At 42.6% G+C, this 233,882-nt stretch overlaps 22 protein-coding genes and 1 long non-coding RNA gene across 33 annotated transcripts; 13 read left to right on the top strand and 10 right to left on the bottom strand.

Annotated features, from left to right (window-relative positions):
- The first annotated feature begins 8,213 nt into the window (after positions 1-8,213).
- Positions 8,214-10,017, top strand: LOC107275389 (aspartic proteinase nepenthesin-1). The gene has a single exon (XM_015783121.3). It carries the CDS (start codon positions 8,335-8,337, stop codon positions 9,778-9,780), a length of 1,446 nt encoding a protein of 481 aa, XP_015638607.1. The 5' UTR covers positions 8,214-8,334; the 3' UTR covers positions 9,781-10,017.
- Positions 10,018-15,946: 5,929 nt separating this feature from the next.
- LOC4338612 (peptide chain release factor PrfB3, chloroplastic) lies at positions 15,947-19,160 on the bottom strand. The gene is made up of 6 exons (XM_015782775.3): positions 18,994-19,160; positions 18,371-18,588; positions 17,917-18,117; positions 17,292-17,504; positions 16,464-16,641; positions 15,947-16,393 (listed from the first exon to the last, which is right to left on the bottom strand). The coding sequence occupies exons 1-6, from the start codon at positions 19,151-19,153 to the stop codon at positions 16,116-16,118; spliced, it is 1,248 nt and encodes a 415-aa protein (XP_015638261.1). The 5' UTR covers positions 19,154-19,160; the 3' UTR covers positions 15,947-16,115.
- Positions 19,161-21,886: 2,726 nt separating this feature from the next.
- On the top strand, positions 21,887-39,366 carry LOC4338611 (lichenase-2). Of its 2 annotated transcripts, XM_066310506.1 has the most exons (3): positions 21,887-21,929; positions 34,581-34,819; positions 37,972-39,366. In XM_066310506.1, the coding sequence occupies exons 2-3, from the start codon at positions 34,747-34,749 to the stop codon at positions 38,901-38,903; spliced, it is 1,005 nt and encodes a 334-aa protein (XP_066166603.1). In that variant the 5' UTR covers positions 21,887-21,929; positions 34,581-34,746; the 3' UTR covers positions 38,904-39,366. The 2 variants fall into 2 exon arrangements, with proteins under 2 accessions (XP_066166603.1, XP_015639379.1); XM_015783893.3 differs by lacking the exon at positions 21,887-21,929 and having other exon boundaries at positions 34,357-34,819.
- A 6,988-nt stretch (positions 39,367-46,354) lies between these two features.
- LOC136356666 (uncharacterized) lies at positions 46,355-46,900 on the top strand. The gene has a single exon (XM_066310909.1). The coding sequence runs from the start codon at positions 46,355-46,357 to the stop codon at positions 46,898-46,900; it is 546 nt and encodes a 181-aa protein (XP_066167006.1).
- A 17,423-nt stretch (positions 46,901-64,323) lies between these two features.
- Positions 64,324-70,594, top strand: LOC107275630 (hexokinase-10-like). The gene is made up of 9 exons (NM_001425668.1): positions 64,324-64,711; positions 66,379-66,526; positions 66,602-66,769; positions 67,157-67,231; positions 68,457-68,612; positions 68,730-68,828; positions 68,905-69,032; positions 69,731-69,812; positions 69,916-70,594. Exons 1-9 carry the CDS (start codon positions 64,428-64,430, stop codon positions 70,288-70,290), a joined length of 1,515 nt encoding a protein of 504 aa, NP_001412597.1. The 5' UTR covers positions 64,324-64,427; the 3' UTR covers positions 70,291-70,594.
- Positions 70,595-83,545: 12,951 nt separating this feature from the next.
- LOC136356665 (uncharacterized) lies at positions 83,546-85,825 on the top strand. The gene is made up of 3 exons (XM_066310908.1): positions 83,546-84,554; positions 84,663-84,883; positions 85,103-85,825. The coding sequence occupies exons 1-3, from the start codon at positions 83,546-83,548 to the stop codon at positions 85,823-85,825; spliced, it is 1,953 nt and encodes a 650-aa protein (XP_066167005.1).
- Positions 85,826-89,146: 3,321 nt separating this feature from the next.
- Positions 89,147-101,213, bottom strand: LOC4338607 (uncharacterized). Its single transcript, XM_015783653.3, has 11 exons — positions 98,085-101,213; positions 97,710-97,949; positions 96,944-97,073; positions 92,893-93,045; positions 92,574-92,779; positions 92,406-92,475; positions 91,729-91,935; positions 91,356-91,579; positions 90,761-90,839; positions 90,551-90,688; positions 89,147-90,002 (listed from the first exon to the last, which is right to left on the bottom strand). Exons 1-11 carry the CDS (start codon positions 101,021-101,023, stop codon positions 89,808-89,810), a joined length of 4,581 nt encoding a protein of 1,526 aa, XP_015639139.1. The 5' UTR covers positions 101,024-101,213; the 3' UTR covers positions 89,147-89,807.
- A 5,186-nt stretch (positions 101,214-106,399) lies between these two features.
- On the top strand, positions 106,400-124,940 carry LOC4338604 (uncharacterized). Of its 5 annotated transcripts, XR_001545972.3 has the most exons (7): positions 106,400-106,669; positions 110,901-111,448; positions 111,570-111,656; positions 111,778-113,197; positions 114,274-114,423; positions 114,567-114,631; positions 124,417-124,940. It is a non-coding gene; the product is annotated as an uncharacterized lncRNA (long non-coding RNA). The 5 variants fall into 5 exon arrangements; XR_010741372.1 differs by lacking the exon at positions 110,901-111,448 and having other exon boundaries at positions 106,400-106,543; positions 111,749-113,197; XR_010741370.1 differs by lacking the exon at positions 110,901-111,448 and having other exon boundaries at positions 111,749-113,197.
- Positions 110,234-112,403, bottom strand: LOC4338605 (cytokinin dehydrogenase 9). Its single transcript, NM_001420459.1, has 5 exons — positions 111,762-112,403; positions 111,556-111,683; positions 111,212-111,472; positions 110,848-111,110; positions 110,234-110,763 (listed from the first exon to the last, which is right to left on the bottom strand). The coding sequence occupies exons 1-5, from the start codon at positions 112,351-112,353 to the stop codon at positions 110,442-110,444; spliced, it is 1,566 nt and encodes a 521-aa protein (NP_001407388.1). The 5' UTR covers positions 112,354-112,403; the 3' UTR covers positions 110,234-110,441.
- A 245-nt stretch (positions 124,941-125,185) lies between the features above and the next one.
- LOC4338603 (eukaryotic peptide chain release factor subunit 1-2) lies at positions 125,186-128,987 on the bottom strand. Of its 2 annotated transcripts, none has more exons than XM_066310504.1 (3): positions 128,772-128,987; positions 125,743-127,210; positions 125,186-125,664 (listed from the first exon to the last, which is right to left on the bottom strand). In XM_066310504.1, exon 2 carries the CDS (start codon positions 127,180-127,182, stop codon positions 125,860-125,862), a length of 1,323 nt encoding a protein of 440 aa, XP_066166601.1. In that variant the 5' UTR covers positions 127,183-127,210; positions 128,772-128,987; the 3' UTR covers positions 125,186-125,664; positions 125,743-125,859. The 2 variants fall into 2 exon arrangements, with proteins under 2 accessions (XP_066166601.1, XP_066166602.1); XM_066310505.1 differs by lacking the exon at positions 128,772-128,987 and adding an exon at positions 128,447-128,634.
- A 2,440-nt stretch (positions 128,988-131,427) lies between these two features.
- On the bottom strand, positions 131,428-133,302 carry LOC4338602 (nascent polypeptide-associated complex subunit alpha-like protein 1). Its single transcript, XM_015781836.3, has 4 exons — positions 133,152-133,302; positions 132,673-132,757; positions 132,046-132,170; positions 131,428-131,953 (listed from the first exon to the last, which is right to left on the bottom strand). The coding sequence occupies exons 1-4, from the start codon at positions 133,221-133,223 to the stop codon at positions 131,618-131,620; spliced, it is 618 nt and encodes a 205-aa protein (XP_015637322.1). The 5' UTR covers positions 133,224-133,302; the 3' UTR covers positions 131,428-131,617.
- Positions 133,303-138,210: 4,908 nt separating this feature from the next.
- LOC4338601 (uncharacterized) lies at positions 138,211-143,930 on the top strand. 2 transcript variants are annotated; one of them, XM_015782307.3, is made up of 5 exons: positions 138,211-138,604; positions 140,602-140,711; positions 140,805-141,176; positions 142,085-142,781; positions 143,509-143,930. In XM_015782307.3, exons 1-5 carry the CDS (start codon positions 138,355-138,357, stop codon positions 143,580-143,582), a joined length of 1,503 nt encoding a protein of 500 aa, XP_015637793.1. In that variant the 5' UTR covers positions 138,211-138,354; the 3' UTR covers positions 143,583-143,930. The 2 variants fall into 2 exon arrangements, with proteins under 2 accessions (XP_015637793.1, XP_015637794.1); XM_015782308.3 differs by having other exon boundaries at positions 143,498-143,930.
- A 663-nt stretch (positions 143,931-144,593) lies between these two features.
- LOC4338600 (RNA-binding protein BRN1) lies at positions 144,594-150,399 on the bottom strand. Its single transcript, XM_015781943.3, has 9 exons — positions 150,005-150,399; positions 148,491-148,573; positions 147,409-147,460; positions 147,172-147,297; positions 146,978-147,060; positions 146,042-146,224; positions 145,284-145,620; positions 145,052-145,195; positions 144,594-144,976 (listed from the first exon to the last, which is right to left on the bottom strand). Exons 1-9 carry the CDS (start codon positions 150,264-150,266, stop codon positions 144,846-144,848), a joined length of 1,401 nt encoding a protein of 466 aa, XP_015637429.1. The 5' UTR covers positions 150,267-150,399; the 3' UTR covers positions 144,594-144,845.
- Positions 150,400-155,423: 5,024 nt separating this feature from the next.
- LOC9266651 (protein BONZAI 3) lies at positions 155,424-162,370 on the bottom strand. Of its 2 annotated transcripts, none has more exons than XM_015782184.3 (16): positions 162,048-162,370; positions 160,428-160,475; positions 159,825-159,970; positions 159,687-159,735; positions 159,035-159,091; positions 158,724-158,891; positions 158,502-158,636; positions 158,340-158,401; positions 158,161-158,248; positions 157,963-158,074; positions 157,803-157,879; positions 157,592-157,729; positions 156,763-156,927; positions 156,571-156,684; positions 156,229-156,325; positions 155,424-156,109 (listed from the first exon to the last, which is right to left on the bottom strand). In XM_015782184.3, the coding sequence occupies exons 1-16, from the start codon at positions 162,231-162,233 to the stop codon at positions 155,961-155,963; spliced, it is 1,791 nt and encodes a 596-aa protein (XP_015637670.1). In that variant the 5' UTR covers positions 162,234-162,370; the 3' UTR covers positions 155,424-155,960. The 2 variants fall into 2 exon arrangements, with proteins under 2 accessions (XP_015637670.1, XP_025881649.1); XM_026025864.2 differs by having other exon boundaries at positions 159,825-159,990; positions 162,048-162,134.
- Positions 162,371-174,881: 12,511 nt separating this feature from the next.
- LOC4338598 (vesicle-associated protein 2-2) lies at positions 174,882-180,482 on the top strand. 2 transcript variants are annotated; one of them, XM_015785291.3, is made up of 8 exons: positions 174,882-175,194; positions 177,346-177,416; positions 177,652-177,733; positions 178,114-178,229; positions 178,329-179,183; positions 179,487-179,549; positions 179,662-179,739; positions 180,044-180,482. In XM_015785291.3, exons 1-8 carry the CDS (start codon positions 175,137-175,139, stop codon positions 180,152-180,154), a joined length of 1,434 nt encoding a protein of 477 aa, XP_015640777.1. In that variant the 5' UTR covers positions 174,882-175,136; the 3' UTR covers positions 180,155-180,482. The 2 variants fall into 2 exon arrangements, with proteins under 2 accessions (XP_015640777.1, XP_025881482.1); XM_026025697.2 differs by lacking the exon at positions 174,882-175,194 and adding an exon at positions 175,250-175,425.
- A 741-nt stretch (positions 180,483-181,223) lies between these two features.
- On the top strand, positions 181,224-183,555 carry LOC4338597 (uncharacterized). The gene is made up of 2 exons (XM_015782863.3): positions 181,224-181,990; positions 183,134-183,555. Exons 1-2 carry the CDS (start codon positions 181,465-181,467, stop codon positions 183,424-183,426), a joined length of 819 nt encoding a protein of 272 aa, XP_015638349.1. The 5' UTR covers positions 181,224-181,464; the 3' UTR covers positions 183,427-183,555.
- A 5,968-nt stretch (positions 183,556-189,523) lies between these two features.
- Positions 189,524-190,008, top strand: LOC112939046 (uncharacterized). Its single transcript, XM_026025686.2, has one exon. It carries the CDS (start codon positions 189,643-189,645, stop codon positions 189,790-189,792), a length of 150 nt encoding a protein of 49 aa, XP_025881471.1. The 5' UTR covers positions 189,524-189,642; the 3' UTR covers positions 189,793-190,008.
- A 1,375-nt stretch (positions 190,009-191,383) lies between these two features.
- Positions 191,384-194,332, bottom strand: LOC4338596 (uncharacterized). Its single transcript, XM_015785304.3, has 4 exons — positions 194,167-194,332; positions 193,906-194,064; positions 192,381-192,632; positions 191,384-191,836 (listed from the first exon to the last, which is right to left on the bottom strand). The coding sequence occupies exons 1-4, from the start codon at positions 194,260-194,262 to the stop codon at positions 191,594-191,596; spliced, it is 750 nt and encodes a 249-aa protein (XP_015640790.1). The 5' UTR covers positions 194,263-194,332; the 3' UTR covers positions 191,384-191,593.
- A 5,818-nt stretch (positions 194,333-200,150) lies between these two features.
- Positions 200,151-203,626, top strand: LOC4338595 (lipase). The gene is made up of 10 exons (XM_015781838.2): positions 200,151-200,525; positions 200,862-200,932; positions 201,062-201,127; positions 201,217-201,264; positions 201,354-201,421; positions 201,669-201,741; positions 201,825-201,986; positions 202,638-202,832; positions 202,943-203,031; positions 203,116-203,626. Exons 1-10 carry the CDS (start codon positions 200,459-200,461, stop codon positions 203,303-203,305), a joined length of 1,029 nt encoding a protein of 342 aa, XP_015637324.1. The 5' UTR covers positions 200,151-200,458; the 3' UTR covers positions 203,306-203,626.
- Positions 203,627-203,802: 176 nt separating this feature from the next.
- LOC4338594 (cytochrome P450 CYP72A616) lies at positions 203,803-211,026 on the bottom strand. The gene is made up of 5 exons (XM_015781837.2): positions 210,636-211,026; positions 206,426-206,643; positions 205,938-206,182; positions 204,949-205,318; positions 203,803-204,434 (listed from the first exon to the last, which is right to left on the bottom strand). The coding sequence occupies exons 1-5, from the start codon at positions 210,931-210,933 to the stop codon at positions 204,006-204,008; spliced, it is 1,560 nt and encodes a 519-aa protein (XP_015637323.1). The 5' UTR covers positions 210,934-211,026; the 3' UTR covers positions 203,803-204,005.
- A 1,029-nt stretch (positions 211,027-212,055) lies between these two features.
- LOC4338593 (ribosomal RNA-processing protein 14-C) lies at positions 212,056-213,706 on the top strand. The gene has a single exon (XM_015781840.3). The coding sequence runs from the start codon at positions 212,110-212,112 to the stop codon at positions 213,271-213,273; it is 1,164 nt and encodes a 387-aa protein (XP_015637326.1). The 5' UTR covers positions 212,056-212,109; the 3' UTR covers positions 213,274-213,706.
- A 1,607-nt stretch (positions 213,707-215,313) lies between these two features.
- On the bottom strand, positions 215,314-222,687 carry LOC4338592 (receptor-like cytoplasmic kinase 185). 2 transcript variants are annotated; one of them, XM_015784254.2, is made up of 5 exons: positions 222,341-222,687; positions 219,076-219,272; positions 218,684-218,873; positions 217,656-218,047; positions 215,314-216,534 (listed from the first exon to the last, which is right to left on the bottom strand). In XM_015784254.2, exons 1-5 carry the CDS (start codon positions 222,450-222,452, stop codon positions 215,950-215,952), a joined length of 1,476 nt encoding a protein of 491 aa, XP_015639740.1. In that variant the 5' UTR covers positions 222,453-222,687; the 3' UTR covers positions 215,314-215,949. The 2 variants fall into 2 exon arrangements, with proteins under 2 accessions (XP_015639740.1, XP_025881630.1); XM_026025845.2 differs by lacking the exon at positions 222,341-222,687 and adding an exon at positions 220,037-220,155.
- A 5,094-nt stretch (positions 222,688-227,781) lies between these two features.
- Positions 227,782-229,864, top strand: LOC4338591 (succinate dehydrogenase subunit 4, mitochondrial-like). Its single transcript, XM_015782326.3, has 3 exons — positions 227,782-227,941; positions 228,976-229,077; positions 229,173-229,864. The coding sequence occupies exons 1-3, from the start codon at positions 227,837-227,839 to the stop codon at positions 229,566-229,568; spliced, it is 603 nt and encodes a 200-aa protein (XP_015637812.1). The 5' UTR covers positions 227,782-227,836; the 3' UTR covers positions 229,569-229,864.
- The last annotated feature ends 4,018 nt before the right edge of the window (positions 229,865-233,882 follow it).

The raw sequence follows: 233,882 nt of genomic DNA, 5'->3' as shown, positions 1-233,882 counted from the left end.
AGAGGATGTCCATGTCGAGCGCGACGTTCTTGAAGACCGGGTCGGCGTCGGGGTCGTCCGCGAGCCCGTGCAACTCCCCTCCCCACTCGCGGCGGCGCGGCGGTCTGGCGCCTCTCCGCCCTGGCGCGGCGGCGGCTCCCAGCTAGCTCACGGCGGCGGCCTGACGCGGTCGAGGGAGGCGAAGCGGCGAGGCGGCCGCCCTGTCCCCTCCCCACTCGCGGCGGCGCGGCGGCCTGGCGCCTCTCCGCCCTGGCGCGGCGGCAGCTCCCAGCTAGCTCACGCCGGCGGCCTGACGCGGTCGACGGAGGCAAAGCGGCGAGGCGGCCGCCCGGTCCCAATCCAACGGCGAGGCGCGGCGGCCTGTCGCCTCTCCGGCCTGGCGCGGGAAGGCGGCGATGCGAGCACACGGGAGTGGGGGGAGATTGGGGCGTCGTCTCGCAGGAAGGGTAGACGCACGGGGTGAAAAAGGAGGCTGCAGGTGGGCCAGCACAGCGGACCGTTGGATTCGTTTTCAACGCCCCAGATTGCTCCTATGTCACACCGTGACTTGCCATAGCAATGTCACCGAAGCTAAATCCGCTTACATCGCACCGAAAGAAAAATAAAAATAAAAAAACTTGATGGTATTTCAGTCAAGCAAAAATAAAAAGGTAAAAAAAGGTCAAATTTGACTCCCTTTAATATAAGTTGGATTTAACTCATATCCTCAACTATAAAATTATGTATATCGACCTCCAACTATTAAAATTGTTCAAAATGACCCCTTTACTGCTTTGAAGGTTGTTTTTGCTGATGTAGCCTAGCCATGCGCTAGCTAACCCTAGGGTGGGCCTACCGAAGAGCATGTGAGGAAGAAGTGAGAAGGAATAAGTCTATTTTTCCTCCCTCATGGCTTGCTCTCCGTCGAATCATATCCCTCAACTGCAAATCTACTTCCAAGGCAGTATTGAGCTCGATTTTAGCTTATGTGGCGTCCACGTGGCATATTGACTAAATCTTCATCCCACGTGGCATCTATGTGACACTTGTAGTAAAAAAAGGTGAGACCCACGTGTCAATTACATTACTTTTCTCCTATCCTAAATCCCTCTCTCTCCTCGCAGGCAACCCTAGAGGCAAGATAGGTTTGAGGGCGCGATCGACACCGGTGAAGTGGTGCGAGTCAGGACCACTGTCAGAATTGGCGCGATAGAGGGGACCCGGTGGCCGACAGTGGGATGCAGCCGACAGTGGGATGCAGATGTTGACGATGACGCAGAAGAAGCTGGAGGTTGGGGCAAGGCCGGGAGGCAGATCCGGTCAGTCAACTAGACAAACCCAGGGCAATGGCGGCCTCACATCTAGAAGATGAGTCGAGATAGAAAGGTGGCAGGTCGTTGAGGCGGCATCGAGGGTCGTCGAGACGGTATCGGGGGTCGATGCGGTGGCTGCAACAGCCTAGTGGTCGACGAGCTCGCGTTGGCGCAGACTTGGGATCGCAAGATGGAGGGGGAGGGGATCAAGTAAGAGGACGGGGAGCTGGTGTAGGAGGCCGACCATCGCTAGGCTCGGCCCTCCTCCTTCCACGTTGCCCTCCTAAAACCTCAACAGTGAGCGGCAGGGGAGCTCGTGTTCCTCAACTGAGATGGAGCGGAGCCGAGCCAGCGGCATCACCAAGCTCGACAACACGGCGACAGCTATGGATCTTGAGCTCGAGGTCACCATGATGCAGACGCCGAGCAACCTTGGCGAGCTCACTGGGGAGCAAGGGTAGGAGTGCCCGAGTGTGACTCTAGATCCTTCCACCTCTGTGCAACAAGACGTTGTAGCCCGCATTGCTCGGTAAAGAGGAGCCACCACAACCTTGCTCCTCTCCTGCCGGCCCCTGCCCCTCTCCCTGTTGGTCACTTGCCTGGAGAGCACCTGGCCCCACCTATTTTTTTTTACTATGAGTGCCACGTGGGACAAATACCTAGTCAATATACCACATGGACGTCACATTAGCTAAAATCGGGCTCAATACTGCCATGGGAGTGGATTTGCATTGGTTTTCAAAGTTGGGGGAGGTGTTGTACCCGGTTTTACGGTTGAGGGATATAATTCGACCAAGGGCAAGGGTGAGGGAGGCAACATAGACTTGTTCCAACAGAGAAAGGGTGACTAACATGTGGGCTGCTATTTTTTATTTGGAATAAGTCCACTTTCACTCCCTCAAACATAGGTCCAATTTGATTCATTCCCCTTAATCGCAATACGAGATATCTTGACCCATTAACTATTAAAACCAGTGTGAAATAACTCTTTCAGCGGTTTTTAAGACGATTTTCACTGGCGTGGCTCATTGACATGGTCCAATGGACTGAGTTAGCATGTGGGTCCGAAATGTCAGTGACTCTCCCTCTTCTTTCCTCATCTCCTACTTTTCGTTTATCCTCTCCTATACCCACACAGGTACACGGCGATGCGGAACGACGGCGCGTTGATAGCGCGGCCTCGAGGCACGGCCCAAGGCGAACAACCGCTAGTGCAGTATCTATGCTCTATCGCTGGCTTGTAGATTCGGGACAACAACCGTCGGCACCACGGAAGACAGTCAAGGTGGGGGCAACCGCCGTGCCTCTCTACTCTTGCTTCGGCTTCTAGATCCAAGAGGTCGAGGCGATGGCCGAGGTTAAGCCTCCTCTGTTGTGCCCTCCACATCGCTATCGCGGCCTACCCTGTCGTAGGGTCCTTTTCTAGCACGAGGGCACCACGACACATGTGACGGTGGCCATCGTCGTCGTGGGGCGGTCGCAAACGGTTACGGTGGAGCCTGATCTTGAGCATGCGGATCGATCACGCCGACAATGAGGACGACTCGAGCTCGATGGTGCGGACAAGCTGTGTCCCCTGTGCTGGTGTTCTCGGTGCTGCGGGAAGCAGCCACTGACATGGCCTTCTGCTGCCGCCGCCGTGGCCCCTCGTCGTCTCGCTGTCGTCGCTGCTATGGAGTAGAGAACGAGAGGAGCATATATGGAGTGGTTGGGAAAAGATAGAGAGGGGAGAAGAGGGCCGACAAGTGGGTCCCATAGTTTTTTATTTTTTTTCTCATCACTTACATGTGGTCCCCACTTCTATCTAGTGATTGGGTTGCCACGTCAGCATAGGTGGACTAAGTCAACAGGCCACATCAGCGAAAACTGTTAAGGGAGTCAAATTAGATCGATTTTAATAGTTAAGGGGTCAAGATATCTGGTATTACGGTTGAAAGGTATGAATGAGATTGGACTCATATTTAAGTGAGTCAAGTGGACTTATTCCTAATTTCCAAGTCCAAATTTATCTGGGCTAGATTTGATAGGTACCAATAGTAGCGTGAAATTCCTATCTGGTGTGCATACGCCAGTACACCAAGTCATGCACATTTTTTCAGCCCACTCGTCAATGTGCTATTTTCTCAAATTTTTTTCGGGGAAAATTGCAAAAACCGCCCCATAAGTTTTTGAAGTTTGACATTCCACCCTATAAGTTATTTTGTTGCAAATGTCCACTCACCTACTCAGTTTTATTGCAAAAACCAACCTGATAAACACATGCTTAACTAAATCAATATGTTTTCATAAAGCGTGAGCCGTTAATGTGGTCTTTACCAAAATTAAATACTTCCAGAGTATTCTTGATACTTTTTTTTTTGGTGAGAATCCACAAATAAAATTGCAGACGAGAGCTTAAATGTTGTTTCACTAAGTTTCGCTATATGAAAAAAAAAGTTCAATCAACTATGGATAATAAGTCTAAGGCAAACACTTAGACAATATTGACTTAGCTAGCTTTGCCTGTGATAACCGTACATCATAGATAACAAATTGATTTGATTAAGTACGTGTACGCATTAGGGTGGTTTTTGCAACAAAACTAAGGGTGGGTATCTACAACAAAATGACTTATGGGCTAGAATGTCAAACTTCAAGATTTATGGGGGTGATTTTTGCAATTTTCCCTTTTTTTCCCATGATTTTCAGCCCACCGGCCCAGTTGTTACCTTTTTGGCATGATTTTCGGCCCACAATTCCTTAAAAAAAATCTCGCTGTTAAGTTGAGGGACCTCCAGTGAACTTATTCCTTTCTTTTTTCGCGATTGTCAGCCCTGATCATGTCCACTTGTTTCCTTTCAATCTTTTATTTTTCGAAGCTTTCAACTCAAATTTGAAAACTTTTAACAAAAAATTGAAAACTTTTGACTCAAATTTAAATTTTTTTGAAACTTCCCATTCAAATTTTAGAAACTTTCATATCACAAGTAAAAATTTTCATATAAAAATTTCATATCGAAATTCAAAACTTTCAACTCAAAATTTAAAAATTTCATCTTTAATTGAAAACTTCCATATCAAAATTCAAAAATTTTAATTCTAATTGAAAATTATTTATGTATTTTTTTAAAAAATAACGCTAATTACGATAATTATCGCTAATGACCATAATTAGCGGCGGGGACGTCTGGCGCTAAACGTGCGTGGTTGCGCGAGTTAAACAACCGGCGTGCGCCCGTTAGGTACCCTCGTAGTGGGGACCCATATTTGAAGGGTGTAGATGATGTATGTGGGAGAGCGCCGGCGGAGTCATGTGGATGGCAGTGGGGTCAGCTGACCTCACAGGGTTTTTATAAATACACCTATGAATCTATATTTTACATGTAAATCCATTGAACTTTATAAAAATAACCCCCACTTAAATATAAACCAATGTTATTCGAACCCACTCATAAAATTTCCGGCTCCGCCAGAGCGGCAGACTGAACGACCCCATCCTCCGTTCTCTAGTTTGAATGGGCTTTGGATTGCGAAAATTAAACAGGAACAAACCATGGTTTACATAGCTTGACTTGAATAATTGTGCCCTGCCCTCAACGTGCATGCCAATAGACAAGTTAATTTGGAGAAGACGTCCACGTCAACCAGGACAGTACAGACTACAGACAATACCCAGCACTGCAGATAAACGTTTAGGCTCTAATTAAACAGGCTTACTTTGTAAACCACATTGTACGATTAATCTACGGACAAGGGATCGATCGATTCGACCAATACCTATGGGCGGAGCTTCGTGGAGGGCCAACATTTAGTATAGTTAATCTTCAGCCGCATGTAGTTGTACTTAATATTGCATGTATCGATCGATTTAACCTAAAATTAAGTTTAAAACAATTATAAGTTTAAAACAATTATAAGTTTAACACAAGCACTAAATATTCAGCTGCCTCATGCCTCGTAGCGACAGATCTCGGTCCATATACATGGATGAGACTGCAGCTTAGAAGGTTGCTCGAGCTGCTCCTTTCTTTCTTTTCTACAAATACATGCAGCATATGAATTACTCCACCCGTTCCAAAAACATAGGACACAACTACTTTTTAAAGTGGTTTCATAATATAAGACGTGTATACATGCATGTAATTAATTAGCACATTCTCTCTCTTAAATCGTTATTATTTTAAATCCTATACTCACAAGATTTTCAATTCTATTGGTTGCATGTATTGTATTAATTGGAGTGATTCATGACAACGATAAGATATTAATTATTTCTTGGTCTTTGAGTTAAGGGTGGTTGTGCCTTATATTTTGGAATGGAGGGAGTATTCAAAAAGAAATTTAAGGTTGCTGTGTTGATAACAAATCCACTATGTCTACATCATATTGAGTACACCAGTCATATAAATTCAACACTTCTGATATCATACAACATATGTGCATGTTTACATCTGCACTTTTAATCCAGTTGAAATGGTATAATTAATTTTGAGTTATGATTAATACGTCCACTAGCAATGTCACAATCAAGGTTTGAATACCGATGCGAAAACTGGTAATATAACCGGTTGGTTATATTATTGGTCTTTACCGGATAAATGATTGGTAAAAAAAATTGAATCCAAAAACTGATTAGGGCGCTTACCATGAAATAAATCACGGGAAATAGGTTTTTTAGACCAACCTGAATTTGAGTTAAGATAATATTTATATCCACGACTCCACAGGAGTACGTAGAGATAAAATGTTTACCTCCTCCCAAAACCTAAGACAAAACGATACACTTTATATGCAAAAAGATATAGATTTAATGAAGAGATAGCAGCATCCTATATTGTCTTTTGTTTACTATATCTATGTGTGGTGTGATTGCTACGGTAAGAGATACAGGTTGTTCTACTACTCGTACCTCTATTTTACATGGAAGAAAAAGAAATGAATCTAGTGATTGTTCTACCACCACCACCACTCATGTAGGCTCACCGTGTCCATCAAATACAATATGGATAATAATTCATATCAATTGTTGATCACTACGAGCAACAGTGTATAGCTCGATATATATGTATAGAATTGTAGAGTGCGAATAATTTTATTTTGTTTATTTAAGGCTTTAACATAATCCCGTTACAACATACGGATATTTAGCTAGTATATTATGATAAGAGTAAATTACACTAACGACACACAAGCTTACGAGGTGGGTATACTTGTCAAAATGCAACGATATGTTGGGCCACATGATGCGGCAAAAAGTCAGAGATACCATCTTTTCATTATTTAAATAACAAAATGTAGCAATATGAACATTAAATATTTTGAGGGTTTTTTCTATTTCAAATGAATCAACAAATAATCTTATATTGTATTGATGGTACACAAACTTATTAGGTGGATACAATTTGGCTCTCAAACTTATAAATATTCATTATAGTGCATGAACTTGTCTAGAGTCGAAAATGATATGTTATGACTAATTACTCTGAGTTAGAGTCTAAATAGGATGTCACACGCGCACAATAAGTTCATGAGATATGTTGCACACTTGTATTAAATACCCTTTATCAGGCCCGGCTGAGCAGGGCAAAGAGGGCGACGGCCTAGGGCTCGTCCTAGCTAGGGGCCCATGCTTAAATGAGTAATGTATGAGCCAAAGTGGTATTTAATATTATTAAATAATTCCATGCTATCTACTACTTCTGGTTATCTACATAATTCTGATTAGTGAATTAATAAAGATTCTAGATTCAATAATCAAAATTGTATGTATAGATAGATTCTTGTTCATAATATATATTTCCTTTATAATTTTAGGTGCTGAAAAGCTGTAATTTTACTCAAGATGCATTTTTATGGTGCTAAGTAAATGGGAAAAATAAACAAGATCAGTTTAAGTGTTGATATTTTTCTATTTCTTTGAACATATATATGAAATGTTTTCAATGTTCATTTCTCTCTATGATTAGATTTGAAAACACACTTTAAAATTAAAGGGGTTGTTCAGATTGTAGCCAAAATAAATCTAACCAAATTTTTGTAATGCTAAATTTTGACAATTTAGCAATATTGCCAAGTTTTGGTAGGATTTCTTACGTATTTACTAAAGTTTGGTAAATAACTAAATAAATGCACATCTTTGACAACTTTGATATGGTTTGAAATGACATCAATCTGAACAACAAAAAGCGTGAATATACATATAACACGTCTCTCTGTAGGGGAGAGAGGGTTAAGGGTCATGTTATCAAGTTTTCCCTAGGGCCCTCAAAATTGTAGAGCCGGCCCTGCCCTTTATACAGTATATACTTTATATTTTTATTCCATTATTTTGTATTCATTTCATGCTCCCTCTGCATTTTATACTTTTTTTTGTGTGTATGATAAACACTGCTTGACTGAGTATATGCATATGTACATAATATCATCGTGATAGATATACGAGCTTACATATAACATCCTAGTTCAGCTTAGTAAAATTTGTTATAACGTGTTTCTTTTGTTTTGGTTTGCACAAACCAAATAAGTTTGTGTCATAAAACAAGCAATTTTCAACTTAATATACTCCCTTCGTTTCTAAATATTTGACGCCGTTGACTTTTTAAAATATGTTGACCGTTCGTCTTATTCAAAAAAAATTAAGTAATTATTAATTTTTTTTCTATCATTTGATTAATTGTTAAATATACTTATATGTATACATATAGTTTTACATATTTCACAAAAGTTTTTAAATAAGACAAACAGTTAAACATGTGCTAACAAGTCAACGGTGTTAAATATTTAGAAACGGAGGGAGTACTAAGCTACACCCACCTTACAAAGTTCGTGTACCTGCCATGCAATTTACTCTTATTAAATTATAAGATGGACTTGATCAATTTGCTAAATAAAATTTGAATTTTTAGTAATTTGACTATTTGAGGCGACCACACAATGGTATCCTGTCTCTGCCGCGTGGATTTTGCTTGAACTCTGGTCAGAGAACCCCTGGATTTATTTTTATTTTAAATAGGATCCCTTGCCTCTTTTTCCAATTTCACAAAAAAAACACCAAATTCGAAAAATGGCGACACCTCTGCTCTTGCTCGAGCTCCTGTGCTTCTCCATGGCACTCGCCGGCGGCGCCGCCCTCCGCCTCGAGCTCGCCCACGTCGACGCCAACGAGCACTGCACCATGGAGGAGCGCGTGCGCCGCGCCACCGAGCGCACCCACCACCGGCGCCTCCTGCACGCGTCCACGGCGGCGGCGGCGGGCGGCGTGGCCGCGCCCCTCCGCTGGTCCGGCAAGACGCAGTACATCGCCAGCTACGGCATCGGCGACCCGCCGCAGCCGGCGGAGGCCGTCGTCGACACCGGCAGCGACCTCGTCTGGACGCAGTGCTCCACCTGCCGCCTTCCCGCCGCCGCCGCCGCCGGCGGCGGCGGATGCTTCCCTCAGAACCTCCCCTACTACAACTTCTCCCTGTCGCGCACCGCCCGGGCGGTGCCGTGCGACGACGACGACGGCGCCCTGTGCGGCGTCGCGCCGGAGACGGCGGGGTGCGCGCGCGGAGGCGGCAGCGGCGACGACGCGTGCGTGGTCGCTGCCTCCTACGGCGCCGGCGTAGCGCTCGGCGTTCTGGGCACCGACGCGTTCACGTTCCCGTCGTCGTCGTCGGTGACCCTCGCCTTCGGCTGCGTCAGCCAGACGAGGATCTCGCCGGGGGCGCTCAACGGCGCCTCCGGCATCATCGGGCTCGGCAGGGGCGCGCTCTCGCTCGTCAGCCAGCTCAACGCCACCGAGTTCTCCTACTGCCTGACACCCTACTTCAGGGACACCGTTAGCCCAAGCCACCTGTTCGTCGGCGACGGCGAGCTGGCCGGCCTGAGCGCCGCCGCCGGCGGCGGCGGCGGCGGCGGCGCTCCGGTGACCACCGTGCCGTTCGCCAAGAACCCCAAGGACAGCCCCTTCAGCACATTCTACTACCTCCCCCTCGTCGGGCTGGCGGCCGGGAACGCCACGGTGGCCCTCCCCGCCGGCGCGTTCGACCTCCGGGAGGCGGCGCCCAAGGTGTGGGCCGGCGGCGCGCTGATCGACTCCGGCTCGCCGTTCACCCGCCTCGTCGACCCCGCCCACCGCGCGCTGACGAAGGAGCTGGCGCGTCAACTGCGGGGCAGCGGCAGCCTCGTGCCGCCGCCGGCGAAGCTGGGCGGCGCGCTGGAGCTGTGCGTGGAGGCGGGCGACGACGGGGACTCGCTCGCCGCGGCGGCGGTGCCGCCGCTGGTGCTCCGGTTCGACGATGGCGTCGGCGGCGGAAGGGAGCTGGTGATCCCGGCGGAGAAGTACTGGGCGCGGGTGGAGGCGTCGACGTGGTGCATGGCGGTGGTGAGCTCGGCGAGCGGGAACGCGACGCTGCCGACGAACGAGACGACCATCATCGGCAACTTCATGCAGCAGGACATGCGCGTGCTCTACGACCTCGCCAATGGCCTCCTCTCCTTCCAGCCCGCCAACTGCAGCGCCGTCTGATCGATTCTCTTCTCTTGTTCGCTACTACACAAACGTACCTACTTGAGCTGAGCTAACGGCGTGGCAGTGATTGTGTTCTTTAAGTAGTACTCCGTACAGTACATGGCCTGTTTGTGTATTGTCTATTTTATACTTGTATTATTGTCCTGTTTAGCATAACTCCATATCTCAAATTCACGGTAGATTTCAAGTCTGCACGTTAAATTATAATGGTTTAAAATTTTAAATTTTATGTAAAGTGAGAATAAAATGATTTATCAATTGTTATCAACGTGATTATAGACCCATATATATCCATGGATTTGTGAAGGCTCTAATAAATCAGAGAAATTTGACAATTATGCCATCTAATATGCGCGCCTTTGCTAAAATGCATCTAATCCGCATGACTTCTTTAATACACCATCAGGACTACAATTTTCTTGACATCATATCACTTTCTCCTTTTTTTTCCTTTGTCATTTTCTGTTTTCCCCTCCTTTTTATGGATTGTTTTACCCTTGGACTGTTTTGCCCCTGGCCCTGGTGCAGCCACCAGCCTCCATGGCCAAAGACCTACCGCCGGCCAACCTCCTTGCCTCGCCATCGGCCAACTTCACTGCCTGCCTCCGGCCCCTATGGTTTGGAGAGAGGGGGAAAGGGGCGATGGCTCTGCTATAGAGGAGAGCATGGCGCACACGACATGCTCCTTGATTCCAAGTGAGCTCCCTTCTAGGTAAGGCTAGAACCCTTAATTATCATCTCCATTATTACACTACGGGCTAAGAAGCAGAACCTAGGACAAAAATGGTTAGCGGGTGAACTAATGATATTTTTCTCTCATTTTTCTGGTTTGTATGCAATTGGATTTACAATGATGCGAAGTTTAGTGTGTGTGTTAAGTTCGATCAGTTTACAACTAAATTTCATGATGGTACTTATGTTGAAGTGCCGCGTAAATGTCTGGAATAGGTTGTGGACTATCATCTATACAGATTGGAGAGCTTGGAAAAGGACCTTGTAGCAAGGGCAAAATGAGGAAGCTTCCAACATGTTGTGATCATTAGCTATGACGTGAGCACCAGTGAGAAAACACCGTTTAAAGATGATATGAATGTAGTACATGCACTGTTTGTTAGGACAAGTGATAGATAGTTGATTTTATTTGTTGATGTGGTGGACAAGCCTATCCAGTTGGTGACTAACTTGTTAGTTTCAGAGGTCAATGAGATAGCGATGCATGAGGTTGTGACAACCAGGTAAGGTGATTGTCACGCCCAGAAATTCCCGAATAGAATTCCAAGCAGAATGTGCATTAAAATTCCCGTCCAGGACCGGCCGGGGTACACAAACGACAAAGTTGACATACAGATCCACGTCTTACAAACATTATAAAAGTCTTACATAAATGTAGCGGAAAACTTAAAAGGATAACTGGAGCTAAGCCTTGACTTGGACTGCAGCGGGAACACCACTCCACAGGCATCCTCGACGGCACGGACGAAGCCTACTCCTCGGAGAAACCACCATCTAATGCATACTCAAATTCTGGGGGTTGGGGAAAATAGAGCAAGACTGAGTACTACCCACTGTACTCAGCAAGTCATACCGGAATAGGGGTATGATGCAGGGAATTATCAAGGGGTAGCTATAATGGTTCATTTGCATAAAGCGGACATTTATAAACAGAAGTTGAAAGCAGTAAAACAGTTGTAATAATTAATCAATATTAATCATCCACTGTCCAACGCTATACCACGTTGCAACAGGCCCAACCATCCACCTATACTATTCAATTCCAGTAGACTAGTCTAGGGTGAGTCTAATCACGGTGAATCTGGTTGACCGCCCATAACCGCGGGCACAGCTATTCGAATAGTTTTACTCTGATCAGAGGTGTACAATTGTACCCACAAGACACAGCCCCACGACACGTTTCCGTGTGCCGACATGCCACCACGACATACCGGAAAGAGGCCGTGACAGGACCCTTCGCATAACCCCCTCTAACCAAACACACCACACCTCAGGTTTCACCCCCACTCCTCGCAAGGCAGCGGGCAGTCCCCTCTCGTGCCTTGGTGAATCCGGAAGCCGCATAGGCCGTCGCAGGGCCCATTCAAACTCCATCACGCCCACCCTTGCCTGGATGCGTCGGCTAGAGGAAAGCTACACTACAAGCCCAGCCGTTGCCCACGCTGGCTTGTGGTAAGTACGAGGAATTCTTCCAGGGTTTCCCGCGAACCGGTCCTTAATTGCTCTGGGCGCGACCATCAAAACCATGCACCCACGGCCCACCATTTAATATTAATTAATTAACCAACACCGGAGCAGTGAGCATTAACCGACATCAATCCTAGAATCTGATATCTATGCATTAATGTAGTTCCCCATTGTGTGCTAGTTGAACTAAGCAAAACTAAGCATTCCCTAGTCCAATCTCTAGTCATGTTATATCCCAAGCTAACAAAGGAACATGGTACAAGATAGCATGGCTATGACAGTAGGTAAACATCCCATAGTGATATTATAAAACAATGCAATATTTGAAGGAAAACAATGGAGCATTTGCAATATAGGATCAACATGTTCAAGTGACAAGCATGACTTACCTTGCTCTGCAGCTGGAGGAACTTCGGCGACTATTTCAAGGTACACCGGAGCGTCGGGAGAGCCGGAATCTAAGCGACAAACAAAGCAAACAATACAAACAGGCTATAAGACTACTGAAACAGAGAACAAAACCATTTTTAATGGATTCTACACATTTTTCTTGATTTACTGAGACTTGAATGGGCTTAAACGGAGCTGGGATGAATTAGTTATAAATTTTAGAAGATTCATTGTGTTTTTACTATAAACGGAAAAATCCTTAATTGATTTATTGCGCAATAAATAAATCCCAGGGAGAGAGAGGGGGCAGCGCCAACATGTGGGCCCCACATGGCAGTGACCCGAGGTGGGCGGTCCACGGCGGACCGGGTCCACGGACCGGGGAAACCGGCGCACCATGTGGTGCACACGTGGCGCCGACGTGGCGCACACGCGGCGGCCGAACCGACGGCCCCGATCTACCCTACCCAAGGGTAGATCGGACGGCGGGTGTGGCTCGCGGCCGGCGTGCGCGGGCACGGCTCAAGCCGGCCCGGCGGCCATGGCGCGCGGCGGCTAGCGGCGCGCATGCGGCGGCGGCGCGAGACGGTGACCGGCGGCGACGGAGGGCGACGGCATCGCGGCGACGCGGGCGGCGAAGCGGCGGCCAAGCGGCTAGCGGCGCGGGAGAGAGAGAGAGAGGAAGGGGAGGGGGGAGACCTCACCAACGACGACCGACGACAGCGAGCGATGGAGGGCGGCGGCGACGGCGGGACGATCTCCGGAACCTCCTAGCGAACACGGTGGAAGGGGTTAGAGAGGGAGAGGGAATTGGAAGAGGGCGAGGACGCCGGTCGAAGGCGGCGGCCATGGCGGTGCTCACCGGCGAACGGCGCAGAGTGGGTTCCGGCGGCGGGATCCAACGGAAGAGGGGTGGACAGGGTGGCCCGCACGACGGCGAACGCGACGGCGTCATCGGCGCGGCTCGGCGCGGCGGCTAGCGGCGGCTAGCGACGACCGGAGCGGTGGCGGCGGCGGCGAAGAGGAGGGCGACGGCGCTAGGGCGTTAGAGGGCACGGGTGGGCTCGGCGAGATGGGGAAAAAGAGAGAGGGGGTGGCGGTGGAGCTTAAATAGAGGAGGGGGAGCTCGGACGTGGCCGGTAGAGGCGGGAATCGCCGGCCGACGTGGGGAGTGGGGGAGGAGAGAGAGAGGCGGGATTCGAATTTCGAATCCCGGCCGTCTCGGGCGCGGGCGTGGGCGAGAGGGAGGGGGAGTGGGTGCGGAGGACGCGGCGTATGCGCGGGCGTGGCCGACGTGGCCGGAGGAGGCGGGAACGTGTGCGCGGCGGCGGATACGGGGCGCGGCGGCGCCGGCTGGAGGAAGGGGACGGGCCTGACAGGTGGGCCCCACCTGTCGGCGACCCTGGGAGAGAGGAGGGAGGCGGCCGGCTCGGCTGGGCCTCGGCCTGTCGGCCGGCCCAGCGGAAAGAAGGGGGGGAAAGGAGAGAATGGGCCGGCGGCCCAATTGGAAGAAAAAGAGAAAAGAAAAAGGAAAAAGAAGGAAAATAGATTTTCCTGGGATTAAATATTGCTTGTGCTCAATTTTAATTGGTTAAAATTATTTCTAGAGCTCTGAAAATTCCACTAAAAATCTTGTTAGCGTATTTCGACATGTAGAACTCAAGAAAAATTCCACATGCCAAATCCGATTATTATTTGTATTAATTTATTAGGGTTTTCTCTTGCTTTTACACCGATATTTTCTCTGGTGGATTATAAATTCAATTTAGGCTTGGGAAAGAACTTCAGGGCGTGACAGTGATGCTCAAGAATCTAGCAGTTGTATGTTGATTGGGATAGTCTAGAGATAGCTCCAATTCCACATAACCAAGTTCCTCAGCTTGCTATTGATTGGGATGCATTAGTGATAGAACATTCCACAACAACTTGGTTGATCTATGCCTTTGATGGAGGAAGATGAAATGTATACATTTGTTGGACTTAGGGCTGAGGACAAGAGAGCCAAACAAACTAGGCTTGAAGTTGAGAGGCAAAGGGATTATGTTCCTACACCAGGTCCAGCTCATACCGAAGGGAACTTGAACATTAACAAGGCAGAGATTGTTGTTAATTGATGTAATACTTGGTGAATCTGAAATTTTCTATAACTAGGATGATCCTCCTATGGAAGTTGGAAGCTTATATAGTATGATTGAATTTAGGTCAATTGTGAGGCAACACGCTGTTAAGGGGTAATTTCAGCTTGGGACAAAGAAGATTGATAAAGAAATGTTTAGGGGCTTTTGCACAGCTGAGAGATGCCCATGGGCTATCGTGGCAAGGTTGATGCCTGATGAAAGATCCGTGAGGGTACTAACAACTAACTAAATAAATAGTATCTCATATTTCAAATATTGGTTTGGCTATATGAGTTGTCTCATGGATGTAACCATCTTATGTGTGTGTGTATTGCAGGATACCATAAAAAAATTCGCCCATTCTCGTGCATCAACAGGGAGAGTAAAGATAAAGATGGCAAGTTATAAGTGGGTGGCAAATAACACAATTCCTTTTCTAAAGAAGGATCCAACTATGGGTGCAAAGCAGCTGATGGGGACTTAGAAACCAAGTACAATATCACTTTAAGATACCATACTGTGAATAGAAGTATGGCAAGGCTAAAGATAAGATTTTTGGTACATATTTGTTTAACTTCAAGGCTAAGGTTGAGCTGAAAATGTCTAAAAAGTGTTGTGGAGATAGATTACAAGAGATTGTTGATGGGGTTTATTTTCATATATTCTATTGTGCACTCAAACCTTCGATTGATGGTTTCACGAATGGATGTCGACCATACTTGAGTATACACTCCACAGCCCTTAATGGGAGTTGGAATGGTCAACTAGCTTCTGCTACATCTATAGATGGACATAATTGGATGTTTCTAGTTGCATTTGTATTCTTTCAAAGCGAGACCACTTACAATTGGACTTGGTTTATGCAACAGCTTCATTAGGCAATTAGGGAACAATCACACTTAGCAATCTGCTCAGACACTTGTAAGGGGCTGGATAAAGCTGTGAAAAATGTATTTAGTACAACAGAGTATAGAGAATGCTTTTGGCACTTGATATAGAATTTCACCTAGAAATTTTATGGTCTAGTGTTTGGGAACATATACCCTACAGCTACGTCTTACATAACAGACAAATATGAGCATTACATGAATAATTCACTAGACAAATCCAGATGTGAGGCTATATCTAGAAACTTACCACAACTACTTTGGATGAGGAGTAAGTTCTTAGAAAAGATAAAATGTGACTTTATCACCAACAATCTGGTAGAGTCATGGAACAAATGGATCAAGGATTTGAAGGATCATCCTATTGTAGATCTTGTAGATGGCATCAGAGCAAAAACAATTAACCTATTGGCAAGGCGGAGGAAGATAGGTGAGAAATTGGATGGCGCTAGATTAGCGTCATGCTGAACCTTCAGGGAGAACTGCAGGATAAGCACGGAAACACGCTCGCCGCACACTGGCGCGCCGTGCGTGCCATGGGCCACGGCACACAGGCTTGACAGGTATATATGATGAATCATGAATTGCTCTTTTATATACCAGGATTATTAGCTTTTTTCGCTTGGGGATGTGACCCCATTGTTTGTTTGTTACACAAGTTATCCTTTTGATGTGGTGTGGTATGTACCAGAAAAACAAAAGAAATATTCAGAATTGAAACTGATGTGCTCTTGGTGTGTCATCCAAGTCTTGAAACAATGCGACCTCTGATGAAAGGATCAATATCACCGTCCAGGACAGAGTTCAATTCTGACAGCTGGAGGCCTGTGTTGAGATCATGAACCAATTTCTGAGGCCCAAATTTGTACCTTCTTGTCTCTCGGCTGTACAATTCCTCCACCGTCTGCCTCTTGATCGTCTTCAGGTTCGACGATCTTAACTCTCTGGATATAACAAGTAGCTTTGCTTTCAGCCTGCTTATAGCTTTCATCTTGTTTGCGAAGTAGCTTCGCTCACCTGTGGAGATATAAAGAGTCAGAGCTGCATGAGAGTTCACAGTGCATGAAACATTTGGTTAATTTAGTACCTGAACTTTCAGCAGTAACTCCAGTTCGAATGTGTTGAACCCTAATGGCTGAATTTCTGTGATCCCGCCTCTTATGATCACTAGGGGAAGGAGAAATCTCCAGATCATTCTCGTCCAAGTGAAGATTAACTGGTCTGTCTAAGAAGAGAGGAATTATATCGACCCTAGCTGACGTTGCCTGCAAGCTTTGGTCAACTTTAGGTTAGCCATTTTGATATAAAACAGCATACGGTGAATGCCATGATAAAGTTGTGTGCACAATATGGGCATCCAAAAACTTGTACAGCAGTTTATCCAGGTCTTTTTAAACACAGAAGTCAAATCATGTTGACATTGCCACTATTCTACTCCCTTTGCTTAAAAAATTTGGATGGCCAATATTTCAGCCAGACCGATTAAAGAAAAGGGGTCACAGTAGTTGAAAACCATGTATAAATTCTGAACTATTTTTAGAAATTTGCATATTAAACATGACAAGCTGAAACTTAAACCTAAGTATGTGCTATTACTTTCTCCGTTGTATCCTAATGGAAGGCTACGTAGTTCGACTTTTGTTCAGTATTTTGCTGATGCGGTTCTATATGTTTGCCTTGGTTGGTACATACATATCAGTCAGTTCTAGTGAAGTAACAATTTTAAATATTGGAGTCCAGGTTTTCTTTATTTGATATTACCTGTCTAACCAATTGCTTGAACTACCTTGCAGAACATCTCATGGTTCTCTATGCAAATGTATTAGGGAATTGCAAGGAATTCTAATCTCATCACTAATGGGTAGAACAAAATTATGATAGGAACTAAATATTAACAATAGAAAAATGTAATCACCTCATAAGTGCCAGCATTATCGACAGAAGGATAGATCATTCTGTGAGTTCCTTTTTCTCCAGTAAGGGTGCCAAACATGTACTCTGATTCAATTTCTATGGCTGCAGTCCATACACGACCACTTGTTGATGTGATCTTCTCAACCAGCCCATCCTTACAACCTTGTTTCCGTGCCCAACTTGAATACATGCAAAAGATCCTCTCTGCCCATAGCTGCAATGGTAAAAAAAATCTTGTTTATAAAAAACTCAAAAGGTGGAAATGGTTAATTTTGCTCAAGAAAGAATTCAGGTAAACATCAACTTCTATAAAACTGCACCACAGTGCTGATAAAGTAATAGCTAAGAATTTAGATTTGGAAGGAATATTTATAGTGACCCTCCATGAGCAATTGAGCATTTTATATCTTCATTCACACGATTCTTAGGCATATGTATTCCTTAATTTAATGAGCAGCATTTCAATAATAACACAGATTCATGGAACGAACTGAGCAGTAACATTATGGAAAGTACAAAGGTAGTGTTATTATTACTTTGTTAGTACAATGTTGGCGTTCTTTTATTCTTCTCTCATTAAGATCCAATGAATAATTCCATTAACCAACATTCTATAATCAACTTGCCTCAGAAGCAGCACCATCTGATCCAGCAGTGACGATGATGCAAGCGCCTTCCTTGTCGTACGGACCCTTAAGAAGCTTGTACATCTGATAACGATCTAGAAACTCAGTAGCATCTACGGAGGTCTTGTATGCCTGCTTAAACAACTCAACATTGATGACATCCATCTCTGAGAGTTGACTAATCAGCTTAGCCTCTTCAGCCTGCACCGCATATCTTAAGCATCAAAAGGAGAAAAATGCTAAATTCTAAATCACAATTTCTGTAGTGAAAAAAGAAGGATAAAGGGGTGGAATTTTTGAGGTGGTTAGAGCTGAGTGAAGGGCAGACAATGCACACAGTTCAGTCCTGCTATCAAGCATTGTCCATTCACACAACAGTATAGGAAGCTTTACTTTGTCCAAATGTAGGGAAATTTTCTGAAGCACATCTTGCAACAAGGAATTAAGCAATCACCTTATAGCGAAGGTCTTTGAGATGGTCGACCACTCTGATGGCATCAGCCAGAGCAGAGAGTGTCTCGTGCGATTTAGCTGGATTGTCCCACAAGTTGCGCCCCCTCAACACCTCTTCCTGTCTGATTCTCCGCGCTTCCTCCATCTCCAGTGCACTGGATGCAGTCGTTTCGACCCGGACAACGGCATCTTCGATCCTCTTTTTCAAAGAGTACAAACCTTGGTACAATCAACAAGTAACTGTAATAAGTCTGAAAATTCTGCGGTTTCAATTTTAATGACTTCTGCTCAAGTTATTCTCTAGTGCTGTCACTATGTTTGGCCTGAAAAATTCCCTTCTCTTTTAACACTTTAGCATGATTTCCACAGGATTTATCCGCATGAAGCAACATAATCAAAGTACTAGTAGCTTGTATTTTCGTTGCATTCAGATTTTGCATTTGATTGAACTTGAACTATGAACATTCAGGACAGTTCTTACTCAATACAAGATAACAAGAACAGGTATGTCCACGGCCATATTAGTAACATTGCCACTGAAATAAGCCACGCTCTCAGAAACAATTTCCACAACCTAACACAATAGCAGAGGGCTGACCCAAAGAGGGAGCCGCGGGGACTCACCGAGCTCCTTGTAGGAGGCGGCGGTGGAGGCGCCGTCGCCGCGGCCGTCCGCCGGGAGGGCGGCGACTCGGCCGGCGCTGGACCAGGGGCGGGAGCGGGAGCAGCAGCGGGGCGACGCCGCGGCGCGCACGGACGCCGGAGAGGGCGCCGTGGGCGCCATGGATGGTGAGCGCGAGGGAAGGGGGAGGGGGGGTTTAAAGAGCGGCGGCGAGCGGCGGAGGGAGGCGGCGCGCAGGCTGAGGGGCTGGGTGGCGCGGCGTGGCTCACACGCGCCTCATCCGCCGCCCAATCAGCGCGCGCCAACTATTCTGGGCTTGGGTTGTGTGCCCGTGGCCAGTGGGTGTTGAACTGTTGACAAAGCGAAAATGGCCGAATTTTTGTGAGGGCTCCTTTGGGACAAAGGAGAAACATTGGAAAAAATTAGAATCATTGGAAAAAAATTTCGACCTTTGGAACCAAGGAATGGGACTGGAAGATTTGTAAGGATTGCTTTTCCACACCCCCTATTTTATAGGAATTCTAACATGAGCACAAACCTCTTGTTTTATATGTTTTAGTTAAGCCTAATGCACACTCTCTCTTGCTCGGGTGTGGATCCCCTAGAGTTGGGGATCAACTCCACTGGGTGGATTTAGGATAATCCTAACCGTCCTTTATTTTGTACGGATGTTATTCATTTTCTTCCTCAAATGTTTTTTTATTATCTAGACATCCAAAACCTCCTTGACATGATTATCTAACTCCGAACTGGAGCGTTTCGACTTCTGAGTGGCGGCATGATGAGACTGCTAGAGGCAGACGAGCATGGAGCATACCAAGTGGGAGGTGGCACATGGTGCTGAATCTAAAGCCAAAACATGCCCATAAGGGTTAACAATGCTTCATGTAAATCAGTGATAGATGCACATCAATTGAGGCTTCGGAGAACGAAACAATTCATCATCAGTGCACATCATAGCTCAATTGGCTACTTCTTCTTTGGGCATGGGAAAGGGTGGACCTAGCCCACAGCTAAGGCCCGCGGTGCCCTTTAGTGCTCTCACAGTAAGCTAGCTCATATATGGTGGAAATTTGTTGTGGTCCATGGGGTTTTGACACCAAGCCCTAGCCCATGGCCTAGGGTGCCACGGGCCAGGGTCCGCCCCTAGGCATGAGCGCATAGCTATCGTATGTGTTTTCATATTCTTTGATAGTAGTAGGCTGGCAACATCAACATTAGTTCTCCACTGAGGCCGCAATGGTTGCCGCCGAGAAAGAAGGCAAAGGAAAGATGTTGCTTATTCCAATCTATTCACTAGAAACAATGGCTACGATTAACTGAAATCTATATGGTGGAGTTGAGGCCAGCTGCAGGGGATCTGTACTACCCTGCTTGCCATATCTATACTCTCTCTCTCTCTGTATTTTCAAAATCCTGTGTTCCAAATAAGCACCAAAAGTATCAATACTCTACTATTTTTTTAAGTGAATCATGTTTAGGATCATATTTTCTTACCTGATAGTTCTAGGTATTAGCATATCCTTTTACTTTAGACTAGGTAAGAAATTTTTACCCTAGATTAGTTGTTTCGGATGAGTGGCTCAAAGCGTACCTCTCATCTCCATCTCTCCTTGCATGTTGCTCGTCTGCATATATAACCAACAAACTCGACTACAATATGAATGTGATGAAAGTAAAATTCAGTGGTATAGGCCTGACACTAGCAAAGCACAGTTTATACCATGCAAAGATAGAGCTTGAGTTGCACGAAACTAATATCGATCTGTGAAGGCCTAGAGGAACAATCTCAATGTCCTCAATATCGAGTTGGGGCTAGCACAGGAAAAGGTGGAGGCAGAGTTTGATTGCTTGAGTTGAGCAAGCATGGATCTTTAGCTTTGGATCAATGCCAAATGGTGAAATGGAGGTGGAGCTTAAAAAAACTGAAGCTACTGGTGGAGGGCAATATTGACCTCGAGTGGAAGCCGCCACCAGCAAATCAAAGAACAAGGTTAGTTGCACTAGCCATTGGGCGGAGGCGGAACTCGAGCTACACATGGCTACCTTTGGAGGAGATCATTGTTGACGTGTCGACGTTTGATGTCGCGATTCCGATATTTGCATAGTATGGGGATTGTTGGTACTAGGATATATGCGAGACTTAGGTAAAAAAGATGGGGACGAGGATTTTTATACAGGTTCGGGCCCCTGAATTGTCAGGTAATAACCCTATATCCAGTTGGCCGAAGCCGGTATTGCTCTTATTCACCATAATCACACCAGTACAATATTTGGGGTAGCCTATCTAACTGTTGTCGACATGGCGGTCTGAAGTTCTGACTCGTAGTCGACAACAGGGTAGTCTTCCTCCTCGAGTTCGTGCCCAGCGAGATCAAAGACAGCGCTAGATCCCTACGGCCGGCCTCTGTAGGTACCGGATAGGGTTGATCCAGGCATATCTCTGATGTCGATATCTGGCGGCTTGTCTTAGCGTATGTTGGCTTGTATGTTGATCTTTCTATCTTGATCTATTGTTCCGTCCCCCCTCTCCTCCTAGGGGCCTTGTATTTATACCTATAGGTGCCCCTTTGTCCAAGTAGAACTAGGGAAACCAATATGGATACAATCCGAGTAGTCATTGTCGTTTCCATGTAGAACTCTATTCATCCTTCCTTATGCAGAACTCCTCCTATATCCGAAGATTGTTCCCGTATAAGACATGGTATGTGGTGGGTCCTACCGAGATTAAATCAACTACTATTGGATATGTGGTATCCATAACCCTGACGGTGGACGGAGCTTAAGTGGTGTGGAAGCAAAGTACCTAGACCTAGTGCAGTAGGTGGGGTGGAGCTCGGGTTCACAACTACAACGAGGATTCTACAATCAAGCGTTGTCCTAGTACACCCTGTGCTTGTACTTCGTTCATGTTAATTAACTCATACCTAGACCCAGAGTAGCAGATACGAATAAAGGAGGGTGTAAGAGAAGGAACATGGAGAGTATTCTGTAATGTGCGAAAGGAAAAATGGTCTAAAGTGAACTATGATGATAAAAAGTAATCCAATATGCAATATGCAATCTTCTAGTGAAATTCATAGCATCTTATGCATTTTTTATGCAGGTTTGACAGTATATTTCTCTTAACAATCATTAAAATTTTATATAGTTTATATAGTAAGTCCAACACAATATCACGGAAAGCATTTTCACGTGCAGTCAAAATGGATCTATGGAAAGCATTTTCACGTGCAGTCAAAATGGATCTACGTAAGCGGCTCGGCTCTCCACCTGTCATTAAAGACCTGTGAAAATTAGGTCTTCGTATTCAGACGGCCGACTGTCTGTGTAGATCGAACATGTGGCCATATTAAAATGTCTGCTTTTGAAAATTAGAAATGTTTATGAAGTTGTAATCTTAAAATACATATGATATCTGAAAAATATTCTTCGTATGCATTACTTTTGTTCTAATCCTCAAGAGATTAGCAGCAACTAGAAAATTGTGGGGTGCCTAGTGCGCCGGCGCGCGCCGCTGGCGCTTAATTTGTTGGATAAGATAATTACTAGTAGTATATTAGTGTTAGATAATGATTGTTTAAGATAATTATCATAATATATAAGATTTTCTTTTTTCACGAGATTTTTTTAACTAACAAATTGAAAATAAATATATATTCGAAGTTAAATTTTTAAAATTTTAAATCCAAATTTGAAAAATTTTAACTCAAAATTTGAATTTTTCAAGTCAAATTTTAAAAACGTTCAACTTTTCACCTCAGATTTGAAAACTTTTAACTCAAATTTAAAAACTTTTAACTTATATTTGAAAACTTTCAACTCGAGATTTAAAAATCAGCATGAAGACACGGGGATGACATGGCGCGCGCGCCAGCAAGCGCGAATTAGCCACCGCGAGAAAATTGCCCCAACTGTAAACTTAGACGGGCCCATAGCCCCCAGCCCAAGCGACTGAAGGCCCATTCGGCAGCCTTCCCGGGGCCCAATCAAATCAGTCTGTGAGAGAGCTTGGGCCCTCACTCCCGGTAGGACGGCAGCCTCCATGTAGAAGGCCCACATAATAAATGTAAATTGCTCAGCCCATACACGTCCAGGTTTCCAGAGAGATAAATGTGGCCCATCAATTACCAAACTAACAACCTCAAACAAAATAAATAAATAAATAAAAATGAGTATAATTAAAATGAACCGAGCGCAGGCTGCAGGTGGGGGACCACATGCAGAGTCAGCAGCAACAGCGACCCGCCGTGTCCTCATCGATCATCGGTTAGGCCGGCCCCAGTGGCGGCTGATTACGACCGGTGGCGCCGGCGACCGCCCCATCCACCCACGCCCATACACGCACGCATGCTGTCGTCTCCTCGTCTCTCTTCCAGCTTGTCCTCCTGTCTCATTTTATATATTCTATCTACTGCTTCATATTATAATTTTTTCGAGTCAAACTTAATTTTTTTTAAAATATTAATAATATTTAAAGTATCAAATTAGTTTTATTAAATCTAATATTGAATATTTTTCATAATATATTTGTTTTGTGTGGAAAATACCACTATATCTTTCTATAAACTTTGATCAAGAAATTTGATTAAAAGAAAAGTTAAATGAGTTATAATATAAACCAGAGGGAGTAGTCATCGGCCGGTCAACATCAATTGTTCAATCGTTCCATGTAAAGATAAGATTTATGATAGTATACTACACACATGTAGGTTTAGCTAGCCACGTGTGTTGTTGCTGGTATGTACTCCGGCCAGTCATACGTGGCGGTAGCAGCCGCCGCCGCCGGCGGTGTCCCACCGGGCAGTCATACACAAGGGGCTCGATCTCTGGATAGGCCGCGCGAATTAATGCAAGTTGGCCAAGTTGTGGCCGCTGGATGCATGCATCCTACGAGTTTGTGTGTGTGCATATGCTTTGCCGGCTTGCAATTTGTTTACTGCTTGATCATCAGATCATGACCATAGTTCCGAATTCCGATTAATTAGATCGATCCCAGCTAATCATGATCAGCAGGTGCATGCATATGTCTCGGAGCACCTGATCAATGCTGAGTAAGCTAACAATACCTACTGATCTGTTCGTGCATGCATACGCTGCATGCTTGCTGCTGATTATATCTCGATCCAGGCCAGGCAGGCAGCTTCCCGTGTGGCCTGAATGGATCGATGGTCGCGTGTTGTTTGCGTGCCGATTTTGTGCAGCTAGCCAAATTAAGTCTATAGCTAGCCGAGAAACCTGGACATATGACATGCTCGATCTGCAGCAGCTGTGACGAACGAAGCTAGAGAAAGTCACAGGAAATTAAGGCAGAGCGAGCAGGCAGGAGGCAGCATCCAGGTCGTCTGAGATGTGATGAGCGCACGCACAAAATCACGCCAGGATTGCAGCCGGCCAGCCAGGTGAGCTCCATGCATGACCGCTCAAATTTTAAGCAATCGCGCGCAAAGCGCTTGATTGCCAGACGCAAATGACGATCGACGCACGTACTTTCGCCTAATTTTAGTTGGCTTGCCAAACCTTTAATTTTATTCGTTAGATTTTAAATTAAACGCACTGAAAATTAGCTCTTTCCTTATATGCCATTGATCTAAATTTACGCACCCTCTCATACCACTCTCGTCTGTTGACCGTTAACTTTTAAGTAAAGAAAACGTATTTGCCCTTCTGAGTATTGGACATGGCTAACAACTCAGAAGAGCAAATATGTCTTTTTTACATTAGAGTTAACAGTTAACACACAGTCAACAGACGGAAGTGGTACGAGAGGGTGCGCAAATTTGGATCAATGTATATAGGAGAATAGCCAATTTTTAATGACATACAAAGGATCAGACCAATTTTCAGTAACATATAAGGAATTCTCTCTTTCACGAATAACTTGCTCAGCCCGCCCTCAAGTTGTATAGTAGGTCCATCTTGGAATAAGGTTTTCCCGCCTATCTTTAACTTGATTCCCGCTAATTATAATCGAAACGTTTTTCAAATTGGAATTTTCTAGTTTTCAATATATAATGTACAATTCTATAGTAGTACTTGTTAACGTAGAAATACAATGCAATATTCTGTACGTAGTACTAGTACTTGTCAAAATTAAATTAAACGATACATTTGTCAAAAAGCACAAGCCTACGAAGGCTGGATATATATTTATGGACAATAATCCTTAAATTAACTGGCTGATTTATCCAAAATCTTAATTAAGCCAACGAAAGATCGATCATATCGACGGACACGATTACTTTTTTACTTCACCATTAATTAATTAACTAATGCGTGATTAACAAATCCATGGGCTCCAGACGTCATCGAGGGCCAGATTAACTAACCTCTATACGTACACCTACTCCTCAAATTCATATGCTTTTTATACTTTATTTCTTAATTAATTCCTCTTCGTGTTTTTTGTTAAGTTAAATGACGGAGGCGCATATACATACGCATCGATCGTGTACGTCATTGTTTAATTTAAGCCCTGTCAGCCTATAGCTTTGTCGTCTCTCTCTCTCTCGTGCACTCAACACAAACTTAAACAGTACACATATAGTCTAGTGCAACCGGTACTACCTAATATAACGACCTGCATGTATATACTCCCTCCATCCCAAAATGTTTGACACCGTTGACTTTTTTAAAAATATTTGACCATTCGTCTTATTTAAAAAATTTAAGTAATTATTAATTCTTTTCCTATCATTTGATTTATTGTTAAATATACTTTTATGTATACATATAGTTTTACACATTTCACAAAAATTTTTGAATAAGATAAACGGTCAAACATATTTTAAAAAGTCAACGGCGTCAAACATTTAGAGAAGGAGGGAGTATATGGTATAGTGTGTACTAGCCTTTCTAATCTCAAAATAGTTAGCATATATAAATACAGATATTTAAATTAGTTATCATGCATATATAATAATCATCGATCGATCGCTTGTGCACTGCTACATTTGTAGCTGACCTATATATGTCTAGCTTTTGTGATATATATATGCCGTGTATATAATTAAATAGTGTGTGTTACATGCATATATACATTGCGTGTCATATGATCATATCATCGTCTCTGCTTGATCAATATATCGATATGATCGATGGACAGGCCACGTACGTAAGAGCTAGCAAGTAGATTAGCAAGGATATCAGAGCTAGGATATATATTAAAGCTAACAAGATATGTGTATGCTACAAAAGGGAGAAACTTAATTGTACTCGATCAAGCTACAACTTAATCATTACTAATTAATTAACAATGTGGTGTTGCATCATATCGTTGCAGCTTGACACTTGGAGCTCATATATCCTGACCAATGGCTGCTTAGAGCTAAGCTAATTAAGCACGTATAGTACGATTCACTAAGTAATAGCACATGATACATATATACAAGCTAAGCCGAAAGTAAGGCGGCTAAGACGCCTCTCGTGACAGCAATAATCCATTTAATTTGTCTATACACACGTAATGACTGATTCATGTGTGTGTGTGTATATATATATATATATATATATATATATATAATTCATCTTCTAGAAGATCATCATCATCATCGATCGATCACCTCGTGATTATCGATAGATGCACTATTGCACTTACTGCCTAAATGTATATAATTATTACGTGATAGTGCATCTCTCTGATCAAGATGCAGGCAGAATACAATCGTTAGTGGTGAAATCAATCAAGATCCAACACAATCACTGTACAGGATTAATTAAGTTTTTGCAAAAATGTTGCGCATATATATACAAGTAAGTGGCTAGTTAAGATCAGATTGTTTATAACACTGAATGGTATATGAGATGTGCCACAATATTTGACTTTGTACACGGGTTGAACTCGACGTCAATGGGATCAACAACAATACACGCCTAGCTACTACTCGTACCTACTACTACTACTGCTACTAGTCACTTAATCAATGGAGAGATCAGTGGCCGAGTCTTGTAAGCAATTGAATCATGAGGTAATATTGATGTTTACACGTTTGAAAACTATAAAACCACTCATCCTGCCAGCTATCTATCTAGCTACTCCCAATAACTTGATCTACTCTCTTTTCATCACATCCTATTTTTTAAAATTTTGTGGAGGGAAGAGAGGTCTTTAAGTTTGGCAAGTGTGTGTTATCATTTGTTAGACTGAAATGATTAAAATTAGTCGTCTAGTGTTTAGCTCTACCTGCACCATCTTTTTCATTTACACTTAAATCTTCCCTAAATGATTGAGATTAGTTTACACTTCTACTATTAATAGAAATATTGATATTCTTCATTATATTAGTTGTTTTGTGGAGAGAAAAAAATTAATGTAGTAACAAAGCTAACCTAGCAAGGGGACTGATGTATATCAAGCGGCGTACATACTCTTTTTTTAAGAAAAAAATGTCTCCTACCAGAACACCTATAGACCTAAACAGTGCAACTGATTAATAATTAAGTAAACCTATCTTGAATCTCTCTCCATGAAGGAGAATTTGTACGGCACCAATGCTCACTGAGACTGACTATTTGCTAAGGACCACCGTATAATTGGATATATAAGGGGTTAATATGCTTGTTTATTGATTCTTGAGTATTGATGTCGTGACAATTTGCTAGTAACTTAGGCCAAGTGGATTGTTGTTGTATTAACTAACTACACACACCCTTTGATAATTATTGATATGTGGATTATCTTGTGATTTTTCACCATGTACTCTTATCATACATATGGGTGTGGACAACGACTTAAAAGGTGGCTATTACCGAAGTTTTCTTATTTTTTGAACTTTTTAAAATTTTTACTTTAAAATAAACACTTTCAAAACTTAGTTCTAAAGTCTGAACCTTTTTTATCACGCTAGTTGCGTTATTTGATCATGCCAGTCTAACTGGTGTGGCGAGATAAAACTGTCACGCCCGATATGTGTGGTGTGTCAGTGTTGGTTTGCCAAACCAAACGGGCTGGCGTGATTAAAAGATTCAGATTCTAGAAAAGTTTTAGAATGGTTTATTTTTAAAAATAAAAAAAGTTCAAAAAATAATAAAAAAAGAGATTACCACTACACTAAGACATAGAATTGTTATGGATAGCCATTGGGAAAATTTTGCATTCGTGCACACAAACTGTCTATTGGGAAAAGAAAATTACGCTAGTAGACAAACTAGCTGTTGAAAAAAATGACGCTCTTGGTCATGTACAAACTATTTAATTTCCATAAAAACTATATGTCAACGATTCTGTGTCGTAGGGTGATGTGCCCGTGATACATATAGTAATAAATATGCCTTAAAAAAATAACTGATAAAATTAACTTTGAGTAGTTACTTACTTACACAGTCAAACCTGAGCTATATATACGTAATTAACTACCACATACATATATCTATATCTTAGTTTGAATATTTTTGGTTAATTAATTAAACATAAATAGGAAAGTGACATGTCTGATTCTGAAGCGCTCTCTAGCTAGGGTGTGTGGTCACTACTCCCCAGTCCCAGTCTGTGGCCTGTTTGAAAAGCTGAGATGGGGTTGCGTTTGCGTGCGTGCGCGCGCGTGCGCCGGACGCGTACGTCCTAATCCCTTGTGAGCCCCCAATCGACCATTCCATTCCACTCCCTAGGACGCAAACATGTGGCATCTCCTCCCCACAATAACACAATCTCATTATGAGTTGATGACAAGGCCAAAGCTACAAAACAATATATCCATATCCATCTGATTGTTTTTTTAATTTTTTTTAATATGCCAACATATATTTGAAAGGGAAATTTATATATAAATCGCTTTCGAAGCATGCCCATACACAAACACAAAGTCCTACAAATTAGGCGTCCGTGTCGACCTGTGTGACCGCCCGGCTGCTGCGTGCGTGCGTGCGTGCGTGCTTCTAGCTAGCTCTTGTGTACAACGAGACGCTGCAGCTTTCCGACGTGGCAATTTTGCAGCTTATCCTTTTTTTTTATGATATATACTCTCCCTATCTAATGTGTTCAAATTAAACTCGATCTTTTCCAAATGGACAGGCGCGCTAGCTAGCTTCTCCCAGTTTCTTAATTTGTTTTGTTTCTATTTTAATTTTGTGTGGCTATTCAACCACGTCCACGTCATGCAATGAAACCTCTAGCTAAAATTTCTATGGAAAATACGTACGTGGAATATATAAATGTATGTAATTAATGATATACGTACAAGCATAATCAACTATATACAAAAATGCGTGTACGTGCTATGTACTAGCTCTTATTGCATTAAGCTATATATATATAGTTCTTTATGTATACTGTTGTTAACTATTTGTGTACATATGTACACAGACATATAGAGTACACATATATATACACACATGCGTAAATATACGTACCATTGTACTCTCGATCGTACGTATAGAGATGTATACATGTATGGGCCGGCCGGGGTAAAATAAACGGCGTGGAAATCTTATCTTATCTGGATGGAAACAACGTAATAGGGGCTTCAAGTTGTTCCTGTGGCTGCATGTGCGTACGTGGCTTATCCACTCATGTATCATCTATGATCCTGGCTAGCCTAGATCACAAAGCTCAATCTACTACCTCTGTCTCATATTATAACACTTTCTAGCATTGTTCACATTCATATAGATGTTAATGACATACATATATATTTAGATTCATTAACATATATATAAATATGGATAATGATAAAAAATCTTATAATATGAAACGAAGAAAATACTGTACTACTACTGTATGATCGACCTAGCTATAGCTGCAGCCGCCATCAAAAGCATCGAGATCAACAGGATGAGATCGATCCAAGGAGAAGAAGAAGCTAGAGAAAGGAATCGAAGAAGAAGAAGAGAAGAGAGAAGAATCACTGGAACTCTCTCTCTCATTCATCACCTTGCCCATCACACTGAAGGTGATAGGAAAGGAAAGATTCTGGGCAAAGTAAACCATCCATCCATGTGACCATGACATGGATAAATCAATCCATCCATGAGCTGATGACCGGTCGAGATGTAGCTAGCACACGTTTAATTAATTAATTAAATTCGTTTTTATCCTCATACACATATTTAGTTCTCTCATTTTTATCCATACACATGCAGCATATGAAAGTTAAGATGCAGATAGATGTTAAGTTGCTTGTTGATTTATCTAGCTTTCATATGATATAGTGGAAACAAAATATCCGGTTAATCCGGCAACCGTGGCTGTCGATCGATCTTAGCCATTAACTGCTGCAATTGTCAGGTAACAGTGGTGGGTGGTCTTGGTTAATCGATCATCATGCATGACTCATTCATGCATATTGCAGGCCCCCACATATTCCAAATTATGCTTTATCCTCATAGATCTCCATTAATTACTCCATTGGCCACTACCACCTTTGCCCATGCAACTAGTACTAGTGTACTCTATATATATATGCCATTCGTTTTCCTTCAGAAATACTTGGGCCTCTTATTTTCTGAGGCCAGGAAAATAATCAAAAGGCATAAGCATCTTTAACATACATGTATGTTAATTTCTCTTAGAAAGATAAATGTATATACATGCATGGTTGTGCACAAAGGAATTAATAATGCACTCCCTCCGTACTCGTAAAGGAAGTCGTTTAGGATAATGTTTAAGTTAAACATTGGGAATATAAATCATGAATAACTCTCAAGTTTATTGAGTTTGAAAACGTAAAAAATATATGAATAGATTTGTCTTGAAAAATACTTTCATAAAAGTATACATATATCATTTTTCAATAAATATTTTTATAGAAATAAGAAGTCAAAATTGTGTTTTGGAGACTGTGTCGCTGTCCAAAACAACTTCCTTGACGAGTACGGAGGGAGTACTATATACCCCTCTCTACTTAACCCTGATGTTGGTAGCATTATACAATAAGTTAGCATGTGCACCAACTTGCTGATGTGTCAGCTAGATGAGCTTGGAAGGAACACAAATATTCTTTCTCAGCTACTGTTTGGCTCATGACTTTGGTGACGGATGGCTAATGCTTGTACTCCTATATTCTCTATAAATTAACAAGAGCAAGAAGACATGGAAAAACATCGGACTCATGTAGAATCACAGTCCAAGAAGATAACCACTTCCTAGAGCCGGCCAAGGCAAATTAAAGTACCAAGAGAGAATTCCAGCAGCACAAAAGCTAGAGGTTTATTACTAGCAAAGCCAGTATATATCAACGGCCTGTAGCAATCTGCTGACAGGACAAGGTGTGTTCTTGCAGTCCACATAAGCAGAAACCAAGTAAGGATAAACATAAAACGACGTCATTTCGATCGATTGAGTATATATATACTTCTAGCTAGTGATCTCTCTTCCTTGTCACATATATTTCGTCTATGTTATTTATTTACAGGCCCACTACTACACATCGTCCTTGTATGGGCAAAAAAATATTCTCTCTGTCCTAGCTGGTCTTGAGGAAATATTTCTCGAACTAAAACCAATTATTGAACTCTTTTAAAGTTGACAAACTAGTAGGATGTTAATTAAACAGGTCACATTTTATTTTCAGAGCAAAAGGCTAGCTAGCTATATAGTTGGAGGTTGGAGATAGAAGTCGATCATCCATCAACCAGTTGCTGCCTCCAATTAATTCTCAAAATTTTGAAGTCCGCGTATATATTGTTGAAACAGGAACTCAATTTAATTCATCAGCAATTGACAGGTGACTAGCACCATATAGCATGCAGCTAGCCAATAATCCGGAAAAAGAAATTAAAAGGTAGATCCAAGAATGAATTAGAGCTAGAGAGACTTATATTTATAAAACGTCCTCCACCATGACAGTGACCAGATGATATAAATCCATGCGTAGTACACGGATCGAAGCACCACATAAGCAATCTGATCATCATCATCATCCTCGTCGTCGACCTCGTATAGCTCACGAGCCAGCTTTGCATGGAGGCCATGTGTGCACATAGTGCCTAATAAAATCATCATGAAACATGCAAATCCAATGGAATAGGAGGAGTCGCCACTATGCCACAAATGCTGACATGACATGTTGGCTCTCCTATGTCCACATAAGCAGGAGTATGGATAAAGTGAACTTTCCAGGTGGCCCCTCTGGCCTCCATGTATCCGACTAGGCACCCGGCCTCCCATCCACTCAAAGAGACAGCAGCAACAGGACAAGGGGTGACCTGGTGTCCACGTAGGAGCCAAAAAGCGCAGGGTAACCAACCTGATTGGGACAAGAGAAATTGCTAAGGGGCACAATTAATCAAACTCCGTGTAGCATGCATTATGTTTATTTGTGTGACTCTCTTGTGTTTCGGTGCTTCGAACCAACTGAAGATTTGTACGGAGAATAGTAAAAAAAAAAAATTTCAAAACGATGTAACGAGTAACCAATTCAACCGAGAAGGTGACATGTTCCTGCTACGATGAGAAAAATAGCCAATTAAGATGAAATTCAGTACACTGAAAGGACAAAACTATAGGTTGAATTTTTGGGCTTTGTATGTCACATGTTTTGTACTTTTTAGCCGGCCAGAGGTCAGCTATGATGTTCGGATCAAATGCAAATGCCATCGTCCCTTTCCAAATTGACGGTTTGTGGTTTGCCAAAGGGAGATGCTTTTGACATCTCTGTTCGATATACTGTCAAACACTGCATATATTAATCCATCATTTTCTCCCCTTCATGTCAAAAGCAATGAACCGTTCCTAGTTGTGCTCTCTGATTACCTTTTTTTTTTTAATGTGGCCTTGTAAGTTGCTTAGGCAATGTTTGGGCACATGCTTGAAATAATTTACAGCAAGAACTAACTACCTACCCGCAGCAAAATTTAAAATCATTCATCTTTCATCAACAAGAAAACTGCATACATGTGCTTCTTTTCAATCTTTTCAAAATCTATAAGAATAATGAATTAAAGACCTGTGTTAACACAACAACGACGAATTGTGTCGATCGAGAAACATCGCCTCACCCTAATGTGTGTTGTTTTACCTATATAATTTGATCAATTATATTAAACAGTCCCCAAAAGGCACATGTCAAATTAAACCTTTTTTAGCATATATATACATGTCATAAAGCTAGGAGGCTGCTAATTTAGCAGCCAACAGGAAACTTCTCTCTGTATATCTATGTTATAATCTACCAAATGCCCATAGCAAACAATGAACTTGACCAGTTCATGCACAAGATGTTGATCAAATGATTAATTCATCCATAGAAAGGTCCTAATCGTATTGTATACATATGAAATTGTAATTAATCTATACAAGAGAGTAGACACTGCAGGCTAGTTTTTGTATGAACACATTTGGTGCACCTAATATTATCTCTTCATTAGTAGTTATACTAGAAAGCAGTTGCATAACGGCACTCCACTGATAGCAACACCATGTTCCTCCCTATCCACACATCAGTTTTGCATTATAATAAGATCAACGGCCAGATACATTTGGATGCTCCAAACTGATGATTAATAGAATCAGCTATGACCAGTTATAGCTAAGCTTGCTTATAATTTACTAATTTAGAGAGGTTGCAACGACACACCAAGTGATCATGCTATATGACAAGGATAAAGCTCATGTACCTGGGGTACTTAGAGAAGAAGTTGTATTGTGTCTCTCTGTCACGACTTAGCCTAACAAAGGGTAAGTGGAGCTGGTCTAAAAAAAAGAAGTGCAGGCAAAAATATATATAGGAGACCAATAAATACCTAATATGTAATTAAAGTGGTTCAAGTAATTATTTGGTTCATGTAAGAATTTATTAATTAGGTACACCAAGAACACTTTTTTTCTTTTTATATTTGCCAGGGAAAGCAACAATTTTTACAATTAATTTTGATTATGGTAAGTCAGCTGGTTTTTTAAATTAAATGCTTTAAAAGGAAACTAGAAGAGAAAGTACTAAGTCGGATGACTGATTTCTACGCTTTAGGCAGACTATGACAGTGCGTCAAAATATTTTTCGTTCCGTACATGACTACACGATCCATTAAAAAAGGACCTATAGAAAACAATGATGTCAATTTCTTCTTAGGTAAGTCGTGTCGGCTTCCGTATAGCATAAACCTTGTCATAAAAAGAACCGACACGCGCGACGAATGTTCTTGAGTAAGACGTTTAAATTCCTTCGAAGACCGAATTACGTCGGCACCAAAGCGAGAGAAACTACCGATCACGGCGCGCCGCATCCTTCTCTCGTTGACCTAAAAACTTCTCTTTCACCGAACATCACACGCGTGCGGAGATCATAGTCATCATCATCTAAATTTAAACCCATATTTCTTTTTTCAAAAGTTGTTTGGTGTGGAACTATTATTCCCTAACCCCCATACCCTCCTCTCTCTCTCTCTCTCTCTCTATCCATCTCTTTCTCTCTCTCTTACACAACAACCTGTGTACCGGATAACTTCTGGCCACCAGTCACAAGCCACGAGAGGAGAGGAGACGGGTGACGCATGCAACGGCCGGCCGGCTGCCCTAGCAAGAAAGCTGGTCAATTGGAAGTAGGCTAAATGAATGAATGTTGCTGGGGACGTTGGGCCAGCCGCAAGTGGATTGGACAATTTGGACAAGATAACCCTTCTCTCTCTCTCTCTGCCTTGTCTCCTCTCTACTCCTCAGCATCTATATAAGGGCCTTGCAGGCAGTGGCTCTCACACCAACGAAACAAGGAGAGACTCAGAGAGGAGGCGTGTTGGTTAGCTCATTGGCAGCAGCACACACAAACCACATCTCCTATATATAGCTCATTTTTAGCTTTTGGAATTTGAGAGAGGTTTTGAGAGAAATGGCTAGCCAAGGTGTAGCCTCCATGTTCGCTCTCGCATTGCTCCTCGGTGCCTTTGCCTCCATTCCTCAAAGTGATTACCTTTCCCTCTCTTTCCTTTTCTTTTTCTCTCTCTATCTCTCTTTTGTGTTTTTTTTTTTCGATTTGTTGCATGTTTGGAAAATCATTAGGTATATATAAGTTTTAGTTTAGTTCATGCACTCGCTCACGATGCAGAGTCTGGGGTTTAATTTTATTCTATTACCAAAAAAAGGTTTTGTTTACGCACGTCATGCATGGTGTGTGGATAGATTGCAAAAAGTTAATGATTAATTTCTTGGGAGACAGAGAAAGATGAAGAGATTATAATTGGTAGAAATGGGCTAGCTAAATAGAGATAGCTAGCTAACAAATAATACACACAGTGGTCAAGAGTCACATAGATATACATCAATTTTCATCAACAACGTCATGCGGAAAAGAGAGATAACAACTCTCGTTAGCGAGTCATCTCGTTAAACGCCTCCCCCTGCAGTTTCGGTGCCTGTCGCTCTCACTGCGAGTTTAATTATTCTCTTCTGCTGCTTAATTGCTGCTGCTGCTGCTGCTGCTGAAAGAAGGTTAATTAAGCTCGTCTCGTGCCGTCTCATTCTGCCCATCACTCACACGCATCGTCGTCTTCGTCTATGGGACCAGTAAAAACCTCGCATCAATCACTTTCGTTAAAAGATCAGGAAACCTCAATTTTGACTGATCTTCTCTGATGACTCACCTCTCTGAATTTTTGCTTATCGAGAGTCGTTCTCTCAAAGATATATCTATCCTTTTTGAGTGGTGGCACCTCACCAAAACAAAAGTGCATATATATATATGTCTGAAGAATATAGTATAATTGACTGCAGTTTAATTAACAAGAAAAATTACTGCGAGTAGTAATTAATTTCTGCAAGCAAGCATATATAGTATCTTGGGAGCATGCCGAAAGGGATGTTTCTAGCTAGCTAGCAGCTAGCTTTTAGAGGCACATTTCGTACACAAATTAACTAACAATCTTGCAGATGAAGTCTTTGCATGTTTGGTGCATGCATGCATGTCATCTCACAGTTGCTTGCATCTTTTGGAACTTTAGAATGTTTCAACACATAACCTAGCTTTATATCTTTCTTTCTTTCTATCTCTCATCAGTAGTCATGTTAGGCTAAGAATTCAGCTACTGGAGATAGCCTTTTTGTTTTTGACATTCATGAAAGTTAATTCAATTTATCAAGTGCTATCTCTCTCACAAATATAAGCTTTTCTATCTCTCTCTTGATCCCTACCGCTTCGTTTGTTCCCTTATTGATTCGGTTGCAACAACTGCTTAACCACCCCCTAACCCAACACCACACCATATCTCATTATCTGTCGTCTTTAGTTTTCTCTCTCTAGATATATATATATCTATCGCTTGACATTTTTCAAATGATGCATGATATTGTACCTGCCCAGTCCAATGGTCCTCCAGGTTGACACAAACTCCCATATCTTGTACCAACACTGTTCCATTCTTTAAGTAAGATATATGCATGTTGTACTAGCTAGTAACTAACTCACTCACTCACTAACAATATCTAATGATGGATATATACTACTAAATAGTGTACTACATATTATAGCTATTAGTCTTGTTCTAACACAAATATTGACACATATAGTGCAACTAAACTGTAAAGAGAGTAGTAGTAAACACATGGCACATCCATGATCACCAGTAGTCAGAAATTAATTAGTTAGGACAGGTGTTGCTTATGTTGTCCTAAAGCATGTTATGACCTGACAAATTGGAGCAATTAGTAAGTTGTAGGGGTGTGCTTCATTTAATTGGACATGTACGTTTCTTGAGTAGTTGCATATTACTCCACTGCACTCACTGACTATTAGCACACGGGTGGTCTAAACTAAGCTTCAGCTAAAGCTTATTAGATGCTGCTTTGTTAGTTAGCTAGCTAGCTTCCCCTTTGGCCACATCGACCTTACGTGGACTATCCAACGGTCATGCTGCTGACGTTGGACCAAACCATTACATCTCCATCTCTCTCTCTCTCTCTCTCTCTTTCAATTTCTCTATCTCATTTTTTCTCTCTCAATTTCTCTATGTTTCTTGGGTAGTATATTCCTTGTCCATCTCCGAAATTAGCTGACAAGTGGCGTGCAAGTACATGCTATTTGTTGTAGGATAAACACTTGATAGCTTTCCAAAGTCAAAAAAAAAAATTGCATCAAGAGCTATAGCTAGATGCCGTGATCAGGGGAGAGTTTTCAACTATTAGACCTAATTTTCAGGGTTAGGTAGTAGAGTGAGATTGCTAGCTAGTAAGAGATTAATCCACTTAGGGTCAAAAGCTTATCCCGTTGTTTAAGGTTATCCTTGGTCACGAGCTAGCTTATTAGCATACTTGTTAAAGTTATTACACACTTTAGACACGTCTTTAGTCACGAGTGACAACTAGGTCAAGCTAGAGAAGCAGGAAACCTGCAGCATTCAAGCAACTAAGCAAGAAGCAAATATATATTATTCCTCGTCAGTGTGCGTGCACTTGACACCAACTTAATCAGTATAATATTTTTCAGTAAAACAAAGCTAAAAACATCCCATTTTTGTCTGCCAGTAGTAGAGTCTAGAGAAAGAGAGAGAAGCACAAAAAAAATATGCAAATTAAATCAAGCTAGTCCAAGCGCGCATACAAATTTCAGTTAAATGTCTTTTTCTTGAGATTAAGATTAAAATTTAAATTATTATTCATCGAAAAAATAATAAGTCAAAAAAAGGATGTGTATGTATTTGTACTTCTTCAATAGTAGTACATGCATCGCATTCTGTCACTTTTCTACACTACTCTCCGGCCGCCCTTTCTTGCTATGTGTACCCATTTCCCGATTTAAAACGAGATTAATATTAAACAGTAATACATGTACACCCATGCACTACTGTTCATTAACAGTAACTAAACATAAAAACATAATTATTTACAGCTCTATAAATTAGTTATTTTTTTAATAATAGAATAGAATCCCAGCCTTTACTCAATGAGCTACAACCAATTACGGAGTATTATATAAGTCCGTACTAGACAAACGCACATAAACAAGTCTTAAAATGCACATCGAAAAAAATAAAGCAACCACAAGCTTAGTAATAGTTAATTAATTGCTGTAAATAATTAAAGTAATAAAAAATTTTACTAACGTGATATGATGGTGATGCAGAGGCGGAGGCGATCGGGGTGTGCTACGGCATGAGCGCGAACAACCTGCCGCCGGCGAGCTCGGTGGTGGGGATGTACCGCTCCAACGGCATCACGTCGATGCGGCTGTACGCGCCGGACCAGGCGGCGCTGCAGTCGGTGGGCGGCACGGGGATCAGCGTCGTCGTCGGCGCGCCCAACGACGTGCTCTCCAACCTCGCCGCCAGCCCCGCCGCGGCGGCGTCGTGGGTGCGGAACAACATCCAGGCCTACCCGTCGGTGTCGTTCCGGTACGTCGCCGTCGGGAACGAGGTCGCCGGCGGCGCCACGTCCAGCCTGGTCCCGGCCATGGAGAACGTCCGCGGCGCGCTGGTGTCGGCGGGGCTGGGCCACATCAAGGTGACGACGTCGGTGTCGCAGGCGCTCCTCGCCGTGTACAGCCCGCCGTCCGCCGCGGAGTTCACCGGCGAGTCGCAGGCGTTCATGGCGCCCGTCCTGAGCTTCCTCGCCCGCACCGGCGCGCCGCTGCTCGCCAACATCTACCCCTACTTCTCCTACACCTACAGCCAGGGCAGCGTCGACGTCTCCTACGCGCTCTTCACCGCCGCCGGCACCGTCGTCCAGGACGGCGCCTACGGGTACCAGAACCTGTTCGACACCACCGTCGACGCGTTCTACGCCGCCATGGCCAAGCACGGCGGCTCCGGCGTCTCCCTCGTCGTCTCCGAGACAGGCTGGCCCTCCGCCGGCGGCATGTCCGCCTCGCCGGCCAACGCCCGGATCTACAACCAGAACCTCATCAACCACGTCGGCCGCGGCACGCCGCGCCACCCCGGCGCCATCGAGACCTACGTCTTCTCCATGTTCAACGAGAACCAGAAGGACGCCGGCGTCGAGCAGAATTGGGGCCTCTTCTACCCCAACATGCAGCACGTCTACCCCATCAGCTTCTGATGCATTCCGTACACATATACGCATACGTATGCGTATACGTGACCGCAGGTAGTGTAGTATACACGTACACGTACCTGTACATTACAGTATTGTACAGAGGGCTTGGCTTGCGACCGCTGAGAGGACACGTACACCAAGTGTACGTCTGTCAGATGCGTACGCGATAGTATATATATTGGGTATATTATATATATACCGTATTATTACGGTATGTATAGAAGGGAAGCTACAGGTACAAAATACGGTACGCTGTGGTAGGCGAATTAGCCCCCATTTTCCCTTCCTAGATTACTATTACTATATAGAGAGGGTTGCAATATATATACATGTATATGTACGTACTTAGGAGGTGTATTTTGTACGTACACAGATTGTAATACTGTACATTTGTACGCCGTACGTCGAGGTATTTTGCCTCACGTAGGCGTTTGAGAAAAAAAAAGAAAAAATTTAAAAGATTTTACTGCTGCGTCAACTGTGCCTCGCTAACGTTGCATGCATGGCCCCCATGTGCGTGTGTTTCTCGATGACGTGGACAGATGTGGGCCGTACACGTGTCCCCGCCGGGTGGCCCGGATCGGCTGCGGAGAGGCGCGGCCCCGAGAGTGACGTGCGCTGGAAAGCGCCATTTTCTTGGAGGCCGCAGACGATCCTGTCCACACGTATTTTGCTCGAGATTTTGGGGGGTTATTTTAGATTTTAAAATTTATTTGGCCACTAAATTCGGATGGGGCCTTATCTCTGTACTACGTATTCGGCATCATCCATCCACTTGAGGATATGGTCCATCCAAATCAAAATGCTGGATCTTCTACACCAAGAATTTTTTTTAATTAAAGTTCTCTTATATGATTTACGAAAGCATAGGTGAGAATCTGATGCCCGAAAATTAACCTAAGGTTTTTATTAATTTAATTACCAATTCACGGAGAGTCAGAACGTAATTAATATATCAGGCAGAAAGACAGTATATAGTCGATGGACAAGGCGTGCAAACGAGGGTTCTTTGATTTGCCAATACATTGCTATCATGTTGTTCGATCTTTCTGGATTAGTTTTAATTGAGTGAATTGGTTGCTGGAGCAACTCAATCAGACAAGTTCAATTGATTGGGGATATTATCTTACAGGTAACTACTACTACCTAGCTACTAATTATACCAGCTTTTAATCCGAATGCATGCATTGCATGGGATCGATCCTAATTAATTTTGATGAAACTTTGTATATATGGGGCTGCTCTAACAATACAATTAAGCTAATGATGATTTGATAGACGTATAGTATATGGTTTTAAATGGCTACTGGAACCGGTGGTCTGGTCTCTCCCATGATGTCTTAGGCTTACCTAAAAGTACTAATGTTAGCTGCTCAATAAAGTGGCTTGGATTCTCTCTTGCTTCTGCACATATAGCATGAATGAATCGGTTGTGATGAGAAAATTGGTGCCTGACTGCTATGTTTGTTGCAGATAAACTTTGATCAGATATCTCGATCAGAAACTTTAGCTTTAACACCTTTTTCACCCGGCCAGGTACGTACATCATTGCCCTCTCAACGATAATGAAAGTGACAAATTAATGATATCCTTTACTGAATATATGTGTATGAAATTTAGATATTCAGGCCTAAACATGGGTCGTCAGTAATAATATCTGCAATCTCAGAAGATCTGAAGAAAAATCAATGGCAAAGCTTTAATATAGTTGCACTGAAATTATGATTGTTCAGAGCTTAGCTAACTAGCTTTTGCCCCCCTTTTATCAGCCCCACATCTCAGCTTCAATAATTAATTTTGATAGACTATGTTATTTGCAAAGTAGACTGACCAGTGATTATTAATTTGCAGATGCTAATTGCAATCAGGAGTTATAGTATTGGTGGCTGAAAACTGTTGTTTGCTGAACCCCATATTAAGGTGCTCCTGACTTTCTGCTATGCAGAATGCAGAGCCTATGATTGATGTTGCCATAATTCCATTTGCCAACGGAAATTGGACCAACAATAATGTAGGAATATTAGAAAATATATTACAATCCCGATCAAATTTTAGCAGTTATAAATTAAGTTCAATTTGATCGCCATCTACTCCCAGAGAATTCAAGGATAAGGTGGAAGCTAGGCCACAGTAGGAGGTCAAAGTTGATGAGCACGCCACTAAACATTAATAGTAGCTAGTGTCAACGGTCACTGTTGTGTGGGTCCCACTGATAGATGTGTTTAATTATTATTTTGGGTTCATAATCTTAATTTGCTCGTAGAATTCAAACCCACAATAATAATTGATGGACTCATGCATATATAGTAACACACCAATTCACAAGAAAAATTATACTCCTATATGTAAAAGCAGAGCTAATTGGTTCATAGTTTTTTTTGACAGTTCAGAATTAACCACCAGCCCGAGCTTTCAAACAACCGTCAGTTCCACAAGAAAAGTTTTTTTGTCAGTTCAAAATTAAACTGGTATTTTTGAGATACTCAGAGATGGACATTTCTTTTTTGGGGGAGGGGGGTTGCAATTAATGGAACATCATGTTCTAATAGACCAGATTGAGAAATTAAGGCAAAACATGAGGGAAAATAATATTCTACATTTTTTTAAAAAAATTGTAAAGCTAACCGTACGTTATTAATTAACAACTTACATGCATAAACTTTATCTATTTTTATATTAAGAGGTGCATAATAACGTTGCCATCGTTTGGCTTATTTGTGAAATAATCTAAACAACATAGTTACAAACGGAAACTAATTTGTGAATAAAACTTTTATGTATATGTTCTTATCGATTTAAAAGTAAAGGTTGAAAAATAAACTTCAATGAAAAAATAACCTGAAAATCAGATTCAAATTTAAGGTTAAAAATTTTGCCTGATATGTAGAAGTATAAGCCAAAAGATAATACCATGGGTGCCGGTGACCCTATGTTGCAGTCATACGTTTCTATTGCCTTTTTCTGTCACCGTCTTTGTCACCTTAAATTATGTGTAATGATGTAACTGTATATTACGTCGTCAACAACTTCGGCTTTAAGTTTAGTGCACGCATGACACTGCAAGTTTTGGAGTGGTTAGTAATTAGATGATTCATCTATATGTATTAATTAAGAGATGTCGAAAATGAGTCACCGTACGTTCACTCTATAGGCATATAAAAATTCTCAAAACTGAAAGATTTACACCCTGGATCAATCATCATGGGTATACGCATACAAACATATATCGATTGATATAGTGCCCTCTATTCCCACACATTTAACCAACTCATGTGGTTCATCGGTTTATTGGTGTTATAACTTGTCTAGCGGTGTCATAATATACTAATTATGCTTGGATCATAGTGTTATAATATATGGATAAGCAGTTTTGCTATAGGTTTTGCCGAAAGTCATCGATATCGTCTAACACCGGACCTAATAATGTAGATCCGGCCCTGTTTGTTAAGGCAGAGCATAGTGTAACGCAGAACAAGGCATGCGCAGGATGTGCGATTGTTCAGGACCCCTAAAAATTAGAGGCCCCAAATCTTAATTACATGGATGGCCTGTTTGGTTGGAGGGAGTTTTTAGAAGGGATTAGGATTTTAGAGGGATGAGGCTATTAAGTGTTTTGTTTGGTCGGGAGACATGGGAATTTTGGTGGGATGGAGATGGGGAATTGAGGAAGAAACTCCCTCCTTTTCAATACCTAGGTAGGGGCAGGTAATTAAACAAATCTTAGCCATCCGTTTTTATTAATAACCTAATCTCCAACTAAACTCCCTATCAATTTCCATCACCTCTACCAAACAAGATATTGGAATTAAAAATCAAATTCCCATAATCTCATCATCAATTCCCTCGTGTAAACTCCCAATCCCCTTCCCTCGAGTTACCAAACAAGCTGGGAGCATGCTTAATTAGTGACATAAGTAGAATACAAAAACCCAGAAGGTTAAGACTAAAGGCACGACTAAAAGCCATAACTAATTAAAAGTAGTAGGACACAATATTAAGCCGATCGAATAGGTAAAGCTAAACCGAATAGAGCTAGGTGTGATCATGCTCTATGAGTCATCATGATAGGCCATCACGATAACAAGATTGTAAAAATTTGGCTGTCAAATTTTAGATCCCATTATGTATTTCGCACCAGTTCCTTTAATTCCTAGCTATTGCCTTGGTGTTTATATAAGGAAAATAGTTTAATCAAATATAATTCTAATTTATATCTAGTTTCACGTCAAATAGTGCGGAAAACCTACTAGTTAATTAATTTGCTACGATTGATCAATAAAACTCAAATTGCAGGACCAAAAGTCAATAAAAATTAGGATTACTAGAAAAAAATGCCCATGTGTTGCAACGGGTGAAGTTTATTTTAATCTTATTATTGTTATATGGTTTAGTTAAAATGAAATTGGGAGTTCGCTTGGATATATATATTTTTAGAAAATCATGAGCTGCAATTAGGAGTCCGATCGTCTCAAGTTAGCATGTGAATTTTTTTAAACGGATTTGTCGGAGATATGGACCCGGGGGTATGTGAAGTAGAGGGGAATTACTTTCCCTCCGGCCACGTGACTCTGCAAGTTAGCCCCATTTGCGCGTCACGCGAGTCGTGGAAGCCACCGGGGGGGGGGGGGGGCTCGGGGCATGGCGTCACCCCCTCAGGCTATCCCGCGGCTTCGCCCCGAGGTCCTCACCCGGCTGCCACGTGGCGGAGGGAAAGAGCGAGAGCATAGGCTGAACAGCCATAAATGTGCGACGCCCCAACTGTCCCTCACCGCATTTAATGCGGTAAGGGCAGACGTGCGGCGCGCCTAGCTAACCTCTGTCTAATGGATGTGACCGGTCTGTGACCGGCCTGGCACCGTCACATCCGACGGATAGGGCAACCATGTCCTCACGTCGCCCTTGTACCCGGCGGAGTGGGGGTGGGTATGACTCGTCACGTCCGAGCATCACTCGAGGAAGGGCTATCACAGGTTATCGTTCATTTATGAGGGAATGACAGGGCTGTCCCCCGTGTCAGGCGGGGGGCGGCGCCTGGTTCCACTCGAGAACCGGTTGTTGCTTAGCTTCCGGGAGAAGGCACGGTTTAAAGCCCAGGAAAAGTGGAGTGGGATCCCTCTCCGATAGAGGGTAGGTAGAGGCGGTGCATGTGGTATCCCCTTGAGCTATAAAAGGAGGACCCTGCCCACTGAGAAGGGGGGGTAGAGAAAAAAACCTAAACTCCAGGAGGGAGGAAGCAAGTGCGCTTGCTAGAGTGAAGAAATCTTTTGTAAAACTCATCCATAATCCCAAACACAGGAGTAGGGTGTTACGCTCCATAGCGGCCCGAACCTGTATAATCCGTTTGCGTGCAAGCTCGTCGGTGATCCTAGGGACGAGCGAGTGATTTCCAAGAGATGAGCCTCCGCCCCCGGCCGAACTCACAAATGGGGGTCTCACGATTCCCCGCTATTGAGGATCTCTCCTCGACAGCTAGCGCGCCAGGTAGGGGCGGTTGCGCATTCCGAGAGTAAGTCGCCTTCTTCTGTCCCAATTTTCTCCAGGCCTTAGCCGACCATGGTCGAGGTCCCGGAAATAGAGGAGGAGGCGGTGGCGTTTACTCCCACCCCGTTCGGGAGTGGGGATTCCGGCACGAGCCGAGGTCCTCGTCACCGTCGCCATGGTTCTCCAACTCCTCCCCGCTGCGAACCTTCGCGGAGGGAGGATCTCACTCGTTCGGGTGATTCGGCTCTCTCTCCGCCCCCTGGCGGAGGGAGGCCGCGACGTGCCGGGACACGCCGCCGTCTCGACTATGGAGATGGCGGTTCGCCCCAAGGCGCGCTTCAGGCAGCAGGCGCCCTTCTGCGGCATCCCCCGGTGAACCTGGAGCCGGAGACTCCTGTTCAGCGTTGGCTGGACGACGTGGCCAACCTGGTCACTACTACCCAGCGGCAGTTAGCCATGAGTGGCCGATCCGCTGCCGCTGGTACGTCGCGTACCTCGGTCACCCTCTCCTCGTCGGCAAGGAGAAGGGCTCGTCGATCGGCCACGATCTCGAGGTGGTCCACGGTTCTAACATCGTCAGGGGCCTCGGAAAGCCGGAGGCGTCATGACGGCCTCTACGGGACGCAGGACGCTCGAATCAACATTGAGCGACGCCGAGACGAGCGCCGAGCTGCCCATGTCGGGGAAGGCGCCTCCTCATCTGGAGCGCCACGCTCCTCTTCACGAGGCGGCCCTCCCCCCACACTCACCCCTGGGGGGACGGGTTGTAGGGCCTTTGTGGCGAGTCTCCGGAATGTCCGGTGGCCCCTGAAGTTTCGCCCCAACCTTACGGAGAAGTATGATGGTAGCATCAATCCCTCCGAGTTCCTCCAGATCTACACCACGGTTATCGTGGCGGCAAGGGGTGACGACCGGGTCATGGCGAATTACTTTCCCATGGCCCTCAAGGGTCAGGCACGTGGCTGGTTGATGACCCAGCCCCTCGGCTCCATTCACTCCTGGGAGGATCTGTGCCAGCAGTTCATTACGAACTTCCAGGGCACATATCCCCGCACGGGGGAAGAGGCGGACCTACACGATGTACGGCGGAAGGATGATGAGTCCCTCCGTTCGTACATACAGCGCTTCTGTCAGGTCCGCAACACTATTCCGTGCATTCCAGCCCACGCGGTTGTATATGCATTCCGGAACGGCGTGCGGCATAATCGCATTCTGGAGAAGATCGCCTCCAAGGAGCCCAAGACCACTGCCGAGCTCTTCGAGTTGGCGGACAAGGTGGCCCGGAAGGAGGAGGCATGGGCCTAGAACTCTCCCAGCACCGGTGCGGCGGCTGCGGCTACCCCCGAATCTGCCCCCCGCTCTAAGCGGCGAGATAGGAGAGGCAAAAGGAAACCAGCCCGCTCCGATGACGAGGGCCATGTCCTTGCAGCAGACGGGCCCACGCGGGCCCCGCGCAAAGGAAAGGCCACCGGCGATAGGCCGAGCCCCACCGTTCCCTCCAGCGAGGGCCGGTCGGCGGACAAGTGGTGCTCGGTACACAACACTTACCGCCACAGTCTCGCCGACTGCCGCTCGGTCAAGAATTTGGCCGAGTGGTTCCGAAAGGCTAATGAGGAAAAGCGGCAGGGTCGACGGGAGGGCAAAGCCCCCACGACCTCAACCGGTGACCGGCGAGGGGAGGCCAAGGACAAGGCCCCTGCTGATGATGGCTGAGACGGTGAGGATCAGGATTTCCAGATACCTCAGGGGACCGTCGACACGCTCGACGGGGGGGCTTGCGCTCACGCCTCTCACCGAAGCTTCAAGGCCATGAAGCGGGAGTTTCTGGCCGTTGTTCCCACGCATGAGGCGGTCCGGAAGGCACGCTGGTCGGAGGTGAAGCTCACATTCAACCAGAGTGACCATCCGACGGTGCTTGCTCAGGGGGGGGGGAGTTGGCCCTGGTGGTCTCCCCGACCATCCACAATGTCAAGATGAAATGTGTGCTGGTGGATGGAGGGGCCAGTCTGAGCATCATCTCCTCGGCTGCCTTTGATGCACTTAAGGCCCCAGGGATGAAGCTCCAGCCGTCGCTCCCAATCATTGGCATTACTCCGGGACACACATGGCCGCTTGGCCATGTAGAGCTTCCGGTGACCTTTGGTGACTCCACCAACTTCCGCACCGAGCGGATCGACTTCGATGTGACGGACCTCAATCTACCCTACAATGCGGTTCTGGGCAGACCCGCGTTGGTGAAGTTCATGGTCGCCACCCACTACGCCTACCTCCAGATGAAGATGCCGGGTCTTGCTGGTCCCATCACCGTCCTTGGTGATGTCAAGATCGCCCTCGCCTACGCGGAGCAGCACGCAGACAACTTGGTGGTGGCCACGGAGCCGCAGGCCCTAGAAGCCCCTGCGTCCCGCGCTTCCAAGAAGCGCCTCACCTCGGTTGACGAGGTGCCTGTCAAGGAAATCCCCCTTGGTGACGACCCGTCCAAGACCGCCAAGATTGGCGGAACCTTGGACGCCAAATAGGAAGACGCGCTCGTCTCCTTCCTGCGGGCGAATTCTAACGTTTTCGCATGGAAGCCGTCAGATATGCCTGGGGTCCCCAGGGAGGTGATCGAGCACCGCCTTGCCGTGCGGCCGGATGCGCGACCTGTCCGGCAGAAAGTGCGGCGTCAAGCCCCGGAGCGGCAGGCCTTCATCAGGGAGGAAGTGGCGCGGCTCCTGGAGGCTGATTTCATTCGCGAGGTGATCCATCCGGAGTGGCTGGCGAACCGGTGGTCATCCCGAAGGCCAACGGCAAGCTACGGATGTGCATCGACTACACCGACCTCAACAAGGCATGCCCCAAAGATCCCTTCCCTCTACCACGCATAGATCAAATAGTCGACTCCACTGCGGGGTGCGACCTTTTGTGCTTTTTAGATGCATATTCAGGGTACCATCAGATTCGTATGGCTAGGGAAGATGAGGAAAAAACTGCCTTTATTACTCCTGTGGGCACCTTTTGTTATACAACTATGCCTTTTGGGTTGAAGAATGCAGGCCCTACTTTTCAGCGCATGACTCGTATTACCTTAAGTAATCAGATAGGGCACAATGTAGAGGCATATGTCGATGATCTGGTGGTAAAGACGCACCACCAGGACACGTTGCTACAAGATCTGGCCGAAACTTTCGATAGTCTTAGGTCCACGCGCGTAAAGCTGAACCCCGATAAGTGTGTGTTCAGTGTGCCGGTGGGCAAACTTCTCGGTTTTCTAGTCTCTTCCCGAGGCATAGAAGCGAATCCTGAGAAAATACGCGCGATAGAGAGGATGCGCCCCCCCAGCAAGCTTAGGGATGTGCAGTGCGTCACTGGATGCATGGCCGCCCTGAGTCGATTTATATCGAGACTGGGTGAGAGGGCGCTGCCCCTATTCAAGCTCCTCAAGCGCTCCGGGCCGTTTGTATGGACGGAGGAAGCTGAGCAAGCTCTCAATCAGCTGAAAGCTTACCTCACTTCCCCCCTATCTTGGTGGCCCCGGGATCGGAGGAACCATTGCTACTCTACTTGGCCGCGACCCCCCATGTGGTGAGTGCCGCCCTAGTAGTTGAGCGTGAGGAAGGCGAACGGGAGGCCCCTTCGGCTTGCAATGGCCCCTCATCCCCCGAAGGCCTAGCGCCCAAAGTTTCCAGCCCCCGGGAGGACCCCGAGGCCCCCAAGGGAGGAGCGGAGGCTTTGGCAGGTGGCCCCGAGCCTTATGATCCCGAGGCAGTCCGGGATCCCCCCGAGACCTCCGAACAGGCACGCTCCGAGTCATCAGCCCCTGACAACACGAACTGGCCCCGCCGAAAGGTGCAGCGGCCCATCTACTTTGTTAGCGAGGCACTTCGAGATGCAAAAACCCGGTATTCGCAGGCCCAGAAAATGCTTTATGCCGTCTTAATGGTCTCAAGGAAGTTGCGTCATTACTTCCAAGCGCATCGGGTTTCCGTAGTGACGACATACCCTCTTGGCCAAATTTTGCACAACCGAGAGGGTACTGGACGAGTGGTAAAATGGGCCATCGAGCTGGCTGAGTTCGATCTGCACTTCGAACCGCGGCACGCGATCAAAAGTCAAATCCTGGCTGACTTCATCGCGGAATGGACCCCGGTGGACGAACCTGTTCCGTCCAATGTCCCTTTTTCCCTTCCCGGAGAAGAAGAGGATCCAAACGCCAACATTCGTGGCGGGCACTGGGTTATGCATTTTGACGGCTCCCTCAACCTTCAAGGTGCAGGTGCCGGAGTCACGCTGACCTCGCCAAACGGGGATGTCCTCAAATACGTCGTTCGTCTCAACTTCCGAGCCACGAACAACATGGCAGAATATGAAGGGCTCCTCGCGGGATTGAGGGCGGCAGCCGGAATGGGCATCCGCCGTCTCCTGGTCTTGGGAGACTCCCAGCTGGTCGTAAATCAAGTATCCAAAGAGTATCAGTGCACCGACCCGCAAATGGAAGCGTACGTCCGTGAGGTACGGCGCATGGAACGCCACTTCGACGGACTTGAGCTGCGGTACGTGCCCTGACGCGACAACACAATTGCTGACGAGTTGTCGCGTGTTGCGTCGGCACGAGTCCCACTCCCCCCAGGGACCTTTGAGGAAAGGCTCGCGCAACCATCGGTGCGACCGAGCCCTTTGAGGGACCCCAATGACACGCCCACCGACTCGACTCCGGGCGACCCGCGCCCCTCGGGGCCCGAGGGGGTCAACCCTAACCCCCCTCGTCAGGTCGTGTGGATGACCGACATCTGGGCTTATCTCGAAGGCAATACTCATCCTGAGGATCGCGCAGAAGTTGAAAAGCTCGCGCGCATCTCCAAACGGTACGTCCTTATAGAAGGGACCCTATACCGGCGTGCCGCCAACGGGATACTCTTGAAGTGTATTTCTCGAGAGCAGGGCATCGAGCTCATAGCCGACGCTCATCAGGGTGAGTGCGGAGCCCATTCGGCCTCACGAATTTTGGTCGGAAAAGCCTTCCGGCAAGGTTTTTATTAGCCAACTGCATTACAAGATGCCCAAGAATGGGTCCAGCGGAGCAAGGCATGCCAGTTCCACGCCAAGCAGACCCACCAGCCGGCTCAAGCCTTACAGGTCATCCCACTATCTTGGCCTTTCGCAGTTTGGGGGCTGGACATCCTTGGGCCATTCAAGGCGGCTCGAGGCGGGTATCAGCACTTGTACGTCGCCATCGACAAATTCACCAAGTGGCCCGAGGCCTACCCAGTTGTCAAAATCGACAAGCATTCTGCTCTTAAGTTCATCAGGGGCACCACGTCTTGATTCAGAGTGCCCAACCGTATCATTACAGACAACGGCACCCAGTTCACTAGTGAGCTGTTTGGCGATTACTGTGACGACATGGGTATCAAATTGTGCTTTGCCTCACTTGCCCACCCCAAGAGCAACGGCCAAGTCGAGCGAGCCAATGCCGAAATCCTCAAAGGACTCAAGACCAAGACGTACAACGTCCTGAAGAAGCACGGAGATTCATGGCTCGAGGAGTTGCTCGCCGTGTTGTGGGCAAATCTGGCAAATCGGACCTCGAGGAGTTCCCCTTTGGGTCGCCGGCGGAATCGTCTCCGGGTCCGCGGCTTGATCCAGGCGCCCTTGAGCCACCGCCGCCTGGACCTTCGGCCCGGCTCCCGCCCGTGGTCGCACCACCGCCACCCGTGCCGATGACGCTACCGCTGGCGCCGCCTCGGCTGGACCGGCTCCTACCGGCGCCGACGGCAGACATCACGGCCAGAATGCTCTCCCGGTCGCGGTCGCAGCAGAGGGGAAGAATCCCATCTGGGATTAGTGTTGGCTCGGCGGAGTCTAGTCCCAGCACCCGCTGAATCACCCTCTTCGCGTCCTCCGCACCCCAGTCCCAGCGCTCGCCCACATGCGTCCGCATGGGGTCGTTGGGACCAATGTATTCCCACGCTCCACGGGATCGTTCCTGAAGAGGTGCGATGCGACGGCAAAAGTAATCGCCAAAGACCATCGCCCCTGTGAGGCCCAGGCTCTGCAGGCCCCTAAGGCGATCCCACACCGCGTCGTATTCCTCGCCCAGCTCCGAAGTTGCCAGCCATGCGGCGGACCTTTCAGGAGGGCTAGCGGGAACTCGAAGTCGCGGATGGTCCGGCAACGCGGTGTAGAACCAATCCTTCTTCCAGTCCTCCCATTTCTTGCAGAGATGGCTCTCGATGTACTGACCCGCCGTGCCTGGCCGGGGTTGGAAGTAGCATCCCCCCACCACCGCGCCTTGCAACAGCTGCGGAATGAAGAAGGCCTAGAACAACCGCATCGTCAGTCGCACCCCAATGAACATCTCGCACAAATGCGCGAAGATGGCCAGCGTCATCACGGCATTGGGTGCGAGATGCAAGGCATGAATTTCGTAGAAATCCAGAACCTCATGGAAGAATCTGGAGAAAGGCGGAATCAAGCCCGTCATGGCGAAGGACAAGAGGTGCATGGATCGCTCCAGATATCGCGGTCACGGCCGCGACTCTCCCGCCCGCACGACGGCACCGTCCGGCATGATCTTGCGGGAAAGGCTAAGGTGCATGTCTGCTGTGATGCGGGAGGAAGGGAGCACTGCGTCGCCGGTGTCTTGGGCCATGGCAACCGGCGGAGAAGTGGCGGAGAGCGTGGAGCGCGAGACAGTATGAGGTGGCGAGAATGTTAGGGTTCGAGAAGCGAAAGGACGAGTGGGCAGTTGGCGAAAGGAAAGGGGCAGAGTCTCTGCCTCCGCCCCCTTTTATCCTCGCTTCATCCGCACTTGCCTCCTCGTTTCGTGCTCCCATACTTGCCCCCACGATTCTCGCGCCCGCATTTGTCTCTTCGCATCTTGCGCCCACTCATCACGTCGCCCGTTCTATCTGTTCCTGCCTTTAGTGCGTCTGTCAGTGGCGCATTCGAGGTGGAGTGCACAACGGCTATGAGCGCAGGCTGAGCAAACCATCACCACTACCTCCGCAGGAGTAGCGAGCGGGAGAATCGAGGCGTGGTCTGACTGACCCCCCGGGATTATCGCGCCTCAAGCATCTTCATCATGAGCGCGATCAGTGGCGGTCAAACCGCTGTTATGGTTGGCATGCCAACTTGGCCACGCGGCGATATCCTTTTGGATCCCCTACCGGGCCCACAACCCCAGCTCGAGGAGTCGTGAGGCACCATGTCAGAACGATCTCAGGAAATCGATACCTGATATAGCGCCGGGGGCTACTATCGGAGATATGGACTAGGGGGTATGTGAAGTAGAGGGGAATTACTTTCCCTCCGGCCACGTGACTCTGCAAGTTAGCCTCATTCGCGCGTCACGCGAGTCGTGGAAGCCGCGGGGGGGGGGGGGGCTCGGGGCATGGCGTCACCCCCTCGGGCTATCCCGCGGCTTCGCCCCGAGGCCCTCACCCGGCTTCCACGCGGCGGAGGGAAAGAGCGAGAGCACAGGCTAAACAGCCATAAATGTGCGACGCACCAACTGTCCCTCACCGCATTTAATGCGGTAAGGGCAGACGTGCGGCGCGCCTAGCTAACCTCTGTCTAACGGATGTGACCGGTTTGTGACCGGCCTGGCACCGTCACATCCGACGGATAGGGCAACCATGTCCTCACGTCGCCCTTGTACCCGGCGGAGTGGGGGTGGGTATGACCCGTCACGTCCGAGCGTCACTCGAGGAAGGGCTATCACAGGTCATCGTTCATTTATGAGGGAATGACAGGGCTGTCCCCCGAGTCAGGCGGGGGGCGGCGCCTGGTTCCACTCGAGAACCGGTTGTTGCTTAGCTTCCGGGAGAAGGCACGGTTTAAAGCCCAGGAAAAGTAGAGTGGGATCCCTCTCCGATAGAGGGTAGGTAGAGGCGGTGCATGTGGTATCTCCTTGAGCTATAAAAGGAGGACCCTGCCCACTGAGAAGGGGGGGTAGAGAAAAAAACCTAAACTCCAGGAGGGAGGAAGCGAGTGCGCTTGCTAGAGTCAAGAAATCTTTTGTAAAACTCATCCATAATCCCAAACACAGGAGTAGGGTGTTACGCTCCATAGCGGCCCGAACCTGTATAATCCGTTTGCGTGCAAGCTCGCCGGTGATCCTAGGGACGAGCGAGTGATTTCCAAGAGATGAGCCTCCGTCCCCGGCCGAACTCACAAATGGGGGGTCTCACGATTCCCCGCTATTGAGGATCTCTCCGTGACATGATTTCTTTTATGATTCCTTCTGATTCCTTCTATATTACCGAAAGTGAACGATCTTAGAAACCGACTCAAATACGGATATGTATTTCCAAAAGCAAATGAACTTAAAAGCCGACTCATACACGGATGACGTACCAAAATACCGGTAAAAACATCTTCGATTTTTATAATAGTAGAGATAGAGATATGGGTTAGTTAAGGTGAAATTCACTATGATAAATTCACTTGTATATATATTTTGTTAGGAAATTATGAGCTACAATTAGAAGTCCGATAGTTATTTCTTATACGATTCCTTATATATTTCCAAAAGCGAACAAACTAAAAAAACTGACTCATACACGGATGACGTACAGAAATATCGAAAAAAAAACATATTAATTTTTATAATAGTAGAGATAGAGATTCGATTTGATCCAATTTATCTGTTGTGCCGTCCGTTCTAGTCGGTGAAAGGAAGCATCCAGCCTAATGCAATCGGAGACAGAGTCCTGACAATCACCGTGCGAGCTAAAACTTTCATGATTAATTTTCTACACCTTTCATGACTTATATAATATATACGAGAAAAGAAACTTACCATCTTGATTAATTTAAGCTAAAACTTAGAGGCCCATATACCAAATAAAGTTACGCCAACAGTTCTTTAGAGAAAAGGTTAGGCTCTGTAGAAAGAAAATACAGAAAGGAAAAAGGTTAATTCGGCCAAACCGGTCAAAGATAACTGTTTCTGCTTTTACCTTCTTTTCAACAGTTTCTTGACAAACTAACTAGCTTTAGTATTTTTTTCCTAACGGTAACATAACTGGATAAGTACTTAAAAAAAAGATGGGATAAGTACAGATTAGCTAGTCATATCAGAATTTATTCTATATGCATCAGTTTCATACCTGATCAGCCGTTCAAAAAAAGAAAAGTTTCATACCTGATCAGTTAAACTACCTGTCGAATCTCTGCTAGTTAACGATCATTGCTTATACTACTCAACTCTATAATGTTTTTCAACGGTTTGATCTTCGTACTGATCCTCTCTCTATATATGTGTGTATGATATAACCTGGCATAATATTATTATTCTTGTAAATCACGTGGTGGCGACAGTTGAGTGCGTTGTCAAGTAGTCGTAGAAATAATGCAATATGAGTTTGTAATTCTTTATGAGGTTTAATTAAGTTCCTAAGTAATATGGAATAAATTTCTTGCAATAGTATGAATGCATATTAAAATAATTAACCCGATGCTTAAGTAATTAGACTATCAATTTCAGATAAGAGGTATTATTATAACTAATTAGCACCACATGTCTTTGACACGGGTTTTATAGTTTTATCGTCAAACAAAATCATAGTTTTAAATGGTTAGGTGCAACTCTAAGTATATATAAAATATATGATAATGTGGATTTATATATGCCTTATATTATTAAAAATAAAATTCATGCTTTATTTTTCTAAGGATCATGGTATATTGTTATAATATATGAATATTATTTTCATGCACAATATGGGTATCGTTGTAGTTAGACAATTTGCATCTCTACTTCACTAAAGTTTTTTCTGAAAATAGATTCAAGTAACGATACCTAATAAATATATGCTATCTTATCATGCACAATAAAACAAAACACACATATTAAACAATTATTTGAATTGTATTCGAAAAATATGGTGTTATCCACAAAATATGTAACAGTGCTATGTGTGACTATAAGGTGAAGCAAAGGGAGATGAATGGGTAATTAATAAATGATTGAATTGGATGAATAAGTAGTTTTTTTATCCAAAAGATGGTTTAAAATTGTTGATGATGTGGCTTCTTGCATGTCTTTCTTTATAACTATATAGAAAGATAGGATATCCAATTACACAAAAGAGTAAATTGCATTGGTGGTACACAAACTTGTTAGGTGGGTGCAATTTAGAACATAAACTTGTAAAATGCTCGTTTCAATACACGAACTTGTCTAGTTCGTGCAAACGAGGATAGAAATAACTTGGCAATATTAATTTTACGAAGCTGATGTTGATTAGGATATGACGTGCATACGTGTAGTGAGTATGCATAAGACATGCAATATTTATAAATTTGGTCTCTAATTTTATCTTTCATCATGAAAAAAATGAATTTGGTATAATTCTAACCCTTATACCATTGCTCAGTTTTTAAATCTTTTTTCTACTATCATTATATCCTACTCAATTTTTTCTATTTTTTATTGAAGAGGTGTATGTCTAATAGCAATCTTCTCAGATATATGTTTACATAGTATCCTAATCAACCCCTAAATCAATAAAATTAGCCATGTTTATTGAAAAGGTGTATGTCTAATAACAACCTTCTCAGATATATGTTTACATGATATCCTAATCAGCCCCTAAATCAATAAGATTAGCCACGTAGTGTTCTTTTCGCCTTCCTCCGCACGCACCAGACAAGTTCATACACCAAAGCATTTTATAAGTTCGTGCACTAGACTGTATCTACCTAACAAGTTCGTGTACCGACGATTCAATTTACTCTACACAAAACAAACAGCACATGTACACACCCACAAGTATGCATCTTTTAAAGTATACCGAATAGATAAATGGCAAGAGTCAACCTCACAAATTCGTACTAGGAACACAAATAAGCGCCAAATTTAACTTGTGACACAAATAATCAAAACACGAATGAACGCAGAGAATGTCTTCAAGGGCCCTCTGGTATAGCCACAATTCCACCGGGATTTATTGGCATGTTATCTCTACCTATTTGGAAATTTATTTGTCAGGGTTAATCAATTATGGTTTTTCTTATAGGATATGGGCTCCCAAACAGATGCACATCAACACTATCGATAATTTGAGGTCAATTATTGAAGGAATAGTTAAAAACGGAATAATAATTTTAAAACAAGCCAACAAATCATTATAGATTTTTTAAAGGGGTTGTCACCCTAACATTAACACCAATTTTTAGATAATGTAATTCATTCCGGTATTTACTTCAAAGAAACTATAGCTAATTATTACAATAACACTATTACTTGAAACTATGTAATAATCTCTAGCTGATGAGGCCAGCTTAATTTTACATACCATGGTATGTGATTCATGTTCTAATTAAGCTAAGTAGAGTATACGCGTGCCTTCACTCAGTATTGAATATATTAGTTGTACATATTTTATGTGACTGTAGCTTGTGCTAGGAGGTTGACAACATGGTGCAGAAGGAGAACCTCACGAAGCTGTTGTCTTCTCGATCTTGAATCAATACGAAGACGGTTGTGAAAATGACATCTCTTTCTATGAAATGGTTAAATTAGGTCGTCATTGGATAGGATAAAGAGGAGCACTTGAGTGGCATTAGCAAGGCCGATAAGATCCAATGTAATACTACTCCCTATAGTAGCTATCACTGATATGTGTTGTGTCTAGGCGGACCTATCAGTCACACATTGTATAAGCAGAATTGCAGAAGATTTGTGTCCGACCAAGATACAGGTAAGGACAATAGGTGGTGATGGTAAATTTAAGATGTGGCGGCAGTATAATGGAGGTGACAAATATAAAATGCCAGCTGCTAAAGAGATATGAGTGACTATGATGAGTAAGTATGGTCACACTTATTACGAACATAATTAAAGGTGTCGAATTAGGTGCCAGTGAAGGAGCTAGCAATGGAGAGAGGTTGGTAGCACACGGGCGGCCGGGATTACACAAAAGTGAGTCATGGTGGGGAAGGAGGCGATGGAGCGGGCTAAATTAAGAGTGCCACACGAATCTTAAAGCGATCGTAGCAGTAAAAAGGTGAGCTCAAAATTAACAAGGCAAATTACAACTAGCTAGACAATCCAAACGCTTTCTCCATTCGGGAGCTATAGGATATAGCCAGGGGCGTACGTACCCAGGGGCGGATCCAGCATGGGTGCTGGGGGACTCGAGTCCCTCCTACCCCGCTGGATCACCATTGATAGAAGAGGAGACGAAAGGAGAAGAATAGTGAAAAAATAAATAGTAGGGGGGACTGAAGAAGAAAGAAGGAGATGAGTTCTCCCTTAAATCTTGTTCTGTATCTGCCCCTATGCGTACCTACTAAGTTCCAACAGGGGTCCTTGGGATACCTGCATGTTTTTTTTTTTACCGTTATAGCCTATATATCTATACCATATGAGACACGCCAACCAAATTATATTGGACACCTGAGAATTCTACCGCAGTCCGCATAGGTCAAATTAAAGAATCCCTGGTAACTTTTTTCTGCGTTCGCCGCTGAGTATAGCAATTCAAAGCCGGCCGGGGAGGGAGGACATTAGTAGGTGCCAAGTGCCCATACATGATCACCGGACGTACGTCGCCGTCGTGTGAACTAGGTTGCAACGCACGCACGCACGCATGTGCGGTCGGTGTGGATAGATCGATCGGTGAACAGGAGAAGGCTCAACTGAACTGATCGAGCATTCGATTGTCATCGACTCGATCATCGTTGCGGCGTCGACGTCCATCGATCGGCTCACTAAAAAAAGAAGCTCGATCTGCGATCGATGGCTAGCTACAGCTAACTCGATGGCGGCGTGCCAATCAATCAATCCGATCCTACGAACGATGGCGACGGCAGTGACCAATCACCAGTGATCGATCATCATCAATCAAGTAAACACATATACCGATCGATCGAATCGAATCGAGTGAGTTTGTTGCATTTGCCTCACGAAATTGATGGTCGATCGATCGACTGAGTTGACATCGGTCGTTAGGGCCGCTTTTCATGCGTTGTTTTCGACTGATGAATCGATGGTTAAATCAGAGGTCAAGCGCTCTGAGTACTGAAATCGATTCGCTTTCCTTTTTTGTTTTTTTTGGGTTTTCTCTTTGAACGTTGCATATTCCGGTGATGATCTCTGACTACTAACTGACTTGATTGACGTTAAAATCTCACCCAACTTAAGCCTTTTTCCGTGCCCATCGTACGTGTTGTTTTTGGTCTCAACGGCATTTGCAGCAATCAGCACCGGTAGTTAGTTGCATGAAAACCCATATCGTAACTGCTGTTGGAGAGTAACAAGCCCCACCACACGTGGGCCGTAGCGTGTCGATCATTTCACTGGAGGAATAAGTTTATTATAGGTCCCTCAACCACGAGCCCCTCGACATGGCTCCGGGTCGATCGGACGGTCGCTGCTCCGGCGCACGGCTCCGGCGACGGCGGGAGGGTGCCGTTGATGATGGAGCTGCAGGAGTACGTAGGCGGAACGACAGTGGACGACGGCGCGGCGGCCGGGGACGCGCGCCAGCCTGAGGCGCGGCCGTGGAGGACCATGAGGTCGAATAGCATCGGAGAAGGAGCGCACGGACAAGGGTTGCAACGACGTCCCTTGGCGCCGGCGAGGTGTCCGCCGCGGAGGCCGAGGCCGAAGACGCGGAGCGGAGGAAGGGAGCACCGCGCCCGCGGCGGCGATGGGAGAGGATGTGAGAAAAGAGGAAAGAGATAGAGGGAGAGGGACGCTGACATGTGGGACCCCACGATGACTCAGCAGTGCGGACTAAATGAACGTGCCATGTCAGCCAAAACCACTTAGGGAGTTATTTTGCGCCGGTTTTAAAAGTTAAAAGTTTTAGGGGTTAAAATACCTGGTATTAGAGTTAAGGATACAAATTAGATTATTACTAGCCACCTAGTCATGCTTCGCGTGACGGTAAGCATTCGCATAACCTGCGTATAGAAGTTGACGACCAATCTTGATAATTACATGACATTTTTTTTACTACTCTCCCTGTCATCAAATATAAGGATTTCCATATTGTTTAACAAAGATTATGTTCAATCATATAAAACTTTATATCTCTTTACCGAGTAATGATAGGAGTTGAGAAAATAGTTGAGTAAGATGAAAAGAAATTTGAATGAGAGGTGAGATTGAAGGTAAGTTATTCTATAAATCCTTATATTTTTTAATAAATTTTAAGCATTTGTAATGCCTATATTTGTAGATAGAGAGTAGGTACCTTTACGTTTTCTTTATGGGATTAAGGAGAGGACAATAAAATTAAATGGGAAAGTTATGTTTTATTTTTTTTCATAGAAAGTGTGAAGGTTATGATTAATTGAGATAAAGAAGTACATGAAGAAATTAAATAGAAGATGGTTGTAGTTAGTTGAAATGAAGGAATATGCGAAGTAGGATCAATTTTATATATTTTGAGATGAAGGGAGTAACAAAATTGGCGCTACGGGTGGATGGTGTTCTGTCATTTGGGTCACTTAGATGAGCTGCTGGTGCTCTCCATCTATATTTGTGTATTGTATAGTATTATGTTTATGAAAAATTATATATTTTATTTGAGTAGGCTATTTTGACTAGGAACGTGAGTTCTCTGCCAAAGGGCCTTTCGTCTAGAAGCTTCATGACTGATCTTATGGATTTCACTATCATTGATGAGTCTCCTATGATTCAACGGTCTATATCGTTTTACCAATTGAATCTGACGGTCCTTGCAATTTTAATGATGTGGCTCATTCTCCTTGGAGAAAGCTTGTTGATTTCACTTATTAAGATATCTATATTCGAGGGAGCCAAGTGGACTTATTCCACTTCCCTCTAGAAACTTTCGACCCAGTAGCCGGCCAGGTTCTTGTCGTCCAGCTTCAGGAGCCCACGCATGGCTCGGCCCGTAGGCTGCCTGGTTGGGCCGCGAGCCCACGGTGCAACATATTGCCGGCCTGTTTGGGCTTTTAGCGAAGCCCATATGTTTGTTGCTCGAGTGGAAAAAGTACACCGAAGGTCCCTCAACTTGGCATCGAGTTACGAAATCGTCCTCGAACGTAAAACCGGATATATGCTCTCAATTTACAAAACCGGATCACTTTGGGTTTTACCTGACGTGGCAGATGAATAAACGTAGGACCCACATGAAACCCATATGTCAGGGTGGCACGTCATCACCTCTCTTTTCCCCTCTTCTCTCCCTTCCTACTCTCTCAGTCTTCTCTGGGTAGGCAGGCCGGCAGGGCGGGGCGAGGCGGGGCGCGTCGAGGCCGTCCGGCCACACGCCCACACCCGAAGACGCACACGTGCGAGGCCGGGCGGAGAAGGGGCGGCGGGGGGCACCACAGCCGCAGCGTCAGCCTCTGCCTCCACATTCGCCGCCGCTCCCGACGACGCACAAGCGCGAGGCCGGGCGGAGAAGGAGCGGCGGGGGGGCACCACAGCCGCAGCGTCAGCCTCCGCCTCCACCTACGCCGCTACTCCCGACGACGACGCAGCCAGCGTCGTCACCGTCGTTGTATCTCCAAAGCTCGCACTGCTGCTAGTGCCCGTGTCGGCGTCCTACCTCCGCCGCGGCGCGCCGCTGTTCCTCACGCCGCGACGCGTGCTGCTGGCGGGCGTGGGGCTCGGCGTCTTCACCGGCGCAGATGACTTCGTCTAGAAACAAAAATCAAGGCTCTATTACACTATTTAGCTCATCTATTTGATTGGCTCCTTTTGTTTTCTGCACAACACATGCATGCACAGCATGCTGTCAACTATGTTTAGTATATGCTGCAAGGACCGACCCTGCCGCTCGTCGAGCTCGCCTACAAGCACGCCGCCGCCGGCGGCCGCGCCGTCACGTATGCGCTGGTGATGGAGATGCAGCTGGTCATGGGCTTCTTCGCCACCGCGTTCTGCACCATCGGCATGGTCATCGGCTCGCCGGCGTGCCGTGGGACCCGAAGCCGTCGCCACCGTACCCAAGCCTCCCCGCCGCCAGGGGCGGAGCTAGTATAGCTGGAGGGGTACCCACGAACCCGGTTCAAAAAATTTTTTTTACCTATAGTTTATCTATTTTCACCATATATATATCCCGTCAGTTTAAATTTAGGCACCCGTATCAAGCTAAATTTGATTCAAACCAGAGTAAAGCAAGCGAGTAGAACCCCCTTTGTTTTTTTCTAGCTCCGCCCCTGCTCGCCGCCTCGACCGCCCTGAGCCTGCGCGCTGCCACCTGGATGAAGCTAAGACCCTGGGAGCCGCCGTCGCCGGCCGCACCACCCTCCAGCCGCGCGCGCCGCCGTGGGCACCAGCCCTGTCACCAGCATCCCCACGCCCGTGCGAGAGCGAGGAAGGAGAGAAGAGAAAGACAGGAGAGAGAGACTGAAAGTGGGACCCACGTAGGTCCCACACTGACTCAACCGCCACGTCGGATAAAACCGTGGTCAAAACTACCGAAGGATCCAAAATGAACAGTTTTGTAAGTTGAGGGATGTTATATATCTGGTTTTGTGATTGAGGGACGATTTTGTAAGTCGATGACAAGTTAAGGGACCTTCGGTGTACTTTTTCCTTGCTCGAGTTAATGATTAAGCCCGGCCCGCCTCAATTTGTACGCTGCTTTCCTCGGTTCCTGCGTACTTGCTCACGCATACAACGGCAAGTAATAAAGAGTGAAACGCCTTTCCAAAAAAAAAAAAAGGTAATGTAGGGTGAAATGATTTGGAATTTTGGAGATCGACGAGCTCGGTCGGTTGCTAGCATCATTGGACGTCATGTCGTCATCAACTTAGTTTACTAAATTGGTAAAATGTTCCAAAAAAAACAACCGAATTTTTTCCAACGTCAATGTTTAGAGCAATTCACGAGGAACACGTATGTAGTGGATCACAAGAAGTAAAAAAAAAAACTATTTATATACGAATGGTCAAACATCATGTCAGTACGCTTCTAACTCTTCCAACAAACATTCAAAAAAGAACTCTAATAACAGTCTAAGGGTGTTTTGCAACATGGGAATCTCGATCAAATCTTAACTAATTAAAATATTCGTAACTTTCCTTTTGTCACACCTGATTTTCGTCCGTCAATTGGGGAAGCCTGACTCGGGAATGACGAGATTTGGACATGGAAAAAAAACTAGGTTTATTCCAAGTACGCGGGATGAAAATTGAGCCGAAATTCGCGGGATTTAGCACAAGATGGATGGAGCAAAGGGGAGGCGGCAGTGCCGGCTTCGCCGAGCATGGGAGTTCAGGAAGATGACACTGTGGCACGTGGGCCCCCGGCGACAGAGAGAGGAGGGACTGAGGGATGCTCCCTAGACTTTCTCTGTTGCTGCTGGACCGAACGGGAAAGAAAGAAAGCAAACAGACCGAAAGGAGGAGGAGAGGGACAGAAAACAGACTTCATGGGTATTGATCCAAGGAGGGAGGATTTTAATTACTTTTCCATTTAAATTAATCACCGAAATGATCTTTGAATTTTAAAAAACACTTCCAATGCTCGAATAATTTCAAGAAAATTATGAAAATAGTTGGACACTCAAAGTATTTAACAAAATATTTATCTAGATCATTTAATCATTAATAATTGTTTAAATAATTACTAAAATTTTCTTTCTATTATTAAAGTAAATAATTGGAAAATTCCAAAGAATATAATTAATCATGGAGAATTTAATAATGATTAAATATAGCCATGTTTTAATTAGGAAATTTTATTTCTCACATTAAACTTCACTTGTAAATTAATAAAATTTAATATAAATTTTAGAAATAATTTACAAATCCCTGAAACAAAAATCAGGGTGTGACAGAACACAAATCGTCAAAAAAGAGCATAGCAACAAGCGGAACATATGAGTCGTATCTAAGACCTAACACACCCAAAATCATAAAAAAAAACATCCGCCATCTTCAGTGTCACCGATCGGCTACGCTCTCCTTGAGATGGACAGCGGCTCACATCCCTCTGCTCCAAACGGCCGAATCCGCCAGCGAGATTTTCCTTAATTTTCTTCCCGTTGCAACGCATGGGCACTTTTTCTAGTTTAATATAAATTGACAAAACCTTGTCAATTTCCATAAAAACTGGACTGGCTCGAGAACGCGAACTGCTTAGTTCCCGACCAAGTTTAAAAAATTCAGACCATTTTATTATTATTATTTTTATAAAATTTGACCGAATGTTATTGGGAGTCAGCGATTTTTATGAAAACTATCCCTTGTTTTTGGCTCGGGAAGGTCCGATAAATCCTAATCTCAATTTCTACAAAAGATAAACTATCTACAAAATTTCAACCAAAACCCGAAGGCCTAAGAGATTTCATAAACCAAAAAAGAAAAAAAATCATATTATGCTGTTATGTTTAAGCTATTTGCCTTTTATACATTGTTGTACCAGGTACTTGTGTAGAATATAATGTAGAAACTCAAGTTCGAGTCCTATGAGAATTACACAGTTAAGGGGTTCTTTAGAACATAGGAATTCTGTATGGTTAGAGTTTAATTTCAAGTTGTAAATGCATCCCTTAGGTCTTATTCAGTTTAGAGGGGATTGAAAGAAATTGGAGAGGATTGAGGGAGAATAATTCTACACCATAATAGGTGTTAATAAATCCCCTCCAATCCCTCCCACATAGGGATTAACTGAACAAGGGCTAAAAAGGGTCGGAAACGAACAAAAAAACGTCTCAACCATTTACTTAACCATATCTCTTTTTTTTTCAAAAACAAAATCGGAAACAGTATAGCAAAAAATGATAATAGTATAAAAAATATTGGAAAACCGGAACCGATACTATACGGATACAGACGGAAACAAGTCAATATTGGTTGAAAACCTGTAATAAAAATCGGAAACATTGAATTGTAAAATCACACATTTAACTTTGTAGCTGTGTAATATCATGAAATAAATTCAAGATGGCACTATGTAAATTACAATCTATCACCCTTTTGACTTTTGTAGTTAACCTAGGGATTTGGTTGAGGAGTTGATGGGCCTCTAAATTTTGAGTGAGATAAAGAAATGGACCATAAATATTGGGGCATTTATTAAAGCAAAATCATTTCCATTTCTATTCCCATATTTTTTACATCTTTTTCTGTGTTTTCATCGGTAAATATTTCCATATTACTTAGCCCGTAAAAATCAGAAACGGGTATCGGTTGATCAGGAATTTTCATGACCATTTTCACTTATTTAGAACATAAGGATTTCACAGATTTTCCGTGTGATTTAGTTCAGTTCTTTCATAATTCCTCTAAATTTCCTCCATTAATTTCAAAAGATACCCAACTTTAGAAACGAGATGTGATCTTCCATCTGCATTAATTGAAAAATTTTGTGAGATACACATTTATTCCATCAAACACAAATGCACTCCTTGAATCAATTCTGTTTTGGTATCATTAGTGCCCTGCCATTGTTACCTTACAAGAAGATATACATCAGAGATTGCAGAGGATAGGTAGGTAGAGAGAGATAGATAGAGATAGCATTACGTGATACCACAATTAATATCTTTCCTTCATCACTGCAGGGAAAAAAAATCCGGATGAGATCCCAGCAAATTTATGGAAGATCAAAACAATTTCTACTAGTATTTCTTTTTCAGAATTACACAAATATAGAAGACATTCATTGCTGCCCGGTGAATTTCATACGGAGGATTTTATTTTCTTTTCTTTCCTTTAGTCAAACTTGGAAGAATTTAAACATCATACCAGTGGCCTCTTAATTTTGGCAGTACTCCTCCTAATTCCTAAATTGATTAAATGAATTAATTTATGACCCTCTCCTGCCACCTACGTCATCCCCACGTCACGCCCCTCTCTCTCTCTCTCTCTCTCTCTCTCTCTCTCTCTCTCCTCTCGCCTATTTATTCGCCACGCGCGCCTCGCCGCGTCCGCCTCTCCGCTGCCGCTGCGCGCGTCGTCCGCCTCGCCGTTTGCGATCCGCGCCGCGCCTTGCCATATCGCCGAACACCTCGCGCGCGCCGCGGGTGGGGTTCTCCTCCTGACGCGCCGGAGTGCCGTACGCGCGCGCGGTGGAGTGATCGATCGACTCGGGCGCGGGGAGGGGGAGGGGAGGGGAGGTGGGGGGGAATGGAGGGGAGGGCGGCGGGGTGGGTGAGGGTGGCGGCGGTGGGGTGGGCGGTGGCGGCGTGCGCGGTGGCGGCGGGGATGGTGGCGAGGCGAGGGGCGGCGAGGGTGCGGTGGAACAGGGCGGTGGCGGTGGTGCGGGACCTGGAGGAGCGGTGCGCCACGCCCGCGGAGCTGCTGCAGCGGGTGGTCAACTCGCTGGCCATCGAGATGTTCGCCGGCCTCGCCTCCGACGGCGGGAGCAAGGTGCGGATGCTGCTCACCTGCGTCGACGCGCTCCCCGACGGGTACGTGACGTTGCCGCGCGTCCGGATCATGGATGGTTCCCCTCTCTCTCTCTCTCTCTCTCTCTCTCTCTCTCTCTCTCGGGTTTTGGTGTTTGTTCGTCGTGTTGTACCGTGTCGTACGTAGGGTTGTCTTCATTCTTGCAATCTCGGTTCGTTGCCGACTCGCCATTTTGGCCGGCGGAGTATGAGCACGCGAACAATGTTTGCTGCGTTTTTGTTCCAAATTCCAATGTGGCACTTCCAACGGTTTCGAATTGATGAGAATTTCTTGATTTTTTCTTTGTGGGTGCGGGGAAAGAGAATTTCTTGGTTTTTGACCTTCTGTGTGTAATTGTAACAGAACATTCCAAAGGAACCGCTATTATTTCGTCACCCATGAACTCAGCACATTTAAGTTGTGCATTTTGTTTCTTTGATCTTTAATGTCTTTACCAATTCTTGTGCTGATTTCACTCCACCGGCCTGGCCCTCGAGTGGAGTGCTGATTGCGTTGGGCACTAGTCAAATTTGGCCGTTTTCATTTTTCTGTAAAGAATCTTAATTTGTCTAGTTCCTTGTGGAGATGATCAATGGTGATTTTGCATTTCCATAAAACAATGCAACTTTCTTGAAATGCAAATTTTCCGTTTTATTGAACTGAACAATACCATTGCTTTGTTTACTGTTAGCATTTCCTGATGTCTTTGAACAGTTTTTATGACATGTTTCTCTTACGCTACATTACGAATTCCTCGGATCCCTGTAATCATATGGATAATTTCCTGAAGTCTTTGAACAGTTTTTATGGCATGTTTCTCTTATGCTACATTACGATTTCCTTGGAGCCCTGTAATCATATGGATCATTTGTTATAAGTGTCATATTCTTAATGAATCCAGCACATCCTTTCATCAGTTGTCTGCATCGGGCTGTAGGTTGTATGGTATCCATAATGGCCACTAGGCATAGTACACTCAGTTGAGAATTGTGGTACTTGTTCTTCGGTTGGATGCTGTTTTGACGTTAATTGCTAGGTGGTATGTTGGAGGGGGAAGTGCGGGATTGATGTGTCATGCTTCTTACCAACACACGTCTCAGTGATACAATTTGTAGTACAACTTTCAGCCAAAACATCTAGATTTAGATTCTTGGTAATAAATTGGTAACTGGAATGAGTATGTACTGACATTGATATGTGGTAAATTAAGTGTGTACTAACATTGATATATGGTAATTAAGGTATATCAATGCATTGACATTGGTATGTGGCAGTACCAAGACTCGTGTTTTCCCTTCTTCCTTTGTTGATCTTGCATTGATACAATGTAAGCAAAATCAGGTCCATTTTGAGGTACTTGGCAATGCAACTTTTTACGGCTTATCATAAGCTTATAACTCAAAACTTACTTTTCCAGAATTTGTGGGAATTTTATTTAGGGAATCTTCATCAATGATTTTGTAATCCTCGTATTCATTTGAATCATTCGATGTAGATATTGTTGTATAAAATGTTGTAGTGTTCATGCATATCATATTTTTCCCTAACTGAAATCATTATGATTTTTTACATATATGATATGTTGGTCTATCTATTAGTCATTGCATCACATTCTACCACCTGTGGACAAGTTCTCTAAGAAATATGAAATTGGATAATTGTCTTACAGTAGTTCACATGACATGACCAGGAGCGAGGAAGGCATCAGTTATGCCATTGATCTTGGAGGAACAAGCTTTAGAGTCCTGAAAGTAGAACTTGGCGCAGGGTCTACAATCATCAATCGAAAAGTTGAACATCAGCCTATCCCCGAAAATTTGACTAAGGGTACAAGCGATGTATGTTTCACCCTTTTATTTCACTTCCCTATAACGTTTAGTAGTTTCTGTATGTGAGTTTTAATTTCTTTGCAGGATTTGTTCAATTTCATTGCCTCGGCACTGAAGAATTTTATTGAAAGAGAGGGTGGGGAGGTTGAGGGGAGGGCACTTGGTTTTACATTTTCTTTCCCTGTGAGACAGACTTCCATTTCCTCGGGGACATTAATTCGATGGACTAAAGAATTTTCAATTGAAGAGGCTGTAAGTTACAAAACTATGTCTTCAATTAATCTGCTTTACATTGTATGCCTTCCATTTAAATTGAAGAGAAAAGTAATATGTAAGTTCTATTCCAGAATTCTATGAGCAATAAACTACAAGATAGATAGAAAGCTGGCAAAACTCTAAATTTTCAATGATCACAACAATAGCTTTATTATTGTGAATATGTAACGCAAAATCTTATAAATGTTTTACCCCTTACATTTACCTTGATACCTTTATACGTCTTACTTCCATCGTTTTTTTCATGGCTGAAGTGCTGCAATTTGTCTACACACTACACAGTACCTTGCCAGCTTGCCTCCTTGTTTTACTATTGATTTCTTAGGTTATTTCACTCTGTTTTTTGTACCTATGGAATATCAGGTCGGGAAAGATGTTGCTCAGTGCCTAAATGAAGCCCTTGCTAGGAATGGACTCAATATGAAGGTCAATGTATTGGTACGTTGCAGGCTTGTACTGTATTAGAAAAAACTCCTTCCATAAAGGAAAAAGTATTTGACATGTCTGAATATTTATATTTTGATTATTTTTATTCCATCGGCAATCTCTTCTTTATGCATTGGCTGTCTTAATTAGCTTCGTAACTGATAAATCCATTGTATGTGCGCACACTATTTTTAATATCATGCTTTCGAAAAAGTACTATGGTTCTGCTAGAAGAAAGATGAGGTACACTTCCTCTGTGATTTAGTTTTCAGTCTAAAACATTGACCTGTTACTCCTGTTGTCGGCCTTAAATTGTACCTAAGTTGGTATCTTTTCTAATTTGAATGGAACTAATTTTTTTTCTAGTTCAATCTGAGTTTCAGTCAAAATGACAACAGGATTACATTCAATTATGGACTTGAGTTTAAATTTGGAGCAACTGGATGCTATGCAATGCATCCTATTTGTTTTTTTTTTTCAAAATGGTATCAGCATGTACATGCAATTCAAAACTGGGAACTTTGTCCAAAAAGTGTATCTTCAGCATGAACTTTAAAAATTCTTTAATTGTCACATGTGTAAAGAACAAAAGTGCTATAAATTTACATTCATTGGTCCGTAAAGAAAATATGCCCCTTTATTTTCTGGGACTTGGAACTGTGAATCCTTTTGGGAGTATACAATGTGGCTATTAATAGATAATTTGTGAATCTCTTATCTTGGCTTATCCTCATAGAATCACTTCATTTCCTATGTGACTGCTAATATTTCATCTAGTGTAATATCTCTTTCATATGTAACTGACTTGGAAGCTAGGAAGCAATATGCTTCATGTTCATTTAGAGGACACAAGTTTAATATTTCAAACAATGGCTTGAAGATTACTGACTAGCTAGGATCTAGGAAAAGAAAATGAACCAACTTGATTCTTAAGTTCCTTGAATTGGTCACTTGCTGGAAGTATGGTATTGGTGTATATTACCCCACTGTAATCTCCTGCCTCTTTTTTTGTATTTTTCTAAGAATAATCGCATGATCATATGATATATGAATATGATGAGATCATGTAATTGTTATTTATTAAGCTTGCATTTATTCTTTTGCTCTGGTGAATATATTTGTTGAGACTTTATTTGTGATCCAAAAATGCTTTCCAAGTGTGATGCATGTAATCTCACTAGTAGATTAAAATACATTCATTTCTGGTTGATTCTACAATGTATTGTTCAACAAATAGGTGAACAATACTGTGGGGACATTAGCTCTCGGGCATTATTATGATGATGACACAGTAGCTGCTGTGATTATTGGAGCTGGCACCAATGCTTGCTATATTGAACGCAACGATGCAATTATTAAATCTTTGGGTCGCGTTACCAATTCTGAACGAACGGTATGCTAGTTTTAATCTTTTATTTCATTTCTTTAAATCTCTGATTTGATCAGTATTTTAATGTGGAGACAGAATCTCTGATGATTCTTTTCTGTATTACAATGTTCCATGAATCAGGTAGTAAATGTGGAATGGGGTAGTTTTCGGCCTCCACAAATAGAATTGACTCCTTATGATATATGCTTCAACAACGAAACATGGAATTATTATGACCAGGTAAGACCTTCTGAAAAATGGGAAGTTTGGAGTTTGTGATAATTAGGCCGAAATTAATGTCATTTAATTGGTGTAGGGTTTTGAGAAAATGATCTCTGGTGTGTATCTTGGGGAAATTGCAAGATTGGTGTTCCAAAAAATGGCTGAAGAGTCAGATATATTTGGTACTGCTGTTGATGGTCTATCGACCCCTTTCGTCTTAAGGTGCCCAACTTGAATTTAATTCTTTCAGATCAGTTTATGCTTTAGCAAATAAATATATGCTAGGTTTCTCTTATCTCCATTGCAACAGAACTCTAAAACATTGGAGTATATAATATGGAGTACCTTAAGTTATGCTCCTATGTGATAATTTCTACCCTCTTTGCGCTACTCTCCTCGGTTCCTTAGTTTCCCATTAGCTTTGACTTGATCTATTTCCTTGTCAATGTTATTTGCTTTATCAACTTGCACTGTCGGCTTACCATTTGCTAGTTCTGTCCAATAATGTTACAAATGCAGCATGGTTATTGTTCATAATTAGTGGAATAGGAACAAAGTGACTAATTATGGTTTGTAGCTGTTCCTTATTTCTTTCAATAATTGAATATTTCCATAGCATCTTGCAAGGTTTTTTTCACCTTCTGCATAGACGGTGTGCTTGTCCTTAGATCTGGGAATGAACATCAGTTTATTCGTTGCATTCCGTGTATAGTAGATTCTTTCTGAGGTAGGTAGTTCTCTTCAATTTGGCCTGTCAAATAGCTGGCCTGAGCCATTGAAACATCACACTTTTCATTCCAAGGCTATGTTTTGGTTGAATTTCGTGGTCAAGTACTTTTCATTTCGAGTTTTACAAAACTCTGTTGTCAGATTACTTAAAGATAAAATCGATCATCTTATTGCCATGCCTTTTCGTCCAGTACACCAAACTTAGCTGCTATCCGCGAGGATGATTCCCCGGACTTGAGAGAAGTCGGCAAGATACTTGAGGAACATCTTAAGGTTTCTTACAGCTGCTCACAATAATCTCAACTTTCTGTTCAGTGCACAGCTTCTTCAGACTGACATCTCTCACATTTTCTTTTTTTTTTCTTTCCTAATGCAGCTACCAGATGTTCCCCTCAAGACCCGGAAGCTTGTTGCCAGAGTCTCCGACATCATCACCCGGAGAGCTGCCCGCCTAGCAGCGGCTGCGATTGTCGCGATACTGCAAAAGATCGGCTGCGATGGAACCCTTTGTGGTTCAACTCAGGTTCGAACAATGCGAGGCGTGCGAAGAAGAACGGTGGTCGCGATCGAGGGCGGCCTCTTCGAAGGCTACTCGGTCTTCAGAGAGTATCTGAATGAAGCTCTAGTTGAGATCCTTGGAGAGGAGATTGCAGCCACTGTTAGTCTTAGGGTGATGGAGGAGGGATCTGGGACTGGTGCTGCCCTCCTTGCAGCTGCATATTCATCGGCTAGGCAGAAGAACTCCGAGTAGGCATGAGACACAGATATACTCTCTCCTTCCTTTTTTATATGACGTTGGTTAGTTCAAAAATAAACTAAACAACATCAAATAAAAAAACAGAGGGAGTATATAGGTTAGCCTTAGTCAATAAAAAATGGAACAAGAAAAAAGCAGAGCATTATGTCATTCATATACATGTAGCCCAGATGTGTACATGGTAGAAATCAGTGCTTTTGTACAGTCATTTTCGTTTCTGTTGTAAAATTAGGTGGTCTTTGTCAAAATCTTGTTTTCTTCTCTTCTGATGTCAATTTCCAATGCTTGGTTCTGTGTATATAGTAATCATCTGGTAACTTCAGAATGATGTTGGGTGATTTTTGAATGGATAAATCAGATTAGTAGATTGTATTTGCGATTGTTGGGTTCAACGTGCAGGGGTATAGTTTTGCTCGATAAAATATTAATTCCTGGGATACTAAGGATGAAGCTCTGATTATATATATATTCTCGGTAATGTTTAGGTTTTAGTCCTTTTGATTGTTTGTCAACTAACAATGTGTTAAGTTGAAAAGAAAAGGCAAGTACGGGCCATCACTATCATGACCGAACCGGTGTATAAAGTGTCATTAGAGGATTTAGTTTGTGATGAAGTGATGATCTTTTGGATTAATCAGTTGAGAGGGTCATAAGATTATAACCCCTTGGGGACTCTTTAACTTAACACGTTAAATAAAGGATTATCGCTCAGTAATCTGGAGATACCTCATAATGTTATTGCATTTCTAGTACTAAGGAAAAAAATGAAATAATTAAGATTGCCTCTCATTTTTAAATCCTTCTATGGGTGATGGGTGAAACGTTGAGTGCCAAAATCCGCAGAGGGAGCAAAACTGAGAAGAGATGAACAAAAAAACAAAGGGAAGCTACCGGATTGGGATCATCATTTGTAGCACCCTCTATCCAAAATAAATCGATTACTCAAGAAAAAAATAACCGTGAGAAAAGAAAATCAATGTGCCGCTCATTAATAAGAAAGTAATATTAGTGGGTGGGTAAGTAAAAGAATATGGAAGAAGTAAAAATGTTCTATTTATGAACCAGGGTAGCTAAGAGGCTATAAATTAATTTATTTTGGGATAAACTTTCAACTTTAGAAATCAACTAATTTTTGCCTTTAAAAAATCAACTTATTTTGGTACATAGAGATTGTGGCATAGGGCGATAGATTATGGCATAGGGCGATAGTAGGAGTTGACGCTTATGAGTAGAAGATGGATTGGAAGTGAGACAACTCATCTCGAAACCTTAGCTGCCACAATTAAAAATCGTAGTAAACCCTAGTCGCACCTCCATACTAGCACACTAGATAGTAGGGTTTTCTCCATAGATAAAGCCTTAGAGTTGTTAGGAAAAAGTACGAATTACCCCCTAAACTATAGCGGTCGACCGAATTACCCCCCTAAACTCAAAAACCAGATATCGTTCACCATGAATTTTTAATACCGGACAAAAAAACCCCTAGGGTACAGTTGAGAGCGGTTTAGGGTTTGAATAGCACACATGGCAGTCCAGCCAGCAAACATTTTCTTTAACAAAGCTAGGGCCCACTTGTCAGATCCTCACCCCCCCTCTCTCTCTCTCTTCTCCCTCCCCTTCTGAATAGCACGGCGGCGGTGGCCGGCCCGCTCTCCTGCACACGCTCGCCATGGAGGAGGGGCGCGAGCGCATGGGGCATGGAGGCGGAGGCAAGAGCGGCGCAACCAGCGGCGAAGGCGGCGAGTGCGCCCGGCATGGAGGTGGAGGCGAGAGCGGCGCGACCGGCAGCGAAGGCGGTGAGCGCGCCACGCATGGAGGCGGAGGCGAGAGCGGCGCGACCGGCGGCGAAGGCGGCGAGCGCGCCACGCATGGAGGCGGAGGCGAGAGCGGCGCAACTGGCGGCGCGACCGACAGCGAGGACGGTGACCGCGGAGGCAACGACGGCACAGTCGAAGATGAAGGTGTGGCGGCGAAGACAGCCATGTGCGGAGCTGGGAGGCGTCCGTAGCGCTCGTCCTCCATCCCCGCATCATGCTCCCGCGTCGGCTCGCCGCTGCGCATTGGTCAAATCTGGCCGTTAATGAAGAGCTCGGCTCCACCGCAGCACCTTCACCACTGGGGAAGGGAGCGTTGCGGGCGGGACTGGACAGCGCGCTGACAAACGGGGTAGAGCCCTACACGCGCTATCGCATCAGCTGCACCTTCGCCTCCACCCACTCCGCCCTCCCCGTTGTCCCGACCGCCGTTGGCTGCAGGCGCCCTCTTCGCCGCTGCCCACTCCGCGCGCCATCGTCCCGTGCTCCTCCCGTCCTCCCGAGCTCCGTCGTCCTCGAGGTGAGCTGGTGAGGGAAGGAGAAGAGAGAGGATTTTGAGAAAGAAAGAGAGGTGAGGGGTAAAAGAGAGTGAGAGACTGACATGTGGGGCCCACTGATTTAAAAAGAAAAGAATTGCTGACTGGGCTGCCATGTAGACCAAAACCGCTTGCAAAGCTGCTTGGGGGGTTTTTTTTCATCCGGTATCTATAGTTGAGGGTGAAAAATAACTGGTTTTCAGGTTTAGGGGGGTAATTCGTACTCACAATTCTTCAGGGGGTAATTCATACTTTTTCCGAGATGTTACTACTACAGCGTTGTTGATGCGAAAACACGGTGGCATGAGAGATCTGCTTAACTCCAGTGCAGGTCCAAGGCTAGCCTCGAGTGTGTCAAGGGCGTGTCAGTTGATTTGATCCTGCAATCAGCAAGAAAGAATAAAAGCAGAATCAGTCAACCGATAGCTGATCGGCCGATAGGCCGATAGTGTATCGTTGATGGTCACAGCCGATGGAGTTAGACCAAATTGGCTATGGACTGGATATATCAAAGAATAATAAACCCTAAACACGCCCAATCGGATGTAATAGTATCTATAGAGTTTAACAGATTGATTTAAGACAGTATTATGAAAGTAACAGAAGTATTATGAAAGTAACCGATGTGACAATATTTAGAGCAAGAGAAATAACGTACTAGCTAATACTCTAGTACAAACTTATATAGACAGATTGATCCATATAAACATATCAAATAGAAATTAAGCATGAAGTTAGGAATCTAACCGATACTGACTAAAGCTTGATATGCTTATATAAAACGATCTATCTATATAAGTGGCGAATATACATTAAACAGGGGGGGTGAAACATGCATATTGGGTAAGATCGGCTGAAACCCCAATACTATTCTTATAATGCCTAATTGCAGGCTAATTTGCATGGTTCTAAGCACGACTAGGGATGATGCATCTCAAAGTATGAAAAGGAACATGTAGTCTAGACAATCAAGAAATTAGACATTTTTCAGGATGGTAGATGTCTTAGCTAATCTAATCTAGCAAGACAATTTAATCGAAACAAGTATAAACCCTAAAGCGAGCCACGACCGATAGAGCTAAATTGAGAAGCTAAAAATAGATTAACTAAGACATATGATAGCAATGACTCGTGATATTGAGCCTAACATGTCTAAAGCGACATGTTAGCCCGATAGCGCGGGCCTTTGACACAGGTTACCTCTTGCAAAGAACTCGCCAGAAAACGAGAAAAGTAAAAGGGTGGTATTGTGGACACGACTCAAACCTTTCTAAACTTAAGATACAAACAAGACTATATATGGCGGTCACTTACCAAATTTCTAACAAACCAACTCAATATCCTAATTAATAGATACAATTGCCTTAATCGAGCTCTATCTCTTATTGGCAATGATGGTTATCCCAATCTAGGCCCATGTCGAGCCCAAGTCACGTCATATCGGCTGCATCGGCCATCGGCTTCATCAAGCTTCAACCAGCTTCATACTTTGTTTCAGCCGATATGGCATCCAGTCGATGTGCGGTCCGACTCCAAGTTCGGCTTGATTCAACACCAAATCTGCTTCAATTTCCTTCCTTTTTTCTGAATCTGATGTCAAATTTCATTGTTAACAAGTGCTAATTAGCTTTTGGGCCGACAACATTGTTGGAGGAGATGATCAGCTTATACGAGGACGGTCCACAAGTTAACACATTTTGTTTAGATAATGGAATAAATATTAGTACATGTTAATAATGACACGATCGACTTGGTGGAGATTAATGGGTTGAGTTGATGCGTGACCGATCGTGCATTTCTAACGCGTGACGTGTGATCGCATAGCTACACATAGCTACAAAAACCATGCATGTTGCCCCCTCCCTCTTCTCCTCTCTTCTCAATAGAGCCTAGTTACAACTAAAACGACCACTTACATTTACTTGTGGGGATACCCTCTTTAGTTCCGGTTTGCAAGCCCTTTAGTCGCGGATAGCAAACCGAGACGTCCAATCTAGGATTAAATATCCTTTTTTTTAGTTCTGGTGCCAACTAGGACTAAATGTCTTTTTATTTCTTTTTTATTGTTTTTTACTGTTTACATATTGATTTCGAGCCAAACTCACCAACATCACAAATTCACAGATCGAATGAATATACTTAAATTGGCATCACAAATTCACAGATCCATAGAATGAACAAATTCACAGACATCACAAATGAACAAATTCACATAACTCCTACTTGCCTCCTTCTTCACGGACCTTTTGCCTCGCTCGCTGCCGCGCCGCGCGCCTCCGAGTCCATCGTACCAGGGCTGCCACGACGCGCGCTGCTGCCGCAAGGCCACGCGATCTTCGCCGATCACGCTTCGCCGATCACGCTCGCGCCGCCGCCGTCACTCCACTGCCACACAAGCCGCCGCTGCCTCCCCTCCCACCGGATCCGGCGGAGGGGAGGGCCCGCCGCCTCCTCGTGCGCCACCACCTGTTGCTTGCCCTCCAGCCGAATCCGGCGGAGGGGAGGGCGCTACCGCCGCCCACTCACCGGCTTGCTCGCTCGCTCCGCCCCAGCCCCCCACACAGCGGCCCCTAGCCCTCCTCGCTGCTGTTGCTGCTGCTGCGTGTACGAAAAGGAGAGGATAAGACAGGGAAGAGAGAGAGAGGAGAAAAGGGAGGAGGAGGAAAAGATGAGGACGGACGGAGGAGTTTGTGAGGAGGAGATGACAAGTGTGGGGGATTATATACGGTGCATCAATCTTTAGTCCCGGCTAGTAAGATAGAGGCCTGACACGTTTTGAAGCGGGACTAAAAATGATCTTTAATCTCGGTTGGTGTAAAGTGTCGTTGGGCTTTTGAACCGATGCTAAATATCTTTTTTAGTCCCGATTCCTAATCAAACCAGGACTAATGTGATTTTGCCATCCGAGCAAATATCAGTTCTCCAGTAGTGATTTTCTCATTCCACGGGTTGCCAGCCCACGAGGTAACCCACCTATGTTTTTTTTCTTTATACACAAATTTTATATAAAAAGGTTTATAAATTTAAACTATTCAAAATGCATACGTAAATGCTTTGTTGCATATAAAACTTTGTGCCATAGAAACTTTGTATATATGAATTTGAAATCAATTCAGCATTATGTTAGCATGGCCTAGAAAAGAATATATTTTGTTTGTATAAACCTTATATATAGAAACTTTATACGTATAAATTTGAAACAAATTCAAAAACTAATTTTAGAAAACAAAAAACGAAACATACATGTGGACTATCAGGCCCATGTACTAAACGGGCTGAGCCCACCAAGCATCGGATCTAATATTGCAAAGGAAAAAGTACACCGAAGGTCCCTCAACTTGTCACCGGGATACAAAAGCGTCCTTGAACCGCAAAACCAACTATACAAATCCGGTCACCTGAGATCCTTTGGTGGTTTTGACCCCGGTTTTGATCTACGTGGCAGCTGAGTCAGCGTGGGACCCACATGTCAGCGTGCCACGTCAACTTTCCCCTTTGTTTTTTCTCTTCTTTTTAGTTCTCTTTGCTGCGGGGGATAGGGGGGAGTAGCAACGGGCGGCGCCGAGCGGGGCTGAGCGGCGGCCGGCTGAGACGGCGTGCGATGGGCGGCTGGCAGAGAGCAGATGGGCGCAGCGGGCGCGGGCGGCGGCCGGCGAGGGAGGAGCTACCACCGGCGGCGGCGGCGTCACCGTGATCCCGCACCTCACCCCTCCACCTCCACCTCCGCCGCTGATGTAGCAAACACGCGCATGCCGCACTCCCCCCATACACACCCCAAACGCGGCGCCCGACGCCGCCGAAGACGACGCATGCCGACGCCGCTGCTGAAGACGACGACGATGCCGATGCCGATGCCGACGCCGCTGAAGACGACGACGACGATGGCGATGGGTTCGAGGAGGAGGAGGACACGCACCTCCGCTGTGGGGATCGCCGGTGTCAAGCAGCAAGCATCCGTCGCCGGCGAGCCACCGTCCGTCGGTCTCGTCATCCCATCAGCTCTCCCGTCAGCAACAAGCGCATCTTCATCAGCAAGCAGCGAGCATATCCAGATCCACAGGCAAGCCGCAAGATCCAACGCCAAGCTGTTAAATCCACAGACAAGAAGCAAGCTAGCAGCAACAAGTAGCAAGCTCCCGCCGTCGTCGTCCATCACCACAAGAAGCAGCAAGTTGTACACGCCCTCCTGTTCGTCTTCAACAGCATCAGCAAGTCGGGGCCCCCAGGCCGCCGTCGATCGCTGTACGCCCCGCGCCGATCTCCGCCAGCATGCGCCGTCGCCCCGCCGGTTTCGGAGTTCGGACGCGTCGGCACTCCACCCGCCGTCGCCCCTCTTCGCCCGCATGCGCCATTGCCCCACTCCGCCCGCTGCCGCCCCGCCGGCTTCGTGCGTGTCACCGCTCCGCCCGCCGTCGCCCCGCTTCGCCCTCCTTCCAAGGCGGTGCATGTGGTATCCCCTTGAACTATAAAAGGAGGACCTTTCTCACCAAAAAGGGGGGACGACTCTAAGTTAGCTTAAGCCCCAGGGGAAGAAGAGTGAGAGTTCTCCCTAGAGTTTAGGAACCTTTGTAACACTCAACCCTAAATCCCACGCACAGGAGTAGGGTATTACGCTCCCTAGCGGCCCGAACCTGTATAATCCCAGCTCTCACATGCGGTCTCGAAAGACTCTAGGCGGATATACGTTCTTGATCAGCGCGCCCTTTCCCCCGGCCGAACTCACAAAGGGGGTCCCTCGATCACCCGCTAGAGAGGATCATTCCTCGGCACTAATCACGGTGAATCTGGTCGACCGCCCATAACCGCGGGAACGGCTATTCAAATAGTTTTACTCTGGCCAGAGGTGCACAACTGTACCCACAAGACACAGCCCCACGATACGTTTCCGTACGCCGACATGCCACCACGACATACCGGAAAGAGGCCGTGATAGGACCCTTCGCATAACTCCCTCTAACCAATCGTACCACACCTCAGGTTTCGCCCCCGTCCCCAGCAGGCAACGGGCGGCCCCCTCTCGTGCCACGGTGAATCCAGAAACCGATCAACCTGTTGACGCAAAAAACACACACTGGCCTAGGAGATCTGCTTAGCTCTAGTGCATGTCCAAATCTTGGTGAGGTGCGGGTGTGCCAGTCAGTTTGATCCTACAGCTGACAAGATATGTAAACAACAGATCAAACAGCCGATCGGTTGTCAAGCCGATGGAGTAATTCCAGCCGATAGGAATAGGGTTTTGAACTATCGATAATATGTCCAATGTAGATAATGATATAAAGGCAGTCGGCTGATGATGATGCAATATAACAGTAATATAATCCAGTAGAAACCAATCAACTAACAATATGATATGATAGAACAAGTACTGATCTGATTGTTAAAGCATACATCGGCTAGAGGTCCGATGTCATAAAATCCACAAGATTAGATAAATCAATGAAACCTTTGTTGTCATCGGCTAAATCCAACTTATATGTATATGCAATCCTTATAAGCCGATGCAACGTCTAGATAACTTATCGGCTAGCACCTCGATAAAACACTAGTATGAACTTATCGGCTCAACAAGATTTATATTATCAACAATAATCTAGTAGGTCGAAACTAACCGATGCAGCACGAGATTGTATATGATAATCTAATACTCGATGAGCTGATAGATCTGTCTAATGTGATGGACATAACAAATCTATTTACAATAGCATTGTGATTGTAGAGATATATCGGCTAAGACAGAAGATCAAACCTAACCGAGACAGCCCAACTAAACCGATGCGTCTCTAAACACAATGCAATTAGAGATATAATTGAGATATTAGGTATGCAAATATATCAACCAAACCAGAGCGATCCAAGAGATCGAAGCGATGCAGCCTTGAACAACACTGACGTAGCCGATAGATTCACCAGGGCCGGCAGAACATATGACTTACTCCTTCGCCGGAGATCGAAAACCGATGCAGCCTCGTGTCAGGTGCCAAGTTCCGCCGGATGATAAGTAAAAACCTCGGTAAAGAGGGTGACGATGCGCTGAGAGTAGTTATATTGATCTAGAGATAGTTTACAATGACCCCGGGTGTACATATTTATACCCGTGGGGAGATACTTGTCCTTGTAGGACAAGAAAGAAACTTTCCTAAAGATAAAAGGAAAACATAAAATCCTTATAGGACACTAAACACATTTTCCTAAAGATAAAAGAAACTAACAAATACTGCCTAATTAATAGATAAACTATCATGTCGCATCCTCCTTGAACTCGGTCACTTCTGGATAAGCTTCCTTTAATAGATTAATTTCCTTAACCGAATATAGCAGGAATCCGACTATTGGTGACATGGTAATTCTCTTAAGGGCTTACCAAATTTCGCTGTTAACATGCGTACACTTCAGCAAATTAGCTGGCGCGCGCGCCAGTTGGCCCCCCTTCTTGCGCGCCCTTTTTTCTGTTTGGTTTTTTTCGATTTTTGCACCTCCAGATGTGTTTTTCTTTCTTTTTTTCAATCTTTCGCACACCTCTTTACAAATGTAGAATTGAAAGTTTTCAAATTTTGTGTTGAAAGTTTTTAAATTTGAGTTGAAAGTTTCCAAAATCGAGTTGAAAAGTTTCAAATTTTGAGTTGAAAGTTTTTCAATTTGACTTGAAAGTTTTTGAATCTGAGTTGAAAGTTTTCAATTTTGCGTTGAAAGTTTTCAAATTTGGTTTGAAAGTTTTTCGAATTTGAGATGAAAAGTTGAAAGTTTTCAAATTTTGACTTAAAAAAATTCAAATTTCAAGTTGAAAGGTTTCAAAATTTCACTTCATGTATAGATTCCATTTCAATCTGTTACTAAAAAATCTTGAAAAAAAAAGAAAATTCTTACCTTAATTATCGTTATTATCTAAAACTGTCCGGGTTAGTTACTTTGGATATATGCATCTCCAAAAAAAAATCCTAGGAAAAAAAAGGAAAACTTGCGGTGCCCACCATACCCACCCGCAGACGATGAGGGTCCGCCACGTGGCACGCGTGCGACTTAGAGAAGTCTCGTACGCGCTAATTAGTAAAACCGAGGTAGGTGGGACGACTGAAGACGTTGGATTGGATGATTCTGGATCGTTGGATTTGACGAATGAACTACGATGAAGGAGGGGGGCTAATGGGCGATCGATCGCCAGGGCGATCGCCCAGCGATCGGTTTGCCCGGCCTCCCCCTATACTCCTCCCTCTTCTCCCCCTTCCTCCTCCCCTTCTTCTCTTTCTACTACAGTACGACACATAATTTTTTAAAAAAAACAAAAGTTAGAAAAATTTATGTATAGAAATACTATATATAAAAAAAATTTGAATTCAAATTCAAATTTGAATCGGGTATGTAAACTTTTGACTTATAAACTTTGGGTCTATAAACTTTAGGTGTATAAACTTTAGATGTATAGAAATACTATATATAGAAAATATTTGAATTCAAATTCAAATTTGAATCGGATATAATTCAAATTCAATTTTGTATCGGGTATATAAACTTTAGGTCTATAAACTTTGGATCTATAAACTTTAGGTGTATAAACTTTAGATGTATAGAAATACTATATATAGAAAATATTTGAATTCAAATTCAAAAATTGAATCAGATATAATTCAAATTCAAATTTGAAACGGGTATATAAACTTTTGGCTTATAAACTTTAGGTGTATAAACTTTAGATGTATAGAAATACTATATGTAAAAAAATATTTGAATTCAAATTCAAATTTGAATCGGATATATAAACTTTTGACTTATAAACTTTTGGTCTCTAAACATTAGATGTGTAAACTTTAGGTGTATAAATTTACCAAAATAGGAAAGTAATGCGGTGCCAAAAAAGAAAACCAGGTGGAGGGAGAGAGGGGGGAGGGGATCGATCGCTGATCCATCCCCAGGGCGATCGATCGCCGAACAGGATTTCCGGATGAAGGATGCTCATTCATTCATCAAATGCAACGGATAAAAATCATCGATCCAACGCTCCAGATCGACCCACGTTTTCTCTCAACCGCGCGATCCCCACCGAGCCGAGTCCCCGGCACTCTCTCTCTCGCTCTCGCTCTCGCTCTCGGTCTCACCGGAAGCCCTAGATCCGCCCCCACGAGAAACCACGCCACTCAATCTCTAGGTACACATCGATGAAATAGATAGATGTTGCTATGTGTGGTTGAGGTGATTTTGATCTTTGGTTGGATGCTTGATGTGCTCAGTTCTTCGACGTGGCGTCAAGGTGGAGCGGGCGACCATGACGGCGGCGGCGGCGGCGAAGGGGGCGCCGCCGGGGAGGATATCGCACACCGGAGCGGGAGGCGGTGGTGGTGGCGCGCAGGAGGACAGGACGATACTGAAGGAGATAACTGGCGAGGTGAGGCTGGGGGAGGTGCTGGCTGTACTGGGACCATCGGGGAGCGGCAAGTCGACGCTGGTCTCCATCCTCGGCGGGCGGCTCACCGGCCAGCACGCCGGGATGGGCGTCGTGCCGTGCCGTGCAGTGGCGCACGGGGTTCGTGGCGCAGGACGACGTGCTCCACCCCCACCTCACCGTCCGCGAGACGCTCCTCTTCTGCGCCATGCTCCGCCTCCCGACCTCCGCGCCCGCCACCGCCGAGGCCGCCGCCGTCGAGGCCGTCATCTTCGAGCTCGGCCTCGCGTCGTGCGCCGACACCATCGTCGGCAACGCGTTCATCCGCGGCGTCGCCTCTTCTGCGCCATGCTCCGCCTCCCGGCCGCCGCGCGCTCGCACGCCGCCTCCGCCGGCCGCCGCTCAGCCCACCAGGCGCCGCCCGTTGCTACTCCCCGCAGCAAAGAGAACTAAAAAAAAGGAGAAAAAGAAAGGGGAAATTTGACGTGGCACGCTGACATGTGGGTCCCATGCTAACTCAGCCGCCACGTAGACCAAAACCGGTGTTAAAACCACCGAAGGACCTCGGGTGACCGGTTTTGTATAGTTAAGGGACCTCGCATATCTGGTTTTGTGGTTCGAGGACATTTTTTTATCCCGATGACAAGTTGAGGGACCTTCGGTGTACTTTTTCCTATTGCAAAGGTAAAAGGAAAGCCCACTCAATATGGGCCAAAAATAACAAAAACAGGTAGAATCGTGCGTCCCTCCCGGATACCCTTGTTTGGGTTTATTCGATCCGTGCCATTTTAAATATGTTTATTTAGATAAATATCATTATAATTCGTCTATTCGTAATATCATCGTCATCACATTTTTCATCTACTCTCCTATCTGCACGTGTTACTCACCCGTCAGATTTATTTTCTTCCTTTCACCCTCCCTTATCATCTTCCTTCCCCATGGGTGAGTCGTCGTGGGCAGCGCGGAGCGGCCGGCGTGGTCGGCGCCATTGGGAGCAGGCTGCGCTGCGGCGGCCTTGTGCTGCTGCTGTTGTGCTGCAAGCAAGTGGAGAGGAGACATTCCAACCCAAACACCTTCAACCTCTCCTACACCGGCGAGCACAACCACTCGGCGCCCACACATCAACTCGCTCGCTGGCACCACCCGCAACAAGCTCCCTCATCCTCCTCCTCCTCCTCCTCCTCCGTGCAACCTCAACCTCTGCCGCCATCTATGGTGGTCGTGGGAGGAGCCGAGGAAGTGAGCCACCAGAGCAGCTCGTCGACGGGGCTCTCCCCGACCACGCCTCTACGCACGTTTGTCCATGGAGGAGGATGAGGAAGAGGATGACGAGCTCCTCATGGAGATGACCAGCGATGATGAGCTCCTCTTCCTCAACGGCATCCACGTGGGGGATAGGGCATCGTCCTCAGCGCACCACCGCCATCGCAGTTTGCCCGAAGCCGACGCACCCCACACCTAGTTCCATCATTGTCGCTCTCTTCTTCTTTCTCTACCATGTCTGCCCACCACCTCATCATCAATCAATCTCCCTCACTGGCTCCCCTCACACCAAATCTTCGCACCACCGGTTTGCCTCACCAAGGAGAACCCATTCCCCTAGTTTCCCCTCTCTTTTAGCCACCCCATCCCACCACCACCATCACCTTCTTTGCCGCCGGAATTGTGCCCTTCCATCCATTGTTCTGGCCATCTCCCTAGCTCCCTGTACCGGCCGACACTTTCCACGAGTGAGCCAAGCTCGGGAACACATTCGGTCGCTGCGTCGCCACCTCCCAGCCACTGGAGCACCGGCACCCCGCTCCTCTCCTCCTTCTGCTCTACATGTGAAGAAAGAAGAAACGAAGAAATGGTGGAGAGAGATGGGAAAAAGAAAAGAGAAGATGAGAGGATGAAGGAAGAAGACGAATCTAACAGGTGAACCTCATGTACAAATGGGGAAGATGGAAAACGTGACGACGATGGCATGGCTCTAATTTTGTAAAATTTGAGTAACACAGCTACGAATATACGAATTATAATGTCATGCCTGTGCCACACGTGTGACGAGCTACAATGCCAGGATGACGTTTACAGTAACGTGTCGGGTGGGTGTGTGCGCATGTGTGTTGTGTGATTCGGCCAAGCGGCCAGGCTGGCATGTATGACCTTTATAAGTAAGGAACCCTGTAATGAGATAGGTGTGAAATGAAGAAAGGAAAAACGAATCTCTCCTCTCAACAACTCTGCTCTGCCCCTTTCTTTCTCGACTCTGTCTCCTCCTCCTCTGTTCTTCACCTCTCCTGCTCTAGTTATTCCTCTGCTATGATCTAGTAGTGTTACAGTGGTATCAGATTCGGGTTTTCCGTGGTTGATGCGTTCAAATTCTCTCGATCTGACTGGTAAAATCCCTATGCTCCGGTAGGCGGCTACCCTCGGGTGCGGCTGCTGTAAGTCCGGTTCAGGTTCGGTTGGATTTGGAGCGAACGCTCACCACGGCGCCCATCAAGCTCAGCGCTCCGTTATGCCAATCGCTCGAGTCGATGGAGGGGAAATTGTTGGAGAAGTTGGAGTTACTCACTCAGAAGATGGAGGCTATGGACGACAAGATGACGAAACACGGAGGGCGGCTCGATCAGGCCGTCGTCAAGGTGGATCTCGCTCTGGAGGCGGTTGGGAAGCTGCAGCAAGATCAGCTTCAGGCGGCGCGGCTGCAAAAGAGTTTGGCGTCTTCCGATCAAGTGAGTATTCTGGGCTCCCCATCTGCGGTTTCTCTTGGCAATGCGGGTGTTTCCCCACCACCACCACTGCCGCCGCCGCCGCCACCAAGGTTCCATACTCGTCCTGTGTTTATTCGCAACGAAGCGGAGTCTAGCCAGGGTTTTGATCAGGGTGTTCGTGCTAAGAGTTGCTTGCCTAAGATGGATTTTCCTCGTTTCGATGGCTCTGATGTCCGTATTTGGCTAGATATGTGCGAGACCTATTTTGACATGTACCAAATTCCGGCTATGTTTAAGGTTTCTGCGGCAGTCTTGCATATGTCTGGAAATGTAGCACAGTGGTACCAATCCTTTAAGTTAGTAGAAGAGATTTGTGACTGGTCTCAATTTCGTTATGCGGTTGCTCTCGAGTTTGAAAGTACTGCACAGCGTGAAAAAGTTCAGGCGCTGCAAACCTTACGGCAAACTGGTTCAGTTGCCGATTATAAGTCCCAGTTTGATTCACTAGTGTACCAGGTGCGTGTGTTTGATCCATCTGTGGGAGGGATGATGCTGCTGTATCGTTTTATTCTGGGTCTAAAGGAAGAAATCCGCTCAGCTGTGCTGGTCCAGTTACCTGACACTGTTCAGCAGGCTGCTGCAATTGCTTTAGTGCAAGAAAGTGTGTTACTAGACAGTGGACAGAAACCTCTTAAGAAATTGACATACAAAGGGGTTGGCGCTAAAGTGGATACGTCTGTTCCTGTCTCTGAGCCATCGGCCATTCAACTTGAAGGAGCTGAATTATGGAAAGCTAAACAGTTGAAGGAATATAGAAGAGCGAATGGACTCTGTTTTAAATGTGGGGATAAATATTCACCTGATCATCAGTGTGTGATCACTGGTTAATTAAAAGCTATGCAAATCACTGAAGTTATTCCAGATGATCTTTTGAATGCAGTGGCTACCGAAGAAGATTCTGATGCTAAGGAGCAGTATCATATTTCTTTGAATGCGTTATCTGGTGCATCTCGCCATAATGCTATTCGTTTGAGAGCATTGGTTCAGAATAAAGTATTGTTGATGTTGGTGGATTCCGGCAGCTCTCATAGTTTCATTGATCTCAATTTTGCTCAGCTGTTGGGTTTGCAGTTGTGCCCTATTTCCCCTTCCTTGGTTCAGGTAGCTAATGGTGAGTTTCTCTCTTGCCAATATGTGGTTTCTAATTTCACATGGTGGATCCAAGGTCAGACATTCTCTTATGATCTGAAAGTGGTTCAGTCGGGGGGCCATGATGCAATATTGGGGATGAATTGGTTGGCTCAATGGGGTGATATGTCTTGTAACTGGGCAACTAAAACTCTGAAGTTTTTCTATCAAGATCAGTGAATCGCACTGCAGGGTGTTCAAGAGTCTGATTCCCAGACTGAATTATGTGCTATTTCTTACCCTCAAATATTGAAATGGCAGAAGGGTTGTGATATTTGGGCTGCTGTTTTGCTTGAACCTACTGACAATGCAGATTCTCAGTCCATTTCAGAAGTAGTAGCTCCATTACTGTCTGAGTTTGCTGATGTTTTTCAAGAGCCCAAGTGTTTACCTCCTCATCGCACTTTTGATCATGCTATCTTCTTGTACCCTGATGATGCTCCTGTCAACAGTAAACCTTACAGGTATTCTCCTTTACAAAAGGATGAGATTGAATGCCAAGTCAAGGACATGATTGATTCTGGTCTTATTACTCCCAGCATGAGCCCTTTTGCCTCCTCAGTCTTGTTGGTCAAAAAGAAAGATGGGACATGGTGTTTTTGTGTGGATTATCGCAAACTCAACTCTGTCACTATTAAGAGTAAGTTTCCAATGCCGGTGGTTGATGAGTTATTGGATGAGTTAGCGGGCAAACAATACTTCTCTAAACTGGACTTGAGAGCCAGTTATCATCAAATCCGTATGGTGGAACAGGATGAGTTTAAAACCGCTTTCAAAACTCATCATGGGCAGTTTCAATTCAGGGTTATGCCCTTTGGTTTAACAAATGCTCCATCTACATTTCAATGCCTGATGAATTCAGTATTTGCATCTCTTATTCGCAATGTGTATTGGTTTTCATGGATGACATTTTAGTGTACAGCCCTGACTTGGATTCTCACCTACATCATCTGAGACAAGTGTTTATGTTGTTGCGACAACATCAGTTATATGCCAAAATGTCTAAGCGCTCTTTTGCTTGTGCTCAATTAGAGTATTTGGGCCACATAATTTCTGCTAAAGGTGTCAGTACTGATGCTGCCAAAACTGCAGCGATGTTAGCCTGGCCTGTTCCACAAACTGCAACTGAGTTGAGAGGTTTTCTGGGCCTCACAGGTTACTATCACAAATTTGTTCCGAATTACAGCATTATAGCCAAACCTCTCACAGTGTTATTAAAAAAGAAAGCATTCCTCTGGTCAGATGCTGCTCAACAAGCTTTTCAACAGCTCAAACTAGCCATGAGTTCTACCCCGGTGCTAGCATTACCTAATTTCAGTCTTCCCTTTGTTTTGGAGACAGATGCCTGTGCTTATGGAGTTGGTGCTGTGCTCAGCCAGTTGAATCATCCTATTGCTTATTATAGCAAAGCTTTGGGACCAGCTAATCAGAAACTTTCTATCTATGAAAAGGAGTTTTTGGCTATAATGATGGCTGTTGACAAATGGAGATGTTATTTACAGCACTGCCCTTTTACTATTCGCACTGATCACAAAAGTCTATGTCACTTGAATGATCAAGTTCTTGGAACTGATTTGCAACAGAAGGCTATGACTAAATTGATGGGTTTTCAATATACTTTTCAATACCAAAAAGGAGTTGACAATATAGTTGCTGATGCGCTGTCCAGGATGCCTGTTATACCTCATTGTGCTGCACTGTCAGTGGCTTCTCCCCTCTGGCTCCAGGAGGTGTTAAATTCTTATCCAGTGGATCCTGCTGCTCAAACTTTGCTGACCGAATTGGCTGTTCAATCTCCTAATACACAAGGTTTTTCTCTGCATGATGGATTAATCAGACATCATGAACGAGTATGGATTGGAGCTAACACTGGATTACAAACGAAATTGATTAATGCTTTTCATTCTTCTCCTGTTGGGGGTCATTCTGGCTCTACTGCTACCTATCAAAGGATGAAGAAGTTATTTTCTTGGGTAGGTCTGAAATCAGATGTGGCTAACTTTGTTAAGCAGTGTCAGATTTGTCAGCAGGCCAAGTCTGAACACTGCAAGCTCCCTGGCTTGTTAACACCATTACCAATTCCTAAGGAAGCCTGGGTGGACATATCAATGGATTTTATCGAAGGTCTTCCCAAGTCTGATGGATTCACTGTCATTCTTGTGGTAGTGGATAGATTCACTAAGTTTGCCCATTTTATTCCCTTGCGTCATCCATTTACTGCTTCCCAAGTGGCCAATGCAGTTGACAAAACAGTTTTCAAGACACATGGCATCCCTCATTCTATCGTCTCAGATCGGGATAAAATTTTCACCAGCCGATTTTGGAGTGATTTGTTCAAAGTGTGGGACACTACTCTGAGTATGAGCTCCGCTTATCATCCTCAAACGGACGGCCAGACCGAGCGTGTTAATCAATATCTTGAAATGTACTTACGTTGTATTACTCAAGCAACATCAACTAAGTGGAACAAATGGCTGCACTTGGCAGAATACTGGTACAATACCTCTTTTCACACTGCATTGGGTTGTTCTCCTCATCAAGCTTTGTTTGGAGCTGATCCTCATGTCAGTCAAGTGCCAGTACTTCTCTCCTCAGTCCATCAGTCATGATCTTGTTTCTGAACGCAATCAGCTATCTGCTTTCTTACAACAACAACTGCAACGGGCTCAGTTGCGCATGAAGCATCAAGCAGACAAAGGCCGGTCTGAACGATCCTTTGCAGTTGGGGATTATGTGTTTCTGAAGTTGCAGCCATATACTCAATCTTCGGTGGTGAATCGTCCATACCCCAAACTAGCTTTCAAGTTCTTTGGCCCATTTGAAATTCTAGAGAAAATTGGTCAGTCGGCTTATCGGTTACAGTTACCAGACTCAAGTTTGATTCATCCCGTCTTTCATGTCTCTCAGTTGAAAGCACATGTTCCTGATCATACACCGGTCTTTACTTCTCTTCCTCACCCTGTGGTTTTGGATGCCGCTGACGTTTGACCTGAAGAAATACTCGATCGTCGGCTTGTGAAAAAGGGCAATGCAGCACATGTTCAGGTGTTGATTAAGTGGTCTTCTTTACCGGCGCATCAGGCTACCTGGGAGGATTATGAAGTGCTCAAGACCCGCTTTCCATCAGCACCAGCTTGGGGACAAGCTGTTTCTCCGGCGGGCGGTACTGTCACGTCTGTACCACACGCGTGACGAGCTACAACGCCAGGATGACGTTTACAGTAACGTGTCGGATGGGTGTGTGAGCATGTGTGTTGTGTGATTCGGCCAAGCGGCCAGGCTGGCATATATGACCTTTATAAGTAAGGAACCCTGTAATGAGATAAGTGTGAAATGAAGAAAGGAAAAACGAATCTCTCCTCTCAACAACTCTGCTCTGCCCCTTTCTTCCTCGACTCTGTCTCCTCCTCCTCTGTTCTTCACCTCTCCTGCTCTAGTTCTTTCTCTGCTATGATCTAGTAGTGTTACATATAATGACATTTATCTGAATAGATATATTTGCAATGGCACATATCAAATTAACCCTAGATTTTTTTTTTTGAGATAACCACTTATGTACATTGCATGTGAGGTTGGACTAAACCTCTTCCGCCCATCTGCTGCATTGCGTGTCTTGCACGCATGATCCTTAACTCGCATGGATTATTAGTTATGTGTACAAATTATTTTCAAAAAAGAAAAAGTTGTGTACAAATTTGTTCTGAGTTAGACCTACTGCCTACTGGCATCTCAAACCTTAACATTTCCTGCTTTAATGTGGTACAAATTTTTGTTTTGCGCTTTTGTTTTTCACTTATTCCACATTTTTTCTATCGAATTTTGTATGGCTGCTAGCTTGTATAACCCTGAGTGACGGTGTCTGAACAACCATTTTCCTAACTCGTACAAAGCACTTCCTCCGTTTCACAATGTAAGTCATTCTAACATTTCCCACATTCATATTTATGTTAGATTCATTAACATCAATATGAATATGAGAAATGCTAGAAACATTTCCCACATTCATATTTATGTTCTATCTATCTAATTCATTAACATCAATATAAATATGAGAAATGCTAGAATGACTTACGTTGTGAAACGGAGGGAGTATATACACACAAGCCATTCGGAAGGTCCTGCTGAATCCTAAACCATCCGCAAGTACGGAGGAGGGTGTCAAGGCTGAAGGTCATACTCCGACATTAGAAAAAAATCGAGTACTAACAGAAAAGGTTCCAATAAGCACGCTGGATATTGCCCTTCAAAGTTCAAACCAACACTTCAGCATGGTTCTTCTTTCCTTGACCAGAACAAGTGTAGCGAAGAACAAAAACGCATTCAACAACAGGCAATCTGCATAAACTTATACATCATGTTTTCTTTGTTGCCCATTGAGAGGCACTCAGCATATGGTACATCATCCAAATTGCCGGTCAACAAGAAAACAAAACCCTCAACCTCGGCACACGCGACAGTGTCTTTCGTCCTACTATCTTCAAAGAATATATCTTGCACCGGACAAAACTATATCCTTCCACGTATAGGGAGCCTGACATTTATATCCTTCATGTTAGCATTTGATGTTGGTGTTAGTGTTCAGGCAGGCTCGAGACCATATCATGTCAACCAAGATTGGTTGATGTCCCACTCCCAAACAATGCATTGTCTGCTGTTCAAGCTACAACATCCGAAGTGTCAAAACTGATCATCCCAACCAACCAATCCTTGCAGCTCCATGATCCACCCTCTCCAAACGAAAGGACCAAGAAGACGCTGCTGGACAGTCAAAAAAGCTGTCGCATGCGGCACATCCCTTGTGTAATGAGGATGGCCAAGTTAGCGCACCAGGACTTCAGGGGCAGCACCTAGCACTCCAGAGAGAACAAATGGTGGGCACCATGGTGCAAGGAGGCCTTCACCAGTAATCATCATCGTATCCAGACCACCGTGAGCGGGATCCACTTGATCTATTTGACTGCCACGGACGAGGGTTAAAACCCCTATCATACTGTTTGGTGTACCGCTGTTCAGGGGACCTGTGCATCCTCCCTCCCTTGGAGACTCTTTTTGTAGCATTTCTTAAATTCTCTTCGATATCATATTCTTGGCGCTGCAAAAGGAAATCAGGTGAACTTTGTTTTGCAGGAAATTTAAATTAAAAAAACAATGGTCATTTTATAACAAAATGAAACTTCATATTTCTGCCATCAATAAGCACTGTAGCATTGTAGCAAGCACATCCAAATTTTCCAAAATATGGTAGGTATAGGCTTCTCCATTACTAGTATGTACCCAGAGTCTGCTCATAGTGGCATTGCCCATTATTATTATTATTTAGAGAGAATGTGCAGGAGCAGTAAAGATTACAGCATCCACGCATCTAGATGGTGGATCAACCAAAAAGAAAAGGGAAGATATAGAGTAACAGAGCTATATTCTCACAAAGTATCTGGCGACCTAAAAGCATCCTTGCAGAATGTTTAGTTGAGGCTTAAATTTTGCAAATATGTTACCAATGCTATCTTGGAAACTTCCAGGTATGAAAATAATGAATTGGTCGAGATTTGATCCATTGAAAAAATCTACGATGAGTGGCGCATGAAAATATTACTCGGTTACCACTTTTCATAAGCATATTTAATTGTTTTTTTGCTTTACCTTGTCAGAGTCTGAAAGAACATTATAAGCCTCCCCAATTGCTTTAAATAGATGGTCAGCATCTGCATGAACCTCCTTGGCGACATCCCTCCAAAACCCATCATCAGGCTTTTCATTCCTTACTAGCAATTGTGCAGCCTGCAGGTCAAAATAGTGTTACAGATGCTTTCTGTGTGAATCCAACAAGAAATTCTCTGAAACAATGTAAACCTTATCTGGGTGATGCCTCAGTGCAGCCTTCCGGTATGCCTTCTTAATATCTGCTGGAGATGAAGATGGTTCAATTCCCCTGCAAAAGAGGGGGCAGGAGAGAAGAGAAACAACTAATTAAGCTATCTCCACATAATAAGAGATTATTAATTTGCTTCGTCTCATTAAAATATAGATGATTCGCCAATAGTTAGAAAGGGTGACACCCAATTAAAATAAGATCATACAAGTATGCAACATAATATGACATGAGCAGCTGTACTCATCACAATGGAGTTGATGTCCTAAATCATGTGTGTGACTGTGGCTAGATGAAGTAGCAAAGTATTGATTCTCCTATAAAACAGCTGTCTTGTGCTATCGAGAAAATCTAATCCAACACATGCAGCAGTGCTCTTGGCAAGGGGAAAAAGGAATCACTACATTATAGATTCTAGATTAATTTGTTCCACTAGATCAATGAGAACAGTAGGTAAAAAATCAAATGTCAGAGATATGCATTGAAAGCAAATATTAAGGTTGGTTAAAAACCTGGGGGCAAAAACAACACTTTAATAAACAAAAAGAAGGTAAGGTTAATTTAGAAAAAACTTACAAGATTAAATACAAATTCAAGGGAGTATCTCTTTTTGCTTCATCCTCTACAGATAAAAGTCGGGTGCGCGCCTGCTTCAGATCGCTATGCTTGTTCAAAACTTTTGGTGACAATCCAGAGTTATTAGCTTGCTTTTCAATAAGTGATATGAGCTTCCGTAAATCATTAGCAGCTTGTCCATAATCCCTGATCATTTCGTATAAGGTGGCTCTTCTTGAAATTGCCTGAAATTAAGAAGCCATTAATGAAATCCATGCACAACCACATAAGGCTAAAACAGTCCATATATAATAAATGTATCACATATTATGCATATGTAAATGTGTGCAAAATGATAACTGTGTATCATAAAACAAGAGCTACTGCACTTTACCTTCAGATAAGTTGCATCAAGAACCATGGCTAGTGAACAATCTGCTATAGCATCAGTAACTTGACCGAGTGCTTGGTATGAAGCAGCACGATTGCAAAAACAGACAGCTGAAAAGGGGCGTGAATCACTATTACGTGCCAATGCTGCTGAATATTGTTCTACAGCCTCTGAGTATCGACGAGCTTGAAATGCTTCATTCCCAGCAGCCTAAAAAGCAACATGAGCACAAAAAATATTAAGTTATCATTAACAAAAATGAAAGGCTATCTAATCGGTTTCTTGCTCATTCTGTGATGTTGCGTCAAACATAGGAAATAGAGATGCACTCATAGTTACTAATTATCCTGGGAGTCAATAAGTTGTTTATTTCTTGCACATCCTACTCAGTAAAACAGTAGAAGTTGCTAAAGTTGAATAAAAAATGCAGTTCTGACTGCAAGAAAGAAATCATGTATCGATATGATAGACAGCAAAGTACTGTCACTTCAAAAATTATGCAACATTTCCTGCTGAGAAATATCATATTCCTTAAAACCAGAAGGGAAAAGCAATTATAGTTCTGGACAGAGCAAATTTAAATATTAGAACAGACTCAATAAAGAACATAGGTAGATATGACAGGACAAATATCATCAAAGTTCATTTCCCGCAAAATATGTTAAACAAATGGAGCATACCTTATGGGAAAGAAGTTCCCTAATGGTAGTAGACAAAGATGAGAAACATTCCTGAGATGTTCTCCCTTCACTGCAAGAGTAGCCCCATTCAGGAGTTAAATATAACAAGAAAAACTTACAAAGGAAAAAAAAGAAAGAAATGCAACTCATAGGACATGAGAAATTTACCTCTCTTTGACATTTGTCACTTGCTGGTGCTTATTTAGCAACTCGAGAGCATCTTCAAGTTTGCCTGAAAGGAAGTAAGTCTTGCAAATGAGATATGTCCGCCAGAGCCTCCCTGACCATTCCGTAGTTTCAGATGCACTGGAATTCTTTTCAGCTAACACAACTGTTTCCTGGCATAGTTGAATGACTTCTTCATATTTCCGTAGCTGTACAGTGCAACAACCATATTAGTAAGCAGGAAGCACTAAGACATACAATAGTGTAATAGTTCACAAAAAAAACATGGATATAAAACAGCGAACGAGAAGAAATTACAGACCGTCAGTAGCGCCTCTGCTTTCATCTCCATTAGTTTATCTGAGTGTGAACTTATGTGCAATGCATTGGAGATAAATTGTAAAGCAGTTGTTGCTTCGGACACTGTTCTTTTCTTAAGAAGTTCCTCCGATAGCGATATCCAATCCACCACACTCTGAAGTATAGATTAAATGATGTCATTGTATCAACAAGGTATGATGCTATAACAAGCAGAAAAAGAATACTTGTTTTTTCTCGAAAACGCAGGAGAGCTGCATTTCATTTCATTAAGGGGAAGAAAAAACAATACAAAAACACAACACAAAGAAAAAACCAAAGTAGGAGTGCTCGAGCCCTCCTACCAAGACCCACACACACTAGACAACCCGGGGAGCTTAGTTGCCTAGATTAGCCGTCCCACTAAGGAGCTTTTGAAGGTGAGAAGCTCCAGCGACACCCCAAAGATGGCCCTCATTTTCTATCACTTGCAAGACCGTCGCTACTCTAGGATTGGCGTTATTGAAAACGCAGTCGTTGCGGTGCTTCCAAATCTCCCAAGCTACTAAGGTTACCAAGGAGTTAATCCCTTTTCAGCACCTCCTTCGGCCGGTTCTTTGTTGCTTGGCTCCACCACCTCAGAAAGCGGTCGGTAGAGGGTTGAGGCGCAGCCTCGGCTAACCCTAGTCTCAAAAAGATTGCCGTCCAAACTTGGCGAGAAAAAACACAAGAGATCAAAATGTGTTGGATGGATTCTTCCCTTTGATCACAAAGGGGGCAGATCACTGTGTGCTGCAGCCCACGCTTAGCTAGACGATCGGCTGTCCAACACCTATTATTGATGGCCAGCCAAATGAAGAATTTGCACCGGAGGGGAGCCCAACACTTCCAAATACGTTTCCAGGGAGCAAAATGAATCGAACCCAAGAAATAGGCTTCATAAGTTGATTTGCAAGTGTAAACGCCATCTGCAGTAAGCTTCCAAACATGCTGATCCTGGACATCTTGTAGCAGCACCACCTCTTCTACTAGATCCCAAATGGCCAGGTACTCAGCAAGAAGCTGGACCAAAAGCCCCCCTTGGATGTCAGCAACCCAACTTCTATTTGTCAAAGCTTGTGCCACAGAACGTTGCTTTCTTGCTCTTTTAGGGATTAAGGCGAAAAGATTAGGGGCTAGCTCAGCAATCGTCTTTCCTTGCAGCCATCTGTCACTCCAAAACTTGGTATGTTCTCCATTTCCAAGGATAGTTTTGACAGCCACAGCAAAAAGAGAGTGGACATTTTTGGGCACATTGATGGATAAACCGGCCCAAGGCCTAGATGAGTCTGTTTTATGCAGCCAAAGCCATCTCATGCGCAAAGCCCACCCCATCTTTTCGAGATTAAGAATACCAAGTCCCCCTAAAGACAGGGGTCGACACACTCGATCCCAAGAGACCAAGCAGTTTCCTCCATTTGCATTGTCACTCCCTTTCCATAAAAAACCACGGCGCCTCTTGTCAATGGCTTTAAGCACCCATTTAGGAAGATCCAGTGCCATCATTGCATAAATAGGGATGGCTGAAAGAACCGCCCTAACAGCTGTGAGCCGGCCAGCTTTATTCATCAAGGAAGCTTTCCAACCCGGGAGATTGTCCGCTACTTTGTCCACTAAAGGCAGCAGGTCAGCCTTGGTTGGTTTCCGAATTGTAAGAGGAAGCCCAAGATAATTGCAACTCAAGTATATCTTAACAAACCGAGGTAATATCAGGTGCAAACAGATAATTTTGGCAGAATAAGCATTTACTACCAATTCCTTCCATTCTAACAATGACAATGGTTTGCTTACGGACTTTTGGTGTCTGGTACAGAGGATAACGACTGGCATCCCTTGGATATCAATACAAGGCAATGACTAGTACTCCGTGAAAGCACAGTCATCATTCGTCAATAAAATAACTTCCACTACCAGAATAGAATTCCTTTATATTATCATGTGTATTTAGTCCCTATGATATCCTCTTTTATTGGACATAATGGTGCATGTGAAAATGATTAAACAGAAACTGGCCACCATTAAGATGTTAGATGTGCAAACGGGAAAGAGAACCCAATAGTGCGAGCATCAGATTGATCAACAGATTACCAGTGTTCCGCGGTGATGTAAAAGGCTAGATAATAGAGCCTGCTAATACAGTGATATGAACAGAATGATATTGGAAATATAGTAATTGCAACAAAGATCAGAATGTTCATGAAAGCTGTATACTGAATTTCTATAGTAAGACATGATGGGCCGTAGTTGACAGCTCTTCCTAGGATAGTAAAGACAAAGATAAATCTTCGTAGACCATTACTATGTAAAAGTCTACGAAGGTTGATCATCTGAAATCAGTATAATTAGATTTGTCGTGAAAAAACTTCATATATCAGTGGGGGTGGCCCATGTATAAAATGTCATACACTTCATCAAGGGTACCTTTTACAATCCTAATTCAGAATTTTTTTTTCCTAATTTTCATTTCCGGCAAACTGTTTGCTAAGTTGTCCAACTAACTGCCATTAATCGCTCGGTCGGTCCCTGAGGGCAATTTTAGGCCATGACTCAACATGAACACTTAGTTGGTCAACTTAAGATTCTTTGATTAATCATCACGTCCGGAAGAAACACCAGGAACAGATCAGCTGGAAGGGACAGGAAGGCAGAGGAAAGGAAGGGGGAGACAGAAGAGGTTTTGCTGTCATGGCGTCATGACTCATGAAACAACAGGTAAAGGTGGTACTAGTGATTGATGCAAACAAAAAAATGAAGAGAAAGGAAGGAAATGATGAGATAGGCCAATCCAGCTCAGATTTCAGCCCTCAAGCTATGAAGTTCACCACGTCTATACCCATGACACTGACCTCTCTCTTGTTGGCTTTCTCCTCCCAACATCACTGGACAGTGGACACTCCTTAATATCCATATCAGCTTTGTCCTGTTAGTCGGCCAGATCTGGTGACCATGCAAATCGGGGTAGGAGTCCTGTTAGCAAACTGTAGGACTGTATAAGATCCGAAACCAATCTTACGGTCCAAACAGCCACTGGCAAGCTTTGGAGGGTGACAGAGGTGTAGTTGTGTAGAGCGGACTGCGGGAGAAGGCAAGAAGCAGAAACAGAAGCAGCAGCATAACAAAGAAGTCAACTGCAACTGTGCAACAGTGGATGGTAGCACATCGCTTCACGTCCTACTTAGGCTACCTTTCTCTCTGCTACTCTACTTACTCACCATCAGCAGTATAGTATACTTATCAGGAGCTGAAAGCCAAGCCATTACCAGTACCTAGTCAACAAGTTGACCTATTAATGACTATTTGGCAAATTGCCTCCTAGGGACTCAAAATTTACTACTTACTCCCAAGTAACGACTATGGCTGTAGATGGTTATATGAACCACACCACTACTCCCTGTAAAACTATTCTTTGCATGTGTTCCACTAAAAGTCAATTTTTGTGAGGTGTTGATTAAAGTAACTAAGAATAGTTAGGGCTTATTCGGTTCATAGGATTTCCAAATCATAGGAATAGGAAAAGTAAAGGATTAGGACGACACATGCACTCCAATCGTTAGGAATTTTTCCAAGAGCTCTCACCTCATGCTTAGAATCCTATGGAATAAGGTTGTAAGACTACAATCCTTAGGAATTTGGTACTCCCTCCATCCCTAAATATAAGGGATTTTGGTTAGATGTGACACATCCTAGTATGATGAATCTGGACATAAAGCCTGTCCAAATTCATTGTACTAGGATACATCACATCCAACCAAAATCCCTTATATTTAGGGACGGAGGGAGTAGGATCTATTTCTATGAAAAGAATGATGCACATAGAAAAAAATTAGGTTCAATTCCTACAATAATCCTTTGGAAATCTTTTAAACCGAATGAGCCCTTATAGTTCTAAAAAACTTAATAAATAACAAATTAGTAATTATATATTCTTTGAAATTTCCATAAACGAAAAGTAGATAGCAAAAGGAACAAAACACATGGATAGTAATTAACACAAAATAAAGAACTTAAAGTGATCCCTGAGCAGAAATATAGCACACCTGAACTCTTTCAAGACCATCAGAAGCCTCAGCGAGCATTTTTCTGTCAGAACCAGAAGTCTTACTGGACGTTAAACAGGCAGTGTAACTCCTTAATGCATCTTCAAGATCCCCGAGTGCAAGTTGACAGCTGCATCCATATACGGTACCAAGTTAGATAACTAAATCAATGAGTCCCATCACAGAAACGGCTCAATTCCTACAGGAATCCAGAAAAATCCCATGGCCCAGACAAAGTTCTAATGGGCCTGACAGAGTGATAGTCAAAACAGCATGGGTTATACACATGCATAATAAAATTAGCCTACAAATTCCTTAGAATTCCTTAGAAGGTATGAAGGTGGTATCTTCAATCAAAGTAACAAGAGTGAATAACCTCTCCAGAGTAATCCAGTACAACATAAAGGCACATGTTTCAAGGGAAAAACATCAGTGGACTACAGTTCAGTTTCTCCAAAGCATACATTAGTTATATAGTGAATATTTGAATATTCTAATTAAGACAGTACTAATACACCTGGAACATGCAGCTCTGGTTTTACAAGTATGCGCATTACAAAAGTATTTAGATATCTATTGCATCATCTTCCATGATAAAAGCAGTACATTCCACTATGCAGGGTGCTTACCAGAAAAAGAACATATAAGTGCACCTTGTTCAAATGAAGTTCTCAATCATACTAATTGATTTGTTATCACTGAATAAGATATACTATTTCGTTTAAACATTAAAAGAATTAGTTGGGTTGCTGTAGCAACTTCTTACTTTGCAGCTCTAACTTTAGCCTTGAGAAAGGTAGGATCAATTGATGTAGCAATCAAACAATCCTGAAGAGCTTCTCTCATTCTCCCGAGAGACATCCTGGTAGCTGCACGGTTGCTGTAGCAAAGCATCAGTGCACGGGAACAGTATCCAGAAGAATCATGACCGGAAACAGAATTTATTCCACGGGTATAATACTCCTCCGCTGTAGCAAAGTGACCATTTGTGTAGGCTTGATTTCCACTGGCCAAAATAAAATGAAAAGATATGGTATATCAAAATCAAATTTGAATGATCACATAATGCCATGTAAAAAGATATATATGACATGAAAAAGACAACAACAGACAAACAGAATTAAACTGTGTTCATACAAACCTTGTACGCCAGGTTTCACAAGTCTCCAAGGCTGCAGAAGTTGATGCACCTCTTGTTGACTGCTCATCTGCTGAATCCCCTGCTTTATTTTTTTCAGGGGAAAACTGCATGGTCTTTTTGTCTTGTGATGATTTTGGCTGTACATAAGCCTGAGTAACTGAAGGCTTAGGCAGTTGACCAGACTTAGTTCTTACCTTCCTTCTAGTGTTACGTCTTTGTGTTGACACGGAGCTTTGGGGAGATGTAGAAGCACCGAAGGTAAAGTTCAGCCCACTAAAATCTTCTGAGCTTTCTTGGAAAGTGGCATGTTCACCAATCTCGTGCGCTGTTCTGTAGCCATTCTCTTCATAGGCTTGCCCTTGATTGTTGAGCCTATAAGCATCATCCCAAACTTCAGCTGGGGCTGATTTAGGTTTACCATTAGCAGTGTCATGCATATTGGAGGAAGAAGGTTGTGGTGCGATAGGTATAGTTACTTCTTCATCAAAACTAGAAAAGCTGCTAGCAAAGCTGTTCGCAGATGTGTCTACATTGGGAATTCTACCTTCATCTTCGCATGTTGGAAGATCTGCATCAATAACCAAGTGCTCAGTTGCAGAAACTAGATCTTCAGCACAACTGGAGCTCTGGTTTGAGACACCATAATCATGTATATGAACGGACTGATCAGACATCACTGATGCTTCTTTTGCTACCTGTTCAACTGTAGCTGAATAAGGAGAACAATCCATTGGTGAGTAGTCACCTGCTAAATCCATGTCTGGCCCAGTGGTGCATGTTTCTTGAGAAGCAAAGTGATGGGGTTGAGCATGCTGCTTTAACTTGGTGGGCCTTTTATTTTTCCTTGCGTTTTTATGCGCTTCCTTTTTATCTCTATATGCTGATTTTATATAGTCAATACCAAATAAGCTCTCTCTTGAACACCAGGCTGGCTCTTGTCTGACTGCACAAGATTCACCAGGAATAGTATCACTTGCTGTATTTGTAGTTTTGAAACTGAAAGATGGCATATCATTTCCAGAAGTAGAGAAGCTAGATGAATGATTTGAATGTGAAAATGCGCGTGACTCCGGAACATTGGGCTGGGGAATAGCACCAAATACTGGAATGGCTTCTGCTTTACTTCTGAACACAAATTGGGAAGATCCATTCACTTTAGTAGATCCGACTGAAGCCCCTTCCCTATTGATGTTTAATTTCTTGATGTCCTCTTGTAATGCATGTTCTGCATATCCTTCGGAAGGAGGGACGGCATTGCTACCACTACTGAAAACAAAACTACTAGGCCCATAACCTTGATCATTATCTGATCTAGAATGTGTAATGTTTCCAATATCCTCATTAGCCAAGTTCCCTCCATTACCCTTTAGTTCAAAGGATACATTAGTTTGAATGCTTGTGAATGGCATGCTTGCTGCCTGGGCAGAAGAAAAGGTTGTGGCTGCATTAGTTCCAAAACCAGATACTTCTGGTGGCTGGTGAGCAGTTTCATCTTTATTGTTGTTGGATGGGGCTCCATGGCCTAAGTTCAGTTTTGTCATCCTGGCTGGAAGTGTGCTCTCCATGTTACCATGAACTGAGGTAAATGCCTTTGAATTTGCACCAGTGACAAAATTGCCACGATCGTCCATTACCTTTTTTGAAGAGTGTGAGCTCAAGGAAGCATCACTTCCAAATACAAATGCCTCTGATGGATAACCAGAATTATCACTTTGTTTGCACTGTGTAACTCCACCTCCTATATTCAAACATGATGGCAACTCTGGAGGCAAATTATTAACACTACTAGGTGGAACAAAAGCATCACTGTTGGCAGCAGAGGAAAAAACACTGCCCTCATTAGAAGTACTCCCAGAGACAAACGCTTCGGCTTGACGACTACTACCTCCACTTCCCTTCTGCTGAAAGGGAACATCACTTATCTTCTCAGGACACAGACCTGTGCCATCAGTAACATTGAATGTATCAGATGGATTGGTATTAGCACCAGAAGAAACATCATTAGTCCTATCCGCATGGTCACTGGATACGTTCCCTCCAAACACAAAAACTGGTGGTGCATCATTGGTAGATTCAGTGCCCATCCTTCCCAAAGGCGCTTGATTGCCTATACCATATTGTGTCAGCTTCTCTGCAACACCATTTGCATTGGCAGAAGCATATGAACCTGCACGGTGGACATCAGAACTAGTACCATCAGAAGAAGGCCCGCTTCCATTGCCTCCAAACACGAATGTTTTTGGCACGTCATTATCACCCTGCAACGGCACTCTGGTGCCTAAATTCAACTGCGTCAATTTCTCCGGGAGCACATTCACTTCACTGTTGAGAACCAAACCAGGTATATCAACTCCAAAAATGGAGCTCCTATCCTTCTTGTTGGCATTGACGCTACTCTCACCACGAGTCTGAAGATTCATCCTCCCCATTTTCTCGGGCAGCTTCGCCGAAGCCGCCCATCCCTCGTCGAACCGAGGCAAGCTGTCCCTGACGCTCCCGAACACGAAGGGGGCTTCTCCATTGGATGACGCCACTGGAGGCTGCTGACTCGTGGCAGAAGCCGCACCGCCAAACACGAATCCGCCGTCCTGACCCTCCCCGGCGCCAACACCAACGCCACCCGGCGCGATCCCCCCGATCCCATCCTGCCCCGATGCGTCCGTACCGCCGCCGCCCCCTCCGCCGAACGGATTCCACGGCGCCGCAGCGGGTGACGCCGGTGGCGGCTGGCGGGAGCGGGAGGAGGCCGCCGCGTGGCGCCGCTTGGCCAGACGCGGGGCGCGGCGGGAAGGAGGAGGCGGTCCCGCGGCGTGATCGGAGGAGGAGGCGAGGCCGAGCCCCAGGTTGGGGTTGCCCATGGCGGCGGCGGGGAGCGGGGTGCCGCTAGGGTTCTGGCCCGTGGTGGGGTAGGGGGCTGGCGCTGCTACCGCCGGCGTCATCGGCCGGCGGCGGCGGCGGCGGCTGCGGCGGCGTGGGATTGGAGGGGAGGGGAGGGTGTTATGGGTGGGTCCGATTTGGGGGGGAGAAGCGGAGGAGGGAGGAGGAATGGGGTTGCGTGGGGAACGCGGCGAAGGCGATGCGGTGCGGGAGAGAGGAGAGGGGTGGCGGTGCGTGTCGCGCAGTTGGGTTGGGCCTATTCTGTTCTGTGTGTTGGGGATTTTGACCGTTTGGGACGTGTCCGTAAAGCTGTGGACGACGACGATTTTTTTGAATTTGGGTGCGGTGGGGTGGGGTTGCCTGGTTTTTTTTGTTTGTTTGTTTTGTTTTTTTTTCTTGGAGGATGAACAACAATGAACCCGTTTGTTGATTCGTTTTTAAGGCTGTGTTCTTTTTGATAGAGTTCTCAACCCACCGCTCTTATTTTCGATGTGCATGTTTTCTAAAATATTAAACATGTGTTTTAAAAAAATTCTATACGAAATTTGTTTTAAAAATTCATATTAATTTATATTTTAAAAATTAGTAAATACTTAATTAACTATACACTGGTGATTCGCTCTATTTTACGTGTATAGGAATCGTGCCTCAGATAAGATGTTTGGTTTGGTGAGATTTTCTTATGCGGATGTGCACTTCTTTTATATATAATAAACAAGTATGCACAAGAATAAGTTTGGCGAGAAAGAATGCAAATTCAGAAACAGAATTATCTTGAGAGTTCTATATACTAATCATGAGAGAATTTTATATTTGTCCCCAGATGTTAACTGATTCTCTTATTTGCCCTCGCAAACTTGCCTCTCCCTCTATTTGTCCCCAATTCAAAAAAATGTACATGGCTTGCTTGCTGTTAGAAGGCACATGAAAGGATAATTTTGCCCTTGTGATTTTTTTATATGACTTACTAAACCTTGTTGAATAATAATTTGATTTTTTTAATGTAGGGATTAGGACGCATATTAGTATTAGAGGGTCTGTTTAGATCCCACCTTAAAATTTTACACCATATCATATCAAACGTTTGAACACATGCATGAAGTATTAAATATAGGCTAAAAATAACTAATTGCACAGATTGTGACTACTTTATGAGACGAATATTTTAAGCCTAACTGCTCCATGATTTAACAATATGGTGTTATAGGAAACACGTGCTAAGACGTATTAATTAGGCTTAATAAATTCATCTCGCGGTTTACTGACGGATTCTGTAATTAGTTTTTTTATCAGTGCTCGAACACCCCATGCGACACCCTATATAATACCGGATGTGACACGCCAAAACTTTTGACCCCTGTATCTAAAGACCCCATAGTAATCTGACATTGCCTTTTTTTTTCGGGGCATCCATGTCGGATAGGATGAATTGAAAAATAAAAACAGCCACCTGGTCGGAAAGTGGAAAAAAGTGACACATATGTGAGAGAAATTAGTGGAGATCAGGTGGCAAATGGGAAAAAAAATTTTAGGAGGGTGGCATTTGAGAACTAGTTTTCTGAAAGGATGTCAAATAGTAAATTCTCCTTGATGATTTCAAGTAAGGCAATAATGAATGTAAAGTACTAAAATATTTATATTTCTTAATGATTAAGTTTGAAGGAATAATGAATGTAAAGTACTAAAATATTTATATTTCTAAATGATTAAGTTTGTAATAGTTAGTAGTTAGTTAATCACTTGCTAATAAGTTTTACATGAAGCAGAATAGCGCAACTAAACCTCTAGTTCAAATGGACTCTAAGGCTAAGTTCGAATGTAAGGGTTCGAAACTCCCCCTCCCTCACACACGCAAAACCGTAATGACTTACTAGCACGTGATTAATTAAGTATTTACTAAAAATTTGAAAAATAAACTATTATTATTTTTTACACCAACTTTGCTATAGAAATTCTTTTGTAAAACACACATTGTTTAGCAATTTAAGGGTGCGCATGAAAAATGAGGCAACATATCCTATGCACACAGGCCCTCACGTGTACACCAACTAAAAAATGTCACCAAAAAAATCTAGAAAAAATCATACACATACTTTCAATTGTATTACACCTAGGGTTAAAATCATAACGTCAAATTCATTATATTTTAGCCGTAACAAAAAAAACAAAAAAATCAGACAGTTTTAAGGTTGCAATTTTGTCAGAATTTTATCTTTTTTGTTATTCTCTATGTAGAATAAATTTGAAGATGCGACTTTGCACGTAGATGTAATACTATTGAAAGTACATGTATGAATTTTTCTAGAATTTTTTGTGATAATTTTTAGTTAGTGTACACGGTGTGTACACGCGAGGGCCTGTGTGCATAGGATACGCTCCCGAAAAATGAAGGGGCAAAAGTTGGGACCTAAGGCACCCAAATGAACGCACCTAAAGCATCTGTTGAGGGTTGTTAAATACCAAATTAATGACGTCAATACCTACATAAAACCATAAATATAAAACATACAACATAGCGGTAGGATTTATTTCTAACAATTTTCACGAGTGTTGGTGTACATTTGTATGCAGGAGGCAAACACCAAAGTTGATATAAAATATACATTAAGGAGGAGGAGAATCAAACTCAAATCCAAACTTATGGAGTTTTGGACCAAAAACCCAACTGAACACCTCCAAATAGGCCAAACATCCATACTAGTAGAATGAGGGGCCCAAAATGAGTATCCATGCCGAAATCCGGGGCCAACGGAGCTGGCCAGGGGTTCGCCCGAACCCTGACACAGGCCGCTGGCCCAAGCCCAAGTTCGGTTCGGTAGCAAACCGCTTCCCAATGACGGTTATGGTCGTTTTCACCGGTAGAAACCGTTATCAGCTGGACACTTGCCAAGAGGAGAAGGGAGATGCTTTTTGGATGCTTAAGCATCTCCACATTCCCAAGGCACCTCTAGGCCTATAAATACCCCTCCTCTCTCTCATTTACAACACACATGGAGCTGAATTACATGAGCCTCTATTATATCTTTTGTACATTATAAAATAGGTAGAGAGTGAGGGGAAGCTCTGGAGGAGTACCCGAAAGTTTGGCACTCTCTCCAACTTCTACCTTTTCTAGGAGGAATTCTGGAGGAGTACCAGAGCTGTCGGTACACTCTGCTCCGGGTTCGGAGAAACTTCTTCTATTAAGTAAGCATTCAGGATCTTTTTTTATGTTATTTAATTTCTTAGTCTAAGTGAGATAGATTTTCATCTTTACGGGTTCATTGTTTAGTATCCGTACTAAGTGCTCTAGTACTAGGACTTTGGATAAAAAAGGAAGTTCCTGCGCAAGTATTAGAGTAGTAATTAATAACTTAGACGTGGTGTCTAGGTTAGAGATTACCTTTATTTGTTGTGTATCCCACTGATTTGTTAGAGGTAGACGGCAGGTAGTGACAGCCCTGAATTCCGTCCTAGTAATCCTCCACATTTGGATATATCATAGAGTTATAGCCGGAACCATGGTGGCAGACCAACAAGGGTCGATGCCCGAAGTAACAGATAGAAAATTACCTTTACTTAGTGTAGATAATTAAAACACATAGAAAGTCCACTCTAGCCTAGCTAGCCTACCATTAGTTGTTGTTCTTGGATAGTCTTAGCCTTAGGTAGATTACACGCGTTCCCTGAGTTCGGTATCCTTTTGGGGTCACCCGAAAGTGAAGTGCTACAGTGGTATTTCGTGTGTTTGCAAATTTATCTGTGGTCGTAAGAAATACCAATAGCATCCAAAGTAGCCAATGTCGAGCGAATTCAGATGGCTCCACATAGGAACACATTTATCAAACCAAAGGCTTGTTTAGAATCCTAGACATTTATAAGAAACTTTATTACAAATGCCACATGAAATAGTTTGATGTGTTCAATTGCCAAGCTATAAAACCAAAAGCCTTTTTCATCAAAATCCACAAGAAAAAAAGAAAGAAAAGCAAAGCAAAGGAAAGGAGCATCTTTATATTCGAGGAATTTTAAAGTTGGTGCGCATGCTAGGCCATCAATTCAGAACTCGATGAATAAGTTTGTTTTTGGTCCCTCATTTTGACGTAGTTTAAAATTCATCCCTGAACTGCAATACCATATATAACACGTTTCTTAATTTGCAAAACCATGTCAACTTTCGTCCCAAGGCAGTACAGCTCTCAGTTTCGGCTGATGTGGCGCTTTAACTCCGGTTAGCTGTGTTGAGTCAGCATGGGACCCACCACGAGCCTCACATGCCAGTGTCCAACTTTTTTTCCTCCCTTTCCAATCTCTTCCCCATCCTCTCTAGGCCAATGCCAAGCGGCCAAAGGCGGCCCGACTGCGCCGCTTGCACCCCACCACCCATCGTCTCTCTCCGTCGTCGCGTCGTCGCTGTATGAGCGTCTCAACGGTGGTCACATACTTCTTGCCCCCGCGCCATAGCCACCACCATCACCATCAGCTTCTAAATTCACGCAAACGGTGGGGATGGGGTCAAGATTTTGAGAAATGGCACATCAATGCTGAGGAGGACCGGGAAGGAGGAGGAGGGCCCTGGTGGCGGCGACGATGGCTGACGAGGTGGGTAAGGCAAGTGTGCGAGTGAGCACGAGTAAAAGAGGTGGGTAAGGCGTGCATACGAGCGAGCAAGTGAGACACGGCTAGAACCGTCGTTTGTCTCTCCCCTTTCTTCTCTACGTGCGGCCTGTCGCGGCTGACCCACCAGGGCACCACGCCCCATGGCTTTTCCCTCTCCTCCGCAGCGCGCCACAGGCTACAAGAGGTGAGCACGAGGCGACTAGCGCGAGATGGCTCCTCCCTGGCCGCCACCGCTCTTTCTTTCCGCCTTATCGGCTCAAGTGGCCGTGGTGCTCCTGAGACGAGGAGGCGTCTAGCCGACTGCCTGTCGGGCGAGTTACTCCTTGAGAGGTGGCTCTCCCGGATCCCCGCCGACGGTTGGGGCATGCATCTCGTCAGCCTCTAACGGCGATGACCTCAACGAGATCCCCATCCCTTCTCTTCCTCCTCCTCCACCATTGCCCATCTCCACGCTGCAGTGCTTGCTCCCGTGCTGACAACCTGATGTCGCCAATGCCAACGCCCAAGCGAAGAGGTTGGCTAGAGAGGGAGAAAAGGATGTGTCACTGACATGTAGGGCCCATCATTTTTTTTATTTAAACCAAATTCCCTGACATGTGAGTCCTCGATGACACGCCCGCCATGTCAGCCAAACACTGCTCTGGGATCTCGGGTACACTGAGTTTATAAATTGAGAGACACGTTATACTTGAATATTGTGGTTTTGGGATGACTTTCAAACTCCAATGAACTTATTCCGAACTCGACCGATCTGAGCCCAATTAACATCTGACCCAGGAGCGGCCCATAACGGCAGAGAGCCCAAGCCGAAGGCCTCCTCCTCCTCCTCCTCCCCCGTCGCCGACGGTATCGGCGTCACCATGCGGCGTCTCACCTCCGCTCCGCTCCCCTCCCCTCTCCATTTCGAAATGGGCGCGGCGCGAGAGAGGCCGGCTCGCCGCCGCGCCGCTCCCCGCGGCGGCGTCCAGCCGAGTTAGCACCATGTGAGTATCCCCCCCCCCCACCACCACCACCAGTCCCCACGTCTCCTCCCTCCACAGCGCCGCACCACCGTCACGCGGTGATCGCGGTGGGGGCCATCGCTGATTGCTGGAGGCGCCGCGGTCCCGGTATGTCCGGCTTTCAGCATCATCGTATGCCTTAGGGTCGCATGGCGCGCTTTGTCTGGATAGCAGGGACCGGACAGATTCGCTTTCCGCGTGCTTCGCGATAAGGGGATAATAGGTAGTCGAACTGTAGAAGGTTCATTGTACTCTGCACACGTTGGTTGAAATTGTGGGGGTACAGATTGCACGTGAAACTATCATATGCGGGGAGGAATTGAGCTCTGGCTAGCCGAAATCCCGTTACGTCTAGCAAACGAGAAGTTTTACTGTCCTTGCGAAAGTAACTCGAGGTACTAAATTTTACACTAAAAAATATGGTGCCTTACGGTATCTTTTGCAAGGATGGTAAAATTACCCCTAGCAAATACTAGTTGATTTTGGTTAGTTACCAGTTGATCCTTGATTTTAGTGCAGTATGCCTTTATCTTAATTTGACTACCTGCACGCTTGCAGCCTACCATGTGCTTCGTTAGGCAACTATCATTCAAACCGACAAGCCCCACAGCATTTGTGCCGCAAAGGATTTAGTACTGCTGGTTCATGAGTTCGAGGTTGATATGTCAAATATGCTAAGTGGATACAATTATTGTTTATCTGGAGTTCCGCGACCACATACTGCAAGGTGCAGTGCTGATGTGACAAACTACTTTTTCCGTGACCTCATCTGTTGATAACCCAAGATCAAACGCATTTCAAAGCCTTCATGATGCTTGCCTATAGGCATGCTTGATGAGAGGACTCCTTTGGATGTCTGGCGTCACCTTTTAGCTGCTGCTAGAATGGATAAGATGGATTAGACATTCCATTGACTAGTTGAAATGAGGTCCATTACCAATAGTAGTTCTGGCCCCGGGCCTCTCCTTTGGTTTCATGCAATGGACTGCCTTTTGTTCAACAGGTGACACTTTTCATGGTTATTGAATAATTCAAATGAGTATGATACATTGTTGGAGCGTGTTGAAAACATATCGGCGTGCTACTTATATTACTATTTTTAGTTTCTGATTTTTGTCTGTATGGTGCGGAATCTTTCAATCTACCAACTACAACTTATCTAGAAAGTTAAGATTTAATACATAACTAAGGTTAAATACTTTACACTACCCTTGCTGGTTGCTGAAATATACAACACATAAACCAAAAGGTAAGAATTTATAGAATATAAAATTTCATCACTAATATGTTATTCTTTTTTTTGTATACATTTTGATGTTTTACACTATCCAATTGAAAAGGCATGGCAGTATTTCTGCTCAGAATGTTGACATAAGTTACACTCTGATACGAGTTTATGCTTCATAATAAAACTAAGCATGAAACTTGAAGCAGCTTTCTTTAGATGATTTGTCGTTACTAGTTTTATGAACGAGGCTATGGATTTAAAGGTCCTTTTGGGTTATCTAACTATAAGCTTTAGTGTTTACGCTACATTATTGTGAAAAGTGCAAATTATAGTACTACACAATAATATCTTCTGAAAAATGTCAGTTCAGTTCCATGGCAAAGAAGTTGGAAAATTCAAAATAAATTGCATGCCACTAAACCTTCACTTCTACTACCTCCGTACCTAAAAAAGTGTGTTTTTAGCTATGATCCTGGACAGTATTTGTCCCGGTTCATTGCTAAAAATATCACTGTTTCAAGGATGGAGGGAGTAGTACCGTATGATTGAGGAATTGGCTCATTAAAATGAAATAAAACAATCTGAATACTTGAAGGAACATATTAATAAATTATTATTTAAGGACAATTAGACAAATATGGATATCTTCTTGATTTTTGAGATGTCTGCTTTTGGCATGTATTTCTTCTTATTGTTACTTTCATCAAGTTCTGTGCCACTGAAATGAAAGTATTTCCTGTAGTTATAGATGGAATTTGCAATCTAAATGCAGTATCAATAAGAACTTGCAAGGAAAATCACCCAATAAACATGTATAGTTGTACACTAAACAATAGCTATATTAAACTCATATTTGGTATGGATGGTTGAACGGAGTGGATCAATTCGACATCCTCCTATCATCAATGATATTGGCCAGTAATTAATATTTGGATACTTCTGCAATTATACCTTTTGTTCTTTGAAGAAGCCACTCACCATGAATTTTCTTATTGTTTCACTTGATGGGGATGTTAGTTCAGTCAGGTTTTTTTTTTTAAAGAAACTCTTTACTTTCATAAAGTTACTTGTACTTTGAATTTCAGCAAAGTTATCTTCTCCAGTTGATCTTGCTAACTTCCATAGGTGTGTGCTTAGGTGGCAAGTGTGACATGCTAATGCTGATGATGATATCTAGTTGGGTGAAACATTTAAGTTGATTTGGATGACCTTTGAGCCACTCTGTATCACAATTAGGGATGATAAAAGCAGACTAAAGCTAGCTTTCACAAAATATTATTGCCAATTTTGTTAATTACTTGTTAAATTAAATGTGTATCTTGAACACTTCCTGTAAGATAATGACTCTGCAGTCATCACGGTGATAGGCACTTATTATGCTATAGTTTCCTGCTTAACACAAAAACATGTGATCTTTTGCCCATTGGAAATTGAAAATAGGCACAAGTTCTCTACATTCTTGATCTACCTGGTACTGTTTGGCTGATTATTTTCTGTTTTCTGCTGCTTCTCTTCCTCATCAAAGGTGTCTGGACCATTGATTACTCCTTAAACCCCTATTCATAGAGGTTTAAACTTTAGAGATATTAATGATATAATGTGCTGATTGTGTTAATGTCTTATCTGTGACGCATATGCCTTTTTCTACTGTAGACGCATATGCTTTTGCAAATGCTTTATGGGCATGTTTTATTATTTGGTCAACTAATGTATCTCTTTTCATAAGTTGTTTGTCTCTTGACACTTGACAATCATATCTAATCAAATGAATTCATATCCTTGTTGATCATATATTTGTGCATCAAACTTTTATCCTCAACCTTTTAACAAAAGGGGGACCATGTTCATTGGGGAACTTATATTTTTCAAGAATACCTCAAATCTTTTTTATTGTTAGGGCAAGTTATACTTCAGAGAAAACAACAAATATTTGTACTTTGAATCAGTTTCTTACCTCTGCATATATTATGTGCAATCTCACCATACCTCTCATTTTTTATGCACCCTTACAAAGTTTGATTCTGTTTAGCTCAAGAAAATATGGTGTGTTATTATATTGCTTGCCATTTAGCGTCAGAACCTCATTCACTAGTTCTGGTTTCTGGGGACTTTGGATCATCCAAATTATATATTATAAGTTTCATATTAAATTGTGTATTTCTGCATGAAAACGTGATATGTTATTCCTCATGGAACATGCATCATGCTAAATGTGTATACAGGCACCTTTGATGGTCAAATTTATTTGCCAATCATCGCCCCACCCATAGCTGCTTTTTGCTACTGTCGTCAATTCCCACAGCACTCAGCATGAGTTCCTCTTGTTAGTGGTTCAGTTCATCATTGCACAGCTTATCTTTCTGCTGTAAGTACTGCTGGAATTCTCATTTTGCTTGGATTGGTACAATGCTCAAATTATTGCTTCCAAAGAGCTTCATAGAAAATTGGAAGTAAGGCAATGCTGCTCTCCTTTAATCTTCTTGATGAGAATGTTCATGAGTGCACCACTAGTTCACTGCTGATATTCAGTAGTTAGTAAACTGTGTTGCCCATGCTACAGTTAATTGCCTTTTGTAAAAGAAATTTTACCTACAGTTCTGTACAAACTACAAACGTTTGCTCCCAGGAAATAAATATTTACATTAGATACTGTCATGAGGGCAAGGGTAGTGACGCTGATGCCTTTTGAAATATTCTTTGTCCTGGAGCTAAGATGGCCAAGGGGTCATAGGCTTTTTTCCTCTGTTGAAATGTGTCCCACCTTGCACCAAAATGGGACTGCCACTCCTGTTCTGTGGTATAGTTTGGGAGATACTGCTTCACTCCAATACCTGCCTTGTCAGAGAACTCTATTATCCTGTAGTTCAGGTCCAATGTATGTTTGATGTTATGGGGGCCAAGTGCTGAGGATAGGAATGCCACCAGGTAGAAAACTTCCTCATCTGGTATGACTACTGATGTTCTGTTGTCCCATCTGCATGAAATGATTAACAAGAATGGTTATTCACTTAATGATGCATCTCCATGGTATCTGTGATTCAGAGACAAAGCTTGTTACCTGGATTTGTTCACTGGATAGAGTAATATGGGACCATTGTTACTGTCTTTCAGGATTTTCCCAAAGACCTCCTTCGCAAATTTATGGATCATGCTTCTTGGAATGATGATATTAAGCCATGGGTGTGGGACTTCCCACATGCCCTTAGCTCTCAACTTCATCTCAGAAGAGTGTACCCTATCCAAGAACTCTATGTATGTTACATCCGTGTGGAATAAGGAGGAAGGCATATATCTAAGTTGAGACAGCAGTGTGTTGACCTCCTGTAAACATATATACATACAGAATTCAACCACTCAAACTTGACCTCATTTTACTTGGTTTATAAACATCTTTAGTGACATAAGGGTAATGGTTGGCTCACCTGTTCCATGACATCAGCCTCGTCAGGGTTGAAGTTCTTTGTCATCTCAAGGCAGAAGAGCACTTTTCCATCTGATTCAAACTGGCTAGAACGCACTGGGTCCTGCGGATTGAAGGACGACCTCCAGTTGTTCAGGATGCCTGTCCTATTTATGATGACAAAGCCCTCGATGTAGTCAAATGTCTTCTCTGCTGAAATGAGCATTTCCTGGTCTTCGGTGAAGCTTGTGAAATCCAAGTAGAGAACTCGTAGCCACCTTACCTGTCATCCATCTGATTAACTCATGAGTATGCTATTGAAATGCTAATATCATCAAGCTGACATGACTTAATTGTTTCGCTTACCATTTTTGGAGCAGGTTCAAGAGGAATCCTGGCTCTTGTGATGACGCCAAACTGACCTAGGCCACCAAGGGCAGCATGGAAGAGATCAGAGTTTTGTTCAGGTGAGCATGTGATAACATCACCTCTTCCTGCATTTGCCAGTCATTATAGAGAGTTAGTTACATTAAATTGTTCAAATCGTCATGCTATATAGGTCTCTCTCATACCAGTCACAATTTCCAGCTCGTTGACATTGCTGATCTGTGGGCCATGCCGGAAGGTCTGCCCACTGACTCCTGCATTCGACAGTGTGCCTCCAACCGTGAGATGGAGATAGTCCGTCCACGACTTTGGTGCTAAACCATACTTCAGAGTCTCATGCAAAACATTTATCCAGAGTTCTCCTCCTGAAGCATCGACATAGGGTGATACGCCAGGGTTCACCCTCATTGTGTTACTCTGGAGGGATTCCATACTGATGATGATTCCCTCAGCAGCCTGGGACTGCCCATACAGCGAGTGCCCATGTCCACGGGCTGCCACTGTGAGCGTGGAGTGCTCACCCATCAAGAACACATGCCTGATGGTTGTGGCAATGTCAGCCACTGAGCCAGGATGAAGCACCGCAACCGGCGGGAAGCTGGACAGGTTGCCAAAGTCCTGTGCAGCAGCAGACACATCGTGGAAGCTGAAATGGCCATCAAGGGTGAGTTCCTCCAGGGATGATGGCACATCTTGTTTAGGCACATGCATGGTGGTGACACCACCAAGGGCAAGTAACAGGAGCAGCTTCAGATACTGCAAGAGTGATGGCCTCATGGCTCTTCTACGTGTCAAGAATGAACAATATTCTGTGGCAATGTTTTGAGAGGAAGACAAAATGTGCAGGAGGACAGTTGTTCACTGCCAAGAGCAGAGGGATGGGAGTGGAGATGGAGGGAGAGAAGGAGATTTAAAGGAAAACCTTGAAGGGTATGTATGTGGACTGGTGCAGGAAGTGGCGTGGTCAAACCGGTATTGGGCACTGTTTGGTAGACTAGAAACCCATGTGAGGATGTGCTGCTTACAAAATTTGGAAGAATACATGTTTCTTTTGGAGGAAGCTATGTTGCGGTGGTTGATGGCTCTATTTGAGATGCTAATGTTCTTTCTTCCTTGGCTTCTGTTTCAAGCATGGTGCAGCATCTGTCAGTAAGTGATTGGATGCAGGGAAAAAATGATGCATTCGTTTAGTAAACTCAGTCTATCACAGTACATATCTTTCACTACAGCTTGTTCAGAGGAACAGTGACATAGAAGAGATCAAGCAGGTGCAGTGAACAGAGATGGGTTTTGAGCGTGTATCTGGTGTGGATCTCAGAAGGATTGAGATTCTGATGAAGTCATATGTAGGGAAAAAGAAGTGATATCAGGTATTCAAGTGGCAAACCTGGTTGCTCCTGAGCAGGCCTGCTTGATCCCTCAAATTCGATTTCTCATGCAAAAATTCATGTTGGTCTTTGCGAGGATGAGCCAAAGTGCTATCTCTGTGCTTTCATATTTACAAGTGGCAAGCCTCCTCTCAAGCATATCTGATTAAGTTTCTTCCCATATTTCTTTTTCGGATGTTGGGGCCTGTTTTCCAACTGCATGAAGATCAATTTCTTGCAGAACATATAAACAGGTAACAAAGCTTCTGTCTGGCCATTTTTAGACAAGTTGATACATCAATGATATAATTCTTTCTCAATATTTTGTGGTTCAGGAATTTGATATTTTGTGCTAGCTCAATTGTATGGACATGGATCACTTAAATGTTTGTCCCTTTTTAGTGACCAGAAACTTTTGCTTGATAATGTAGAATTCCTTTGCCCACATGCATGCTGTTGCCATCCTAAGGTTTATCCAAAACAACACTGCCATGTTCTCGGGGTAATTTTTTTCCAAGTTGCTGCCTGTTAGAGTCTACCATGGGAATCAACGGATCATTGTGTTCTCGTATCTGATCATATCTGTCTGAAGGCAATGTGAACAGATATGTGAAACAAACTGAATGCTCTGGCATGTCTGCTTTTTACACTTAGGAGCTTAGACAACAGTTTATGCTGCAGTTCTGAAGATATCTGGTAAATCCACAAGCATAGGAAACCTAGGTTGGACAGACTTTGTAAAGCAAAGTGGAAATGAGGGGACCGGGAAAACTAAGTATTTACCTTTTTTAGGGATAAGTTTATGCCTAACTTTTGTCACAGATTGTCCTTGTGTGAATAATTTGATACATGCGCCAGTGAACTTATGTTATATCAGCTGTTTACTTCGATTATTAGCAATCGGGATTCAGGCATGGTGTTTATTTGAGTTTTATAGGTATCATGTGCAAAATTCAAAAACATGTATAATTCTTCCATTTTTGATTACGATGCCGGCTCTGGTATCCTTTTATAATGCACAATATTCAGACTTTTTTTCGTTCTACATAGTGGTTACTTGAATTGGGGGGAGGAAATTAGCAAAGCTAGATCCCCTAAGGTCTGAACAACAAATTGGTAGACTCTTTGCATTACTATCCATTCAGAATTGATGCATTGTACATTTTAAAGGGTACATTTGAATAAACCAAAATGTTGAACACTGCAACAAATAATACCATGTCTACCCGACCTGTCCACCAACCAGAAATTTACAGGAACATCACACTCTGTCAATTATATTTACGTAGTTCTTGGCAAAATAACATCCTGTTCTGACCTTTGACTGCAGAAATGTAGCTGATGCCATGCCTGCATACCACCCATGAGTGGCATACCTAATATCAATATCAAGGAATGACTTCCTGTAGTGCTCTTCTTCCTTGAGAGCACACGCAATAAGCTATCAAAAGAGTATACATCTTTTCCAAGAAAACGAAAGGTAGAGATTTTTTTATCAAACATATCAACACATGACCTATTTGTTGACTTGAAAAGGAGGATTGGTTATACTTTGGGTTTCTTGGTCCTTAAGTGGGAACTGGGATATGCAAACTGACAGCTCCTTTTCTGTTTGTGGTGCAGGGAATGACAGAGAATTGCCACTCTCTAACCCAAGAAATATCACACAAGCCTCAATAGAACCACAGGTATCGTGAAGCAAATCACTCTCAAACATTATTGTTTTTTTTTATTCTGTTCTAATTTTATCTGGTTAGGAAGTGGGAACTGTCGGGTGCTGGAATATTGCTGCTTCTTTTAAGCTCCTTTTTTTTTCTCTGTCACAAAAACTATTTCGTTGAAGTAAATGGATGGTTAAATCGAAATGTGCCCATCTTGACAAAAGGAGCCTAGCACTACCCTCACATGGCCATGGTAGGCTGAGTCCAGAATAGAGATTAGATTCCCCAATCCATGACATGCAATTCGCAAAGGTGACATTGATCCGCATCTGACTGCATGCTTTCAGCTGCTCCTTTGCTGTTTCCTTCCGTGCTGTCGATTATCAGTAGGCTCTGCCCGCAGTCCCCAGCAGGAGTCCCCCACACGGCATGTTAGCCCACCATTGGCCTAGCCTGCCTCTCTATCTGCTGTGACCAGGCCCCTCTGGACGTTGGAACAACACTTTCGGGCCAGATTTCCCAACCAAAGTCACAGCAGAGGGTTTGCAAAACCAATTGGCCACCGAAAACCGCCCCCGAGTGGTTTTGTCAATAGCTGACTAGCTATCTATGAAAATTGGTGAGTTTCAAATAATCATAGTTTGCATGTGTGTGTGTTTTAACTTAGGTGATTTATCTAGCGGTTTTGAAATGCAAACCGGCTCGATAAGGCTGATAACCACACCAAGATAACCGAGCGATTATCGTCATGTTTTGAAACCCTGCAAGTCTGCAACTAAGGCCTTCATTCACAACTCAAAAAATTAACCTGACAAGGGAGTATGGTCTTTATCCTTAAGGCCTTGTTTGGCTAATAGGTTAGGGAAATAATTTCCCACACACCAAAAGGCATCTTTAAATCCTAACCATTCATTCTTCCTATTTCATTTAATTCTAACCCTTCATTTATTTCCCAATCCCAATCTTACACCTCATTTCCCATTATCCAAACATAGCCTAAGTTGTAATCTTCCAAAATCAATTTTGAGTCATATTCTTCTAAAACCAATATCCAGTGCGAAAATAAGCCTAGCATGACCACATCCACATACACCACATATGTGAGTACGTGACACATACAATTGCCCAAGCCCACTTTCCACCAATATCCAGATCAGTGGGCAGGAGAGCTAGTGGACAGTAGGTTGGTTGGAGCCAACAATGCCCACTTCTGGTATATGCCACCTTGGACGCCCAATTGCCCAAGGCTCAGGCTGCTATTCAGCCGTTGATGCCGCGGTCACCAGAGACGTCTACACTACACTTGCACTTCTGCTTTTGCTTGGAATGATTCTGGAGATCGAGATAGATCGAGATAGCTTCTGCCAAAGCCGTGCAGGATGACAGGGCCATTTCTTTTCTTTCTTTCTGAGTTCTGGAATCATGCGGTGCGTGCAGCGGTTGTTTGTCGGGCTATGTTTTGACAGAATTTTTATAGAAAAACTCTCGATTCCTTAATGAACAAGATTGACTTTGAAATGCTGTCACTGGCCTAAATACGTCTGCCTGTCTCTATTGGCCGTTAGCTGCTTGTTGGCCTATAAGCTGCAGTCCGAATTTGAATTCTATAACTTTACCTTTTAGAGTTGATTTTGGTTTTTTTTTTCGTTATTTAGCTTGCCTTTTGGACCTCAATCAAAGAACAGAAGTATAAAAACCTTACCCTAAAGTTATTTTTGATTTGCTTCATTTATTTTTCTTAGCTTATAAGCCGTAGCTCAGACTTCAAAAGTGTTTAGGAATTTGGACTCCAGCTTCTATTGGAGCAATTGTGGTCGCCCCTCGGGCTGTAGCATGCCACACGGAGCCACTGCCTAGGAGCAACATTACGCAAGCAATGGTCTTATCGTGGTTGGGTATTGGTAAAAAAAAACTATCGCAAGTTTTTTGAAATGTAAAATCTTTGCCATTAAGATGCGATTGGGTTAACCTCAAACCATCCCAAAAAAGTCCTGAAGTCATGCAAGGAGGGGAAAAAATAGACCTTAAATCCCAAACAAGTCCTTAAGCTGAGTTCGGGAGTGAGGGTTAGGAACTGTCATCTCAGCACGCAAAATAAAGTGATGGTTATCGCATGATTAATTAAGTATGAACTGTTTTTTAAAAAATAGATTAATATGATTTTTGAAAACAACTTTTGTATATATATATTTTTTAAAAAACACACCGTTTAGCAGTTTAAAAAGTGCGTGCGTATGGAAAGTGAGGGAGAGTGAGGGAGGTGCATTGAAAAGGAAAGAAATGGACTCAGCCTTAGGTCACAGCAACAAGAGGAAGTCCCCAAGTGGAAAGAAAGTTCTAGAAGTGATAAACCACCCTTATCCTTCCAATTTCCAACGTGTAGCTACTAGCTAGTAGTAGCATTTAAGGCTGCGTTCGATAGGATGGGTTGGGGACCTATCTCCTCCGCACGGAAAACGGAATAGTCCATTAGTGCGTGATTAATTAAGTGTTAGCTAATTTTTTTTATAAAAAATAGATTAATTTGATTTTTTAAGTAACTTTCGTATAAAAACTTTTTTAAAAAAACACACCGTTAGTAGTTTGAATTAGTTTGAAGGTTGGGATCCTTCGTGTTCGAACGCAGCCTTTAGCATATTGTTTATGTACATCTTCCTCAGTGCCAAGGGAGTTCATGGTCCCTCAGTCCCAGCCATGCACTGCACCAGGGGCATCGCATCGGCGACCGAAAAGGGGAAGGAATGCTGCCATGGGCGCGATGGTCGCCTGTGGCCCGGCCTTAGAATTGCAGTTAAGTGGACACGGATGGGCCCACACTTTTTCACGTGGCCCACTTGACACATCCTTCGGCTTTTTTGGGGGCGTGGGCCTTTTGGCTTCCGTGTCGGTTCCTGGAAATGGAGGCAGGAGCCCCAAACTTTGGGGGTTTGCACAGCATAGATGCTTTTCAAGTCCTTTTAGAACAGGAGACCCGGTCAGTGAACCAACCCTGTCCACTGCTACGCACTCCCTTCGTCTTAAAATATACTCCCTTCATTTTTTAATATATGACGCTGTTGATTTTTTAATAAATTTTTAGTATTTAAAATTTATCTTAAAATATAATATCTTCATATGCTCTCTTTTATCAACTAATCATAATAATATTGTATTAAATTTTAGTTTGCACCTACTCTAAACCAATCATAACTATTTCCTATTTAATTCTACTAACTTTTTAATCTCCGTGTAAAACCTATTTATATTTTGGGACGAAAAGAATACCGCTTCCACTTTGCAACAGTAAAGCAAACAACGGAAAAGGCAGCACTGCTTCGGCTACAAGACTTAAACCTCGATGTCACGTGCACCCTTTGTGTCTCGATTGGCTAGTTCATCCACTGTGTCCCCTACTTGATCAGTAACATATGTCTATCGTGTAGGGAGTATCTTCTTGCACGCTTCTTTTGTAAAAACAAATGTTGTGCTTTTTGTGGTCTATGCGTGCTGTGGGCTACAGGCCATTGCAGGAATGAATTGGATAAAGATAAAATTTGCCATCCTAAAAAACAGGCTATATTTAAATATTGTGATCTTTGCTAGTGGACACCATCAAAACGTAGCTTTACTTGGAGACATCTAAAATATGAGACATCTAAAATATGGTAATTTGCTAGAGGACGCTGTAGTTATTAAAATACAATATCCACTCAACTTGAAGAGCGGAGAGACTAGGTGGGGGTATAATCCGGTTCAAACTAGATGTATTGCCTCGTTCACACGGATGAGAAGGGCATTCTAGTTATTTTAAAATATTTCTCTTCCATACAATTTGAAAATGATGAAATAACCGACACGGTGTCATCTATTAAATTACCATGTTTTTATTGTGAACTCAGGTAAAGCCATGTTTTGCGCGTGTCCAACAGGAAAGACAATAATTTTTTTATGTGCCTTGGATAAATACGGCGAAATTGAATTGAATGAGTACTTTTGCAAGTCAGATGGTGTTGAGAGAATACTTAAACCATTTAGAAAATAGATGGAAATGGTACCTGTTGCAGCGGTAAATTCAGTTGTATGACTAGTATATTTGCTTTGAAGCTGGCTGGTTCGATTTCATGTGCCTTGTACAATTCACATCTTTTGGAGATAACCCAAAGAATAAAATTAATAATTGAGATTACGCAATTCCAAGGTAAAGTTGCAAGCTCTCCGCATGGAAAATATGGTGGTTTATTAATGCATAATTAATTAAGTATTAAAAAACTTAAAAAATAGAATAATATGATCTTTTAAAGCAACTTTTGTATAGAATTTTTTTTTTAAAAAAAACATCGTTTAGTAGTTTGGGAAGCGTGCGTGTGAAAAATGAGGATGGTGAGTTGGGAAAAGAGGGGGAAGAACATAACCTAAGATGATTTAGCATAAATGCTAGGAATAATTGAGAATACCTGAGATGATGTGTATAACTTTATGAGAGAAGAGACGGTTTGTATCATGGATCGATGATCCAAAGGCTAAGGATGATTGAGATGATGTGGTTTATAAGAGAGGAGAGAATTGGTATTGCCTATACTTATTAGTAGTGTCAAAAAGTACTAATACATGAGTATATTGGATTTGTGCAACCCAAACATTTGCAATTGGTAGTTGGGGCGGCGAACATTAGGGGTTCGTAGGAAAGGTCGGATTGGAAAGCTTAGGTCAAAGGTTCATAGATTAGTGAAATCTTCTGGACTACTTCCTCCGTCCAAAAATATAAGCAGTTTTAGACTTCGATATAGTCTTTGAAATACTATTTTGACCAATAGCATCTATAAAAGTTAGATGTTTTAAATTAAAAGAGTTGCATATTATGATAATTTATTTAATGATAAATCTAGTAATATCAATTTTACATGATTGATCTTTTTAATTTCTATGCTATTAATAGTTAAAGTTAAAAGTGTTTGACTTGGCACTATTCTAAAATGCTTATATTTTGGGATGGATGGAGTACTCCATATGGTATTATGGTTGATGAATTCATGGTGATAGAAGTATGTCCGGTTTAACTCCTGCTCCCTTAACAGGAACGTTCTCAAAATTATCATGTCAATGATGAACTCTCACGTTCCTAGACCGAAAAAACAATGATCCAAAATTCCCAAATGGACAGATAGGCAAATCTTTATTTGACAGGAGCGCACATACGCTCTCCGTTATCTGTCGAATTTGCATCAAATTAAGGTCCACACACAGCAACGGTGCAGCTTTTGATCAGTAGGGATCATTTGCACTGTAGCCACTAGTCAGTGGGATTATTTGGTCGGCCTGCAGATACCATATCTCTCCATCCGTTGGCCGGCTTATCCGTGATCTGGTTGTCGTGTAAAGCTGTGTGCGTGCGAAGAATAATTTGTTGCTTCAAATTCGACAGAGTAATTTGCACTGAAAAATAGAAACCAGTAGTACGGTGGTAAAACCGTGGCGCATGACTTTTCATTTTGGGAGAATAGTCAATGTATCCTTAAAGTTTCGCTCGTTTACCGAAATCGTCATATGAATATACCATATCATCATTCATATATAAAATATATGGTGAATTGTCTAATTTACCCTTATACATATAACAAAAAAAAGAAAAAATAAAAAAAAGTAAGGATGAATTAGATATATATACCATAGGAAAAAAGTACAACGCAGAATATTGTTTCGAGCGCCGCACAACGCTCCCTCCCAGTTTTTCCCTTTTTTACCACCCCATCTTTATTTCGCATCCTACATCTCCTTAGTTCGTTTTTTTACCACCCAGTTCGTTTTTTTTACCACCCCACCATTCGTGTTTCTTTTTTCTCTTTTTTATCTTATCCGTGCTTTATTAAAGGATCCGGTAAAAATATTAACCATCCAGGATTTTCCTTTTTAGTTCCTTCTCTCTAGTTTTTCTGTTTTCATGTTTTAGTAAAATATTTACTATCTAGTTTTTCTTTTCGAGTTTTCTGTTTTTCCAGTGTCTCCCCACTTTTCAAAAGTAACGCCTTTTCAAAATTAACGAATTTACTCCGTGGAGTTTTTCATTTACTCCCAGCCTCCCATATCTGCTTCTTAAAAGTAACAAATTTATCTCGCATGAATGCCCCTTCAAAAGTAATAAATTTACATGCATAAATACCCCACATCATACGACACCATTCCTAGATGGTCGTAAAAGAATTACTACCGGCTTACAACGTAGTAATTCTTTTACCATTGTTATAAATATTGGAGTAAATTGCATTGGTGGTACACAAACTTATTAGGTGGGTGCAATTTAGTACATAAATTTATAAAATACTCGTTTCAGTACACGAACTTGTCTAGTTCGTGTGAACAAGGACCAAAATAACTTGGCAATGTTAATTTTACAAAACTGATGTTGATTAGGATGTGACATGCATACGTGTAGTGAGTATGTATAAGACATGCAATATTTATAATTTTGGTCCCAACTGTCCTTTATCATGGAAATGATGACTTTCGTATATTTCTAACCCTTATATCATTGCTCAGTTTTTTTTAAAACTTTTTTCTACTATCACTATATCCTATTCTATTTTTCATTGAAGAGGTGTATGTCTAATATCAACCTTCTCATATATATGTTTACGTAGTATCCTAACAGCCCTTAAATCAATAAGATTAGCCATGTAGTATCCTTTTCGCCTTCTTCCGCACGCACCAGACAAGTTCATATACCAAAACGAGCATTTTACAAGTTTCGTGCACTGAATTGCACCCACCTGACAAGTTTGTGTACCGTGGTCTGCGAGTAAAACAATTACCACATTCCTCTCGATATAGCCCATGATCTCGTAGCCACTGTGTAGTAATATGTTTACTAATGTGTTCAGTACACGGTATAAGAGTAAAAACTTAGACTTCATGGTCTGCGAGTAAAACAATTACCATATTCCTCTCTATATAGCCCATGATTTCGTAGCAACCATGTAGTAATATGTTTACTGATGTGTTCAATAGAGTAAAAAACTGATACTAAGAATATTGTTAATATGTATCACAAAATGGTCGTACGAATAAAAAAAAATTACAGGCTCAATCACACACAAGTGATAAAAATTACTCATAGGTGAATCAAACTAGAAAAGAAAAAAATTGATTCAGCCAAAATCCATCATAAAACTAGGATCCTGGTGGCTTTGCTAGATCTTGCTATAAGGATGGAGATGCTGGTCTGTATCTTGTGACAGGTAGTGGAGTAGGGCTGTCAACGAGCCGAGCTCGAGCGAGCTCGTCTGCCTAGGCTCAAGCTCGATACAAGCTTGAGCCGAGCTCGAGCCGAGCCTATAAAATATTCGAGCCTTCCGATAGGCTTGGCTCGAGCTCGACTACCGAGCTTGATTTTTAAGTAAAACAATATATATTTCAAAGATAATCTTTAAAAAATAATTAATTTCTAGTTCATCATATTAATAGAAGAGGAAAAAAGAATAAAATAAATATATGATGTCAATAAAAGGCATACAAATAACATATTTGATCTTCTAATTTATTAAATAACAACAAAAAAAATCATATATTATTAGGCTCGTTGGAAGCTCGAGCTCGGCTCGACAAAGCTCGCGAGCTTAGGGAGAGGCTTAGGCTCGGCTCGTCTGGAGCTCGAGCCGAGCTCGAATCGAGCAGCTCGCGAGCCTCGAGTTTTTTTGACAGCCCTATAGTGGAGAGAGCAACCGGGTGGCAAGTGGTAGTCGACGATGGAAACATGGAGGGGTGTAGCGACGTGGTATAGAGATGGGTTCGACGTTGCGCAGTAGCAACCATCCATCATCTAGCAAGCATGAAAAAAATGAAAAAAAAACATTCTCGTTCATGTCATAAGGACGACGAGCAAAAAAAAAAAAGCAAACAACCTCCATCACCAGCGGACTATACCCTATCCTCTGCGGCTAGCAATATGGAGCACGATGTGCAAATGTAGGGCCTGTGCAGCCCATCAATTCAGATCAAGTAATATTGGAGATTGCACGTTAATTTGATTTGCAAAAAGAAATGGCAAAATTTACCACAGGGCATCGAAAAAACGTGTAATTAGCTCGTGGACACCGCAAGAACGAGAATCTGTTGTCGGACATCACAATAAAGTGTAATTAGCTCCAGAACACTCGGGGCCTTATTTTATTATTTCCTGTGAATTTGGAGAGAGAAACATTGGTGAGAGTACGATTTTGCCCCTGCCCTCACACCAGCCAGAGCACCGCCACCACCTCCTCCGTGCGGCGGCCGGCGCGGTGAGTGCGCTGGGGAGAGGGGGAGAAAGGCGAGCCCGCTCTGTGCCGCCCGCTGCCACACCCACGCAGGCCGCCAACGCACGCCGCCGCCGGTGGCGACAGTCGACGCACGCGCGTGCCGCTGCCTTCTCTACCATCTGCGCCGTTGTGCCGGAAGACGAGGAAGACGACAGCGACAAGGATGACAAGAAGGAGGAGGCCGTGGAGCTCGAGATGCTGCACATCGACCACGCGTGGAAGTCCGTGAAGCTGACGAGCTCCGCTGGTGACCACCGCGGGCTGATGCAGGTGGAGCTGCTCCGTTGTTCTTTGGTCGCCGGACATTGTCGTCGGCGTCAGTGTCGTCAATCAACACGTCTGTTAGCTCCACGCCAAAGGGGTCATCGGCGGCGATGAGCCCACGCACGCCGGCTACAGTGCGAAACATCCCGGCGATGGCTGCCGCCGCTCAGACCTGTCACAGGGACAGAACACAAGCGCTGCACATGTTCAGTTCCATCGCCGCCGTTGGCCAACCCAATGCGTCGTCACTGTCCAGGTCGAGACCCAAGGGCAAACTTGTATTTATTTAGTGTTTCTCTCTCTAAATTCACAGGAAATAATAAAATAAGGCCCCGAGTGTCCAGGAGCTAATTACACTTTTTTTATGCCAGATAGCAAATTCTCGTTCTTGCGGTGTCCACGAGCTAATTAAACGTTTTTCCGATACCCTGTAGCAAATTTTGCCAAAAGAAATTGGTGCTTCATGCGTGAAGGTAAAGGAGAGTATGCAGATACAAATCGGAGTGTCATTTCCTTACTTGCTTGTTCTGTCAATGTCACCGACGTGGAGTAGCCGCCGGTTGTTTCTCTTGACCCAGATGAACACCTCCTTGCTGGTTAAGGTGATGTCCGACGTCCGGCGACAAGGCCCGAAGCAGCGCCTTCGCCTCAACCGCCACCGGCCACCGCCGTTAACCGCCACGGTGTCATCGTCCTCCTCCATAGTGTGTCACCGATCTGTGGGCTGGGATGGTGGATCGATTCAGATCCGGGGAAGTTGTTTTTATCGAAGTAAATCATTTACTCCGATAATAGTGGGAGCATGATGACAGGACGTGGGGTGGGATCGGAAGTAGGGAAGTTGTTTTTATTATCGAAGTAAATCGTTTACTCCGATATCAATGGGTGCGGGATGACGGGACATGGGGTGAGGTGGGCCTGGACTAATACATGTTTGGCGCTCGGAATACTAAGGAACGCACTGCGCTCCTAATAGTACTACTCTTTTTTTTTTACCCTTTTGACATATATTTTTTACTCTTACATACACCATAGTTTTTTTCCTTTTCCTATAATATATGTAAGGGTAAATTGGATAACTCATTGTAGATTTTGCATGGGAGGGTGATACCGTTTGTGCGTGTGGCGATTTTGGTAGGTTCAAGAACTATATTAACCCACATGATAAATTTGAAGGACTCGTTTGGACAATATAAAAGCTAAATTAACCCACGAATAGAACTTTAGGGATCATGATAAGTCTCAGGACCACCTTCACATTCTCGGTTCTGTACACAGGTGTACGGGACAAGCATGTGCCACCGGAACTCCATTCGCTTGCGTACTTGCACGGGTAGACGGGTGATCAAGTTTCTGGGCAACGTTACGCGTGACTACTCCTATTCATCTTTGCCTTCACCAACGTGTCAACGGAGAACACTGAAGACAACGAGGTGAACGGAAACGACAACAACACTGGAGACAAGGAGGTAAACGGGAACGACGTCGACGGAGAACACTGGAGAGGAGGTGAACGGGAACGACAACACTGGAGACGTGAACGGAAACGACAACACCAACAGAGACAATACTGCCTCAAACTCCAGCGGCGGAGTGCCATTCTTATGATGCTCCAATTTATCAACTGCACTAATTCATACCCTAATTTATCAATTGCACTAGTTTATATCCTATATGCGTTTATATCCTATATGCGTCATGTTTATTGTCTTAATATTTTAGATTAAAATATGTCAAATTATGACTAAATTTCCAACATGAAACCACATCGATATCAAATATATATGGGCGTATCAAATATATATGGGCAGCTTCACAAATAGGCATACCCTAATATACCCATGTTCAACATATGGGCAAATCCGTATTAAAGGTCCTGTGGGCTGTGGATGTAAAGTGTATTCATCTGTGTCTTCAATGTGCAAGTTTCAGGCTGAAACATACCTTAATCTTGCATCATCATAAATATTGCTGATATTTAGTAGGGGATTTTCGGCATTTCAGTGGTCGAGTGCAACATGAAGATATTTAATATACGACAGCATAATTCAGAGCATAAAAACACATAACACTAGTATAATATGAACTTATAGCAGTGTAAATCACAATACTAAGAACCACACTTCACAAATATCATTGACGCTTTAACCATACTGCCACATGATACAGGCAACTCAAGCGTAGCGGCTGCAAATCACACTACTCTGGGTTTAATCAAGAAGTTAAAATGGCTGGTGCAGCAGCAGAGCCACAGACACAGACTTAAAGGAACAAACGAAAGCCTCTTCAAGTAGAGTATGCTGCAGGCCAGTGGCCAGCGCTGAAACTGGCTCATTATTTGTAGTAACATGAGATAATGAGAGAATAATATGTGGATATGGTATTACTTAAGCTCTTCTGATAGGAGCATCAGAAGGGAGCCATGGTTGCTTAAGAACATCCTCAAGTTCCAAGCTTTGAGCGAAGAGGAACAGACTTATCATGCCCATGGCATCATCATCAAATTTCTGGGATCCTCTCCAATTCCTGAAAGCAAAGCACAATAAGATCAGCCAGAATATAGAACAAAAGATACTGCAAGAAACCAATCTGAAGAGTACAAACATTTTAATCTTCTTGCACCGATCTTTTGGATGTTTCAGGGTCTTGTCCCGGCCCGACGCGGTCAGGGCCAGCGCAGGCTCCTTCCGGACCGGGATTGATCAGAGTTTCAGTTGATTGCTATTCAAAGTCTTCATAGTCGGCCTCATCCAGCATGTCGTCATCGTCATCGTTGAAGGCAGCGACGTCGGCTGGGTAGCGCAGGATCCCACCGATCCCACCAAAGCCACGGCAGAACTGTGATCCTTCCTGCGACTTGTTGGTGACAAACTCCAGGGTGCAGCCATACTGCTGGTAATTCTCCGCGAACCACTCCAGCAGCAACGGCTTGTCGATGACATCAAACTCTCCTGATGTTGCCTCGTCCACAAAGTTGCTCTGATCTGCCTCCTGGTCACTGTTGAGGTACTTGATCACTGTTTCTCCTGTGGCGGTGTTCTTCAGCTCGTATCGCCTGACATCAAGGTTCTCCCACACAATCAGTGTATCCACAGCACCTATCTCGAGCGCCGTTATTGTATCCTGCACACCTAGGACATACTTCCCGGTGTCCTGGCTTATCTCCTCAAAGTACTTGCCGATCAGCTTCTTTTCTTGGACAAACTTGACATCAGACAGCACCTCTGCAGACATCTCAATTGCTTGGTTGAAGCCACTCTCCCCTCCATATGACACATCAAGAGTCTTGATTACCTTTGCTTGCAAGCGTGGATCAAACATCTCAGATTTTCCCAGCTCGGTCTTGAAATCGGCAGAGCCAGCAAGAATAAGCCCAGCGATGTTTGGCTGGTTGGTGGCTGAATTGATGAAGAACTGGGTAGCAAGCTCAGCCGCCTTGCGCAGGTAGTTGTGACGCCTCTCCATGCGCAGGCGGGCAAAGCGGACAGCAGACTGCCCTCCTCGCCCGTGCTTCTTCGGGAGATCGACGCTGAACTTGTAAAGAACCTCCCTGCTGTTGCCACTAAGTGTACCATACAGTGTTCCGTTGCCATCCATGATTATGAAACCAAACTTGTCATCAGACTCCAGAAGCTCATTCAGTGCCTCTGTGTGGAACTTGTTGTCACACAGATACAGCGAAGCGTTAATCGGCCTGAACGGCTCAAAGTCGAAGGTGACCTTCTTCTCTTTGCCGTCATCGGTGACAATGGTCCCAGTATAGAGCACTAATCCATTCACGGGAACTCGACTATACAGCTTCAGCCTCTGTTGGGCAGAAGTTATGGCGGCCAACACGGACTGACGGTTGACTCTGCTCTTGATGTTAGAGGCAGTTCCATACTCATCACCCAGCATCTTGGTGACTCGGGAGACCTGATCACGAGGTGGCATGATAAGCGAAATCATGCTCGTACCGTTGCCCCTGGCAGCATCAAGTGCCTTGATCAATTTCTTGACCTTCCATACTTCAATGTTCTTGTCGGTTTCATGTCCCTCGCCCATCTTGGCTAGTGTTTACAGCTCTCTTCGCCTGAAAGAATAAAGGTATGGCAACTTTATTTTTTTAAGAATTGATTGGTATGAACAAGTTAAAATAAGACTGATACAAATACTTTTAATGAACCAAAACTCATACAGAATGACCTAAATATGAATATATAGTCAGTGTAACATGTAGACGTGCTTAATCATTGAAATATAAATAAGTTCTGGTCATGGTGTATATTAAATGAAACCACACCCATATACAGCAAACCAAAAGAAATCTATGGAGTAACTTAATCAACATTCACACAACACAGCTTTTAGTTCTCACAACGCTACAATGATTATATGCAGCAGACTAGCCATCCGATCCAAAACAGCACAGACATCAGAAACATATGCACTGTGCGTTGTTCCAGTTGGGGCAAACACTCAGATAAGTGAATGTAAAGTATCAGAAATGGAACAATTTTAGAGTGTGGGTCTCTGTTTTAACAAAGTTGTTTTTACCGCCTTCTTGTAAATAAATAAAATAAGGTGCGAACCCTGTAGCTTAGTCCACAGGAGATCAGAAATTGCACTAAGATCACAGTTCACAACAGGAGATCAGAAATTACTGGGCAGGGCATTTTGTTGGATTCAGACATGAGCCTATGACAGAAGGGTGTGTTTAGTTCATGTCAAAATTGGAAGTTTGGTTGAAATTGGAACGATGTGACGGAAAAGTTGAAAGTTTGTGTGTGTAGGAAAGTTTTGATGTGATGGAAAAATTGGAAGTTTGAAGAAAAATTTGGAACTAAACTAGGCCGAAGTAGGACGTAATAGAGAATCTCCATAAAAAAGAGTGTAATTTTTAAGAGGTTTTTACAGACCAGTCAAGAAAACTTCTTGCAAACTGGAATGATATATCATTAACAGATCCATCTTTTTAGCATCGATCTGCATAGAGACAGCACTTACTACTAAATCAATAGAGACTTTGCACCCTATGTTTTATTTGGTCCTTCTGATCCAACAACCCAAGCGAACACTAGCAAGAAGGTACTAACACTAGGATAGTAGCGTTGTCTAAATAAAATACATCCAACAGCGACGAGATGAACCTCATCATACTATTAAAAGAACACAACAATCAAGATTAGACATCTCAAATATCTCTAAATCTATCCACGCCGAAACACACCCGGCACCACCGAACCAAATCGTGAGCCAAGAATTAATATGTTCCACCATCTTAGAGCACACACACAGGAAAAAAAATCCACTGATTTTACAAACTAACCGTGTACCGTGTAGACGCCCAATCCAATCAAGTTGAGAAGAAGAAGAAGAGACACACAGAAACAGATACAGATACAGGAGCTGGAAAGCTGGAAGGAAGCGCCTCAAACATGGAAAGAAATTAGAGCACCCTTGCAATCATCCCGCCATTAGCCACATGCGCACATGATGACACAAAAGTACTCCCCCCTCCCAAAATACAAGTAAAAATAAGATCATATAAGACATTCTACTCAGTACTATTTCTTATAATTTTGTGACGGAGGGAGTAATAGTAGTAGAAGAAGAGGGGAAGAGGCGGCGGCAAGGCAGCCGGGGGTGCGCACCTGCGTGAACGAGCGAGATGGCCGGGCGCCGCGGCGCGGCGAGCGAGAGGTTGCGGTGATGTTCGTGTGCGTCCGCACTGCGTGATTATATTGGTGCCGCTTTGGCTCCGCGAGCTTTAGAAGAGAAGGTTTTGAGCGAGGCAGGGACGGTGGTGGCGGAGATCACGTCGTCCAAGAGAGAGAGAGAGAGAGAGAGAGAGAGAGAAAGGTTGGCACACGTAGCAGCAGGCGGGAGAGCCAGAGTATGTGTGCTGTTCACCAACCCGTGCGGCGTGGGACAAGTGTCCCCGCGTCGCGTCGGTCTCCCGTTGATCGGTTCGGTTCTCCTCCTTCGCGAAGTCGCGCAACGCAACACCTGGCGCAGCGAGGCGTCGGCCACCGAACAACCGTTGCCGTTCGCAGCAGCGAGATATTTTTTTGGGTAGGCACTTTTTTTTTTAACTTTATTAAAATTTGGTAAGGTTGAAAATGACGCCCTCAGATCGGAGTTTTGTCAGGGTGTTACGTTGAATGTGGTTTTGTTATAATGTTATATTCAAACGACTCTATTTTGCTACACTCCTATTTAGACCAATTTTGATTATTTGCAAATGTTTTCCACTGTGATCTGACTTTTTTTTTTGCCCCTATAACTATTTTGTTGACTTACGTGTGACATATCGATCCCAATCCAATTGTCGTCTTCCTCTAGATGCCGCTGTCGCCAAACCTAGATCTCCCCCGCGTGACAGTGCTCCGCCGGTAGCAAGGGACGTGGGGGTTAGGGACTGCACTTCGCCGCCAACCACGCCGGCGCCGCGGCACACCAGGCGCTCAACCTGACCGCGCACCACGGCATCACCCCATTCTCCAATGAGCTCCTCGACGTGGGCGGCGACCTGCTCGCGGCGGAGCTCCTCATTGAGGCGAGAGCGTCAAGAACACCATGGAAGCTGCTGAACCTGGCGCCGACAACATTGACCTCGATGTCTAGCCTCCTAACGCCATCGGCGATGACGGGGCCTTGCGCGGCGACGACCATGCGAGGCCAGCGCGCGCAAGCCGTAGTCAGCTCCACCCTGCAGCATCCAGCCCCTTGAGTAGGCCCTCCACCTCGTCGGGGAGGGAGATCGACGCTGGCCATGGTGGAGCTCGCCATTGAAGAGGGACTTCAAAATCCACCATGGAGTTAAGCCAATTTGAGTGGGATTTACTGGGGGAATTGATGATGAGGATGAGAGGAACCGATTTTTTTCATTCAATTTGGGGCGAGAGCAACCTAGGATGGAGATCAAGAGAAGCATTGTCGCATGATTTCACTGGAGAAAGAAGGATGGTGGCGGGCAGAGGTGGAAGACGCTCCTCCACAACTGAGGCAAGGGCATTTGGGTCAAACCAAATAAGAAAAACAACGGAAAACATTTGCAAATAACCAAAGTTGGTTGAAATGGCAGTGTGGCAGGATGGGGTCGTTTGAAAATAGCATTACAACGAAGCCACATTTGGTGATGGCATTCTGACGAAACCCTAACCCGAAGATAGCTAAATATCAATTTTCTCGATACCGTCGCGTGTCCACGGTCGGCTATGGGTTCACATCCTCCACCAATTAGAGGGGTGATGAATGGCAGAGGCGTGTACAGTAAAATGTAAAATGTGAGGAGCGTGTACAGCTCTACAGGGAAATTATTGTAGAAACATACAATATAAAAAAAAGACACATCAGTGCCTCTTTATTAATACCGGTTTGACAAAACCTGGCACTGTTAGATGGTTTTGAACTAAAAATAAGTTCATGATAAAAACATGCTTCACCTGGCATTGATAATCATTCAATATTGATTGTTCGACGACACATCAGCATCGGGTCTTGCCAATAACCAGCACATAAGAATAACACATCAGTGTTGAATCTTATATTTATAGTGAGATGAATGGACTTTTGGCAGGAAAGTACATCAGCGTCGGGTCTTTAGAATACAGACCCGACACTTATGCCAATGACATCAGTGCCAGGTATTCTAATGACCGGGCACTGATGTCGCTAATCATATTAGTGCTGATTTCAGATATATGAACTTAACCTTTTCGTATGAACTCGGATTACGACAAAGTTTAATGAAAATTGTAGCTCTCGACAAGATCTATGATTTTATAGTTGACAACTTATTCATTTGAGCTATTTTAGATACTCAAATTCAAGATTCAAATCTTGCTTATGAAGACTAAGAAGGAAAATATCCATTTACTAACAAGATAGATTGATGCGTAGGTGAGTTGGTAAGGATAGTTGCATCATGCATGTGAGGAGGATGGTGTCTTGAGTTCAAATCTTTACAGTGGCAAAAATTATATTATATACAACTTGCGAAAATAGATATTAGTGGTTGTGGCTTTATACATACATGAGTAAAGATGGTAGGAGTATTCAAAAATATTTTTTAGCCTAAATTTTGAATTTGGATACTTATTATCACAGATGAACCCATTTCAGTGCTGAGTACAGATAAGCCCATATCAGTGCCGGGTCTAGAGAATACCAGCACACATGAGTCTATCCAGATTCTATCTAGGTGCTTCTAGGCACTGAACAAAGGGAATCATCAGTGCCGAAAGTTTGGTGTCAGGTATATTCACTTCACTATCAAGCATTTCAAGCCAACTGACATTGTCCAAGTGCAGGAAAAGGCAGTAAGCCCCCATCTTACTCAAGACATTCAATAGATTATCCTTACATCGTCCCAAGACTGCTCATGATAATAACAATGGTGCGCACAAACGACAAAGCAAACATCTCAACACATGTAAACCCCCCATCTAGATGAGGTAGAATGGAAACGGAATCAAATGATCGAACGCGAATCTCGCTAAGTTGTGAGTTCCATGATGGCTGTGACGATGTCGCCATTGGCAGCCTTGAGTGCCTTCACCGCCTTGGACCTCGACACGGTGGCCTGGGTCATCACCAGCTCGATGTCCTTCGGCTCGACACCAGTCTCGTCGACGGCCTCATCATCTTCCTGGGCTGCTGTCGACGCCTCCGGCTTCGAGAGCATGCTGCTCAGATCCGGCGCCTTGAACTGCTCTGCAGCCTGGGTCTGCAGCTGCGAGCTCAGGTCCTCGATCTTGGCCTCGCCAAAAATGACATAGGTGTCGGATGTAGGGCTCTTGAAGACATCCGGTTTGGAGATGACAAAAAGGATCTGAAATGGGGCAAAAGAAATAGCAAACATCAACAGGAATCCAACTAATAGAACTATTTAGATTGGCTAGATAAGAGCAGTCGTAAGCTCACATTCTTGCTCTTCTTGACAGTAACACGGCTCACACCAGTGATAGACTTCATGCCAAGCTTCACCATGGCCTTCCTGCTTTTTTTCTCACTACGACTCTGCTTAGATCTTCCACTTGCATCACCTCCTGGTAAAAAGGAGAGTATTGTGTTTAGAAACAAGTCAGTTCAGGCTCCACTGCAGTTTGAACTAAAAAGCTACAATCGATCATTTGGAAAAAAGCTAAAAAGCATCATCTCCTTTTGAAGAATTACTAAACAGGAAAAATATATTACAGGATGAGGATCAGAATATCAGAACATACATTACAGTATTAGGATTAGAATTACCAAAAAGATCAGCACTTGCAAGACTAAGTTACAATTTGGTAAAAATTCTCCCCGCAATATGGAGCTCACATCTATGTGAACCAAGTAGTGACAATGTTTAGCTGTTCTATGAACAATGTTGTCTTAATAGCAAAATGTGTGCAGTGAGCCTGAAATGAACTTCACAGAGCTGGGATTCAGAATCCAACTAATTAAACAAGAATTGCATACTATGTGTACAATAAATATGCCGCAGCTGAATCATTTCTTAAAATTAACGCTAGCCAAAGACACATTTGAATCGAGTAAAGTTTCACATACCCTCCGCATCATCGTCATCTTTGTCATCCTCGTCGTCATCATCTTCATCGTCATCGTCATCTTCAACAACGACTGGCTCATCTCCCTGAAAGAAATGGAGAAAAAAAATAATTGGTTTCACTCGTACAGCGCACATCACATAATTGGGCCAAATTCTACTTTCTTCCATCGATTAGCTGGGTATAACTCACAGACTCTACTTGACCATTGTAAAGAAGAAGAAGAAAAACACAACGCGGCGCGGGAAGCAACGCACAGTAAAGAACACAGAGCGATCCAATCTCACCACGCAAACTCTACGGGATAAATCCACCAGCCTAAACCAACTCTGCAGCAACTGCAGCCGAATCCTATCACCACGCACTCAGATCCTATCAAGCACAGAGAATGAATCTAACAGGAGCAAAGCCTTCACCGCCCAACGCCCCCCGACCAGGCATAGAAACTAGACTTCCGAGCAGCCGACCAAGATCTCTCACCTCGTTGAGCTTCTGCTCCTCGATCTGGGCGCGGAGCTCCTCCTCCTGCTTCCCGATCTCGGCCGCCGTCATGGTTGGGAGGGGAAGAGAAGGTGGAGGAGGTGGCGGCGCAGACGAGCAAGGGAAAAACCCTAGAGCAGCGAATGGAGTTGCCGGCGTCGGCTGGGCAACCTGATTTTTATACCTGAGATGGGTTAATGGGCCTTAGTGTGGCCCGCTAATTTCCAGGCCCATCTGATGCCACTCGACCCATGAAAACCAACCTGGACTAATTAATTAGGCTTAGGTTGGATGGGCTTCATCCACGTAAATGGCGAAAAGGAATAAGTTCACTTGCCGTTCCTCATCTTTATATTGAGTTTAATTAACATCCCTAAACCGCAATACCATAAATTTTCACTTCTCATCTTGGAAAAATTGTTCAAGTCAGCTCGATATTATGGAGGGCTGGTTTCGTTGATGTGGCATCCTAGTCAGTAAAAATAAAAATAAAATACATGTTGGTACCAAATATGAATGGCCACCTCACCTTCTTCATCTACTTCTTCTCCCCTCTCTTCTCTTCCCCTCGTGTCCTCCACACTAGCGAGCTATGCCTAGATTGCCACTTCGGTGATGCCATCTCTACCATGTCTCTATTTTCTCACAGGCCCTGCTACCCTGACCTTCTCCGTGCACAAGGCACAGCGCACCGGCGTCTTGAGCCAGGAACCGGCATGTGGCGTCCGACGATACGAAGACACCAAGCACGTACACTACCTTCTCGCGTAAAGCCGATAGGGTCTCCCTGGAATCGAGCATCGTGGGCATGGTGCACACAGCTACTATCGCGGAGGACAGCGAGCCGAAGACTGACATGGAGAGGGGCGACGGTCGTGGCGTGGGCATTTGGCGAAGCGAAATTGAGGGTACATGATGCGATGGCGAGCAAGCGTTGACGAGAGATAGAATAAGGTCGTTGTGCTATAGGGAACTTGGTGGCAATGGCGGCTTGGTGGATTGGGGACGGGAGTGATGGAACTGTTGTGGGTCAAAGAGGTGAGAGCGATGGCAGTGGTGGTGCGACGGCGATGATTGTCCTCCTCTAACCACCGTGGCGTGGACACGTCGTCGATGGAGTCGAGTAGCCATGGTAGAACCGACAGCCACGGGCGTAGCTCACGGTGAAGCACATCGACTACAAGGCGGCGAGGGTGGGCCCCGTCCATGTCAGCATGCGCGTCGTGGTCGGTGAAGCTATCGCTAGGGCTCCGATCGTCACGCTCGACTCGACATGGCAGTTGGGGGTGATGGCCACTGCCACCATGAAACTCTAGAGCCGCCCACATAACCGTCGTCATGTCGTGGAGTTCCGACGCCCACGCCGTGGCCGTTGCCCTTCTCCGAAACACCAATGTCCGTGGCCTCAGCGCCCCCCTCCCTCTCCGAAACTCCAGCAGTCCCTTGCCACCCCGTTGTGTTGCAAGGTGAGGTTTGGTAAAAGGAAACGTAGAGGAAGAAGGAGGTGTGTGGGCCCCACATTTTTTTATTTATGCTGATTAGGATGCCACACCAGTGAATCCAAACATCTATACTACCATAGGACCTGACTTGAATGGTTTTGCTAATATGGGGAGGGGGAGATTTTTGATATTGCGATTTAGTGATATCAATTAAACTCAACATAAAGACGAGGAACAACAAGTTGACTTCCATGGCGAAAACGCTTTATCATCCTAATTACTTGCCTAAGACTTGAACTTTAGGATAGATATTGATGCCTAAGAAAGTCTCACTAGTTGTGATTAGCCATCAAAAGCAATCACTAGTGGAGCGACATGATCACAAAGATTAACAACCAGATATTATTTAAAAAAAAACATGCACACACATCCTAACTAAATCGGCTTCCTTTTAAAAACTCCAACCTATCACAAACAATTTATGAAGCAATTCAAGTCAAAGGTTCAAGAAAATTAGAATATTTAGCTCGTACACACACGTGGATGACATTGTTAACATAGAGACCAACTCAAGTCAAAATCACCACTAGATGTATCAACAAATATTTTTTTAAAAAATTAATTGTCAAGAGGCTCACATTTTTTTTTTACTTGAAGTATTGCATACACATGTAAAACTAGCATGTTGGGATCTTAGATGCACAAAAATAATACAAGAGTTCATGTAATGATATATGTTGCGTTCCCCGGCATGCAAAGCGAAGCTCGTATTATTGCATGATTAATTAAGTATTAAATATTTTTTAAAAAATGGATTAATATGATTTTTTAAGACAACTTTCATATAGAAAGTTTTGCATAAATCATACTCCCTCAATACTCACAAAGGAAGTCGTTTAGGACAGCGACACGCTCTCCAAAACACAACTTTGACTTCTTGTTTCTATAAAATTATTTATTGAAAAGTGATATATGTATATTTTTATGAAAATATTTTTTAAGACAAATCTATTCATATAATTTTTATATTTTTAAACTCAACAACTTGAGAGTTATTTGTGATTTATATTTCTAAGGTTTGACTTAAATATTGTCCTAAATAACTTCCTTTATGAGTACGGAGGGAGTATCATTTAGCAGTTTGAAAAGCGTGCACGCGAAAAACGAGAGAGGTGGGTTGGGAAAATGGGAGGAAGAACACAACCATACTTGTGCTCTAATTAAGCTTAATAATCTTCGTTTAGTTGAAGATAACTCAAATACTTGTAATTTATAACATTTGAATCCAATTGCAAATTCTTGTTGGCATCACCAGATGCACTCATAAAGACAAAAGTAACGTTGATGGAACAACCTAGAGTTTCACATCTAGCGAGTAGCGACCCTTTAGATGTAGAAGGCTAGTGGATCAGTAAATGGTGAAACCTCATATATAACATAGAATAAATTTCCTTTTTATAGTGCATTAGCATATATCTAAGTAGAATGAAATCATATGCACCATTTTGGTCATTCGAGTCCAGTAAGAAAATTTAAGATACATCATAGAGACTAATTATAGAGATTAAATACCTACTCATACACTTGTCGCTTGTTGGACAAATTAGTCCCTTAAACCATGTTATCATTCAATCCTTTAAGTCCCACTTAAAGGTCTAGATGCACTTTCACTCTTAACCATATTGTCTCCGTTGTTAGCCCCGAGCTCCGCTAGCGGTGCTACAACTCTCCTTGCCGAGCTCCGAAAAGACAACAGAGGGGAGGAGTTTGTTGGGGGCGAAGGGAGGGAGAGCAGATGCTGATGGTGGAGGGAGGAAGACCACCAGTAGCTCTGTGTCTCTGACTCGTCGACCTAATTAAGGAAGAAAGGGGAAAGAGATGGAGAGGAAGAAGAGCGTTGTTGGACTAATATGTGGGACCCTCTCTATCCCTATGCTAACTTGGACTCCTTGTACCGGTGGCATCTGACATGGTGTCTAACCGTACCAAACCAATCTAAAACTGCTTAGGGGTAAAGTGTCCGATATTGATAATTTATGAGTGAAAATAATTGGTTTTGAAATAGACAAAAAAAAACAAGGGGGAAGCACCGGTGATATGGTGGAGTCATGTAAATGGTTCAAATCCAGATACCCACGAATATTACTCACATGAATATGGAATTTCAAATAGTAATTTAGTGAGATGAGGGATTTGCCGCTGCTTTCCGTCTCTTAGACCACGTGTTAGAGGGCGGCACATTCGTAGAATGTGTGTGTGGTGTTGCGTTAGGGCTGTCAACGAGCCGAGCTCGAGCGAGCTCGCCTGCATAGGCTTGAGCTCGATACAAGCTCAAGCCGAGCTCGAGCCGAGCCTATAAAATATTCGAGCTTTCAAACAGGCTCGGTTCGAGCTCGATCAAGCTCGAGCTCGACTACCGAGCTTGATTTTTAATTAGAACAATGTATATTTCAAGAATAATCTTTTAAAAAATAATTAATTTCCGGTTCATCATATTAATAAAAGAGGAAAAAGAATAAAATAAATATATGATGATAATACAAGGCATACAACTGACATATTTGATCTCCTAATTTATTAAATAACAACAAAAAAAGTCATATATTATTAGGTTCGTTAGAAGCTCGAGCTCGGCTCGACAAAGCTCGCGAGCTTTGGAATAGGCTCGGGCTCGGCTCGTTTGAAGCTCGAGCCGAGCTCGAATCGAGCCTAGGACGAGTCGAGCTCGAGCAGCTCGTGAGCCTCGAGCTTTTTTGACAGCCCTATGTTGCGTGTGTAGTATTGTGTGCTAGATGTGTAATCGAAAAAGAAGAAATAGATTAAAACAAGAGTTGGGGAGACTATGTATAAAAAATGGCCGTTCTTGAGGCTAGTGACAAAGAAAACCCCCGCATTTCTTTGTTAACTTGGGGTAAGTTTGGTAATGGAAGTTGGGAACTCTCTTCAAACAAAAAAAAATAGAACGATTTATTATCATGTGATTAATTTAAGTATTAACTATTCTTTTAAAAAATAAATCAATATAATTTTAAAGCAACTTTCATGTAATTACTATTTTCTTTACAATTACACACTATTTAGCAAGGAAATGTGTGCCTGAAAAAGGAAAGCTAGAAAAGAACTCAGGTCCTATTAGATCCCACGCAAAGACTTTTCACCGTGTTACATCGAATGTTTGGACACATACATAACATATTAAAGATAGACTGGAAAAAACTAATTACACAGATTGTGTGTAAATTGCAAGACAAATTTTTTAAGCCTAATTGCTTCATGATTTGACAATGTGGTGCTACAGTAAACATTTGTTAATAACGGATTAATTAGGCTTAATAAATTCGTCTCGCAATTTACATGCGAAATTTTTAATTTATTTTATCATTAAACTATATTTAATAATTCAAATGTGTTTGCATGACACGGCAAAACTTTTCACCCATGCATTATAAACACACACCTCAGCCTTTGGATGAGAACCCCGTTCCGTTTTCCTCCGGTACGCGCACGGCCCCACCATTACACCACAGCTGTCAGCCAGTCACCACCACCCCGTGCGCCGCTGCTGCTGCTGCGCGGCGCGGTTTAACTCCACCTCCATTTATTTCCTCTCTCTCTCTACTCTCTCCTCTCTCCCGCAGCGAAGAAGCGAAGCAACCAAGCAAGCAGCCGCCGCCGCCGACCGAAGCAGCGCGAGCTCCGAGCCACCCCCAAAACCCTAGCCAATGGGGGTGGCCGATGCGTGAGGGCGGCGGGGGGGAAGAATGGGGAAGGCGGTGGCGGGCCAGCGGCGGGAGCAGCCGGAGGCAGCAGGCGGCGGACGAGGAGGAGGCGGAGACGGAGGAGGAGGTGGAGGGTGCCGCGGGGGGGCCGTGCGGCCGCAATGCGTGGCCGCGCTGCTGCTGGGCGCGGCCATGGCGCTCTCCGCGCTGTTCCTGCTCAAGCCCTTCGCCGCCCACCGCGCCCGCGCGGGGGCGCCGCCGCCGCCGGGGCCTCCCGGCGACGCGTTCGCGGGTGAGCTAGCCTCGCCGAGATCTCGGTCTCGGCGGCCTCTTGCTTTGGTTTTCTTTTCTGCAAATAAATTAATACATAAATAAACAGTTCGGTTTCGTCGTACGGACGCTATGAGTATTAGATAGTGATTTTGGGAGTAGTTCGTTTACATTTGAGCCTATTTCGTTTGCACGAATTTGCGTGGCGCGTACGATCTGTAGCAAATGTTGCGCCTTATAGTGGAAACCGGAATCGAATTCGATGTATAGTGTCAATCATAGAGCAAGTTGGGCATTTCCTTACGCTTGATAACCTTCTTTTCTTTTTCAACCATATGCTGTTTGCCTGGCAACTTTGGAGACATATGGACGGTTTGGGCCGCATAGTGTCATAGTCACATGTTTGTGCTGTTTATCAATGTGTCATGTTAGCCTTTCTGAGGAAGTTGCCTCTTAGATTTTTCCAACCCCACTTTTTTTTTTTTTTTGGACTTGTAGATTCTTGCTACAGAACAGGATAGGAAATGCTGGGCCAACCTTTCTTTGTGCCAATTGTGGAAAATGTTATATTCCTGAATGGCTTGTTGAGTTGCCATACCTAGTTCAGCTAGTATGCTCTCGTGCGTGTGGTGCTGGGTGGGTGATCTTACATGGATGATAGATTGCCTATTTGTGCAGCATATTCCATTGCTAGCCTTGGTGGTTCTCTAGTCATGGACTTTAATTTGTGTGTGCTGTTGGTGTTGATTTATAGACTTTTCTGTTTCCTGAAGTGCTCAATTTGTTAATAAATTGTACGTTCAACTGTTCATGTTCAACTATGGAGTATCAAGCTTTGTTTTATTCCATTTCCATTGGAATATGACAATGATAAAATGCAAAAAAGAAAAACTGAAAAAAAAAAGGTGTCATCTTGTCAGATACTCAAATGATGATGTATTGATGCCAGATGCTCTCAACATAGTGAATTTTTCCATAAAAGAAAATGCATTTTTGCAATAGGTGACATTAAATAACATGACAAAAAATATCACGCAAGAAATAAGGTGGATTGATAACCTAGAAGACCTTGACAAAAGTTGCCGCATAAAAAGGTAATGAATAATGAGTTATCAAATGGTGATGTTAAATGGTCTTGAGAGAAACTGCTGTGTAGACACAATATTGCTTTATTAAAACGTGATGCTAGAAGACCCCAACAATAATCTTTAGGATAGATGAGGTTTTGGTTTATTCGAAGGAGCCGACAAAACTTGCCGCAATAGAGAAGCGATCAATTTATTGAGTGCTGAAGTTAGAAAATCACAACAAAAATTTGCTGCAGTAGAAAGAGGTACCCGATCAAATTATAAAATAGTCATGTTAGAAGATGTCGACAAGAAAAGCTTTCAAAAGAGAAAACATACTTTAAATGATGATAATTATGCAACTCATGCATACAGCTTTGCGAGTGCAAGATAAACTGCACCATGCAAAAAAAAGGTGAGTTGGATCTGGCAGGGCATGTGGGAATAAAGCAGGAAGTGAGATGAAATATTCAGGAATGATAATGTTGAATGTAAAATATCATCTGGACGTAAATGTCCCTGCTGAATAGTTGATATGCAAACAATTTGCATAGTCTCTGTTGCATATAGGATGGTGTTCATGCATTTGACTTGATCAGGAGACCACATTTTGAATTATAAGTATGATCAACAATTTTGAACACCCATGTCCTTTCAATGAGGTAGTACTTAGGTCTTCCACTTTTACAGTTAGCTTATGAATTAGTTCTTCAAATATTTATTTCAGTAGTTTACTTGTGAAATATACTTTTCCAACTACTCCTTTTTTCTGCTTTTAGCATGAGCCCTCTAAATTTGCAGCAAGATAACAGAATACAGCCATTAAAATCAGATCAATATTTCATATGCTATGAGAACTCACTCTGATCTAAATAGCATTATCTATGTGTTTTCAGTTGGAAATTTTAGATGGAAATTTTCACTGCAGTACTCTTACTGGTTCTTTTAACAGCTGACATAGTGGCGAGCTTTATGCTACAGAAGACAGTTTCTGAGTTGAGTGGAAGTACTTCTAAGCTTGAATTTGACATCTACGGGGAAATTGGCATTCCTAACTCTACTGTAAGACAGAGATTCTGCACCTTATTCACATGTTTCTTGTCATGTACAGTTTGTCCTATGTTGTATCAGACTGATTTGTAAATGACCATGCAGGTGGCTGTAAATTTCCTACAACCAATAGGTGCACCAAACTGGACAAATGTCATTTTCAGCATTGTGCCTTATCCAAAATACTCAAGTATATCTTCCATGTACTTGAGCATTCTTAGGGCTTCTTTTATGTCCCTGGTTGTAGAGCAGTCAACACTCCACTTGACAGAGTCTCTGTTTGGGGACACATCGTTATTCGAGGTTCTTAAGTTCCCTGGTGGAATAACCATTATCCCTCCACAAGCTGCTTTTCTTCTGCAGAAGCCTTACGCATCCTTCAACTTCACTCTGAACTTCCCAATCTATAAAGTGCAAGGTAGAATGAATGAGTTGAAAGACCAAATGAAGGCAGGACTACAGCTCGATCCCTATGAGGTTGGTAAGAATCAGTTTAATTTCAATTTCTTAACACTATAACAATCATTCTATGATGTTAATATGTTATAATTTAGTTTTATACACTTGTTGCCAACTTGCAACAAAATTGTTGTGTACTAGAAATATTTGGATGCCTGTTTCTTGTTACTTCCCTGGTCAGGAATATATAGTGCTAAGATATAAGCAAACTGTTTTTTTTTTGTCTTTTTATCACTGGTATATTGAACCTATTTAGGTCTGTGAAAATGACATATTCCCATATCATAATAATATTACAATTTTTTTTGTGACATAGTTGGATGTTGCAGACAGCGTGCATACCAAAATGCCACAGGTTTTTTTTTCCATATAAATATCATCTCTTTCATAAGCCAGTTCCCCTACTCTGCCAGACACCGATACCCCTCCATGAGCTTCAGCATGTTATTGATTGATTCCATGATGAATACTGTTTTGCCTATTCAGCTCTCTAAAAAGTCCATTTTTTTGTTCCATGGTGATGAGGAGCTAAAAGATTGAGTACATTAAAATACCAGTTTCAAGAAAAAAAAAAGGGTAGCTTACAACATATATTGTTGTCTTTGCATACTTTATTGAAGCTAAAACATTTGAGAATGGAAAACAAACAGATAGCTCTACTACATAATACATATTCCCTGTGATACAAGTGGTCTATCACAAAAGTAATTAAAATGTCACAAGTTATGCGTGATTTTCTTCGTGTTATTATTTATTCCACACTTGCCCTAGGAGTCTTAAGACCCTTGATGCTTATTTTGTTGTATGTTAGAATATCTATGGTGGGAGTCAATAATTACTAGTCTACTGGGTCACAGAAACTGGTGCACGCCATTGGATCTCTTTTTTTGTCTATTGAATTTAATTTCAACTCTTGTACTTTGCAGAACCTCTACATCAAACTAACAAATTCAGAAGGTTCAACGGTGAGACCACCAACAATTGTTCAGGCCTCCATTGTTCTTGAAGTTGGTAATCACCAGCCCTCCCTTCCAAGGATGAAGCAGTTGGCTAAAACAATTGCTAATTCATCTTCAGGAAACTTGGGCCTGAACCACACGGTGTTTGGCAAAGTAAAGCAGATAAGCCTCTCATCTTATCTTAGACATTCTCTGCACAGTGGAAGTGACTCTGATGCACCTAGTCCAGCACCCTTGCCTCAACAAGGCCATCACAATCATCATCAACATCACCATCACCACCACCACCACCATCACCACCACCATAGTCATGAAGAAAAAAGGCATTTGTGTCCGTCTCCTGCACCTGTACATTCTCCTGTTGAACAACCCAAATATAGATCTCCACCGTCTAGTTTTTCACATCCATACACCAATAAGCCAAAGAATAGAACTCCTGTAGCACCAGCAGCTGAGCCAGTACCTAGTAAACACAATAATCACTTTGATTCACCTGCCAACATGCCTCGTGCTGTGTCACCATCACCTATCAGTCCATCAACTTCTGTTCATCACTCTCCGAATAACCCAAATAGGCACCATAGCCCCTCTGATCCATCTCCAGTACTTGCTCATGCACATAGTACTGCCCAATCGCCAGCTGTGGCCCCTGCTCCTCACTCATGTGAGTACTGTTCTTTCCACGGTTCCATACTGCCAGATTCATTATTTTTTAGCAATATTGTACTTGATAAATTGATATCAAGGATTTTGCAATTTTATGCTTTTCAAACTCAAAAAGGGGTGGTAGTAATAATATAAGGCTTGGGACTTGTTATAGGTCGATAGTTTTTAAATTTGTAGGTCTATTATATGCAACTTCTAAAAAGACGCGAATATTAGGGAATGACCTAATATCAAATAATTACTTTTCAAACTCAAAAGACGTGAATATTAGGGAACGACCTAATATCAAATAATTACTTTTCAAACTCAAAAGGGGGTGGTAGTATTATATAAGGCTTGGGACTTGTTATAGGTAGATAGTTTTTAAATTTGTAGGTCTATTATATGCAACTTCTAAAAAGACGCGAATATTAGGGAATGACCTAATATCAAATAATTAGAAGGGGTGTGGCTTCGAATCCAGGTCGTCTAGCCCACCGCTGGAAGACCCCTGGGCGTTTCTCTTATATGCAACTTCTCATCAATCAAATTCTGGTTTATTGCTTTCTGAAACTTTATACCTGTTCAACCACCTCTAGATGTCGCATATATTGAATGTCACTAAAATAACGTCATGCGTTTATGTCAAACTTAGTTACAACTTAGTGAATTGTTCATGTCTGTTACTGTCTTCATACTTGAATAACCCTCTCTCTTTCAACTTATCTGAAGTAGTTCTATTGCAGCATATGCCACGCGGCAGCATTCGTGTCAATGGGCTCTTGCATTCCTGTTGTGCATGCTAATGGGTCTACCATAAGGAGGGCAGACTATCTAAACAGAATATATACTCCAAAAATAAGCAGCCTCACCGATCACCGGCCGTCTTCAGAAGATAACTGAAGTTGCTCATGCGCGAAATTGCGCATCCAGGTCAGGTGGGTGGTGTATATTGTGTTAGAAACATGTAAATATGGGCGGGGCAAATGCAAAAACAAGCATACCTGTGTGTAGTGGTCAAAGCCAAGGAGGTGGCAGGCCCCTTCTGTTGTTGCACAGGTGAAGCTCTGTCCTGCGTTTGCAGTGTAATAGTGCTGAAAAATGATGGTGGAATCCAATATTAGATGCTTATACCGTTTTACATGGGAGCATATGGCAGTTTCTTTCAGTTCTCGATGGATCAAATTCTGGAATTTTTTGATGTTTTACCACTCTAAATATGTTGTCACTACGTGACAGTGACATGGGCTAAGATGGCGAATAAACGAAACCCATTTTGTGGAGTGGAAAAAATACCAAATCTCGAAACTCTTCGGTGATCCATACACGTTTGATAATTCTCAATTCTGGCAGTTTACCGTCTTCTCCTGCGAGTTTCTGGCAGCAGTCTTCTGAGTAAATTTTGTACCCTGTGCGAAACGCTCTGTATCCGAATTAACATGCTAGGTATGTTTACCTGGCCTAGAGAAAACGTATTTACTGAATTAGATCGTACTGTTCCCAAGCAGCAACAAATCCTGGTGTAAGGTAACTACCAGATTAGTTCAACAATCAAACATAAAGGCACCGTTTCCTTTTGTGATTTTTATGATGTCTTTCATAGTAAATCATTAATAGATCTCTTTGATAGATCATAGCAATCAACTAGATTGAATGTGTGCCATATCATAGCAATTCCAAATTTCTTGTATGCTCATCCAACCAGTCATTGCCATTTACGTACTAAGCAACAGGCAAAAAAAAAAAAAAAGAAAAAAGAAGGCATAAGAATGCTGGAGTGTGCCAGGTTTACAACATGAGATGATATGCTCTCCGAATGATTCGTGAGTGGTGAAAAAGAAAGAAACAATTGAATGAATTAATATCTGATGATGTACAATGGATCTGATGGTACAGATTCTACAACTATGCTGCAACAAATTACACAATGTAACAAATTTTCAAGAATGTGAATTGAACAAAGATACACAAGCCGCCACCTTACAACACATGGTGGAGGCCAGAGGTAACAACTGTAACGATCAATTTGTGTGACACATATGTACCAATTTTCCTGATCGTGTGGGCATACAAAAGGTCGCTGTCAATAAGTTTTACTGTGCTTGCTGTTGTCTCTCTTGAGTTGTACTTTCAGTTTTTTACCACCTAATTGGTATCCGTTCATCATACTAATGGCTGTCTGTGCAGAAGCAGGAGAATCATAGCTTATAAAACCTGCACCCAATCAGGAACCAGTTAACAAAGCATGATAATACAATCAATGGTTAGCAGTTAGGACAAGTTAATTACCGAAGCATTTACTAAGACCAGTTGCTTTGTCTACAAAAACTTTAGCACTCAGTACTCTACCAAAACCCTGAAAGGCACCGGCAAGATCTTGGTCGCCAAATTCTTGAGGGATGTGGTAGATAAATAAATTGGCTCCAGGAGGACCTGTACACATGAAAAAAAATCATCTATAAAATGAATTTGAGATCTAACAGGTAATAAACTAATTTTCAGGAGTGTAATAGAGACAAACCCTCTATCTGAGGACCGGGGTTGCTGCTAGTACTTGAAGAAGTGGGAGAACTAGCATTCGCATTTGGAACTTTCATTGAATTGTGAGAATTCACAAAAGGACGACTATTGATAGCATTACCAGGATATGATCCCGGATACTGCATACTAGGCACAGGCGAATAAGGACTGCCTAACTGCATTGAGTTAAACGATCTAGGAGCAGAATTAGGTGAAAGTTCAGAATTGACTCCACGAATAGAGCTTCCTTGATTAACAGACTGAACCATATTCGGGAAGGCAGCTTGATTTTGCATAGGAGATAAAGGGTACTGCATTAGTCCATAGGTTCCTTGTGGCTGCACAGATCAACAGAAATATAGTTACATCCCACAATTCAAGCCAGATCATACTCAGGTGCAGAGTATACAAAGCTAAGTTGTCTAGCAAACCACACTGTGTTTCAACCTAGTTCTAAGGAAGGTGCAAACTGTAGCAGTTTAAAAGAATGCACTTTAATGTTAAGCATAATAGTGAAGTTAACTGTTTAGCTATTTGCAATAATAACTGTTCAATAATAAGCAAAGATACAGCCAGAGGACAACATGAGGAACGACAGACGAACAGCTATAGGTTTTCAGAGACCATGCGCTTGGCAATGATTTTTGGTTTTTTAGAAGACTGAAAAGCAAGTTAGGAATAGGATTACTTGTATTCTAGGAATAATTATGTGGTTGTGTGATGTTCTAAAATCTCAAGACTTTTTAAGTCATAATTTACCTGGTAGCCATAACCATTATACTGTGGTACATATCCCATCTGCATAGCTCCAAATAATGAAGACTGTTGCATTGCATTTGGATTTGACATATTAGATGGGTGAAATTGAGCCTTTTGTGCTTTTCGAGCTTGTCTTTCCTTCTCAGTGTCAGCCCATTTAACAACCAAAGGTACACTTGAACCCTACAAAAGATCAGGGCACATCAAGATCTATGTAATCAACTGTGAAAATTCAAACATAAAGGAAACAGCTAATATATTAATACAACTTAAGGAGCTGGCTACATTTATATATTAAACATACTATCTTTCTGTATACATATGCTACTACTAATTTCCATTGAATTTAAATTTGAAAATTCTCAAGGGTTTTGTTATGTAGTTTGGAGCTTTTGATTCTGTAAATATTCTAAGATATTATTGGAACACTAAAAAAAAATTTTTGGATATTACAGATTGCCTTTTAGGAACAGTCATTGGACCAGAATTGCTTTAAAAGCTGTGACGGTGACAATATGCACATGGATTGACCTATTTACAACATATTACTGCGTCCAGTTTTGCGAGGCTAAAATTGTATACTGTGTCTACCACTGTTGTTGCTTATACATATTCAAGTGTGAGTGTGCAACAAACAAATCCATCACATTTGAGCTTAACTTATATCTGCACTCATCTATTGTTAATTTGATCTGGATGGACTGTTTCATGCTACAGTCATGTAGCTATTACTTGTTACAATCACAGAATGAGACAGTGAATGAAATTATTTTGTTCAGCTATGTTGGAACAGTATTTGAATCAGGATACAGTACTATTCTTGGCTTTGAGACTGAGCTAGTACAATAGATGCCTAAGTTGCTATCGTTTGCAGGAGAGATCTATAAACACAAATCAGCAAAAAAAATATTGTATCATCCTTCAATTTCCACAAACCTCTATTTTGTGTTTCCCATTTAGAGCTTCGATAGCTGCCAGCGCTTGCTCTTTTGTTTCATACTTCAAAAAGGCACAGCCGGCTGCAAGATCCATAGTTGGAATAAGCTAAAGGTTCTGAGAAAGTTTAGGGTTCTATATGACAAGTGTTTTCCATCTGAATCAAGAGGGGGAAAAGGTAAAGAGATTTTGACCTTTGCTTGTCTGTTGTGAACCTCTCAAAATTTGCAAATCCTTGATGTTCCCATATTGCGAAAATAAATCAGTCATTTCAGCATCTGTTACATTTTTTGGAAGCATTCCAATGAAAAGTTTGTGCTCTGGAAGCAACAGCGTCAACATGAAAACATAGATACATTAGCAAAATTTAACAATTATTCTGAGGATATACAAATGAATTATGGAAGAAATAATTTTAGAGAGCCTCATACCCAGTCTTTCCAACTCTCCATCAGCATATTTCACTTGCAATGGACTTGAAGCCTGGTTTCAGAGAAAAAAAGGAATTGCTGTCAAGGAGGTCGCAATAGAAGTAATGTCGGTTTTACAGAACTGAAATCACAACAACAGGCTTTACTCCCAAGCAAGTTTGGTAGGCTACGGAACTTAAATAACTGCCATGAAAAATAAAAAAAAATGTAATAATACTCAGAGATCACTAAAATTTATGATCGTTGAACTGCCGCTACCAGATAACAGAATTGAAACAATCCGAATTTTATCCATCATCAGAAGAATGAGCGCTCACTCTCGGGTAAGGTAGGGCGTGTGTGGTTTTAATTAATCCAGAGATGTATGTGTATCATAACATCAAATTCAGAAACTCCTAGCGCTCATGGCATATTAGAGTTCTAACCATGTTTTGGCTTGTGATGAATCCACAAATACCAATCAGAAATAAATAGACACTAAAATAAGTACATGCTCAAACATCATTAACCAGCTCTAGAAAACACATGCTTGGTAGTCACAAACAACAAATAATATTCATTCATATGAGAGTGCCAGGGGTGAGATACGATCTTTATCTTCTCCCGTCAGTGACCAGAACCAGAGTAGAAGTAAACAAAACTACATGAATAGCAGAAAATATGTGTTTGGATTTCATGGCAAAAATGCATGAATTTTGTTATTAGATGTTTCTTGGCTAAAGAGAGGAGAAAGAGAGACTGTGTCAGCTCTTGAAAGGAAATTTACATGAGAATGTGCCATGTTTGGTTCCCTCCTAAATTTATAGAAATTTACAGTCGTGCGAACTATGAGATTATTTTGGTGCAATCCTATGATCCAAACACCAAGCGTACTTTTTTTTCTCATTTGGCTTGCAATCCTTTATTTTTCCTACAAAAATCCTTGTTCTAAAGCAGGCCTAACGTTTCACTTAATCACACTGAACATCTATACTTCCAAAAATATGATGCGCTCCCAGTTTATCCACGAGAAACCATATTAAACATTTAGAAGGTTCCACATTGAACAACTACAGACACAAAAAAGAAATCCTTTCACATACCCCTGGAAGGGTGCGCTTGTTGTGATATGCATTCACCGCCTTGTCAGCCTCCTCCCTTGATGGGCAGATCAAAAAGCAGCAGCCTGCAAAAGGTCCAGTGCATCTTAAATCAAGGTCAAAATGATGGACAAGTTGATCAAGAATTAAGAATGTCATCTGGAAAGAAAAGGTAGTAGATACTTTCTTCCTGGAAAAAGATACAGTTTCTAATTTGGCAGGAAATGCCATCAGGAATTTGTATAGAGGGAAATGCTGTTTAGTTACGATATGCATAATGCATGTTGAGTCCTTTGGGAAGAAAGAGGGCAAAGAAAGAAGACGGAATTGTAACAAATGAAATCACTCCTGACAATAACGAAAATCGGCTTAAACCAACAAAATGGAAGAAGATCCAATTCCATGTGACACTGAAAAGAATCAGCATCACAATAAAACAAGGTCTAGTGACTAGTGAACAATGACCCACAACAGGCTGGAAACAGTTATTGTCCCATATTTGACCATTGTGCTGTCCTAACCAGGCAAGTGATTGACATTTACAGCAAAAGAAAGGACAAAATTATCGGAGCAAATTACTATGTAACGGCAAATCATTTTGTAGAACAAATTAAGCTCTTAAATCCAAGAAAACAGAAGAAAACAGCGGAGAACACATGTACAGTTCGACTGGTCCTGAATGCTAACCAAATCATGCACGTAAAAGGAAAAAAGCACATCTTTATTCAGTTAATGGCTAAAACGAATCTGCACTGAGCCCTGTACTCCATTTTCAATTGAAGTCAACCAGATCAAGTTTACACCTAAGAGCATCTAAATTCCAGAAATTGAACACCAAATGCTTACTTCTGCATCTCAAAATCAACACATGCATGGGGAAACACCACAGTTCAAAGCATTGTAACAAACCAAAGGACCAGAAACTACCATCCCAAACCCCAAATAACTCAAAATCTATGCCTTGTTCCACAAGAGCACACAAATCCAACGTATTACACCAGCATTGGACCAAATCCCACTAATTCAACACGAACTCGAGCTCAATCGCCAGTAAACAAGAAATTTCAAGCCAAAACCCAAAGCTCCTAACCAATTACCACAAGATGCAGAACCCAATTAACCGCGCGATGAATCAGACTAGAGCAAACAGCACAAAAAAAAAAACCACACATGCAGCCGCCAATTCAGCTGCTACCCAGACACCGAAATTGGCCATGAACAGCCGAAATTCCCCACCACATTCCGCATAAATCGCCACGAGAAGCAACTAACACCCGGGAAACCTTGTGGCCCCACGGGAGGAAAAGCGAGGAGCTCGAATTCCTTCACCCCCAAGTCAAACTCGGTGGGAGCCCGCCCGCGAGACGGCGACGGCGACGGCGAGGACCCCGATTCCGACCCCTCGCCGCGCCGGAGGCCCAGATCCCGAGCACCAGACCGGAAGAGGAGAGCCGCATTGCGCTGGGAGTGGAGGGTGGGGAAGGGGAAAAAAAAATTCCCGCGTACGGATCTCGGACCTCGGGACGCCTTGGTGGCCTTGTCGCGGATGAGGGTGACCTCGTCGACGACGGCGACGGCGGCGAACATGGCGGCGAGCTCGTCCTCCGTCATCTGCTTCGGCACCTGCCCCACGAACAGCTTCACGCTCTCCTCCCCCCTCCCGTTCCCCTGCTCCTCCCCTCCCCCCACCCCCGCCGCCGCGGCTGCCGGTGCCGCCGCCTCCTCCTGCTGCTGCTGCTGGTTCTGCTGGTCCCTGTCGCCGCCGCCGTCCTCCGCCATTGGGGTTAGGGTTTGCGGCGGAGGAGGAGGAGGAGGAGGAGGAGGCGTGGGAATTTGGGCTTGGGTTGGGGTGGGGTGGGGTGGCGACGCCGCGTGGAGACGGAGAGGAGGGGGAGAGAGGGAAGAGGGGAAGAAGGCGATTGATTAATAATAATAATAATAATAATAATAATAATAATAGCTGTCAAATAAATAAATAAATAAGATACTAGTTCTAGTTCCGGTTTGGGATATATAAGGAGTTTTAGAGTTGGATATAATTATTTAGAAAATGAAGAACTTACTTATGGAAGATTGTGATTGGTTGAGAAGAGACGATAGGTGAGAAAATTGATTAGTGTAGTATTATGATTGGTTGAGAAGAAAATATTGTTATAATTTGGAATAAATTTTAAAGATTAAAAGTTGTTATATTTTGAAACAGGAGTGTGTAACAAAATAGTGGAAAGAGAAGCAATGAATGGGATATATGGGATATGTAATGACGATGATTGTGATGGCAGTGGGGAGTATGAGGAGGAGAGGGAGTTGCCAACTTGGCTTGTGGTGTGTGCTTCTTGTGATTTCTTCCATCCCCTCTCTCCCTCTTTCTTGGCTGCTTTAGCCCCAACGGTTTTCTTGCATCAATCCGTCTATGTTTTCTCTCTCTCTTATTGTTGTTTGCTTATTGTCACTAGTGGTTTTCTTCTTGTTTCTTTCTCTATTTTCTTCGAGTTCATTGTTCTTTTTTCTGAAAATGATTCTGATGAGTGAGTACTAGGTTGCCTTGGACATGTATGTTTTTAGTGTTATAGGAATTACTGACACAAGAAATACTACTTTTGTCATATATTATAGCTATCTTTAGCATTAAAGACGATAATGTAATTTAGAATACTTTGATTTGGAGTGTACATCACACTGTAAAAAAATGTGATTAACTTTTTAACAATGAAATGCAAAAATTTTGGATTTGCTTCAAATAAGTTACAACCAATTATTCCGAAGTCTAGTTAAAAGCTACAATCACATCACAATCCATAATATATCAAATTAATTATTAGTTATGATTGTATCTTCACTGTTTAAACTTATATCGAATTAATTGTATTGGTCCGATGTTGGCAAACTGTAGGATCCATGCCATATTGTTCGCTTGCTTAGCTTATTGTATTCCCTCCATCCTAAAATGTAAGGCTCAATCACTCCTAACATAAAAACCAAGAAAAAAATTAATCACCTCCTCGATTGTATCACATCCATTCATACTAGCAATGTGATTGAGGATTTAAAATAAACCAAATTAAAGAACCAAGAGGTGATAGTTAATATATACTTATATGCACGTCTTATATTGTGAGACATAAGAAAAGAAGTGATTGTGTCTAATAGTTGGGATGGAGATAATATAACATAAGTTGCCTAATTATCTTATGTAAGTTTGTCGTTATATTGTTTTATGTAAAAAAAATACCATGTAACATTTGCTCCATTATTTATTTATTGTAAATAAATGGAATCATGATCGAGTCATTTACCTCTTCTCTACTATTATAAAAAATCAAGATGTTTATACCAATACCTTGGTACATCGTCCGTATTTGAGTTAATTTTTAAATTCATTTGTTTTTAGAAATATATAAGGAGTCGTATAAGAAAACCTTTTTTAAAAAAACCCGCATGCTAACTTGGGACGGGAATCAAACTCCTAATTGCTTCAGAATTCTTGCCAGGCCATAAGAGTTTTGAATTAGATATCAACACTATCAAAATAAAAAATCTCATATACTATTTAGAAAAAAAATCTAAACAATAATACAATTAAAATAACCTTCACCTATTATAATGCACGGGTATTTTTTTTCTAGTCATGCAAAAAATTGAACTCTGCCAAATGAAATTCATGTGTCCCAAATCCCAATATGCCTGGATTTTTTATTATTTGCCATCCTCTTCAATGGTGTATTCCCAAATGCTACCTTCTTTAACAACTTAGATTATTTACGATCCGAACACACCAGATTGTTTCTATTTTACTACTTTTACTTATATGGTAGCATTTCAGAAGAAAAAGTTTCTATATATATATATTTTAAAAAAACACACTATTTAATCGTTTGGAAAGCATATGTTAACTAAAAACGAGAAAGTTGAAGTTTGGAGTTAAAAAAAGAACTTAGTAAATAAACAAATAAAATTAAACCTTTTTTCTAACATATCAGCTTCAATTTAGACGAGTCAACCCAAGAAGGTTTGAAAGTGAATCCTATGTTTGCTTCACGGTACAGTGAAAGTAAGCAAGTAAGTGCCTGTTTAGTTGGCGAAATAAAAATTTTTAGGTGTCATATCGGACGTTTGACCGGATGTCGGAAGGAGTTTTCGGACACGAATGAAAAAACTAATTTCATAACTCGCATGAAAACCGCGAGACGAATCTTTTGAGCCTAATTAAACCGTCGTTAGCACATGTAGATTACTATAGCACTTTTATGGTTAATCATGGAATGGAATTGGAAGCCCAAGTAAACGAAATCATGCTATCATCGACAAGGACAGACAGGCTACAAAGCCTGGAGCTTTTGCCAATTGGAACTATCCCTCTCATCCGTCCGTCCTCCTACCAGGGAGCTGGCATGTCACTCTCTCTTTCTTTCTGATAAAAAGAGACTACACAGATGAACGAGTGATGTGGGGGCATCAACGGGGAGAAATTGCTAGTCGTCCCAAGGAGTACGTTATGTTTCTTTTTCTTTTCCTATGTTCTGCTCCCCTTTTCTAAAATATAAATAATTATAGAATAATGCTAAGTCAGATATTTTTAATTTAACTATTAATAACGAAAGAATAAACAAGATTGATCACATATGAATGATGTTATTAGATTTATCATTAGACGAACTATTAATATGTAACCCTTTTTTTGTTTATAACAACTTATTTTTATGAATATAATTGGTTAAAGAAGATCATGCCAAAGTCTAAAGATTTGAGATGGAGAGAGCAATAATATATTTGATGTTCTAGCTCTTTGCACTGGACCATGAATAGACCGATGACCCTGATTGTATGATGTGCTGCCATGGGACTCAAGATAGCAACAACTCAAGGTCTCAAACAAAGAACAAATTCAATTCACATGAAATTATAAGGTTTTTAGTGGGAAAAAAAAAGAGACAAGCGTAGACTTTTATGTGTGTTTTTTTTATAGATATAGCAGTCATTTAACTTGCCATAACTATATGGGTTTGCTTGTAAATAATTTTTACGTCTCTGACTTACCGAAAACCCACGAGTTTGGACAACTTCTCACTTAGCGGAACACATTGCAAATGTTTTTTAAAATAGTTCAAACGGGGGGAAATTGTGTTTTTACCCCTATTTTAAAGTCTAAGTATCAAATTGGCAACATTTTTTCAAGTTTGCTCATTTGACCATTTTCTTAAAAAACAAAGATCAAGTCTAAACGTGTTTCGTGAAGGCAAACTAACGGTGTTAACTCAGAAAAAATATCATTTATGCCCTTGCTCATTTGACCTTAAATTTCTAAAATTTTCACTTACTCGATCTAGTTTTTTTCACTTTATTCCTATAAAATATGAGATGGAAATTTTGACTAAAAATATGAGACAAAATTGATACAGGTTTGAAGGTTTAATAACTTTGACCTAAATTTAAGGCCGAGGCAGGAAAGGACAATGTTGTGGTCATTTTGGTCTTGTTTATTCTCTAAATGCATTATCTAATAACACTCCTAACGTGTGGTTAGAAGAGGATCAGACATCATGTTTATTTTTTAAAAGTAAGGTCAAAAGATTAAAGCTAGGAGAGAGAGGGGGTGGCAAGTTGGTAATTAGGCTTCATAATAGGATACAAACACAATATTCTCTAAGAAATATCATAAAAAAATGTCATGGTTTAATGAGTACATGTATTCATGGCTCTTATTCCTGTGGTGTAGATGCATATGCGTGTTCATTAAAAACACCCGATTAGTTGGCATGTCCAATACCAGAATATTTATACAGTTATACGTACGATTTAATGATTGCATTAACAATTGGAATTTGTCAACTGTTAACGAAAAAGAAATCGTCTTAAAAACAAATGCTGCAGAACAGAAAGAAAAAAAAGGGGCGGAAGAAATACACCAGGTGTGCCTGGCGACCTAAATGATTATTCCGTTGCTTTTGCATGTGTTGAGAAAAAGGAGAAAACAGTGATGTCTAAACAGGGCGCAGCTTTGTCCGAAATGATACATGTCACTGCCAACCCAAAGCCCTCCCCAGTGGTTGTCTCTTCTTTAGATAAAATCTTACCTTTTTTTTGTCTTTAGATAAAATCTTTGATAAAGACATCGTTGAATTTTCATGCATGGTTACCTTCTTCGAGTAAATCAGTAATTTCCTTCTATGGGTGTGTTTAGTTCACGCCAAAATTGAAAGTTTGGTTGAAATTGGAATAATGTGACGGAAAAGTTGGAAGCTTGTGTGTTTAAAAAAGTTTTGATGTGATAGAAAAGTTGGAAGTTTGAAGAAAAAGTTGAGAACTAAACCGGCCTATGTTGTGCAAACAAACAACAAATTCATCAGTTTTAGAATAAACTTTGAGAAATGGTGCATAATATGATGCTTACAAATGTTACTTCTACCGATGCTCGGGTACACCTACACACCATATTTCCATACTAAAACTTACGGGTAGTGCAAATAAAAAAAAGTTGTTCACCGATATACTAGATTACTAGTACACAATATCTCTCTAATTGGGCACATATAAGGGATCGGTTGACCCAATGATTATACAGTGTGAGTCTCCATCTTTATCATGGTTAAAGGCTTCTAAGGTCAAAAAAACAGGCAATTCCACCACCCAAAATTACATTACATGTCATTGAGCATATTTTTAATTTAGTTAGAGCCTTTCAGTCGTTTTTTCCCCGGACAGTTTAAATTCACCGTAAGTAAAACGGTCACGTTTATACAGTTATGGCATACGATGCACTTGCACCACCACCACGTTCCAATACACCGTACTCCAGGCCACGACAAAACCAGGCAGAATGGGCACAAAAGACCGCCACCTAGGCCGCACAACGGAAGAACTAGAACAGCAGGGGCAGCCAGCCCATAGGAAACAAACAATTTCCCTTCATCAAGGAATCGAGTCGGAGCCACGGGCTAATAATAAAGAGTATAATAATAATAATATTAATATTCATCATCATATCAGCACATAAAAACGGCGACGGCGGCAAAAAAAAAAAACAGCACGACCGGTCCAGCAAATTCCAGTTGTTCAAAAGGAGCAAAACACCAACGACGACGATACGATGGCTCATGGCTCCCCCCCCCCCCCCCCCCCCCCCCTCCATAACGTGCCCACGAACTCTAGGCTGGCGTCCAGTGCGGCAGCCACATGCCCCCCGTGCCACCTCGACCGGTGTGGACCATACCACGCCGCGGACGCAACTGGCCACGGTCAACTCATAAACACCGCACAAATTACACCACCACCAAACCAAATGTAGTGCGAGGCTGCGAGCTAATTACTCTCTAATAATCCCCTCTTAACTGACTAGTCTAAGCTACTGCAACTAGGATTTGGAGCAGGAGAGAATGTACATTTTGGGGGGTTTTTTTTTTTTCCAGACTGGTGATTTTGGAGTCGGATTGAAGCCTAACCAACGGCGATCCTGTCCGGGCTGAGCAGCACACTTCACTTGGTTGGAGGGTAAAGGGGCGGAGCGGAAGAGGCGTTGTCGTGCTGCAGCGGGGCTCGCGGCTTGATGTCCCGGCTGCGCATGTAGGCCAGGAACTGGCCAGGGAGCTCCTCCAGCAGCGACTGGACGACGGAGATCTGCCCGCCTGCACCCAACCGACGGTCCAAGATGTGGGGTTTGATGGAATGTCAGCGACGAGATTTTACAGGGGGCACTGTCACTGTGTGTGTGATCTGTGGTAACATATGTGAGTCAGTGGCTGACCTTGGACATCCCTCATGGGGACGAACTGGACGATGTCCCGCGTCGCGATCCTGCCGGTCGAGCTCTCCAGCCGCTTGCCGTTATCTCCATCCAGGATCTGCAAAAAGAGGGATTGGTCGATTTAAAATCAGCATGAAGGATGAAAGGGAATGTATGTCTAGATGCAATCAGAATTCAGAAAAAAGGTAGTAAAGTACTGCATTAGTTCGACAAAGTGCAGGACTAGAGCTACCCTCGTAACAGCTAAGCTAAGCTTTCAAATAAGGAAACGCTGTGATTGGATGAGGTATTAAATCATACGCCTATTTTTTCATTTACTATCTTTGAAGTAAATGCCTTTACCTCCATTTGCTTGAAATCAGCATTTCCAACGCCCACGATGAGGATTGACAATGGCAGATCGGATGCCCTCACGATAGAATCTTTTGTTTCTTGAATGTCAGTGAGAACTCCATCCTGCAAAAAATGTTCAGGTGAGTGATACAGACTTGATAGACGTCAAAACTCAAAATGTTCAGAAATCTGGTCGCGTACCGTGATGATGAGTAGGACAAAGTATTTGTTGTTTCCGTATTGAAGGGAGTGGCTGGCAATCTCGGCAGCTTTGTTGATAATTGGCCCAAACAGAGTTGGCCCAGCAAGGGTGACACTGTAAAGGGTAGAGGTGTATGCTGACATGATGCCTTCAACTCCGACGACCTGTAATGGTAATTGAAAATTCATAACATAAATTAACATGATATAAATTGTAGAAACAGAAAATACATAGGATCAACCATTAAATACAAATGACTTGCAAAAAAAAAAGAAATACAATTGGCATTAGTAGTCATGTTGCTCATTATTTTGGCAAAGTTCAGAAGGATTTCAGGAACAACACCACACATGATTTGGCAGTACCAGAGCCATGCATTAGGTAACATAGTATAGTTATTACAAGAGTGATGAAATTGAATACAAAAGGTACATTCCATCTACAGTAATACACAAATATTAATAGTAAAAACATATGTAGCAGTGAATAGCAATTAACTAATTGTGAATGTTATAAGAAAAGCCATGCCAATTTTTAACATTCCCAAGTCCTTCTAGCTCCTAAAATTATGAATCAGCAATATCCACACACAAGAATGAGTTAAAGAAATTACAAAGGCTGGAGGGATTTTTAGTGGAACAAAAGATGGCTTAAAAGCACTTGTTGCATGAGAGGCTTTACTAGAGACTACTATTGGAAAATAGTGAAACAAACCAAGCATGAATCTAAGAGGTTCAATGGTAACGAATGTCTTATGTCATATTGTAGGAAAGGGGGAGGGCAAAGCGCTAACGTGTAAAAAAATAACTCATCAACCATGAACCTCACCTCGCAATCATTGGTAGTTGCATTCAGATTAAAACAGTGGGATATGTAGCCCTGTGGTGTCTTCGCTCCAAAACCCCATGCCGGGAATCGCCTATCATTGTCATAAAACTGCAGAACTTCGCCAACCCCTAGTATTGCCTGATACATTAAAGAGTTCAGTTTGCAGGCTTTCTTTCATTTCGAGAATAAGCTTGATCAAACAAGCCCTGACCTGCTGGTATGAGTTCGGTCTGCCAGAGGGGTCAATGTAGTGCAAAGACTGAGGTGAACGGGGGTCACCATTTGAAGCTGAAAACACACCAGGGTTGCACTTTTGTAAATATATATGAGATTGACAGTGCTATATATTTAAGCTGAAACATGGCGCTAACCCGTGAAATCTACAGCCACCATAAAATTTAGCTCAAAACCACTGGAAATGTAGTCCAAGAAAGTATGTTGAACTTTTTCCTGGAACTTATCCACAAACAATTGTCCCTTCAACTGAAACAGATCAGATATATTGAGAAATATTAGATTTTGTGTTACCTTTTTGTGTAGTAGATAACATAAAATAAGAAATTCTTAACCTTTTTCTGTCCCTTATGGCTGAAAAAATTTGCTCCAGACTTTGAATTATATACATTCTCAAGTTGAGTGATAGTTGTCTGGAAGGTCCTATTTGTAAGACAAGCAAGGATATATATATAATTAAACTCAGCAACAAGAGCAAAAGATGGCAAAATGATTCTTTAGTCCTTGTGCATACCCAATAAGTTCGTGGTCACCACTTGAATCAAAATCAAAACACTCAACTAGCAATGGGTTATCCTGAAATAATTTAAAACAGAGAAAACATCAGACCAACCTCGGACTATACAAGCAATGCAATACTAATACAAATATCCAAAAGTCAGAGAATTGAACTTGCCTTGCTTCCAAATTGTTGTGATGTTAGTATTATGGGCCTCCAAACAGGGTTTAAATTGTTGCTGATCACTTCAGTTTTACAGATAGGAATGGGACCAGCAGTTTCCACCAGTCTTGATATTCTCAAGAAAGGATCCTGTGTGAATAATATCAAATGTAAATCGAGTGTTACTAATTTGCTAACTAGTAGCATACCTTACTAGCAGAGGAAGTAGTATCATACACTTTTTGAAAATACATCTTTGTTTTCCAAGTTTAGGGCATGGAGTGTCATCTCAACTGCCATCCTTGAGGAATTACTTTCTTCAGCATGTACTGTCACTGTTCCTAGAAGGGTATGTCCACAACTATCTCTGAGGTTAAGTGTCAGGCTGTGATTGTTTGTGACAATCTGTACGAAGAACAAAATATATATATTAAAAGAAGACGATCTTGTTTCTTTGCCCCTATGCATGTGCTCAGATGCCTTGTATACTGCAACTGGAACTATCTAATTCATATTATTTGCAAAGGATCCTGTAACTGGAATCATACCTCTGACAAATTGCAGCATGCTTCTCCAAGAAAATCTTGCTGAGCCAAGTTCAGTGTCTGCATAAAACAACGAATACATGATTCAGAAGTAGTAGTAACTTTACAAGCTAGGAATGGCACAGAATTGGAATGGGTTAAATCAATTGTTCATCAATGTTACTATATATTCTCTTAGTAATGCACTTTATTTCCCAAATACCATATTTAGGTGACCAAGGTAAAACTGTAGAGGAGCCTAAATGAGATGAGACAATTCTACAGCCAAGTCACCAGCTGGTTTTCTGAGAAAATATTAACAATTGAGGCCATTCTTCAGTCAAATCATCACCCAGCTAGTTTCAACACATATGAAATGTATACATGCACCATTTTTGTTTAATTATGTAATGTGATGCGTGTTGGAAGAATTTTCATGAGAAGCTCAAGGCCCCCAAAATACGCATCAGTATCCACAAATAGGAAAGGACTAAAAGATGCACACCATCAAATATAGCCATATGATAATAAAGAAAAATGGTGCGATAAATGAAAAACCATGGATTGATTTCAAGATCATATTTATAGGTGATTGAATATATCCAAATTGAATATGGGCACATGAGAAAGAAAAGTTCAAAGAGGGAAAAATATGAACGGAAGGAACAAAATATACCTTGACTGGCGTGTTATGGTACCTTGTGTCGATGTCATATATCTTGAATCTGTCATAAATGGAAACAAAAGTGTATTGATAATTGGTAAGTAGGATATGTCTACAAGTGATTCCTACATTTATATGTTATAAACTTACACAAGCGGCTGTATAATCTCAAATTGGTAACTTATTGTAGCCTTTGTGATCCACGAGGGTTCCAGTGAGTTCAGTATCACTTCAGTACGGCCAATCTCTTCTAGCCTTGCATCCTTTCTTATGTAGATCACTAACATTGGATCACTCTAAAGTATGTAATCAGACACTGGATAAATTCGGGGAATACATTCACATATGCAAGGAAAATAACCAATCAGAATTAGGGAACATATCTTTTTGTTGTTATGGTAAATGCAATGACAGACAATGAATAAAATGTTTACCATGTTTGTATAGATGGTGCAAATCAACAGATGTATTGGTTGTTGGCTTGTTGCATGTTTTAACTAGTATATTTGAGGATAAGTATTGACATCTGTTATACATATGTGAGAATAAAACATGTCGAACTTGGTTCAAAATTTGACAGTAAAGATCGTTTCCTATTTACTTAAACTTATAATATTTACTTCCTACTTCCGACTAGAACTGTTGCTCTTTTACAACATCACTCTTAGAAGTACCTAGAAACTCGTTTTATTTTAAAAACTAAGTTAATTAACAACTCAGATCGTAACATTACAAAGTAATGGTGATTTGTACCTTGGAAAAAGCATCCATATTCCGCAACTTTGATGCTGAAAAGGATAGCTGCAATAGTAAGGAAGATAGAAATAAGTCAGTGCTGGAGATCATATGACGTTCACGACCCACTGGTTCAGAGCTAGTTAGCAACTCAGCATGACAAATGTAGAATTGATGCAACAGTGCCACATACAGATGGGACTTCAAAGTTCAAATTCATACAATACCGAACTCTCCATGACTCCCATGCATGTCCTTTTCAGTTTTCACACATCAAGATCACTACAAGACAATCCAAAACATACAAACGCTCCTAATAAACTGTTACAGGTGTTCTATCTAGCGAGCACATTATGCACATGCAACCAAGGATATGAGCCTAAAATTGTAAGGGGAAAATGCATGAGTGGAGTGGCAATTTATAAAGAGAAAAGGTGTGAACCTACAACTCTTCAAATAGGCATATCTCCATTCCTTATTTCCTTGCATATATTTTTCAGAATAAAAGACAGATTATAATATTATAACTATATTTTATTTTTAGACGGTGTTGAATAAATCTTATGAAGACCAAAATTTTAACTAAATGTTTTAGGTAATGTGTACGACATAAAGTTTATTCTCAGAGAGACACCACACACAAATAGGGATCAAGTTATCAGGCCAAGTTAGTGCTGATCAACACCTGCACACGTCTTATATGTCAGACTCTAGCATATTTGAAAAAGAGATTGATATCTCCCACCCACTCCAACCTATAACATATTTTGCCTGTCCTAATCCATTTGCAGAAACGCACCCACTATTCAATTCTCTATCAAAACAAAATTGATTAGTTTTTTTTGGAGACTTTACAGCTGAAAAACAAACCGATCATCATTTGAGGAACAATATACAGAATAACTGAACATACAAGCACCGGAAGTTCTAATTTCTGAATTTACGGTGAAATAAAAATTAAGAAAATAAAAAAAATGGATGCATGCATGGAGTTTGGGCTAAAAAAGGCAGAACTCTAACATCAAGGAGAAACGCACATTGACGCATGGCTTAGTCCTAATTTTTCAACGAGAAACAGTTCTGATGGGGGCACATTTTCCAAATTAAGTCCAACCACATTCAAATAAGTAATGGATAAATGGTAAAATCGGTTTAGAATTTTTTTTTGATAGTAGGATACTAGGATTTGTAGTTACCGAAAACACGCACACATGAAACCCGGTTCAGACCGGAGCATCGGCATTTTTTTCAAAAAAAAAAAATTCCTTCAGACTTCAAACAATGTTGTTACGGAGGAAAAAAAACCCTCCAAATTGGCACATCAATGTTGTTACGGAGGAAAACACGCGAGTAATCAAAACGAAAAGGACAAAGTCGTAGTAGTAATTCATACGCAAACAAGGCACATTTCCGTCCGCTAATAGTAAGAAATTTCTGAACATCGAGTCCCCCGTCACCTCTCCAGAAACCGAAGCACATTGTCCCCACTCCCCACCAAAACAACCACCAAAAGCTACTACCAAAAAACCCACTCCGCCGAAGCCGATCGCGAACGACGGCAAGTAACCACCGGGATTCCCCCCTCCCCCCAAAAACCCACTGAACTGAACAACTAGGGTTTTCGGGAGGGGAACGTACCTCGAGAGGCGAGTAGAGGCCGCGGAGGCCGGCGGCGTTGAAGAAGTGGTCCACCGCCTCGTTCGCCCCGCCGCCCTGCCCCGCCCCTCCTCCCCCTCCTCCTCCGGTCCCTGCCGCCCCGCGGCCGCCGCTCCCGCCCACGGCCTCCATGCCGCCGCGCACGTCGCCGGACAAGCACCCGCCCATCTCCCTCGACTTCTCTCTCGCCGCGGCGAAAACGTTCGTCGCAGAGTTTGGATGCGCGATTTCGAATCGAATTTGTTTATGATCAAGGCGGATTCTGCAAGCCTGAAGCTGAAGCTTTTTGAAAGTTTTTCAACTGTGGGGAGAGGGGAGTATGGGAGAGGATATTTATAGGTCAAAGCGCGGCCCCACGTGTCAGAGAAATAGATATGCTTTCTCTTTTTTAAAAAAAGGGGGAAAAACGCGGCTGAACTTGAAAGAGAAATAGCTGCGAGAAAACTAGGAAATTTCTTAGCGAAAGAAAGAGGACTCCCTCTACGGCTCTACGCGGATTTTTAAGCTCCTTCCTTATAAAATCCAGAAAATTTTAAAAAAGAAGTACTAATAAATATATACCTAAGTGAATTTGGCAAGATTTTGTCACAGAATTGCACGTTTATGAAAAAAAAAGACGCGAATATTAGGAAATGGTCTAATATCAAATAATTAGAAAATGTGAGGCTTCAAACACAGGTCGTTTGGCCCACTACCTTGTGAAGATAGCCGGAAGACCCCTGGCGTTTCTCCACACGTTTACGAGGCTCTATTGTAAAACTATAGATTTGATTATACTAACATTATAGTAAAATTATATATTCCAAGGTTTATATTTTAGGATTATATAATTTCAAACAAAATTATTACTCCATTTCCCTCAAAATATAAACATAGTTATGCAGATTTGTAGTTAAAGTGTATTATGTTTTAGGATGGAAGTGGTACAAAACTAAAGATTCTGTAAAGCACAAGTATAATAGCTTAATAGTACCTTTACACGAATGAAAGCACTACTAAAAGAGGTGTTGTGGTCTTGCACTGGAGTACTTCTGATGGCAGAGCAATGTTGGCTACAGACATATGCTCCCCAATAAGATGGATTGCGTGTCACAAGATAATTTGGTCGATGGGATCGAAAGTAAATCTCGTAAAGGTAGAGAGGGTTGAGAAATATACTTGTATATGGCAAAGCTTAAAGAGTTACAAAGCTCATTTTAAAAAACGAAGTCCTCTTAGATCTTGTTAGTACAAAATATATATAAGTATATAAAGTAGGAGTACTAGTTCCTCCGTCCCAAAATATAAACATTTTTAAGGATGGCACGAGTATTAATAAAGTATGTGAAAATGATTGAAGAAAGTATGTGATTGGTTGAAAAGAGAAAGTAGGTGAAGAATAATGGTTGTGATTGGTTGAGAAGAAGATGTAGGTGGAAAAATAACTTCATTTTGGGACAAGACACTATGCTAGAAATAGCTATATTTTGACACGGGAGTAGCAGTTATCTCACTGTACAAACTTTTATTTTCTCTTGTTGCTCTGGTTCACCCCCATCAGCTTTAGCACTCAAAATCGAACTTATAGAAAAGAAAAGGATAAATGGAGTTTATAGGTTAAAATGAAGAGTTTTCATCTTCTTATTTTGGTCTGAAATATGAAAAAAAATGTCTCACCCTAGTAATTTTAATCAATCACTAGCTCCAACTCCATGATTCTAACTTAATTTGGCACTTAGCACAAATAGAGTTAAGTTTGAACTTAAAATACGAGCTACGCTTAGTGTTCAATTCTATTATCTTGTCCAAATTTTCTATAAATTCAAGCATGGTTCTGAAATTTGTATGAAACTTGCATGAAGTTTGGATCACATTGTCAGTGTTTGGATAAGGCATACCCAATAGTCCTAGGTTAAGTTTGACGAGACCCACCATATACCGAGTCTTACATGAAATTAAGCCTCGGATACAGAAGGTATCCCGATGCAAAGTTCTACATGGAAACTACAATGACTACTCAGATCGTATCTATATTTGTCTTTCTAGTTTTACTTGGACAAGGGGACATCTGTCGGATCGTATCCATATTTGTCTTCCTAGTTCGACTTGGATCGTATCCATATTTGTCTTCCTAGTTCTACTTGGATAAGGGGACATTTGTGGCTAGGTCTACTTGGATAAGGGGACATCTGTGGGTATAAATACAAAATATCCATATTTGTCTTACTAGTTCTATTTGGATCGTATCCATATTTGTCTTCCTAGTTCTACTTGGACAAGGGGATATTTGTGGCTAGTTCTACTTAACAAGGGGACATCTGTGGGTATAAATACAAACTAAAGGGGATCGCCATATTTGTCTTCCTAATTTTACTTGGACAAGAGGACATCTGTTGGTATAAATACAAAACAGAGGGGACATCTACTAGTTCTACTTGGACAAGGGGACATCTGTGGGTATAAATACAAAATAGAGGGGATCGTATCCATATTTGTCTTCCTAGTTCTACGCATGCAGACAAGAAAACCTACCACCAGGCTACGCTCCTCCTCATGATTGAAAGTAGTTAGTTGTTTATTTATTGGGTTATTGAGCCGCTTTGGACCAGTGGTCCGACCGGTCAGACCAATAAACCAGTGAACCGATGGCCTCACTGGTTCGATTGCTGGTCCGGTCTTAATAACTATGAACCTAGCGCTATGTCTGATCTCGCCGAGTTCATATTCGAGGAGGAAGTCTATCCTGTCATCGACTACATGTGGTGGTTCATGCCGTCATAGGTTATTCCAAATATTATACTTGTGTGATTCTGATGAATAAAAACAACACCGGCTTTAGCCAACAGGAAATAAACTTGTATATGACAAAGCTTAAAGGGTAAGAAAGCTCATTTTAAAAAACAAGGTCCTAACGAGGTCCTCTTAGTTGCTGAAAGATCCCGCCCAGTGCCCCCTTCCTTCCCCTGCCGCCTTCCGACCAAAGAGAGTATACAATTTTGTCTTCAGGACACTCATGCCCGACCGTGAGACTGCCTGTTGAACGCCTGATGGCACCTTGCTCTGACCTGAGCTATGCAACAGTGGGATCCCCCTTGATCTTTGTCGGATGTGCTTGACGGTCCCCCATAATACGCTAACTTGGGGACTTTTTAGTCCATTTTTTCCAAGAGTCTCCGCTAGTTGAATCGCGTCCAGTAGACGACCTCTTCAGCTCATCCCCTTCGTCAGCTCTTATCTTGCCTACAATATATAAGTATATAAAGTAGTTAACTCACTGCACGAACTTTTACTTTCTCAGTTTCTCTTGTGTTGCCTTACTACCCAAAATCGAACTTATACAAAATGGATAAATGGAGTTAATAGGTTAAAATGGAGATTTTTTTTCATCTTATTTTGGTCTAAAATATGAACAAAAAATGTCTTGTCCTCATAATCTTAGGTGTGATTGGTTTGTGGATAAGGTTGGATAGAATATAGCTATCCATATTAGGGATAGGTGATTCTGTTTTTTAATACTTTTAATAGATATAGCCATCTAATTTCTTGTTTGGTTTGATTGATAGGAATGGAATGAATGAAAACAATAACATGTTAATTATTATTAATATAGCCATAATCTATATTAATTAACAATAAAATAGACTGATTATATCTAATTAACATTAGTTTTGATAAGTTAATTACTAATCAATCACAAAATGCATTAATTATTGCTAATCAATTACTAATGATTAAAATTTCCAAAAGATGGATATCCTTGGTCAATTTGGCCGCAACATCTTCGTGGAATATTGTCTCGTCGGACCATCCTATCTACTCTTGCCCACTAACCAAACACACTCAAAAGCTAGATTGTCATCCCCTCAAACCAAACATAATCGATTGCTAGCTCTAAGCCTCTAACCCCATGATTCTAACTTAATTTGGGTACTTATCATATTATCTTGTAGTTCTCTGTAAATTCAAGCATGATTTTAAATTTTGTATGGAACTTGCATGGAGTTTGGATCAAAGGCTTAGCGCTTGAGCCTTATAGTCTAGGTCGAATTCACCTATGGATTTGATGGTATTATAGTTCGTGCCTATATCTATTTCTAAGTAGTATTAGGTTCGGATTTCATGGATTTGTATTTATTTAATGATTTTTATAAGATATATATTTGAGGACACCGAAAAGAACATACATGATACAAATAGAAATGAATGGAGAGTTAACGCGGAGGCTGCCATTCAGATTGCCGCTAGGCTACCGTCATGAGTGGTTAAGAAATGTCACGAGAAATCTGTGTAGTGTGCATTGCCTTCTCTTATTAAGACCACAAACAATGTTTTACTCTCACCGTTTCAGAATGTAAGACTTTCTAGTGTTACCTATATTTATATATATGTTAATGAATCCATATGCATATATATGTCTAGATTCATTAACTTCTATATGAATGTAGATAATGCTAGAAAGTTTTACATTGTGTAACGGAGGAAGTACGTATTAAAGAGATAGATAGATGAAATAAGTATTAAAACTTAACATTTGAAAGGTGGGATATAATTTTCCAATCCATTAGACCAACATGCCTCTTAGGACCTTCGTAATGGAAGCTACTACTATAAGGCTGTGGTCTTCTCCTTATTTTCCTTTTTAAACTGCTTAACAATGCTCTTTTTTTAAAAAAAAAATTTCTATACAAAAGTTGCTTTAAAAATTATATTAATCTATTTTTCAAAAAAATAGTAAATATTTAATTAATCATAAGAAAATACATCGCTCCATTTTACGTGCGCGGGAGGTCCTCTTGAACACACCCTAAGTGACCTCAACATATTACATATACTACGGATGTCCATGCATCCATGTCTCTAATTTTTTTTTAAGTAAATTGTACTATGCACCAAGTGTATCTTAAGAGCGTTCACAATGCAATGAGTTGGCATTTAAGAGCGTTCACAATGCAATGAGTTGGCATTCAGCATGAGCAATCCACGTCCGCAAAACGGGCAGAATCCACGCCACGTTCGTGCTTGGACCCACCAACATGAGGTCCTCGCGTCCAAAGAAGGTCACAAGTTCTTCGGTGATATCGAGGTCACGTGGGGCAGGGAGAGAGCGCCGCAGCCGCACTGTGGAGCGAGTAGCTTCTCCATCGTTGCTCCGCGCGCGCACTCGTCCAGCTCCATGTCTGGCACCAGCCGCCTCGCTCCAAGTCTGGCGATGGCGCCCCACTCCACGTCTGGCGTCGCCGCCCGCTCCACGTCCAACACCGGCCGCCCCACTCCACGTCCGGCGCCCACCTACCTGTGCTTGGACCGCGCCGGGAGAGAAGCGATGAGTGGGACCCACCACGAGTGGCCTGCACTGTGAGACATGTAGCTTATATTGTTCCTTGTCTATGTGGCTGTTGAGGTCCAGCATTTTTCGGTGACGCACCGCTAATGCCCTAAGAAAACATAAGGTAAAGTGGAAGTATATATGCCAATTCTAGTGCAGTGAAACGCGGAATAAATTTTACTTAGTATAAAGCGTAATTTTTCTATTAAAAAAGGGAAAATTGCAAAAATCATCCCATAAGTCACTTGAAGTTTGACATTCCACCCCATAAATTATTTTGTTGCAAATGTCCACCCACCTACTCAAATTTATTGCAAAAACCACCCAGTAAACACATGCCGAATCAACATGTTTTTTTTAATTGTGGGCCATCAATATGGTCTTTACAAAAAAAACTAAATACTTCTAGAGTATTATTGATACATTTTTTGTGAGATTCCACAAATAAAATTATTAACGAGAGCTTAAACATTATCGCGCTGTGTTTCGCTATATGCAAAAAAAAAATCAATCAAATATGGAAAATAAGTCTAATGTAAGCACTTGGACAAGATTGACTTAGCTAAGCATGTAGTAACCCTACATCATCAATAACGAACTGATTCTGTTAAGCACGCACGTATTGGGGTGGTTTTTGCAACAAAACTTAGTAGCGGATGGGTATTTGCAACAAAATGACTTATGGGGTAGAATGTCAAACTTCAAGTGACTTATGGGGTGGTTTTTGCAATTTTCCCTTAAAAAAATTTCTCAAACGGCGCAAACGATGTGGGGGGGCTAATGGGCGATCGATCACTAGTCTATCGCCCAAGCGATTAGATCCGCCCCCTCCCCTATACTCTATACACTCCTCCCTCCTCTCCCCCCTTCCTTCCCCCTTCTTCTCTTCCTAATATAGTACACCATAAAAAAAAATTTAAAAAAAAGTTAGAAAAATTTATGTATAGAAATACTATATATAAAAAATTTGAATTCAAATTCAAATTTGAATCGGGTATGTAAACTTTTGACTTATAAACTTTGGGTTTATAAACTTTAGGTATATAAACTTTAGGTGTATAGAAATACTATATATAGAAAATATTTGAATTCAAATTCAAATTTGAATCGGATATAATTCAAATTTGAATTTGAATCGGGTATGTAAACTTTTGACTTATAAACTTTAGGTCTATAAACTTTAGGTGTATAAACTTTAGATGCATAAAAAATAATATATATAGAAAATATTTGAAATCAAATTCAAATTCGAATAAGATATAATTCAAATTTAAATTTGAATCGGGTATGTAAAATTTTGACTTATAAACTTTGGGTCTATAAACTTTAGGTGTATAAACTTTAGATGTAGAAATACTATATATAACAGAAATTTGAATTCAAATTCAAATTTGAATCGGATATATAAACTTTTGACTTATAAACTTTGGGTCTCTAAATTTGTGCAAACTTTGGGTCTCTAAACTTTATGTGTAAACTTGAGTTGTATAAACTTTAGATGTATAAATTTATTAAAATAGGAAAGTAATGCGGTGCCAAAAAAGAAAACCAGGTGGAGGGAGGGAGGGGGGAGAGGGGGATTGATCGTTACCCCCGCTCCAGGCAATCGATTGCCGATTAGTATTTCCGGCAAACGATGTCGCAATGTGGAACAAGAAATCTGAAACCACGGCCGCAGTAAGCATGGGGCATGGTTTGTTTCCTTAAACGGAGACACGGTCACAACTCACACGGAACGATCAAAACTCAAAAGCGAGCGCGTCATACATATATGATCGGAGACGATCGACCTTTTTTGTGCTTGGTACCCGCACGCCGTGGACCAACTGTTCGAAGAAACGGAAGAGGGAGAAAATAGGAAAGCGCCACCACGCGCACGACGTAACACTGACCCATGGGCCCGAGCATCCGGGTGGGGGGGGGGGGGGCTGTTCTGTTCTCCGCGAGCGCGTTTCGCCCAATCGCTCGTCACGAGCGCCGGTCAAAACTTTCCGAGAAAGGTACGGAGTACAAAGGTCATCGTCAAAAGGGTCAACACGGCGGTCGTTTCACTTTCATCGGCCACCAGGGGTGGAGCCGTATGTATGTGGTGGGCTACTGGGCTACACAGAAAGTGTCGTCGAAGTGCAGGGAAAGTTTGCTTTCTTCCTTCTTTTTCTTTCGTACAAATAGAGGGCCACGGATAGGTGAGGCGGTTGGCTATCGATCAATTTTTTTTTCTTTGTTCCCGCGTGATCACACGACAACACACGGACACATCAAATTGTCAAATCTTAGCAAAATACATATCAATACACGGACGTAAAATTGTATGAGCGCAATGCCCGTTTTGCTTGGAGGGAGTTTTAGGAAGGGATTGGGAGTTTAGAGGGATGAGACTATTAAATGTTTTGTTTGGTTGAGAGAATGAGAATTTTGGTGGGATATGGATGAGAAATTAAGAAAGAAACTTCCTCCTTTTCAATTCTTAGGTAGAGGTGGTAATTGGGAGGGAATTCCTCCTTTACTCTACCTAAACAAATCTCAACCATCCATTTTTCATTAATGACCTAATCTCCAACTAAACTCCCTATCAAATTGCACCTCTCTACCAAGCAAGATATTGGAATTAAAAATCAAATTCTCATCTTAATCTCACCATTAATTTTCTCATGTAAACTCCCAATCCCATTCTCTCGAGTTAATAAACAAACCGAGGTAAGGAAAATAAGCAATTCAAGTGGCGCTAATAAAGGAAGAGATAGTACTCCTTCAGTTTTAAAATATAATGATCTATTATCATATGGGATGTATTTTAATACTTAGATATGTTTTATTCGGTTTTAAATTATTATATTTTGGACATTGATAGTAGGGAGGAGCGTTGGCCGCCATGGATGCTCGGTGATGAAGACAGCCTATATAGACCTACCATGAATACAGTTAATCTTGCGAAACTTTTATATGTAACATTACATTAGAAATAAATTAATACATTATCCCTATACATCTATATATCCTTATATACTCCATCCGTTTTATATTAGTTATTGACTTTTTCTTTAGTCAATACTATCTCCGTCCCGGAATATAAGAAGTTTTAGAGTTGGACATGGTTATTAAGAAAATATGTATAAGTGAATAATGGAGGGTTGTAATTGGTTGGGTAGTGGATGTTGGTGGAAAAAGTGAATGGTGGAGAGTTGTGATTGGTTGGGAAGAGAACGTTGGTGGAGAAGTTATTATATTTTGGGACGAAGGGACTATATTTTGAGTTTGATCAAATTTATAGAAAAATATAGCAATATTTTCAACATAAAATAAACATATCATCAAAATATATTAAATCCTAGTCTTAACGAGACTAATTTAGTGTTATACATGTTACTAATTTTTTTATAAACTTAGTTAAATTGAAAGTTACTTATATAATATGAAATGAGTAGTTCGACCAAAAGCTTGATATGTACTAAGCCACATTATTTATAGAGAAAATCCGAGAAATGTCATGTCATTGACAAGCGTACTATTCCAAAAAATGCTATCGATAAGTGCAAGTTCCATGAAATACTATCGTACAAGCGATTTTGTCATATAAATACCATCGCCGTTAGGATTCCATCAATCCCGCACCGTTAAATACACATCCTATAATATTTAATGGAGGGTTGCTAACGGAACCCTAACGGCGATGGTATTTTTGGGACAAAGTCGCTTGTACGATGGCATTTCATAGAACTCACACTTATCAATGGCATTTCTTGAAATTAGGTGCTTGACAATAACATTTTTTGGATTTTTCCTCTTATTTAAAAAAATAGTAACCTTGATCTCTCATGTTTTGATCTCAAACATCCATTTATCACGTGTATTTATAAACCACTAAGTATAATTATTCCTATAAGTATTTGTGTGTATTTAACCATGTTAGCTATTGGATCTCTCTCATGCTTAGTACATAAATATCTAGGTGCCATGTACAATTTCAATTTCACATCAACTACTGTCGACGGGATATACCCGACAACAATATTTCTATAGTATGTAGGATGTTGATACTGAGGTATATGCGAGATCGTGGTAAAAAATACGAGGGACATTTATTTTTATACTGGTTTAGCTCACAAGATGAATAATAGCCCTAGTTAAATTTATATGAATAGCTCTGGGATGTATCACAACAATTATAATAGGGGAGCAAGCTAGCTAATCTAGCATACCAACTAGTATTCGTCAGTAACTAATCCGATGACTTGGAGTCGATGGCTATACATTGACTTCCTCCTGGCTGGTCTTCGATGTGGCTTGTAGCTATGGCTTATGATTCGATGCCCTTCCATCTCAGGGGCTATATATTTATACGGGTAGGGAATATCTTGTTAAGTGGAACTCGAGGAGTCTTTGTGGGATACAGGCATATAAGACATTGCCTTTCCCGAGTTGGTGTTTGATATCTTGTATTCCCATGCAAGGAGTTTGTTCTTATATGCTATATTCCCATATCCGAATATACCTTTTCGTATAATACTAGTATATATGGTATTCCTAGTGGTCATGAATCCAAGTATAAGAAGTATACCTAATCTGTAACATTGACAACTACTATATATATCTCTTAAAATACTGTCCTTTTAGGCATTATAAATATACAATTTACAAATTGTTTTGTTTGAGTTTTTTAAGTACATATAAATTCCCCACTACGATACATGGAGTATCCACTAGTTTAAGTATAGAATGGATCCCTTAGGCAATACTCAACGCATCATCGTGGACAGTGGTCTCAAGCTTCCATGTTAGAGCCGAGTGCGGGTGGCAATGGGGACCGTGGTCCTGCACTACAACGTGTGTTCTGTAGAGGTTACAATTTCCTCGATGTGCCTTGGCTCGGAGCCACGGTCAGGGCCACATATTGGGGAGGTCTGGATCCCCACGGCGTGCTTGTTCTATATATGGAAAAAAGAGATATGGTGGAGAAGAGGAGAGGAGGGCCTACCAAGCAGGGATTGAGTTTATTGCCTGCGAGCTCGTCCGCACAGACGACGAGTAGATCTACCGCAAGGGAGCTCTTCCGTTCATCAAGTTCCTCTGCATCGCGGGCTCATCCATGCTTGAGCTACTATGTCTGTCAAGCTCATTGTCGTTCCTCGAGATACGGTAGCCGCGGGGCTCATGGCCGGATCCGGTGAACTCTTGGCCAGATCTGACGAACTCAACCAGAGAGAGGAGAGGCGGAGGTTAAATGGGAGAGGTGTGGACGGTTTATACCTATCTACGGTATATTGTAGAATATGGGAAATGTTGGAAGTTGGAACCAAGGTATACGCGTGATCATATCAAGGAGACAAGGAACAAGGGTTTATACTGGTTAGACCCCTCAAGATGACAAGGAACAAGGGTTTATACTGGTTAGACCCCTCAAGATGAGTAATTATCCTACTCCAGTATATATGTATATATGGATGGGAATACAAAGTTCTCGCCACCTCCATCCTCTTGAAGGGGAGAGGCACCGCTGGATAGGGTATCTTTCGTCTTCTATCATTGAGAAATCGCGACAGCGCTTGAGGAGAATGGGGGAGACAGACTGAGAGGCACCGCTGGATGGGGTGGCTTTCGTCTTCTGTCGTTGAGAAATCGCGGCAACGCTAGAGGAGAATGGGGGAGGTGAAGACACTGGATACGGAAGAGCGACAACGGTGCTAGATGAGGAGAGAATGGCGACTGCGTTCGATCAGTGGGGAGGGGATAAGGTGTGGTTATTGTCAGGGTTATGGATAACACATACCTAATAGTAATCGACTAAGCTCGGCAGGGCCCACCACATACCAAGTTTTATATGGAATCATACCTTGTATATAGAAGGATTTCTGGATAAGGAATGACAAGTAGAGTTATATATGGAAACTATAAAGACTACTCGAATCGTATTCATACTTGTATTCCTAACTGTACTTGGACAAGGGGACATCTATGGGTATAAATACCCCTAGGAGGAGAGTGGACTCATATACAAACCAAGACGAAATAGTCAGAATAGACACCAATACACGCCGCTAAACATCGACATCAGAGATCAGCCTAGACAAACCCAATCTAGTGCCTGCGGAGGCCAACAAGAGGGATCTAGCGCCATCTATGATCTCGCCGAGTTCATATTCGAGGAGGAAGACTATCCTGTTGTCGACTACTTGTTGGTGTCCATGCCACCATGTCGACAACTAGATAGGTTATCCCAAATATTGTACTTGTGTGATTTTGATGAATAAGAGCAACACCGGCTTCGACCAACAGGAGTAGTGCTATTACCTGATTCTGATGAATATGGGGCCCGAACCTGTATAAAATCCTTGTCTATGTTTCTTTTAGCTCAATCTCGCATATACCCTAGTATCAACGATCCCTATAACATGCAAATACCGTATTCATGATATAAACATTGACAGTTGTGGAAAGGAAGAGGGAGAGGTTTGGGTGAAAAGTCATATGCGTGTAGTTGACAAGTGGATCCAATATAGTTTAAGGGTGTATATGTACTTCATTTTATTATTATAGGGTTCAAAATATAAAACTCCAATTGATTTGATAATAAAAAAATATCATAAAGGCTAACACGTAAATAATTAGGGATTGAAATATAAAATATACTAAGGAGTGGTCTTCATAAGACCACTAGGCTGTGTTCGGTAGTGTAGGATGGGAAGTAATCCCTCCTGCATGCAAAACGAAGCAATCTATTAGTACATGATTGATTAAGTATTAGATAATTTTTTTAAAAAATAGATCAATATGACTTTTTAAATAAACTTTCGTATATAATTTTTTTTATAAAAAACGTACCGTTTTTTAATAGTTTAAAAAGTGTGCGCGTGGAAAACGAAAGAGGTGAGTTGGAACATGAGGTGCCGAACACAGCCTTAATACTAGCGGGCTTCCTTGTACGTGGCCTTAGGGTCTGTTTAGATCCCACCCCAAAATTTTACACCCTGCCACATCAAATGTTTGAACAACTGTATGAAGTATTAATTATGAGCTAAAAAATAACTAATTGCACAGATTGCGACTACTTTGCGAGGTTAATCTTTTAAGCCTAATTGCTCCATGATTTGATAATGTGATACTACAGTAAATATTTGCTAATGATTGATTAACTAGGCTTAATAAATTCGTCTCGCGGTTTATTGACGAATATTGTAATTAGTTTTTTTGTTTAGTGCCGAACACCCATACGACACTATATATAATATCCGATATGACACACCAAAACTTTACGCCCCTATATCTAAACCAACCCTTAAAAAAAAGAAAGAGTACATGATAAATCCCTTAAAAAAGTATAGGATGAATGAGTAGACCAAAGTCACCAAACACACGTGGACCCGACTACACTATGTAACACATCCTGGCATTTACAACCAGCCCCCTCCCTCTGGGAGATGGTCCCCACACCCCCAGGCCCCCACGCGTCGCGTCCACGGAAACCGTACCCCACAGAAACGAAAACCCCCCTCCGCCCCCCCAACTAGAAGCCCGAAACCGTCGGAGAGTTGGAGGCGGCGTCCCTATCCCATCCGTCGTCCGTCCCCGTACGTCCGCCACCCAGTCGCCTTCCCCCCTCCCTCCGTCTCCACCGCTTCTCCCGCCGCCTCTTCTCCTCCAACCACCAGACGGCGACCACCGCGGCACACACACAGAGACCCCCAGATGCTTCCGCCGACTCCGATCAGCAGCCGCTCGCCACCAGCCCACCACCAGTGAGTGACGCGACGCGACCGGCGGCGGCGGCGATGGGCAGCGTGGACTTCGGCCTCGTCGAGATCCACCCCGGGGAGATCCGGTTCGAATGTACGTGCTCCCCCCCCCCCACCCACCCACCCACCCACACACACACACACACACACACTCTCTCTCTCTCTCCCTCTGCAGCAGACGAGCGGTGTGTTTCGGGGAGGCACTGGCGCTTCCCCCGGTCGAGGTTGCGGGCTCGCGGCCGCGCTTAGCCGATTGATTTAGTATCGCTTTGATTTGGGATCGCGGCGTTCTGATCGTGAGCGAGGCTGCTGATTAGCTGGAGACGTGCGTTGTTTTTTTTTTTCATTTTTGGCTTGGCTTGGGTTTGGGGTTTTTGAGGTGCTCGTGGGTTCAATTTGATTAGAATTACAACAGGGATGAAGTTCGCACTGTTTTTGAGGCGCCTCGTGAGTTTACTTGGGGGACCAATTTGATTAGAATTACAATCGGGATGAATTTTGCTAAGTTTATTATTATTATATCTAAAAACAATTACTATATTGCATTCTCTTTTCCTTTACATTTTTGTGGACAAGACAATAGCTGTAAACTTATAGTTGCGTTACTTCTATACAAGCAAATTTTATTACGCGTTAGCATTTTTGTGGCATGTACTTGCAGTTGGGATTTGGTTACGTTATATTTTCATCATTGAGTCTTTACTTTAGGAACCTGAGCCTTTCTGGCGGTGGTGGTAGTAGTAGTTGTGGTGGACTGGTTGTTGGTAACTAGCGATGAGGTAGCTCCTGCTGCACCCTGAGTGGTTGTCATGTTTGGCACGGGGCATGCAACAGATCTGTTTTCTATGCGGTTGTGCGATTGGTGAATCGGTTGCAATGATGTCTTTGTGAATTCCTTGTTTTTTCACCTTAGGTGAGACTGTTAAAGAGAGTACAAGGACATGCTTTGTTGCTGAATATGCTTGGTCTGTGCCATAAACCGCACAAGGTGGTAAAACAGGTCAACGTGGTTGCGCACATGAGTGATTAGGACTTAGGAGCAACCTTACTTGACCACTTGAGTTTAATCACCACATTTACATAGGCACTGGCTGTTGGGTAGTGGCCTTGTTGAGACCAGTGACAGCCGACTTAAATCTATTTCTAGATTTATGCAAAACATCATGTACTGGTGATAGTGTTATATCGTCTAGATAATTTCTGTAGATGCCTTCTGTTCATGAGAAAAGATGGTGGCGGTGTGTTTGATGGATACAAGTCGCCTTGTATGCATGCCTTTATATTAGATTTGAGGCTTTTGTACTCTTTGTCCAGATTAATCTATTTATTTTTGTGTGCGTATGGTTACTGTGATTTTGGGTGAAGATTGGAACTCAACTGTGCATTATTTCCATTTGGTTTTCCTTTCTCACCAAGGTGATTAGGGGCCTGAGCCCATATCAATAGGAGCAGTCTTGGCTTTTTTATATGAAATTATTTTGAATATAGTTGAGATAAGCTTAACTTGTAATTATAATGATAAAAAGATCCCTCACATTCAGAATGTAGAAACACGTGAACCATTTCTAAGGATTAAAAGGTGTTAGCTACAGCCCAAAATGTATGTTAGACTTCTGTTTGAAGCTAAACTATAACAATGCATGCTCTATGAGGGAATTATTTCACTTCCATAGTCCATATAATGACCTTCATCTTTCTACTGCTCCTATTGTAATCAATTATTTGCTACTCTATAGGGGATGCCATGCATCATTCACCATTTTAGAAAAATCATATTGAGTGGCAAAAGATCTTACCACATATATAGTGGTGAATAATGGTTACAACAAAGAGCATGGGTACCCTAAAATTAGCCATTTTGTCGATTGGCATATGCTCCAGCTCCTCCTTGTTGGTTGCGGTCATTGTCAACTTGTCATATTAAAATTAAAAATAGTCCTCTTATATCTACTGCAGTCATTTACCCTTTGAGAGATTTAAGTGAATGCCAAAATATCTTACCTGCCCAAAGATTTGACTAATAGCACCGATTGTTAAACTAATGGGATTGCAGTGAATATTCTTACCACATGCAACTGTTTGTCTTACAGGACCAAATATGAGCAGAGGACTTCTATATGACCTTATCTATGCTACATTTTTCTAGTTCTTATATAACCATCTGGATGAAATCTTGTACTATCATTTTTGAAGATATATATATATATATATATTTATGTGCTGTGCTTTTTTTCTTTGTTGTCAGTTGAGGTGAAGAAGAAAAGTTCATGTTATGTCTGTCTAGTGAACAAATCAGAGGAATATGTTGCATTCAAGGTTGGTATACAATCTTGAGCTGTATTCAAGTTTTCATGTTCTAGATTTTCATCATGTTGATGATGCTTGAAGCTAATATTAGATGGACATGTGTGGAGCTTTTAAACTTACTTATGATCATCAGTATCTCAATTAATGAATCGATACATGAAGATGGATTTTTTTTTTGTATTTACTTTTGATTAAGCACCATGGTAAAGTGCAAACTCTGATCTTGCTACCAACATTTTGCTAGGTCAAAACAACTTCTCCAAAAAGGTATTGTGTTCGACCAAATGTAGGAGTCATTCTTCCAAGGGCAACATGTGTTTTTACAGGCAAGTATCTTCTACTGTCTGATGGCCACAACAATGATTTGACAAATTTATGATTGATAATGTTGCGCAAGTAGTGTGTTATATTCTTCCAGTTGACACGATGAAACATATTTATGTTACAGCACTCAAAATTCTTCTATGAAGTTAGCATCTATTTCTTTTCAGCACGAAATCTGCTCTCTGCTGATGATAAATTAACTCTTACAGTATTGCTTTATTACTTGGTTTGTTCATCCAATGGACGCCATCTTACTTTTGTGGAAGACATGAATGAGCTCGACGTTTCTGTTATTGTTTTATCTGTTTAATTTGATTTGTTCAATATAGTATATTTTCCTTGCATTTTATGCTTGTTGACTTTATTATTTAACTAAATGTAGTTATTATGCAAGCACAAATGATTGCTCCACCAGATCTGCAAATAAGAGACAAGTTTCTTGTGCAGACCACAGTTGTTCCTTTTGGTACAGCTGACGAAGACATTGCTCCTGCTTTTGTAAGTAATTAAGTATGCAGCAATTTATGTTTTGCTTATGGGATTCTACGTTTTGCATCTTTCACCCAGATCTTAAACCCTCCTGATTCCTCTTTGCAGTTTTCCAAAGAAGTGGGAAGATATATCGAGGAGAATAAGCTGAGAGTTGTTCTTGTCAGTGCGACTCAACTTGAAGAACAGCAACTCATTGCAGGAGTTCCCAGTGCTAAGACTGGTGTTGAGGTTCGTGTGGCAAAAGAGACACTGAATATTGAGAGTGAAGCATCTAATGTCATGAACGAAGTTCATCATTCCTTGAAAACAAACTTCCCCCCTCTGAGAGAAAATCCAGCTACTTTGAACGAAATGCCCTTCCCTGTAAAACAAACAACTATTCTGGCCCCATCAAAAGAAGTTCCAGCTATTTCAGCAGAAAGTGCTCACCATTGGAAAGAAACCCCTGCTGAAAGCTTGTTTTCAAGTAATGCAGTTCATCATTCGCTGAAAACAAGTTTCCCCCCTCTCAGAGAAAATCCAGCTACTTTGAATGAAATGCCCTTCCCTGTAAAACAAACAACTATTCTGCCCCCATCAGAAGAAGTTCCAGCTATTTCAGCAGAAAGTGGTCACCATTGGAAAGAAACCCCTGCTGAAAGCTTGTTTGCAACGAATGCACTTCCTCATTCCCTGAAAACAAGCTGTCTTCTCAGAGAAAATCCAGCTATTTTGAATGAAATTCCCTTCCCTGTAAGACAAACAACTATTTTGCCCCCATTAAAAGAAGTTCCAGTTATTTCAGCAGAAAGTGCTCACCATTGGAAAGAAACCCTTAATGTTTCTCTAGAATCTCATTTTTCATCAACAGAAACAAATGTTGTCTCGAGTGAGTGCCCTGAAACATTGGAAAATACTTCTCCTTCAAAAGAATTTGCCATCTTAAGAGATACACTTGTCAATGCAGAGAATCTTCACTATGTAAGTTGCCTATTCTAAAGTATTTTGCATGTTCTGCTGCCTCTGTTTTAGCTTCGTAGACCATTTTGTTTATTTGTGACATTAGCATATTACTGTTGGAATTCAAAAACCCATTTGTTCTTATGTTATTATCAAGTATAATTTGCTAGCACTTACAGGATACTTCCCTCCAAACCGTGCATTTTATCTTTATATTGGTTGGAAATAGTGAATATGGTCACTTTGTTTGCATGCAATGGTTTTGATTTGTTTACTGCACAGTCCACTAGCTAAGTGGCTATCTCTGTTCATTACCCGTACCAGGTAACTGATGATGTTCAGAATCTAATGACAAAACTCAGTAACCTAGAAGCAAAACTAGAAGAGGTAATGATTTTTTAACACGACACATTTGAGTTATGTTGAGGAATTAATGAGATAATTCTGAAGACATTTTCTTGATCTTTACATTATTGTATTGTTTCTTTTTTATGTGTAGGCTGAAAGTGTGATAGTTAAACTGAGGGAGGACACCAGAACTACCATTAGGGAGCGGGATAAGCTAAAGCACGAAATGGTGAGATTTAAACCACAGTACCGCATCATTATTAACACCTATGCTCCGTTGTTGACAAAATAACTGAAGTCTCAGAAGGATTCTAATTTCTTCATATTCATCTTTTGATTTTCTGCAAGAGATTTTATTTTTATTCTGTCCATTTGGTCCATGTCATATCCACCTGGAGCAACACAATGCCAAATAGGTCCTAGTATACCAAGTGAAAACAATGTCATATTCTCCTTATGTTGAGAATGCACCGTAAGATCGCACATGTTAACGTATCATCATGTTCTGTAACCGATCTGTTTCTCTGGATCAGGTCGTCTTGACAAGGAAGGGCGCTTCACGGAGCCAGGCTGGTTTCCCTTTGCTGTTTGTGGTCTACATGGCGATCCTTGGCGCGTCACTCGGTTACCTGTTGCACCTATGATTCTGATTGATTGGTGCAGCTGGAGACGAAGTAACAGTATCACAGGGAGTACGTGCTGAGCTTTCTCACAGCAGCTGGAGTAGGAAAAGAAAAGAAATCAGAGGCAGGTAGCCTCCTCTTGGTACTGAATCAGGGATGAACTCTTGTCACGTGACGATCGTCACAACAATTAGTTCAGGCGTCCACTTACTAGGTGATTAACCAATTAAACGGAGTACATAAAACAGCATGATTTTTTATTTACGCTGTACATAACCTCTTTATATAAGTTTCCTGCCCGTGGACCGTGGTCGCTAGAGATAATCCAGGATGTTGTTCAGAGTTAAAACCTTTGTCACTACTACTAGTTGCCACGGAAACTAGTTTGATGCTGTTGACTTTTTTTTCCAACGTTTAACCATTCATCTTATTTAAAAAAATAATGTAATTATTATTTATTTTATTATGACTTGATTCGTTATCAAATGTTCTTTAAGCATGACATAAATATTTTCATATTTGCAAAAGAAAATTAAATAAAATGAATGGTCAAATGTTAGTTAAAAAGTTAACGGCGTCATATATTAAAATAGTATTTCTCTTAACCTGTTCTCCAATTGCCTGGCCTCCTGCCGGCCAATGGCGTCTAATCAAACTGAAATCCGGCGGGCGGCCGGCCGCCGGCGATCACGCTGGGGGGCGGTGTTTCTGAAGCAGGAAAACGATAAGAGCCCAAGAGCAAACGAGCTTATGAGTTAATTAAACATTAGGGCCGAAATTAACTAAAACTTGTATCATGATGATGATTTCCTAAGACTAAATTAAGGCCCTATTAACTCCAAAAAAACTGACGGAGTGGAAGCCTCGCTTCATGATTTTCTAAGGGGGAATAGTAAAGGACGGTATGAGTATCGATCGACGTCTCAGAAGTATCATCCTGTCCAAATGAGCTATCATCATGTAGCATGCTTCTTTTCTAAAACTAAATCAGGGCCTTAATTAACTCCAAACCTGATAGAGTGGCAGCCACACAATCTGGTTGGGGTGATTACTCTATTTGGTTGAGGGGGGGGGGGGGGGGTTGAATTACTCTATTCATGGCTTTTCCAAGCTTGTCGTGCCCGTATGTTCGCGTCCATCGTTGACTTTTTCAACGCCATGCACGCACGTCGCCACGTAGGCACGCGCCTAAGCCGCAACCCCTGCAAGTATAAAAGCGCGCCTACCGCCTCCTCCTCTCGTTGCCTCCGAACCCTTCAAGCTCCGCCGATTCCTCTCCTCCTCCTCCGCCTCCTCCTCCGGCGTCGTCGGCGTCAGCAGCGGCGCCGGCCATGGGTTGCGGTGGCTCCAAGGAGGACGTGGCCACCGGCAACACCACCGCCCCCGCCGCCGCCGGCAGCAGCAAGCTCTTCCGGAGGAAGTCCTCCGTCTCCGCCAGCCACCGCTCCTCCTCCTCGTCGTCTTCCAATGGATGCACCTCCGTCTCCGTCAAGGACGTCGCGACGAAGAAGGAGGAGGAGACCGAGGCCGACGCCGTCGAGGTGACGTCGGCCGAGGAGGCGGCGGCGGCGGCGGTGGTGGTCAAGAAGGACGTCACCATCGCCGCTGCCACGCTCGCGGTGACCGAGGCGATGGCGACGGCGGCGGAGCCGAAGGAGGAGGAGGAGGAGGAGGAGGAGCTGCCCGAGTCCACCATGGCCGACGAGGCGCCGGCGGCGGTGGTGGAGGCGGCGCCGGCCAAGGCCGACGAGACAAAGGAGGTCGCTGTTGTCAAGGAGGATCAGGAGAAGGCTGAGGAGGAGACCAAAGCCGAGGAGGAGGAGACGCCGTCGTCTCCAGCTCCGGCAACTGACCTTGGTAATTGCTTGTTGCGTTTTGTATTTTAAGTTGTTTTGATATTTTTTTATTAATTAGTCAAACTTTTAAAAGTACAATAAAATTAGTAGAAAATATACCTATATTTTTCAAGATAAAATAAACATATTTTTTCAGTGTACATTAAATTAATTAGGTGTTTTAGATGTTTCTAAATTTTTTTATAAACTAGAACACATTATTTTAATCTTATTACTATTATATGGTTTAATTCTGTGAGAATTCGCTTGGATATATATATTCTTTTTTAGAAAATTATGAGCTGTAATTAGGAATCCGATCGTCTCAAGTTAGTATGCGAGTTTTTCTAAGAAATTTTTTATACGACTCCTTCTAAATTTTCAAAAGCGAATGAACTTAAAAATTAAAAATTAACTCAAATATGAATATATATTTCCAAAAGCAAACAAACTTAAAAACTGACTCATACACAGATGACGTACCAAAGTATCGGTATATCTAATTTTTTTAAAAAAGCTAATAAATACTTAATTAATCACATGCTAATGTATGTTCCGACAAAACCAAATGAACACAGCCTTAATCCAAATTACATACGGACACACTAAGTTGTTATCTTCCTGTCAAACCACACTGGACACAAGCACACGGCTGGGTTTGGGAACAACACGGCATTGGGCACGTCATGCGCGGGCACGTGCTTGATCCGAGTGACGCGCAGGCGGACTTGACATACGAGATGGCGAGATGCACCAACGAAAAAGTTTGAGAGCAGATTTCGTTTTTAATGTTTTCGGAAAGAAAGACACACGACACGGGCAATTGAAATTGGAGTAGGAGCGACGTACGAAATTTTGTTCGGCAAAAACATCTTAAACTTTTATAATAGTAGAGACTTGGTCAAGTTTTACAAGTAAAAAAAAATAAAATAACTTATAATATGGTCAACTACAATGAAAAATCATGTGGAATAAAAACGCAAATATCAAATAATAATAAAAATGGGTGAGAGACTTCAAACTCGTTTAGGTCTAGCCCATCATCTTATGGAGCTAGCCGAGAGACCTATAAGGTGTTTTAAACAAATCATGCAAATTCTAGTATAATTAATTTCAGCCAGAAATGGAGAGAGTTCGCTCTAATTATTCGTGCCACATTTTGCAGGGGAATCGAAAGAGCAGAACACCATGGAGGCCAAACCTGCCGTCAACGACAACGGCGAGCACAAGGTAGAGGAGGTGGCCACCACCGTCGTCTCAGAGTCATCGTCGCCGTCGCCGTCGCCGTCGGAGGCAGAGAAGAAGGAGACCGCCGCCGAGAAAACCAACGACGTGGCTGTCCCGGAGTCTTCCTCGCCGTCGGAGGCGGAGGAGAAGAAGGACGCCGCCGCCGACGAGAAAACCGCCGCCGCCGTGGCAGCGGCAGCCGCAAGCGAATCATCATCACCGGCGAACTAAACGGAGGCGAGACCGATCGATCGAAGAGACGACGTGTAAACCATATCCCATCCATCATATCCATGTACCTGGAATTAATCCGGGAGATCCATGGATTTATAATCAATCAATCGACGTGCTCCTCACTCATCTTTGGTTGAAGCAAATATACGTATGCATATATGCTACTCCGGCGACATCGCCGGAGCTCGATCCCGAGATCCGCCGTTCGTCCATGCCATGCACGCCGGCCGGCGATCTGCTCTAACACTGGGCTGACTGCGTGTAGTTAGGTTCTAAGCTGGTCCAAAAGGAATAAGTTCACTCTAGGTCTCTCAATTTGTCGTCCAGTTTGATTTTCGTCCTTAATTCGGAAAACCGGATATGACGCATCCCTAACTTATAAAACCATACAAACAAGGTCCCTCGATAGTATTGACCATAGTTTTAGCCTATGTGGCTCATTTGACTAGGTCTTCGTCCCACGTGGCATTGACATGACACTTACGTGGTAACTTGATTACGAAAAATAATAACACACGTGGGACCTACATTTCAGTTACACACAAAAAATAAAAAAAATGGTGAGCCCCATATGCCATCTCCCTACTCCCTCTTCTTCTCTCTATATGTGGTCGGAGTAGCATCATCGATGTCAACCGACGCAGCCACTACTAGGTCTGTCGCCTTGGCGAGGACGAGCGAGAGCTTCCCGCCACCAGAGTACGCCATGTGTGGCCCACTAGATCCTGATCCATGCTCCTGAGGCTTGACGGAGGTGGATCCACGCTTTTGAGGCCATGTCATTGCGGTCACCATCACTGTTGTTGAGCACTACAAGCCTCCAGTTGAGGTCCCAATGCCTTCGAGCTTGCTGGCTTCGGATCTGCCATCCCAAGGCCCACCAACCGCGGGCATGGTCGATGGTGGCTCGCAGCGGGCATGAGTAGAGGCGAAAGGCCGTGCGTGGTGTTGTAGCATGCTAGGGAGTGGGAGGAGATGAGGGAGGAGAAGGGGCAAGGGAGAGAAGTGAGGAGGCGGAGAGAGGGAGGTGAAGGGATAAGGGCGCGGGCGCGCGGCTTGTGTCTAGGAGCGGTCGATCCGACTTCTAATTTTAAAGGGGCTTTTGGTTTACACAAACGGCACCCTCTATGAAAAAATGATTTTCGCAGGCCTCTATATTTTCTATTTCAGTCCTTGTATTGTTTTTTTTCCAATTTATATGGTAGTCTAAAACTTTACACTAAACATCCCAAAAACCTGATATAAATTCACTACTTCATAAATTCCTTCAGTTTCATTTCTTCCACCACCAGCCTCTCTTCCCCCCCTTCCACCACCGCCACAAGCCTATCCCTTTTTGTTTTTGATTGAAGTACTGTAGCGGAGGCCCCCACAGTTTTTTTTAAAAAAATATCAAAACAAAGAATATTTACAAAGAAACAATCCAGTCTTTAAGAATCTCTCTTTTTACGGATTATGTCTAAATAAAAGCAAGAGTAATTCATTCTTATCAAGATGTCCCCAATAATATACAGAAGGCCTTTGAGCTTGTAAACTAAAACCATTTCTCTGCTTCCAAATGTGTCAAGCAACATATAAAACTTTCTCCACAAAATGAGATGAAGTATATGAAGCTTTTGCTGCTTGAAGCATATCTCACAAATTGGAATTCAGGCCCTAGACTATACCAACTTGAAGCCAACATTCAAAGTTTCTCTTATACTCCTGTCACATAGGACACAAATTAATTCACTTCTTCTTGGGGCACATTCAAAGTCCCAAGGCTATTCCCTTCCACGACCGCCACTACCTCTCCCCTCCCAGTGAGGAGGACAAGCGTACGCGAACGAACTTGGCCATGCGAAGGTCGTCCTCATCTAGACCTTCTCCATCCCATTTTTGTTGCAGCCGCCACCTCCATTTATCTCTTCACCGGCGAAAAAGACGACCATCACCTTCCTTGTGGTGGTGCAACTGACTAACAAGCACCTTGGCGGCATGTGTGTGACAGGGTTGCGGGTTAGGTATACCCTTTACCCTTCGATATACGTCACATATCGGTATGGCATGCCCACGCGCATACGGATACTCTCTGCATACACTAAGGAAATCCTTCACGGAGTCTACGGACGAAAAGAGTCCTACTCGGACAAGACTGGGTCGTCAATGTATCGTGTAGGGTCTGATGTCTCCGAGTTCTACTTGGAAACCGCCTGACCTGCGATATAAAAGGGACCTCCCGGGGAGGACCTAGGACATCGAATCTCAAAGCCAACACAACCCCCACAGCCTACGAAGTCGGAGCCTGCAGGAGCCAAATCGCCGGGGATCTAGTCGAACCAACTCGACTACGATCTCGCCGGATCCATCGAGTTCCATTGTTCCCTTTGTAACCTGTGTTTTCCATCATATAATCTCACATCAACTGGATTAGGGCTATTACCTATTAAGGGGCCTGAACCAGTATAATCTTCGTCTTTTGTTTGCTTGATGCCGTATTACGTGGACCCTTGTACCAACGTACCCCAATACCCTCTATATCCGGTCTACGGGTATCACCCGTCGACAGTGTGGTCGACGAACTCCTCGGCAGCTACACATATCGGGGTTGCGTTGGGAAAAAATAGGGCGGCAGGCTCCCTAGCAGCGTCATAGATTGGGGTAGTGGAGCGTCTAGCGGCATCGTCCATAGCAGGTGGGCCCTTCTTCTCACTAGCCATAAGCCATCCTCCTTGCCCTCTCTTCCCTCGCCCCTACTGGTCAGTGGTTACCGCCGCGTTCTTTCTAGCCACCACTGCCTCCTCTCTAGCTCTAAATCAAGGCCCCACCTCTCGGCTTGATGACACGGGCTCATCCAAACGCAACTAGTGAGATGTAGCTTCAACACGTGATTGTCCTTGCCTGACAAGGTGCCCCATGTTCTCTGCAAGCAAGGAGTGGCTCCACGGGGGCATAGCTTGACTTGAGCTAGACCCGCAGCTCCAACGTGGCCGGTTGAAGCCACTCGCCAAATGGGCGTGTTGCAAATGCCCTATAGCCCCCACTAGAGTCCACAAGTCAGGGCTGCACACTACATCCGTCACCACCTTCTAAAGTAATAAGTTCACTTTGAGTCCCTCAATTTGTCAGTTAGTCTGATTTTCATCCTTGAACCAAAAAAATCAGATACAACCTATCCTCCAACTTACAAACCAGTGCAAAGAGGTCCATCAGTAGTATTGTCCCTGATTTTAGCTGACGTGGTGCCTACGTGGATCCTTTGACTAGGTCTTCGTTCCATGTGGCATTGACGTAGCAGTTTGATCCAAAAAAGGAGCAAAATGAAAACTAAAAAATTAAAACAAAATATGCGAGACCCATATGTCAGTCAAACAAGAAGATAAAAAATACTGTGACCCACATGTTAGTGGGTCCTACTTTCTCCACCTCACCCTCTCTACCTCTACCTCTATCTCCTCTCTCCACTGGCGAGCAGTCGAGCACGCGTAGAGAGGGACGAGTCAGGGAGTCCGGTGAAGGGGGAGGGGAGATGGTGTGTGGCGATGATGAAGCGCTTGCGGAACTTCTACCGTTTCTTGCCCTCGAGGGAGCGAAGGCGCGCAAGCTTCTTGTTGCGCTTGCGTTGGTGGAACTGGCGGGTGAGGTCGAGGCAGGTCAGGACATGCCCACTGCTTGGCTACACGCGTAGTTGAAGAACCCAGCGCCGGTCACTGACAACCCTGCGGCGGTGGAGGCGGTGTGGGTCTCGTGGCCCTCGGTGTCTAGTGGCGACTTGGACTCGTCTGTCTCATCGATGCCGTGACGTGGGGAGGGGTGAGGAGTGGAGCGGGGTGGGGTTGGCGGCGAGGTCACGCCCCCAAGGCCCCTTTGCTAGCCTCCGGCGCGCCCCTGGTCGGCCTCCCCGCGCTCTACGCCCGCTTGCCAGTGGAGAGAGGAGACAGAGGTAGAGACACTGACATGTGGGTTCCAATTTTCTTGTTTGAATGACATATGAACCCCCACTTAATAGTTTTCAATTTTGCTCTTTTTGTTTTTTTTCTGTATCCAATTGCCACGTAAGCGTCACGTCAATGCCACGTGAGAAAAAGACCTAGTCAAATAAGCCACATAGGCACCATGTAAGCTAAAACCAGGGACAATACTATAGAGGAATCTCATTTGCACTGGTTTTATAAGTTGGGGGATGGGTTTTTTTGGTTTTGTAAGTTGGAGGATGGGTTGTATCTTGTTTTCCAGTTAAGGAAACAATTCAGACTTTGCGATAACTTGAGGGACCTAAAATGAACTTATTCCTTAGGAAATTAACGGACATAAATTAGGCCTAAAGTCTACTTACAACATGATAAATGAGCCCATTGTTGATCTCAAATAGGCCTGAAATTTAGGACCAACGAAGACTTTAAACGGGTCTAAACCTAGGCCCAGATCTATACAGGAGACAAAATAGGCCCATAGCTGGTAATCGTGGCTCAAACGTAGGCCTGTTAGATGACTATACGCGTGGGCCTCCGTTTGGGCTTTGGAGGAATCTTACGGGCCTACAAGTGGGCCGTCAGTTGACGTATGACATGTATTTGCTCCATCTTGTTGCAATCTATGCATGTGCAAAAGGTTGGTTTATGCGTACAAACTAAGCGGTCATTAGAAAGCGAATGATGCTTTGATTAAAGAACCCATTATGCGTTGACTTCTCTCTCTTGAAAATGGAAGGGGTCCAGTACGGATTCTGATAGCATAATCCCCGTTTATCTTCTATGTTAAGCATGAACCAGCTAAAGCAATCTGTACTTCGGTAGCATTGGTCAAGCGAAGACCTAGCCGTAAGTTACAAGCACAAAAATGAGTCCAAGAATACAACTGAAAAAATTTCATCAATTCTCTTAGTAATCAAACGATATCTTACGAAGATCGCCAAATTTCAAATCCTGTGTTCCAAAATCGGCCTAAATAAGAAGGTTAAGCCACCACTTTGTAGCTGAGCTACTTAGAGTCGTTTATGCCACACCAACTGCTAATGGAATGCCTAATGATGCTCCATGATCTTCAATGCATGGTTGGTCGATCGGTAGTACTACTACCAAACTGTAGTAGTACATAGCTTAGGTGCTAGACTGCTAGTACTACTAATTAACATGAAAATTAACAACAAATAGATTCAAAGCTGCCCTGATTCCAAACAATAGAAACCCTCTCCCTGTTCCCTTTTTAGTTCTTTTGGCTTCTCCTTTTGGATTCTAATGGAGCTCCAGATCAGATGCAAATTAGTTTATCTCGCATGAATTCATCAGTGTCCAGCTGAAATGGGACTCTGCTTAGCTAAGCAAGAAACTTCTGGCTTGATTGCATGTATTCTTGTCACAAGAAGATGCATGGAATTTCAGAGTAAATAAATAGATAGATACAAGAGCTGCATTGGAACAAGGCATGTTGCCATGCTTCACCTTCCCGAAAAACATGTGCCAGATTATTAAAAGGCAACTCATTGCAGGTCTAAGTCACACCGACACACAACATGTGTCACCCAATGTATGCTACTACCTAAACTCAAATGCTGAACCTGAATGAGATGTGTTTCACAGGGAACGAAATGTAGCCATCAGCAAATGCTAATCAACCTTGTTTTGTTTCCAGGACTTCAATCACTGAAGAAGTGAATTACTTTTCAACAGCCTTCAGAAAGTAAGATCTCTGAACTTTTGCAAGTTCACCAGGAGTATCATCAGTGCATCCAGTGTAGTTTTCATCTCATCTCACCATCAGCAACCATCATCGAATTGACTGCGACAAAATCGCCAGTAGCACAACTGACAGTGAAGAAGGTGAAGGATCTCAGATCATTCATACTGAAAGAAAGAATGAAAAACCAGATCTGTTGGTCAAAACCCAATACTTTACATCTGAGCAGCAGCAACTGGTCATCCCAGAAATTTCATCCCAGGGCAGTGTTAGTGGCCTTGGGTGGGTGCTGATTGGCTGGCTGAGCTGTCTCCTCACCATCTTGGAAGATGAAAAATGAATTAAAAGGGAATGGCACCATGGGAGACCTGAAAGTGATGCCCCAACCACTTGGCCATAGCAGTCTCCATAAAGCAAACATCACAACCAGAGTTTCAGAGGAAGCTCACACACCTTTGCCAAGAAGCCTTCTTCTTCTAGCTGCCACTTTCATCTTGCTTCAACATACCACCAATCACCAAGAGATTTGTTCTTTGATCTTTCTCTGCCAGTGCTGACATGGGCAAGGTGTGCTGCACCGAGGAGTCCGAAGAGGAGGCCGCATTCAACCTCATGGGGCTTCTCGTCGCTGCGATCATCGCCTTGGTGCTGATGCTCATCTGCACACCGCCACGGCGGCGCTCAGTCACCATCTACCCTTGCTGCTGAGGTGGAGGAGTACCTGCAGGACTGTGAGTCCTCTGATGGGAGAAGCTTGATTGCTTCTCTGAAGAATCAAAGATGTGCAGGGTGAAGGTTGTTGGAGAAAGCAGGAAGGCAAGGCATTGGCTCCTGATTTTTCAAGTTAAATAATTGCTTAATTGTAATGCATCCTATTGTAAGTCATGTTTATTGGTATAATAGTCTCTTCATCTTTAGCCTGAATTGATAGCTTTGGAAATATATAGATGCTTGTCAAATCTGTTAAATGTATGATATGACTTGCTAACCTCCTACTCTCTCTCTCTCTCTCTCTCTCTCGATTTTGACGTGATCACGACACAGAAGCACAGGAACTGGTTTATCCTCAGATAAAATGTAATTAGCAAAAAAGACAGATTTATTGTTCTTCCCTTGCTGTTAAGTCATTAAGTGTTTCTTTAGTGATCCCCATAAAGGATGCACATTTTTTGTGGCCTAGTGTAACTTCCAATAGAAAAGCACTGAAACAAGTAGGAATATTAAATGGTTTCACTTAGATCCTAAACTTCCGGGCAGATCTCAAAAGTCTACTGTCAGTCTGAACTCTGAACTAACAATTTTTAACTACTTGATTATCTTTTCATCCTTCCAAATATTAACCTATATATATTTTTTAAAAAAGTTATTTCTGAGCTGAAGGAGCATTGTGGAGTTTTGCGGTTCATGATTCTCATTCTTCCGTTAGGTTTTTTTTCTATTGGCAGAATTGCAAGCCTCCAGTGCACTTTATTCCTCTCTCTCTCTTGATGAAAGCATGGCAGAGGAGGCCTCTGCACTTAAGATATCAAAGAACAGAGCAAAATTTTTACAAAGAAGAAGAGGAACAAGATGAGAAAATTAAAACAAAGATAGATAATTAATCAGCTAGAAGTTCTTTCTCTGTTTTTTAGTCGAAGCAAAAGAATATCGAGATCATCCGTAAAAATGTGTCTAGGAATCCAGGCCTCCAGGGTTCTTGCCTCTCTTTCTCTCTGTCCAAAAGTGGATCTTGGCTATGCAGAATGTCACATCGTTCTCATTTTCTTTTTCTCTAAACACTTTAGCCAGAACTACAGACTCAGGAAACTCAAAAGGTATCCACGAAAACCAGCTAAGACATTTTCTCAAGTAGCTTATCGAGTGCAACAATCACTTCATCAACCTGACAACCCATGCTATTCATGGTTCAAACTTCTGCCACGAACTGGATTTTTTTTGAGAGGACGAACTGCTGAAGGTACTGAGTACTTACTGCCTAAACACTTTAGCACATCTTGATAGGGATAGCCTGATGTAACCGTCTTTACAGACAGGGTTATAGTGTGGGTTGTCAATGTCACGAGATAAACTAATAAAATCTTACAAAATTTGTTATGTCACATCGGTGTAAGAAACTAGGGCTATGAAACTGCTTTGACGACAAATATAACAGGCTAACCATTTATCTAGGTTGCTTTCACTTTTGGTCATCGAGTTATCCAGTTTGGATTATATAATTTAGAGAAAAGAAAACAACAGTGCTACTTATTTTGCATTATAACATGGTCAATACTTGAGGAAGCAGTATGGCACTATAAAGTATTTCTAATTTACACAGCACAATACTTTTATTATATATGAGCTATCAAGGAACAGTTACAATCCTAGATGGTTTCAAACTTCCATCCTTATCTATGATCCCATTTACATGAAGAGTGCCACAAAAGCATCAACATCAAAACAGAAGAGGGTAAACATATTTACAAAAACGCACAGCTGGTCAAGTTGATAGGGCTTGCATGCTTTTAGTTTACTTATTTATGTCCACCAAACTGACCTGGAGGCGAAATACCTCATGAACAGCACCACGCTTAAGAATGGCTAGAATTGTTGCCCCCTCTGACATGGTGAGCTCACTCAATGAAATTTCATGAGACTCGGATTCATCAGGCAACCGGAAACCGTAGAACCATCTACCAAGCTTGTATAAGCTCACACACACTTTCCTTTCCTCCACTTTCCGAGCTTGAAGTGCTTTATACACTTCATTTGGCTGAAACAAAGTACATTAAACTTTGAATAAGAATTTTATGACGAAACCAAAAGTTGGTTAGACAAATTCAAGCCAAAACATCTGCCATCTGCCAAAACAAATATTTCGACAGCTTGACAAACTCATTTATCTAGAGATTTCTGATGATGGCAATGCTTTATGTTTTGGGAATTTGGGATAGTGTGTTGCATCATAAACAATACAAAGAATGTAGCTGGTATGGTTTCCACCGTATAATTTTTCCTGGCTGTGTGATGTTTATAATGTCTGCTAATTACTCATGAGGGTGTGCAAAGAACACTAATCAGCATATGAGGTGCTTTAAGAACATATAAGTTGCTGGAACAATCTTGATGTAGTGCAATACGGTGAGCGACTCTGGATCTACGTACTGTTGACTTTCAGGAGAAAGTGTAAGATCATCGAGTTGGGGATAAAACAAAAATCCGTTTGTTGCAAAGCATAATGGCACACATTAGCTTCAAATCATGATCATCATACCACAAGAAAAACTAAACAAGAACATCAGGAAGGTGTAACTCACCGGTATATTTAGTGATGAAATTGAGTAGTGCAATCCAATTAGATTCATGATTGCACTGTAATTCCTTGACAACAAAAAGAACTGGGCATCAATAAAACCTATATCCCTCATCGAGGCCAAATTAGCAATAGCTTTCAGATAGTATTCAGCTTCAAGTGACCCATTACGCAAATTATTCTCCACAAATTCAGCCACACCAGATATAGCAACAGCAGTTCTTCTATGATGGTTAATGTATAGAGCTTTCCAACCCTACAAAACGAGTAATACTCACACATAAGATTGGTAGTCATGTTCTAGGCATTAACAGAACATATGAGTGGCTACAAAAACACAGGAAGGACACAATAGCTCTTCAAGTGTAAGGTTCCTTCTATACTAAACTTTGAAAAGAAACAGAATCCAGATGAACCCTTTAAACATGATAATCCCTTAAAAACAAACCATAGTCTTGGAAGTAAAGCCACCACCATTCTTATTGTACAGTCTAGGGGTATGATCAACTAAAGAGACTTCCTTAAACTTCTAAAACTGAAAAGGAACCAATTAGGTCTTCTCTATTTTCTTGGCTAAGTGACAAGCAAAAGAGACCACTCAAAAGTCAACGGTAAAGAAACTAGGAAGGCCAATTGGTTAGACTCAAAAGCTAAGCCTTATACACCATCGTGCTTAATCTCAGTTGTAACGAATTTATGAAAAAGAAAAGCTTAAACCCCCTCGAAGAAAGGCTAAGACTTAAATTAACTGCGAGTTATGAACCAATTTTGTCCTCCTGCCTAATGGATATTAATAGGAAGTTAGGTACTGATGTCTCGTCATAATAATAATATCATCACGTACTCGTAGCACACAAGAACAGTTGGGAATATTTCATAATCACATCACTCGCACTGGAACAGGTTGCTGGGATGCTTCATGCTTGAGGGGTACCAGCTCATCTTGTAGTAGACTAGCTAAAGGTATTTCCTCTCTAATCCTTACAAGATCATAGTACAATTAAAATAAACTACTTGTGTACTTCAGCAGGAAATTGAAGATACTAATAGCCTTTTAAACACACACCCACGATATGCATCAAAACAAACAAAATCCCAGAAAAGCAAGCAAAAAGGCCAATCTTTCAAAGCAAATTTCGTACTTATTCAGTATTGTCATTCACTTTAAATCACAGAGATATGCCAATCGAACAGTAAATTTAAGGGGGCAAAAAAAAAACAAAGTGGGGATAAATAGATAAGACATGATTGCTTTCTTTTTGGCCTACTAGCAACCCATCTTGCAGTAGAATAGCTAAAGGTATCTTCCCCTCTAATCCCTAAAGATCATAGTACAACTAAAACAATTATTACTTCTGTGCTTCAACAGTAAACTCAATATAATTAGCTTTTCAACCACACACTCCCACGATATTACATAGCACAACAAACAAAATTCCAGAAAAAGGAAAAAAAATATGTTGTCGCTAGAACAGTGAATTTGAGGGGAAAATTGAAACGAACAAGGAACGATTGCCCTATCTACCCACCTGGACACCAGAAGCCCCTTCCCCTTCCCCTCCTCCTCCTCCCCCTGCCGCGGCGGCGAGCGGCCAGCGGCGGCGGAAGAGGGCCTCCCACACGCAGTCGGCGTCGCAGGCGCGGCGCCACGATCGCGAGCAGCCGCCGAGCGCGCACACGTCGGCCTCCTGCGCCCACGGCTCGAGCCCCAGTTCGGGTCAAAAGGGTCGAATCATACATATATACTTCTGCCAGGGTAAAGAAAGGGAGAGGGAGGGAGGGAGGCGCACTTGGAGGCGAGAAGCTACGGAGATGGCGATGTCCCCGGGGAGGTCGGCCCACCTCCCCTCCGGCGCCGGCGCCGGCGACGGCGGCGAGAGCTCCATGTCGGTGACGTCTCGCTCCTCTTTCTTTGTTTTTTTTTTTTTGGACACACTCCTCTTTCTCTTTTCGGCTAAAAATGTGCAGGTGAAACTTTCATTAGTCTTAACTGCAGTTAAGGTGGACAAACTCTAGTTTGCTTTCCATGGGCTAAAACCAGAAAGACCGACTGTAATCAGCGGCTGCTCATTCAAACTTTCAAAAATTCCGTCACATCGAAATATTTGAATACATACATAAAACATTAAATGTAAACGAAAAAAAATCAATTACACAGTTTGCATATAAATTACAAGACGATCTTTTAAACCTAATTACGGTATAATTTGACAATGCGATGATACAGTAAATATTTATTAATGATATTTAATTAGGCTTAATATATTCGTCTCGTAGTTTACAGGCGGAATATACTTTTAAAAAAAATTGGACAGCGAACTAAACATGGCCAGTATCTATATATTAGTTTGGATTTATTTTATCTATATAGTATCATATGATCTTCGGGATACCATCGGATTTTAGAAAATACATATTTTATATAAAATATATAATATTATACAAATTAAAACCTATAATATTGATTTCGATAAATTCAATTGGATTTCATGTATATTTATTCACATTATTTTCAATCCATCTTATTTTAGTTAATACTGTGTAGGATCGGAAAATGTGAAACGAATAGTAAGATCGAGATATTATGAATAAAATTATTATATTATGTGGAATCGGTATCATTTTATCTTGATAGGATCGTAGTATCGTAAAATACTAGGATACGGATTGGGATACTGATAATCTTGCTCTAGACCCCGAAAATACCTTTTAGAATGAGGTTATGACTTAACTATGAGGGTGACTGAAAACGATTACTAGTTGATCCAACGGAATATTTTTATGCGTATGATGTTAATACAGTACCTTAGAGATCACTAAGAATATTAGACACGATTCTGTAAGTACCATAATCTAGTACCTATGTATAATGACGTTATGATAATGTCAAATATAAAGTATACGGTTGCAACGTTATAGCGTTCCTTTAAGTCTTCCAGTGTTAAAATTCATTTTCCCTTACACATTTAAACATATATAGTTCATATCAGTTATTTTTTGAACTACCAAAATAGAAATAAACTAAAACTATGATAAACAATAGATGATTTGATTTGATTTAGTTTTCATGCTATGAGCTCTTTAAGAAAAGAATGAATCTATTCTATGTTAATAACATTGCTAGAGTTTAATGATTTGCCATCGACTTTATCTTTATCTATAACATGTCATTAACTTTATCAGTTGTCGTTTCTACGATATCATTAGACTGGATAATTTTTTTTAAAAAAAACCTATAATGCCCTCCAAGATATAAAGGGTTGACAATTTATTGACCCTTGGAAGTTTTGGAAAAATATAAAAATTTATGTGTAGCATTCTTCCTCAATATAGAAATTATGTATATTTCAACCCTTTTTTCTATGTTTTTATTTTTTTCAGATTATTTTTGTGTAGCATGTGAAAGAGAAATCGCTTACACTAAACTATAAAAGATGGCCACAGGTGATAAACGGTCCTATCTTTTTCTTATACTTATACTTATCAGTCAAAATTTAAATTTTCAATTTTAAATTTATAGTTAATTTTGGAGTTTTTTCATTGTAGTTTATTTTTCAGCTTTTGTTTTTAGATCATTACAAACACATATATAAAAATTGTATTCACAAATTATTTTTCATTTGCAAATATGCCATTTCACATTTTCCTCCAAACAACCAAACGATGGGGCTGAAAGAATAAAATAGCATGAGTAATTTTTTTTTGTAAAATATTGTGTAAAATCGTACATTTACAATTTACACGTGCATAAAACTTCGTAAAAGATTGACGTGGTACGTAAAATATTGATGATTTCTTAGAATCTTGGGCTTTTTTGGATCCAAGGGGCTAAAATTTAGCCCTAGAGAATCTTACCATTTAGGATTAGTAAAAAAAAATACCCGTGCGTTGCAACGGGTGAAGTCTATTTTAATCTTATTATTGTATATGTTTTAGTTAAGATGAAATACACTGTGGAAGTTCGCTTGGATATACTTCCTCCGTCCTATAATATAAGAGATTTTGAGTTCGCTTGGAGTATATATTTTTAGAAAATTATGAGGTGCAGTTAGGAGTCTGATCGTCTCAAGTTAGCATGTGAGTTCTTTTAAACATATCTCTTATATGATTCATTTTGTATTATTAAAAGTGAACGATTTTATTTTTTGCCGGGTCGGCCAAAGGATAGCCGACCAATTTCATTAAGATTTGGGGGAAAATACAGTAAAATGTTACAACGACATTACTATGCCGCGGTAGCCAGTGAAGGACCCCATCCAACCAAGAACGAGAAAAGAAAGCAGGGCTAAACCCCGTAGGCAGTCATGGTGATTACTCGTGTAATTGGGAGAAAATCCCAGCCACCCTCTAGACAGCAATTTCCTCTTTAATATCCTCCGCAAGTTGATCCGGTGTCTTGGACACGTGTTGAAAAAGTCTTGCATTATTACGCTCCTTCCAAATCAACCAACAAATTAGCATGAATGCACTGTCAAAATCCGTCCTGTAGCTTATCCGGAAACAGCGTCTTGTTGCCAACCACCAGTCAGCCAGTGTGTTCTCCTCATCTGCCGCAATTGGGAAGCTAGCATTGCACCATCTTCTGATAATTCTCCACACCGCCGCCGTGAAGTCGCAACCAACAAACAGGTGGTGATAGTCCTCGTCGGATATGAGGTGAACGATCTTAAAAACCGACTCAAATACATATATGTACTTTCAAAAGCAAACGAAGTTAAAAACTGGCTCGTATCATTGTAGCAAATCATGGATTAATTAGGCTCGTAGATTCGTCTCACAAATCAACCTAGAGGTTATAAAATAGGATAATTTTGTTTTTACCTCTACTTTTCGTTTTTACGTTTACCCCTATTTTTAACGGAAGTTAGCCGACCTGGGATTATGGAGCTAAAACGTAGAGAGAAAAAGAAATAGTGATTTTTAAATTCGTTGATGGACCTTTGTACCCCTGGTGAGCCATAACCAAACAATGCCGTCCTTCTTGCCATCCCCAATCCAACCTATGGTGGCGAGCAGAAGGCCGCGCGTATCGAGGCAGGCCAGGCGACGGCGGCTCGACGAGGGGACGAGACGAAGGTGGGCTCTTGTCCAGGCGGTAGCGGCTTGACGCGAGGAGCAAGCGACGGCGGCGTCTCGGCTAGGCATCGGCGGCTTAATGCGGGAAGGCGGCGATGGCAGTGGCCCGGCCAAGCGGTGGCGGCGAGCACGCCAAGCAGCAGGCCTTGCGCAGCGAGCAGTTATCAGGGGCACTGCAAACTGATGACAAGCAGGGCACGACGGAGGTGCACGCTGCGGCAAGCAGCATCAACCTGGCTCGGCTGTAAACAGGCGATAGGGAGGAGCGACATGCTACTGGACTGTATTTGCTTGATTTCATGATTTGGATTTGCTTGATTTTGTGTGATTTTGTGATGGTTGCTACACGTATTTTGTTAGCTGTGTAAAAACCTTGCCAAAATTGTGCCCAAATTCTGTCTTTTTTTTTCTTCAAAATACCCAAATTTTATCAAATTTGTGGTAAAATTATATCAAAATTTTAATATTCTATCAAAATTATCATATTTGTAAAAGTTTATCAAAATACAAGCTGCATGTAAAAATGGGGGCATATACACAGTTATTGAATAAACATTCAGGCAAATATGCAATATCAAATAAGGGTATGATTGTCTTTTCACCAAAGATTTAACACTGTCAACTTGTCCATCCAAAGTAGGGGTAGAGTTTGCTTTCATTTCAAAAAAGTAGGGGCAAAAACGAAAACCCTAAAAAATAGAGGTAAAATAACCATTGAATATCAAAGTAGGGTAAAAACGAAATTGCCCCTTATAAAATAGGTTTTGTCAGTCCTAAATAGCAAGATTCGATCCAAACAGGGCCCTCGTAGGCCTGAAGCCGCAGCCGCCGCCGGCTGGAGGAAACGGAGCTTCGTCCTGTCGGAATAAGTTCACTTTGTGACCCTCAAAAATGATCGAAATATAATTCGTAACCCTAAACCACAAAACCGGATATCTCGACCCCTGAACTCTTAAAACCGGTGCAATTTGACTCCCTAGGTGGTTTTGGAGGGCGGTTTTGCTGACGTGGCGCCTACGTGGCGGTATTGACCGGGTCTCCTTTATACGTGGCGTTGACGTGGCGTTTAGGTGGCCTTTAGATTAAAAAATATATGTGGGACCCATTTGTCATCGACACATAAAAGAAATTGTGGGACCCACATACATGTGGAGCCCACAATCATCCTCTCCCCTTCTTCCTCCTCCCTCTCTCTCCATTCTCTCACCGCGGTCGGGTTCATCCGGGGGCGGCGGCGGGCGGGAGGGCGTTGGAATCACCTCCTGCTCGTGGTTCTTCGCAAACGCCTCCAGGTCGGCGCAGAGCTCGGTGGTATCTCAGCCGTAGTAGCCGGGGAACTCACCGGAGAGCGGGCGGAGGTAGATGACGCGGTCGGGGCCGTACGACGGGTTGCCGGGGAACTCCATGACGGCATCGACTCCAACCGCGTAAGCGTTGCCCTTGAGACAGGCGGTCTCATCAGCGCCGTGACGATGGCCGTGAGCAGGAGGGTGAGGCAGAGATGTGGTCCTTACTGCTCGCTGCTCGACATGGGTCCTCCCTCTCATCCATTTTTTTTTCGTGGTGGTGGCGGCGGCGGAGTTGTGGTGCTTCTTGATATGTGCATATGCACGTATGCATGCCAATTTGTTTGCTTGTTGCTGAATTGAGCAGCTTGAGATTGTGATGGCTCTGTTCGACAGGGATGCAAAGTGACGAGTAGATATTGCGTGTGCCGAAGATGGGTGTGCACAGTGGGTTGGCATCGTCCGGGACACGAGGCTATACCGCCCACCTCCGCCGCCGCTCCCGTAGACGCCGCTACCGCTCGAGCTACGCGGATTCAACCGGTGCGGCGACGAGGTGCGGCTGCGTGCCCTTAGTACGATTCCGGCGAGGCGACCGTCGAGGGAGATGGGGCTGTCCCATCGCGTGGGGGCGCTGCTAGATGCCGCGGCCAACGGTGGTGCGCGGCTTTCTGTCGTGGCCCAGCTCCCTTGCTGCTGTCGCCTGTTGCCGCCCGCCGCCGTCGCCGCTCCAGTGCCTGCCGCCGCCACTCCCGCGTCTCCGTCGCTCGCAGGCCGCCGCGCCACACCTGCGCCTCCGCCGCTCGCCACGCGTGGGTCGCCATCGGCGAGAAGGCCGTGGAGCTCAGCCCGAGTGCCGCCGCCGTCGTCGCTCCAGTGCCTGCCGCCACCACTCCCGCATCTCCGCCGCTCGATCGCCGCCGCTCCGGCCCTCGCCACCCGTCGCGGGAGAGAGAGGGGGAGTGGCAAGGAGGGAGAAGAAACTGGAGGGAGGGGGGAGAGAGAAGGGACACGTGGGTCCCACAATTTCTTTTATGTGTCAATGACAAATGGGTCCCACACATATTTTTTAAGTTCTAAATGCCACCTAAACGTCACGTCAACGCCACATGTAAAGGAGACCAGGTCAATAGCGCCATGTAGACGCCACGTCAGCAAAGCCGCCCTTCAAAACTGCCTAGGGAGTCAAATTGCACCGGTTTTAAGAGTTTGAGGGTCGAGATACCCGGTTTTGTGGTCTAGGGTCACGGATTAAGGGTCACAAAGTGAACTTATTCCTCGTCTCGAACACTGGGAGGAAACCCGGCCCACAAACCTAATGATGCCAATTTGTAGGCCCGTCCCGGCCCGGCCCACTTGCAGTCTGACACCTACTTGCCTTTGCCTTAATCCTCCTCTCTCTCTCTCTCTCTGTAGTTTTCCCCTTTGGTTTTGCTCTGCCGTACGCCTCTCCAACTCGAATCATCCCATCTGTCGGTGATTTCCGTCCAATCTTTGATCGGATTCCGGGGGCCCTCATCATCGTCGAGCTCTTCGGTCGTTCGATCGGGCGCGCGAAATTCTTCCGGCGCTGATTTTGACGGCTCCGGCCGCCGGCGGCGGTTGGTTGGTTGGTTCTTGGCCCGGATTTTCGGGGAGATTTGAGGGGGCAGGTTTCTCCTCGCCCCGCGGTGGCTGTGTGGGTTCTTGGATTCGTTGTTTGGTGACTGTTTAAGCGGGGATGGAGCGGCGGAGATGGCTGCAGGCCGCGGTTCTGTGTTGCCTGCTGGTGCTTTGCTCCGGGAGAGGTTAGGTTCTATCAGCTACTTGTGTTCTTGCTGTGATATGATTGATTTGGGATAGTTTCTGATAATTAGTTCAGCAAGATTCGCTTTAGGGGAGTGCGGATGTTATTACTGTGCATAAACATAAACCCATTTAGCTCTAGAAGATCGCTGTTCATTAGTAGTTGCAATTTGTGTAAAGCTAGTAATTGCTTATTTTGATCATACAATTGATTAGCTCTATCTAGATGAACAATGTTCATTAGCAGTTTGAAGATGCGTCGTCCATACGTTGATCATACAATTGCACAGATTCTTGGTCTGTCCTGTCCTGATGTTGGTTCTGATTTCATGATGTAGAACTTAAGACTAAACACACCCCAATATACAACTCGACCTTAGCCAGGACGCTTGCGGAATATACATCAGCAGTAAGTTCATTTGCTGTTTGATCTCTAGCATCGTCCACTTTGGATTTTTTTAATACATAATTACATATTAGTGAATACCTAGGGTGTCTAGTGTAATATGGAGTTGTTGAATCTGGTGTCATTGTACAGGTTTATACAGCTGACTTGACACAACTCTTTTCGTGGACCTGTGAAAGGTGTTGTGACTTAACAGAGGTAGCATGATCATCTCATTAAAGTTTAGTCAACTTCATCTCATTATATGTAGCTTGGTATGACTGATTGATATTTTTTTTATGACTCAGGGGTTTGAGGTAATAGAACTGATCGTCGATGTGAAAAATTGCTTGCAGGTTATTTCCTCTACCTTCAGCTATTCTTTGCCTGGATTTCTGTAATAGACTATTCATTAGCATTGATGGTAGTAGTTTTGATGAATCAGGCATATGTTGGTTATGCTAGTGATATGAATGCTGTCGTAGTTGTGTTCAGAGGCACTCAAGAGACCAGGTACATTGCATATCACTTCATGATAAGTGTTTACTTTTTTTCAAAGTACTAAGATTGTCAGTTTGTTTTAAAAGCATTCTTGAAGTTCATGTTCTTCACAGAATTTTATTTTCTGTTCAATATTATTAATGCGTCAAATATTTCAAATTGATACATGATGGCTTGACTCCCTATAAACAAATAAATGTGACACTGTTGAAATCTTGATACTTTTATGTTAAGTAACACTACCCATTCTATATCTCAGCATTCAGAATTGGATAGAGGACTTGTTTTGGAAACAACTTGATCTGGACTACCCAGGCATGCCTCAAGCAAAGGTGAACATGCTAATGCATCTATGATTCTATGATAAAAACCCTCTTCTGAGCACCATTAGTATTGATGGTCTATCTGTTTATAGGTCCACAGTGGGTTTTATTCTGCATACCATAACACGACATTGCGCGATGGTGTTGTCAATGGCATTAAGAAAACTAGGGAAGCATATGGTAATATTCCCATCATGGTAACTGGGCATTCGATGGGAGGAGCTATGGCTTCGTTTTGTGCGCTTGACCTTGTGGTGAGTATTGAATTTTGTTTAAATAAGATATTTAATTTTGAGCTTCTTTATGAAGTTCTTTCTTTTGAAATTATTGTCTATGAAGTTATCTGCTCTGTGAAGCATTATAAGCTGAACAGAGTAGAGCAGGTTACATCTTTTAGGGGCTGAATTCCTCTTCAGATGTTACTCCTGACAGATTCTCAACGCCTAAATTCTCATGGCGTCAGATTTCTAACATCAGAGAAAGCAATGACAGACAATTAATTCCACTGTTCTCAAATTAAAGTTACTCTCTAGACTTTACTGGTTAATATTGCTAATATCGATTGCAATGAATAAACTCTTTACATTTATGAATTGAATATTTCGAACATTCGTTTGGTAGTTCCTAGGACTAGCAGCATAGGCTAAGAACTTCATTCACACCATATTGTTCTAAGCTGCTTCTTATATGACCAATTATGTGGGGTCATATTTTTGTGTTGATGCAATGTGATACATACCAGTTGCTTCAAGCATATGACGTATAACTCTTTTGTTAGGTTATTGTAGATTTATTTTCCTCTTTCTTGAATCATCTCGTTTTTTAGCCATATGAGATGAAGAAAATTTACTTCATCCGCTTCTGGTTCAGCCAGCATGTTAACACATATTTATTTGTTTTTATAGGTCAACTACAGGTTAAAGGATGTGACACTGATAACATTTGGACAACCTCGGATTGGAAATGCTGTGTTTGCTTCACATTTTAAGTGTCATTTGCCAAATGCGATTCGAGTGACTAATGCGCACGATATTGTTCCTCATTTACCCCCATACTACCACTACTTCCCACAGAAAACCTATCATCATTTCCCACGAGAGGTATGTTCTTGCCCATTGACATGCACCTTTGCTGACAGAGAAATCGAGTATTATTCTTGATGCATTAGAGATGTGACTAAAGTCGGTTCTCTTTTATCTGTCTCTCTTAGGTATGGGTTCATAATGTTGGACTTGGAAGCCTAGTCTATTCAATAGAGCAAATTTGTGATGACTCTGGAGAAGACCCAACTTGCAGCAGGTTCGTCTTGCTCACGCATATGAATCTTGTTTGAACTTTAAACTCCTTATGACTTTGTTGTACCTTTTATCGTTTTATACCCAGGTCTGTGAGTGGAAACAGTGTGCAAGACCATATAAACTACCTTGGCATCAGCATGCATGCCGAGGCATCGGGATCTTGCAGAATTGTCACAGGTGACAATAAACTGCAGTATAAGATGGACAGCGATGGCAACATTGTTTTCTCGAAGCAACCTGGTTTATCAGTTGATCAGTTGCATAGTTCACAGTGAGCAAACTCATGATGACAGGAATCTTCCATGCCCTCTATGTAACTGTATGATCACACCACAGGAGGATATTGGAAGAACAAATTTGTGTATAGTTCTTTGTACAGCATGTAAAGCATTATAGATACTGTACGAACGTGCTCTTGGCTGGACTAATTTATCATGAGAATGTCATGCAAAAGCTTTTCCAAGCAGAACCATGCCAATTATCATGTTCTTATTTCTGTGTATTTTTAGGCATGGCATTGGCAGCTGATTCTCATTGTGTTGCACCATGCATACTTGCCTTTCACCTTCAATTCAAGGTTCAGCTTTCATCCTCAATTGAAGTTTTCCTCGGTTGGTTGTTGCTCAGTTCTTGGCCCATTCATACTAGTGGTGGTGTATAAGACAGAACATCCAAGTTCTTTCACACATTAATTTACACCATCCAGGTTTTTTTTTTAAAAAAAAACTCATCAACTTGAATCCAAATCCTACTAGAAAGTGGATAGACAATGACAATAAGTAAGGCACCTGTTAAAGCTAAAAACATAAAACCACAATATGGCCAACTAGTATAATTATTCCCCAACAAAAAAGCCTTAATTTCAAAAAAAGAAGAAAAAACTGGATTTTTATTCCATTTTACATGAAAGACACAGAGGACTACGCCCTGGTAACCCACGACTCTACCACCACACCCAGTCCTTTCCTGATATCGTCAAATTCTCTTCAGCTTAATTTGGGCACCGTGCTGTGGACGGAGAGTTAACACTATATAGGGTGCGTGGATGTAGGACGGCGAAAGTTCCAATGAGAATCGCTGGAGGATCATGCTGAGAGCCATCTTGGCTTCCAGAAGTGCGAAGCTCTGGCCAATGCAGATACGAGGACCCCATCCAAATGGGAAGAAAGAGGCATCATGATACTTGCTTGCATTGGAGATGCCATCAGCAAACCTACCTGGATTGAATTCACTTGCATCCTTGCCCCAAATTTCAGGATCATGGTGAATAAACAGAATGGGCAGTATGAGGTTCATATCAGCTGGAAATTTGATGCCACCGAGATTCGTTTCCTTGAATGTTCGCCTGTTCAGAAGCACCACTGGAGGGTACAACCTAAGAACCTCATATAGAATCATTGTTACCTGGAGAAACAACAAAGCAGGGGTCAAGATCATTGCCCCTAATATATACCCTTGCTTAATTCCCATAAACCCTTTGTTGATATGTATATTCAATCCAACCCTCGATTATATTGCCGATGATAGCTGATAAAGTTTTAACATGATTAGCACTTAGAATCTAAAATGTAAATCTGTGCAGTGTTCATGAGGTGCAGAATTATCTATCTGTATCCTCAAAACAACAAAGCCATTTATTTCCATATGAACTGTAAGCAAGGGCTTATTAACTATTATAGCTAGTATAGTAGATTAGTAGTATCTGAACATTGTGGAAAAGAAAGCATTCTAAAAACATTTGGAAGAATGCATGGTATAAGCAACCATTATGTTTGGTCAAAATTGTAACTGATCAAGCAATGGCATGCCAAAATCACAGTAAAAATTAGCCTGTGTCCTCTCAGTAGACTGCATTTTTGCTTTTTGCATATATTGAGAAAAATAACAGGAGAGTTGATGCCGTTGATCTCATACTTACAATCTTCAGGCGACTCAAGCTATCATAGTCTGGTGTGGTGGTCCTTCCAAAGTGGTGTAACACTTCTTCTCTTGCCCTCTCTTGCCACTCTGGGTGCATGCTTAGCACAATCAACGTCCAGGTGAGCAACACCGATGTTGTCTCCATTCCTGCGAAGTAGAATAGCTTGCATTCCTCAATAATATCATCTGTACTCATTCTTAGTTCTGGTTGCTTCGTGTTTGATTCCACCAACAATCCCAGCATGTCGTCGTTGCTGTTTTCGCCATTTGTAATAGCCCTCTCTTTGTTTCCAATTATTTCAAGCAGAATTTTGCGGACCTCTCGATCGATTTCTCTCATCCTTCTGTTGTTTTTAGTTGGCAAGTACCTGTAAATTTTTCAATGTCATATCAAAACAAATTCTTGCTTGCTAGTCTGTGCATTAAGAATTTTGTTACCATCATTCAAGATTTACTATTAATTATACCTTCAGAGGTACCAAGGTATACTTAGCCGGTGTTTTGGTATCACCTAAGTTATCGATACTTATTGGTAACTTTCCAATGACTTCAAAAATACTATATATTTGTCAAGGAAACGAAAAGTTGTATTCTGTTTTCATCTTTAGATTTCTTCAATTAACTAAAACCTTTCCCAGGCTGCCAAAATTCTATTGGAAACAAAAGATCAGTCATGGATTTATTTGTTTGAGTTTGACATATATAACTTTGATGCCTCACTAGTAGTACTGTCCCACATGTCAGCTGGTGATGAATGCTATATATTATGAATGATTTAATAACCATATTATCAATTTCATTTGTAGCTAACAACATGGTGAATGTAATGTCTACTTTAATCAACAAATGAGTCCTGTGCTGCAACTTCAATTTCACAGTCAGTGCAGCATTTTTAGTATGGTTTCAACTATATTATACCACATTCACATGAATATTTACTAGAGATATTTAAATATGCAAGTTCAAATTATTTCTTTTTGAACAGACCAATAGCCTGGTATAAAAAGTTTCTGAAGGGCTTCTGTTAAATATTGAGCCAGCTCTTCTTGCAGCTGAAAAATTCTCCTCCCTTCTTGATAACTGCTACCAAATGCTGTTCTTGAGATCACATCTCCTGTAAGATTTCGGAATTCAGGCCAGACATCTATCTCAGATGCCGCTTCAAGAGAAATTGAATTCTCCCATCTAGTAACCATTTCGGTGCAGCAGTTGGCAAAAACTGGCAGCATCCTCTGTGAAGGAGAAAACATCATTGTTAATCAAGTTTTTGTGCATGAACCAAATAAGGAGAATATGGAATGCTGCAATTAGAAACGAGAAAACCAAAGCCATGGACAAATTAATTTCCATTGAATTTATTTTTAGTTAATGAACTTTTTATTGAACTCAATCAATCAAATTAAAGTGATACAGCTGCATTGAGAATACTACCGGCCTTTGCATAGCCATGGACAAATTTCTGTTGAAATTATTACCTTTATTTTCTCATGGTGGAAGGCATGGTTTAGAATTCTCCGGTGCTTAGCCCATTTCTCGCCTTCGTAGCTCACAACTCCTGTCGCTAGCAACTTTCCGACACGGATCATCTTTGGTTTGCCAAATTGGTCAAACTTATTGAAAACCTCTCTTACTAATTCAGGGTCGGGAATCATCACTCTTGGCACTGGACCAAACCAAATGAATGACAGTTTACCTGCATTTATGTGATATCCGTAGATTATATAAGTTGTTAGAGGGGAAGAGTGACTGTAAAACTACACCCAATTTATTGTTGGTGATTATCATTTTTTAAGATAATGGAATAGAATTCTGGCCTTTGCTCAACGAGCTACAACCAATTATTACATAAATTTGCGCTAGACAAACGCACATGAACAAGTCTTAACAAGCACACCGAAAATAACTAAAACAACCACAAGCTAATAAAAGCCTACAAAACATAAAGACTCGTTGATTATTAAATTCTATTTCTAAACCTCCAACCATAATTGGCGAAAAACTGCATGACCATTGTCTCATGAATACGACATGCAGTTTTTATTAGCTTGATGTCCTCATCACACTTTTGTAGCTGAGCGGCACGATCTACAAACAACAATAGAGAGAGCAGTGAACTGAACATCGCACTAGAATAGCGAACTTAACTTAATTAAGCACAATACTATATGTCGATTGGTCGTTGCATTTAACCTATATTGACTAAGCGGTATGGAAGCGGTACCAACCCTAGACTTCCCCAAATCAATGAAGGAGTTCATTCAGCACTGAGTCGAGTGAGCCCTCATCCCGAGGGGGACATAATTCTCTTAATGAACTACTTATTAACATAAAATAAAAAGTCTCGCAGGAGCAAAAAGAGTGAAATGAGGACGTAAGCCCCCTAGGTCTTCCTCTTCCTTCTAAACTAATTGCTTTCGTTTAACTCTTCCCGTAAAAAAATATACTGAGTGGTTGAAGGAAAGCGAAAAGGAATGGCTTTTTTATGTACCAGATCCGGTGAGCCAGACATCAAGCAAAAATGGAACATATAGTCAAAGAGTAAGGAGAAGTTATTTGCAATGATGGGTGGATTGGTCGGAGCCCCAGAATCAGAGCTAGTACGTTACCCTGAAGAGAACCTGTAGTCTTCTGATTATCCAGGTTCCTCTCAGCTTTCATCTTCTCAGCCCTTTGTAAAATTGGCTGATCACTATCACTTGCCCTCCTCTTGCTCTGTCTGGATGGAGATATATAGTAACGCCTCTGGAACAACAGTTAGTTTGATTGCTAGACTGTCCTGGGACTGAACTGACTCCACTAAACCATCATACTCCTCATCAGACAATGTCAATCCATTTGACTCAGGCACCACCATCACCTGAGTAGATGGAGCAGAAGTACCACCTTTCTCCGGTATGAAACCACTAGACTGCATGCACTCAAATTCAAATTGGGAATGGAAGGAAAACAATCTTTTGGAAGGACAACTGGCTCAATGGGTTGTGTCCGAAGGACATAGCTCCAAACCTCTTTAAGCTGGCAAAGAGTAAGAACTGAAACGTTGGCACTGAGCTCGCAAATGATGGATGGATTCACTCTTTAAGACAAATTTGAAACTTTGAAGAGATCCAGGAGCTCATTCACCTAGGAGGACTCTTGAGTCAAGTTACTTTGCTAAATGGAACGGAAGACACAATTTCATGGAAGAGGAATAATGGGGCCATATATTCGGCTAAAAGTGCCTATCTCTTTCGATTCATAGGTTCACAACAGGACAATGTTTTCCTGTTGAACTGGAAGGCGTCGACGCTTCGAAAACAAAAATTCCTAGGCTAGCTCATTCTACACCACAAAGTTTTAACAACCGAAAACATCCTAATTCGACATTGGGAGTGCGACTGGATTTGCCCTTTATGCAGAGGTGCTTTTGAGGATACAGACCACTTGTTTCAACAATGCAATTTCTTTAAAGAAACGTGGAATCCTGTCTCTGCTGCCCAAGGTATTCAAAAATACCCAGACTCACTACTCCCTAATAGAATGGATGAGGTATATCATGCAGAATGAAAGCAAGACGGAAGCAAAGAGAAAGGCGGGAACTCTAGTGAAGACGTGGTGGCATATTTGGCTCCAAAGGAATGCAAAGATCTTCAGGGGAGAAGAACCAGACGTGCGAAGGACATCACACCTGATCATCCAAGATATTCGAGAAAGCGGATTCACCTTCCAACCTCTATGATTGTAGTTCTTCTCTTTTCTCACCAGGCATTTATGTTTTGGTATTTTTATAAGTTGTTTTTTCGCTTAATCGTGTAATCGCCAACATGTAAACCTTGGTTTTCTATTCTTCTAATACATTCGGCAATACTCTTGCCACTTTCCTTTAAAAAAAAACCACTGGACTGACCAATCTTGTCCAATGTAGACCCCATTTTAAAAGTGCCTACATCTGATCCCTTTCCCTTACCATGAACAATACTCCCATCTTCTTTTTTTTTTCATACTCCTTATTTAAATCAAGAGCTTGTATAGGATGTTTGTGGTAGTATTAACAACTCCTAACTTTTTTAAAAGGAAAAAGTGACATGTGAGGAGCCTATATGTCAATTAATTCCACCAAATCTCTACTTTTCGTGGGAAGGAAAAAAATAATGTGAGGCTAAAAAGGTTCACATGTGATTAACAAATATATACAACAAATAAGAGATGACAATAACATGTTAATGGTAAACTTTTTTAATTAAAATCCTGTTGCAGCGCATGGGCAATATGCTAGTATGTCAAATTACCAGAAGTGTAAAATGTGTAGCATCTCCCGGCACTCCTAAATAGCTGCATGTTCTAATTAATTAGTTTAGAAGCTCCTGCCAAAGTACACCCACATGACTATCCCACGAACATCATCTACTGTCGGATCCAGAAAAGCCTTAATAAATATTATTATATAAAAGTTTGCTATAAAATTTTTGTTTTCAATTCATAAAAAATCAAATTCTATTGCGCATCCGCCTGATGAGCCCAGGGTGGTATGACTGTAGATTCGCCACTTACACCATCAACTGGTTGGTTTCCCCCCCTGTTCATCTCCTTCAGAACTTCAGAAATAGAAATTGAGAATATTTGCCGGAACATGATTATCCGCCCTTTTGGTAAGGGCGGGACGTTTCTATATGTTTGGAATACTAAGGAGGTTTCTATATGTTTGGAGACGTTTCTATATGTTTGGAATACTAAGGAGGAACTTAGCATCTAGTATTGATAGAGAAGAAAATGGTGAGAAAACCTGCGCTCAAACAGATTCGAACTCAGGCCAGCACGCTGCTCCTAGTAGCTCCCTGCCAGCTGAGCTAGGTGTTGTTCTCGTTTCTATATCGATCCTAGAAGTTCAGGAATGACAGCAAGGTGAAAATTTTCAAAAATTTCTCATTCCTTTAATTTAGCAAAAAATATTTTATTTCGTTCAAAATTTAAATTCTTTCAGGCCCTGCTTGAAATTTTGTTGCTTTACACAATGTTGAATCTTGAGTTAATCTCTGCAACCCGATGAATGATCGTAAGTTCACAACTATCGATTGTTATTCGTATATCCACCATGAGTATCTCCTTTAAAAAGTAATGGTAGTGATTTTGTTACCACCTCTACCATCAACTCCCTACTTTTTTTTAAGGAAAAAAGGCGGGTGGGACTAAAGGGTCATATATCAACTATTTCTCACCAACCATATATTTTTTGTGAGAAGAAAAAAATAGTGTGGGGTCCGGAATTTCACATATCAATAATAAATATATACAACAATTAAAAAATAATACATACATAAAATAATGTTAATAACGGGTTAATAATAATTTTCTAAATTGAAACTATGTTGTACTAACACACAAACAATATACGCTAATAATGATGAATGGCAACCGGTGATATATACTTTATCCGTTTCATATTATAAATCGTTTAACTTTTTTCATAGTCAAAATTCTTTTGATTTAATCAACGTTATAGAAAAAATTATCAACATTTACAATGACAAATTTGTTTCATTAAATTTAAATTGAATATTTTTCGATAATATGTTTATTTTGTATTGAAAATATTAGTATATTTTTCTACAAATTTAGTTAAACTTAAAAAATCTTGATTAAAAAAAGTTAAACGTACGAAGGCCTAAGAACAGTAAGGGGAGAGAGAGAGAGACTTCGCAGCGATACCGTGGTCCCTGACGGCGTTCCAGAGCAAGGGCAGCACGCGGGGCGCGATGCGGTGGCAGCCGAGCGGCAGCGGCCTGGACCATGCCTCCCGGTTGAGCCGCCCGTTCTCGGCCACGTCGCCGCCGAGGAGGAGCTGGTACCGGCCGCCCCCGACGCCCTGCGCCCGCAGCGCCCGCTCCAGCCGCCGCGGCGCGCGCTCCACCGTCCACCACGCCGCCGCGGCCAGGCACACCAGCGCAACGGCCAACGCCGCCGCCGCGCCGGCCGGCACCAGCCCCAGCCCCAGCATGATCAGCATGGCGCGGCGAGGTGAGAGGGAAGCAGAGGTAGTATATGCTATGCTTGGGTTGACGCGATCTTTCTGCTACAAGACAGAAACGCGCCGGCCTGTTTTCTCCGTCGTAGCAGCCGTCCATCGAGCATGCATCGCGTGGCGTGGCGCCCAAAGGCCTCAGTTTAGATTCTCTTCGTAACTTGACATGTACTCACTCCGGTTCTATATTGGTTCTATATATTAATTGACGTTTTGAACAATATTAATGTCAAACTTTTATAACTTTGACCATCAATAACTTTAAAAATATTTAGTTTAAAGGAACTAGAACAACATATATAGATTTGTCTTTTAAAGCACTATAATAAAAATAAACATGCATTTATTTATTATATGTATTATAATAGAAAAATAAGATCAAAGATATATCTTGTAGACCGTGTCATTGTCCAAAACGTCAATTAAAATGAAATCAGAGGGAGTAGACATATCTATCATGATTTTTTAATAATTCGGCTTATTAAATGTTCTTTAAGTATGACATAAATATTTTTATATTTGCACAAAAATTTTGAATAAGACGAATGGTCAAACGCTCATAGCGGCATCGGTGCGACAATTTGGATGCAAATTCGCTCCGATTTTGTGGGAAATATAAAGAGGAGATCGAGTAGATAAAAAGTCCTCAATTAATTTTAGGAGATAGAGAAGATTTGACCAGATTTGATGGGAAGGGTTGGCTCCGGCATCGCATGGTATGGAACTGTCATACGGAGGTTGAAGACGTTTGGGTCTAGCTTGGTATGGAGAAAAGGTAGGAAGCAGCAGATTGGGCTGGAGCTGAAAAAAAAGGCCTAATATAAAAGAAGGATTTTAATTAACTTTTTCCAATTATAGTGTATAACTATAACTGTCATAATGTTTCAATTAATTTCTCAGCATCACTAAGAAAAAACACTTTTACCCATTGTAACGCACGGACATTTTTCAGTATATATTAAAAAAACTGATAAAGTAATAACTATAGGCCTGTCAGTCTGTAACACGAAGCAGGCTGCAGGCCCAGCGCATATCCTAGTTTGTGGACATCATGGGCCGTGGCCCAACCGCTGTATAAACATAACAAAAAAGGGAAGCCACCATTCTAGGGTTGCCTCCCAATCCCAGACTCTCCATTTCCGCCTCCAAACCCTCGCCGCGATGGGCAGGAAGCCCTCGTCCGCCGCCGCCGTCGACCACGGCGCCCTCTCCGCGAGCGCCAAGGCCGCCGACGACCTCCTCGCGGCGTCCGCCGGCTGCGGCGGCGCCCACGGCCACTCCCTCTTCTTCGACGCCCTCGTGCAGCTCATCCCCCCGCGCTTCTACCTCTCCGCCGCCGACGAGCACCGCCCGTGGTACCAGGGCCTCTCCAAGTCCGCCAAGGCCGCCATGAAGGCGCAGTCCCGCGCCAACGTCAAGGCCGCCCGCCGCGCCCGCCTCGATCCCTCCGCCCCGCCCTCCTCCACCCTCGACCTCCTCAAGAAATCCCTCGCCGACCAGGACGCCCACGATTCCTCCTCCTCCTCCGGGGAAGATGCTAGCGACGACGACGACGATGACGACGACGATGAGGTCGAAGAGCGGGAGGAGGACGAAGGGGATGAGGAGGGTATGCAGCTCGCGCCGGCGGCCGTGGTGTCCGAGGACCGGTCGGTGACCTACGAGGAGCTGCGCGAGCGGCTCCACCGCCGCATCGCCGAGCTCCGCGGCAACCGGTGCACCAGGCCGGAGTTCCTGAACAAGCCCAAGAGGGAGAAGGGCAAGAAAGGGAAGAAGGGGAAGGATGTGGGGAAGAAGAGGAAGCGCGAGGATGGCGGCGGCGGCGGCGGCGCTCAGGATGGGGAGGGTAAGGATGGGAAGAAGTCCAAGAAGGAGGAGGATTCCAAGGCACCGGATATCGTCTATGGCAATGTGTGGGTCGATCCTAAGGAAGCGAGGAGACGGAAGAAGAGAAGGATCAAGAACAAGAAGAAGGCTCTTGAGGAGGCTAAGCGGATGCAGCAGGCGAAGGAGGATCCTGAGAAGGCGACCAAGCTGGCGTGGGATCTGGCAAGAAGGCGGGCTGCTGGCGAGAAGGTGCACGATGACCCGAAGTTGATCAAGGAGAGCATGAAGAAGGATAAAAAGCGGCAGCAGAAGCACGCCGAGCAGTGGAAGGAGAGGCAGAAGATGGTGGACAAGCAGAAGAAGGAGAGGCAGAGCAAGAGAACGGAGAACATCCGGGAGCGGGCTAACCAGAAGAAGATGCGCAAGATTGAGAAGCGTGAGAAGAAGCTTATGCGCCCTGGATTTGAAGGGCGCAAGGAAGGATATGTCAATGAGTAACATCTCCATTGAATGCTGTGAAGTGAGAAGGATCAGTGTATCAGCCAAGGTTGCATTTGTCAATGTCGGCACTCGTAGTAGGTTAGCAAATCATTACCGTCATGTGCCTTATTTAGAGCATGGAATTTGAATACTTGGCAGGTTTGTCTACAAAAATGTTTTTGGGGATATTCTTGCGTGTTATTTTCATTTATGGTTGGATAAACCTGCAAAAGAAAAAGAAAAGAAACCGCCTTGCTAAGTCTTTGAGGCATTTAGCACTAAATTTTGCACAGAGTAAATCGTTAATATTAATGGTGCTTTAGTGGCTGCCCTTTTTTTGGTTTCCAGTGGGTAAGACTGATGTATGGTTATATCTATTTCCATTATGATGCTTTTGTACAGACCTTTATAGGTTGGATTTCTGTTACCACTTTCTTCACTGTTAGCTAAATTACTGTCTGCGATGTTCACCTATTATTGTGGCATGGATGCGCTACATAGACTTGGTCATTTTGAAAATTTTCTGTAGTTTGTAGTTGAATCTGTGATATGCCTGTTTTATCAGACAGTATGACACCATTCTATTATAGTTGCCTCACAAAAGCTTGTTAATATTCGGAGACAACGAACTTTTGCAGTGAACTTTGAGAATCATCAATCTATGTTTATAACAATTCTGCTATGAGCCTATGTGGTGAGAACTTAAAGAGGGGAGAAAGGAGAAAACTGGAGATATGTAGTACTAGCATATTTAGATTGTTTGTATATCACATGCTATGAGCATATTTAGAAGTTTGCTTTCTGTCTGTTCATGTTCAGATTGTGCCTGCTGGTTCTGGTTCTTGGTGTAGTGGTAGTTTTTTAGCCCTCTGTTGATTAAGTTTTTTTCTGCGTTCTGCAAAATTTCGCTTGAGGGATGTCATGTACAGGAGTCTGCAAAATTAAATTTCGCTTGAGAAGTATATGTTGCTTTTGGTGCCGTTTATGGCTCAAAATTCGATTTTTAAGATGCTCACGCAAACATTGTCAAACTCAGGAAATAGTGGTGCCCTCTTTTGTCCGAATCTTATATACCTATAGTTGTCCCCCACTGTGAACACTATATTTCCCCTTTCTCATAGAGTCACGTATACTTCTCTCAGTATCATCTCGATTATTTTTAAATCGATCTATTTCTTAAATTGCCCTCTCATCAAACGCATTTCGCAACCTGCCTTTTTCGATGATCAATCAAATATGCATATTTTACTTTAGAAATAGTGAAATATTGCCAAGCCGGCAGGAGATGCTTAAACAGCAAGTAGCCAAGTTCATTCGTATTTTGACTTGAACCATCCTCCGCTCCATTTCATTCAGCTGGTAGTTCATTTGTATTTTGACTTGTACCATCCTCTACTTCATTCTTCATCTGGTTTCTTGAAGAAGTCTGGTTTCTTGAAGAAGTCGCAGTACACAGAAAGAAACACTGCAGGACAAAATGGACACTGGTAGCATGGCCATGTTGCAATGGGAATTGTCCGCACCTGCAGTAGCAGCCACTGATATGTGGGACCAGGTCCACCTATCAGCCACTGGCCCACTGCTACTACAAATGCAGCACCAAATGCAGTGCTGCATAGGATCCATGTCCGCAATGTTACTTCGAGAAGCAACACGGTGTTCAGCAAACAAACAAACTCAAGGTGTTGCGAATTTTGTTTGCCACCTTGTTCAGTATACCCTCTCTGCAATTGTAACTTGCAGTTGTAACTTGTGACTTCAATTTAATTTAAATGGAAAAAAAACAACCATTGGTGATGTCTCAAACAGGAACAACGATATGGACAAGTAGGAATAGCCAGGAACAATTTGAGATAAAAAAACTTGGAAGTAGGAATAGCCATGAACAATTTGAGATAAAAAACTTGGGAAGTATATTAAGCTTAAGTACTTGGAAACACAAGTGCTTTTTGTTACCCCATCCACCAATATTGACTCGCAAGAAATTAGTAAGCAAAGAAAAAAATGAGTAATATATACCGGAAGAACCATAGCCAAAAAAGAGCACAGGTTAGAAGATTGAATGAAGAACAGCTTACTCGTAGAGATAAAACAACAGATAACTCCGACATGAAATTGTCAAATGACAGGTGTATGAAACACAGGTAAAATGCCGTACCCCCTAGGTACAAACCATTGAGACAAAAAGAAAAGAAAAGAAAAGAAAAAAGAACATCACATCCCTCGGTACGCAGACTTCACTTCACATAGAGCTAGAACACTCAGGAACAATGGTGCAGCCGCTGACACTCATCATGCAACAACATCGACATGAGATACCCAATGGATAGCTCCAGAGCAAATTTTCTCTTTTGCTTTCTACCTACATTTCCAGCCAAACGGTGTTTCTGTCTTCATGATGAATAAAAGGCACATTTGCATGATCAATCACGAGGAATGGACGCCAGGAATAGGCGCGTCGACGATGAGATCGCGGTGATGCTATTCGTATGGACGAGAGGAGAGCTCTGAAGCAGCGGTGGTGTCTCCAGGACAGAAAAAAGAAAAAGAGAAGCTCTATTCACATAGACCGCAGAGCCGAGATGGAGCGAAAATGCCCCATGTACCTAATTCGACCCAGTTGGGTTCTGCAAGTGATTCATCTTTTTTTTTCCCCTAGAATGACGACTTAACTGAACCTTCTGCTTCAGAGGTTTACTCATTTGTACTATCAAAGCTGCCACGAGCATTTGGCCACTTTCTTTCTCTTGAATTCTCCCCCCATGTTTTGGCCTCTGCGACTGCACGCTGCCTATCAGTACTCCGCGATGATTCCCTCTTCCTTCCTGCGTGAGCAGGACTACCCATCTGTGAACCTGTCACATCCATGCTGTCCAAGCCAGCTCGTCGACCAGAGCCACTGCCAGAATTAGTCCTGCTAACCTCAGCTTCATATTTTGATGTTGTGGTGCCTTCTTTCCTTAAATCTGGAGATTGTTGGTGATTTGGTGAGTGAAGACGACGCTGGTCAAAATTCGCACCAACACGGTTTCTGGCCCTAGGGGTAGATGCATTGCTCCGACTGTGCTGAACAGGTGTATTTGGATCATATGTCTGGGAAGCAAGATATGAAAGAGCAGTGACCACATCTCCTATAAAAGGCCTAGTGGCAGCTTGCTCCTGCAAACACATTGCAGCAACTGCTAAAGCCTGATACAGGCCCCGCATAGGAAATCGGCCCGCAAGTAATGGATCAGCCATTTTAGGAAATTTCCTGCGGTCTTTAAACAGGGGACGGGCCTGCAAATAAGATCAATGGTATCAGATATCCAAAATTGTGTTATCTGAATATTTATCGAAAGTAAAGCTTATTTAAATCTGCAACTGCAAGAAAATATATTGTCAGGTAATAAATTAGTATAGATAAAGGAGTGATCAAGATATCACAAGAACTAGTGTCAATGGTCAATAATAAATAACCTAATTCCACTGGTGTTAACAATCAAAATAAAATAATTACTTTCCCCCCCAAAAAAAAACTACTTTACGCTCACTTGATAAGAGACACCGTTCTTGTATTATAAGAGGATTTCAGAACCAAGGTGGAATCCGATATTGAGGTAAACTTGACAATTATACAAGTATGCTCAGCTGGTTTAGATTATAAAGTCAAATCAACAAACTTTACCAGCTGGTTTACCCGCTTGGCTGAGCTCCTCAGCTCCAGATCATAATTCTAAGCTGAATTTAATTTAAACTTTTGACTTCATGATCAATTTTAGGGGTTTTCTTCATCGCTCTAATTGCTTTCTCCTTTCATGATTGCTAATAAGAAAAGTAAAAAAAAATGTAAAATCATTCTTAAAAAATCAAAATTGGTTTGGAACTGACAATAAATCCAAGGCCAAGAAGGGCTGACCCTGGTCAAACTGCCTAATGAAAAGTTACTGTTTCTGGATGAATAAGCAATAACAATAGCTGAATAGAAATAGTTTTCGAAGATTGCATGTTATATGTGCTACAGTGTAAGGCTTTCGAAGATTGCGTTCCAGAAAATACGAGGGAAATGCCATATGAATTAACAAATGAGGCATTTGATATAAATGTTAGTCTCAAGGTTCAGTTAGAAAAGGTTATATGATCTGAGAAGTAAATAAAAGACTAACCTTGCACAATTTCCAAAAATGTCTTTTGAGACATTAGCTTTTTGGCTAGTGGATTATTTCATTTTCCAAGCTAGGAAAAACAGTTTACTCCCATCCTAGTTATACTTTTAAATCTTTTAGTTCATTTTTTCCTTAACTACAATGTTTTAGTACCTATGCTTCATCCAAGAAATTGTAAAATAAATGAATTTGCTACGATATATCGATAGGCAACCATCAAGCTTATGACAAAATTTAGACAATAGATGAACATACCCATGCCACTAGGTTCTGCTCTCCAAGTGGTTTGGTGTTGTCGATTGCTTTGCGGCCAGTAATCAGTTCAAGGAACACAACACCAAAACTATACACATCAGATTTAACAGTAAGCTGCCCAGTCATCGCATATTCTGGGGCACAGTAGCCATAAGTTCCCATAACACGTGTCGAAACATGAGTTTTGTCACCAACAGGGCCAAGTTTTGCCAGGCCAAAGTCTGATAGTTTTGGATGGTATCCCTCACCAAGAAGAATGTTCGATGACTTGAAATCCCTGTAAATAACAGGAGGATTTGCCTTGTCATGCAAGAATTCCAAGCCCTTGGCTGCACCAGCAGCAATCTTCATCCGTGTATTCCAGTCGAGAGGTTCCTTGTCAGGTGGAATATCTAACACACAAAAGTACAAAACGTTGCCATTTATGAATCATGCAAATTAATTTAAACAAACTAAATACGTCTTATGAACAAACAATGCGCTTAAGAGTCTGATGCAGACATCGTTGTTGCATATTACCAACTTTTATGGAAACATAAGAGTCTGTTGGTTTCGAAAAACCATAATGCTAAGTAAATCAAGTCCAGATTATAGACACAATGTTTTGTTTTCATGATTTAGCAATGGAACAAGTATCTGAGCATAATTACATCATAGGGTATTCTAGATATATAAACTTGAGACAGGATATGTGGGAGACAATAAAGTTGAAGTAACAACAATGTAAGGTTTCTGTTTGGTAAACCACTTTCACGACGCAAATTATTTTAACTAGTATTTATTAATTGTGAGTTAATACAGGATAACCCACAAAACTGTTGTTTTTTTTCCTTTTTCTGGAAGAAACTTTATACTGTTGGAAGTGTGAGTTATAACGAGCTCACAACGATAGAATAAACACATGTAGGTACTTGCAAGCTGAGTTGACAGATACTGCATGTATAATGCCACATGTGTCTTTGAATATACAGGACATAGGCATACAAATACAATAGGAGTTCATGAGTGTAGTAGAGTAGCAAATTTACCATGCAAATGATCCTCAAGTGATCCCAATGGCATAAACTCATATACAAGGAGACGTTGATCCCCATCAGCACAGTATCCAATTAGGTTAACCAGGTTATCATGGTGCAATAGACTGAGCATAAGGACTTCAACCAGAAACTCTCTATTTCCTTGAAGTCCATTGCGATCAAGTTGCTTCACTGCAACAGCCTGCATATTTGGTAAGCTCATCGATCAAGACTTTAAGGAAACATGTCTCCTCTAATGCTCCACAGATCACATAGGGGGTTAAAAGAAATGCAGTAACCATAATGTGGTGTTTTAGTACGCAAATTACCAAAAGTGCACAGTAGCTAACCATAGAGAATTCAAAAAATCCCCAACCACGAAAAACATATTTCAGAACACAAACCTGCCCATTCTCCAAGTGTCCTTTATATACGCGGCCAAAACCTCCCTCCCCCAATAGACAATCTTGTCTGAAGTTCTTAGTGGCAGCAGCAAGTTCACGAAAAGTGAAAGTGTGTGCAGCAATAGGTTGACCATTCGCATCCCTTGGGATGAATGCATCCTTCCTAGAGTCCAATCCACCCTGTGATTTTGATTTATCTAGAGAAAATGATCTAGTGTTAGGGGCCACCTGAATCATCAATGTAACAAAAAAAGGTGAACTACTCCTAAAGAATAAATAGTAAAATAGTAAAAACAAGTCATAGATACCACATGATTGTGCAGTTAAATTGCTTAAAATGCTCTAATACCTAAATTGAGAATATGGTTATGTTTGTTATTAAACAAATCAAATATAACAGTAATAATATCTATTTAGTAAACTTCCCTTTTTTACTGAGAAAATTCCTTATGTACCATTGAGTGTTACTTAAATCCCCTATTTACCATCTAAAATTTGATGTTCACTTATTTTCCACCGACCCATATTTAATAACCCTTTCTTGCCCTAGTCCATTTATTACTCTGGTAGGACGACGCATTGTTAGTGGTCAGGTTTTTTTTTTCTTGGCAAAATCCTATTCTTGCCCTTACACGGCCACTTATCATCTTCATCCAATCTCTTTCTGCTCTCCTCTCTTCTTCATTTTTCTCGAATACGCGGAAGAGAAACATTAGTACATTTTAGTATCAAAACATTACCAATGTGCCACCAATAAAAAATAAAACGACCATACCCTACTCTACTAGCACTAATATCAACCTACAGCCAGCTGCACTAAATACTCCTCTCTCTTATTCACCCACCATGCCAGATGGCACGCTACCATGGTCCACAAGGTACTCTAAGCGGCTCAACTGCTGGACTTCCCTCTCCTATCCCAATCACATAATCACCCATGTAATTTAGTTGCCTCCCTCACCTCTCCCAGCCCCAACGATGTACCATTGATTACAAATTCAGCTGCCACTGAGCTCGTCCCCACAGCCAAAAAAGCTTTGCCACCCTCAAGTTTTGATTTCGGCAGCCATGGATGCAGCCCCCTGCAGCCAAGCATTGTTGTCAGTGGACGGACTTAATGTCTTTCTACTGCTGCTAGACACATCCACACCATTCCCAAACACAACCACTGCCTTCAAGGTCATGGCCAGTTAGCCACCATGGACCTTGGGTTTAGAACGAGAGGAAGGAACTTAGATTTTGTTGCCAGTGTGTTCTGATTTCAAGCGCAGACAGCCTAATCCTTGGACGAGGAGCTTTAACTTCATGTGCCATCGTGCCTCAATTTGTGCACTGCCAAGCTCACACTGCTGCCAATGTGCTCTTCCCGTCGTCATGGCTTCAATTTCAGCCATTCTTTGTATTTGTCCCCCAACATTATGGCTTTGACCTCAGTCTCTATTGACAATGGGCCCCAACTTCATGGTATTCTGGCTTGATGTAATCATCCACGGTGCTCAGTACAGCAGACCTTGAAGACAGAACAGGCTAGGAAGGAAGAAATAAAAAGGAAACAGCAGGTGAGGAGAGAGAGGAAGAGAGGAAAGGAGAAGAAAGAGGAACAAGGCCATGGAGGAATAGGGTAACATCCTCGAAGACAGAACAGGCTAGGAAGGAAGAAATAAAAAGGAAACAGCAGGTGAGGAGAGAGAGGAAGAGAGGAAAGGAGAAGAAAGAGGAACAAGAAATGAGAATGTGAAAAATAATTAAACGTCAATTTTTGAATGGCAATAGAGGAATAGGGTAACATCCAATGGTATATAAGGAATTTTCTCTTATTTATGGGCACACCAAATGCTGACTCATTTCTTCTCCCTCTGATTAGAGTTGTACATTTTGACCACTCGGAGAAAATGTGGTGCCTCCTCATATTACGATAGTTTGAGCTTTTATAATAACAAATGTGAAAAGCAGGTACAATTTTAGTTATTGATGATTAGACCATTTACAGTCTGATGAAAAATCCCTACAAAATCAATGCCTCATCTTGAAACACAAACGGAATCCATGGCCAGCTAAACTGCGCTCAATATCATCATTATACAAGTTATATTGATTTATTGTCTTATCGATTGAGGGGGGTGAATAAAAAATATGTTTAAGTCAGGACAAAGTCGGAAAGGTTTCACTTTTGTCAGCATGCATGTTGGAGTTGGAGCATAGGACAAAAATCCAGACAGAGAATTATATTAGAGAAATTGAAATATGCATTTCCGTTTTGATGAATGTCATATAGAAGATCTTTCATGAAAATCACATAATTTTCCAGTCCATTTACAGATGTGTTGTGCATATTAAAAACATATCCAGTGGAAGAACTGAGATAACCTGCCTAATCATTCTAAAACACATTGGCCATTTTGGTCATCACAAACCAGGATTAAAATTTTGTGGTGAATGTACCATGTTGTATGGAAATAAATAAAAGTACAAAATGACGCTTCTTTGGCACTTGTTTGATGTTGCATCTGGGTCTTCTACCATACGTACCAACACTAGCATGTGTTGTCCATAGGTTTGTCATTGTAGCCCAGAGAATAAGTCAAACAGATAGAATGCTTTCAAAGGTCAGCTTTACTAACAAGGTTAACCACATTGTTACCGATTATTGCTAAAATTGCAGGTGATATTTCCTGGGGGGAAGCTAAGTCTCCCTGACTCGTCCATTTCTTCATATACATCTATAGCAGTCTTGCAAGTACTTCCACATCATTTATCAGTATAAACAAGAAGTGAAACATTAATTTCCTTGTCCCCCTGAATCCAATACTGCAAGAGTCATACTGCAACCTCCTATCCATCCACAACCTCCTATCCATCCACGAAAATATCACTAAAGCCGCTGGCTTCTATCAGTTATAGGATAAACCAAAAAGGATGACCTAGCTTACCGATCCAAAACATCACAGATAAACTACAAATAGATAAGTAACGCATACTAACATCAAGCACTCATACCATCAAAATAGCCTAACACAAACAAAAGGAAAATCTCCCAAATACCACCACACCACCATCCGCGCCGAAACCTCGAGATTGTCTCCAACCCATTCGCTAAAATCGAATACGTGTTAGCACAAAGTTCGAATCGCCCATTGATCCGAATCACACCAAAATCTCATGAACTGACCACATCGGAGCAAATCATCAGCTACCATTTCCTACAAACAAAACCACCCCCAAGATCCAACCCTTTCCCCCCACACCCCCACCACAAGAACCGCACCTGATCCGACCCGGGCGACGCGGCGATCCGCCGAGCCGCCGTCCTTGCGCCCGCCGCCGCCCTTCTTCGCCTCCCCCTTGCCGCCCGACCCGAAGCACGGAAAGCAGCCCATCCAAGAACCCTCCTCCCCTCCCCTCTCCCGGAGGGGAAACGCAAAAAAATCAAAAAAAAGAAAGAAAGATCAAGAGAAGCGCGGCGGCCGGGGGGCGGAGGCCGACCCACCACACCAGACGACACGGGGATCTCTCCCCCCGATCTGGGGGGTCTCGAAATCCGATCTTTGGAGGAGGCGACGGCTCTTGGATGGGATTTGGGGGCGGTCGGTCGGCGATTTTGGGGGTAGGGATGGGAGGGGAGGGGAGGGAGGGAGAGGAGATGGATGCCCAAGGGAGGGCAAAAGTCAGCCCAGGGGCAAGAGTGAGATGGGAGGATCTTCCGAGAATCCACTGTACCATTTGTCTCCCCCATCATGGATTTTTTTCGTTTTCATTTCATTTTATTTTTGTGTAAGTTTAAGTTTTTGTTTAGGAATTTATGATTGAATCTGTGTGCATGTAGAGGAAGGTTTTATCTGTTTGTTGTTTGAATTATCGTTGATCTTAATGGTCGGTGATTTTAGAAACGAGGATAGATGAAAGGGAACCGCTGGGATAGAAAGAAAAAGTAACATAGGGTGTCCGAGGGATAATGCTAAAAGTTATCTTGAACAATCGGCGTAGTAAGGACGCACTAATAAGTGGATTTTTCTGGAGTCCGTCGTGCCGTGTCTCTTGGGATATTTTTTGTTTTGATTTGAGTTCTTTTTGGACATTTTGTGTACATGTGAAGAGATGTTTGTTCTATTGTCCTTTGAATTGTAGGGTCTGTTTGGATTATTGCTAGACTAGATCTCATTGGACAGAAACAGAGCTCTAGGAGAGAGAATAGCATAAGATATCCGAGGAACGATGGCAAAAGTTCACTCAGGGCAGCTAGCAAAGTGAGAAGAGAGAGGATCTTCCAAGAATCCACTATCGCATTGTGTCTTGGGATAAATTTGGTTCTGATTTAATTTCTTTTGCAAAAAATAAATACTTTTTAGAGAAGGAAATTGCTAGTTTTCGGGTGACTGAAATTAATAGAAATTTTAATCACCCTCATCCTAACACTAAAATTTTAGAGGAGGGGAGGACTTACCGGTGATGGCGGCAACAAAGGTGAAAGCCCATTTCTCCATTGATGGCGCCGCGGTTGAGGTAAGGTTAGAGTTTAGGGTTTTGAAGAGGGGGACATGTTAGGAGGGGGGGCTAGGGAAGGGGGGAAGAGGGGAGTTCCTAGGGGACTTGGGCTGTGTTCTTCCCCTATTTTCCCAACCCAACTCTCTCGTTTTCCGCGCGCACGCTTTTCAAACTGCTAAACGGTGTGATTTATTAAAAAACTTTTTATATGAAAGTTGTTTAAAAAAATCATATTAATCCATTTTTTCAAAAAAAAAATAGTTAATACTTAATTAATCATGTAATAAAACGAACTTCGTTTTGCGTGTCGGGGAGGAGGGGTTCCCAATGCCCTCCTCCGAACACAGCCTTGGAGGGTTTGTTTGGATTATTACTAGTCAAATCTTATTGGATAGAACGGAAGCTCTAAGATAGAGAGAAAGGTGGCCTAATATGTCCAAGGACAAAGTCAGCTCAAGGAAGCCAGTCAAATCTTATTGGAGTATCTTTGTGTTTTTTAGAAAATTTTATTTGATTTATTTTGCACAAATGTATGTGTATGTGAAGAAATGATTCATCTTGTTGTTTTTTCAATCGAATAGCTCCTTTGGATTATTATCAACTCAGATCTCACTGGGACGAAAGTAGAGTATCGGGACAAATAAAGAGGATAGGACAAGATGTCCAAGGCCAAAATTCATCTCAAGGCAACCAACAGATAAAGGAGGAAGAGGATCTTCTCGGAAGCTAATGTAGTTGAGTCTCCTAAGATAAACATTGTTTTTATTTGATTTCTTTTGCACAAATCTATGTGCATGTGAAGAGGGTTTATCTTCTTTTTTGTTTGAATTAAAGGTCATGTTTGGATTATTACCAACCTATATATAACTAGGATAGAAGGATGGCTCCACGATAAAGAGTAAAGGATGTTTTCAGAACAACCAACAGAGTGAGGATGGATATGATTTTCTCCAAACTATACTCATGTCTCTTAGAACAAAGTAGGGCTTGTTTCTATTACTACCAACCTCGACCTTTCTAGTATGAAAGGAGAGCTCCAGTATAGATCAAGGGGATAACACAATATGTCTAAGACGAAAAATCGGCTTAGAGTAGCTAGTAGAGTTAAGAGGGAGAAGATATTCTCGGAATCCACCATGCTCATGTCTCTTAAGATAACTTTTTGTTTTTATTTGATTTCAATTCCACAAATTTGTATGCATCTGGAGAGAGGGTTTATATTGTTGTCGATTGAATCGAAGGTATTGTTTGGATCATTACCAACCTAGACCTTACTAGGATGGAAGGAGTGCTCCAAGATAGAGCAAGCCGGTAGTAGATGTTTAAGGCCAAAGTTGGCTTAGGGCAATCGGTAGAGTGAGGAGGGAGAGGATCATTCCGAAATTCACAGTGCTTTTTTAGGAAAATTTTGGTTTTGATTTTTTTGTATAAATTTGCGTGTGTGTTGAAAGGGAATTTATCTTGTTGCCATTTAAAGCGAAGGGCTTGTTTGGATTATTACCAATCTAGATATCACTAGAACGGAAGCAATGCTCAAGAATAGAAAGAAGGTAACACAAGAAGTCCTATGCCAAAAGTCGGCTCAAGACAACCAACAGAGTGAGGAGAGAGAGGATCTTCTCAGAATCCACGGTACTCGTGTTTCTCATGTTAAACTTTGGTTTTGATTTTATTTGTTTTGCGCATGTTTTGTGTGCATGTGGAGATGAATTATCATGTTGTGGTTTGGATCGAATGGGTTGTTTGGATTATTACCAACACATACTTTATTGGGATAGAATGAGAGCTTAGGATCAAGACAGAGGTTAGCACAAAATACTTGAGGTCCAAAGTCAGCACGGGGCAACCAAGAGTCCGGCGAGAATCTTCCCGTAATCCAATATACTCATGTTTTTATGACAAATTTTGGTTTTGATTTGTTTTCCTTTGCACAAATTTGTGTGCATGTGGTGATATGATTTATCTTGTCATGGTTTGAATCGAGGGACTTGTTTGGATTATTAACAAGTTAGAGCTCACTAGGATGGAATAAAAGTTAGAGAAAGAGGGTTGCAAAAAATGTACGAGGCCAAACGTCAGCGTAGAGTAGCCTGTAGAGTATGCAGAGAGAGAATCTTCCTCGAATTCACTGTGCTTGTGTCGCCTCTTATGATAAATTTTGGTTTTGATTTTATTTCTTTTGCAGAAATTTATGCGCATGTGGAGAGAGGGTTATCTTATTGTTGTTTGAAACAGAAGACTTGTTTAAATTATTAGGGTTTAAATTTTGATATCTACAAATATCAAGTTCCCGTGATGTCCGTCTTTTTTTGTCAAAGGCACATTTAGGGCATGATTAGTTCGTGAAAAGAAAATTTTTAGGTGCCACATTGGATATTTGACCGATATCGGAAGGGGTTTTCGGACACGGATGAAAAAACTAATTTCATAACTCGCTTGTAAACCGCGAGATGAATCTTTTGAGCCTAATTAACCTGTCATGATTATGACTAATCATGGACTAATTAGGCTCAAGAGATTTGTCTCGTGATTCCCCCCCCCTTTTGATGACAGGTAGTATTTTTTGATGGCAGGTAGTAATACCCAGCTTTCAAAATGAAAGCCAACAAAACACAACACAGTTGTTTTATAAAAAAGAAAGGCATAGGCAGTAAAAGATTAAAAAAACAGAACATGACCCGCATACATGTTACTGGGAAGGAACTAGCAACCAGGCAAAAGACACCACTCCGAGAAAACAAAAGGAAGCTAAACACCCCCCACAGCAACATTATAGAACTACCCCTAACTGAAATCTAAATCATCTGGCAGCCTCCCCGAAGGACGGAGTTGTTGAAGCTTGGTCATCAAGTCCTTAATCAGTTGCTCCAAACAAACCTCTTCTTTTCTTCTTTGAATGAGCCTCCAGCGCTGAAGCAGTGAAATTATCCTGTAAACAACCTGCAAAGGAGACTTGAGCAATTTATTCTCAAAAACCCAGTCATTCCTAGTTAGCCAAATACCCCAAATCCAACTTGCGAACACTACTACGGGTGTGTTTGAGGGGAAGGGGATTGAGGAGATTGAGAAGATACGCAAAACGAGGTGAGCCATTAGCTCATGATTAATTAAGTATTAACTATTTTAAATTTCAAAAATGGATTAATATGGTTTTTTAAAGCAACTTTCCTATAGAAATTTTTTGCAAAAAACGCACCGTTTAGTAGTTTGAAAAGCGTGCGCGCGGAAAACGAGACTCAATCTCCCCAAACACCCTGGAACGAACGGTGCCTACACCCAGCTTCCCCCCAGCTTTTGTTTTAATAACCCTAGACCTTCCCAAAAGGATACAGGGATCACAGGGAAGTTCAGAACCTCCTTGATCACACACCAATCAAATATCGTAATGGGGCAATTGAACAAAACATGATTGACATTTTCAGGTGCCCCACACAACTTGCATTTGTCATCTCCCCCCTTCCAGTTTCTCTTAACCAGCTGAAAAGCACATGGAATCCTCCCCCTTCCTGCATGATAAGCAAAATGTTTTATCTTCCAAGAAACTTTACTCTTCCAAATCTCCTGCATATCTGTATCTACCACCCCCAAAAGTCAAAAGTCTATACATTGATCGAGAGGTAAACTGCTTTTTCTTAACATGAAGCCACACCACCTTGTCATGTTCCTCTTTCAAAACCACACCTTGTCTCGCAAAGTATTTTTTTAATCTATACTTAATGCTCTATGCATGTGTCTAAAGATTCGATGTGATGTTTTTGGAAAAAAAATTTGGAAAACTAAACCAGACCTTATGTGTTCTCCGTGTAATAAAAGAAAACAACTCAAAAGTAATCTAAGGCATCGTTCGTTTAGGGGTGATAAGGGAGATTGGCTCTCGTTTTCCGCGCGCACGCTTTTCAAACTACTAAACGGTGCGTTTTTTGCAAAAAATTTCTATAAGAAAGTTGCTTTAAAAAATCATATTAATCTATTTTTAAAATTTAAAATAGTTAATACTCAATTAATCATGAGCTAATGGCTCACCTCGTTTTGCGTATCTTCCCAATCTCCTCAATCCCCTTCTCCTCAAACACTCCCTAAGTAGACCTCACTCTGAACCTCTCAGGCCCATACGGGCCCAGTACACGAGCTCCAGATGGGCCAGGGCCCAATACGCTCTCCTCGTGGGCCAAGCACGAGGAGGCCCTCCCGCTATTCTTCTCTTCTCTACCCTTCGTCCTCCTCGCGACCAGCCGGCGGCGGAGAGAGAGAGAGAGAGAGAGAGAGAGAGAGAATCGCCATGGCGTCGCGACTCGTGGCCCGGTCGAGGAGAGGCCTAGCGCTCGCCCTCTCCCGCGCCGGCGCCGGCGCCCCGTCGCGGCCCTCCCCTCCTGGCCTCGGCAAGGTGCGCCGCCGCCCCTCCCTAGTCCCCCACTGAGACTCTCGCTTTTGTTGCGTAGATTTTAGGTGTTTACGAGATCGAAGTGGCTGGGTGCGAGCGCTGTTGATCCGATTGCCTCTGGGATGATTTGGTTGGTTCGGTTACCTGTGGTGATAGTATTGTGTAATTGGTGTGTGATCTGATGCAGCCTCTATGTAGATTTCGATATTGCCCTGTTTCGTTGTGAAAGATGTGTGTGCCCTCTATTGGTGATAGGTCTGAGATGGAATGGATATACCAGTAGAGGCTGGGAGCCTTAAGTTGTCCAATTGATTAGCTGAACTCTACTTATATGTTCCCATGTTTTGTGAGTACTGGACATGTTCTTCCTTGAGCAGAAGATTAGCTACTGTAGTAGACTATTACTCCATTCGTCCTAAAATATAAGGGCTTTTGGTTGGATATGACACATCCTAGTACTACAAATCTGGACAGAAGCTTGTCTAGAATCATAGTATTAAGATGTGTCACATCTACCCAAAAACCCTTAAATTTTGGGACAGAGGGAGTAGTAAGTTTCCGTTTTGAAAAAAAAAAAACCTATAGTCGAAAACTCTTAGTTAAGATCTGCACGCTAACTTTATATGGCATTCACCTCTCCATACCATCGGAGAGTATTAACTGACTTTTGATCCATTCATGTTTTGCTTAAATTCCTGAGCTCTCATGCTAGTTAGGAATGAAACTATATCCTTGTATGGCACACACCTTCTATCTGATGACTAATTTGTCTTCTCAAAATTGAAACTTCTGAAATTTCATTCAACTACTATTGGCCAAATTGAAGCTTGACATCTTGCTTTTGGCATGATTTACCTGATATTATGCATACATTTAGGCTTGAAAAACTCATCTACAATTTACCAAAATGATAAATGCCCAATAAACTAATTTTGTTTGCTTTGTTGATTATGACAACTGATATTTTTTTGAAAGACAATTGCCTCTGACTTTCTGTGCTCTAATTTGCATTTCTGACATGATATTTATGCGTGCAGACTCTGGGGTATGAGCCAACATCACATCTCCATGGTGCTCAGTTTTTACCTTGTTGGTTTTCAACTATTGCATCTAATGGATCTCACATGCAAAAGGCACAGGTTTGTCTCCAGCTAGATTAGTGCTTGATTTGTCAGGTGCCCTGCTACATGTTGAATGTTCATCGGGTTGATGTTTTCTAATCTAACTGATACAGGAGACATGTAAGCCAGTTGCTGGAATGGAACACTCTGATGCACTGAAAGTAATGGAAGGAACCTCTCCTAAAGTTGTGGCATTCAGCCCACTAGAAGCAGCTATCACTAAACCTAGAAGCAGTCCCTTGACAATTGAAAGTTCTAAAGTAAAGCGATCAGAGATTGCAACGCTAGTCACATTTTACATGATCCCTTCTCTGCTTGTTTCCTCAAAAAATGGGCTTGCTACCTCTATTTTGGTTGGCGCAGTATTCCATCAAATATACATGTTTCACAAGGAGATATTTCTGGACTATGTGCACCATGATATCACCAGGAAGTGGGCTTTGATATACTTCAAGCTGCTTTTGTTGATCATGGCGAAGGAAACCATTGTGTATTTCAACTTTATCTGAGTTTTATCTCTTGCAGAGGGACAATCTATGTACTCATCCATACACCAGAAAAAATGACGGTGGTGGATAAAATTCTGGCGCCTTGTTCTCTTCATGGACATTTTCAACATTTTTCCTTCTCAACTTCATTTGTATATGCACTTGAAAGAGGATGATTAGTGATCAATGAAGCAATTAGTTCGACTTCATTCTTGTTTATAATAATAGCAACTGATATGAACTGTTTGGTATTTGCTAGCACGATGCAGCCATATGGATTTTGTTTTCCATGTATGAATTATCATCTTATGTGCATATATTTCTCCTTTTGGAGGCTTGAGCTGCCATTATTTTTTTGCGAATCCTTCAGACTCCAGTCCTACATGAATCCAGCGCTATGCTCCTTTTTGGAGGTTTTGTTACTGCAGAGATGATTGTGTGTTTAACTTTATTGATTGGTTTGATTGTTTCTGCAGATGTTACAAAGATTGGCCGGTTGCAGTTTGTTTGAAATGCTAGGATTCAGAAGTCCCTCCAGATGCTTGCTTCAAATATACTTACTACTCAGTAAATGATAGGAGTACTGCTCTGTAAATGCATGAAAAAACAGTGATGGAGAAATCTGATGCTTGTGTACCCAATGATGCAGGATCAGTCCTCCTTGGTGAACACGCTGGAATTTCCCAATAATTTGCAGTATCCCACAACATTCAGAAAACCAAATTCCTTGGAAATTCACGACACAAGGTAAAGAACAAAAACCCATGACGTTTTGCTTTGCAATTTGCAGGTAGGGCTCTGCTGTCCTTGCTGCTGCTGCTGGATTTGAAAGAAAAAAACCTGTGTACGATGTACGTACGCCGGCTGCATCCTTGTACAGCCATGTTCATGTGAGAGCGGAAAAAACTGCCTTCCAGCTCAGCTCTGCAGGGCTGAATTGCCGCCTGGATCCTGCGGCCGCCATGTTTACCCGGGACGGCCGGCCGGACGGCGGCGACCCCATCGGCTGCCACGCGCACATGCCCGGCGACCGACGGCCGCCGGTGCTGACTGTGAATTGACATGAATGCTGCCACTGCCTGTGCCTGCAATGTCCCAGCTTGCTTTGCAGGAGGCAGCAGCAGCAGCAGCTAGCTGTGGTAGAATGGCTGCTTCTGTGACCGTCTCTGCATTGCAGAGAGATGCAGTGAGTGTGTGTTGAGTGACTCCTCCAGCTGGGAGCTCCAGGAATTCACCTCCCCACACACAGTCACAGTCACAAACACACTCCCAGTGCATTACCTGTCTGTCTGCACTGTGCATGCAGTGAAACCTCTGAACATTTTCACCGTGGCATTCTGAATTCTGATCCGGCAATCAATCAACCAGCCCTTGCAGTTATTAGTGAAGTGCAGATGTATCATGTATCTGTCCAGCCATCAAATGCTGCAGTGGAGAACAGGGAACTGAAGGGGGTTCTTGGATTTGGCTTCTTTACTTTTTCGCTGATTTTATTTTTTTTTCTCTGGCACCTGCTTTTATTTCTTCAGATCTCATATTATCATCACCATATGGGTGGTTTTGCAAGAGTGGACCTGAGGTTCTTGCAGCAATGCAGCCGCAGGACCCATAGAAAGGACCATTGAAAACTGTGGCACAAAACATGCATAGTGAAAATGGCGCAGGCATTACAGAGAAAAGTAGTAGATATGCTAGCTATAATTTCAGGATTGTGCAATTTTGTTGTCTTCCCTGGCTATGGAGTACGGAGTATCATGTTACAACTCACCATGTCTTTACATATGGTTAACTTCACTTGTGACTCTCTCTTTTAAATAAAAATAGAATGACCCTTTTTCTCTTACAGTTCTTGATCTTGAATGGGCCTGCTGCATTAAATGCTGGTTTAGTCCCTTGTTCATTAAATGCTTAGTACTATGGCCGTGTCTAGTTCCCTTCAAACTTACAAAAATTCCATTACATCAAATATTTGGACACATGCATGGAGCATTAAATATGGATGAAAAAATACTAGTTTGCATGTAAATTGCGAGACGAATCTTTTGAGCATAATTACGCCATGATTTGATAATGTGGTGCTACAGTAAACATTTGCTAATGACGGATTAATTAGGCTTAATAAATTCGTCTCGCAATTTACAGGCGGAATCTGTGATTTATTTTGTTATTAGTCTACGTTTAATACTTCAAATGTATGTCCGTATACGTCAAAAAATTTTTGGCCAAACAACTAAACACGGCCTAGCTTGTTACTCCATTTTCTAGACAAATTTAAAATCAATCGCTGTCAGCATAGGGCTACATATATTTGGATGTAGGCGAGTACGTTTCAATTATAATGCTTTAGTCCTTCCTGGTATTTTCATCAAGTCCAAAAAAAAAACCTTCTACTTAAATGCCATATTTTAGATTCAGTAAATTTAGCATTCATTTTAGATAGTTAGCATAGAAAAAAGTCAAAAACTAACAGCAAGTCACTACTATATCTTTATTTCTTTTTCACCTCAAATAATAGTTGTTTCTTCATTTTTTTGTGCATTGATTGTTTCGAATCCTTAGGTAAAAATTGCAGGTTATGTTGTGTGTCCTGCAGGCCTCGCGGCCCGGAGCCTAGTGAGGACGAATAGAGAAGAGGAAGACAAGAGATAGGTAACCTCTTTCTTGATTCCTTCCAATTGATTGTCATGCCTCTCTTTATATAGAGCCGGCTTCTAACAACCTTATCTAATAAAACCTAACAAACTAACTGAATGCATGAGAGGGATTGAGTTCCACCCAAACACCAGGGGAACTTACAGTGATTCACCCTTTTGTTCTTTTAAGGCAGTAGTTTTAGTTCATTAACAGAAAGAAACAACTCTAATTTATTGTGTAGCAGACAAAAAGAACAGGATCTAGCTAGTTTGTGTCTCCACAGCTACCATCTCTATCTATTCCACTGCATTCATTAGCTCTTTCAGCTGGGATGTGCAGTCTCATTTGGATAAGATGCTGCATCCTCTTTGAGCATCTTCCTTGATCAATAGCCATTGAATTAGTGGCAGGCTAACATTGTGCATAACATCTCTGTATGTAGATTAGATAAGAGGTTAATTTCTTCCCTACAATTCTGCATGCAACAGGCTGGAAGCTGGCCTATTGTAATGAGTGTTTCTGCTGTAGCAGTCATTGGATTCTCATCTCCATAGCTGCAGCAGCATGCTGCATGCATGTGGCCTCCTATTCCTCCTGTTTTTCTTTCTTTTTTTTAATGTTCTTGAAACAAAGTGACATCCTCATTAATTTTTGTTCCAGACTTTGGCATTTTATTTGGTCCAGTACTTGGATAATTGGATTACATGCAACGAATGCTAGGAATGCGGTATGAGCAGTGAGATGATCTCCGGTTTTCTGAAGTGCAGTGTCCAGGTTCAGGTCATTTCAGTTGAAGCCGTATCTGATCTGATCAAATCAGATTCTGTTTATTAAGAATTAAACTACATGTCAAAGCAAGTTGATCTGTTGCTAACAATTAGTAGCACAATTTTTTCGAGTTTTTCAGTTTAAATGTGTTGTAACTAAAGGCTAACAAAGCCAACAATGATAATATGACATGTAGTTTGTTCATAGTTACCTTGTTCAGATAAATGTAAGAGAATAAATGAGCCAGTATTAGTACATTAAAAAAAAAATGGCCATTGCCTTGTCAAACACACACACACATGCTTCTAGTATTAAAGTACACAAACAATGCACTTTATATTCATGAAATAATATTTTATGCTGTTTATACTTTTATATTCATACAAGAATATTTTAGAAGTTGGTATCTTAATTTACTACAAACATTTAAAGTTTAATTAGATTATGTTTAGTCAGTTGTCACACTGGCAATTTTTCTACCTGTGGTGTGAACAAGCTACCCAAATCCCAGAGTTCATTGGATTCAGATTTGGATCTTGGAGTATCTGACTGACTGGACCGGCCACACTGTTTTTAGCTTCATCCTAGTATATATATTCCTATGTCTAGTATTTTTAGCAACTTGCATGCTGCATCCTAGGGCCTGCATTGCAGATTGTTGCCTGAATAAATTATGCATATGCAATGCCTCATGTGCATGTGCTCCATGCCTCCATTGAATAGGTTTGACTCTCTTATTAAACTAGAATACCTATATAAAATTTAGGTCATGTTTGCCTCACAAAAATTTTACACCCTGTCACGTTGAACGTTTGAATACTTACATAAAGTACTAAATATAGGCTAAAAAATAACCAATTACACAGATTGAGACTAATTTACGAGACGAATCTTTTAAGCCTAATTGCTCCATGATTTGACAATGTGGTGCTA

The sequence above is a fragment of the Oryza sativa genome, chromosome 5 (genome assembly GCF_034140825.1).
Source record: "Oryza sativa Japonica Group chromosome 5, ASM3414082v1".
Taxonomy (NCBI): domain Eukaryota; kingdom Viridiplantae; phylum Streptophyta; class Magnoliopsida; order Poales; family Poaceae; genus Oryza; species Oryza sativa.
This window is presented reverse-complemented; position numbering and strand designations above follow the sequence as displayed.

Excerpts from the sequence above, each read along its gene's own strand:
- LOC107275389 (XM_015783121.3), top strand. The coding sequence starts at position 8,335 with ATGGCGACACCTCTGCTCTTGCTCGAGCTCCTGTGCTTCTCCATGGCA.
- LOC4338612 (XM_015782775.3), bottom strand. The coding sequence starts at position 19,153 with ATGGCGCCCACGGCGCCCTCTCCGGCGTCCGTGCGCGCCGCGGCGTCG. Across the intron at positions 17,505-17,916 it reads CAGATGGTGCTGCTTCTGAG|CTATGGGCAGAGAGGATCTT; the intron begins GCAAGTTGATTA and ends TTACCATTGCAG. Across the intron at positions 16,642-17,291 it reads ATAATGCTGGCACTTATGAG|GCAACGTCAGCTAGGGTCGA; the intron begins GTGATTACATTT and ends CAAAGCTTGCAG.
- LOC4338611 (XM_066310506.1), top strand. The coding sequence starts at position 34,747 with ATGGCTAGCCAAGGTGTAGCCTCCATGTTCGCTCTCGCATTGCTCCTC. Across the intron at positions 34,820-37,971 it reads CTTTGCCTCCATTCCTCAAA|AGGCGGAGGCGATCGGGGTG; the intron begins GTGATTACCTTT and ends ATGGTGATGCAG.
- LOC136356666 (XM_066310909.1), top strand. The coding sequence starts at position 46,355 with ATGAAATGTGTGCTGGTGGATGGAGGGGCCAGTCTGAGCATCATCTCC.
- LOC107275630 (NM_001425668.1), top strand. The coding sequence starts at position 64,428 with ATGGAGGGGAGGGCGGCGGGGTGGGTGAGGGTGGCGGCGGTGGGGTGG. Across the intron at positions 68,829-68,904 it reads CATGGAATTATTATGACCAG|GGTTTTGAGAAAATGATCTC; the intron begins GTAAGACCTTCT and ends TAATTGGTGTAG. Across the intron at positions 69,813-69,915 it reads TACTTGAGGAACATCTTAAG|CTACCAGATGTTCCCCTCAA; the intron begins GTTTCTTACAGC and ends TTCCTAATGCAG.
- LOC136356665 (XM_066310908.1), top strand. The coding sequence starts at position 83,546 with ATGGAGGGGAAATTGTTGGAGAAGTTGGAGTTACTCACTCAGAAGATG. Across the intron at positions 84,555-84,662 it reads TAGAAGAGCGAATGGACTCT|TGGCTACCGAAGAAGATTCT; the intron begins GTTTTAAATGTG and ends TTTTGAATGCAG. Across the intron at positions 84,884-85,102 it reads TTTCCCCTTCCTTGGTTCAG|GGTGTTCAAGAGTCTGATTC; the intron begins GTAGCTAATGGT and ends ATCGCACTGCAG.
- LOC4338607 (XM_015783653.3), bottom strand. The coding sequence starts at position 101,023 with ATGACGCCGGCGGTAGCAGCGCCAGCCCCCTACCCCACCACGGGCCAG. Across the intron at positions 97,074-97,709 it reads GCTAAAGTTAGAGCTGCAAA|CTGTCAACTTGCACTCGGGG; the intron begins GTAAGAAGTTGC and ends ATATGGATGCAG. Across the intron at positions 91,580-91,728 it reads TTGATGCAACTTATCTGAAG|GCAATTTCAAGAAGAGCCAC; the intron begins GTAAAGTGCAGT and ends TCTTAATTTCAG.
- LOC4338605 (NM_001420459.1), bottom strand. The coding sequence starts at position 112,353 with ATGAGGCCATCACTCTTGCAGTATCTGAAGCTGCTCCTGTTACTTGCC. Across the intron at positions 111,473-111,555 it reads TTGAACCTGCTCCAAAAATG|GTAAGGTGGCTACGAGTTCT; the intron begins GTAAGCGAAACA and ends GATGGATGACAG. Across the intron at positions 110,764-110,847 it reads TATCCAGTGAACAAATCCAG|ATGGGACAACAGAACATCAG; the intron begins GTAACAAGCTTT and ends CATTTCATGCAG.
- LOC4338603 (XM_066310504.1), bottom strand. The coding sequence starts at position 127,182 with ATGGGCGAGGGACATGAAACCGACAAGAACATTGAAGTATGGAAGGTC.
- LOC4338602 (XM_015781836.3), bottom strand. The coding sequence starts at position 133,223 with ATGACGGCGGCCGAGATCGGGAAGCAGGAGGAGGAGCTCCGCGCCCAG. Across the intron at positions 132,758-133,151 it reads AGGAGCAGAAGCTCAACGAG|GGAGATGAGCCAGTCGTTGT; the intron begins GTGAGAGATCTT and ends CATTTCTTTCAG. Across the intron at positions 132,171-132,672 it reads AGATGACGATGATGCGGAGG|GAGGTGATGCAAGTGGAAGA; the intron begins GTATGTGAAACT and ends CCTTTTTACCAG.
- LOC4338601 (XM_015782307.3), top strand. The coding sequence starts at position 138,355 with ATGGGGAAGGCGGTGGCGGGCCAGCGGCGGGAGCAGCCGGAGGCAGCA. Across the intron at positions 138,605-140,601 it reads TCCCGGCGACGCGTTCGCGG|CTGACATAGTGGCGAGCTTT; the intron begins GTGAGCTAGCCT and ends TTCTTTTAACAG. Across the intron at positions 142,782-143,508 it reads GGCCCCTGCTCCTCACTCAT|CATATGCCACGCGGCAGCAT; the intron begins GTGAGTACTGTT and ends GTTCTATTGCAG.
- LOC4338600 (XM_015781943.3), bottom strand. The coding sequence starts at position 150,266 with ATGGCGGAGGACGGCGGCGGCGACAGGGACCAGCAGAACCAGCAGCAG. Across the intron at positions 147,298-147,408 it reads TGGAGAGTTGGAAAGACTGG|AGCACAAACTTTTCATTGGA; the intron begins GTATGAGGCTCT and ends TGTTGCTTCCAG. Across the intron at positions 144,977-145,051 it reads TGGTCTTAGTAAATGCTTCG|GTTTTATAAGCTATGATTCT; the intron begins GTAATTAACTTG and ends GATTGGGTGCAG.
- LOC9266651 (XM_015782184.3), bottom strand. The coding sequence starts at position 162,233 with ATGGGCGGGTGCTTGTCCGGCGACGTGCGCGGCGGCATGGAGGCCGTG. Across the intron at positions 158,249-158,339 it reads GGTGACCACGAACTTATTGG|GACCTTCCAGACAACTATCA; the intron begins GTATGCACAAGG and ends TCTTACAAATAG. Across the intron at positions 157,880-157,962 it reads GGTGGCTGTAGATTTCACGG|CTTCAAATGGTGACCCCCGT; the intron begins GTTAGCGCCATG and ends GTGTGTTTTCAG.
- LOC4338598 (XM_015785291.3), top strand. The coding sequence starts at position 175,137 with ATGGGCAGCGTGGACTTCGGCCTCGTCGAGATCCACCCCGGGGAGATC. Across the intron at positions 179,184-179,486 it reads ATGCAGAGAATCTTCACTAT|GTAACTGATGATGTTCAGAA; the intron begins GTAAGTTGCCTA and ends TACCCGTACCAG. Across the intron at positions 179,550-179,661 it reads TAGAAGCAAAACTAGAAGAG|GCTGAAAGTGTGATAGTTAA; the intron begins GTAATGATTTTT and ends TTTTATGTGTAG.
- LOC4338597 (XM_015782863.3), top strand. The coding sequence starts at position 181,465 with ATGGGTTGCGGTGGCTCCAAGGAGGACGTGGCCACCGGCAACACCACC. Across the intron at positions 181,991-183,133 it reads AGCTCCGGCAACTGACCTTG|GGGAATCGAAAGAGCAGAAC; the intron begins GTAATTGCTTGT and ends CACATTTTGCAG.
- LOC112939046 (XM_026025686.2), top strand. The coding sequence starts at position 189,643 with ATGGGCAAGGTGTGCTGCACCGAGGAGTCCGAAGAGGAGGCCGCATTC.
- LOC4338596 (XM_015785304.3), bottom strand. The coding sequence starts at position 194,262 with ATGGAGCTCTCGCCGCCGTCGCCGGCGCCGGCGCCGGAGGGGAGGTGG. Across the intron at positions 194,065-194,166 it reads CCGTAGCTTCTCGCCTCCAA|GAGGCCGACGTGTGCGCGCT; the intron begins GTGCGCCTCCCT and ends CCGTGGGCGCAG. Across the intron at positions 191,837-192,380 it reads TTTCATCACTAAATATACCG|CCAAATGAAGTGTATAAAGC; the intron begins GTGAGTTACACC and ends ACTTTGTTTCAG.
- LOC4338595 (XM_015781838.2), top strand. The coding sequence starts at position 200,459 with ATGGAGCGGCGGAGATGGCTGCAGGCCGCGGTTCTGTGTTGCCTGCTG. Across the intron at positions 200,526-200,861 it reads GGTGCTTTGCTCCGGGAGAG|AACTTAAGACTAAACACACC; the intron begins GTTAGGTTCTAT and ends TTCATGATGTAG. Across the intron at positions 201,265-201,353 it reads ATGTGAAAAATTGCTTGCAG|GCATATGTTGGTTATGCTAG; the intron begins GTTATTTCCTCT and ends TTGATGAATCAG.
- LOC4338594 (XM_015781837.2), bottom strand. The coding sequence starts at position 210,933 with ATGCTGATCATGCTGGGGCTGGGGCTGGTGCCGGCCGGCGCGGCGGCG. Across the intron at positions 206,183-206,425 it reads TCCACCATGAGAAAATAAAG|AGGATGCTGCCAGTTTTTGC; the intron begins GTAATAATTTCA and ends TCTCCTTCACAG. Across the intron at positions 205,319-205,937 it reads CTTTTTATACCAGGCTATTG|GTACTTGCCAACTAAAAACA; the intron begins GTCTGTTCAAAA and ends AAAAATTTACAG.
- LOC4338593 (XM_015781840.3), top strand. The coding sequence starts at position 212,110 with ATGGGCAGGAAGCCCTCGTCCGCCGCCGCCGTCGACCACGGCGCCCTC.
- LOC4338592 (XM_015784254.2), bottom strand. The coding sequence starts at position 222,452 with ATGGGCTGCTTTCCGTGCTTCGGGTCGGGCGGCAAGGGGGAGGCGAAG. Across the intron at positions 218,874-219,075 it reads GACACTTGGAGAATGGGCAG|GCTGTTGCAGTGAAGCAACT; the intron begins GTTTGTGTTCTG and ends CCAAATATGCAG. Across the intron at positions 216,535-217,655 it reads AGCAGAACCTAGTGGCATGG|GCCCGTCCCCTGTTTAAAGA; the intron begins GTATGTTCATCT and ends TCTTATTTGCAG.
- LOC4338591 (XM_015782326.3), top strand. The coding sequence starts at position 227,837 with ATGGCGTCGCGACTCGTGGCCCGGTCGAGGAGAGGCCTAGCGCTCGCC. Across the intron at positions 227,942-228,975 it reads CCCCTCCTGGCCTCGGCAAG|ACTCTGGGGTATGAGCCAAC; the intron begins GTGCGCCGCCGC and ends TTATGCGTGCAG. Across the intron at positions 229,078-229,172 it reads CTCACATGCAAAAGGCACAG|GAGACATGTAAGCCAGTTGC; the intron begins GTTTGTCTCCAG and ends TAACTGATACAG.